Below are 288,358 nucleotides of genomic sequence, written 5' to 3' on the forward strand. Positions count from 1 at the left end.
GTGAAATCCATGGCTGCTTCAATATTAAAGACCTCTTTCCATTTCCAGATACACATAAAAGTAATTTTCATTTATGTGGTTGAATGTTCACAGGCAAATGTAAGCAGGAGAATTGATTTTAATTCCATAAAAGTCTTTTTGGTATTATGTAAAAAGATTCTTACCAGCAAAATCAGTTAACAAATTTATAAAGAGCTTTCATTTTATGTGGGCATTTGTCAGACTGTGGTCTGACCAATAACACACACACACACTTTTCTTTATGCTAAACCATGGTATAGTATGGTTCCACTTAAATCATCTTGACATCTCCCTTACGCTGACCCTGTGCCCATTATAGAACCAAATGACTATTAGGAAATTCAGTGAAAGATACACAAACAAAATGGGCCTCTCTTGATATGTGTCAATAAAGTACAGATATGTTAGTGCTGTTTGAGATCATTTGGACTGGCATTGTCATTTACAAACAAAGGCTCAGAGACATCGACCTAACTTGTAACACTCACACTGTCTCTAAAGGTAAAATCTGATGTCATCATTATCATCATCATCATCATCAAAAAGATAGCTAAAAGAAAAAACAACTAGTAATTTGCAGAAAGAATTACTCTTACAGTGTTCATGTAGACAAATGACTCCAAGACAAAGCAAAAAAATCTGGGCAGGTCTGCTCTCCCAATTTAGAGGGAGATCAGCAAAAAGTATCAGCTTTACCTAAATCCTTTTGCAACACAGATGATAATCATTTAAAAGAAACTTACGATTTCATTTGTAGATCCCTCCCCCCTCATTTTGCCCTCCTGCCATATCTTCCTTGTTCTCTCACCACATCAAGGAAGACTCTTCAAAAGGAAACACAAAAATTTCAAAATAATGAAATAAAAGTACAAGAATTTTTCAGGATCCATCCCTATCAGTTTTACTCAGAAGCAATTTGTGTTGCCTCTGTTGCCTGTTTCTTTTAATCACTAATGTTATTATTTATAATTTCTGAGGGCTTTTGTTCATGGTTGGTCACTGACTCTTAGGAAGAAACAAGAACCACCCTCTCTCAAGGAAGCTTTGTAAATTGCTGCTTGGATTGTTGCTAAGCCTGGTTTTTCTGCCCTATAGGGGACTCCAGAATGGTGATTCACAAGCCGAGATTTATCACTTGCTATGTCCAAAGAGGCAAGGAAAATATTTATTTCTGTCATTTTTCTCAAGAAGTTGAGTCACTCACATGTCTCTCTTGGTACTTAAAAGTCTATAGTTTAAAGTAACTATATGACAATCTTCATAAATGGATATAAGCTGATAGCAAAGCAGCGTTACAATTCAACTTGCAAAGCATTGTGTTAACATTCATATATATTTTCTCTTTTGATCCTATGAGGTTGTAACATCTTTGGTCCCCATTCAATATGAATGAATGAAACAAACAAAATGGTTGAGCAGTTCACCAAAGGGCCTGCCCTTGGTGAGTGGTAGAACTGGAATTCAATCCATGTCTGTCAGATGCCAAGTTTAAGTGCTTAACCCTCTTTTTTCAACTATTGGGGACCTTTCCCAATAACCCAGACAGGGCTCTGGCAAATATTGCTGAAATATATGGTGTATATCTCTATCTACCTATAAAAAGGGACCCAAAGCTACTCTTCCTGATGCTCTCTGAGGCTTTCAGTCCTTTCAGAGAGTGCTGTTTTAGTTCCTGAGCACCATCCATGTGTTGTTTAGTACAAGAAAAGTTACTTTCAGTAAGAAGTCTTTTCTAGGGGTCAATTTCATAAATGCAGCAACATCCACTACCTTTCAATGGGATCCAGCTGAGTCTGGCAGAATCATCACCGGGGTAATGATCCAAACACGGGCTTTGTCTCAATAACGGCTAAGACATACCCTACAGTACCCATCTCAGGATCTCCTAAGAGGGGGGAAACCACTAGGCCAAGTCACTGGCTGGGATGGGGGGCGGTGGGGTTGACAGAATTTGGATCCCGGTAATCAGATTCAGACTGCTCAGTGTTTTCGAAAACTGGCGTTCACCTGTGGACAATATTTTCCTTGAGGATTCTCCTACAGAAACCTTTTTAGTGCCTCCATCTGTTCCTTAACCTTCTGGTCAGGTCTTTACAATTCAAAAATAACTGCCAGAAGTTATTCAGGTAATTTTTGTTAGTTCAAGTCAAGCACTTGCTCCCTCTTACTTAAGCTGCCTGTGGCTGCTTCACTAAAGGATTGTTTCTTCAGTAACACTGGACTTTACCTAAGAAGTCTGTTGGCAGCACAGATAACCAGAAATTTTACAGGACACTTGGTAGTAATGATTGTGGTAAGAAGCATTTCATGGGAATTTATTCTCTTCTTTAAAAGAAATATAGACTATAAATACTAGACTCTGCCAGAAAAAGAGTAAATCTTAGGTTGGCTGAAGAGGGGAATTTTTGTGTTTTTATATTTCACCGTATCATTTTGATTTCAGTTTGCAAAGCTTTATAAGTCTTTAAATGAATACCTTTTTTTTCTGTGAGCCAAAGAAGAACTTTAGCATTTGTTCTGGTTTATTTTTAATTTCTTGCCTGCTAAAAAACTATGAAAGGTATTTTCTAAAATAAGAAGTAATAATGGCTGATAAACACCAAAAAAAGTATTGTATCTAATTGTTACAATTTTTTTTTAAATTTGTGAATTAAGGGCGCCTGGGTGGCTCAGTGGGTTGGGCAACTGCCTTCGGCTTGGGTTGTGATCCCCGGGTCCTGGGGTGGAGTCCTGCATCAGGCTCCCTGCTCCATGGGGAGTCTGCTTCTCCCTCTGACCTTCTCCTCTCTCATGCTCTCTCTGACTGTCTCTCAAATAAATAAACAAAATCTTTTTTTAAAAAAATTGTGAATTAAAAACGAGAAAGAGGAACGCCTGGGTGGCTCAGTGGGTTAAGCTGCTGCCTTCGGCTCAGGTCATGATCCCAGCGTCCTGGGATCGAGTCCTGCATCGGGCTCCTTGCTCTGCAGGGAGCCTGCTTCTCCCTCTGCCTCTGCCTGCCACTCTGTCTGCCTGTGCTTGCTCTCTCGCCCTCTCTCTCTGATAAATAAATAAATAAACGAGAAAGAAAGAATTAAAAAAACAAAAAAAGCCAGTAAAATATGTATCAGTGAACTCAATCCCCGAGGGGGCCTTCTGAAAAACTGCGTGAAACCCACCTTAGAATTGTCCCACCAGGGAATAGGGAAGCTGGTTCCACTAGCTGAAGATGGTGTTGACTCTGCATTTGTGATTCCAGTAGTAGTAAGAGCAGTTGTGGGGCCGGAGAAAGGCTTCCTGTGAAGAAACAAAGATGGAGGAGGTGTGAGGAAGTCAGATGCAAGTTGTTGCTATATCTACCGGCAGGTAAGCTTAGATAGAGATGGGTGTGGCATATGGGGTGGGGTGTTAACAGTTTCTGTCAAACAGAAGCTGGATTGAACCATGAAGGGTGAGCTTCCTAATAGTTCAACTAGAAGTTATGCCCACTTAGCTGCTCCCTGACTGGCCTCAGGCATAGGGCAGACTCTGCCTCAGCTGGAGGAATGGAAGTAGGAGGTATCTTGCCTCGGGCAAGTGTACATAAGAGAAAAGAGGAGTGGGCAGAGGCAGTCCTGCTTGCTAGTCTGGTACATCACTCCTTCCTGGAGGAGTGAGTGTCAGAGTAGAGAGCGAGGGACGGCCCCCCAAACACCAACGTGTAAAAGCTAATACTGCAATTAAAAGAAGAAGAAAGAAAATAGTGGTATACACATGTTATTTTTGACTATCAAAGTATATACCCGCCAAGTAGCTAAAAATTTGCAAAAGAAGTTAGTTACCTGTTGGAGAATGGCAACTGGGATTAAGAGGAATAGAAGAGGGACTGCTCTTTTTCACTACAACCTTATCATACTATTTGACTTTTTAAATCTGAATCCATGTATTATTTTGATAAAACATTGAATTTGAAAAAACTATGTAGCAGGCCCACCACACTGAGGAGGAAAAAGGTTTTGTTTTCTTTCTTCTTTTTTTTTTTTTTTACCAGTTATAACAATAATACTAATTATAAAAAGTTCTACATGAAGAAGTGTTACTTTTGTAATCAGGAAAATACAAATACACACTAAAAATACTTTAAATACATAAATCAAGCATATGTGAGTTGGATTCACTGATATGGTGCTTCTATGTATTAGGCACTTACTAAGTTTATTTTATTTTGCTAATTAATTCTAAGAAGCAACAGTGAAAATAAATTTAAGAACATATACTATGCTAGTTCAGACACCTCTGTTTGAAAAGTCTGCAGCCTATTGGGATGTAATAAAACTAGTGAGATACCAATGTGAAATGCAAGAAACTCTGGACTTGGAGAAAAAAAAAAGAAAAGAAAACTAAATTGGAGTTTTAGATCTGCTACCCACTAACTCTGATGTTATTTTCTTGAATATCACTGAGCCTTGATTTCCCTCTGTAAAGGGGGTTAACAACACTGACCTCACAGGATTATTTTTGAGATGAAGTGAAATAATATATGAAAGCACTGTAAACAGTTATACAAATATAGGTATTTATTTGAAAGCTCTGTTTTTAATGTTAGATTTATTTTTTTTAAAGATTTTATTTATTTATTTGACAGACAGAGATCACAAGCAGGTAGAGAGGCAGGCAGAGAGAGAGGAGGAAGCAGGCTCCCTGCTGAGCAGAGAGCCCGTGGGACTCGATCCCAGGACCCTGAGATCATGACCTGAGCCGAAGGCAGAGGCTTAATCCTCTGAGCCACCCAGGCGCCCTTAATGTTAGATTTAAAAATAAAAAACTAGGGGTGCCTACGTGGCTCAGATGGTTAGGCATCTCTCTTTGGCTCAGTTCATGATCTCCAGGTCCTGAGATCAAGCCCTAGGTAGGGCTCCCAGCTCAGCAGGGAGTCTGATTCTCCCTCTTTCTCTGCCTCTCCCACTGCTCATGCTCTCATTCTCACTCTCTGTCTCATCTATATCTATGTCTATATCTCTCTGTCTCAAATGAATAAATAAAATCTTTTAAAACACACACACACACAAACCCAAAAAAACTAATTATAGATATCCTATTAAAAGAAGAATTATAAGGGCACATTTTAAAATTAAAACTTCATTAGAAAATAAATTGCTCTTTAAGGTGTATATGAAGATAAATATTACCGTCTTTATGCATTGGCATAAAAAAAAGCATACGTTTTTTTTTTAAGATTTTATGTATTTATTTGACAGAGAGAAATCACAAGTAGATGGAGAGGCAGGCAGAGAGAGAGAGAGGGAAGCAGGCTCCCTGCTGAGCAGAGAGCCCAATGCGGGACTCGATCCCAGGACCCTGAGATCATGACCTGAGCCGAAGGCAGCAGCTTAACCCACTGAGCCACCCAGGCACCCCTTCAGCATACTTTTAACAATTGTGTTTTTCACCTTACAATTTTTTTTACCTAATTATAAAGGTAATGTGTGTTTATTAATATATCCTCAAATGTATCTTCCCCAAAAATGACTTTTAATGGTTACAAACCATTCCATCAAGCAGATTTGTTGTAATTTGACATCTTCCTATTGTTAAGAGAGTTTGGTTGTTCCCAATTTTTCAGTATTATAATTAACCTGAGTTCAGTGTGTTACAACACAAACTGTTACACTGAGTCAGAAATACCTATTTATTCATCTGTTTCCCCCACTGTATAATAAGTTTTGTGAGGGACTTTTATTTTTTGCCAATGTTACTTAGTGCCTAATATTTTTTCTAGAACACAGTATCTAGTGCTCACTTCATCAGCACATATACTAGAACACAGTATCTATGTATATAAATATGTGCTATGTGAATGAACAAAGGAATGAACTAATGAAAGCTAGTATTTCCCCCACAGAATTTAAGTGGTATTGCAGGGATGCTTAACAAAATGAGATAACCTTTATGAAAGAGCTTTTTGTGTTTTAAACATTATTATCTTTTAGTCAACATTATTTTTGCTGTTTCAACTGTTACCATGAACCAGAACAATAAGAGACATTAGAGGGGCAGATGTGGATGTCAGTGGGGACATGATATGGGAGAGAGGGGTGACACATGCCTCTTTTTCTTCTAGACACTGGCAAGCAGGCTCTATTTACAGCCCTTTGTCTGCCGTGGCAAGGACAAAGCTTTCATCTTAATAGAATCATCTGTTGGCAGTGCAGTAAGCAGCTTTTTCAAAGCAGGAAGGAAAAAAGAGAAAGGAAAGGCTATGGGGGAGGGGAAATTATTGTTCTCATTTTCTACAAACTATGAGTTAGAAATAAACAAAGAGGAATATATGGAAACAAATGCAGACTGCAGCACTGACTCCCTCTGTATACCTAAGTTTTGTGCTTGAGACCAACACAAACGTCTATTTGCTAAAATCCGAAAGGAAACAGAGTACTGCACCAGAGCAGTACATTGAAATAAATGTAGAGGTTAGAAAGCCATGGAGGCAGTATCTATCACAGAAGGAAAGCTATATTAGGGTAATTTCTGATTTAAAGGGGGCACAAAGGAACCTTCTGGGTGATGGAAATAGTTCATATCTTGTTTGGAGTGATGGGTACACAGGTGTATACAACTGTTGCAACTCTGAACTAACCACTTAGGATCTCTGTGTATTTTACTGAAAGTAAATTGTGGAGGCTGCTTTTAAGTAATCAACTTGAGCAATGGAAACCTGAGTAAGGTAAAGGGGTCCACAGGTGCCACTGGGCTGAATACAAACAGTCCCATTAAGTGACTCACTTCAAAATATCCAAAAGCTCTAGCTGACCAATGGGCTACTTATCCCCAGGAACAGGTATGAAAAAAGAAAAATTGTGTACGTTCCCATATCTCCTTCACTTTTTCCCCTCCTGCCCCCTTTCCCCTAGCAATGTGTTCTGTAAACTTCTATCTCTTTTCTTGTGCTTAGGGTGAATTCTTTCATTGCCAGCCCTGCCAGCCTCCGCCAGATCGGGTCATGTCACATAAACTATAACTTAATTTTAAAAAATATTAAGTAATAGAGGTCTTTTTTCTGGTTGCAAAAATAACATGCATCCATTCTAAGAAGTTTAGAAAATACTGATATGCACAAAAAAGGAAATAAAAATTACATGGACTTGTATTGCCTGGAGATAATTACACTCAATATTTGCATCATTGTTCTCTGAGTTTCCATTATCCCACCATCCCATTTAGGAGGCTACCTAATAAACCAGTAGTTATCATAATATGCACATATTCAGCTAATGACCTGACCACTGGTAAAATTTGCCCCCACCCAACATACCCAACATCCTCTAACTTAACCCTAGGTTTCATCCCCACCCATCCTGTCAAAGTGTTTCTCCAGCAGCCACTACCTGAATGTTGGATGTAAACATCCACAAATGTAATGGAAATTGACCCTAAAGTGGGTTATGAATTTTTAAAAAACAAGGTATACTTCATAAAGTCAGTGAACATAATGTTGGGAAACTGTAGGATCACATAAAAGCCATGGAAAAGCCAATTCCATCTGACGTGTGTGTACTAAAAGAAAATCAACAGGTCTGACGACAAGTACTTCAAAAGAGAATGATTCAGCTATCAAAGATTAGAAGAAGTGCTTTGGAAATAATGAAGGCCTCAAATTATTTTTTGTTACAAATTTATGATAGTACTACAAAAGTCAGCCATAAAATGGTGAAGAATATTATACCATACTATCATACAATTTTATTTTATTTTTATCATACAACTTTAATTTTATTTTTCCAAAGCACATGGAAAATGTAAAGCAGTTTGGAAAACTGTAAAGCACTATCTAAAGGTAAGAGTCAAAGTCCTTCTTTATAATTTTTTAATCATAAATCTTATTTTAAAGCATTTATATTATATGAAATGTTTTATAAAATAGAAACATGATCAAAACAGGAAAATATTCTTAGTGAATTTTTTTTCTTACATTTTTATAGTAACTCATTTAGAAATTTAATTTTTTTTCTGAGTTTTTTTTTTTAAGATTTTATTTATTTGACAGACAGAGATCACAATTAGGCAGAGAGAGAGGAGGAAGCAGGCTCCCAATGCAGGGCTTGATCCCAGGACGCTGGGATCATGACCTGAGCCCAAGGCAGAGGCTTTAACCCACTGAGCCACCCAGGCGCCCCTTTTTCTGAGATTTAAAATGAAACTCACTAGAGGGCGCTTAGGTGGCTCAATCGGTTAAGTGCCTTCAGTTCAGATTATGATCCCAGGGTCCTGGGATGAAGTAATTCATCAAGCTCCCTGCTCAGCAGAGAGTCTGCTTCTCCCTCTACCCTTCCCTCCTGCTCATGCTTTCTTTCTGTGTCAAATAAACAAATAAATAAAAACTTTATAAAATGAAACTCACTAGAAAAAAATTTTTAGTATCCTTTTCTCCACTGGGGGGAAAAAAAGCAACATTTTGCCATGGATCATCTTCTGGCTGTCTGGTATGCTATAAAGACCATGGGCATTGAGAACAGAAGATCAACACAAGCCCCATGTGAGTTGTGTGAGCTTGCATAAGTTATTTAAATGTACTGAGCTTGCATTTTATCACAGGGATAATAGTGGCTGTATAAACCACATCCCTGGGTAAGACCTGGAGAAGACCCAATGAGATACAAACTTTCATAGTTGTCATAGATTAGAGATAGCATCAGATAAATATCTAGCCCATGAATCAGTGAATTTTTTTTTTCATAAAGGCTAAATATATATTTTAGGCTTTGCAGGCCGTAAGTCTCTGACAAACTACCCAACTCTCCCACTGATGCACAAAGGCAACCGTAGATAGCATGTAAACAAATGGGCATGGCTGTGTTCTAATAAGACTTGGTGGACCCTGAAGTTTGGTTTTCATATAAATTTCACATGACATGAAATATTCTTCCTTTGATTTTTTTCAAACCATTTAATTTACCATTCTTAGCATAAAAATAGGCAGTGAGCTGAAACTGGTTTATGAGCCCTACTTTACTGACCTTAGGTCGAGCACAATGCCTAGGATGTAGCAGATATCAGTAGCTAATATTAGACATATAAAGTTATTTTATAAAATATCAATATTAGGTATAATCTATTGTCAAGTTTCTTGTTCTTCATCTTGATTTAAAGACTATCACCTTTTGTCCCATTATTACCTCTGTACCCTCCCAATACCTTAGGCTATAATTCATCTGGAACTATGGACTTGGCATCATCTAAAGCATTGATTGGACTCTTACTAAATCTTTTATATATTTCAAATTTTAATTCCTTGTTTTTCAATAAACTATTTTTAAAAACCTTTGTTTAAGTAAAGAAAGGTAATACTCATTCTAAAACTTTAAAAAATGGAGAAAAGTAAAAATGAGAAGGATTTCTCATTTTCCTGCTGTTATGTTTTCTACCTTCTCCTTTGAAGACCATTTTCTTTACTTAAACAACAGAAAAGAAGTAAATCAATAGTTAAGTGGTTATATTTTCTCTGCCATCTGTCACCATTACATCATTTTCTTCCTCCAAACATAGCTTTGTTTTGTTTTGTTTTAACTGAACTGTTTTTTTATCCTCAACTTCAGCTTGTTCTGTTCTTTATCCTTCCAAGTTTTCCCTCCGCCTGTGTCCTTGGTTGTGCACCCCTCTATCATCAGCATCTATCTCAACAGAGCCCATTCTCTTCAGCCACATGTTGTTTCTTTGGTATTTTCTTCCTCATCAACTTTTTGTGTGATTGTAATTTCTTGTAACCCATGTTTCCCTAGCCATACCAACCTAAAGATAAAATGGAATCATATAACAGTAATAAATAATATTTCTTTCTTTCTTTTTTTTTTAAAGATTTTATTTATTTACTTGACAGACAGAGATCACAAGTAGGCAGAGAGGCAGAGAGAGAGGAGGAAGCAGGCTCCCTGCTGAGCAGAGAGCCCAATGTGGGGCTCGATCCCAGGACCTTGGGATCATGACCTGAGCGGAAAGCAGAGGCTTAACCCACTGAGCCACCCAGGCGCCCAATAGTATTCTTTTTCTGATTATCACCCCAACCCTACTGTGGGACTTGTAGCTACGCTTAAAGTCTCATCCAGTTGTCTCTATGAAGTTCATAGGTGATATGACACATGTGCCCATCAACAAGTCATGTCAGCAATCTCCTCTGTCTGCCATGATTCTCTCCTACTCAGGCTGCCTTTGGAGATATCTGCTGACAAAACCTTTGCTTAGTGGTGTCCGGCCATTGCCACTATCGCAGGTGAAATCCATACTAAAGGTATTTTCTCCTGAAGCTACAAACTATTAAAATATCTCCCACTCCTGGAACTGGTTTTCACTGCTGCAGGATGATGGGCGTTGGCCTCTACTGGCTACCACTACCAGACTCCATGAATGTTGAAGTTGGAGGAGGCAATTTTTAGAATCTTTAATGCACTGAAGCTTGCTGCACCAGAGTAGGATCAAGGCTTTTCTCCTTTGTGCGTAAGCATTAACAGATGAGTAACAAGATGGCATTGTCTTATTATCATGGTATCTTACATAGTTGGTTGAAACCGAGCTTTCAGCTCTTGTAGTCCTCTTTCCTTAGGATTCTAACATGGGTTTATCGCCTCTGGGCCAGATAGACATCATGCTCTACTAATTGTCCCTCCTGTGTGACAAGTTATTGGTCCAAACCTAAGCGTACAACTTTCTCTTCCTTTAGAATGAATTCTTTCCCAGGAGACTCCTTTTCCTGTCATGCACAACAGAGGATTCATACCCAGACACTACACATGCAGACGTGTCTGAATGTCAATGGTGGTTAAAATTTAGATTCGAGCCAGAATCCTCCACTGCATCAGAATTCTACCCCTTAGTCTCTCTCCTTTTTCTTAATCCATTGTCCTTTTTAAATGATGTTGGCCATAAAACCATAGTTGCCTTCCTCTGGGCTTTGAGAAATCTGTTTTTCTAAAATCTCCCATATGTTTTTGTAGTGGACATCTGTTGTTTTGCATGTCTCCTCAAGAACACTACTCTATCAATTCTGCCTTTCCTATATCATCAGTTTCCTCTCTCTACTGGATCATTCTATAACATATAAATTTCTTCCATTTAAAAAAAGTCTCCTCTTGACATCCCTGTTCTAGCTACTGCCCCATTTCTCTGCTCTGTTTTATTGCAAAACACAGATACAAACTATGCTGTGGTTTTTAATATTTGCAATCTCCAAATTCCCTTCTCATTCTCTCTCGAACAGAATTTATAGAGTTTTTTGTTTTTTTTTTTTTACCTTCAGACCATTTAAACTGCTCATGGCAAGGCCTCCAAGTATTTAAATCCAAAGGTCAGTCCTTATGTTCACTTGACCTCTCTTCATTTGAAGAGTGATCTCTCCCTCTTTGAAGCACATTATTCTTTTTGCTTCCAAGATATCTCATCCTCTTAGATTGCCTCTTATCTCAGTGAATCCTGTTTCTCAGCCTACAGTCTTCTTTAGGGATTCCTTATCATCACCTTGACATCTAAACATTGAAGTACTTCATTTTTGAAGTTCTTTCTTCTATACTCTCTCCAGTGATCTTGTCCAGTCTTGTACCATTATATAATCTGTATACTGATAAACTCTGCAGCCAAGAACTCTTACCTGCATCCTATACTCATATATTCAACTGCCCATCACTATCTCCACTTTGAACCTTCAACAAGTATCTCAAATTTAATAATAATGCAGTGGAACTCCTGTTCTTCTCCAGACCTATTCCTCTGACAGTTTTCTCCATCCTGGTTAATAGCAATGCCAGCCTTCTGATCACTCTTGCCAAAAACCTCAGAGTTATCCTTGATATTTTCCTTTACTTCTCCTGGCCCCCACAATTCACTACCTTGAAAATACATCCAGAATCTGACCACTTTTAAGCAAGTCCACTGTTACCATTTTGGTCTAAACTATGAACGTCTCTAATCTGGATTACTGTACTGATCTCTTTCCTTATCTCTTGTGCCCTCCCTTTGGTTTACATTTTTAAATGTCAGCTACCTCATGTCATTACTCTGCTCAAGCTTTCCAGTGGCTTCTCAACTCATTAAAATCAAAGTCAATAGCCTTTAAGGCCTTTTGCAATATTTGACCTCATCTCTTACTCTCCCCTTGCTCACTTTTGCAAGATTAAAACCCATATATGCACTGCTTTCCTTCTCCCGTTTTTCCCACATATTTACAGAGCTCATTCTCTTGTCTGCTTTGGCTCAAATGTCCCCTTCTCAATAAGGCCTTCTCTGATAACCTTATATAAAATTGCAGCAATTTCTATTCATCTTCCCTGATGTTTTTCTACAGCACATATCACTACCTGAAATATTATATATTTTATTAATGTAGTTGTTTATTGTTTTCTCATCCCAACTAGATTGCAAGGTCCAATAAAAAAGGATTTTTGTCTTTATTATTCACTGTTATATGTCTGGAATCTAAAATAAGCCTACACTTCTGAGACAAACAACCAAACTGTTTTCCTGAAAAGATGTCCTTATTTATATTCACTGCAGCAAAGCATACAAGAATTTGTCTCACCATACCTAGGCCAGTATGAAATATTTTATCCAAAACAATTTGCTACTTTAACTCGTAAAAATTATAGCTTTTAACATTTACATTCTCCTGATTATTCTTAGGGTTGAATACATTTTTCTTTTTTTTTTTTAAAGATTTTATTTATATATTTGACAGACAGAGATCACAAGTAGGCAGAGAGGCAGGCAGAGGGAGAGAGGGGGAAGCAGGCTCTCTGCTGAGCAGGGAGCCCGATGCGCGGCTTGATCCCAGGACTCTGAGATCATGACCTGAGCCGAAGGCAGAGGTTCAAGCCACTGAGCCACCCAGATGCCCCTGAATACATTTTCCTTATGATTAGCCATTTTTTTAAAATGCGGAGAACTAGTTTGTTGGTATACTTTACCCACTTAAAAGTGGGTAAACTTTATCCACTTTACCACTTTTTTCTCATAGATGTGTATGCAATCTTTATATACTAATTACATCAAGTTTTCGTCTTATGTATGGTAAATATTATTGTCAGTTTATTCTTTGTATTTTATTCTTTGTATTTTATTTCTATTTTGTGTTTTGATGTGTAAAATCTCTACATTTTTATGTAATCATATCTATCATCCCTCTGTTATTTTTACATTAAATTTAAGTTTGGTAACCAGAAAAATAAGTAAGTATTTTAATAACAGAACAACAACAACATCAGAAATAAAATAAAATAAGCTGGGGCGCCAGGGTGGTTCAGTAGTTAAGAATCTGCCTTCAGCTCAGGTCATGATCCCAGGATCCTGGGTTGGAGCCCCATGTTGAGCCCATGTCGATTTGAATTGGATTCTTGCCACTGACAACTAAAAATACTAACAAATTCGGATTCTACTCCCAGTGTCCAACTCTAATGTGACATTGCTCTTCTCTTGATCTTCTTGTAGCTTCTGTATACTTCACTAACTAGTTTTTCCTTATTAGTAAAAGTCAGGTCTAGAGTGTAAGCTTCCTTAATTGCTTCTTTAGCCTTCTGAGTTATAAAATTATCAGGTAGACAAATAAGGAATTTTTCTAATTCTTTGCCTTTAGTAGAATGAAACATTCAATACATGGGTGCCTGGGTGGCTCAGTGGGTTAAAGCCTCTGCCTTCAGCTCAGGTCATGATCCCAGGGTCCTGGAATCGAGCCCCACATCGGGCTCTCTGCTCAGCAGGGAGGCTGCCTCCCCTCCTCTCTCTCTGCCTGCCTCTCTGCCTCCTTGTGATCTCTGTCTGTCAAATAAATAAATAAAATCCTTAAAAAAAAAAGAAAGAAATATTCAATACACATTGGAATCGTTGCAGCCCCTCCTCTAAACTGCTTTGGTGCTAGTTTTGTAACTGGAATTAGAAAGCAGCATCTCAAATATCTGTCTGGTTAGGTAACATGCAGCATAATCCTACAGTAATATATTACTTGCATTTCTCCCTTTTTGTACAGAATAAAATTATTTTCATTATCTCTATGCTTGGGTTTCTAGATCTCCTTATAAGTGAACATTATTTTTAAAGTCAGGAAACATTTATCGAATCCAAACTCCATGCCTGGTACTTTTCTAGATGCTAGGAATATAAGGATAAAATTTTACTTTGTTATATAGTATTTTCTTGTCACACAGTAGGTGTTTGGTAAACATTTGTTGAGTTAGTAAATAAGTAGATACACTGATACGTAGAACTACTTGAATACTCATTAGACCTATTTCCTTTGAACAAGATTTACCTTTCTATTGACCTATTTTAGTCCATTCCAACTATTCTTGGCAGTGACAATGATAGCAATAACTTTGATTTAAAAAGTACTAACTGACAATAAATGCAATGTTTTATTTACATTTCCACTATACCAGTCAGTAATCTGTGGGTGGATAGGAACAAAGACTAATTCAAGTTAATGTAAATGAAAGGGGTTTATATAGTACATTGCAATAAAAGTGTTGTCATATCAATCCTAGAATACCCATAAGTAATTGCTGTAATAGTGCACGAAATGGAGTTCTGGATTCATGGCATTTCTTGGGACCTCAACAGCAGAAATTCATAAACATGACCCTTTTGTATTATTGTTAATTACCATGACTCATTGGTATTTCACATGTCTGCTTTTTTCTCCTTTACTCTGGGCAATTGGCCACTCCTGGTTCAAGCAGCTCATGGCCAGTTAGAAAAACATGACCTTAAATGGCAACCGGCACTCAACTCAACATGGGAAAGACAGACAGTGATGGAGATGGGATGAATTTAAAGGTATTTAAGCCTTATTTAAAGGGGACTGCCAATTTTCCTTGTGGGAAAATGAATCTATGGTTGCCACAATAACTGACTTTTCACCAGGAACTTGGAATCTTGAGTGAAATTTCTTAATTTTTGAAGAATGGCAACTAAGTTGAAAGAAAGGAAGGAAGGAAAAGAAAAAAAAGGGACAAGCATCACTCCAAAATGGAGCATTTTTCCATGCCTTATCTTATTTAATCCTCACAACCCTGCAAAATAAATATTTTTATAATCCCATTTTACACATGAGGACATTGAGACTCAGAGAGCTTAGGCTTGCACAAAAGTCAAATAACCTGTAAGTGGAAGAGGTGGGACTCAAACAGCTAAATCCCATTTTATGTCCGTATTGCCTCTATGAAATCATGGTAAAATTTCAGAATCACTTTATTTTCCATTTCCACATATAGAATTTGTATCTCTGGAGCTAAAAGTGTCCTTATTACTCCTCTTCCTTGCAATATCTGCCTTTCTCTTATTCCATTCCAATCAACCATGAATGAGGCTAACTGAGCCAGTATGGAAGGTAGAAATGAGCATGGACTAGGGAAGGGAAGATTAACCCAGTAGCTTGACCAGCCTTTGCTAGCCTGTCAGAAATCACAATAATAGTGTCTGAAGTGGTGTGGGGAATTCAGGGTTAATTTGGATCCACATCCAGGAGGGGATGTGATCATTGTTACTGTCTCTTAGACTACAAAAGTTTTTGTCAAAGGGACAGTGATAGTTGTTCCATAGGGATCCATGATGATTGGAGAAGATTCTCATCTAACATCCAAGGGACAGTGGCATAGTTGGGGTATCAGGATAAGAAAGTGAAAAATGGATAGGTAGGTTGTCAAGGCCCTAGCTGGGGGTCCAGGATTGAGTGATAGTCTCAGGAAAATTTGACATAAAAACCAGGCATCTGGGTAGAAGCCCCACTCTAACACCTGAACTCCTGGAGTCAAAAATTAGGAAGGGAAAATGTAGCTTGAAGGCTAAGCAAGTATCCTAGAGTCCTCATGTGGTCAAACTGATTATCAAGCTTAGAACAGGAAGACTAATTCCAGCCTCTTTTTTGAGTAGCCTTCTAGGTAGTGATAGAACTGAATTCATAAAGCTGAACAGACATGTCTGTGTATGGACAGAGCTGAACATTGTAGGGACCATCCTTCTTACCTAAGGAACAAACTATAAGAGGTTTGCCTAGCTTTGCAATATTGATATAACACCTCTCTGGAAAGAATCAATGAACTATGCATAAACTCTAAATGATACTCAGGAAGATACCATTTCAATGGACTCTTAAAATTATATACTTTTTTTTTAAGTTTTTATTTTTAAGTTATCTTTACACCCAACATGGGGCTCAAACAATAAGATCAGTTGCATGCTCTACCAATTGAGCCAGCCAGGTACCCCAAGACTACATACTTTTTAAAGTAAAGTATCATATTACCAGTGTGAATGATTATTCCCATACTAATATGTTCTATGGATATTTTAATGCCAGGTAGTCTCTGAGTTTTATAAATATCAGGTTTAAGAGCATCCTTCCATTTATGCATCCACTAATACGTGCTGATATTACATGTACCTACTATGTGCCTCAAGGTCATTGTGCAGTCATACTGACTAACATTTATTGAGCATTTACCCTGCAATTGCATTGTTCATTTACATGCATTAACTCTTCATTGTTCACAATAATCCTATGAGGTAGCTATCATTGTTACATCCATTTTAAAGGCAGAAAAATAAAGCACAGAAAAGTTCAGTACAACTTTTAGTTGTATGCGAAAATGTTCCTAGATTTAGGAAATAAACAATTTAGAGAGATAAGACATAACTAAATATAGACAACCAGTCACACTGCCTCCCCACACATTCACCCAAGGTTTGCCTGGATCCTGAATATTTCCACCTTCTGTTCCAGTTGACATCCAAGCTACTCTAATGCCACCTGTTGATCAGCATGGGGAACTGTCTGACTCAGTACCTTACCTATAATCCTATTCTAGTGGGATTTTGTTCTACATTGCCCTCACCGCTTTATTTCTGGTTTTAAATATCCACTTTATTCTCTACAGAACTCAACATATATTATTTCTATCTAAAGAATAGATGGCTTATGAGACATCTATAGTAAAACACCTACCCTAAGAAATGTAATCCATTGTGAAATATCAAATGGATGATTCCATAAACATGAAAGGGTTTCTTTACTATAGGAAATCCAAGTAGAGGTGGGCACCTGGGTGGCTCAGTCAGTTAAGTGTCCAGCTCTTGATCATGATCTAAGGTCATGTCTAGGTCAGGTCATTTTCCTAGGTCCCACATGGGAGACTTCCTGCTCAGTGGGGAGTCTGCTTCTTCCTCTGCCCCTTCCCCCAGCCTGTGGTCTCACAGGCTCTCTCTCTGTTTTGCAAAAACAAATAAATAAAATCTTGAAAAAAAATAAAAAGAAAAGAAAAGAAAGAAAGAAAATCCAAGGAATAGAGATTGCAAAAAGTTTTCTTGAAGGTAAAAAGGATGACATCCTGTATACATTTAGTTTTCTGCCTCTTTTGCACTTTACCTTCTTCTTCTGCATTGTCCAATGTCTATAATATTAGGTTGTCACTAAGCTACCTCATGATAAGGGTGCTGTCTTTGTATGAGTCTTCTTTCAGTGCATTAAGTTCTGTGATGGCTTCATCAAAAGTGGTTTTAGGCATGGCACAAAAATAGACAATAGATCAATGGATATATACAATGGAGAAAAGACAGAATCTTCAATAAATGGTGAAGATTGGAAAACTGGACAGCTACATGCAAAAGAATAAAACAGGACCAGTTTCTTATACCATACACAAAAATAAACTTAAAATGTTTAAAGACTTAAATATGAGACTTGAAACCATAAAACTTCTAGGAAAAAAACATAGAGAATAATTTCTTTGATATTGGACCTAGAAACATTTTTCTAGATATGTCCTCTCTGGCAAGGGAAACAAAAGCAAACATAAACTATTGAGACTGCATCAAATTAAAAAGCCTTTGCACAGCAAAGAAAACCATCAATAAAATGAAAAGGTTACCCACTAAATAGGAGAAGATCTTTGTAAATGATATTTCCAAGAAAGGATTCATATCCAAAATATATGAAGAACTTATACAACTGAGCACCAAAAAGAAAACAACAAACAATCCAATTAAAATGGGCAGCAGAGGGGCGCCTGGGTGGCTCAGTGGGTTGGGCCGCTGCCTTCGGCTCAGGTCATGATCTCAGAGTCCTGGGATCGAGTCCCGCATCGGGCTCTCTGCTCAGCAGGGAGCCTGCTTCCCTCTCTCTCTCTGCCTGCCTCTCCATCTACTTGTGATTTCTCTCTGTCAAATAAATAAATAAAATCTTTTTTTAAAAATGGGCAGCAGACTCATATAGACATTTTTCAAGAAATAGTCATAGTGATGGCCAAACAGACACAAGAAAATATACTCAACATCACTAATCATCAGGGAAATGCAAATTAAAACCACAATGCAGGGCGCCTGGGTGGCTCAGTGGGTTAAGCCGCTGCCTTCGGCTCAGGTCATGATCTCAGGGTCCTGGGATCGAGGCCTGCATCGGGCTCTCTGCTCAGCAGGGAGCCTGCTTCCTCCTCTCTCTCTGCCTGCCTCTCTGCCTGCTTGTGATCTCTCTCTGTCAAATAAATAAATAAAACCTTTAAAAAAACAAAAACAAAAACAAAACAAAACAAAAAAAAAACCACAATGCAATATCATTACCTTACACCTGTCAGAATGACTAGCATCAAAAAGATAAGAAACAAGCATTGACAAAGATAAAGAGAAAAAGGAACCCTCCTGCACTGTTGGTTGGAATACAAATTGGTATAGCCACAGTTTGCAGGTGGCTTAAAAAGTTAAAAATATAATTACCATATGATTCAGTAATTCCACTAAATATTGGGTATTTATCCACTAATTCAAAAGGATATATGCACCCCTATGTTCTTTGCAACATTATTCATAGTATCCAAGATATGGAAGCAATACAAATGTCCACCGATAGATGAATGGATAAAGAAGATGTGGAGTGAAGGCTGCCTGGGTGGCTCAGTGGGTTAAGCCTCTGCCTTCAGCTTGGGTCATGATCTCAGGGTCCTGGGATCGAGTCCTATATCGGGCTCTCTGCTAGGCAGGGAGCCTGCTTCCTCCTCTCTCTCTCTCTCTCTCTCTCTCTCTCTCCTTGTGATCTCTCTCTGTCAAATAAATAAAATCTTTAAAAAAAAAAAGATGTGGAGTGAAATATTACTTAGTCAAAAAAAAAAAAGAGAGAGAGAGAGAGAGAGAGAGATCTTGCCATCTGCAACAGTATCAATGATGGACCTAAAGGATAGAATGCTAAGTGAAATAAGTAAGACAGAGAAAGACAAATACCATATGATTTCACCCATATGTAGAATTTAAGAAGTAAAACAAATGAACAAAGAAAGAAGAAAACGACAAAGAAAAAACCAAGACTCTTAAATACAGAGAACAATCTGATGGTTGCCAGAGCTGGAAGTTGATGGGGAAATGGGGAAACAGATAAAGAGGATTGAAAGAGCACCTATAGTTGCCAGCACTGAGTAATGTATACATATGTAAAAACATAGTATAATGTTTATGTTATAAACATTATAACACTGTATGTTGATTATACTTCAATAAAATAGAACAACTAAAGTAGTTTTAGCCAGTGTAAAGGCAAGCTTTGGGTTATTAAGGATTTCATAGTAGAGTACAGAGAAGTTAAAAGCCAGCCCCATGTGGATTGAGTGTATGGGTTGCCTCTCTTTATAGTTTATATCAAATGCTTTTTGGAAAGCTCCTCCAGAATTATCTATAGTTTGTTTTTAATCATCACCATGTTCAACAAAGGTTACTAGAAGTAAACTCCATTTTCAGATAAAAGACTTTACTTTTTGGATTGGTTGCATTGGCTATTAAGTTCTTACCAACAATTGTCAGACAGTGGTGCAAATGAATCTCAGTTCAGCCTTTTCAGCTGTGACTTCTTATCAGAGGTGTTCATCTTTTGCTCCATATTTGAAAAATCCTTTAGCGGCATCTGAAGACATTCTTATAGGCCGCCTAGAGCAGGCTACACTCTGACTGGGCAGTTTGGTGCTATGCTCCATCATGGTCTTCATACAGGTGAACATGTCAGAGTACTCAGCCTGCTCAACCAGCTTGCCTCCATCTTCCTTGGTGAACAGGTTGCGTGCAGGGCTGGTGGGGTTCCAGGACCAGGACACGGAAGACAGTGAGGGCAAGATACCAAGGGTGTGAGCACCAATAGTGTATGGAGGAGTCCTCCTCAAAAGAACTCATCTCTACAACCACTTTGATCTACATTTGGATTTAGCAGAGGACTCTGCTGGAGGCAAGGAGCAGGCCATGGCCTATACATCATTTTCAACTGGTCTGTCTTTCTGCTTCCAAATCTTGGTGCACTCATAGAAAAATTTCACTCCCACTTTCTTTGTTCCCTTTACAATCTCAAAGGGTACTGTCCATGTGCCTACCACCTTGAGGATCATGCTCTTGACCTTCCTGCAGGAGAGTCTCAATGCTGGGAGTAAAATCAATGATAAAGGAAAAATTCAATCTAATATATTTGAAAGTTGTTCAGAGTCCCCTTTAGAATCATCATGAAATTCTTACTGACCATTTCATTCACTTTCACTTAAATCTGTATTTTGAGGTGCCTGGGTGGCTCAGTCATTAAGAGTCTGACTTCACCTAAGGTCATGATCCCAGGGTCCTGGGACTGAGCCCCGCATTGGGCTCACTGCTCAGCAGGACACCTACTTCTCCCTCTCCCACTCCTCTTGTGTTCCCTCTCTCACTGTGTCTCTGTCAAATAAATAAAATAAAAATCTTAAAAAAAAATAAATCTAGGGGCACCTGGCTGGCTCAGTGGGTTAAAGCCTCTGCCTTCAGCTCAGGTCATGATTTCAGGGTCCTGGGATCAAGCCCCCGCATTGGGCTCTCTGCTCAGCAGGGAGCTTGCTTCGTTTTCTCTCTCTCTTTGCCCGCCTCTCTGCCTACTTGTGATCTCTGTCTGTCAAATAAACAAAATCTTTTTAAAAATAAATAAATAAATAAGTAAATCTATATTTTGGTACTTTGCTAAGTACCAACATTCAAAATGAAGATTTCTTACCTATCATGTCTTAGAATATTTGAGTTGGAAGGAGCCATAGAGAAGACTTAGGGTTCAACCTTTTTTTTTTTTTTTAAGATTTTTATTTATTTGAGAGAGAATGAGAGAGAGGGCACAGAGGGAGATGGAGAAGTAGGCTCCCTGCTGAGCAGAAACCCTGACACAGGGCTCGATCCCAGGGACTCCATCCCAACACCCGATGATCATGGCCTGAACCAAAGGCAAACACTTAACTGACTGAGCCGCCTAGGTGCCCCTAGAGTTCAACCATTCTGTTTAAGGTTCTACTCTGTGTGCCACCTCAAATCTATTTCACCGGGAGCTATTTGTTGATTGGTTGGCGGGACCAGCTTCCTGATTCTACATTTTTCTCCACAGTCCCTGCTCTCATTCATAAAGGAAGGCCTATGTTAGAGCTGGGGTGGGCAATTAGGCATGCCATGTCTCTGGCAGGTCTCACTTCTTTTGTTGTTGTGCTAGTGAAATTTATTTACATTACACTTTATCACATCAATCACATTTACACTCTGAAAATTTGTGTGTGTATGTATGTGTGTGTGTGTGTGTGTATCCCAAAACCAGGATACAATTAATATAATAGTTGGGTAACTTAATGAACATGGCTTCTTTGAGATCTCATCTGGGATTTTAGAGTGAAGTGTGTCCAGATGTTGCCGGGGCAATTAAAGAGAAAGTTGTAGATTTCTGCATGTTTCACCATAAACTATTTAATTTTTCAATATTCAAATGAAGACACGGATCTTCTAATGGTTTTTTTTTTTAAGATTTTATTTATTTATCTGACAGACAGAGATCACAAGTAGGCAGAGAGGCAGGCAGAGAGAGAGAGGAGGAAGCAGGCTCCCCGCCGAGCAGAGAGCCGGATGTGGGGCTCGATCCCAGGACTCTGAGATCACGACCTGAGCTGAAGGCAGAGGCTTTTAACCCACTGAGCCACCCAGGCACCCCTCTAATGGTTTTTCATCTTGTTTTTTAGCTAAATCTGTGGTCTCCTCAGGTATAACCAAAGGTTCAGCTGGGTGTCCAGAGTTCTCACAAACAGAAATAAGGTGTTGTCCATTTCCATCTATGACAGCTGCAACTATAGCCAGAAAGAGAGTAACAGTTATGCTGTTGCTCATACTATTTGTCAAAGGGGTAATCCTGTCAGGACTAGAACGTGGCTTCACTCTTTGCCAAAACCAGTAATAATTATTTTGAGTCACGCCAAAACCTGCAAAACTCTCCTGTCCAGCCATTAGACAGAGGTTAACCATGAGATGGGTTAAATGTTAGGCTTCCAAGGCCTCAATTCCTCACTCCTCTTGTTACATTTAGGGATGCCCAGAAAGACACAAAGGATGGCACAGATGTCAGCTGCTCTGAGCTTGGGGCTTCAGCATTGTTTCCCACTACTGCCTTCTAAGTAGTTTCTAAGAAGAAAAGATAGATTTCTTCTTTATTGAAGGCTTTCTCCTCCTTTTCTATTATTTTTGGCAGTGACAGAGCTGAACATTACCTAGGGATTGTAGGCCCCATAATTTCAGAGGCAGCCCTTCCCCAACTCTTTAATATTGAAGTTTGACATTTCCTCAGCGTGATATAAAGTGCTTTGCAAAATCAGCTTTAAGTTTCCCCTGCTAACCAATCTACAGCCTCACATCCATCCTAAATAGACCTTCTAGACATGCCATGTTCTCCTGGAGACCTTTAGCAGGGTAACAACTCAAAGAATTTTGAGCTGTTTTTCAGCTGTTTTTGAACTGTTCTTCAGCCGTTTTCTATTTTTCCTGAAGGCCACCCATCCTTTGAAGACCTCATTCCTCTAAACTGAATAGAGTTAGATGTGCCTCAATCTTATCTACATAGCTTGCATTTGTGCAAGAGCAAGAGAACCATGTACCATAGCTTGGCTTCTCTGCTGACTTGTGGACGATGTTCATCAGAGATTGCAGTATGAAGTTAAGGCATTCCTCAGTTTCAGTATGGATAAAGTTTCCTTCACTAACTAGCTTCTTTGAGTTCCTTTTAGTGGGTGTGGAATTGGAAGGAACTTTTTTAAATATTATTTTTCCACAACCATTCCTACCCTTTCATTTTGTAAGTGAAGAAAAGGATACCCAGAGAGGTAAGATGATGTGGTCAGATTAACACAGCTAGAGAACAGCAAAGACAACTAAACCCAGCTTTATTTACCTGTTGCATTTAAAAACCAATATTGTAACAGTTTTTTAAAACTATTTTAAAATATTTGATATTTCAATTATATTATGGATTCAGTTAATGGCCTATTTCAGAAATGAATCTTTATTTAAATCAAATCGCTTCTCGGCCTTTTGGCTAAGATCAAGTGTAGTATCTGTTCTTATCAGTTTAAATCAAATTTCCTATGGGAATGTGCATTTCTAAACCTAAATACTCAATTTCCTTAGTGTCAGTCAATTCAAGCCACTAGAATACTGTAGAATGGGTGGCTTGAATAACAGACATTTATTTCTCGCAGTCTGGAGGCTAGAAATTCCAAGATTAAGGTGCCAGTACATTCTACGGTTTGTGGATGGTTGACTTCTTGCTCTATCTTCATACGGAGAATTGGAGGGGTTAAGGAAGAGAGAGAAAGGGAGAGAGAGAAGGAGCACAAGCACTAATCTCATCATGCGAACCCCACCTGCATTGAAGTCTTTAAGTAGACATTTCTGACTATTCCCTAAACTGTCCTTTCCTTGAGTAGTTATTTAAAGTATGGGCCTATGCTTGTCCTTTTCCTCTGTGTATGGTCATTTGAACTGTTAACTCCTTGAACATAATTATTACTGTATTATGTTTTTAAGTAGTTTTGCAAAAACATGTATCATTATTAAAAATAAAATGAAGTGCAAAACTTGTTAGAATTCACATTTTTAAGAAAATGATTAAAATTTGAAGAGAAAATCAATGTAAATAACAGAAATTTTTTTCAGAGAGTTATTAAAACTTGCATGAAATAGAGGATGGGACTAGGTAACTTTTGAGGTTCCTTTTGGGCTTATGATTCCATCATGATCTTATTACCAATGGAAAGGAAGAAAGCAATGAAATTAATAGATGTGGACAGGCTTGTGACTTGTTTATAATCAAAGACACTATCTAACTTCTGAGGCTAGGTCAGTAAAGGTGATGCAGTTTCTGTCTCTCTCTCTCTCTCTTTTTTTTTTCTGGCCCTAAAATGCCCCAAATGCTGTTACAATTTTAGTCAGTGTCTGATGTTACTAGCATGAGAGTCTCTGAGCCTGATTCACAGAAACCATAATAAAATGTTTGTTGTTGTTTAACTCCACTAAGTTGGAGGTGGTTTCTTACACAGCAATTATGACTAGAATAAGTATGTTAGTATTACTGGAAGAAATATGTACTGGGAAGACCTGAGAGGGAAAGAACTGAAAATGAGAGAAGTTTGTATTTTGGTAGTTTTTAAAGAGCTAATTACAGCACATGTCATATAGAGAATGGATATGTCTGTGTGCGCATGTGTGTGTGTGTGTGTGTATGTGTCTGCTCATGGGTATGTGCCTACTTGGGGAGGAGGGTACAAATCTGTATGTTCTACTTTGGGAACTTAAAAAAAAAAGTTACCTAAGAATTCTATTTTCATGTAGACCCAAAAGTCTACAAGAAGAAAGTATAAAGATTTGGAATTGGTATTAAGTTTCATAGTCGTCCACAATTAATACTTACCACAAGAAAATGATGAAGCAAAAGCTATACCCACCCTGCCTTTGGCTTTTTTTTAATCTAGACTGGCTGTATTACCCCCCCCCCCCATTCTCAAGATATTTGGAATAACTGCACTGGAGCCTCTCTCCAAACTTCTGTCCTCTGCCTCATGCTCATCCATGTCCATTCTTTAGAAGAGGTACTACAGTGACTAAGACTCCAGGCTCTAGAAAGAGACTGCCCGGTTTTGAATTATGACATCTTCATCTACCAGCTAGGGGGCCTTGAAACTCTCAAGAATTGGGAAAATTTTTTTTAAAGATTTATTGATGTATTTGAGAGAGAGAGAGAGAGAAAGAGAGAGAGAGCACAGGTGTGAGTGGGGGAAGGGGAAAAGGAGAGAATCTCAGGCAGACAGCCCACTGAGCAGGCTCCAGCTAAATACCCTGAGATCATGACCTGAACTGAAATCAGGAGTCAGACCACCTTATCCCACCGAGCCACCCAGGCACCCTTGGAAAATTCTTTTTTAAAAAGGAAAAAAAAAAATCAAATTTATTGTTCAGAGCCTGTGTGCCCGGGGAAAAGAGGGACTGGTTAAGAATAAGCTTCAATGAGTAAGAGACTTAAAGTGTACAGGACATTACAAGGACATTACAGGCACCCATGAAATGACTTTCATTTCAAAAGTTAACCTAGAAAAATAAAGAAGGAAAGAAATCTCACTTCCTAGGAAATCAGGAAAAGTAAGAGAGTTCTCTATATGCACTGGAAGCAAATGAAGAAATTAGTTGTGAATCAGATTACCTTTTTGTAAGTATGCCAAGATTTCCCCACATATATTACAAAAGCTTTGTGCTTTAACTGCATAGCTAAGATGTAATAGGTAGATGACCCAGTGGACCAAGAGCAATAAGGAAAGGAGAAGACAAAATCCATTCTTTGGATAAATATGGCAAAAACAAAAACAATACCTACATTTGAGAAACCCTAGGCAGGCTTCAGTTAAAGGATACCTTTGACTAGTTTCACCAAAGATAATAAAGCCCCAGTTCACCAACAATTTGGTCCCTTCCTTAACTTGTGTTGCCCAGACCTGGACTATGTACTCAAATAAACAATCCTAGAACCAAGTAAGTCTCTAAAATTTAGAAGACACCATTCAAGTACACCAAATAAGATATACAGTATTTGGAGATGCACTCAAAAGCAAATCTGCTTTCCTGACAAAATGATGCTATGGAGAGTTTTACGCTTTTCTAAGAGACTGCAAAAATAAAATATTTCTTCTTCAAGTAGCACTCATATTCATTCAGGCCTTAGGATCCTGATAAGCAGTAAGTTTATACTATAGATATAAAAACTCTGTCTTTAATATTGTTTGGGAAATAATAAGAAATAAACACCAATGGAATTAAAATACTTTCCCTGGTATTAGGGATCAGTTAATTAAAATAAATTGAATGATAACAGTTAAGATAAGTTTGAACTGGTAAGCAATTGCATCCTTGACTAGTTCCAGTTAATGAGACAAAAGCTCTCACCTACTTGAATAAGGAAGCCAAGAGTCAAAGATGCTATTCACTTGTGCATAAAGGGAAAAGGACTTTCTTGGGATGCCTGGGTAGCTCAGTTGGCTGCCTTTGGCTCAGGTTATGATCCTAGGGTCATGGAATTGAGTCTCCCTGCTCAACATCAGTCCCTGCTCAGTGGGAAGCCTGCTTCTCCCTCTGCCTGCAGCTTCCACAGTTTGTGCTTGCTCCCTCTGACATATAAATAAATAAATATTTTTAAAAAATTTTTTTAAAAAGAGAAAAAGACAATCTAAAATCTTTTTTCTGGTTTAACAAGAAACCTCACATATATTTAGTTACCTTTTAAAGAGTAAAGATGTTGGGGCACCTGGGTGGCTCAGTGGGTTAAGGCCTCTGCCTTCAGCTCAGGTCACAATCTCAGGGTCCTGGGATTGAGATCCGCATTGGGCTCTCTGCTCAGCAGGGAGCCTGTTTCCCTTCCTCTCTCTGCCTGCCTTTCTGCCTACTTGTGATCTCTGTCTGTCAAGTAGATAAATAAAAATCTTTATAAAAAAATAAAGAGTAAAGATGTCATTTTTAAAATAATTACTAGGGAAACAAATTATTAAGATAACCGGTTAGGTCTGCAGAGTGTCCCAGGTTGTAGAGAACTTCTCAGAGGACATAGCAATGTCTCCTCAAGTCTGCCTGCTTTTAAAAGACTTCTTTGTATAAATATCTTTCAGAGAATTTTAAAACAACAGAAAATAGTACAGGATTATGGGTTGTTGTTATTGTTTTTAAGATTTATTATTTATTTATTTGAGAGAGAGAGTGAGCACGTGAGGGGTTGCAGAGGGAGATAATCTTCAAAAAACCTCCCCACTGAGGGTGAAGCTGGAAGCAGGGCTTGATTTCATGACCCATGAGATCATGACCTGATGAGCCAAAATCAAGAGTTGGATGCTTAACCAGCTGAGCCACCCAGGTCCTCCAAGGGTGAGGTTTTTACAAGTGCCCTCAAATGGAACAGAAAAATTAGACTGATACTTTCCTGAACGTCTTAGATTCAACCTTTTATCAGAAATACCTTTATGCTGCTGAGCAGTGTCTGCTTCTCTATAAAAGAAAAAAGAACACCTTTCCCCATCTTTGCTTTTCTAAAAAAATTCAGGGGTAGTTAGAGGGAAAAGGGTAAGACCTAAAAATTACTAAAGAAAAGCATGTTTGTTAGAACCTTTGGTGGCAATTGATACAGACCCACATGAGTTACATGAAGAGGGAAAAGGGGGAAAAGAGCAAAGATACAGGATCCAGGGCCACAAGCACCAATGGGAAATCAAAAGAGGCTCTCAGTGCTGGAGGGGGGTCTCTTCTTCCCTTCCAAGTCTACATTCTTCTCTCTTCCTGTACACTAGATGTCTCTGTTCTGCAGACCATAGGACAGAAAATATCCACCATCAAAAGGGGTTCTAGTCTAAGTAGAGAGAATGGCCAAGGAAACAGCTTTGAGAAGGAGATATTTGACAAAAAATTAAAGGAAACAAAGTGAGTAAACTATGTTACTATTTGGGAGGGAATGAGTTTTGAAGCCCTGAGGTTTTTTTCCCTTGCTTCTCAAACAGACTCCAACAGTCTTCTCAAAGTCATCAAGTGAATTTTCCTACAAGAAAATCTTAATTTAAGCAGTGAATATTACTGCTTCATTTGCCCTCCCCCCTCAGTTCTGTCATGGCAGTTTCTCATTCTGCCCCTACAATTATTCTCTTGCTCATCTTTGGCCACAAAACACCACCAACAATGTTAAGTGCTTTAGTTTTTTGCAAGACTTTCTGGAGAATTCCACAACTCTTTCAGCCAACCTTAGATGGTCATCCTAAGAGTGACAAGTGGGGAGTGGAGTGTTTGTGTATAGGTACACAGAATCTTTTAGTCTCATCCCTTTATCTCCATCAGCTGCCCAGACAAGCCCCATAAATAAATATCCAATGAAGTCATAATGTACTTCTATATAAGCAATTTCAAAATAAAGCCCCAAAGTAAGTTCCCCTCCCCCACTCCAACTTCCTTAAACACACACATATGCAAAACATAATGCTGCTTCCAATGTCCCCAAGTGAAAATTCTGGCATCAACACTGACTGGCCTCATATGGGTACACTTCATTTGACTCTCACAAGTTAGTCTTCCCAACTGAATTTATAGTTCCCATGTTGTTGTAAGCTTGGTCCCCCAGGAGCCAACTCTAAGACTAAGTTATTGTGTATGTTTATTAAGGAATGCCTTGGGATTAGCACCTGTGGAAGGGAAGGGAAGGGAAGGGAAGCAAAACAAGAGTAGACAGAGGGAGAAGTTGAATTGTGATGCAGTCCAAGTGACAACGTTGGCTGATGCTTAGGGAGCTCTAGAACTGAAACGGCCCCTCTGTACTGTCCCAGGTTGGCCCCAAGATGGTTTTTATGCTTCCACACTGATCATTTATTTTGAAGAAGCCCAAACCACATAGAAGGGACATGTGTACTTGTAAGTACATGAAAGTACATGTTCCAGTCAAAAGCTGTTGCTAAGGTTCCAGCCAAGAGCCCATATCTCTGTACACATGTCGATGCAAGAAGCCTCAAAAGGACTCCAGCTCCAGCCACAGTCTGACTGCAACCACAAGAGGCTGGGCTTAACTGAATCTAGTTAGCCTCCAAAGCCATGAGTGATGATAATAATAATAAATGGACTACTGTTCTGCGCTACTGAGTTGAGGTGGTTTGTAATACAGCTATACATAACTGGAACAGAGAAGAATACTCCCAAGGAAATGAGGTAGATTTATCTCAACATTTTCTAGTCAGAAGCACTTAATATTATTGTCTTCAGATCTAACCATCATCCCAAATTTCCCTTCACAATTTCTCTCAAGAGACTTCCATTCCCTCAAAATAAGATCCCCAAATCTACCTTTAACCTCTCTGAGGTAAACAAGCAAATAATTTTCCTGTGGTAGGTAGCATGTAGATTATGACCCTAAGGACACTAAAGTAACAACTTATTTTCTGTTGAGAGCACAGCATCTGCACTACGCTATACCACTAGCTATATCCAGTGGAATTATTGCAGTTTATTGCTTTTCCTTTTATCTACTCACATTTACTACTTCATTTTGAGGCTTTGTTTTATTTATTTATTTGTTTGTTTGTTTTTGAGACTCTGTTTTATTTTATTTTATTTTTTTTAAGATTTTATTCATTTATTTGACAGACAGAGATCACAAGTAGGCAGAGAGGCTGGCAGAGAGAGAGGAGGAAGCAGGCTCCCCGCTGAGCAGAGAGCCTGATGTGGGGCTCAATCCCAGGACCCTGGGATCATGACCTGAGCTGAAGGCAGAGGCTTTAACCCACTGAGCCACCCAGGTGCCCCGAGACTCTGTTTTAAAAAAGTAAGAAGCTAAAAAAAAAAAGTAAGAAGCTATTTACCTTAAAGCGTAAAAAAGATCAACACTGAACGGAAAATTTTTCTTCAGTTTCATGCAAGTCACTAAAAGATTTTAAAAGAATAACATGTTCTGATATATATATATATATATATGATTTTTATTTATTTAATTGAAAGAGAGGGAGAGAAAGCATGAGAGGAGAGAGGTCAGCAGGAGAAGCAGACTTCCTGTGGAGCAGAGAGCTGGATGTGGGGCTCAGTCCTGGGACTCCAGGATCATGACCTGAGCCAAAGGCAGTAGCACAACCAACTGAGCCACCCAGGCACCCCTGATTTATATTTTTAAAACAATGCTTTTTCTGTTGTGTGGAGAATAGAAAGGAGATGAGTTAGGAGACTGTGGTAATCATCCCAAGAAAAGATGATAGACAGGAATCCGTAGGATTGATGTTGAATTCAATAGAGAAAGTAGGAAAAGTGAAAACTATCAAAGGTAATTTCCAGGTTTCGGAAATTAACAGCTGGAAGGAAAGACTAAAAGAGAAGTGGAGAGGAAGGAAAATTCAGTTTCACCTGTGTTTAAATTCGCATGTTTCTTTAATGAAAATCTCATAAAAGAGAAGTGATAATGCCCTAATGCCCTCTGGAACCCAAAGAAGTCATGTGGGCTGGAGGGAGGGAAATAAGAGTACAATCCAAGTTGCAAATGAGCTCCCGCATTTCTTGTGTAATGAAAGTTCTTTTAATTCCCTTTAGCATCTTCAAAACTTACTGCTCAGCCTTGTAGAAATGATGTGCCTTGTTTGTAAGGTTGCTGTGTAAGTCTGCCATCTGGTGGACATAAATAAATAAAATTTAAATATAAATTGATTTCATCCAACGGAATAGAAACATTACTGCTAAGTTGAGCAACTTGAAATTTTATTAGAAATCTTTCTAATATTATTGCCTTGATAACAAACATTTATATCTTTATATTTCTCATTAGGGAAAACTGATTGTCACGTTTCAACCTAAATCGCATCAAAGTGTGCATCATTGAAAATATTTATAAAAGGAATCTTTAGCATGATAAAACATTAAAACCAAACATGGTATAATTCCAAAGACTGGATTTTCTAGGAACTACCTCAGAAAAAATGTAGTCTTTTGGCTCCTTAACAGAAACTAAAGTAGTATTTCTCTTCCTCAGATCACGGTCGGTGGATGCTGGAGCTGGCTTCCACAGGCTCATAAGAGCAGATTATGCACATCTCTTCCAACTCTAAGCTCAGTGATTTCAGGCTGGTAACTTGAAATTGGCCATGGTGGGGGTATTTATGCTAAAGAAATCAAGGAAGACTTGAAATCAGAGTTGTTGGGGGTTTTTTGTTTGTTTTTCAGAAAGTCAGTTTATCAGCATACCATACATATCTCTGCTCTCCCTTGAATTCACCAATTTAAAAAAAAAAGCAATCCATGGAACAGTTGTTAATATTTTTAAAAAATTTTTTAAGATTTTATTTATTTATTAGAGAGACAGAGATCACAAATAGGTAGAGAGGCAGGCAGAGAGAGAGAAAGGAAGGGAAGCAGGCTCCCCATTGAGCAAAGAGCCCAATGTGGGGCTCGATCCCAGGACCCTGAGATCATGACCTGAGCTGAAGGCAAGGTCTTTAACCCACTGAGCCACCCAGGAGCCCCTACAATTTTATTTAAATATACATTTACAAATTTGTGACACTATGGAATCCTTTAGGAATTCTATTTGAGTATTTTTCTTTTCTTTTAGTTGGAGGAGCCAGACTGAATTTTTAAAAGGTTATTCACTATTAAAATTATTGCATAAAGGTAATATATCTCAAATTATTGCAGTCTTAGCTGAACCTTTGACAGTGTTGACTTTTGGATTTCTTGTACTGATGATTGTCAGCTAATAGATGCGATGAATCACTCTATAGCTCCAAAGCTGAGACCAGAAACTTAAATGCTCTATATGCTTTGAGACTTTCCTGGTCTATTTTTAAAGGGGTGAACTCAAAAGATATAAGCTCTTACTGTATTTGTCTGATGACTCAGAAATAGTCCCTCTGATGTTTTTTGAGGGTAGTGTGCTTACCTTTGCCTCTAGTTATATTGCCTTAAAGTGGCCTAAACAATAAACTTCTTATAATCTGAAACTCTTGTTAACACATACGGACAAGTCCTAAAAATAAAACTATTGGACGAGGGTCTTTATTTGTGCCAGTTTCTAAAACAGGCTTTTCAGATCTTGTGAGTTCCATAAGCCCTCAGATAAAAGAAAATGCACCTTTCTACTTTCTGAAACAGAAGTGAATAGGCCTGTTTCCTGTCAGCTGAGGTTCAATATGGCAGAGAAATTCTGTTCAGTGGAAGAATCCATAGGTTCTTTGATTAGCCTTCAGTAGTAACAAGTGATAGTATTCTATAATAGCTGCAAGTGGATTGAGATGGGGATTTGAACAGAAAGGGGATTTGGGTTGAATTATGTTATAAGGTAATAGAAATGTCCAGCATTACTGCACACTAAAAGTAACAATTAGCAAAGTTTTACCAATGTAATACATTCCCAACAAGTAGATTCAACTTTCACTTTCTTGAAGACAGCAATTTTGATATCATCTACACCTAGCATAAAACCTCAAAAGATATCTGCTTTTTACAAAGGAATACAGGTAAAAATGAATGCATTGTTATATAATGCCTATTTTCCACAGGAGACTGCAAGTTCCATGAGGTCAGGGATCTTATCTGTCTTATAAACACTGTATCCTCACTCCCTGACATAGTAGGGAATTTATACATATTGATTGAATGAATTAATAGAGTACTAGGTATCTATACTAATAGATACTAGGTATGATATATAGATATTAGATGCAATGCAGATCTATTTAAACTTTTTTTGCAGGTATTCTGGCTCACTCAGGATGCCACTCTGTTTTTTCTAGGTGATTGTATAAAAAGAGTTAGGAAGTTTAGCTTAACTATCTCATGATATACAGGATTCTGATTTTGTAAGGGCCCGAAATTAGTATAATAAGGAAATTTTCTGAGTTTCGTAATGTCAGACACTAGACACTAGCTGAGGGAAGAAGTCACCTATTCTGTTCTTTTTTCTTTTTTAAAAAGATTTTATTTATTTATTTGACAAAGAGACAGAGGGAGAGCACAAGCAGGGAGAGAAGCAGTCTCCCCGCAGAGCAGGAAGCCTTATGTGGGGCTCAATTCCAGGACTCTGGGATCATGACCCAAGCCAAAAGCAGATGCTTAACTGACCGAGCCACCCAGGCACCTGGGGTTTTGGGGTTTTTTTCCTTAAAAATTTTTTTTTCTTATTTAATTAATCTCTACACTCCATGTGGAGTTCAAACTCAAAATCCTGAGGTCAAGAGTTGCATGCTCTAACAACTGAGCCAGCCAGGCACCCCAATCACCCATACTGTTCTGAGAGTTACTCTTCCTACTCTCCTTTAGAGAACAAGAGATCTGTGGTTCTCCTGAGTTACTCAGTCATTATGCTTTACTTCCCTTTTCTTTTCACATAAAGAAGGAGCCTGAAATAAAGGCATAAGAACGTGTCTTAAAAAAGGTTATATGGCTTTACTTGTAAATAAATTATTTCCTTCTTTATAGTCAAATTTTTCTTAAATACATTACAGTCAAATTCTATAATCTTCCTAGTCAGTATCTTCTATTGTCTGAACTTTGAATACCTGTCTAGTTAACCTCATCTTCTATTTTCCTTTTATGCTGTTTGCATGCAGGTCTCCTTTGTGTGACATGATTGCAACATGTTTTGCTTTTCTACATGTCTGATATACTTTGAAAGCTCTTTTTAACTTACACAAATGTTCAGTTCTAGAAACTCCACCTTCTCCATCTCATGTCTGAGACTTTCCATGAGACTTTCTTTGAGAACTCTGTGAAATTAAACAACTGGTATATTTTTGCAATACAAAATGTTACCCATTCAACCCTAGGGATAAAGGGACTAACAATAGTGTCCTCAGCCACTGCACAAGGCAAGTTCAATGGTGTTACAAGAAAGTGTCATGAGTCTTCACTTAAGTGGGAACCATGTTCACTTTGGATTATAAACAAGAAGACCTTTCCTATCAGACTTTCTGTCATTATCGTATCTCAGCGGCCAGAGGGACATGAGATCAATTCCTACATGATCAATTTAGCCAATCTGGAACATTCAGTTTACAGAGACTGAACTGCAGAATTATCCAATCATTCTTAAACTCAGTGAATAAAGATTCTTATGTATTAGTACAATAAGAATAATGGTCTATTCCTTGGGATTTTCTTTTTAATATATAGAAAAATGAAATATGTGGAAGCATCTTGCAAAATGCAAAAGGGAAAAGGACTTAAATTCATTGAGTACCAAGTGCCATGTGGTGCATGTAAAGGACATAGCACAGGCATGTCTTTCTTGGATCCCTGCTTATTGCACCTTGTGGGAGCATCTAATCATAACATTAATTTCTAGACTCATCATCCTCTGTCTATGACTTCCACACTTGAATGCTCAGACTTGCTATTAAGAGCATTCTTTGCTATTTGTGTAAATTTCAAGTGGCATTAGAGGAACTTACCTAGCCCTTTATTATTTTTTAAATGACTTTACTATAGTTACATTTGAAAACTTAAACAAAAGACAGGATCCCAGCAAAGGAAGTAGTTGCCCCCCAAGGAGAGTCACTCATTGGAGAAAAGAAAGTCTCTTCCATAAATACTGCAGAGAAAATTTGATATTCACATGAAAAAGAATGAAACTAGACCCTTATCTTATACCACTCACAAAAATTAACTTGAAATGGATTTAAAACTTAAAAACAAGACCTGAAACCATGAAACTCATAGAAGAAAATTAGGGGGAAAAGTTCCTTTACATGGGTCTTGGCAATAATTTTTCAGATGTGACACCTAAAGCACTAGCAACAAAATAAAAGATTAACAAGTAGAAATACATCAAACTAAAAAGCTGTTGCACAGCAAAAATACAACCAACAAAATGAAAAGACAACACACAGAATAGGAAAAGAAACATTTGCAAAGCATATATCTGAGAAGGGGTAAACAACTAAAATATATAAAGGATTCATACAACTCAATAGTCATAATAATAATAATAATAATCCAATTAAAAATAGGCAAAGAATCTGAATAGACATTTTCCCAAAGAAGATATATGAAAGGCCAACAGGTACATGAAAAGATGTTCAATATCTCTAGTCACTAACAAAATGCAAATAAAAGCACAATTAGATATCACCTCAAACTTGTTAGACTAGCCATCATCAAAAAGATAGGAAATAACAAATGCTGGCAAGAATGTAGAGACAGGGGAACTCTTGTGCACTGTTGGTGAGATTGCAAACTGGTACAACCACTATGGAAAATAGTATGGAGGATCCTCAAAAAATTAATAATAGAAATACCATCTGATCCAGCAATTCTACTTCTGGGAATACATCCAAAGGAAAGAAAAACACTAATTCAAAAGGGTATCTGTACCCCTATGTTCGTCATAGCATTATTTGCAATAGTCAAGACATGGAAACAACCTAAATGTTCATCAGTGGATGAATGGATATAGAAGTTGTGAGATACACACACACACACACACACACACACACACACACACATATTATTTATCCATAAAAATGCGGGAATCCTGCTATTTGGGACAACATGGGTAGACCTTAAGGGCAATATGCTATAGGAAATAAGATAGATTAAGACAAACACTGTAAAATCTCACTTATGTGCAGAATCCTTAAAAATAAAAATTAAATTAAAAAAATAAAAATGGGGCGCCTGGGTGGCTCAGTGGGTTAAGCCTCTGCCTTCGGCTCAGGTCATGATCCCAGGGTCCTGGAATCGAGCCCCGCATCTGGTTCTCTGCTCAGCAGGGAGCCTACTTCCTCCTCTCTCTCTGCCTTCCTCTCTGCCTACTTGTGATCTTTGTCTGTCAAATAAATAAATAAAATCTTTAAAATAAATAAATAAATAAATAAAAAAATAAAAATAGATCAAACTCATAAAAAAAGATCAGATTTATGGTTACCAAGGTAACTCCCTATCCCTAAGGAGAAGGGAACTGGAGGAAGACAGTCAAAAGGTAAAAAAGGTCTAATTACAGGATAAGTTAGTACTAGGGATGTGACATACAGCATGATGACTATAGTCAACATAGCTGTAAGATTTATGGAAAAGTTGTTTAAAAAGTGAATCCTAAGAGTTCTCCTCACCAAGGGAAAAAGTGTTTGTTTTTTTACTTTTTCTTTTTATCTATATAAGATGATAGATGCTAACTAGACTTCTTGCACTAATAATTCTACAATATACATAAGTGAAATCATTATGCTATATACCTTAAACTTATACAGTAATGTATATCAAATATATCTCAAAAAAAAAACTTGAAGGGAAAAAAAAGGGTCCCTGAGCACAAGCCTTTCTTAACATAGATGTCCTAAGCATGCATTAAATACATCTCTGGATACAATCATATAGTAAAAACCAATAGCCCATGCTAAAATGCACTATTTCCTTTTCATTTTGTGAAAAGGAAAAGGGAGAAAGGCAAATAAATACTGTAGCTACATAGAGTAGAAGAAACAAGAACTTTGAAATCACACAGAACCTGGTTTCAAATGTCTTTCCACCATTTCTTGTTTGACCTCAATAAAGTTACTTAACCTCTTTGCACCTTGATTTCTCTTATCAAAATCCAGGTGATACTATCTAAGTGTTGTCGTGAGGACTGACTGACAAAATTTAGCATAATAAATAATACTTTATAAATCATTTGATAATATGTATCATTTTATTAGAGCTATCTTTTGTTACATGGACCACATGAAACCTACAGATGTCTAGAAACTCTACAGAGAATTAAAATACTGACTGCATTTTCCCCTTTACATTTATATTGTAAAGAGACAATATAAAGTCAGTCCAGCTATAACCGCCATCTTCTAATATCCTAATATATTAGGTTTCAGTTCTTATAAGTGCTATAAAATTAGTTTCCCCTTGAGTGTAGCCACTTATACACATAATAACCACAATCTTCTAATATCTGTTAGATTCCAGTTCTTGTAAGTGGTATAAAATTAGTTCCCCTTGGTATACTACTTATATGCCTAATAGGCAGAGAACTGAACTCATCATTTTGCCTCACACAAACCGTTCCTTTTTCTGACTTCCTGATTTCTATGAATAGCATCACCGTTCTCTCAGTAACTCATACTTAACACTTGAATTATTTTTTTCACAACCACTTCTCCCTCACGACCACTTACTGATCTTACTTCCTCAGCGTTCTCAAAATCTTTTTCCACCTGTCTCCACATTAAGGGCCACCACCCTAATTCAGGCCTCCAATCTGGTTTTCTTGCCTCAGACCTCTTTTCTCCATCAAATTCTGTTCATCTATAGCTGCCAAATAAATCTTAAACAAATAATGCTTTGATTATTGAGCCCGTTTTTCCACATTAACTCTGCCTCTTCTGAAACATCTCTGGCAACTCCCCACTACTTACTAAATGAACTCTAATCATTCAACACCTTCCACGACATGACCCCTTACTACCTTTCTGACCATGTCTTCTAATTACTCTATTATCTGCATCCTTCTTGCCTTTTCCTAAGCAATCCCTGTGCTTTTTTACCTTCATACAACTATTATTATTTCTTATACTTTGAAAAATATGCAGTCTCATTTGACCTGTCCAAATCATGTCACTGTTTAAGGCCCAAGCAAATGCTCTATCTCTAGCAAGTGAAATAGTATATTTGCAGAAAATCCATTTTAAAATCAATGAATCTACTTAATTCATTAAATATATATACATACAAAGAAAAAAAATTCTATCCTGAAGGGCTAGGTTGATTCCTGGCAGTAAAATAAAGAATTAAACTGAAATCATTAGAAAATTGATATGGAGTTTGATTAGGCAGACAAAAAGAGAGGGTTAACCCTAACCCTAACCCTAACCCTACTTGTGATCTTTGTCTGTCAAATAAATAAATAAAATCTTAAAAAAAATTCTATGATACAAAATGCACAAAGAACTCCTACTGAATACCAAGGTACAATAGTAGTTCTAAGAAAAAGGATTTATGTGATTCAGTTGTGAGTTGAACAAGCCATTTTTATATGGAACACCATTTTTACTTGAAAGAATAACATGACAAAATGAACTACTGGGACTTCATCTAGATAAAAAGCTTTTGCCAGCAAAACAGTTGACAAAGCCTAAAGATAACCTACAAAATGGTAGAAGATATTTGCAAGTGTCTTATCAGATAAAGGGCTAGTATCCAAGATTTATAAAGAACTTATTAAACTCAACATCCAAAAAATATATAATCTAGTCAAGAAATGGAAGACATGAACAGACATTTCTCCAAAGAATACATATAACATGGTCAACAGACACATGAAAAAATGTTCAACATCACTCAGAATCAGGGAAATACAGATCTAAACTACAATGAGATACCACTTCCCACCAGTCAGAATGTTTAAAATTAACTAGTCAGGAAACAAAAAATATTGGTGATAATGCAGAGAAAGGAGTACACTCTTTACTGCTAGTGGGAATGCAAGCTGGTATATAGTCACTTTGGAAAACAGCATAGAGGTTCCTCAAAAAGTTAAAAAAATAGAGCTACCTTACAACCCAGCAATTATATTACTAGGTATTTACCCAAAGGATTCAAACATAATGATCTAAAGGGGCACCTGCCCCCTAATATTCACAGCAGCAATATCCACAATAGGCGAACTATGGAAAGAGCCCAGGTATCTATTAACAGATGAATGGGTAAAGAAGATGTGGAACATATACACAAGAAATATTACTCAGCCAACAAAAAAGTGAAATATTACCATTTGCAATGACATGGATGGAACTAAAGGATATTATGCTAAGTGAAATAAGTCAATTAGAGAAAGACAATTATCATATGATTTCATTCATATGTGGAATTTAAGATACAAAAAAGAGGATCATAGGAGAAGGGAGGGAAAAATAAAATAAGACAAAGTCAGAGGGGGAGACAAACCATAAGAGACTCTTAACTATAGGAAACAAATTGAGTGTTGCTGGAAGGAGGTGGGTGAGCAAATGGGGTAACTGGATGATGGGCATTGAGGAGGGCATGTGATGTAATGAGCCCTGGGTGTTATATGCAACTGATGAATTACTGAACTCTACCTCTGAAAGTATTAATGCACTGTATGTTAACTAATTGAATTTATTTATTTTTTAAAGATTTTATTTATTTATTTGACACAGAGAGAGAAAGAGAGAGAGCACAAGCAGAGGCAACGGGAGAGGGAGAAGTAGTCTCCCTGCTATGGGGCTCCATCCCAGGACCGGGGGATCATGACCTGAGCCGAAGGCTGAGGTTTAACCAACTGAGTCACCAACTAATTGAATTTAAATAAAATAAAAAATTTAAAAAGAATGACAGGTAAATAAAATATAGTTATTCAGACTTGGGTATTTGGCAGACATTGTCTCAAAACTTAGTGAAGTCTGTCACTTCAATGAAAACAACGTACAGCATTTGTTGTTAAAGATAAAATTCAAGGAGTCCCTGGGTGGCTCAGTGGGTTAAAGCCTCTGCCTTCAGCCCAGGTCATGATCCCAGGGTCCTGGGTTTGAGTCCCTCATCTGGCTCTCTGCTCAGCAGGGAGCCTGCTTCCTCTTCTCTCCCTGCCTGCCTCTCTGCCTACTTGTGATCTGTGTCTGTCAAATAAATAAATAAAATCTTTTTAAAAAATTTTTTTAAAAAGATAAAATTCAAGCTTTCAAGAAAAAATTCAGAATTGGGGAAAACTTGTATCTACCTAATTCTAGGTAGGAAATTGACGATTTCCTAATTCTTTTTTCTTTTTTAAGATTTTATTTATTTATTTGACAGAGAGAGATCACAAGTAGGCAGAGAGGCAGGCAGAGAGAGAGGAGGAAGCAGGCTCCCTGCTGAGCAGAGAGCCCGATGCGGGGCTCAATCCCAGGACTCTGGGATCATGACCTGAGCCAAAGGCAGAGGCTTTAACCCACTGAGCCACCCAGGCGCCCTGATTTCCTAATTATTAAGGACCTTCCTATTGAGATCAGTGGTGATAGTCATGAATGTGAGTCTTTGATATTTCAAATGAAATGTATCAATATTTGGAAGATATGCATACCTCAATAAACCACTATTTTCCAAATGACCAATGCATGACGTTACAAAATAATGCATAGGTAAAAGATCCATTCAGAGTTCCAGATACACCATAACATATCAGTAGATATTAATATTACAGTATATAAATGTCCATACATATGATTTCAGATTCCACCTTTCTACTAATCTTTAAGAAACTATCACTTGTAGGATTTTGGCAGTATGATATCAAAGAAGAATATTCACAATTACCTTTATAAAAAACTAAAACATCTCCTTCTTTTCCAACTACATATATGTGTGAGACTTTGAACAAGCAGAAGTCCAGGACCCAATAGTTTCAGAGGTGAATTCTACCAAACATTTAAAGGAGAATTAATATCTATTTTTCTCAAATTATTCTAAAAAATAGAAGAGGAAGGAAAGCGTCCAAATTCATTCTACCAGAACCAGACAAAACAGTACAAAAAAAGAAAATTACAAACCAATATTCTTGATAAAACTAGATGCAAAAATCCTCAATAAAATATTATCAAACTGAATTCAAAAATACATTAATATGCTAACTAACTTAAATAAAATTAAAACTTAAAAAAATACATCAAAAGGATCATTCAGCATGTCAAGTGAGATTTAATCTGGGGATGCAAGGATGGCTCAATATTATCAAATCAATTGATGTGATATATCACATTAACAAAATGAAGTATAAAAATTATATGATCATCTCAACAGATGCAGAAAAAAACAGTTGATAAAATTTAACATCCATTCATGATAAAAAAAAAAAAAAAAACTCTCAACAAAGTGGGCTTAGAGTGAACATACCTCAACATAATAAAGGCCATAGCCAAAGACAAACCCATAGCTAACATCATACTCAATGATGAAAGACTGAAAGTGTTTTCTCTAAGATCAGGAACAAGACAAGGATGCCTACTCTCTCACTGCTTTTACTCAACATAACAGTGGAAGTTCTACCCACAGAAATCAGACAAAAAGAAGTAAAATGCATCCAAATTGGTGAGGAAAATGTAAAACTGTCACTATTTGCAGATGACATGATACAGTATGGGGAGAACCCTAAAGACTCCACCAAAGGGGCGCCTGGGTGGCTCAGTGGGTTAATCCTCTGCCTTCGGCTCAGGTCATGATCCAGGGTCCTGGGATCCAGCCCTGCATCGGGCTCTCTGCTCAGCAGGGAGCCTGCTTCCTCCTCTCTTTCTGCCTGCCTCTCTGCCTACTTGTGATCTCTGTTAAATATTATAAATAAAATCTTAAAAAAAAAAAAAAAGCTTTAAAGAGAAAAAAAAAAAGAAAAAAAGAACTGCTGCCCTTGATAGCCCTACCCCAGGGCAATCTTCTTAGGACTATTAGGAAACAGAGGTTAAGGAATGGGTAGCATAAATGACTATGTATTTTTGGTTCAGAAATTATTCAAATCTGCTACTTTGGCCAAAGTAGCAGAGTCAGATGAAGTTAGGATTATCTACATACCTTGGTTTATTGATGTCTGATCCAAACTTTAGCTTTATTTGGTCAGAGTTCTGATGCCCCCACCTCAAGGTAGCCTCTCGAAGACAGACTGGTGCCTGGGCTTAATGACAATAGAACTCCAAGATTGGTTGCAATTTGTGGATTTGGGTGCTGAGGTCCTCGGCCTCTTCTGAAACATACCTTTCCTAGTTAAGAAAACTACAATTATTTTCACTGTAGTTAGGTGATCAGGTGGTCCAGACTCATAATCTATATCATCCACTAGAATGGGAGAGGAGAATGTGGACTGCAAGAAACTGGGGAGCTTATTTTGCTTTAGAGGAAGAGAAACTGGTCAAATATCAATTGAGAAAAAAAATGAAGAGGAGTTTTAGTTTTATGATCTTGGTGGTGGAGGGGAGGCACAAGAAGAGATTGGATAGTGTTTAGGAGGGCATTAAGAATGAGATTTTCATAACCAGCCCAAATCTGGTCTCCTCTATGCAAGAGTTTCCCTGACATAAGTTGTAGTAGACCTTCAGAACTGCATCAGTTTCATGAAAGAGCATTTACTTGCTGGTTCAAATAGTTTGTAGTTCCCCAAACTAGTTGTACATGGCTAAAGTATAGTGAAAGACACGGAGGACAAGGAAAATGGAAAATATAGTTAATGTGGAAGGGAGGGTTTGACATTTAAAGTAGAGGGCTATTGGGGGAATTCAGTAATGAAAAGAAAAATGGTCTAATTACTTGTCTCAACGATAGGCAATGGTCTGTCAAAATAGGCAATGGTCTGTCAATTAGACAAAGTTAATAAAGGAAAAAGCAAATGTTGACCTAAGCTGTAAAACAAAACAAAACAAAGCAAAACAAACAAACAAACCACAAAAAAACAAAAAACACTGATAAAAACAGGATAGAAATGGGAAGGAGGGTTGTAAGGATCTATTTTATATTTTTATTTTAACCAGAGGCTTCCTTTGAGGTTAAACAATAACTTTGTTGTTTAACCCTTACACAGTCCCTGCTCCCCTTCCCCCAGGAGACTTAACACAAGTCCTGGAAACCAGCTCCAGGTGTGGAGGCCAAGAAAAACAAGGTTGAAAAAAAAAAACAAAAAAAACCAAGGTTGTACCCACCTCAAGTCTAGCCCTGACATAAGTACAGCCATTTTGGCAAAGCAAAAGCTGGCACTTTGCACTGTAAGAGCGGGTTAACATAAGAGTGGCCATTCTGAAGGCCGGGAAGCCATTTTACTGAGCATCCCTAACCGGCTGACACTGCGTACGTGACTTGAGACAAGAGAAACTAGCTAAAACCTAAAAAACAACTTAAACATATACCACACCAGGGTGGTTAGGCGGTGGCGCCACAGGGACCAGATGTTAATGAAAAACAAATAGTTAACTTGCAGAGATCACAATCCTGCAAGACAGGAGTCTCCCTTGGTTTACAAATGTCCTAGTGATTTACAACAAAGAAGCTGTCTTCTCAGTAGCCCCATTTCCAGGGACAAATGGCTCAGTTCCTTGAGGCCTGATGTCGCCCTCCCCATAAAACTGAAGGAGGCTGAGGCGGAGGGAAATGTAAATAAAGTTAAATTTCTTCTAAACCTAAATCTCCCAGGGTGACGCCGGGGTGGCGAAAAGCTAAACAGAGTTAAACTGTCAAAGTGTGGTGCAAGAGATGGCTGTAGCTATGGAAAAGTGCCTTGAAAATGCTATATAAACCCTTGGCTCTGAGAACTCGGGGTCCTTGTTGAAACCCGCTGTGCCGGGCAGATACTTGGACCCCAGCTAGCTGGAAATAAACCTCGCTGTGTGACTTGCATGATCGAGAGTGTTCTCTGTCTAATTGAGGGATGGTCGACTCTGTACCCTAACAGGGCCTAATCTTTCATCAGAGAACAGACCAAATTAGGGCTGAGGTGTAGCAAATTCCCAGATGTAAAAAGTATTCTAAGTGCTAACTGTGGTGGTCATTAACCTATTTTCTCTTAGGTCCATCCTTCTCAGACTCTTCCTTGCTCTATACTCTGAATCACAGGACATGACCAGGTTAAACCGTATTTTCCAGTATCCATTTGTCAACTAGTCTCCAGTTAGGTTCAGCCATTAGAAGGTATTGATGGAAAACTGGAAAGGAGAATGAAGTGAGAAGTATCCTACCACTAGGAAAAAGGCACAGAGAACAATCATATACAACACTTGGGGTGACTTGGAAGGTTGCCCATTTTGAGTGGATTCAAAAAGATAGCTCCTGCATAGAGTTACTCTTCATCTAAGGGCCTGAAAAACTAAAGTAACAAGTTATCTGCCTCCAACATACCCAAAAAGAAAAAATAAATTTAAGTTTCTTGGTCCATAGCATTTTGAAGTGCAACTGGATGAATGTTAGGAGTTCCTTGATTAGGTTCCCTGGCTTGCAGATAATCCTGCAAGGCCCTTGGCTCTGGCCCCTGGATTGGCCTGGTTTGGCCTCTGAGTCATCCTTCATTTTTAATAGAAGGTAGCATGTGTTCACAGACGAATAGGTTTATTAGCCTATTTCCTGCCTATAAAATTGGGGATGGGGCAGTCTTACAGCCTCCTTTTGTTTTACACTCTGTCTTTCTAGTTCTGAGCTGGCACTGTTTCTGCTGAAATAAATTTCTCAGGAACTTGGTGGGTCTTCAAGTATTTCAGTGAGATTCACTCCATTAGACAAAGACCACACAATCTACTACAGTTGGTTTCCATAAAATAATCTCATCTCTATCTTTGTCTCCTGCTAAGAGCCTAGAACTGAGGAATCACACCTTTAAACTTCCTAGAGACCCAAAGGTTTGACTGAAGAGATCTGAGGAACACCCTCAATCTCTTGAAATAGTCCTTTGTGTGATTAAGCACCTTGTCTTTTGATCTCTTTGAGGTCTTAACAAAAGGTTGTGGAGTTACTCCCTGGGCATTTTCTTGAGAGTAAGATTCCCTGACAGTGTTCAGAAACCATCTCCTAGTGTTGTGATTTTTACCACCTGGGGAAAATGAAGATTTTCAAAATCATCAAGTCCTGACCCCTTTTTGCTCAACAACTCTTCCCTTAAATTCTCTCTTTTCTTGAATTTTTATAAGTAGCAAGAATAAACCAGTTGTCACCTTCAACATTTTGCTTGGAAATCTCCTTAACTATATAACCAAGTTCATCACTTACAAGTTCTGCTTTCAACGTAATGGCAGAAGCCAATTTCACTAAGTTGTCTGCCACTAGTATTCCCTTTCCTCTAGTTCCCAGTAACATGTGCCTCACTTCCTTCTGATCCCTCAGTAGTAATGTCCTCAGTTCCATATTTCTACTGATAATCTGGTCATGGCAAGTTAGGCTTTATCATGCTCTTCAACATTCTGCACCCTCCACCCACTACTCCATCCACAGACACATTTTTAGGTATTTGTTACAACAGTACCTCACTTCTCAGTACCAAAATCTGTATAGTTTTCTATTTATGTGTAACAAATCCCATAAATTTAGCAGTTTAAAACAACACACTTTATTATCTCTGTTTCTGTGGGTCAGGAGTCCAGGCACAGCCAGTTGGGCTTTCCACTTTTAGGTCTCTCCAGACTACACTGAATGTGTTGGCTGGGCTGTGTTCCCATCTGGAGGCTCAAGTGAAGAAGAATCTGCTTCCAGACTCCCTCAGATTTTTAACAAAATTCATTTCCTTGCAGCTGTAGGAGTAAGAGCTTTGGAGGGTTTTTCCTGGCTGTCAGCCAGTGGCTGTCTTCAGTTTCTAGAGGCCACCTGAGTTTCTTGCCACATGGTCCTCTCCACAGGCGGCTCACAAAGTAACAGCTTGCTTCATCAAAGCCAGCAGGAGATTAAGAAAGAACAATTCTGCTAACAAGATGGATTCTTATAAAATGTGACATAATGATGAGAGTGATGTATCCTACCGCATCTATGATACAATGTAATATAATTATGGGAGTAATTTCTTATCATCTTTGCCATATTCTATTGGTTAGAAGCAATTCACAGACTGTATCTTGTGAAAATTAATAAAGGAAAACCTCATTAAAGTGAACTTGGGATAATAGAAGGGAAAGCTGGAATGGAAAACCATACTACTCAATGTCAATTATAGGAAGAATTGTCAATTACAGACCCCTAAAAAAAGAATCTTCAATAGGGAAGAATCATCAAATACAGGTTCCAAGAGGGAAAGATGTACATTGTGTCTGCTACAAGAAATTAGCTACCCCTGCAACTCAGCCAATGAGAGGCTTTCATTACCCTAGACTCGTGTTTTTCTCCAACTTTGGATCAAAACAACTCCCCCCAACTTCCTCTTTTATGTAAAATATCACTCCTTTCCTTTGTTAGACTTGTCAATAATTTTGCTACAATTTGTTATCCTGAATTGCAATTCTGTTTTTCCCAAATAAATCCATTTTTGCTGATAAAATAACTGCCTTTTATTTTTCAGGTTAGCCACCTATATTTGGGGGTAGGGGCATTCATACTGGAAGACACAGATCACTGGCAGTGACCCTAGCCTATTTGTCACACACACATAATTTCTCAGAAGTAGTGATTCAATGCTAAATGCAATGCTAAAACTTCAGGAAGAAAGTACACAAAAGGATTCCAAGATATAGTATCTCTCTTCTGGAAAGGCAGAACTTGCCCTGGGTACTGGATTGGGCTAGGCTGGTGAGTGGAGCTCAATAAATTTCTGTTGTAGAGAGAGGGTTTTATCAAGTATGAACCTGGCAGAGCTTGCCAGCTCAAAAAGAGTGACAGAAGTCTTTGAAAATAGAAGATAAAACTATTAAAGAACACACACAAAAACACACTAGTTTCTTCGTTATCTCTATTCTCATGATGTCTGTCACTTCAAGTGGTAACCACCACTCATTCTGCTTTGGTAGAGTAACTTTCACTTTATATTGGTCAAGTTACTTGTCAGATCATAAAGGTGAAATGAGAGGACTGTCAGGTCATATGTTTGGTAGGGATGGAATTACAAAGAAAGGAAAATTATGACACTTGGGGAAGGAGTTATGAAGAAGGAAAACCAATGGGGTGCTTAAGAAAAGGACATGAGTCAGAGTCATCTGCATACCATGGCTAACACAGTGAATTATTCTCACTTAAAACTTCTAAAATGGTTTACCTTAAGGTTATAATGGCTACATGGTCAGGGGTCTCATTTCCTTTTCTTAAAACTGGATTGGTGCTCTTTGAAATGTCTAAAGGTATATGGCTATTATTGGTTGAGTATATTATGTTACAGGCCCAGCACTGAGCTAATTGCTTTGCATGCAATTTCCCAACGACTTTATGGGGATAGATGATATTCTTATCCTTTCTCCTAAGTATGGGGAAACTGTTAACCTTGGAGTTAGGATGTTGCATAACTTGCCTAGGGTCACATAGTATACAAAATAGCCAAGACCCAAGCTCATATCTGCTGACACTAAAGTTAAAGCCTTCTTTTTTAAACATTTTTTAAAAAGATTTTATGTATTTATTTGACAGAGAGAGACAGCATGCAAAAGCAGGAGCAGCAGCAGGCAGAGGGAGAAGGAAAAGGAGGCTCCCCGCTGAGCACAGAGCCACTCAATCCCAGAATTTTGGGATCATGACCTGAGCTGAAGGCAGATCCTTAACTGACTGAGCCACGCAGGCACCATCCAAGTAAAGTTTTTAATATTTAAAAAGAATTTAAGTGTTTCCATACCTCATTTTAGTCTTTAAATTAGTGAGCTTAAGATTTTTGTTTTTCTCTGGAAGATGCTAACTAATCTATAGTGACAGAAAGCATATCAGTGGTTACTAGAGGATGGGAGAGGGCTGGGAGGGGCAAGAGGCAGGAAGAGGGAAATACAAAGTGGCACAAAAAAAACTTTGGGGAATAAGGTGCCTGAATAGCTCAGTAGGTTAAGCCTCTAGCTCCTAATTTCTGCTCAAGTCATGATCGCAGGGTCGTGGGATCCAGTCCTGCATCAGGCTCCCTTCTAGGCAGGGAGTCTGCTTGGGACTCTTTCTCTCTGTCTCTCCTTCCACTTGTGTGCTCTCTCCCTCCCTCTCTCTCAACATAAGTAAATTAATTTAAAAAAACTTTTGGGAATGATAAATATGTTCACTATCTTGAGCTATCTCGAACTATGGTAGCAATAGTTCACAGCTGAACACATATGTCAAGCTTATCTAATTATACTTTAAATATGCACAGTTTATTATATGTCAATTATTCTTTATATTACAGATTAGGAAATGGATATAAAGAAGTTAAAGTGCCTTGTCCAACATTAACCAGAAGAGGCAGTAGCAGAGATAGGATAAAAATTGTTTTTAAAATATTTGAACAAGTGCTATTTTTCCCTCTCAATTTGATAATTTATCCCCACATTGTTTCAAAAAGGACTTGAAGAGACATAAAATATGAAATGCATTTTATAGGAAGAAGATTGTATTTAAGAACTCTGGGTTAACTTACATATCTCAATTGAGCACTGGAAATCCATTGTAAATTCATTTGATGAAAAAGTTTAATGCATCTCAGAAGTTTGTCATTCCGTGCAATTTGAAAAATACATATATTTAGGAATTTTATAATTATGTGACCAGCAGGGGGCAACTAAATACTTCAAAAACAGCAACGTGTAAAGGGAAACATTAAAATTGGAGAGACTATGAGCATTCTCAGTTGTATAGAACTAAATTTCTCCTAAAACGATAATTAACACCTCATCACATTCTCACAATATTGAATTTGTGAAGTTAATTAGAACACTCCCCTAAGTAAAATCTATATACTATGGCCTGTATTTGGCAGGTTGTTTTGATTGTTCTTTCAGTTCACAAGATTCTTTGCAAAAATCTATATATTTAATAATCAATGAGGTTTTTTTTTTTCTTAAAGATTTTATTCATTTATTTGACAGATGGAGATCACAAGTAGGCAGAGAGACAGGTAGAGAGAGAGAGAGGGAAGCAGGCTCCCTGCTGAGCAGAGAGCCCAATGTGGGGCCTGATCCCAGGACCCCGGGACCACGACCTGAGCTGAAGGCAGAGGCCCCAACCCACTTAGACACCCAGGCGCCCCAGCAAGATAATTTTAATACCATCATGCATTCTATATTCTGGCTTTTTTCTTTCCCAGCAAAATAGAAGTTGACTTTATACCTAGAACTATTTGGTTACCTTAAAATATAGTTCATACAGGAAAGGAAAAACAAATAATTCCTTAGTTTTAGTTATTTTCAGAATAAAGATAATTTGGTGACTAATGGGGAAATCTGCATTTGGGTTTTAGATAAGATGAAAATTCATTGACTAGGAAAGGTAGAGATTGTTAATTTTAAAAAAGTAAGGTTGTAAAACTGCACACCAGGTATGAAACCATTTGGGTTAAAAATATATATATTTATATGCATATATAGAGATAAGTAAAGGTATGGAAAGATATACAATAAGTTGTTAACAATGGTAATAGATTGGAAATATGGTTTTTATTTTTCTATTTTACCTATACATAATTTCCAACTTTCTACCATGTGTGTACTACTTTCATAGTAACAGAAGTTTTTGTTTTTTTTTTTTTTAAACGAAAATCACTATTTCCTACTGGGCCTACATATAGCTTTTTTTTTTTTTAAATTTTTTTTTTTAAGATTTTATTTATTTATTTGAGAGAGAGACAGTGAGGAGAGGATGAGTAAGGAGAAGGTCAGAGAGAGAAGCAGACTCCCCATGGAGCTGGGAGCCCAATGCGGGACTCGATCCCGGGACTCTGGGATCATGACCTGAGCCGAAGGCAGTCGTCCAACCAACTGAGCCACCCAGGCGTCCCTATAGCTTTTGAGTCATCATCAACATAAGACTGTAAACATTTCAGCATGAGGAACTTCCAGGGCACCAACATAGCTGGTTACTTCTTTAAAGCCTCTCTGCTTGCAGATTTCCATTGCCTTTGCATCTTACCCACGGTTTGTAGGCTGCCTCAGCACTAGATCCATGTAGCCTTCACACTGTAGCAGTCGTCATGAGTTGGCAGCTTGTTTGGCCTTGGCCAGAAGCTCACTTCTTTACAGCTTTTATGTTATCATATTTTCTTCTTACCTTTTTGACTTTTCCTCATGTTCTACAAGTTTATCTTTCCCTCATTTTATTTATCACTCCAAAATTTCATACTCAGCCCTCTTCTCTTTTCACTTTACATCTTCCTCCTAGAAAAGAGAGGAGAAAATGGATCTTGTGTTCTCATTCTTTTTGATCTAATATGTATCTCTAGCCAAGTCCTCTCTCCTGAGCAACAAAATCATATTTATAATCAGTAATTATTATACTCCCTAGTTAGACATTTACATATTTCTAAATTATTATATTTACATATTTAGGTGCTCCCCTGCCTTATTGTTAAAATAGGAATATGCTACTTTCAGAACTTTAGGGAAGAGTAACTTCCATTTTTATTTCTGCCACCTTCCCTAAGAAGAGTTATTTCACATAATTGGTGATTTAAGGAAGAAAATAAGACCCAGCCCCTTTCTTCCCATGTTTTTCAAACCTACCTACCCACAACAGATTATATTCTGTTCTGTTTCTCATTCTGCATAATAATCTAAACACACATGGATTAGAGCTTAAGCTTGCTTTCTAGAGACAGGTCTGAGTCCTAACCCTCATTTTTTCTAAGGTTGACCTCACTGGGTATGGAAAGCAGTGATTCTGCTCAAGTTTATCTGTCCTGTAGACCCAAATTTTCCTTTTATTATGCCATTTCCCATTTGGACTTGAGGAGGAGTATTGAAAAGCCTGGTTGTGGCTATACCTTGAAGTCATATTGTCCAAACAGCTTTATCAGAAAGATGGTGGTTTTTCATCTTTATCTGGCTCCCTATTTATTAGTTCCAAATTCAAAAGAGAGTTAAGATAAATGAGCAGCTCTCACTGCCCAAGCTCCATTATTGCTAGAACAACTCTATCCAAAAGTAATTGTTTAATGAGAACCTAGATCTGATAAAAGGACTGGAAAATGAAATCTTACCAATCTAACAAGGGAATGGGAAAAGAAAAAAAAATTATCTTGCAATTCTTTTTTTTTTAATCTTGCAATTCTTATTGAAATTATTGACTCATACAAGGCTTTTCAATGTGTTAAAACATGAGGTTTGTTTGAAGAGAAACTAAGCATATGCATGGTATCAAAGTAATGCCATACAAATAACTTCCTAGTCATGAGTTTATAATGTAGGGATGAGACTGCCATATCATTATTTCAATATCAGTCTAAGCATTACTAATTGAACATTAATTGAATAACATGAAAGATACTATACAAAATATACTAAGTTACCTATAATTATTCTAGCTCAAAAGTTTAACTTGAATCTACCAAATCTTTACACCTAATATCTCTCAAATATTTCAAAAGGTCATTTATTATCTATTGACTATTATAAACAAGGTGTTCTGGATTGTTAAGTTAACGTTGCAAGGGCAGGAGAATAAGGAGACGTATGCATTACTGCATTGTGCTTAGAGATAAATTTTGTTTTACTATGATTCATTGTACTTAAGAAATAAGTTTGGCAAGAGAGGACTGGCTTAGAGTGTTGACTTCATGTATTGCAACACTCTGAAGTCTGTTTGAAGTCTTATTTGAACAGAAAGTACAACTCTCAAATTGAGTCCATTTCCTGGTTGCCGAAGAAATAGCTTTCATTCTCACATCACATGTGATACCTGATACTTGAACAGGGGTGTTTGAGATTCTTAAATAAATCTGCTTCCATGACCTGAGGTTATGCCCATCTATGTATCTTCTGTAATTCTCAGAATTAGGCCAGTTGCCACAAAGTTTTGGTATCAATGGAAGGTTGATAGAGTATTGTCTATTTGTAATATTTTTTCACAACTGAGAAAAGTGAAAATACAGTTAGTAATATTGTATATCATATTCCCCAAAGAGTAATCATAACAGTTAATGTTTCTTGAGTTCTTTCTTATCACAACACTGTAAAATTTTAAAAAAAATTTTTTACTCCACTTTACATATGAGAAAGAGTCTTGGTGAGGTCTTACAGCCAGTATATGATGGGGTTAGCATTATTTATCTGATGTTAGAATTGGAGTTCAACCCCACTGCACTATACTACTTCAGTGAGTCAAGTTTATATTGATGAACTTTGTAATATTGATTAAATTGATTTTTTAGAAAGATTTATTTATTTTTAAAGATTTTATTTGTCAGAGCACAAGCAGGGGAAGCAGCAGGTAGATGGAGAGCCCAGCTCTGCACTGAACAAGAAGCCCAATGTGGGACTTGATCCCACGACCTTGTAATAATGAAGACAGATGCTTAATCAACTGAGCCAACCAAGTATCCCAAGACTTATTTATTTTAAAGAGAGAAAGAGTGTGTGCATGAGAGGGGCAGAAGGAGAGAGAGAATCCTCAAGCAGACTCCCCTCTGAGCACAGAGCCCAATGTGGGGCTTGATCTCAGGACCCTGAGATCATGGCCTGAGTTGAAATCAATCAAGAATCAGATGCTTAACTAACTGAGCCACCCAGGCACCTCTTTGATTAAATTGATTTCAAGATTTTCTACCAACTTAATAGTAATACTAACTCGTAACAGTTTCTGGATTAGCAGTGCTAACCTAATGGGAACATCTCTGCATAAAATGAAAGTACTTAGTTTTTGTCAAATATTAGCACTGAAGAAATAAAACATTAACAGAATAGTTTCAACTATTTTTTTTCCAGAAAACAGTCAATGCTAATCATGCCAAAGCCTAAACTTTTACTTGACTTTTTTTTGCTACTTTTTATGAATTTGACAGTTGTGCATTTGGAATGTGTTCAAATTCTATTTGTAGCTGAATCATGTGAATGCCAAGGAGATCAGTACATCTGCTTCTTAGCATCTCTAGAGTAATCTGTATTTGCAGAATGCTTTATATAAATTTGAACATGTTAATGTGCTTAAACAGATTTATTTACCATAGGTCATGAGATATTTGGCCTTTCACAGTAGTTTAATAGAGGTTTGGAGCAAATAACAGATAGCATGAGTTGCTTTTGATTTGAATACTTTTACCAAAAAATAGTCATAGATGTGGGGAACTTGGGTGGCTCAGTCAGTTAAGTCTTCAGCTTAGGTTGTGATCTTGGGGTCCTGGGATTGAGCCCTGCATGGGGCTCCCTGCTTGGCAGGGAGTCTGTTTCTCCCTCTCCCTGCTCATGATCTTTCTCTTTCTCTCTCAAATAAATAAAATCTTAAAAAATAGAAATGATAAAGAGGAAATGATTACTATCTTAAGGGTAGAAAATAACAAGTAGTAATTGTAGAGTACATTCCCATGGATTTGACCTACAGATAGAGAAAAGAAAGTGACATAATTTGAACGTGGGTTTTTTTTCCTTTAAAGTAGGGGCCCAATTATACAGTATGTACCTCTAAGAAATGAGACATTTAAAAAAAACATAACCACATATTATTATGCCTAAGATGATTAATAATAATTCCTTGATATCATGTAATATCCAACAAGTATTAATATCTCCCTGATTGTCTCAGTAGTGTCTTTTATAAAAGTGATTTGAAACAATCTAAAAGAGGTCCACATACTGCATTTGGTTGATATGTCTGATGAGTCTATTTTTTTAATAAACATTTGTAATTTTATTAAATAAAAATAGAACATCACAACCATGAACACTGTTACAATTAGAGGCCCTCTTGGTTCTCCACAATGATACTGAGCATGTTCACAAGGGGTTTCCATTATTTAGTCTTAGTTTAAACAACCACCTTTATTTATTTATTTAAAGATTTTATTTATTTATTTAAAGAGAGAAACATAGCAGAAAGGGAACACAAGCAGGGGAACAAGGAGAAGGAGAAACAGGCCTCCCTCTGAGCAGGAGCCTAATGCTGGGCTCGATCCCAGGGTCCTGGGATCATGACCTGAGCCAAAGGCAGATGCTTAATGACTAAGCCACCCAGGCACCCCTAAACAACCGTCTTTAAAAGAAGGAAAAAAACAGCACTCTACCATTTAACTTGTTTTAATGTTTCCTCACAAATGGTGAAAAATACGACAGTACAGACAAGGAATAATCATAATGTTGTGGCCAACATTATAAATATGGAATTATAAATTTAAAACATGTTATGGTTTAAAAATAAATCTGTAGTCAGTGAAGCTCTTCAGGGTCTCTGCATCTAGTAGGTTTGGTCTCTGTGTTCCTGATGGTGCTCACCTTTATCATTTTTCCAGGTCTTTCACCCCGTCATCTTCTTCCCATCTGCTCCATCAAAGGTCCAGGGGACCCATTAGAGTCACCCCATCTTCCTTCACCAATGTCACCTCTGTCCATGCCACAGCCACCAGAAAGCCACCTCTTTCTCCACCATGACCATTTCTGAACATCCCACCCTGACCACCATAGCTCATGAGGCCACTTCTTCCTCCCTGCCTGCCACCAGGGCTGCCTCTGCCACAGTCACCACCCAGTGGTGGGAAGGGTAGTGGAAGGAAGCCTTCAGGCTCTAGGACCTTAGAATGGTTCATTCTGTTCTCCAGGCAAAGTTCTGGTTTCCATACTCTGGATTGGGACACTGCCAGTCTCCAGCTCTGTGCTGGATGTTTCCTCCTCCGGATGGGTTCCCTTGGAAACTCTGGGACCTTCTTGGGGGAAAGCCACTTCTGTCTCCTCCTTGGTCTCTCATGTGACCCATGGGACCCCCAGGCCCTCGTGGACCACCTGGACCTCCACAGAGTGACTTTGGCATCCTTCTGCCCTCACGGGGAGCCATACTACGAGGAATGCTGTTCATCGGAGGCTGCTTCTTAGCAAGAGAAACCTTAAGTTTGCTCCCTTGAAAATCTTTCCCATCAAACCACTCCATGGAAACCTTGACAGCTGGTGGGTCTTCATAGGACACTGTAGCACCACCTTTGGGCTTTCCTGTTTCCTTGTCCAAGTAGATATGGATCATGGGTTGTCTAGTTCTCTTGTTCATCTTAACAACTTCACACTGCTTAATGAAGTCTGCCAGATCACCTAGAATCACATTTTCATTTAAGCTTAAATTGCACATTTCCAGAGTCTTCATCTAGATCTACAGTGGGCCTAGATCAAGATCTGGTCCTTTTGACCATGAAGCCACCTCGCTCTCCAGCACCCATTGCTCTGCATCTTCCTCCCTGCCTATTTCTGCTCATGCTTCCACTGATCAAATACCCTTCTTATGCTGCCCCAGTTATCGGGCCCACTCATGTTCCATTCTCTCCTGTCTGGAAAGTCCTCCAGACTCCTGGAACTCCATAAACACCCATGCTACTGGGGTGGTCCTGTTGGAATGAACTCTGCTGCCTGTAGCTGCTGCTCTGTTGGCTATATTGACTTGGGGAGTCTGGCTTTAGGATCAAGTTTGGCGGGGATAACTAGTGGACAGCTGCTGCCCATAGTGGCTTTGTTGACCATAGCTACTCTGCTGTCCACAGCTGGTGGGCTGCCCATAGGTGTTCTGCTGAGAGTAACTATTCTGATCATACCTAGCTAGCTGTGCAGAGGAATAGCTGGTAGGAGAAGATGGTGGTGCTGACTGGCTGCATGGGGTAGCTCCTAGGTACCTGGGGTAACTATAGTTACTCTGTCCATATCATAGTCTGGGCTCATTGTAACCTCTTGTGCTAAACTGAGATTGACTAGTCTCAGCAGATTTGTTACTATCTTGTGGTTTTACAGGTTCAGTGGCTGTTGGCTGCTGCCTGTAGACTGGGTAAGCAGGCTGAGTGCCATATGCAGACTGAGGTGCACAGAAGGCCTGGATGGTAGTGACAATAGCAGTGGGTATCATAAGCACCAGTGCCATACAGTGCAGACTGTATGCCTGGGAGGCAGCTGGAGTAGTGTAACGAGGAGAGGCTGTTCCATAAGAAGTTGCATAGGTGGTCTGCCCATAGGTTGCAGTGATCTGAGCTTGGGTAAAGCTGACATCTGTGGGTTGTCCACAGGTTCTATAACTTTGCTGCCCATACGCCTGGGCATATCCTTGAGTGGGCTGCAGCTTGACTATACATGCTGTAATCCGTGGACACCATTTTCTCTCCTTCCTTCTCATTGATGAATCTACCTTAATAATAATAGTGCCCCTTATTTCCTTGCCTTTATTTATTGCATAAAGGTAATTTTCTTCTAGTATTTCCATGTTCTTAGTTTATAGCAATGTATTCATAGGGTGTACTGTTTTTCTAAAAATTTCAGGAAGGAAGGCTGGGAGGCAAACAATGTTAGATCCAAGACACTTGGCTGACAGCAAAAGAAAGTCAAAGTAATTAACACAATGTGGGACCACAAGGGGCAAAGTGTTTGGCCATCTCTGGAAAGGAGCTGATATTTAAAAATAAAATAAAAAATAGATGTATCCTAACTCCATTCCGTTGCAGGAGGGTGTTATAGGGATTAGGGATCAAAGGAAACAGCTGGGGAATGGGATTGGGAATCTGGTCTCAGCTGTCTGTGCATATAATACCAGTAAGTTAGGCTCCCATAGGAACTGACTGAGAACAACTATGGGAAAATATCAACAGGGCCTAGAACCAAGGGATGAACTGGGCAAGAATGCTTTGGACAAACATTACTGGAATATAAGGAAGGTGCCTTCTTTCTTCACCTTGTCACCTCTGGGCACCAGTGTTCTGGAAGAATAAGAAAGATAATAAATAACTAGTAGGAGATTTGACAAAAGTCATTTAGGTAGCTCCTGTCCTTGTTGGGAGAGGTGGGTAGATGGCTACTACCTGATAATGTTGTACATATGGCACCTTTATTGCTAGGAGAGAAGAGCACAAATGGCAGTTTTGAAACACTGTAGAGTGAGGCCTCTTGCTAGCTTCCCATTCATTTCAGAAAAGAGGTGAAGTAAACTACAGATACTTAAATAATTTTTTTTGTAAATAGGATGAGCCTTGGACACAGTAAAAACCAGTAACTTATTAAGTTGAAATAATTAATGTACAGTCTGGTTTATATTAATTACTTGTGAACTATCAGAAAGTTTATGGATGTATAAACACAGGTATGAGAAAGCCAACCGGAATAATCTATTCTAACAATTTATAATCTCTTTTTTTAAAAAAGATTTTATTTATTTATTTGACAGAGAGAAATCACAAGTAGATGGAGAGGCAGGCAGAGAGAGAGAGAGGGAAGCAGGCTCCCTGCTGAGCAGAGAGCCCGATGCAGGATTCGATCCCAGGACCCTGAGATCATGACCTGAGCCGAAGGCAGCAGCTTAACCCACTGAGCCACCCAGGCGCCCCAATTTATAATCTCTTATATGTTAAAAAATATGAAGTAATGAAAGTCATTTGGACATTGTGCAGTGAAATTATGATTTGGTTTTCTCAGCAAAGTATTATAAAAGTAAATATGTTTCTAATAATCTTATGTGGCTGAGGGAAAGAAAGAGTAAAGCTTTGGTTAAAAAAAAAGTAGGATATAATTTCTTTGCATTGTAGTTACCACAACTTCAGAAATTTAAGGAATTATGTGTCCTATGCTTTACATGTTTACATAACTATGATAAATAGCTTTTTATACACTCTCTTGAAATTGAAATGAAGAACATATTTACAACTGGGAATATGTAGGCTAGGCAGATATCAGAAAGAAATGGGTTCTTCTTCCTTTATAAAAATTTATTTGGAGTTCAGGATGCCCTCTGAGCTTAATTAAAACTCAGGAGTCAATCTTTAAATCCTGAGCATAGATTTCTAACTATATCCAGAGATGGTGTTAAAAAGTCATAGCATGCACATTGAAAAGGCAATGTGGGTGGAAAGAGTAGGCAGAGCTTTTCAATAAGAGTTAATTGTTCTTAACCTGTGAATACATAATTATATAATTTGTTATGATGAACTTTCATTTTTAGACTTCTATGGTGGGACTCATTAATGCTTCATAGTTATTTGAAAAATAGTATGTAATTCTGTTTTTTATTACTCTAAATCATGATCTCCTAAATATGTGTTAATTTCTTAATCTGATTATTAATAAATCATCTTCACTGGTACATTAGGCAAATTTGAAATAAAAATGTCATGAAGAAAAATATTTAAAATGCTACATCAGGAGAGTTATTTAAAAAGAGAATACCACTAAAACATTAACACAGTCTTGGCTAAATGGACCAGAAAAGAGGAAAAAAAAATGGAAATGTTTAGTATTTTTGCTTTTAAGAGCATGTACCAGATGAAAATAATACAAACGGATAAAATACTTGGTCTGATGAGGTCTGTTTAATAGTAGGTGTAAAGTAAGAATCTGATTGGATTTATTCTGATGCTAGGAGTATGATTGATTGCTGTTTTTTCTTTTAAAAATATTATTAAATATTTTTAACAATTCTGTTTTGTATAGTCAATGGTTTTTAGATTCATGCAAATATTTAACACTTTCAGTGCTGTTCCTTTAGTCTTAACTGTCAGACCTTTTAATTGGGATGATTTCATTTTTTTCTGTAGAAAGAAATTTCTTTAGACTTTCTATTAGTGAGAATCAATATTAGCAGCAAACTGTTTTTGCTTGCCTGAAAAATGCCTTCATTTTGGCTTCATTCTTAAAGATCTCTTCAGTGGGCATTGAATTCTAGGCTGACAGTCATTTTCCTAGCCCACTGAAGACATTTTTTCACTGTCTTCTGATTCTCTTGAGGAAAGCCAATTACCAGATATTTTGAGGATAATCTATTTTTTTTACCTTCTACTTTTAAGGTTTTCTTTTTTTGTTTTTGGTGTTTTACAGTTTTACTATCATATATATAAGTGTAGATTTATTATTCTTTAACTTGCTGGGAATTTCCCAAGTCTGTGGGTTAGAGTCTTTCTTTCATCAGTTCTGGGAAGTTTTCAACCATTATCTTTCAACCAATATGCTTTGCCATATTTTCTCTTTCCTATTTCCTATTCTTTTGGAGTACTGATTTATTTCAGACTTTCTCACAATGTCTTCCACGTCACTTAAAGTCTCTTCAGCATTTTTCATTTATTTTTCTTTTTTCTATTACATTTGGCCAATTTCTTCATCTCTATCTCCCAGTTCACTAAATTTTACTTCTGCTATGTCAAATAGACTATTAAACATGTCTACTGAGTTTTAAATTTTAATAATTTATATTTTTTAAATTCTATTTTACAAAAAAACACCTTTAGTTATTCTTTGTACTCTCTTGTTCTCTGTACATATTTTCAAGGTTGTCTTTTATTTGTATTTTATATAGTTATTTTACAGTCTATGTGTAATTTCAGTATCTAAAGCCCTTTTGAATATGTTTTTGCTATCTATGTTCACTGTTTCTTACCAATGGTGTCTCATTTTCTTCTGTGCTTGTTATTTTTTAAAATGTGAGCTGCTCGGGGTGCCTGGATGGCTTGGTTGGTTAAGCACCCAACTCTTGGCTTCAGCTCAAGTCATGATCTCAGGGTCCTAGGATCGAGACCTGCATCGATACGTAAATATTTTGTAAGCAAATCTTCAGATATTATAAATAGACTACTTTTTTTTTTTGAAGGTCAAGCAAAGCTTTATTTCGCACCAAGCATCAGGAATCAGACCGACCGTCAAACAGACCGGTGGGGGCCGCCCCTACAGAGAGGACGACCCCTCCCTGCTTTCCAGACTAACCTTTATAGAGCAAAGGCCATGCGGTGGGGCCTGGCCACACACAGGTGGCCAGTGAGATTGTAACAAACACAGGAAACTCCACAGTGATGCTAGGCGACCAATTGAATTACAATTTACCCTAGTAGACATTTGAACCAACCCATCACCTAGTTCAGAATTGGCACCCAAAATGTGCCCAAAGGGTGGGGTCCATACTCTTTGGCAGCTAGGAGACAGTATGCGCCCCCACTGATTGAATACCTCCACCTGGCCTGACCCATAGACTACTTTTTAATATAAATTTTTAGTTGGGTGCTTACCAAATATCTAGGTGACTATTTTGTAAGTGTCTATTACTTTATTTTACTAAATAGAAGAGTAATATTGTTCTATAGTACATTTGGCCTTTGAACCACTAATCTGTTAGTTTACATGTACTTAACCTGATTTGTGAGATTATACTACATAATAAATTCAAAATCTCTGTAATAAATATTTATGATTTATTCTTATTTCATATTTGTAGCAGCAAGTCAGCTGCTACTGTATTGCTCCAGGGTAAAGGTAAATTGCAGGTCTGCTCCGTGTATTTTCTCATTCTGATAGCCTATTTGAAAAATGCCTTTCTCATGGCAGGCAGCATGAGACTAAGAGATTGACCTGAATGTTGCACTAAAATTTAAAGTAGTTAGCATGTATTACATCTGTTTATAAACCACTGGCTAGAGCAAGTTACAGGGCCAAGGGTAATAATATAATCTACCACAATCTTATTGTGTTCAATATATTATTCATGTTTAAGTTTACTCTTAATTTTCTTTGAGAAAATGAGCATTTTAATAGAAAATCCTCATCAGCAATTTTTGGCAACACAGATGTCTAAATGGAAAGGCTAAAGGTAAAACAAAAAACAACCTCAAGCCAATCGTTCTCATTTTAGGTCAGGGTTCATACATAGTCTGTGGGAAAAATTATCACTCCTGTCAGTGCTTTAACTGATTTGGAAAAAGAATTTCTCATTCTCAGAAATGTATAATTAATTAAACACTGGGCAATAAGAGATTAATTCTCATTGGAGTTAAAACTGGATAATTATAATAAAAGTGGATAGTTTTAATAAAAAGTTTTGTTCAAAAATGTTATTCTTTTTTTCAAATATTTTATTTATTTATTTGACAGGCAGAGATCACACGTAGGCAGAGAGGCAGGCAGAGAGAAAGAGGTGGAAGCAGGCTCCCTGCTGAGCAGAGACTCTGATGATGGGATGCGGGGCTTGATGTGGGGCTTGATCCCAGGATCCTAGGATCATGACCTGAGCCGAAGGCAGAGGCTTTAACCCACTGAGCCACCCAGGCTCCCCTCAAAAATGTTCTTCTTAAAAATTATTTTAAGAGTAGAAAACTTGTAGGGTATCTCAACATAGCAAACGAGTTACAGGGTATTTCTCAATTATAGTGCAGGATCACATATTACAGTTTCTGTTTATGTTGTGATTATATCACAAATGCTAGATTGAATGATCATTTCTTGCAATCATAGAATATTAAATTTGAAAGGATCTGAAAAGTATGTCTTTCTGAATTTGAATATATTGATACATCATTTTGTTGCAATCAGTTGTGAGGTATGTCAAAATCATCATTCATGGCAAGCAATTATTATTAGCAACAGTTAAAATACAGACAACTGCAAAAGATATACTTACATTTGTTGTTCCATATCTTTAGTTTCATGAACTTGCATTCTGATTTTTTTTTTTAGTGTGGTTGATAGGAGTTATAACTAGTCTGACAAGAATTTGCACTGTCCTGAGTATACAATGGCTATTTGTTTCAAATGTGAATATCATCACTGAAAAAAAAAAGGTTGAATAACATTGGTTAAACAGCTTATAGTCCAACTTCCTACTTTTATCAGAATTTGAAATGCAGAGAGTAATTTATCTAGCCAAATGTCTAAGTAGCAAAGTCTATAACCTAGGCCACCTTGCTTCCAGAAGGGTGCTTCCTTTTTCAGGAAAAGATCATTTATTTTCCACTGCCTGTGTAAGAAATTTGGGCCTGAGGCAGGAGAGGACTGTCAAGGTAATTTGCCTTCTCTTTCTTTTTTTTTTTCTCTTTTTTTTAAAAAAGATTTTATTTATTTACTTGACAGACAGAGATCACAAGCAGGCAGAGGGGCAGGCAGAGAGAGAGAGGGAAGCAGGCTCCCTGCTGAGCAGACAGCCTGATGTGGGGCTCCATCCCAGGACCCTGGGATCATGACCTGAGCAGAAGGCAGCGGCTTAACCCACTGAGCCACTCAGGCGCCCTGCCTTCTCTTTCTAATCTTTAGTTTTAGTTCCCAAAGTAAAGGAAAAGTACCAGAGAGACAGAGCCCAGAGTGTATATTTTGTGTGTTATTTGTGCTCTAAGAACATTCTTTTTCAAATCTATTTGACTGCAACTCACAATAAGAAACAATTTAAATCACAACATAGGACACACTCTTATCCTTTCACAAAGCAATTTCTTGTCCACACTAAGTATGTAGTCTGGTCTTTATATTCTCTTCCATTCTAGCTTATTTTATTAAAAAATAAAATTAATTTTTGAGTCTGAATAAAAAATACTTCTCTAGAAAACAGAAGACAGGTTTCAATTTACTGACAAACTCCACAAAGTTACTTGCTTTGCTGAAAGTGTCATTCACAGAATAATAAATGTCTCTCATATTTTTTTGAACTACAATTATCTCAAGAGTTCAGAACAGAACCTGTAGAATCTTTTCTTCATTCTATAGAATGAAGAACACCAGCTCATTACCAGTCTCACAGATTCTAAGACTCATTGTTTTTCACATTTTAACAATCTCTGAACTCAGGATGTGTCCTAAAAATATCAGTGGCATGGCATAGTTTAATTGGCAGTGTTTTTCTGTCTTGAGTAACACGAACTAATGGTGAGTCTTAAAGTCTGTTTCTTAGTGTACCCATAAAATACATTAATCATAACGATTTAGACAGGCCAAACTCTATTGCTTATTCATTTCAAAGTATCCAGCTGATCAGAAAGCTTTTTGATGTCATATTAAGAAAATGTAATGAGGGCGTAAGACTTTTTGCTTTCATTACATTTTCTTAATATGATATCAAAAAGCTTTTTGCTTAAGCAAAAAGTCTTACGTTCTGGGCCAAAAGTAAAAATGACTTGCAAACTGAGAAAGCTTTCTCACATGCTTTCATTGTTCCCAGGGTTTGATTATGATCTTTTGCTTTTCTACCCCCCTCATTTCTGTATTGTTGCTTCTCCTCCGGTGTCCAGCATACTCTTCTCTCCTCCTCACCAGGGTTGAGGGCTGGGGGAGAGAGGTCCTTGGACCATGGTTTAAAAGGGAGGCAAAAGGTATGCCCAAAAGTTAAGGTACTTGGGGGACGGGGAGGATTAGTCTTTATTTTAAAAATGGAACAAACTGCCAAAATCCTGCGTATCTGCTTAAACTGCCACCAACCTCACACAGCGTAAGACTTAATGACTCCAAAACTGGCACGAAGGATGCTGAACCTGATTAGGAACAAAAATAAGTTTGCTAGGCTATTTTCATCCCAGCATGATTGAAACGCACCATCCTTTCCTCAAAGATAAAAGCCTCTAATGAGGAAAACAGTAAATTAAATGCCACAAATTAACGTGCTACTAGAAATCGGAAGAATTAGTTACTGCTTTTTCACCCAGACACCACGATGCCTTCTTTTTTCCTTTGTTTGGCTAACACTTTAGCCAAGCCAGGGCTGAGGAGGCGGGCGTCACCCTCACGCCTCCGAGTGGGCGTGGGGTCCTAAGCCCTCACCAGGGACCTGCACTGTGCAGTCTCCTCAGATTAGACAGGGCCCTGTAAGACCGGTCCAGAAGGCCTCGCCTCGGCAGGTTACAGGCGTGGGGCGGAAGGCGGTGGTCTCGCATTCCGAAGCCTCCTTCGGGTACTCGGAGGCAATTCGGCGGCGATAAGACTCTGGCAGAACAAGGTGTTGACAGTTGCTCCCGCGCGACTCACCGCCTAGCCCGCAGGAGAGGCGTCTCTGCGGCCGCCTCCGCACTCTGTCACGTGACGGGAAGGGGGGTGGTGGCGGGAGCGCGCGAGCTGGGGGGCGGGGCCTGGAAGGGGAGGGCGCTCGGATGTGAAGTATCTCGGAGGCTCCAGGTTCCCAGAGAGGCGGCGACGCGGCCGATGACAACATTAGGCCGCGACGAGCTCCGGGCCGGGCGGTGGTGGGAGCGGTAGCCCGAGCGGCTGTGGCGTTAGGTTTTACCGCGCCAAGAGCCGCAGCGAGAATCGGGCAGACGAGGGGAAGGTGGAGCCCGCCCTGGCCAGAGGACCGCGGACCCGGAGTTCCCGCCCCGCTCTCGTGCACAGCCGGCAGCGTCTCCGCGGCAGCGAGCCAGCGCCCTCGGTCTGGGCTCGCGCCCTAGCTCCTGCCGGCTACAGCAGCCGAGAGAAGTTGGGGTCTGCCCGGGCGCGTGCAGGGCCCCGGAGGAACCGGCCCTCTGCTGCCCGCCTCTCCGGGGGCTCCGCACCGGTGAGTGTCACGCCGGTCCCTGAGTCGGGGGCCGACGGGTCTGCACCCTCCTGGGCGACTGCACCCCCTTATCCCCACGTTCTGAGCTCGGCTCGGCGGGGGCTCCCCGCGCCGGAGAGTTCCTCTTCGGCTTCTTTGTCCCTATTTGGAGTGGGGGATTCCAAAGGCCGGCGGGGGTGGAGTGTTTTGGGGCCCACAGTACGTGCGTGTGCAAACCTTACAAAGCCACGTCAGGGGCCGGGGGTGGTGAGAGCATTTTGACCACCCTGAGTGCCTCCTCCCGAAGTTTGGGCGGACAGCGGGGTCTTGCCGGAAGCCCCCGCGCGGGGGAGAGCTGGTGCTTTGTCACTTGGCGCGGTTTAAGGCGAGGCTTCGGTTTTCCTGTGACAGCCTCAGAGGAGGCTGTGCCGCGCACCGCAACCGCACCCGCCCATACTGAGCCGAGTGACACGGTGTCGTTCCTCTAAACTCAGTTCCTGTGGCCGACTTGTAACGTAGGAGGAAGACGAAGCCTTTGTTGTACTTTTTAATGTAATGTTTGTTTCTAAGTCCTTTCTCAAGAGTGGACTCAGGTTCTTAGGAGCTTCACATGGAGCACGCTTCTGGTTCATTGAGCCGCCCACTCGAGACCAGCTGAGTGAAGCAACAGTATATGCAGATCTTCCATTCACAAAAGTCATATAACACTCTTCTTTATGAGAGACATCTGCTTTAGGGAACTTGCCTAATTTCATTTTATCTAAATATTGTCTGAAATGATAGATAACTTGGACTCCTCAAACAGATGGGAAAACTTATCTGATGATATTATAAGCATATTTGTGTTAAATAATTTAATGAAGTTTTTGCCTTTCTAATGCTAGAGGACTTTGAGTGACTTCTGATTAGTATGAGAATACTATAGTGGGGTTATTAGTTTTTATTAATTTCCCTTGAAACTTAGCCTCAAATTAGTGCCACTTTAGGTCTTTTCAGATAATCATTTAAAAGTTTTCTTTCTTTCTTTTTTTTTTTTTTTTTTGCCTCTTAGGATTTCAAGGAAAATAAGGATTGTAGAGGAACGTGGATGAATTGCTTGTTAGATTTTCTCCATTCCATCAGCTGTTGTCTGCAGTTGATCATGTTAAGAGACTGTGGTCAATTTTTATGCTTGCTAGAAACCTGTTTTACAGTGGATTATGATCATGCTAATTTTATAAAACAGGTTGGGAAAGGGAGAGTAAGGGTATGATTTGTCCTTTATAGAAAGTACAGCTAATTTCAAGTATTTGTTGCCCCTTTTTTGATACCAACTATGTATGGAATGACTATAATATGCCTGTTCAAAGTACTGGGAAAGGGAATAGATGAAACATAAGAACTACCTTTTAGGTCTTTAATTATGGAGATTAGGTTGTTGCGGTCAAATTCCATGTAGACTGTTTGAGCCACAATACATTGTACACAGCTGCTTAGAACTGGTTGTTTAATTAAAAAACGGTCATGGTTTATTTCTTTCTTGTTGAATATTAATATGCTATCTGTGATCTGGAAAGGGTGCTGTCCTTTTTCAGTTAGAGTACTATTACATTTTCGAGGCAGTCAAATATGGTTTTTACAGCAGCACATTTATGGCACTTATAAATTTGGCAAGATCTAGTTTCTTGGTTCATTTTTTAATTGAAAACCTTATACTCTGGGGATAAATAAATTACAATTCTGTGTAATGAAGTTATATTTTAGTTTTGACTTAAGAAAAAAATGATAACATTATGATTTTATTAAATTTTCATTACAAAAGGAGCTGTCTTGTTAAAAGACAAATTGCAGAATTTCGGGGCGCCTGGGTGGCTCAGTGGGTTAAGCCGCTGCCTTCGGCTCGGGTCATGATCTCAGGGTCCTGGGATCGAGTCCCGCATCGGGCTCTCTGCTCGGCGGGGAGCCTGCTTCCTCCTCTCTCTCTCTGCCTGCCTCTCTGCCTACTTGTGATCTCTGTCAAATAAATAAATAAAATCTTTAAAAAAAAAAATTGCAGAATTTCTTTAGTGAGTCCTGTTAGTACATTTAAACTTGTTTTGGTTTATAAATAATCCTTCAAGAGCAGGTTACTTGGAACATGAGTGACAGAGTAAAGGATGATACTTAGACATAGTTTTCCGATTTTGTGGAAAATTCTTATGCTAATAGCAATACCTGAAGTGTTACGGTTGAATATTTATAATATCCAAAGCTGAATGCATTTATAGCAGTGATCTTGGAGCATCAGGGGATTCAAAAGTAGAAGGCATATGTCTTACCTTATTTTTTTGAATATGATGTACATGTAATCCATAAATATAACATGAATTAAAAAGTCTCTGAGTACTGCATTAAAGTGGCTGGGTGCAAGGAGATTGGTGGAGATGCTCATTGGAGCAGTTGTGGCTATAGTATCATTTTCTTGTGGATGGGACTCAGGAAGGGATGTCTGGACTAATGTGTAGATGTAGATTTACATTCCTATGTTGGAATCCCTTGAAAGATTTTAGATCTATCCTTCTTTCTACCTTGGTTCCTCATTCCCTCATATTTCTTTGAAGGCATTAAATTGAAGGTCTCATCTGAAAGTTGTGATAGTAGGAATTTTTCCTCGCAGAAAAATGTTACCAAGTACGCAAGCGAGAAAGGTTTCTTCAGAGACCTTGTAAGAAGGAATCCTTGTTGTAGAACAACATACTCTTCTACCCCATCTTATTTTTACCTTTTTAAAAGATGCAAACAATGTAAATCATCTGTGATAGCAAGGACCTGTCTTTTTTGTTCACCATTAGTTCTTCAAATACTTAACAGTTACTGAATGAAAAAAATGTAGTTCCAAATATACAGCAGGAGAACAGAGGAATGTGTGATAATGTAGTCCAGAATAGATACAAGGAGTGAGATGGTAAGGAAGGATGTTGGATTGAGAGGAAGAGAACAGGTCATAATTGGGAAGCTCTTTTAGGGGAAGTAATTCTTGAGTTAGGTTTTGGTTAAAGCTGTGTATCTGAAGATAAGCAGGTGTTTTAAGGAGGTAGACAGTATGAACAAAGCATTTACAATGGACTGGGTAATCATGTGGGATTAATAAGCACAATGAGTTTTTTTGGGGCGACATTATGAATAATTTTTTCCCCTTTGATGGTGACATTATGAATAATTTTTCTTCTCCCCTTACAACTGTTGCCTCTCCCAGATGAAAAGATTAGTATACTTCATAAGAACTAAGATTAGAGTACTTGAATTGTGGAAGTGACAGTGGTATAGTGAAAGCAAGAGCATTGAACTGGGGTGTCAGAAAATTTGAATTAGATTTTTGATTAAATCTTACACAAGCAAGTGTAGGCAAATCTCTGGGACTTAGTTTCCTCATTTGTAAAAGGACAATAATCCTTACTCTGGGAGAATAAAGTTATATCATGTATATGGAGGGGATCTAACACATAGAAAGACTTCATGTTAAATTGTTTGAAATAGATCTTTGTCAGGGGTGCCAGGCTGTCTCAGTCAGTTGAGCATCTGACTCTTGATTTTGGCTCAGGTCATGATCTCAGGGTTGTGGGATTGAGCCCCATGTCAGGCTCCACTGGTCATGGAACCTGCTTGGGATTCTCTCTCTCTCCCTCTTTCGCTCCCCACCATGCTTGCTTGCTCTCACTCTCAGGGGGGGAAGAAAACCTTCAGATTATTAAAAAATATGTTGGTGTATTTATCATGAACTCTAATATCTACTTGACCTTTGAGTTGACCCTTTAAATTACCTTTACATTTTTGAGTATTAAAATTTTAGATGCTTAGTTTTCTTTCAGTGAAGCATAATGTTTTCTGATAGAAATGAAGCTTAACTTTTTTACTTTAATGTTACCACAGAAACGCTAGAGGCCTCAGATTTTTAAAGCTTTAAGTAAGGGATGTGTATGGCTGAAAATCTGAGCTTTTAGGCATTTCTTCCCTAGAGAATTTGTTTTTGAAGAAATATCCCATGCCTATCGTGCCATCTATTCATTGTTGTGAAGAAACGGGATTTTCCTGCTATTAAGTTAAAAAAATAATTACCAGAAGTATCCTTTATGTGTTTTTAGTGATTTGAGTGACTATAAACCATGAAGGATCTCTACCTGCTGTGCTTTATTTTAGAATTCAATATTTTTTGATCAGGCTAATGGACTTCTGCCTCATTTCTTATCTAAGCTTTTTGGTCTGGTAGCTGTTCTTTTATAAATCTCAAAATTTCATTATATTTTGTGAACTCTTCATATGTTTATAATCCACAGAGCAATCTATCTTGTGTATAATATTTGCAAGGAAATTATTTAAAAAACTAAAGATCTTGAGTCTTAAAATGAAAAAGAAGCCATTTACCCATCACCTTCCGTGTTCACAAAAGACTGAAAAAAAAGAGCAAATGGTTTTGAGCTTGAAGACTCTTTTCCCATGAAAAGGAGAAACTTTTTGATTTAGGGTTGTTAACATGATAGATTCAGAAGGAGATTGTTATAGCTCCTGAAGGTGTCTTAGTAGGCATAGTTGGTACTACTACTACTACTACTAATAAATAATATGTGTTGATTCCTATGTACCAGTTACAAGTTTAGAAGTATTTGCTATGTTATCACATTTAATCCTCACGATGAGCACCTCCCCCTCCCCATCAGATGTTTTTTTTTTTTTTTTTTTCCTTTTTTAAACCTCAGGCACTGAGAGATTAAGTGGTAGATAGTGGAACCAGGATTTGGACTAAACCAAAGTCTCAGGGAAGCTAATGGCAGGTTGTTGAGCCTACCAAAAGGATTTGAATTAGAAGTTTAACCTGAGCTTTGATTCAAGAGCCTTCCTCTTAATCACCACATTATACTGCCTTGTAAAGTTTATTTGCAATTGCCCCTTATGACAGGTCTTGACCTTCATGTCTATATCAACTGTATGATTTGAAATGAAAATACATTTTGTAATAAGATGCCGTATAGCCTCGATTTTTAAAAATTTCACACGTGTTTGACATCCTATTTTGTAAATCTTGGAAATATTTATACTAAAGCAAAAAATTCTTTGTTCATTCAGCTGCCAATTTCTCACCAGGAAATTCCAAACTAAACTAGAAATATAAGAATATAGTAGATATGGTATTTTAAGGTGACTTGTTAAAAATTTTAAAATTCATACTTTCAGGGCGCCTCACTGGCTCAGTGGGTTTAAAGCCTCTGCCTTCGGTTCAGGTCATGGTCCTAGGGTCCTGGGATCAAACCCTGGATCAGGCTCTGCTCAGTGGGGAGCCTGGTTCCCTTCCCCTCTCTGCCTGCCTCTCTGCTTGTGATCTCTGTCTGTCAAGTAAATAAATAAAATCTTAAAAAAAAATTTTTAAAATTCATACTTTCTAAGAGTAAGACTGATGCATAGACATGGTATGGATAGGTTTTATGTAGAGATATTTGAGGGTGACAGATCTGTGTAATTGAAATCTATTGAAATTTGCAAATGAAATTTCCATTAAAGTAACTTGTTTTTTGGCTGCCAGACGCCACATATTAGCAGGATTAGTTTATCAGATTACATAGTTTCTTACAAAGAATTCTTGACTCTGGCTCCTATGGAAATTATGCAGTCTGGTATATAAGTTTTGATGGGGTGGGAGTATGGTAGATCTGGGTAGAAATGAGTCTACTCTAAGTAACATTATTACTGAGTAGGAGTAAGGAGGTGGAATGCCTTGAACATGAGGGCATGGGTACACTTTTACAGTACAGAATGGGATTAGGGAATTCTGAAGACCAGCTTTGCTTACTGTTTAATTTTGCCTGTTGTTTGGACTATAATATTTAAAGTCAGCAATCCAGAAGTAAAGAAAAATAGTGCTGTGCATCATAGTGGGAAATTTGTAAGAGTTCTAGACTGCTTTGCAAGATGTGAATGCTTTATGAATGATCCTGGAAGGACTCTCTTACTACCTATTATTTTAAGAAATCTAAAGAGACAAAATAACACAGGCTTTAGAGCCAGACTGCTTAAGTTCACAGCCTTTACAGCCACTTACTACCTTATTGCCCAGTACCTGATCTGGCACTGACCTACTGTGCTGATAGTGGAAGAAGTTGGTGTATTGAGGCAGAGTAAGGCCCAGAGTTGCACCCTATGAGTTTCCAGTGGTTCTTAGATGGTATGAAAGAGATCTAGAAGTTTTCAGAAAATCCTAGTGAAAGAAATAGAAGTTAACAGTGGGAGCCAACAAGCTTGTTGTTAGATGACTACTGTGAAGGGAGAGACCATGCAGTAATGATTGAGGGTAGGGGGAGGGCAACTGCCAGTTTGGTGCAATGCCCACCAAAATTTGTGTTTTCTCTTGTTCCAGTACAGTGAACACTGGGAAGTGGTTACTCAGCCAGGCATGTCATTTTGTCCTCTTTCCTTGTCATCCCTCTCTGCATCTAGGTAGAGCCATGTATGTGACTGATTTTTACTAGTGGAATGTGAATGGAAATGATGTGTTTTCACTTCTGGGTAGAGGTGACAGAAAAGCAGGTGTTCTTTCTCTAACTTCTTTTTTCTAGTCCAAGAAATATGGAGCACTTAGAGGGTGGAAGGATCTAGAGTCTTTAAATTACCATGTAGAAAAAGTTGTGCACAGGTTGTAATTTTAATGAGAAATTTCAGTTGTGTAAAATTACTGTAAGCATGGGCTGCATGGAATGGGTAGTTGAGCTCCCAACATCCATTGGATGTTGTTCCAGAATATTAATCAACATGTGCCATTATGACTCTCCTAAACCTCTGAAGTCCGTGAGGACACAGAATGTAGAGCCCATGGATCTACATTCAGATCAATCATAAATACTTACTGCACCCATGAAAACTTTCCTACTATGCCCAAATACCATTATAAGAATGAGGAGCTGTGAGAAAGTATAAACATTTTTCTATAGAAGTCTGAAAAGTTCCTTTAAAGCAGGGTTTCTCCAACTTGGCACTGTTGAGATTTGGGGTCAGATAATTCTTTGCTATGAGTGGCTGTCTTTTGCGTTGTGATATGTATAGCAGCATCCTGTTTCTCTATCCATTAGATGCCAGTAGCATCTCCCCTTAATTATACAACCAAAAATGTTTCCAGACATTGTTAAATGTCCTCTGGGGGCAGAATCGCCCCTGGTAGAGAACTATTGCTTTAAAAATTGAGTCAACCTGAAAAATTATTTTAAGCTGAAAGACACTTTACCTTTATTCTAAAAGATGGAGTTCATGGGGGATGTTTGTGAATATGCAACAAAGGAAGCTTTGTTGTTTTTATAAAACACACTGCTTTCTATTGAATGTTAATCTACACATATTAATTTATCGATTTAGACATTATCTGAATTTTCCATTTTTTCTTTCTTTCCAAACTTCTTATTACTTAAACACATTACACCCTTTCCCCTGCCCCCATCTGTAACCCCAGCTGTCATGTCCACCGGTTCTCTTTAAATTATGGAAACCGATAAATAGTTTAAATATTATAACTTGTAAATATTAGTTAATGCTGGGCTTGGTAGTATGCCCAGATTATGATTTCTACCCTTAGGCCACCTGAAGAAACATGTCCATAATAAAATCAAGGTCTAGTGGATTTTATTTTACTTATTTTATTAACTGCTCAAAATCTAGCCATTAAATTAAAAAAAGAAAGGGACATGACTTCCTGCTTTCTTGGCGTTTCTACCCAGCCTTTTTCTTGTTTGCTTTTATTATAGTTTCCTTTCCCCCTCAACTCTTCAGCATTTTGCATTTTATACTGTGTTCCCTATTTTTCTGGAGTTGCTTCTAGTTCTGCCTCAGTTTGGACTAGGTGCCTTTTAAGTCTCTTCTGGGAATCTCCTTTTGAATTGAATCCATTTTATTTTAGATCTTTTTTTTCCCTAAATTTATTTGATCTTTTTTTTCTGGAGTCCGCAAGTATCTTCCTGAGAAAGTGTGTTCGAGAGGCAAACTTTCTGAATTATCCTGAAAAAAATGTGAGAGGCAAACTTTCTGAATTACTCTGTGTACAAGTTGTCTTCATCCTAGTCTAATATTTGACTGATAGCTTGGTTGGGCACTGTACTGTAGGTTGCAAGTAATTTTCCTTTAGAACTCTGAAAGCATTGCTTGATTGTCTTCTAGCATCCATGAAGCCATATGTCATCTAATTCACTGTGGGTTTTGTTTTCTTAATAAGGTGATCTGTTCTTTATTCTGTCCAAATAAAGGTTTTTAATTTTATTTTGGTTGTTTCTTCTAGGCATTCAGTTGTCCTTATTGTCTAAATGACATTCTTCCAACTCTAGGAACTTCTTATCTATTACATCTTTGATGTCTTTCTCCCTTCATTTTATCTATTTCCCCAGTAGTAAGCAGATACTGTCTCATGGATTGATCCTTTTGTCTCATTTTTACTTTCATAACTTGCAAATCTCTTTGCTCTATGTGCAGGGGAATTTTTTCCCCCTAATTTTTTTGGCTAATTTTTTGGGGACAGGTAATCTATGAATTTTCTTGTTCTCTTTTTCTTTTCTTCCTATCATTCTCTTCTGTTTCAGTTGTAATACTACCTTTAGTCTTAGAACATTAGAATATGTAAAATAGATTTTTTAAAGGTATCTTATGGGGATGCCTGGGTGGCTCAGCGTAGGGTCCTGGGATCACATCAGGCTTCTTGCTCAGCGCGGGGTGGGGGGGTTTTGCTTCTGCCTCTACCTGCTGTTGCCATGGTTGTGTGCACGCCTTGCCTTCTCACTCTCTGACAAATAAATAAATAAAATCTTTAAAAAAAAAAAAAAGATATCGTGTGTTCCCTCAATTATCTATTTTTCCACTCTGGTCACTTTCAGTGTTTTTGTAATTCTTATTTTTCATGCTCAGTTTTCCTTATATGACTAGTGTTTCCTGGTTGTCCATTCATGTTTCAGAAAGCAGGACTGTGTTTCTGGTCTGGGTTGCCCTTCTCCCACTCTGTTCCTTGGACTATTATCCCTACTAGTTTTGCATTTGGATGGGAATTGTGGCCACAGCACTTAAGGGGCTGGACAGTACAGGGTAGGGCCTGTCTCTTGGCAAACATTGTTTTAGGGTAGAAGGGAGAAGAGCTAGCTTCTAGCCTGTGGGCCCTCTAAATGCCAGATGAAAAAGGTTTATTACTTTGCCAGCATCACCACTTTAGTCTTATAGTAATTCATTTATCTTAGAGAAAAGCAGAGTATCTTTTTACCTGGGGGTAAATGTCAGTTGCTTAGGTGTTGCTTGGAGATGGGGGATGGAAATGTAGTTAGTTGTTTCTTATACAGTCAAGTAATGTTTAATTCTGGTTTTGGCCGTACTATTTTCACCCTTTGCTGTATCATGTAGTTTGCAATCACACCTCTCTGGAGTCCTGTCAGACATACGGGTTCCCACCTTTTTGCATTACTTACAAGGTATAACAAATGTGTAGTTTGCTTGTTATATCTATTTATCTATCCATCTCTATACACACATATACATACATATATACACATGCTACCCCATCTCCAATTTTAAATTTATTTCCTCATTTTTTTTTTTCTGTATGAATTGTTTTTATTTCAGTGGGATAGTTGTAGTAACTGGAGGGAAATTTTATATATATTCTGCCATGTTTTTATTACAGTCCTTTTCTAGCTTCTTAAACATAAGGTATATAGAACTATTGAATTATTTATTTCTTCAATTTATTTTTTTGAACTAATTTTTTAAAGGCGGGCATATTCATGGGAATTATCATGATATTGTTAAAATACAGTATTGTTCCTTAATTATTGATTTATTTAGGTCTTTATATCTCTATACCAGTTTGTCCTAATACTTGTACTCTTTTTGAATTGTTGTTTGCCTCTTAGTTTTTCTGATTCCTTTTCTCTTGTCATCTACTCCAATTTGCACATATCATTATGATTTTCTTGCCATTTTCTACTTTGCTACTTGGAAACTGAGTAAGACCATTTAGAATTGTGCATAAAATAGTGCCTTTGCTCCAGAGAATGGCCTGTTAGCTTTATCACATGGCTCTTGTGATATTTTGATTATTGAGGTATCTTTACTTATTTTCTGTTTCTTAACTGTATCCAGGCTGGTGAGGTATTATTCTTTTTTTATTTACTTCTCTGCTTTAATTGTTATAGCTACTTTGGTTCAGTAGTTATTGATACTTTTCTCCATTTTTTTTCTATTCTACCTTATAATCTCTGGTACTGTAAGTGTTGAATTTAAATTGCCTAGCTAGTTCATCAAAGGCCTTAGTTTTCATCTCCTCCTTTCATTTTATATTCATAAAAATTTCCCAGCATTCTTACAAAATTTCTTCAACCTGTTCTCTTTTTTATTTCCCACTCTCCTTTTCCTGAATCTTTAGGTACCACATTGATTGTAAGTTATCCTGGGCAAATAAATTTAAATTCATCTGTTTCTTTCCCTTCTCTTCTGTGGTATTGCTCCATTTCCCCATTAATCTTTTTAAGTCTTCTCTCATGAGACTTCGTAATTCTTTCTTCTATAGCCCTGATTTCTATGCTGGAATGTGTTTCTATGATTAGAGTTATAGTTCTCCTGCAATCAGAAGTTTTTACAATCCAGATTTAAGAAATGCTGACGACTTTGCTGTTGAAATCTTGTCAGAAGGGTTGTGATTCAGATGGCTTGTTAAACCCCCAGATTTGGCCTGATTACATAAGATCTTATAGGACCTTCATAGTAAATACTTAATTGAAATTTAAAGTAGTTTAGAAAATAAATTGGCTCTTGTGCAGTTTCTTTCTACACATATATATATGTTTATATATTCCCAATATAGAGGAAGTCAGTGTTGTAAGCATTCCCTAATGCAGTGGTTATCTATTTACTGATTATTTTGTGAACTTCTTTTATATTCCATGAAACTCTTTATTTTTAGAATTCAGAGGTTAGATTAGGTAGTAGTTGTTTTACCTTAGGTCTCTTTCTTTACCTTTTTTACATATCCTTAACATTTTTTTTCAGATATCTGTTGTCATGATTAATTTCCTTCTTGATTGGCTCATTACAGTATCCTTTATTGTTTGATTATGTTTATAGTTTAGGTACTTTTTCTTACTGTTCCTGAAATTTTAAACTATAATCTTTAGCATTATATAGATAATATTGTACTACTTTCAAAGGTTTGGTTGTTCGGGAAATTATGGTTTTTATATCTTCATTTTCCCAAGAATTTATCATTACGATGTAGGAATTAAAAGAAAATAATATTCTGTCACTATTGAGAGAAAACTCCTCAGGAAAAATAGAGATTCATTTAAAAGGTTGATTACTTAACATATTTAGTTTTTTAATGAGTAGGATTTCATTTCTCTGTTATCTTAATTCAAGGTAGTGGTAATTAGCCACTTCAAACTGTAAACTTAATCAGTGATACATTTTGTGGCTATGAGGCAGATTATGATTTTAATTAAATTCAGAAAATATGTTTTTTTAGAATTCTCAAGAATTTTTTCATTGTATTGATCAGTTTTCTTTTTGGAATAGAATTTCAGTATGAGACTTATCTCCATAGTTTTGCATATTTGGTAGTCATTTTTTTAAAGTATTAAAATTGTGTTGGTTCTCATAGATCCTTTTTGACTCGGCATGCAGAACTGTAATTATGTGTCTTGGTTACTCACATGATAAATTAAAGATGATGAGTACTTTGGTTGCAGTAATTTATACCTAGAATTCAAAACCCAGAAGCATCTAGGCCTAGATGCAAGAGTTAGGCACTCAAATACTCATTTTTCTTTTATGTCCAAGATAGAAAGCCGTTCTTAGTCTCTATCAAAATATGAAGAAACTGTTTTTGGGAATGAATAAGAAAATCAATAATAAAATTTTTTGAGATTGTCTCGAATTAATTTTAGATCTTGCATTTTGAGCTTTGATCCTTGATAAAGAACTCTTAGCTGAAGTATGGGCTTTGCTTTTAGGAAATTAGGTGACTCTTTGGCTTACCATACCAGTTGCCACACTTAAAAAATGAGAAGCACATTTATTTTTTCCCAGTATCTTGATTTAAGACAGGGTTCATACTTTCCTTAAAAAAGAATCTTTTAAGAAACTGAAGATTTATGCATAATTGGGTGGTTTTAGCTGTAATTTAAAATACCTAGCTTTAAGAAAAAAGACTTAAAACCCAAGAGAGACATTTAATATATAGAACTAAATTATTAATACGTGATTGCCAGTATCATATTTTTAAATACTGCCCTTATGTGGTCTTGATTTGTTACTGTCTCAGAAACTCTCTTTGAAACCCTTTGTCAAAGGCTTGGGCAACATAACATTATAAACACCAACTGATTTAGTAAACAGATGCACTGGGAGAATAAGAAACCTGCCAAAAGTATTGTCTTTCCTACTAAGTAACTCTGTGACCTTGGCAAACCACTTAGTCTCATGGGTCTTAGTAAAATGGAGAACTTGGAACAGATAGCCTCTTAGGTTCTCTTGAGGATTCCTTGAAGATGCCAGGGGCTAGAATTCTAGTTAGACCATATCCTTATAGTAGCTCTGAAATAATGGTATTACTCCCATTTTACCGATGCTATTATTCATGTTGTACAGACTCTGTGTTCATATAGCATGCTCGCTTACGTAGCTACTAAGGGGCCAAGTAAGAAGTTGAGCCTTGGCCTATCTCATTCTATATTCATATTCTATTTAGTATACCATATTATCTCTGCAAACCATATTAGAGTAGACCACCAGGTTTTATTTCTAAAACTTATTTCATTTCTTAATCTTTTAGTTTATAGTAAATGTGTGTATGCTTTAATGCATCTTTTATTCAGGAAATCTAGAAGTCATGGATCAGCCTATCCATGAATTGTGCCCAAAGTGGAAATGGGACTGGTTTTTAAATAAATATAATAGAACATATTTATCTAAGAGGTGATTGGTGTGTCTGTTTAGAATTATCTTGAATTTATTTCAGCAGTGTCACTGTTGTTCAGAAACACTTTTGGAGCTATTCTTTCTGTATTTCTTAGGTTGCTCAGCATCAGGGTTTTTTTGTTTGTTTTGTTTTGTTTTTGAGAGACGGGGAGAAGGAGAGAGAATCTCAAGCAGCTCCATTCCCAGTGTGGAGCCCAATGTAGGGCTTGATCTCACCACCCTGAGATCATGACCTTAGTGAAAATCAGAGTCAGATCTTTAACTGACTTAGCCATCCCAGAGCTCCCTTATTCTTTTAACCTACATTCTGTGGGGGCAGTTGACATCTTTTGAGAATGGATTTGATCTGTTGAAAAGTGGGAAGTCAGTCAGAACCAAGTCTCAAACATAAAATTAGTGTTCAAAATGAGGAATGTCATTTTTAGTTAAAAATAAGCAGATCAAAGGGACAAAACCTATTATCCTAATGTCTCTTGTAAGGTAGTTAAGGAAGTGATTAGAAAAGAGCAGTCCCAAATTGTTTTGTGTGATGACAACTTGAAATAGCCTCTAAAAATGACTACTCTGAATGGAGTTTAACCTTTATTTGGCTATAAATTCTAGTATATTAAAGTTATATCTTAAGGTAGTTAGACCTGTTCTGTTTGCCGCTTAGGTTAGTGCTATGCTGACTTAGCATGCACTTTAGAGAAGAAGGGTTGATGAATCAATTACAGATAGCAGATACTCTTTCCATTTTAAAGAAGATCAGAATCTATAGAACATTTATTTGCACAATAATTTAATTCTGGTTATATTAATATTATGTAATTTGTGGTTATCCACATAAGGATTTAATTCTAGACAGCTACCCCATCCCACTTCCTGGCGAGAACTAAAACTACTTCTCTTGCTAAGCCTGAGTGTACTGTGATGCAAGCTTACATGTAGATTTATTTTTGTGCAAAAATTATCTTTGGTTGCCTTGTACACTTATATATTAGTGAATAGCTTTTAGATATTAGTACTTTTTTAGTGCAGTTACTAAACAGTAATCTGTATATCTGGCTGCGTAGGAACTTGTGATAGGAAGATTTCATTTTATCTTTTGAAGGTGTTATTTTTCTAGATTTTAAACTTCCAGATAGTGGAGTTTAATGAAGCCTCCTTATTTGTGGGATCAGAGTATAATAAAAAAAAATGCTTCTAATCCCCTTTTTTTTTAAAAAAAAAGATTTTATTTATTTATTTGACAGACAAAGATCACAAGTAGGCAGAGAGGCAGGCAGAGAGAGAGGAGGAAGCAAGTTCCCTGCTGAGCAGATAACCCGATGTGGGGCTCAATCCCAGGACCCTGGGATCATGAAGGCAGAGGTTTTAACCCACTGAGCCACCCAGGCACCCCTCTAATCCCTTTTTAATAATACTTTTTCTCTTCAGGTTTCAAAATAATGTTATAAGACCACTAATTCAACAGGTCACTATGCAGGGGTCTAAAAATTCAGTGGGAACTAGATAGACATGTGACCTCTTTTAGCTTGTATTTGTGGGAAGGTGTGGAATAGATAGCAAACTACTAATTGCACAATTCACTGTGTAATTACCATCTGGAGAGTGCTAAAAGCAAGAAATATAGGGCAATATAAGAATTTGCTGACCTAGTGGGGGAGGGGAGCCAAGGAAGGTGACTTGAGCTGGGGAAAAAAAGAGTATTTCTGGCAGAACATCTTGTTTAAATATCCTGGAATAGCAAGGAACTTGGCTTTTGCTAGGAACTGAAAAGAGTCCACTGTGGCTGGAGAGTTAAGAAAAAAAAAAAAAAGGAATGATAACAGTGTGGTGCAGTAGGCAAAGGTTAGGTCATGTAAGGCTTGATAGATCATGTTAAGGATTTTGATTTTTGTCTCAAGATCCCTTGGAAACCATTGGGATATTTTAAACAAAGGATCATGAAATCATCAGGATTAGAATGACCATTCTGGATGCTGTGTAAAGAATGGTTTGGAGGCAGCCCAGCTGCATGCTGGGAGACCCAGCATGCAGCCGGGCTTCATGGTTCTATTGAAATGAAGGTATCTGTAATTTATCTGAGGGAGAATCATGTAGGCCAGTGGTTCTCAAAGTGTGTGTCACTGGGGAACTAATTAGAAATGCAGATTCTTAGGTTTCTGCTCAGACCCACTGAATCAAAAATTTTGCAGGTGGGTCTCAGAAATCTGTTTTTTGAGCAAGCCTTCTAGATGGTTCTGATGCATCCTAAAAGTTTTTGAACTTCACAGGTCATTAGATATGTGGCTTTGAATGTAGGAGAAAGTTCTAGGCTGGTAGTATGAATAAGGAGCTACTGCATGGAAGTGGTAGTTGAAAGTGAGGGAGAGAGAAGAGGTTCCAATCGAATGAAATTCTGAGATACTTTAGTCCCAGACAGAGTGAAGGGAGCTAGTGAAGGAACCAAAAAATGATTGGTCAGGGGGACTAGAAGGTCAGAAGGGTCTTTGAATAAAGGTGTGGCAAATTAAGCATTGAATTTGTCGGTAAATGATCTTTGTGTAATTGTAGTGGAATTACAAGGGTGGGCACCAATGTCAACAGGTTGAAAAAGAAATGGGGAGAGGAGTGAAAGAAATATAATTTACTCATTTAAGACATCCCTTACTTTTTGGACTCCATAAATTTATATTTAATACTCCATAATTTAATACTCCATAATTATAGGAAATAAAAATAAATAACTTTGAGGGACACCATAAATAACCTTGAGGAACAGCATAAGAGTCTGTGGAGAACTCTAATAAAATATCATTGTTTGGACTTACAGATTCTGAAATTCATAATTTACATGGAGGAATAAGCATCATTATCTTTACCATCTTGTGAGGAATACCATAGTAAAATAATAGTTAAACTGTGTAGGGGGTGTGGGGACATGGAGAGTATGTTTAGCCTATCAAGAATGATATTTTTTAACATGATCAAAACGACTTTAGCAGTATGCATTTATATAAAAATAATTTTTAAATTACAAATACTCTTACTCATTACAAATACATTAATTCACTTTTTATTACTACTGTGTATCTAAAGAAAAAGGTCTTTAAATTAATTTTATAATTCAGTCTTTTACTTAAATTACCTTAATTTTTTCAGAATTATTCTAACATAGTAATGCTGTGCTATTCTTTTTTTTTTTTTTTTTAAGATTTTATTTATTTATCTGGCAGAGATCACAAGTAGGCAGAGAGGCAGGCAGAGAGAGAGGAGGAAGCAGGCTCCCCGCTGAGCAGCAGAAAGCCCAATGCGGGGCTCGATGGTGGGGCTCGATGGTGGGGCTCGATCCCAGGACCCTGGGATCATGACCTGAGCTGAAGGCAGAGGCTTTAACCCACTGAGCCACCCAGGTGTCCCAATGCTGTGCTGTTCTTAAGGGAAGACCACATTTAATGTGAAGAAAAGTTAAGATAATTTGAAGGTGAACTCCAATTGCATAGTAATATCTTTGGAGTGAGTGTGTGTGTGTGTGCGTGTGCACACGTGTGCGTGTTCATGTGTATGTGTGTCCACACACACTAACACATAGGAGTGGGGTGGAGGAGAGACAAGGAGAGAGGGAGATTGAGACTTAAACCATTTCAAAATGCATTTTCTTTTCAGGGTAAATTATGTATTTGTATTTCTAAATTTATTATTTATTTAAAATTTTAGGTAGGCTCCATGCCCAACCCAACTCAGAATTCTGAGATCAGGAGTCGCACACTCTACCAACTGAGCCAGCCAGGTGCCCTAATTTTTTTTCTTTTTTCTTTTTTAAAGAAAAAATTAGGTTATTATGTCAATATGTGTTGACTATAAAATTCAACAGCTACAGAAACTCAAAGTTAGTTTCTGCTGTTACTAGACCACACTTTATGTTCAAAATAGCCCATTTATTAGCAGTTTGATACTATTATTCTAGATAGTTCTCCTACTTCCTACTCCCTGTACCCTGCCTGTATGGATATACCTGTATGTTTATTCTTAAAAAACAAACAAGCAAACATAAACCTAGTATTATACTGTTTTCAGGTTTTTTTTCTTTTTTCTTACCAATCAGTACATCTTAAATCTAAAAGGCTAAATTCTAAATATTCCTTTCATTGACTTTATATTTTGTTCTTATAACATTAGTCCAGGACTTAAGAGACTTGCATTATGATTTCTTTTGGCTTCATGATCTTGGGCAAGTCACTTAGCCCTTCTCTTTTTAGTTTCTTCATCTGTAAAATTTAGAGATGGTGAGTGGTTGACTTGAAGGTTTCTGATAGCTTTAAAATTTGTTTAGAATGCTAGGATTTCAAAGGGCAGACATTTCCTTCAATTTTATATGAAAAGTGATTATCTTAATCCACCTGTGAATGCCTCATGGGAGTAGTTGTTGCCAAGTTAAAAATATAGTAGTTTGGGGAGGAAACACTAATACTAGAAACAAGATTAAAAAAATAATATCTAATCATTTACTAGGGTACTTACTTAGCAGGCATTCCTGATGCTTTTAGGGAAGTGTTGACCAAAACAAAACAGAAACAAAAGGGTTTTCACAGAACTGATTAAGTTTTTGCACTAAAAATTTATATCACTTTTTGGGGGGTGTGGGATGTAGGTGGGTCAGGGTTTGGTTTTACCTCCTGAGTACTAATGGCAAATGAGACAAATGGGACTTACGGCCCCGCTCAGTGTTTTTTTCTCCACATCAGATGGGTAATGTGCCAGGGTGGTAACAAGGATTGAGGGTTGCACATGTCACACAATGGTGTGAACACCCAATCATCATGCTTACTGCACAGCATTTTTTTTTTAAAGATTTTAACTATTTATTTGACAGGCAGAGATCACAAGCAGGCAGAGAGGCAGGCAGAGAGAGAGGTGGGGGGAAGCAGGCTCCTTGCCAAGCAGAGAGCCCAACACGGGGCTCGGTCCCAGGACCCTGAGATCACGACCCGAGCCGAAGGCAGAGGCCTTAACCCACTGAGCCACCCAGGGACCCCTGCACAGCATTTTTTAAGGAATTGTGTCACCTTCTCACATAAGTGTCTTATAAAAGCCAAGGTATTAGGAGTAGGAGTAATTAGTATGTGGCTGGGAGCTGTGTTATATATTCAGGAAACACTTGAGAAGGCAAAGAAGTCTTAGTTTAAATAATTTTTTTGTTTTTTTTCTAATTTATTTATCAGAGAGAGCACGCACAAGCAGGGGGAACAGCAGGCAGAGGGAGAAGCAGGCTCCATGCTGAGTAAAGAGCCTGATGTGGGACTTGAACCCAGGAACCTGGAATCATGACCTGAGCTGAAGGCAGACCCTAAACTGAGACACCCAGGGATTCTCCCCTTCCCCCCCCCGCTTTTTAAAAGATTTCTTTATTTTTAAAGGGGGTGCAGAAGGGCAGAGGGAGAGAATCTCCAGAAGACTCCTCGCTGAGTGTGGAGCTTAAGATAGGGGCTCAATTCCACACTGAACTGAAACCAAGAGTTGGATGCTCAACCCACTGAGCCGCTCAGGTGCCCCTTAGTTTAAAGAATCTGAGTGAAAGTGTTCAGCTCTTGAATTAGCATTATTATTTTCTTGTTACTAATATTATTTAATAATAATATTAATATTATATATTATAATATTATAATATATAATAGTTTTTGGGGTGCTTGGGTGGCTTAGTTGGTTAAGTATCTGCCTTCGGCTCCAGTCATGATCCCAAGGTCCTGGGTTTGAGTCCCACATTGGGCTCCTTGCTCAGTAGGGAGTCTGCTTGTCCCTCTCCCTCTGCCACTCCCCTTGCTTGTGCTCTTTCTTGCTCTGACAAATAAATAAAATCTATAAAAGAAAAGAAAAGATAGCTTTTGTTTTTCTGCTCTGGGTGTCTTAAGTTGCTGATTTTATTTCCTTTTAATTTTTTACTTGTTTTTAGTTGCTTTCATCTTTGTCCATAGTGTGTCCACTAATATTTTATGTACTTATTCCTAATCTTTAGCTTTTATTTTTCTAATATTTTCTTGTCACTTTTATGTATTTTAACTCTGCCCTTTTCATTTGATTTTTTGCTTAAATTCTTTGTTAAAATTTAGTTGTTGTTGTTTTTCCCTCAAATAAGATTTTAGGAAGGCAAAGCCACAAAAAGTTATGAAGAAGAATCATTGAGGAAACTAGTGACTCCAACAGTAGCTTGCCCGGGGAGAGCTTTAATTTAAATTTACTTTTTTTTTCTTCCTAAATATTTTATTTATTTATTTGACAGAGATCACAAGTAGGCAGAGAGGCAGGCAGAGAGAGAGGCGGGAAGCAGGCTACCCGCCGAGCAGAGAGCCTGATGCGGGGCTCAATCCCAGGACCCTGGGACCATGACCTGAGCTGAAGGCAGAGGCTTAACCCACTGAGCCAACCAGGTGCCCCTTAAATTTACTTTTTATTGTGTATATTCTTTTTTCTGTATAGCTGGTTGTTGGGTGTCATGTTTCTAAGATAAATAACCAAAAAGTTACTTTACACCCTCAGCAAGAGATCAAGCTACTTTTATTCCCCTTCCTCTTACCCAGTAGTGGCTCTTTTAAATTCTTCAAATCTTTAATCTGAGTAATGCAGATGCATGGGCAAATTTCTCACCCCTACATAAAATGTTTATTTACAGTGATAAAGCCTATGAAGTACACTAAAAAGGTCTGTTCTCATATTGTCATACCTTTAGTCATTTTGAAGGTGCTTGACTTAAAAAGTTTCACAGTTCTCATTTTTAAAAATTATTTATTTATTTATTTGACAGACAGAGATCACAAGCAGGCAGAGGCTGCTTGTCCTCATTTTAAAAAGAATACTTTTTAGCACTATTAGCCTCCTAAAATCTTTCAAACAAAAAACAGAAAAATAGTGGCAGGTTTTTTTTTTTTTTTTAAAGTATTTTTATTTATTTATTTGAAAGAGAGAGTGAAAGAGAGTATGACAGCAGGGCCAGAGGCAGAGAGAGAAGAAGACTCCCCGCTGAGCGGGAGCCCTGGCTGTGGTGCTCTATTGTGGAACTCTGGGATTATGACCTGATCCAAGGCAGATGCTTAACTGACTTAGCCACCCTGGCATCCCAAACAGTGGCAGGTCTTAACTAATATTTATTGCTAATCTTATTGTTAAAACCTTTTAAAAAATTTATGTTTCTTAAAATAGTAACTTCCTTTTTTAGTGTATATAGGTACAGAAAATATTTTAAAAGACATTTTAAGTATGAAATACAATCATCAAGGGGCACTTGGGTGGCTCAGTGGGTTAAGCCTCTGCCTTCAGCTCAGGTCATGATCTCAGGGTCCTGGTATCGAGTCCCGAGTCAGGCTACCTGCTTCCCTCTCTCTGCCTGCCTCTCTGCCTACTTGTGATCTCTCTCTGTCAAATAAATACATGAAATACATAAAATCTTTTTAAAAAAATAATCAAAAGGAAATTTTAAAGGGAAAATCATAATTCTTGATGATATAGCACATTAATAATTTTTATGCATTCATAATTATTTCAGGTATTACATTGATATGGGCCTAAGATATCATGTGGGCCTAAGAATGCAAAACTAGATAAGGTCATTCTTTAGTCTCTGCACGTTCCAGTTTGAGCCAAGGCCTCTAACTGGATATTGCTTTGGTATAAATGGAGCAGATGAAACCTTATGTTAGCTGTCACTCTATTACATCCTTCCTCAACAAGATACTTGACTTAATTTAATCTTCTAGCGTTGTTGTCTTCACCATAGTGATATTGCTGCTACTCTTTTTAAAGGTTAGTATTATTCCTTTTAATATTTAATATTTCCTTTTTCATTGTGCATCTCATTCTCTTTCTACATTTCTGTACATTTCTCTCATTCTTGGAACTAAATTAGCCTAAGTTATTACTGATGATCGTGGCTGTCTCTTCCCAGAATTAAAACACTGAAATGACACTTGAATGTTTTATGTATGAAATATATACAGGAGTTAGTTACTCTGCTGAATATGTAAAATCTTAATAAGAATTCAAGTTAGTTTGAATGCTACAAGAATGCTACCCCTGCATTCTTTTTATTAAACACATTTAAAAATGCATACATGTAATAACATTTCAAAATTATGTAAGTGCTCAAGAATCCTGATCTTGTTCACTTCAGGTCTTTTGGAATATAACTGTAGCATTCTGACATTATGTAGCATGCCATGAGATAATTTTTGTTGTAGTTGATTAGTTTTTTGAGGAGATTTTTTTATGTCTTGTTTTTCAGAGTGATCACTTACAGATTTTAGATTCTGTAAAGTATAGCTTTCATAATTTTAGGAGTGCAGTGACAACTGCGCAGCAAGTCCATATGTTGCCTTGCTATAATTATATTTTAATAATTATTTTTCTTTAGGGAAAGAACTATGGCTAACCTCCAAGAGACTAAAGCTGATGATTGTAATCATTCACATTTTTTAAACAGAAAGAACTTTTTCCTTTTTCTGATTTTAAATAGCCAAATTTATTTTTCTTGTGAAGTTGAGTTTATTTATGTTGTATCATAGCATCAACTGGATGAAGTTACTATTCTGGATCCTACTGTAAAATTTAAATGAATATTTATGTCAGATGGGAAGATTACCCTGCTTTTTTAGTTATTCCCGTATATGGACTTGCTGCCACATGCATGCTAATTTTTCCATCTCAGAACATGCAGCTTGCTTCTTGCCGCCTCCGTTCTTCTGTATATTACCATTCCCTCCACCAGCAATGCCCTCCTTCCTTTTCATCCATCTCCTTTTCTCCTTTTAAAATTGGCATCTACAATTATTTCTTCTAAAAGTTCTTTCACGATTTTCTTGGTTTTACCTTAACACTTAACATGGATAGATAGAGCGTCAACCAGTATGAGTTGTGTTACTGTGATATACCAGGTACAGTGCTAACTATCTCATTTAATTTTCACAGCTGTCTTATGAGTTGTGCTCATTTTACATTGAAATTAAATAAATTTTGGTACATTCCTAACTTTAGCTTTGCTAAAATGTGAGCTTTTCCTATCATTTAAAAAAAGTTGCTTTTTATAGTAGTATTCTGCCATACGTATTCTTTCCTTTCTTGGTTTTTATCACTTAACCTTACTAATAGCACTTAAAGGAAAAAAACCAAACACTATTTATATAATTTCCATAGAATAAAATGTACCCATTTTATGTATATAATGTGATGCATTTTGACAGATGCATATGCCCATGTAACTATCACTACCATAAAGAAGATGTAGAGCATTTTCATCAGTCCCCAAAATCCCTTGTGCCCTTTTCCCACTTAATATTTCCCCTTCTCCACTGTCCCCACTTTCCCAGCTCTTCTTCAGGCAACAACTGATCTGAGTTCTATTCACTACACATTGTTTTTTGTCTGTTCTAGGATTTCATGTAAATGAAATAATAGACTATGTACTCTTGTGTGGCTTCTTTTGCTCAGCATGTTTTTGAGATGATTCTTTTTTATTGCTGGATATATTCCACTGTATGAATGTACTGCAATTTGTTCGTTCACTTAGATATTTGACTTGACTATTAAAAATGTTGTAGGGCCACCCAGGTGGCTCAGTCAGTTAAGCATCTGCCTTTGGCTTAGGTCATGATCCCAGAGTCCTGCATCAGGCTTCCTGCTCAACAGTGAGCCTGCTTCTCCCGGTTGCATCCCCCCTCAGCTTGTATTATCTCTTTCAAATAAATAAATAAAATCTTTAAAAAAAACTGTTATGAAAAATCCATGTACAAGTCTTTGAGCAGACATATTTCCATTTCTCCTGGGTAAATACCTTGGGATAGTTCTACTGTTTTCTTTTTTCACCAACAGCGTATAAGAGTTCCAGTTGTGGGGTGCCTGGGTGGCTCAGTGGGTTAAGTCACTGCCTTCGGCTCTGGTCATGATCTCAGGGTCCTGGGATCGAGTCCTGCATCGGGCTCTCTGCTCAGCAGGGGTCCTGCTTCCCTTCCTCTCTCTCTGCCTGCCTCTCTGCCTACTTGTGATCTCTCTCTGTCAAATAAATGAGTAGAAAAAAAAAAAAAAGAGTTCCAGTTGTTCCTTCTCCTTGTCAACAGTTTAAAAAATTTCAGTTTTAGTGGTTGTGTAGTAGTATCTCGTTGTGGTTTTACATTTGCATTTTACTGATGACCAGTAGTGTATTTAGCATATTTTCATTAGTTTGTCGGTCATTTGTATTCTTATTTATTGTTTAAATCTTTTGTCTATTTAAAAACTTTTGCTTTTTCTTATTATTGACTTTTTTTTTTTTTAAAGATTTTATTTATTTATTTGACAGAGAGAAATCACAAGTAGACAGAGAGGCAGGCAGAGAGAGAGAGAGGGAAGCAGGCTCCCTGCTGAGCAGAGAGCCCGATGCGGGACTCGATCTCAGGACCCTGAGATCATGACCTGAGCCGAAGGCAGCGGCTTAACCCACTGAGCCACCCAGGCGCCCTTATTATTGACTTTTAAGAGTTCTTATGGTCTGATACTGGTTCTTTGTCAAATGTACGTATTGTGTATGTTTTTTCCTAGTCTGGTTTACCTTTTCATTTTCCTAACTCTGTTTCTGAAGAGAAGCTTTTAATTTTTATGGAGTCTAGCATACCAGTTTTTTCTTTTATGGTTTGTGTTTTCTAGTCTCCTAAGAAATTTTTGCCTACCCCAAATTTGTGAAGATTTTTGCTATTTTATTCTAAAAGTTTTATATTGAAATATTTATATTTATTTACATTTATATTTGCTTTTACATTTAGGTCTGTGATTTATTTCGAATTAATATTTGTGTTTAGTGTAAGTCAGGTTTTCTCCCCCTCTTTTAATGAGATTTTATTTAAAATATTTTCCTTTTTATTGGGTTTCCTTGGCACTTCTCTTGCAAACTAATTGACCATGGATGTCATTTCTGAACTTTCTGTTCTCTTCCAGTGGTATTTTATGTTATGCCAGTATCAAACTCTTTTGCTTCATTTTTGTAATAAATTTTGGAGGTAGTATAAATTTCCTAACCCAAAATCATCTTGAAAATAGAAAAAAAGTCCTTGTATAATTTGCTCTCTTGCCCTTACTGCTTATGTTTGTGTGCATGGCGATTTTTGTTTTCATTTATTTGTTTTTATTAGTTTATGTTTTCAGAATGTTACCACCAATAAGGCTTTGTGCTTGATATTTTGGGGGCAGATATTATTTGTTTTAAGAACGATGCTAAGTACTTTCAGCTGGTGAGAAGGAATTAGACAGCAGTTGATGATCTTCTTTTCCTAAAAATCATTGATAATAAGTAACACTAGGTTACAGTGGTATATCTATATGATTTTGGAGGTCAATTAGTAGCGTCTGCAATACCAAAAGTGTGTGTCAGAAGCCAGGTGTTTAAATACCAAATCTGGAATTGGTTGGGAAATGAAATTGTAACACTTCTCAGTTACTTTAAAATCATGTTTTTTTTCTCCCTCTCCTGTGTCTCTTTAACAGAAGCATCTTAGCTTTGCCTAAAGCATTCTTTCACATGAGTATTTGAGAAATGCTAATGGCAGTTGCCAAAACTAAAGGGTGTTTAAGAGGGAACATGTTGAATTGAAGAAAAACATTAAATACAGATCGCACTTAATTTAGTTTAACTACATGTAAATTAAACTAAAAAAATGAATACTATTTGTGATTTCAAAATAGTGCCCAGATGCTTTCATTTTTCTTCTTAAACTGTCTTATTTTAGAATAAAAATAATAGAAGTGATAAATGTGGCATTCAATTTTGTATTGATTTTTATTTATCAGTGTTTTATTTCATTTCTTTCTCTCTTTTTTAATGTTTTCTTTCAGTTCTCTCTCTCTCTTTTTCTTTTTGTCCTTGGGGATTTTATCTTCTGTTTATTCTGTATCCTTTTTCTTTACTTCTCACATATTGGAAACATTGAAGAGTCTTGACTATGCATTTTAATTAACTTGTTCTTGTAACTAATAAGTCCTAGGCGATGGTAGAAATATGTGTGTATTTTTTTCTTCCTACGGAAATCACATTTATCATTTGAAAGATGTTTCTAAGCTTTGCATTTGATACAACTTAGAATTTTTAGAAACCAGGGAGGTGATGAGATAGAGGTGGAGTTATAGCTTCCCCTCTTTTTAGTTATTGAGATGGGTTGATTATGGTCTTGGGCCTCATAAGGATTGGTCATATACTTTGTTTCCACTGTTTACTTCAGAAAGACTGCGTAGATTATATCAGACAAATGGAACTGTCAGCTGCTTAAATAGATATTTTTAGATATGTTTCTCCTCTTAATACTAATCATGCAGTTGACCACAAATCCTTCATTTGATAGGGGATGAGAAACTAAGATATAAGAGCTCCAGAGGAGGCATTTTGGATAGTAAGACCGAACTAAAATTGAGATAGAGGTCACATTTCTGATTAAACACGTTTTTTTCTCCTTTTTCTCCTTATCATTCTGGTTAAAACCTGGTCTTGATGATGTTTATGTGATAGATCTTATTAATGGAAATTAAAACACCTAGCTAGAAACACATAGGTGAATATAATGCTATTGTTGCTTTTTTCCTTATAGCGTATATGGTGTTTTATGTTTCAAGTCTCACATACCACTTTTGTGGATTCATTTGAAGTTAGCCTTGACTTTGTTATTCAAGGCTTGCTTATTTTAGTTGTACAAGGCTGAAATATGTTCAGTTAGGGTTCTTTGGTTCAAGCAGTAGGAAACTTTCGCTGACTTAAATAATATACCAGAATGATAAGCTCATTTTCCTGAAGTAAAAGTTGGAAAACCGTGATTTAAAAAGAACAGACACTTAAGCAGCTCCAGGGATCTAGAGAGCAGGAAGCAATGGATAGTCTTTGTGGAGCCTCCCTTAAGCTAGATAGTTGTCTAATTGTTTTTCCATTCATGTGATCACTCTGCTCTTGAGTCAGCTGTCTCAGGAGAGTGAGTCAGATAGGGACTGATTGGCTTGGTTTGGGTTTATTGCTCAGTCTTTGCTAGGGGAGAGCAGGGTACCAAGCAAGATTGCATACATTGGAGGAGGGTTGCTTTCTTCAAGGGAAGATCAAGGTACATATTATTACAGGAAGGGGAAGTCAACGTACAGGTTAAAAAAAATCCGTTACTGCTATAGTTTCTAGGGTGACATAATATTTCTTTAATCTTATAATGCAGTTTTAACATTTCTTGGCTGAACTCAAACTTTTCAGCCTTTATAGATTTGCCATGATCATTTATTAAAGGCCCATGAAGACTATTCTGCTTTATACATCAGTTGTTTTTCTTCCATCTTTTGTTCATACCCTTAAGTGACTCAATGATTTAAACCATGTAGTCTTAATTACTTGTGAAGAAAGTTTTTCTTTGTTCCTGTTATTCACTTACTGAATTTTTTTTCCAGTGCTTGCTATGTGCCAGGTACTGTGCAAGAAACTGAGGTTTCCAAAATAAATAAGAGCAAACATACCTTTTCCCCCAGCCTTGAGATATAATTGACATATTATACTGTGTAAGTTTAAGGTAAACAGTGTGATAATTTGATCCATGTATGTGCTGTAGGATGTTTACCACAACTTTGTGTTAAAGACATCCTTAATCTCACATAATTACCATTTTGTTATATTGTTGTGAGAACATTAAAGCTTTGCTGTCACAGCAGCTTTCAAATTACAATACAGAATTGTCAACTGTAGTCACCATGCTGTACATTATATCCTTGGAATCTATTCATCTTACACCTGGAAGTTTGTACACTTTGACCAATATTTCCTCATTTCCTCTTCCCCTGAGGCCCCTGGCAACCACCATTCTGCACTCTGTTTCTATGAGTTCATTGTTTTTAGATTCCACATATAATTGAGGTCATACAGTATTTGTCTTTCTCTGTCTGATTTAATTTCACTTAGCTTAATGTCTTCAAGGTCTATCCATGTTGGAAATGGCAGGATTTCCTTTTCTTAGTAGCTGAATAATTCTATTTTATAAATAAAATTTCCATGTTTTGGCGATTGTGAATAATGCTGCATGAACATGGGATATCTCTTCAAGATAATGATTTTGTTTCCTTCAGATAAACACCCAGTAGTGGAATTGCTGGATCATACGGTAGTCCTATTTTTAACTTCCTGAGGAATCTCCATACTGTTTTCCACAGTGGCTGTACCAGTTTATATTCCTGGCAGCAGTGCACTGGGGTTCCTTTTTCTTCATATCCTCACCTACATTTGTTATCTCTTGTTTTTTTTTTTGAGAATAATTCTAACAGGTGTGAGTTGATTAATCATTGTGGTTTGGTTTTTTTTTTTTTTAAGATTTTATTTATTTATTTGACAGAGCAAGACACAGCAAGAGAGGGTATACTAGCAGGGGAGTGTGAGAGGAGGGAGCAGGCTTCCTGCTGAGCAAGGAGCCCTAATCGGGGCTCGAATCCTAGGACTCTGGGATCATGACCTGAGCCAAAAGCAGCTGTGTAATGTAACAGCTGAGTCACCTAGGCACCCCAATCATTGTGGTTTTGATATGCATTTCCTCTATGATCAGTGACATTGAGCACCTTTTCATGTAGTTGTTGGTCATTTGTATGTCTTTAGGAAAATGTCTATTCAAGTCCTCTGCCCATATTTAAATCAGTTTTTTGTTTGTTTGTTTTTTTTTGCTATCAAGTTGTACGAGTTCCCTATCTCTTTTAAATATTAATCCTTTATCAGACATGTGGCTCACAAATATTTCATCACATTTTGTAGATTGACTTTTCATATATATTGTTTCTTTTGCTGTGCAGGAGCTTTTTAGTTTCATATAGTCCAGTCTTATTCCTATAAAAAGAAGGTATACCAATATTGCTTTTGTAGCTTGTATATTTGATACATAGCAGCCCCCTCCCCCCATCAATGCCAAGACTGATGTCAAGGAGCTTTTTCCTTTGTTTTCTTCTGGAAGTTATTTGGTTTCAGGTCTTAGGTTTAAGTCCTTAGTCCACTTTGAGTTGATTTTTGTGTATGGTGTAAGATAGGGATCCAGTTTCATTCTTTTGCCTGTGACTTTCCAGTTTTCCCAACATCATTTACTGAAAGGACTATTCTTTCCCCATTGAGTATTTTTGGCTTCCTTGTCAAATATTAGTTGACCATATACTTATGAGTTTATTACTGAGTTCTCTGTTCTGTCCCATTGGTCTGTGTCTGTTTTATGCCAGGACCATATTGTTTTGGTTACTATAGCTTTGTAATATAATTTGAAAAAAGAAATTGTAATGCCTCCAACTTCGTTCTTCTGAAGATTGCTTTGGCTATTTGGGGTCTTTTATAGTTCCGCTGGAATTTAAGGATTGTTTTTGTATTTTAGTGTGAAATGTGTCTTTGAAATAATGGTAGGGGTTGCACTGAATCAATGATGACTTTGAATAGTATGAATATATAACAATATTAATTCTTCTGATCCATGAATAGGGGATGTCTACATTAATTTCTTCCTTGGAGTCTTATGGTGTTCAGTATTTAGATCTTTCACTTCTTTGGTTAAATTTATTTCTAAGTGGGGTACCTACCTGGCAGGCTCAGTCAGTAGAGCACATGACTCTTGATTTTGGAGTCATGAGTCATGAGTCATTTGGAGTCATGAGTTCAAGGACCACTTTGGGTGTAGAGCTTACTTGAAAAAAAATTAAAAATAAAATAAAGCCAGGTCACCTGGGTGGCTCAGTTGTTAAATGTCTGCCTTCAGCTCAGGTCATGATCCCAGGGTCCTGGGATCAAGTCTGGCATTGGGCTTCCTGCTCAGGGGAAAGCCTGCTTCTCCCTTTCCCACTCCCTGCTTGTGTTCCCTGTCTCCCTGTGTCTTTCTCTGTCAAATAAGTAAAATAAAATGTTAAAAATAAATAAATAGAACCAATTCTTTAAAAAAAAATTATTCCTAAATATTTTATTCTTTTTGATGCTATTGTAAATGGAATTGACTTCTTTGTTTTTTTTCCACAGTTTCTTGTACTATAGTAATTTTTTATTTTCGTATCTTGCAGTTTTACTGAATATGTTCATTAGATCTGTCAGTTTTTTAACTGTGTTTAGGACTTTCTGTATACAAGATTATATTATCAGCAAAGACACTTTTTTTTAAAAAGGTTTTATTTATTTATTTGCAAGTGAGAATGAGAGAGAGAGAGCAGGAGAGGGGTGAGAGAAAGCAGACTCTCCCTGAGCAGAGCCTGATGTAGGGTGGGCTTGATCCCAGGACCTGGAGATTGGGACCTGAGTCAAAGGCAGACACCATCTGAGCCACCCAGGTGCTCTGAGACACTTTTGGCTTTTCCCTTTCCAGTTTGGATGCCTTTTATTTCTTTTTCTTGCCTAATTGCTCTGGCTAGGACTGGAAATCAAATAGAAGTCATGAGAATGGGCACCCATGTACTCTTCCTGATCTTGAAAGGAAAGCTTTCAGCGTTTCACCACTGAATGTTAGCTGTGGGTTTTTCATATATGATCTTTATGTTGAGATATGTTACCTTCTATACCCAATTTGTTGAGCTTTTATTTTTTTCCAGTTAATTATGAAAGGATGTTGAATTTTGTCAAATGCTTTTTCTGCAGCTGTTGAGATGATCATGTGATTTTTGTTCTTCATTTTAGTAATGTAGCATATTTACATTTATTGATTTGCATGTGTTGAACTATCCTTGCATCCTAGGGGATAAATCCTATTTGATCATTTTGTGTGATCTGCTTAATGTGCTATTGAATTCTGTTTACTAGTATTTTGTTGAGGATTTTGTGTTTATAGTCATCAGGATATTGGCCTGTTTTCTTGTAGTATCATTGTCTTTGGTATCAGGATAATGCTGACCTCATTAAATGAATTAAGGAGTGTTCCCTTCTGTAGTTTATTTTGAAGAGTTTGAGAAGAATTGGTGTTAAATCTTTAAAATTTTGGTAGAATTTACCCATGTAGGCATCTGATCCCAGGCTTTTCTTTATTGGGGGTTTTGATTATTGCTTCAATCTCCCTAACTTGTTAGCTCAGAATTATTTCTTTATGATTTGGACTTGATAGGCTGTATGCTTCTAGGAATTGATCCATTTCTTGTAGGTTGTTCATTTTTGTATAATTGTTCATCATAGTGTCTTATGGGCCTTTGTATTTCTGTGCTATCTGCTGTAATGTCTCTTTCCATTTTTAATTTGTTTTTTTCTCGTTTATTTTTTCAAAAAACCAATTCTTAGTTTCATTGGTCTTTGTATTGTTTTTCTATTCTCTGTTTCATTTTTTTCACCTTTGATCTTTAACTTATTTCTTCTAGTAACTTTGGGCTTAGTTCTTGTTTTTTTCATTTTTTGAGGTGTAAAGTTAGGTTGCTTTTTCTTAGTTTAGGCATTTATCCCTATAAACTCTTTTGCTGTATTCCATAAACTTGGTATGTTGTATTTACATTTGCATTTATTTCAAGATATTTCTTTATTTCCCTGTTAATTTCCTCTTTGACTCTGTGGTTGTTCAGGAATGCGTTATTTAAATTCCACGTTTGTGAATTTTCTGCTTTTCTTATTATTGATTTCTAGTTCCAAATCTTTGTGGTTTGAAGAGATCCTAGCATGATTTCAGTCTCTTAAAATTTGCTGAGATTTGTTTTGTAACCTAACATATGATTTATCCTGGAGAATGTTGCACGTGCACTTGAGAAAAATGTGTATTCTGCTGCTGTTGCGTGTAATGTTCTGTATATGTCTGTTAGGTACATTTGATCTAAGGTATAGTTCAAGTCCAGTGTTTCCTTATTGATTTTCTGTCTGGAAGGTTTGTCCATTTTTGAAAGTGGGGTATTGAAGTCCCGCCCTCTTATTATATTGCTCTCTGTCTTCAAATCTATTAGTATAATTTGCTTAATATATTTAGTTGCTTCAATGTTGGGTGCATATATATTTACAATTGTTATACCCTCATGATGAATTGACCCCTTTTTCATTATATAATGACCTTTTTTGTCTTGTTTCAATTTTTGACTTCAAGTCTATTTTCTCTGATATAATTATAGTTACCTCTGCTCTCTTTTGGTTTCTATTTGCATGAAATGTTTTTTCACCTCTTCTCTTTGAGCCTATATGTGTCCTTGAAGCTGAAGTGAGTCTCTTGTAGGCAACATATAGTTGGGTCTTTTTTTTTTTTTTTTTTTTAAATCAATTCAGCTACTCTGTGCCTTCTCATTGGAGTGTTTAATCTATTAACATTTAAGGTAATTATTGATAAGTAAGGACTTATTATTTCTATCTTGCTAATTGTTTTCTGGCCATATTATAGTTTCTTTGTGCCTTTCTTCCTCTCTTATTCTCCATCTTTATAAAGTGATGGTTTTCTATATTGGTACACTTTGATTACCGTCTCTTTATTTTGTGTGTGTCTTCTTTAAGTTTTTGTTTTTTGGTTGCCCTGAGGCTTACTTGAAACATCTTATAGATATAACAATCTATTTTAAGCTGATATCAACTTAACTTTGGTCTCAAAAAAACAAAACAAAACAAAACCAACAAACAGAAAACTGCTCTTTCGTTCCCCTCCCTCACATTTTGTGTTTTTGATGTCACATTTTAATCTTTTTATATTGTGTATCAATTTACAAATTATTATAGCTATAACTATTTTTGTCCTTCAACCTTTATACTAGAGTTAACACACCACCATATTACAGTATTAGAGTATTCGAAATTAGACTACTTACTTGCCTTTACTAATGGCTATTTATTTTCCTAAGTTTCCATGTTACTGATTGATGTCCTTTAGCTTCAGCTTGAAGAGGTCCTTTCAATATTTCTTGTAAGGGAGGTCTAGTGGTAAAGAACTCCCTCAAGTTTTGTTTAGGAAGGTCTTTATCTTGCTTTCATTACTGAAGGACAATCATGCTGGGTAAAACATTCTTGGTTGACAATTTCTTTCTTTCCATACTTTGACTATATCACTCTTTTCACTCCTGGCCTGCAAGGCCTGTGTTGAGAAATCCACTGATAGACATGGGGGTTCCCTTATATGCAAGAATTTTTTTTTCTTCTTGCTGCTTTTAAAATCCTCTTTGCTTTTGGGCCATTTTATTATAATGTGTTTGGAGAAGATTGTTTGGATTGAAAATGTGGTGACCTATTAGCTTCATGAACTGGGATGTCCAGACAAATCTCCCAAGTTTGCCTTTTCAGCTGTTATTTCTTTAAATGTGTTTTCTACATTTGTATACCTTAATGTATATCTTGCTTCTCTTATTGGTATCTTATAAGACCCATAGAGACCCATAGACATCTGCATACCTTTTCTTTTTTCTCTTTCTTTCTTTCTTGCCTTTCTGGATGATTTCAAAAGATCTGTCTTCAAGCCCCCTAATTATTTCTTTTGTTCTTTGACCTGCTGTTGAAGCTTTCTGTTGAATTCTTCAGTTTAGTTATTGTATTCTTCAGTTCCAAAATTTAATTGTTCTTTTTTGTTTTCTCTCTCTTTGCTGAACTGTTTATCTTCTTGTATGATTTTCTTGATACTGTTAAATTGTTTTTCTGTGTTCTTTTGTAGCTCTCTAAGCATCTTCAGAATGATTATTTTGAATTCTTTGTTGGGCCATTCCTGGATCTCCCATTTCTTTAGAGCCAGTTTGTTTCTGGAGGTTTACCATATTGCTTTGGTTTAGCTATGTTTTCTTGATATTTTATAGTCTTGTATCTTTGTGTCTATGTATTTGAAGAATCAGTCACCCCTTCCTGACCTTATAGACTGATTTCAGTAAGAGAAGACTTTCATCGACAGGCGGGGCATGCTAGATCATGCTGTGTCACTGAGTCTCATAGTATTAGGATATCAAGTGCAGGGGCATGTGGCAGCACTGGGTTTTCAGTGGCCATTGTGGCCCATTGGCTAAAGCCATTGGGGTCCATAGCATCAACAAATGTGTGTTTTTTGGCTAGTGTTGTGGGAGTTCTGCAGAGTCATTGAGGATTGTTGTGGTCCTCAGTAGTAGCTCCAGATTCAGCACCTAGGGTCCAGGGCAAGCAGTGGTAGTGTCTGGAACTTGTGGTAGTCACACACTCAGCTATAAGGACTAGCTAGGGGTGCAGCTAGTGGCAGGTGTGGTCACAGACATGTAATGATAGGGCTCAGGGCAGGTAGATAGCTGCAGGGGCCTTGGCTCTAGGTGTGCACCACATGCTTGCTGTGTCTTGCTATGGGTGCATGGCAGTAGAGGACAGTGATGGAGTTGGGCCAGGATGTGCAGGTGCACAGCTCAAGGGGCTAGCTGTAAGTGATTCAGTGGTACTGCTCAGTGACAGAAGACAGGGCCTGATCTGGACCCACAAGAAGCTATGATGTCCCTGGCTGTTGATGTGCTCTTCCTTGGTTGCAGTCTCCAAAATGTGTATGTATGTGCATGTGATAGTGGAAGGTGGTACCAGATGTCAGGCCAGTAGTGTTGCAAGTACACTGGAGGATCTCCTCTGAGCACATGCCTATCAAGTAGAAGTCAGCTGTGAGAATCTAGGCTGGTGTCTTGAACTCAGCAACCACAGATGCCTGGACTGGCTGCTGGTGTGATTCCCAGGCTCTGGAGGGGGCAGATGAGAGGAAGGAATGTATTTGTATGTGGAGGATCAGGCAGCTAGAGTCTGTGAACTCAAATACCTGTGGGGCAAAAGCTAGTGAAATCTGTCTCTGTGCTGGCTGTTGGTCTGGTCTGGTCTGGTTTGGTCTTATCTTCTTTCTTTTATTGTTTTAAGTAGGCCCTATACTTAATATGGAGCCCAGTGAGGGGCTTGAACTCATGACCCTGACATAAAGACCTGAGCCGGGATCAAAGGTCTGATACAACCAGTTGAGCCACCCAGTACTGTGTAGTGTGGGTCTCAATCCCAGGACCCTGAGCTCATGACCTGAGGGTGAAGGCAGACGTTTAACCGACTAACCATTCAGATACCCAATAAGTTGGATTTTTCTAGGATTTCTTTTTCTTACAAATTTTCAAATTTATTGGTATAGTTATTTATAATTTTCTTTCAGGATATCTTTAATGTTTGGAGGATTTGTTATGATTTCTCCTTTATCAGTCATAATATTGGTTTTTTTTTTAAGATTTTATTTATTCATTTGATAGAGAGAGATCACAAGTAGGCAGAGAGGCAGGCAGAGAGAGAGGAAGGGAAGCAGGCCCCCTGCCAAGCAGAGAGCCCAATGTGGGACTTGATCCCAGGACCCTGAGATCACGACCCGAGCCGAAGGCAGTGGCTTAACCCACTGAGCCACCCAGGCGCCCCAATATTGGTTATTTTTGTGGTCTCTTTTTTTCCCCCCTTGCTTTTTACCTAGACTTCATCAAATTGAATCTTTTTAAAGAACTAACTTTTGACCTTGTAGATTTTTCTCTCTGTATTTTAGTTTTCTCTCTTGTATTTCTGCTCTTTGTTATTTCCTTCCTTCTAGTTTTTAGGTTTAATTTGCCCCTCTTTCAAATTAAAAAAAATTTTTTTTAAATTTATTTGAGAGAGAGAAGAGCATGAGAGAGGGGAGGATCAGAGGGAGAGGCAGACTCCCCACTGAGCAGGGAACCTGATGTGGGACTCGATCCTGGGACTCTAGGATCATGACCTGAGCCCTAGGCAGTGGCTTAACCAACTGAGCCACCCAGGCATCCCTCAGATTTTTTGAAATGGTTGTTCAGCTCTTTGATTTTCAAACTACGTTTTATAGATAAAATTTTCTCTATAAAGTAGTCCTATCTTGGCCATAGAGAGTCCTTTTGCATTGGCTCCTGAGTCTTCATTATATAATTCCTTGCATTTTGCTTGGATATGCAAGATACTGGAATGTAAGACACTCTAGGCATACCTTGTACATTTGTTTTCTTAGACCTAGAATATGCCATTTCTCAAAGAAGCCCTGATACCTTTTAATGAGAAATGATGGAGATCACAGACTGGATGCTGGGTCTGGTTGCTACTAGGTTGGTTATTGTTCTCTATGTGCTGTTTTGCTATTTCCTTTTAAACCCATAAACTCTATATTTCACTTCGGAATGATTTTTGTCTTGAAGTATTAACAGGGAAGTATGAATGTATAGTAAGAGGGTTCTTACATAGTTCTTTGCAGATTGGCTTGATACTTTTAAGGAAATGTATTACCTTGAGCTATATTCTATCATTCATACTTTCTTCTCTGTATCCAACTCTGCAAAATGTCCAGTGAATTAGATATATATCTATTCTATATAATATATGTTTATATTATATATTATATATATTTATATTATTTATAAATATATTTATAAATATATATATTTATATTATATAGAATAGATACATAAAATAGAATCTTGCTGTGCCAAAATTTATTTTTAAATTATGAAGTTACCTTTCTAATCTGTTCCTTTTCCACATGTATTTTTTAGAAAAATTGTACTCTATAGTAATTTATTTGAGATTACTTCATTATTTCATATTATTTTATTTTATATTTTGTAGAATTAGGTATTTATTGGGAGATAAGGTTAACTAGTTTTGTTACTAGGTCTAAAACCAGATAGATGAATCTCAAAAAAATGTAAACCAAAGTTCAAAATAGACTGCAAAAGTTAAGAAAGCCATTAGATTATAACGATTTATAAAAGATTCTACATTAATTAATCCTAGTTAGATTTATTTATATATTCTACTTCTGGTAGTTAATTTGTTTTATTTAATATAAAAAGGCTTTGCGAAGTTCTTTTTTTGTATGTTGTTACTCTACTACCTCCAGAAGGCTGAGTTTAATATCCTTATGTGCTATGTAGGTAACATCATACATGTAGCTTTGTCATAAGGCTCACTCCATTGTAGTATACTAGTCAGTTTATTTTGCCTTTTTTTGGCTAGGACAGGAATGATATTGATTGTTCCATATATGTCCAGAATCTACATCAGTGTCTCCTACGTAACAAGAAGTAAATAAATATTTGATGAATGTGTTTTGAGCCCTTTTAGGACATATAATTGATGGTGAAGCAATATAGGTATAAAGGCTTATTTTAAGCCTTAAAAGTTATGAGTTATGTATATTAATGGTTAATCTAAAGAAAATGGGAAATGGAATTTGTTTTGTATCTTACCAGAAATTTAGTAGTAGTGATTTTCTGTTTTTCATTGAACTTAGTCTAACACCGTTGGTTTTCCTCGGGGCAAATTGCTGATGATATTATTTTGGCTGCATTCTACATATTGTGTATTTTATTATCATCATTGTTGTTGATACTATTTTTAGAATGAAAGGAATTTTAACACAATTCATAGGTGCCAAAATATTATTATACTCTAAGAAACATATGTACTGCACTATTTTGCAATAATTTAGATGAAAGCCATTTGGATAGATGATTGCTTTATTCCAGCAATCCATTTATATAATTTATTTTGTCAAAGTGCTTGTGATTATGATGTTGGTGCTGCTGGCTTGCTCTTTGGGAACTGTCACATTCGTGTGATGAATTTCTCATACTAGGCTTTCCTTAAGGATTTGACTTAGTGTAAATACTGTATATTAGGTCAGACTAGCTAAACAAAATTGTTTTTATTTGCAACCTTTTTTTTTTTTTCTCAAACTGGCAGTGAGAGAGATTAGGATTATTGAATCTAATACTCTTCTAGTATGTTTTACTTTAGAAGTATGATGTATTCATTGATAAGCATTCTTGCTTTTGAGAATATTGGTTATTGTTACATAATTTAACAAAACAGAATAAATAACTTCTGAGGTATCCTGCGAGATAGGAGGAAATACTAATCATATACAACTTGTTGATGCCTTCAGATGGAGCCATCATTCATTATAGCATCATAAATTTGTTAAGATTAAGAAGGGCACTTGGGTGACTCAGTGGGTTAAGTGTCTGCCTTTGGCTCACGTTATGATCCCAGGGGATCGAACTCCTGGAGTGGACGCCCAGCTCAGTGGGGAATATGCTTGTCCCTCTCCCTCTGCCCCTCCCCCTGCTTGTGGTCTTCGTCTCTCTCGAATAAATAAATAAAATATATTTTTTTAAAGATTAAGTGACATGTGTTAAAGATGTTAGCATTGCTTAGGAGTTGCTCCTTCCTTTTCTCTGTTACTGAAATAGCAATTTAAGCCCCCAGTAAAGAACTATTATAAAAATTACTTTTTCTAGGAACTTTTTAAGTGTAGACAATGAGGCACCAATTCCCCAAACAATGGCTAGAATACTGATAACAAAAGGAACAAAAGAGGGAACAAAGTCTTCTTTAAAATTTGCCTTTGACTAGTAATTATGTTTAAATTTGGATGCAGCCTAGCTTTAGCCCTGCAATTTGGAGAAAGGAATCTTCAGGATTATGACACATTGTACTCTTTTACAAACATTTTATTATACTTTCTTCTTGATTGTATGTAACATATACTGTTAAAAAATTTTTTTAAATGGCAGAAAAGATTTCTTCACAAGCCTAGTCCCTATTGCCATTAGGTTTGTGTTTAGTTACCATTTAAACTTTTAGGAAATAAACTTTTTAATTCTCAGATTATCATTTTGATGAGGGAGCAGAAGGCAGGCCAAGGACAAAGCACTAGCTGACACCCCACAACCTACCCACCCAACCCCACTCCTGTGTGGAATACATACATGTGACATTCTTGGAAGAAAACTTCCAACTTTATTAATGGTAATGCTTTGTTATAGGGAAAAACAACCTTAGTTTCACAATAGCCAGGCCTTCAGTATCCTGAGAGTCTTCTTTAGCATATCAACGTCCTTTTGGGCAGCTCCCTTTTTTCCTTACCTCCCCCCAGCACCCAAATATATAATCAGCCATTCCTCAGAACCCCAGTGCAGCTGCGCTTTCTGCCCACCAATCTCCAAGCTTTAATAAAATCAACTTTTTGTGCCAAAGACGTCTGAAGAATTCTTTTTTGTCTGTAGTCTTTAAAAGATCTCACTAATGTTGTGAAACTACATCAATATAAACATCTTTTGACTTTCACCTCTGAAAGATGGGGAAATTATTATGCTTATACTTTAAGCCTCCAGTCAATCACCCTCTCCCTCTAGGATTTTCTGTTTCATATGTTGCAGTCTTTGGCTTCAAGGAAAGTACTAAAAACTTATTTCTTGACATATTAGCAATGTCTCTTATTTCAACTTCTTATTATCAAAGGTAAAGAATTTAGGGCACCTATCCTTAATTTTATCTTTCTTTTCCACTTCTGGCTTCCTCTTTTAAATCAGTCATGTTATGATTTGACTTTTGTATGTGTGTGTATCTTCTTTGCCTTTTATATTGGTTAATTCAGTTTTTACATAATGTAATTGATGTACATGTTGGGGTTTGACAGTGAACAGTCAAGAAAGAATTCTTGAGATGTCTTAGGTGCAAAAAGGGTGGTTTTATTAAAGCATGGGGATAGGACCGGAGGACAGAAAGAGCAGCACTAGGATTGTGAGGATTGCTAATTGTATACTTTCAAATTGAGAGGGGGTTAGGGATAGTGTAAGTTTCTCAGAAATTTGGAAGCCCCTCAGGACCTTGAGGGGCTACTTTTATTTATTTATTTATTTTTTAAGGAAAAGGTCATTTACTACTGGCTAGTAAAACCTTCATCATGAGATCCCTTCAGATGTATATCAGTGGGCCATAAGTTTGGAGGATAATTGCTAACTTATATCTTGGTGGGGGGGTAGTTGGGAGAGATAATGGAATTTTCCAAAGAGATTTTTTTTTTTAAAACCAGGATTGTGGAGGTTGAGCTACTGTATAGCCATGGTTGCCTTTTGCCTTGGGCAAAGTGTTAACATGGAAGCACCTAACCTTCTTGAGAAAGGTCACTCTGCCTATCTCAAGAAATTGTCTATGGCTATTAAGTTTTAAGGAAGTTTAATTTTTTTCTTTTGCCTTTGTTCTCCACATTAGTAATTACATGGAGTAGTTTTTCCAAGTTGAAAAGCAAAAATTGGGATTCATTCATTCTATAAATAGTGATCCTTTAATATTCAAGTACCTCAGGGATCTGAACTTGATCCTTTTTTCTGTCTGCACAGATAACCCAGGGACTCTCATCCAGTTTCATCTTTTAAATTTTTAAATGTGCAAGGGGGGGTGGGAGTAAAAATGATATGCTTTACCATGGGATCAAACTTAAGTTGTTATCAACTTAAAATACACTGCTATAGTTAGAAATTGTTATATGTAAGCCTCATTACAACCACAAAATAAAAACCTATGGTAAAACACAGAAGATGAAGCAAAAAGAATGTAAGTGTACCATTAAAGTCCCCAAACCACAAAGGAAGAAAGTAAGAGGAGAGATGAAAAGAGGAATTATGAAAATATCCAGAAAACAGTTAACAAAATGGCAATAAGTACACACTTACAAATAAATAAATATTTATTTATTATTTCTTTATTTTAAAAAAGTTTGTTTTAAATAAGGAAACTTAATTTGCAGACAAATCTTTTTTTCTTTTTTAAAAGATTTTATTTATTTATTTGACAGAGAGAAATCACAAGTAGGACAAGTAGGCAGAGAGGCAGACAGAGAGAAAGGAAGGAAAGCAGGCCCCCTGCTGAGCAGAGAGCCTGATGTGGGACTCGGTCCCAGGACCCTGAGATCATGACCTGAGCCGAAGGCAGCGGCTTAACCCACTGAGCCACCCAGGCGCCCCTTAAAAAAGATTTTTATTTATTTATTTGACAGAGATCACAGGTCAGCAGAGAGGCAGGCAGAGAGAGGAGGATACAGGCTTCCCGCTGAGCAGGGGCACCTGAGTGGCTCAGTGGGTTAAGCCGCTGCCTTCGGCTGAGGTCATGATCTCTGGGTCCTGGGATCAAGCCCCACATCAGCTCTCTGCTCAGCGGGAAGCCTGTATCCTCCTCTCTCTCTCTCTCTCTCTCTCTCTGCCTGCCTCTCTGTCTACTTGTGATATCTCTCTCTCTCTCTCTCTCTCTGTCAAATAAATAAATAAATCTCTTTTAAAAAATAAATAAATTGTTTTAAATCTGATTGGACTAAATTCTCCAATCAACGATTGGAGAGTGGCTGAGTAGATAAAACAACAATAACAACAGCAAAAAAAAGAAACACAAGACTCATCTGTATGCTGCCTGAAGAGATTTACTTTAGATGTTAGGACACACAGAAGTCTGAAAAGGGAGGGATGGAAAAAGATATTCCATGCAAATGGAAACTTAAAGAAAGCTGGAGTAGCTGTAGTTATATCAAACAAAATACACTTTAAAACTGTAATAAGACAAAGATGGGCATCATATAATGATAAAGGGATCAATCCAAAAGGAGTATTAACATTTGTAAATATTTATACACCAACATTGGAGCATTACATACATAAAGCAAGTATTTACAAGACCTAAAGAGAAGTAGATAGCAATACAGTAATAATAAGGGATGTTAATACCCCAGCATCACTGGATAGATGATCCAGACAGAAAAGCAATAGGAAAAAACTGCCCTTAAATAACATGTTAGACCAGATGGAATTAACAAACATAATCAGAAAATTACATCTAAAAGTAACAGAATGCACATTCTTCTCAAGTACACATGGAACATTCTCTAGAATAGGTTGTGTGTTAAGCTACAAGTCTTTATTTTTTAAAAAATTTTTATTATTATGTTCAATTAATCAGCATATACTATATCATTAGCAAAACAAGTCTTAATCTATTAAAGAGTATTGAAAGCATATCAAGCATCATTTTTACCACAATGGTTGAAAACTAGAAATGAATTACTTGAAGAAAACTGGAAAATTTACAGATATGTGGAGATTAAACAACATGCTTCTGAACAACCATATGAGTCAAGAAGAAATAAAAAATACCTCAAAACAAACAAAAATGGGAATATATCAGAATTTGTGGGATATATCAAAAGCCAGCCTGAGAGAGAAGTTTACAGTGATAAATGCTATAGCTCAAGAAACAAGAAAAATCTCATAACCTAACTTTACAGCTTGGGGAAATATTAAAAGAACAAACTAAGCCCAAAGTTAGAAGGAAGGAAATAACAAAGATTAGAGCAGAAATAATGAAATAGAGACTAAAATGGCAGTAGAAAATATCAATGAACTAAGAGCTGATTCTTTGAAAAGATAAACAAAATTGGCAAGCTTTTAGCTAAAACTCACTAAGGGAATAAGAGGACTCATAAATAAATATAATAAAAAAATGAAAGAGGAAATACTACAGCTGATACCAGAGAAATACAAAGGATCACCAGAAACTACTATGAAAAATTATAATTATATGCCAACAAATTGGACAATCTAGAAGAAATGGGCAAATTTCTAGAAATATGCAAGCTATTCAGACTAAATCATGATGAAATAGAAAATTTGAACAGATCAATTACTAGTAAGGAGATTGAATAAGCAATTTAAAAACTTATTTCAAGTGAGAATCCGAGATCATGTAACTTTACTTGTATATCCTACCAAACATTCCAAACAAACCAAACAAAGAAGAATTAATATCAATCCTTCTTAAACTCTTCCAAAGTATAAAAGAGGAGAAAACTCTTCCAGATTCATTTGACAAGGTCAGCATTTCCCTGATACCAAACCAGACAAGGATGTCACAAGAAAAAATTACAGGTTAATATTCCCGAGGAGCATAGATGCAAAAATCCTGAAAAAAAAATAGCAAACTTAATTAAACAATGCATCAAAGAGATCATACACCATGATCAAGTGAGTTTATGCGGGGGGTGAGAGGATGGTTCAACATCCACAAATCAGTCAATGTGGTATACCATATTAATAAACTACAGTATAAAAATCATCCGATTATATCCATAGATGCAGAAAAAGCATTTGACAAAGTTCAACATCTGTTTCATCTCAACAATGCAGGTAAGACGGAATGTACTTCAGTATAGTAAAAGCCACATATGACAAGCCCACAGCGAACATCATATTTAGTGGTAAAAAAACTGAAAGCTTTCCCGCTGAGGTCAGGTACAAGACAAGGATTCCCACTCTTGCCTTTTTATTCTGTATAGTTTGGGAAGATTCAGCTAATTGAAAATTTTATTGGGAGGAAGTCTTCATTTCCAGACAATGATGATTAAGGAAGGCATAGCATTTAATCATAAATTGGGATAAGTCAGGAAAACATTCAGTCACCAAAAGCTACACATAAAACAGACACATACATGCACATCTGTGCTTCATATTAACCTCAGTGTAGAACCAACATAATACATGTAGGCATGAAAGCAGGGGGAAGAAATAGGGGAAATAAATGTGTGAACATTTATGAAATTTTCCAATAGAGATAAAAGAGAAATAGGAGGGTAATTTTCAGGAAAGTAGAACTGAGAAAGGACTTTTTAACAATCAGGGAGATTTGAGCATTATGGACAAGTAGAAGAACTGACAAGACAAATTCTTAAAGTAGAGTTCTGTACTGTCATTAGGTATTAGAAGAAAGTAGCTTGAAAATACGGGTAGGGGGGCGCCTGGGTGGCTCAGTGGGTTAAGCCGTTGCCTTCGGCTCAGGTCATGATCTCAGGGTTCTGGGATCAAGTCCCGCATCGGGCTCTCTGCTCAGCAGGGAGCCTGCTTCCCTCTCTCTCTCTCTGCCTGCCTCTCTGTCTACTTGTAATCTCTCTCTGTCAAATAAATAAATAAAATCTTTAAAAAAAAAAGAAAATACAGGTAGGAAGCTTAATCACAGGAAAGATGGTGGCTGATAGAGAAGAAATTCAAACTGGGAGCTTTAAAAATTGCTCTTTTTAAAAAGTAGTTGTTTATGTTATTGAACGTTTCTTTGTTTTAGAAAAGATTCTGTATAGGTAACTTTAAACTTCAGTCAGAACTTAAGGATTTACAGAACTTAGGCAGTTGGCAAAAAGCAGAAGCAGCGAAGTACGGGTGCAGATAATGGTATGAGAGGTGGGTGCAAACTGGAGAATGTTTCCCCTTGTAAAGTGGATGGCTGCTGCTTAGCTCTAATCAGTTATTGCTCAGTCTTCCAGTATTTTAGGACAAGTTATAAATCTACATTGTTATATGTATAAGTTTTACTCTTAAAATATTGCTTGAAAAGAACCAAAGTCACAGCCATTTGCCTTACATTTTGTGACCTGTTTTACACACTGAATTCCTTGTCATGTATGGTTTCATTACTATTTTGTTTACATAAAACTTTTGAGAGCTGCTTATTGCTAAAGTATAAATATAAGCATTATGGAACCAAGTCTCCTCTTACAAAATTATTGCAAAGCCAAATACTGGTTTAAAAAATCATTTGAGAAATATATTTATGCTATTCACAGGCTAACAAACATTTGTCACATGCCTACTACTAAGAATAACATTCATGTCTTTAAAAATTAAATGTATTCAAACACTTCTCATTTTGCTATCTTAGATTCAGTGTGCTATATTATATCCAACTGCTTGCTTAACATGCCCACTTGAATATCAAGTAGACATCTCAAACTTAACATATCCCAAACTAAATATGTTTACCCCGACCAAGTACCTCCCTCATCATTCCCTATCTCATCTGATGGCCATCTTTTCAGTCATTCAGGCCAAAAATCTTTGTGATTCCTTTCTCTTTCCCACTTCATAGACAATCCTTCAGGAAATCCTGTTGTTTCTACTATCTAAATATATATAGAATTCTACTACTTCTGAGTATCTTTATGGCTGTCATTAAATCTAGTATCATTGTTTCTCTCCGGGATTATTGCAATAGCTTCTTAACTGAATTCCCAATTCCTATCCTTCCCCCACTACAACAGTTATTGTCAACACAGAGAGAAACTTTAAAAATGTAAATCAAATTATATTCCTTCCTCTGAACCCTCCAGTGATTTCTCATATTACTTAGAATTAAAGGCTAAGATCTACAGTGACCCACTGGACCTACTGGATCTACTACTTTTGTTCCCTTACTTAAGTGATCAGATCTTTTCCTACTCTTTCATCCCTTTGCTCATGTTGTTCTAGGCACATTGCTTTATTGCTAATCCTTAAACTTCCAAGTTAGGCTCTTACGGCTTTTGCACTGGGTATTCCCTCTGACCTGAATATGCTTTTTCAGATATCTGTAGGGCTAATTTCCTCCCTACTTCAAATGTTTGATCAGATGTCATCTTTTCAGTGAGACCTATCATGAACGTGCTATATAAAATTGTAACCCTTTCCTCCCTGGTTTTTCTTAGTCTGCCTTATTTTTTTCTCATAACATCATGCCCTAACATAAAACCTTTTTTAAAAAATTTTTACTTAGTTAACATACAGTGCAATATTGGTTTCTAACATATGACTTTTAATTTATTGTATTTATTGTTTGTCTCTTCCTAGAATATAAGCTCCATGAGATTAGGGCTGTTTGTTTTGTTTATTGATGTATTTTATTATTTGAAAGATCCAGTTGGTTTTATTAAGTGATTAATGAATCAGGCAGCACCCCATCTAGCAAGTAGAGGGGAACTCCTTCACTTACATATTTTAAGTGCCTAATATGATGTCTAGGAATAAATAAACCCTTAAAATGGAATGGATAAGATGAAAAAAATTGGTAAAATACTTTTGAAGTTGAAACTTCCTGTGGGTGTTTTATTTTTTTTTTTATTTTTATTTTTTTTTTAAAGATTTTATTTATTTATTTGACAGAGAGAAATCACAAGTAGATGGAGAGGCAGGCAGAGAGAGAGAGAGGGAAGCAGGCTCCCTGCCGAGCAGAGAGCCCGATGCGGGACTCGATCCCAGGACCCCGAGATCATGACCTGAGCCGAAGGCAGCGGCTTAACCCACTGAGCCACCCAGGCGCCCCCTGTGGGTGTTTTATTATTTTGTTTTTAGTTTTGCCAATTTCTAGAATAATGCCTGTCAGTATTCAAGTAAGAATTTTAGTGTGCATCTCAGACATAAGTAATTTTTATATGATCTGTTTTGGATCATTATTCATACAGGTAGTTGAGGTGACATTCAGTGCAACAAGTGTTTATTAAATGTCTACCATGGACTAGCACTGGGAAGACAGATCAGTAGAATGCAGTCTTTGTCCCTGAAGAGAATTAGATCATGAGAACAAATAAGTACAAGGCATTGTAATATATAAAGTAAGGAAGGATACCTAAGGTTTATAAATTTAAAGTCCACTTAGCTTGGGCTGATTGTATTGGTTATATCAAAGAAAGCAAATGATAGCCCTCCAAAGCCCAATTAAAAAGTATTATCCCCACTGTTTATACTTCATTGTAGCCTTTTATATTTGCAGAAAGAAGAAAATGTTTTTCAGATTTAAAAAAAGGACCAGAATTTTGCTGACTTACTGATTTGGGTTTTGTTAGCACTTTTAAGGAAGGATTATTAGAGAGGTTATTAGAGACCTTTAAATATATATAGTTATTGTAAGAGTTCAGTTTGAAGGTTTCTTAAAAAAAAAGTTCAGAAGAAAAAGACTTGTTATAAAGACATGCTTCTAAGACTTTCAAAATAAAAATGTAAAAGTGATACATAATCATTGTAAAAATGGGAAGACACAGAAACACGAAGAGTATTTTATATATAATGTTCTATAATTTGCCATTTCCACCTAATTGGCCCTCATTCTAGTTTATATATAAAGCAAATACGTAAGAGTATGTAAAGACCTACCTGATTTTTAGAAGTTGCTACATGATACTCCATTTTATGTCTATAGTATAATTTAAGCAAACTCCTAATGATTGACATTAAAGTTCGAGTTTTCTCATAATTTCTATTACTTTGTTGGATGTGTTTGTATATCTTTGTGCATTTGTATAAACAAATACGGCATAATTATTAGCCTCAAAATTACTGGATTAAAGTATACATATTTTTAAATTGCCCTACCAAAAATTGTTAGAATTTATATTCTTCTCCCAAAGTATGTGAGAATACTTTGTCCTACATTCTTGCCAGTGTTGGCAATATTAGCATATTTGCCAGTGTAATCATGAGAAAAAAGAACACTTATTTTTTTAATTGTAGGTAGATTTAAACATTTCACTTCGAACAGTCTCATATCTGTAACCTTGTTCTTGCTGTTCATTACTTGGTATATTTTCTTTTCTTCATTTTTTTTTTCTCTGAATCTTTACCATTCTTAAAGGCCCATGTCAAAATCTGTTTTCTCCATGATTGGATTTCCCAGTAACCTCATCCTAAAATGATTTCTTCCTCCTAATATACTTACTGATTTTTCCATTTCTCACAGTTTTATACTAGTCCTAATACATAGGATTTTTTTTTCTTCCAGGATTTTCAAATTTACAGGATGGCTAAATATTAACGGAAAGAGAAGCATATACTTACCTTCTTTCACTATGGATGCAGGTTTGGCAGATGGAGAACCTGATCAAACTTCGGTGAGTGGTTCAAGTGTAGCATAATAAGGTACTATCACCTACAGCTATGAAGTGTTTGATCTAAGCCATCATTTTATCTTAAAAAATGTATTTAAAACAAATCTAAAAAAAATTAAAGTAGTTCTTTAACTCTTGCTGGTATGAAAATGACAGATATTTTAAAGCTTGTTGAAGCAGAACGCAGTCAGTTTTCTGATATTTCCATCCTAACTCCTTCTTTGCTTACTTGTATTAATTTGGTTCCAGCCCTTGGGATGGTAAATTGTTTGGGATAATGCAGAGACAAACTTTTCTATGTTTCATATTGCTATGGAATTATATTGAGATGTTTGTAAATTTTAATTTAGTGAAAGCCCTTTGTTCAGACTCAGATTTAGGGACAGTCTAATGATTGATAGCAAATGCTATTTTGCTTATTTGGGTTAAATTGTTCCCAGCCTTTTTTGAATTTCTGGTTCAGTTTTGTATTAGTTTCTTAAAGGGTCAAAGAAAGTTAAACTTTAAAATAACTTGTTAATAGAAAATAAAATGGGCATGGAAGTAATTTGGTTTACGAAGGTTATTGTCACAGCGATTATGAAAGGAAAACTGATGGTAGGTTATTTTATTTTCACTATGATTTCAACAAAAAGTTAAGATTAAAACCTTGTCTTAGAACATGTATACTTTGCCATAAATATCTTATTTAAGGTTAGTGGACTTAACTATTTTAGCTGAAATATTTTAAATCTCATTGATAATAAAAATGCCAATAACAACAACAGTTGCTATTCTCTAAGTGTGTGCTTTGTCAGACTGCCCTCACGACTGCCATTAAAGGTAGGTATTGTTTATTCTCACTTTTAAAGATAGAGAAAATGGTTCTGAGCTGAAGGTTAATTATCTAAGAGCTCGCACAGCTTAAGGGTGTTTCAGTACTTTGCCACTAATGTATTGGCTCTGTGCCTGTCTTTCTGAATAGAATTACTTAAAATTTACTGTTATCTTTTTTTTAAAGATTTTATTTATTTTATTTATTTGATAGAGATCACACGTAGGCAGAGGGGCAGGCAGAGAGAGAGAGGGGAAGCAGCCTCCCTAACGAGCAGAGAGCTCGATGTGGGGCTCAATGTGGGGCTCAATCCCAGGACCCTGGTATTATGACCTGAGCCGAAGGCAGAGGCTTTAACCCACTGAGCCACCCAGGTGCCCCTCTTTTAAACTAATATCTAGACAGTATTAAATTCTATACCAGAATATCTGTGATGTATTAATAAAATTTAATTCATTTTTTATTTTAAATCATGCTGATATTTAGAGAGATTGGAGCAAGATATTTAAAAAGCAATGAGAACAGTTTTCTTTTTCTTGTTCATTCAGTTTCTTTTGTGAAATATTGTAGCTTATTATAGAGTAAAAAATTCCAAAAATTTCATTTGCACTACTCAAATATTATGTATTTGAAACTAATCTTGAGATCTACTTTTGAGTTACCTATTTATAAAATATCACCTTTGAACTGCACCGCCTAAGCTGGTTACTGTTTAGATCTAAGAGAAGTGGATAAGTACATGGGCTCTGTAGACATTTAGCTACATATTAAAATCTAAGCTTTGTTGCTTAGTTGTATGACCTGGGTAGTTAATTAAATTCTCTAGACTTGCAGTTTCTTCATCTATTATATAAAGATAATAGTAATATCTACCTTCCAGAATTGTTTTGAGGTTTTGTTTTGTTTTTTAAGATTTTATTGATTTGTCAGAGAGAGAAAGGGAGAGAGAGCACAAGCTGGAGGAGCCACAGGCAGAGGGGGAAGCAGGTTCCCTGCTGAGTAGGAAGCCCAGTGCCAGACCTGATCCCAGGAGCCTGGGATCCTGACCTGAGCCAAAGGCAGATGCTTAACTGATTGAGCCACCCAGGCTTCCCTGTGGTGTTATTTACAGGAAAAATGATTGATGAGGCAGAAAGAGACCAAAATCGTAGGTTTTGAGTGCCATACCTGGGATTTTGAACTTGAATTTGAAAGCCATAGTATATCATTGAATATATTTATGTAGATCAATGAATCTGGAAGCAAAATATTAAATGATTATGAAGAGTAAAAGATATTAAGAGACTATTATAGGAGTCTTGGTGTGAGATTGTTAAAGTTTGGACTCAGTATGACTGTCAGTGTCCATTAATTTAGTATTCTTCTTCCATAGAAGATTACTTTTTCTTTTTTTCTTCTTTTTTTTTTAAAGTAGGCTCCATACCCAGTAGGAGCTTGAACTCACAACCCTGAGATCAAGACCTAAACTGAAGTCAGGAGTTGGACACTTAACCCGTTGAGCCACCCAAGCGACTTTACTTTTTCTTTTAAAAAAATTCTTTTGCCCATTTACTATTCCAGTTGTGTATAGTTCAGTTTTTGTGGTAGTGTTGTCTTAATTAGTAAATATTGAAAAAATACGGATTGAGTCTCTGAACATGGAACCTACTATATTTCAGGACACAAGTATACATTTAATATGTATCTTATGATAGTTTTTAAAAGTCCAGAACTTAGACCACTTTAGCAATTAACCACTAAGAGATGCTTAAAGTATAGGAGTTAAATTTTTATTAATAGATTGAGGTAGACTATGTGAAGCTTTTTTTTTTTTTTTTTTAAGATTTTTTATTTATTTATTTGACAGAGAGAGAGAGAGATCACAAGTAGGCAGAGAGGCAGTCAGAGAGAGAGGGGGGAAGCAGGCTCCCTGCTGAGCAGAGAGCCCGATGCGGGGCTCGATCCCAGAACACTGAGATCATGACCTGAGCTGAAGGCAGCGGCCTAATCCACTGAGCCACCCAGGCGCCCCCCTTTTTTTTTTTTTTTTAATTCAAAACCTGAATAGGTTTTTCACCTTAAGGACAGTCATTGTATTTTTAAAAATATTTTATATATTATTTCTGTTGCTGGAAGAAACCTTCTTTTAGAAGGTCTGTTAGAGGTAAAAATCTTTTATATTATAAATGAATTCTATAACTGACTTCAGAAGAGAACATAGTTTTTAAAATACTCATGAATCTTTTGTATTATAAGACACTCTCAATTGAAGTAATCTTTCTTAAGATTCTGATGTAAATGGGGTACTTTGAATCAAAGAATTTCTGAAATGTAAGGAAATGCAAAGATGATTTAGTTCAGTAATTCTTCGAATGTAGTAAATGAGTGTCTTTCTCATGGACCTAGAGATTATCCAACTTCCTGAAACTTTTATTTTTACATACTTACTAGGTGGTTTTTTTCATGTTTACTGTGATTTGGTGTTCATAAAGTAAAATTGGTATGTTACTAGACTTCACCAAGAGCTTTAAATCCTATTCTAAGAAATGTGGCTACTATATATAATATTTGGCAAGATTGTATAGCTTGTATATTTTGCCATGCCAGTTAATGGAATTGCCCCAGTGTTTGGTAACATCAAGTATTATTTTGAGTGGTCCTAAATTATGTAAATTCTTAGGTTGCAGAGATCTTCTAATGTAAAATAATGAAACAACTAGAAATTTTAGTGACCAATTTGTTACCTACATATTTGTTCTCATATTAAAAGAGTTCTTTCTTTCTAATAGCTACTTCTAACTGTAAGAATTTATATTTTAATCACATTTAAGAGTGGTGCTATCTTTCTTGAACTTTTTATTATGGAAAATTTCAAATATATTTTTAAAAAGATGGACTAGTATAGTGAATCATCATGTGCTTATCACTTGTTCTCAACAATTAACAATTCAGGTCAGTGTTGTATCATCTGTAGTCCCACCTTCCCATCTCATGTTTTTTTGGAGCAAATCCTGGATAAATCATTTTGTTTGTAAGTATTTCTGTAAATATCTCTAAAATATAAAGACTTTTCTTTAAACTTCAACCATAGATATCATTAGTATCCTAAAAACAAGTAATTCTTTAATCAAATAACTAGTCAATGCTTAAGTTTCCCTGATTGTCTCATAAATATTATTTTCTTATAATCTTTATGTTGGCCTTGGTTGATAAGTCATTGAGGCCTTTTTTTAATCTTTTAAGTCTCTCTCGTATCTGTTTTTAATTTTTCCTTTTCAGTTTATTGAAATAAATAAATAAGAGAGTTTGTCCTATAGAATTTCCCACAGTCTGGATGTTCCCCCATGGTGATTATTTAATGAGTTCTTCAGTCACTTAAATTTCTCACAAGTTGGTCAGAGTTAGAGACTTGGTCAGACTTTTTTTTGACAAGTATACTTATTGAGGGTGTTGTGTATTACCACTGGAGGCATATAATATCTGTCTCTCTTCTTGTGATAATAGCAGCCATGGATGATCATTGCCTAGATATGTTAATTCATTGGTGGTATAAATTAACGTCCTAACTGGCTTACACAAATGGGGACTGGAGAGAATAACTGTGACTAGTCCTTACCTTTCACACGAACCAACCCACCTATATTTTATCTTTTAAACCATTAATCATTTTGCCATTTTACAACTTTGTTAAACCTTCTACTAAACGGAGACGGTTTTTAAAAGGATAAAGCAATTTGACAAATATGCTTTATGCTTTATTACCATCTTTAACTTATGAACATTACAAGTTAGTAGTATTTCAGTATTTGTAATATTTGCACTTCCCAAGTGGGAAAATATCACTCAGTTATTTCTTACTGTAAGGGTACTTAGATTCTATCTTATGATAGCTTCATTTATTTGACTTGTTAAATGTTCTTATTAGAAGCTTGAATAGGGGCACCTGGGTGGCTCAGTAGGTTAAGCCGCTGCCTTCGGCTCAGGTCATGATCTCGGGGTCCTGGGATCGAGTCCCGCATCGGGCTCTCTGCTCAGCAGGGAGCCTGCTTCCCTCTCTCTCTCTCTGCCTGCCTCTCCGTCTGCTTGTGATTTCTCTCTGTCAAATAAATAAATAAAGTCGTTAAAAAAAAAAAAAGAAGCTTGAATTATATAACATAAAAAATTTGCAGATATATAATGGGACTCTAATCAACTCTAATGGGAGTTGAAAACAGCTTTTTTTAATTGAGATTTTATTTGAGAGAAAGAACGTGTGAGCCGGGGGAGTAGCCTAGGGAGAGGGAAAAGCAGCAGGGAGCCTGACTTGGGACTCGATGCCAGGACCCTGATATCATGACCTGAGCTGAAGGCAGATGCTTAATTGACTGAGCCACCCAGTTGCACAAGAGTTAGCTTTGAAAAAGAAAAATAACCAGTGATTTACACAGTACATCGGCAGAATTCTAAGCCAGAAATCTTTGGTATTTCCATTATGCTTGGAAAGCTTCTTCAGTAAATGGTATTTGATGTTATTTGCCTCTTTTCTCATTCTCTCATGAGTGTACAGTGCACTATTCCAGAGACTACCTGAGGTGCTGATGTCATCAATCTACTGGCTAATGGAGTGTGTGCTTGTGTATTCTTTTGTTTTCAAGTTTCCTTAGTTTAGTTTTCCTAAGCAATGCTTTTTTATTTAAATAAACTCTATTTTTTAGAATAGTTTTAGGCATAGAAAAAAAATTCTAGAGTTCCCATATACTTTTTACTCAAATTCCCTTACTATTAACACATTTATGGTACATTTGATATAATTAATGAATCTAGGTTGATAACATTATTAACTAAAGTCCATACTCAATTCAGATTTCCTTAGTTTTTACCTGTTGTCCTTTTCTGTTCCAGGATCCTATCTGGAATATCATATTACATTTAGTAGTCATGTTTCCTTAGGGTCCTCTTGACTGTGATTTCCTTGTTTTTGATGGCCTTGATAATTTTGAGAAGTACTGGTTAGATATTATGCACAATGTCCTTCAATTGAGATTTGTCTGTTTTTCTCTGGTCCTTACGGGTTTTGGGGAAGAGACCACAAAAGTAAAATGCCATTTCATCACATCATTGCCAAATGTATATACTGTCAACCTGACTTGTCATTTCTTTTTTTTTTTTTTTAAAGATTTTATTTATTTATTTGTCAGAGAGAGAGGGAGAGAGAGCGAGCACAGGCAGACAGAGTGGCAGGCAGAAGCAGAGGGAGAAGCAGGCTCCCCGCCGAGCAAGGAGCCCGATGTGGGACTCGATCCCAGGACGCTGGGATCATGACCTGAGCCGAAGGCAGCTGCTTAACCAACTGAGCCACCCAGGCGTCCCTGACTTGTCATTTCTGATGTTGATTTTGATTATGTGGCTGAAATAGTGAGTTTCTCATTTTTAATTTATAATAGGGCAAATAGCAGTAGGTATACTCCCCAGTAAAGAACAGTTCTTTGCAGTCTTCAGTAATTTCTGGGACAGTGAAGGGATATGGAGACCCAAAGTTTGAAAATTCCTCAAGCCTTTAGTAATTAACACTTTAAAGAAGAATAACTTATAGCTACCTGATATGAAAAGAGGGATCCAGAAGGTGATGGGAGTGGGGGCAGGGTAGAAAGAAGAAATGACAGGAATGAGGGAGTGATGATCACAATAAAATTTAACTTTTAAAAAATTGTAATATAGTGCTAGCATTATGATCTGTATCTTTCAGGCAGTTTTTGTTTTTGTTTTGTTTCTGTTTTAATTTTGACATTTACAGATACTGGTTGAATGCTTACCTATTTTGTCTTTAAGAGTTTTAATGTTTTGTCTGATTCATCTGCAAATAATGGTTTATTTCTTTCCAGTCCTTATACAGTTAGGACTGTTGTTCTGTGTATGTATGCCTGCAGGTGAAAGTTGATGGAATGGTTATAGCGTTTTATATTTTTTCAGATTAATCTATTTTTTTATAATTTTCAAAATCATTTAAGATTTATTATTTTGTTACTTTTTGGAATACATTGTGCCCTATTTAAGGGGTCTCCTCTTTGGGGAATGTGGCGCTTTTGTTTCTGTTTTTTATCTCTCATGTTTTCCTTCTTTTCTTTTCATTATGTCTTCTTGTTGAATTCCTTCATCACTCTTCCTGCTCACTAATTTATTTATTATATTTGTTTTGCTTGTCAATCCTGCTATATACTTTGTTTCATCATAATATTTTTATACTCATTATTACTAGCTGCTTTTCTGTTAATGTTTGGTTATAATTCATTTTTACAACCTCTCTTATCTTTTTGAGCATATTTATTATCATTATTTTAAGTTTTTGATGGGTTTGGTTCACTAATTAGTTCTCCAGTTGAGACTCTTCAGTTTTTCTTTCATAGCATTTGGACTCCTTAGGATATTAATTATTTTTGTTTATGAGTTTATACTTCCTTGGGAATAATATTCTCTTGGGAATATTCATTGCTTTGTCTGATTGATACTGTCCTAGATAGAAGAGAAAGAGCCTAGGGGCTCTTTCAGCTGATCTAGGGAATATATGTTGTAGAGTAGAAGAATCTCTTAAAATCATTGCTTCATCATTTTCCACTTGCCCTCGCACCAATATATTTCTGTTTCTTAGGGAATTTTTCTGTGTATTTTCTCTGAGCATAGCTCATAGTCGTCACAAGCTGCCTCTCTATTTGTAATCACTTAGCTCATTTGGGGAAAGGAGCAGTGAGCGATAGTGGCCAACCTCCTTTCCTGCAGTACTGCAGCTGGACATATGCACAGTTCTGTTCTGTTCTATTTATTTTTAAATAGTGGAGCCTAGTGTGGGACTTGAACTCACGACTCAGATCAAGACCTGAGCTGAGATGAAGAGTCGGATCCTTAACCTACTGAGCCACCTACGGTTTAAAAACAAAGTGTTTAGAATGGTGTTTAATGTTTCTAGTTGGTATTAAATCATGTTCTACCCTGGTACTGAGGACAGGGTGGGCAGTGATCTGTCCAGTATTCCAAGAAAAAAGGGCACAGAAAGATGACTTCCAACCCTCCCTCCTATCCTCAGGCCTTTTCTCCATCTGTGGTACTATACTCGTTCTAGTCTAAGGTTGCCTGCCATATATCTGTCTTTAAAGATATGTTCAGGGAGAGTATTAGTTATTTAACTAGTAAATAACTCAGTTCCCATTTGGAAAAGAAGCTGGTTACTTTCTTTTTGGCTTTGTGTTCTCTGTATGTAGAATAGCTGTGGTGGTGAGTGAGAGGGGACTAAAAAAATCAAAAGAATAGCAGCATTGTTTTTAACAGTTCATTCCTATTAAGACCTTTGGCTGCTGTGACATGCCCATAGTTTAAAAAACAAAAGTAGAACTATTAAGCACTTAACTTGCAAGTAAATAGGTTATCCAATAGAGAGCTATTTGTTTTGCTGAACTAGACTTGAGGAAAAACAGGTTTCAAATTGTGTTATTTCTTTTAATATCCATAAATAATGCAATCATTCAGTTTTTAAAAGTATGGATTGAAGATTTTTTATGAACATTTTTACTTGGTGTTTCTCCTGTTTTAAGACATGCGGGTGCTTCTGTAAGCAGAATATCATTAAAGCCACTGCTCTACATTTAACCTTTTTTTTTCCTGAAGATTTTATTTATTTGAGAGAGAGAGCAAGTGCACGTGCGAGTGCTTAAGCAGTGGGAAGGGTAGAAGGAGAAACCGACTCCCCAACTGAGCAGGGAGGCCCCATGTAGGGCTCTATGCCAGGACCCCAGGATCATGACCTGAGCAGAAGGCAATCTCTTAACAGACTGAGCCACTCAGGTGGCTTATACATTTAACTCTTACTTGAATTTTTTCCTGTATTTTTTTTAGAAAATAAAATGTATCCTATCAAACCTCAGATTAGAATGTGAAGGATTAGAATTTTAGCATGTTAGAGATACTAATGTACCTGGGTGACTCGGTCAGTTAAGTGTCTGCCTTTGGCTCAGGTCATGAAGCCATCCAGGGTCCTGGGATTGAGTCCTGCCTTGGGCTCCGTCTGCCTCTCCCTCTGCCTCTTCTCTCTGCTTGTGCGTGCTCTCTCAAATATATAAATAAAAAAGTCTCCCCCTACCCCAAGAAAATAAAACTATAAGAAATTAATAGCAACTAACATTTGTTAAATTTCTGTTCTGTGCCAGAAGCTATTGCTAGTGTTTTTCAGGTAAACTTACATAATTTTCTAATAACCTTATGAGATAGCATTATTACCCTCATTTAATGCAGGTATTAATTTAATACCTCATTTAATAGAAGAGAACACAGAAATAAGTAAGTTGCCCAGGGTCATACAACTAGTAAGTGGCAGAACTGAGATACATTTGGCTCCATAAACCAAGCTTTAATTATTTTCCTATACTGCATCTCAACCAAGTTAGAATCAGAATATACAAATCCTTGAATACAATTTCTATAGTTTGAAATTACTGTTTTTAAGGTAATTTCAGACTATTGAATTTTTTTGTTCTTGTTTTTTGAAGCAAAACCTGTTTAGAATTGTGACTTGAGAAAATCATTTTGCAAAATTATGGGATATTGCAGGGACAGCCAGCTAAACATTATAGAGCTATCTCTGAGGTGTCTTGAAAAATCCCAGTACCCATGTTGCACCCCTTTTCATTTGAATTAGAGTCTCAGAGAGTGAGATGCAGACATTAGTACTCTTTAAAAGTCTCCCAGTTGATTTTTGGCCAAAGTTGAGAACTATAAAAATAGAGGTGGTTAGCCCAGGGAATAAGTTAGCATGCAGTTGTGTCATCTAGGTAGAAGGCATTTAAAACCTATAGGGTAATAGTAGCTGAATAGAAAATATGTCCCTTTTGGATTTTGCTTTTTTTCACTAGATTTTTAGAATTAGCACATTCCATATTTGGGTTAATTTATTAGTATGGAGAACAAACAAACAAATATATTTTTGCACACTTACTGTGTATCCTGATCTTGGGTCGGTGTCTCACATACTTTCTCATTTAATTTCCGTAGTACTGTGGAGTAGATGTTTACTCTGTTTTTAAAGATGAAGAAACTGAGACTCTGAGGAAGTTAGTAATTTTTTCTAAGATCACATAGCTAATCAGTGGGTCATGTTAGGATTTAAATACATGTACTCTAATTTTGTTACTCTTGTCATTGAATGTCAAGGCTAACATTTTTATTATAAATTGATCTATGTCAGACACAACCCTTTAAAATTTTTGTGTGCATTACCTAGTATAATGTGTACTTGAAAAAATCTGTGATACATGATCTATTTTTATTTAACTCAAAGCTTTGTTCCCCTATAACTAATTTTGATTTTTCTATCTGGAGTGAATATTTTGGCATTTAGGCAGTATACAATTGAAGAACAGTTGTTAACTGCATTTTTATGTGTGGTAGATATTGTAAGGGCCTATTCAGCCAGAGCGGCCCCACCCTGGTTAAGTAGCCATTTTGTTGTTTATGCAGTAAAACTTAAATTGACCCTGCCCCTCCAGGGGAACTTACTTAAAAGCAAGTCGGGGAAACCAGTCCCAGGTGCAGAGCCCAAATACAACGGTGGGTCAGGTCAGGTGGAGATAACGGTGGAATGCAGGGATGAGTCCAGGGATGAGTCGGCTCAGGTAGAGACATCCAATCAGTAAAGCTCACATACTGTCTCCCTGGCTACCAAGGAGTGTGGGCCCCGCCTTTTGGGCGCCAATTCTGACTAAGGTGATAGGCTAGTTCAAATATCTACTATGGGGTGAATTGTAATTCGGTTGGCCACCCATGTGTGACCTAGCATGACTGTGCAGCTTTCTCTGTGTGTTACAATCTCATTCACCACCTGTGTGGGGCCAGGCCCAACCATATGGCCTTTGCTTTATAAAAGTTAGTCTGTGAGGCAGGGAGGGGTCGCCCTCTCTGTAAGGGGCGGCCCAGACTGGTCTGTTTGATGGTCGGTTTGATTCTTGATGCTTGGCGCGAAATAAACCTTTGCTTGACCTTCGCTTTGTCTCAGTCTCGCTCCTTGACCATTGACCCATTATTGGGGGACCCAACAGATATTATGAGTCATGGAAGTTGATGTTTCCAATATTAGCAGTCTTTCCTCTGGCTTGATACTGAACAACGTGATATGCTAGTCAGTGATTTGTTAGAAATTGAACTCTAGAAGGAAAGAGGCTATTTGTTATACAGCCCTTATGTCTTAATTCAGATCTTGGTCATGATTCAATATAGAATGTGGGTGTATGTATCTGTGTAAGGAATTGACCAGAATAAAATTCCAAGTAACATAAACTCTTACTTGAGTTATTTAAGTAGGTCATAAGATTAAGCATCATACACTGAAATATTTTTGTATACAAGCTTATTGTCATCCCTGGCACGATTGTGATGTGATTACATGGTTTCTTTATGCTTAATCAGGTGACAAAATATGGTTAGGTCAAATATAGGGGAGAATGTTAATGAGGTCAAAGGCCAAGATTTAATTCTTGTTTCATAACCACAGACTTCACCAGCAGTCTCACCAGATGCATGACTTTAGTTACAACTGACAAAGTCAGTTTTGAACTTTCCTTATGTATGAAGTCCTTGATGAAGGAGGTTGCTTTCATTGTAATAAGAGACCACCATTACCAGAAGAAATAGAACTTATGCTTCATTACCAAAGATAGGTGGTGACACCTATAACAGTGTTGTTTATAAAGGACAGAATTATTTAAGAGAAATAATGGAATTCCTAACAAAGGACTTTGGGCATATGATAGCCAGAGACTAAAAGTGGAAGAAAATATGAATATGCTTTACATTACAACTTAAGATGTTCTCAGGTTTTGAGGTAATTTTCTATGTTGAATTGAATTTTAGGACTTTAACAGACCTTGTGAGCAAATAAAAAAGCTGAATTCGAGATATTTATTCAGGTTTACCCAGGGAATATTGAGAGACCTAGGCTTAGAACTCAGATTTCAGAATTCAAGTCCATATTAGTTCTTTGTGTATCTATGTGAAGCATGCAGAATGTTAAGGTTTGGAAAATACAGAGATGAATAAGACTTTTTTTGCTGTTAGAGAATTTAAACCAATTCATTTCATAAACAGGAACTCAGCAAACTACATTTAAGAAATTCTTTGCTAGGTATTAGAGTTATAATAATGACTAAACCTTCTTTTTTCCTTCATGCATTTGTCATTCAGTATTTGTTGATTGCCTCCCAAGTGCCAGGCTCTGTTCTAGTCTAAAGGGATACAACAGTGACCAAAACAAACTTAAGTTCCTACTTCAGTAGAGCTAACATTCTAGTGGAGGAAGAAAAAAAAAATACATAAATATATACTGTTAAGTGGTGATTGTTGTGATGAAAAATAAAGCAGGGTAAGATGGATAGAGAATCTAGGGGATGGGTGTTGCTATTTTCTGAGAATACTGTGGAAGTCTTCTGATGAAGTTACTTTTTTATTTTTTTTAAGAGTGTGGATGGGTCAGAGGGAAAGACTTTTTTTTTTAAGATTTCATTTACTGGAGAGAGAGAAAGAGAGAGAGAACATGAGCAGGAGTGTAGAGGGAGAGGGAGAAGCAGACTCCCTGCTGCAGGGAGACCAACACATAACTCCTAGGACCCTGAGATCATGACCTTAGCCCAAGGCAGATACTTAACCAAATGAGCGACCCAGGCACTGAGAGAGAGAGAGAGAGCATCTTAAGCAGAATCTTAAGAGAATCTTAACCCCACATGGCGCTCCATCTCACGACCCTGAGATGATGACCTGAGCTGAAATCAAGAGTCAGATGCTTAACTGACTGAGTCCCGCAGGTGCCCTTGATGAAGTTACTTTTGAACAGAGTCCTAAAGGATAATTGCCATTGTGGAGCTTGCAGGTCAATTAGGCAGGCTGTGGTGCTTCCGCTGTAAGTGTTGAGGTTTGTGGGGAAGGTGAATTAGGGGTCTTTCACCTCCTCAGTCAGGAAAATGGTGGTGTGCTGCAGTGGCACTGTCTCTAGGAGCACATGGAACTCTGTGGGCTCTGCCCTGCAGTTCTACCTGATAGAAGGGTGCAGTGACAACACAGATATAGTATCCCTTTGTTTTGCCTGGTGTGGTAGGTCAGGAAATCCCTCACTGAGGATGTGATACTTTATCTGAGATAAGAAGAATGAGTGCAGCAGGATGGTGACTGGGAAACCTTTAAGGAGGGGAAGCTCAGGAGAGGTTTAGGAGGGAAACTAATTTGAGGAGTTGTTGGTGAATAGACCCCATTTAAAAATTAAGTCAATGGAATCATCTGAGGAAAGCATGTTGAATGGGAACAAAAGAGATTCTAAGATACAACCTGGAGGGCAGGGGCAGAAGGGAAAGGGAGCCAAGCAACAAGAGGGAAGAAGGAAAAAGAGAGAAAATAGCTTGGAAACTAGGGAAGGGGAGAGAGTTTGAGAAAAGGAATGATCTGTGATGGCTAGTCCTAAAGAGTGATCAGTGAGGTTTAGCTGGGAATGGTAAGATTGGTTAGACTTGAAATGTTTAATAGTATAGCCACTTATGTTTAAATTAAATAAATTCACTGCCTCAGTTTTCAGAAGCCACATTTCAAGAATTTAATAGCTACATGTAGATAGTAGCTACTCTACTGGATATTGTAGATATAAACTATTTCATTGAAGAAATTGAAGAAAGTTCATTTGGTAGCAGAGTACTAGCATCATTGAAGAAAGTTCTATTTGGTAGCAGAGTACTAGACCATTATAATATTAGGGAAAAGTTAAATGAAAATTCATTTTTTTTCTCATTTGTGATAGCAATAGAGAAAATACTATGAGACAACTAATTATGTTGATGAAGAACTGATATTAGGGAGTCAGAGTTTTATCTTGAACTGTGATAGCAGAATTGGCAATTTGAGCTGATTCTTCAAGGTCAGGGAACTTTCAAGCTATTGAACAGGGAAGCAAAAAGAAAGGGAGAGAATTGCAAATCACTCTAGTAAAATTGCATAATCAATTTTACTAGACAGAGAATTTAGGTAAATTGCAAAGCTATCTTAGGGGGATCAGAACACCCTGTGGCATGAATAATTGGTCCATGCTGTAGACAATTTCAGTATCAGGTTTGGCACTTATTTTTTAAAGAATGGGTACTATCAAATGTTTTTAAATGGAGGAGTAATATGGCCAGTGTGATAGTTTATGGAATTAATTTGCTAAATGAAGTTCTTGGTTTTTTCTTAGTCTTTGTTATTTGTGCACTGCAAAGTAATCCTACCTATGTCTGCATATTGCTTTTTTGAAAAATCTACAAAGTACACTTATGTAAACTGTACCACTCATGTAAACTGTTGTTAAGCCTCACAATGATCCTGGGAAGTTGTAACATTTATAATTGTGTATTCACAGAGAAGAAAATCTCAGAGTTCAATAACTTGGTAATGATGGTGCTAGCTCAAAGGAGGAGTAATATTGGTTGAACAAGATAACTTACCTCAATGTCACATAAATTGCTATTATAGTACATACAGTCTTCAGTATATGGTCATCTTGTTGGCAGTAGGAACCATGTCTTTATTGTGTTTTTGAATTCTAGGACCTAGCAGAGTAAATGAATGAGTGAGGTGAAATGTAATGCAGGGACATTTATTGAAAGGAGAGATGAGAAATGAAGTGATGTTGGTCTGGCCTAGGTAATAGTGTTAGTGAGAATTGAAGGACAATACTAGACGTGAAGTAGAGATTGTCTCGGTAAATATCATCAGAACTTAATGACTTCATGAGATGTTGGGGGGAAAGAGTCTCAGATGATTTAAGGGTTTTGGTCTGAGTGAGAGAAAGATGCTACAATTGAAAGACTTGGGCAAATTGCCATGGAAGCTGGTTTCGGAGAGAAGCTACTGAGTGCTATTTTTGACTTAAAGATGCTTTCTAAAACCACTTTTCCTGGTTTTAGAGCCCTTCCTTTTTTTTTAATAGATTTTAGAACCAGAAGTTAATTTGCGCTAATGTCTGAACATACAGGTAGCAATGTTTTGGAGTGAAGTTTTAGAGATGGGGTAGGACTTGGAAATCTTCTGAATAAAGGTAATAAATACACCTTGAGCATGAACACAATCTGCAGAAAAGGAGTAGATAGAGGAAAAAAACAAACAGTTGAGGACTGAGCACTGGTTATGGCCACTGACTTACTGAATGAGAAGAGTAGAGTCAGGAAAACAGGAAAGGGAAGGCAGAGGAGTAGAGTACTTTAGAAACCAAAAGAGGAGAAAGTTTACATGGGGAAAAGGCTGATAGAATTAAATACATGCAGGGAGGATAAAAACTGTGAAAAAGCCCCAGAGCATGCCAGAGAGGACTTCACAGATTGGCAGATTGACTGGAATTTCCCAAAGCCTCAGAGTTTTTTGTTGTTGTTTTTAAAAGGATTTGGTTTCCAGTGTAAACATATTGTTGCACTTTTTTGGGGGGTGGGGGGCTACTTCTTAAAAGATTAATGCAACTCTCAATTCATTTATACACTGGGTGCTTTCTAAATTCAGATTCAAGTATTTGACATTAAATCACTCCTGAGAAAATTTGTTTTTTTTTTAGATCTTGCCATATTCAGAAGTTGCTGAAGTTCAAGAGACAGTGAGTAATATATGGTGCTATGTTTGAAATGTTAACATTTTTTTATTTTTTGAGGATTTCAAGTTGGAGTCTTAAAATATATTTTTCACTGTATTTTATTATAGATTATATCATTACACTAAGTAATTCATGTAGATTGAAAAGATCACTTTAAACATGTTTTCATTTTTTCCAAAATGCGAATGGATTTAATTTTTTTTACCTGTAAAAATAATGCATACCAATGGGGGCATATTTAAACAATATAGAAGAATATAATAAATGAAGTTCTGCCTTCTAGAGGCAACCACTTTTAGTATTTTGGTGGCCTTTTTACTAAGTTTCTTCATATGCATATGTCTTACATATGAAATTTTATAAAAGTGGAGTCATAAAAACTTTTTTTTAACCTATTTTAAAAGTCAGCACATAATGAATGATGTACAGTCAGTGGGAAAAAAACTTAAATGGCTACATAGTACATTGTATGAATGTATTATTTAATAATAGAATACTCTTTTAGATTACTCTAAGTGATGTGATAAATATCTGTGGACACATCTTTTTAAATATTTTGGGTGATCACTTTAGCGTACATCCGTAGAAGTGCATTTGCTGAATCAAAAATCTGATTAGGTTATTTTAAAATAACTGCCTGGCAGGCCAATTAATACTCTCTATCTAACAGTGATAAGCTCTAGTTCCTAGAAAAATATTTCTGTAAAATATCTCCTATAAAACCCAGGGATAAAATGTACACAATGTGTGTTTCGCAGTTGATTGCAAGAATATAAAAAGTTCAGTTGAGTGTAGAAAGAGGACTCCTGTAGGAAGAACAAACAAATCTCTGCTGCGTTTTAGATCTCTCACTGAAGACTTACTTCAAGGGCCAAAGATAACACTAAATAGAGCACTCTTGGGGTGTTTTATATAATCCGCCTTCCAAATTGTGGCTTCTGAGAGCCAGCTGCAGAAGAATTGCTTCTATCAACACAACTTGATAACTATGTTGGGGGAAGAGGAGCAACTTGCTGGAAACTTTTTTTTTTTTTTTTTTAACTTTATTTTCAAGTTGTAGCAAAGCTGTGATTTGGCTTAAGCTCAAAAGATGACTTGAGTCAAATCCATATGTATGTTAAGGGGGAGGTGCTGTGCAATGGAATCAGGCTTAATAGTTCTTATAGTATTGTTTCTGTGTTGCAAAGTGGCCATCTGCCCTGAATTGCTTAGGACTAAAGGTTTTCCCAGGATGAAGGGTGTGATTATGAACTTCTACCTATTCATTTATACTTCTGAAAGACGGCAAGTTTTATGCTAATTATAGATGGTGTGGCAAGTATTTAGAAGTACATTAAGTAAAATCCCACTTTTGCATAAAGCTCTTTCTCTGAGGTTTGTCAACTAAATTCAGTAAAGATTTAGGTAATAGCTGTATTTCATGCTTTTAGTTAAAATAGTTGTTGGCATACTAATTAATAATAAATAGAACAATTCTAGGCATGTTATTTTATCACTTTCACCCCATACATTGTGCCAAAACAGAGAATCTGTGTATAGGAGAAAGAGACTGTTGAAATGGCTGTGTGGACATTGTTGAAGGGATAATGACAAATATGGTGTTATTCAGTTAGAGAAAATGTTTCTATCAGATCTTTAATGGTCTTTTTTTGAAGAAGCTGAGGAAAAGTTCTGGGATTCTTTGAGTTTCATGTAATATTTTGGTTCTCTAACAAAAGCCGAGAAGAGTGGCTAGCTTTTTGTTTTTTAAACTTTACAAGATACTTTAGTAGAGTGTTCCCCCATCAATAATTTCACATTGTCTTTATTCATGTATTATACAACATGGAGCTGTACAAATTAGGCCCAGGCCCTAAAAGCCGTAAAAGAAAGAAGTGTAGTCTGCCATTTAGCCATGCATACAAGTGTTATAAGTTACTTGGTAAAATTAATATATATCTTCAATTACTTATATCCCATTACTTACAGGCAACTCTGGGAGGGTAATTTCATTTGTATTACAGTTTAATATGTCTGTATCTACAACATTCTGGGGAAGGTTTCTGAAGTCTTGTGTATTTTTTTTTTAATTTTATTTCCACTTTTATTTAGAGTGTTTCAGCTTAATTCTTAGTTCTGTTGTTCCATTATAATGTATGTTTTCTGGTGCCTGTTCTTTTTTTCTGTCGCATTTTTAGTTTCCTGTGATTAGCCATTCAGTTCTTATACCCTACCTGTCACACATACTATAATTTATACTGTTTCTTACCAACCTGAACCTTTCTCTATACAGGTTTGTATGTCCAGTTGCCTACTTGATGGTTTGAGTTGGATGGCTAACAGATATTTCAAACTTAACCTGTTTAGCACTTCTGTTTCTTTCTGTAAACTAACCCTTCTCACTGTCTTTTCCATCTTAGTGAGAGTTCCATTCTTCCAGGTACTCAGACTGCAACTCTTATATCATTTTGATTCCTTAAAACGACAACAACAACAACAACAACAACAACACTTCATGCTTGTTCTGTTTGGAAATCCTGTTGGCTTTACTTTCAAAATATATTTAGAACTCACCTACTTCCTCTCACCCTCACTGCTACCACCTGATCCAAGTTTCCCTTCAACTCTCCCCTAGAGTATTACAGTAACTTCCTATTGATTATACTCTTGTCCCTCTAGTCCATTCTCAACATAGCAGCCAGAACAATCCTGTTAAAACATAATATTATGTCACTCTTTTTCTTAGAAATCCAGTGGCTTCCTATCTCATTCAGAATAAAGCCAAGTCCTGACTAGGTTATACATAATCTGGCACCCCTTTACTTCTTTGACTTCAATTCCTACTATTCTCCTCCTTGTATTCCAGCCTCTCTGGACTTCTTACTTTGCTCCAAGCCTTCCAGACTTGCTCCCATCCCACTCCTCAACTCTATACTTGTTCCTCTCTCTGCCTAGAATACTCTTCCCCTTCATGTCATTACGATAAACTCCCTCATTTTATTCAGTCAATTCTGTAGTGAAGTTTTCTTAGGCTACCCTATCTTAAATTATAACTCTCTCTTCCTTAACACTTCATGTTTCCTTATTCTCTGCTTATTTTTTCTTTAGTTTTTATACTATATAATATGCAACACATTTTTACTTGTTTAGTATGTTATTGTACATCTCTCCCACTAGAACATAACTACCACAAAGGGCAAACTTTTTGTCTTTTTTGTTCACTGCTATATTCCTTGGTGCCTGAAATACCTGTCTATATAATAGGATATAATAGGTACTCATAAATACTTGGATGGGGCCATCAGTGATAGGAATAGACAGTGTTTATTTTGATTCCTCAGTGTCTCAATATGAAAAAAAATAGATTAATAGAATCAGATTTTTGTGACAAACATGCTTGAAGTTATGTTGAAAGCATAATTTGAAACAAATACCAGAATTTGTAGCTGTATGCTAGGGATTATTTTCTGGGAGCAAACAGGCAAGGAGTACAGCTGCAAAGAAGTTGGTATAATGCTGTTAATTAACAGAATTTGAAAATATGTACGATCAAAGTGAACTTAATCGTTTATCCTAAATAGAAGACCAACTACAAAACCTTTAAAAATGGTTTCTATGGCCTTGTGAAATTAAATAGTCCCAGCTGTGCATATATGGTTAGAACTGTTGTTCTCCTTCAAGAAATTCATATTTAATAGTAAATCTAGGGAAATGAGTAATTATTCATACCAATACAAAAAGATATTTTTAGAGACTGTCTATGAAATATCTGTCAAGTCGTTTCCTCCTTTCTGTTATCATATTAGTTATTTATTGGTATACAGCAAATTATCCAAAAATTGAGTGGCATAAAACAATAGTACTTATTATTTTATAATTTCTGTGGGTCAGGAATCCAAGAGCAGTTTACTAGGTGTCTCTGACTCAAAAATCTCTCAAATGGTTGCAGTCAAGCTACTGGGGAGGCTGTGTGCTGCAGTCTCACCTGAAAGCTTGACCAGGTGGATGGAGGACAAGGAGGGCCAAGGCAGGAGATTTATTTACAAACTCAAGTAGTCAGTTGTTGACAGACATCATTCCTTCACCTCATGGGCCTACCTACAAGGCTGCCTCATGACTTTGCAGTTGGCTTTCCCCAAGGAGAGCGAGAGACTATAAATAAGATGGAGGCCATGGTCATTTTACTGTGTAATCTTGGAAGTAACATCCATTCACTTCTGCCATATTCTGTTCATTAGAAGTGTTTAAGTGAGTCCAAAATACTCTCTAAGAGAGGGGATTATACACAAAGACATGGGGATCACTGGAGCCTTTGTAGAGCTTTCCTGCCAAAAATACTTTAATCTTTTCCCACATGTTATCTAGTTGTGGTAACATGGCCATAAGTAACAGGGACTTGAGCACAATTAGTTCATTGTCATTATAGATGTATTTTTTAGTTTATCTGTGAAGTTGAACTCAGTTTATAGAAGAATGGGCAACTGCAGAAAAATGACTAGAGTATATATCTTTAAAGGAGTTAAAACACAATTTTGAGCTTTAGGGAAGCAACAGGACCAAGATTTTTCTGAAAGAGGCAAAGCAAACAACTACTACCTTTCTTTTTGGTCACAGATAATTGATTCCTTCATTCCCTTTAAATAAAAGCAAGCAATAATGTAATCAGTGGGAATTTTTTATTTTTGTTGTAACTTTAGTTTTGATGTTACTATACTTGGTATTTGAGATGAAGGAAAGCTAAGGACTGTTTCTACCAAAGGAGACCAAAACACTTGTCCATAGGCAACATTTAACATAATCTCTTAGGCAACATTTAGCATAATGTTCTATGTTAAAATAGTTACTAGACAAAAGGTCAGTAGTCTTTTACTGTTTCTTTTAGTTAATTGCAAGTTACTCATTTCAGAATTGGGTCTTTTTACTTCCTAAAGATCAGTAGGTCCATGTGCTAATAGTTCCTATTTAGTGGCTCCTAAGAAAGTTTGTCTGACAATAAAATTTTATCAATTTATCATTCTAATCAATATTCCTCTGGTTTTTTGCCATTTGAGAGAAAATTTGTTCTACTTTATTGATGTCTTTGTAAAAGCTCTTTGCACAATGCTTGGCATATAATAAGCACTCGGTAAATGTTCCTTTCTTTTTATAGAAGAAACAGGCTGAATTTCTATGTAGAGTTAGTGCTTTCATGGCATGCAGAACTAATATTTAATAGTGCATGGGTGCTATAGATTTTAAAACCATTTAAATATAAAGAATCAGCAACTTTGGGCTTTTCCTTACATTGCTTAATAATTGTACCACTCCTAACCCATATCTTGAGTTAAAATTGAAAGTAATTTTTGATTTGAATAATTTTCAAAACAAAATACTTAGTTGATTTCATTTTTGTCTTTCCATCTTTGTTTTCCAAAATTTAAACAAATATTTGATAATGCTTAAGCCAACTTCTTTTTATGTGTGGCAAAGGAAATTCCTTGTGAATTATGATTATTAGGATTGATATGCATGTGCTTTCTACTTATAAACTAATGCTTATTTTCCTTGTCCTTTTGTTTCACTGCTGCTTCAATCCTGATGCATTTTGCTTCTTCCTGGTTTGGATTGTATTTGTTTGCTGCTCAATTACCCTGCATTTAAAGCTTCTTGGTGATAGCAAAGATGTCCTTGGGCCCTCAAGTAAGTAGCCAAAGTTTGAATCGCATATTTGGAGATATATTTTGCTGTGTACTTATAAAAGGCATACAGTATTTCTCTTTTGATTATTTAGTCATCTACTTTTCTTAATAGGCACTGAAAAGCTGTCAGAGCCCATCTGAGATTGATAGTGTTTGTGTATTTACTTCTTGATCGTCTCAAGATGGATTATTTACTTGGCTAATTATCTAATTCATAATTCAGGAACTCTTTCTCATAGTATTCCTTTGTACAATCATCATAAAGCATAGACTAGACTTCTTTGAGACTGGATATGGTACAAGAAATTCACTATCATTTGAAAATGAAAACTTTTGTTTTTTCATAATCTTTACATAATAGATAATTTGGTTATGAAACACATTTATTTGTACTTTGGGGATTTCATAAGTGAAACATGTTTCATCTAAGGGATTTAGAAATATAATATATACATTAAATATAATATACACATTAAATTTATGTCTGAATAAAAGGTTTTTTGACCACTGTGCTGCTACCTTTGTGGAGGGATATATGATGAGTAAAACATGTGCCCTGCCCTAAAGAATCATGATAGTCTAGCAGGGGAGTTATACCCCCATTTAATAGATAATTTCAGAGCATTGAAACAGAGGCATTCCTTTTATATTGGAAAATCACAGAATTACTGAGGTGAAAGGAACCTCAGATATCATCTAATAAAGCATTAACTTTGTAGATACAGAGCCTGAAGCTAAGAACTTAAAGGATCAAGGGATTAGAGTTGGGTACTAGCCCAGTATGTTCTTTCCTGGTTTTAAAACATCATAATGAAACCATCAGTTTGCTGAATTCAGATATGACCAAATAATTAAAATATTACTGTATCATAAATCAGATAAAGATTTAAACTTTGGGGCATCTGGGTGGCTCAGTAGGTTAAGCCTCTACCTTCAGCTCAGGCTATGATCTCAGGATCCTGGGATTGAGCCTGCATCAGGCTCTCTGCTCAGCAGGGAGCCTGCTTCCCCTTTCTCTCTGCCTGTCTCTCTGCCTACTTGTGATCTCTCTGTCAAATGAATAAAATCTAAAAAAAAAAAAAAAAAGATTTAAACTTTATTGAACGGCAATGTAGAAATTATATTGATTTAGAAAGTTTTAGTGTTTATTCCTAAACAGTTACCTGACCATTGCAAGTCAGTTCACTGCTCTGGGGCTCATTTTTTCCCCCATTGGCTAAAGAAGGAGACTGAGCCAGGGTAATGGCAGCCATTTTTCTAGTTGTAAAATTCTTTGGTATAGATTGGTTGCTGTTTGTCTCTAATACTGATTATAGTATGTATGTAATTTTTTTCTAAAAAGAGACTAAAGAATTATGTTAAAATTCCTTTTTAAAGCGGCACCTACCTGGCTCAGTCCATAGAGCATGCCAATCTTGATTTGGGGGTTGTGAGTTCAAACCCCATGTTGGGTATAGAGATTACTTTTAAAAAAATTATTATTATTATTATTATTATTATTTAAGATTTTATTTATTTGAGAAAGAGAGAGAGTGAGTGCACCCAAGCAAGGGGAGTGGCAGGCAGAAGGAGAAGCAGATTCCCTGCTGAGCAAGGAGCCCAAAGTGGGACTGAATCCCAGCATCCCAAGTGTAGATATTACTTAAAAGTAAAAATAAAATCTTTTAAAAAAATCCTTTTAAAAATTCATAATTGCAACAATTCATAGTATTTTAAATATATTGTTTATTTTATAACCAGCATTATTAGAATAGTAGAAAAAAAGTTTTTTAAGATTTTATTTATTTATTTGACAGACAGCGATCACAAGTAGGCAGAGACGCAGACAGCAGGGAGGGGAAAGCAGGGTTCCTTCTAGCAGAGAGCCCAACGTAGGGCTCGATCCCAGCACCCCAGGATCACGACCTGAGCTGAAGGCAGAGGCTTAACCCACTGAGCCACCCAGGTGCCCCTAGAATAGTAGAAATTTTAAAAGTTGAAAAAAGTATATAGATATCAAAGTATTTTTATGTTTTCTTGGCAGCCTTACTTGTGATACCTGAGTGGATTTTCCAATTACTTTAGTTACCTCATTTATTTAAATGTTAGCTTAGGTGAGCTGATTGGCAGTGCTGAACTGAAAAATAGAATTGAATTTTTAATACAAGTTAAAATGATTCTGTTTTAGGAATTGGATTTTATAAATGGGGGTCTTTACTTACCACTTGGAATAGAAGAGATTTATTGTGATTATGTATTTTCTGCATACACAAACAAGACTATATAATATATATTAGAGATGAGTTTATATTATGCTCTGTTAACTATTAGAAGGTTGAAACTGTATATTTACTGGAGATCGCATATCTTTTAGAGTGAAAAGTAATTTCATTAATATTAGGATCCGTATTGAATGAAAAAACTATAATATATGCAAACATACTTAGATTCTTTAAGTGTTTGAGAAAAAGTACACCATCTGTAAGGGGAGTCTTATAGTTTACATAGAGATTACTTATGACTTTAATTACTTATCTTTATCTCAGCTTCCTTAAATTAAGTGCAAATACCAAACTATGAAGCTTAAAAAAATTCTTCAGATTTTTGTATTGATGAGTTGACTTAATAAAGTAAAGATGGTAATTATAGAATCATATTCTCCTTAGAAGTTACAGCTGGTACGTTACTTATGTTACTATTAATTATTCCAGCATGGTTGGTTTCTACTATACTTAAGATAATAATGCAACATGAATAGCAAAGTAGGTTACTTTATTTCCACTATAAAGTAGAACCAGAAGAGGGCACTATTATGCTATCTTGAGTAAGTAAGAGAATTGTGTCAGAAAGTATTCTGGAATCATGCAGTGAGTCAAGTATCTACCTTGTCATTTAGCAAGTATTTATTGTCAGATTTAGGCCAAGGGGTACAGATGAAAACAAAGTGAATGCCCTTCTTGAGCTTACATTCAAATAGTCTAAGATTGTACAAATGATGTAGGACATCAAAGTGATTTTTTATATTTTGCAAATCCTATCATCGGCATAGTTGTTAATGTTCACAAATGGGGTAAGAGAGTAGGGAAAAAAATCATAATTTTTCTCTGAATATACAGTATACTCTCTATATTGCTATTTCTTTATACCGTCACTTCAACATTCTCAAAATCATAAATAGTAATACCTCAACTAGTAAGAAATTAGAGATAGATGCAACTAAATTTGCACTTCTCAAATTATTTTCTTCAGATACCTGTTACTGAATGAATACTGAAACTTAGTTTAATTCTATTAGTTTTTCTTCTCATAATGTATTTTAAATTAGCCTAAAATGTACTGATGAATCATCCAGTGAGTATGTGTTGACCTACCACTCAAGAACATGAATCTTTAAAATCCCTCATAGTCAACCATGTGCTCCCTCTGTCCCTGTTGCCTGCCCCCAAGAAGTGATGACTAGATTTTATGTTTTATCATTTGCTTTTTAAAAAAATGTATTTTTTGATATTTTTGAATTCCATATGTGTCACTAAGTTTTGCTTGGTTAATTTTATGAGTGATATCATACTGTATGTCATATTCTAGAACTTTTTTTGTGTGTTAATATTGTTTTGGGGTATACCTACAGATCATTACTTTTCGGTGCTATAAGCTATTCCATTATATGCATATCTATAAATCCATTTTATTTTCAGTTTATGAATATTTAAGTTGTTTTGATTTTTGATCTTATGAACATTCTTGTTGTCTCTTGATAAATGCATGTAAGAGTACTATTTCTAGGTATAAACCTAAAAGTGGAATTGTTGGACACATAGGGTATGCTGAAATTCAATTTTATAAGGTAGTTCCATATTGTTCTCCAATTTGCTTGTATCAGTTTATTCTCCAGCAGCAGTGCTTAAAATGTCTCATTGATTCCCATCCCTATCAGCATTTGGTGTTATCAGACTTACTAATTTTTGTCAGTTTTACTGAGTTTAAAATATTTACCTCATTGTGATCTTAGTTTGTCTTTTTCTGGTTACCAAAGAGGATGAACATCTTTGTGTATATTTATTGGCCATTTGCATTTCTTCTTTCATGAACTCACTGTTCATGTCCACTCTGCCCCCATTTTCCTTTTTCTTTAATTAAAAATCTTTTTTGTGTTGAGATACTGTTGACATATTAGTTTCAGGTATACAGTGATGATTCAGTATTTGTATAATTTGCAAAATGGTCACCACAATAAGTCTAGTTATCATCCATCACCATACATAGTTACAGATCTTATTTTCTTATGATGAGAACTTTTAAGATTTATTCTCTAAGCAACTTTCAAATATGTAGTATAGCATTAACTAGCTATAGTCATCATGCGGTACATTTCATTCACATGACTTACTTATTCTATAACTGAAAGTCCGAAACCCTTTGATTCCCTTCACCCATTTTGCTCGCTCACTACCCTCCTGTTTGTGTCTGATCTAGGAACTTGGTTTTGTTTTGGTTTTTAAGATTTTATTTATTTATTTGACAGAGATCACAAGCAGGCAGAGAGAAAGGGGGAAGCAGGCTCCCTGCTGAGCTGAGTGCCCGATGTGGGGCTCCATCCCAGGACCCTGAGATCATGACCTGAGCTGAAGGCAGAGGCTTTAACCCACTGAGCCACCTGGGCGCCCTAATACCATACATTTTTAATTTCACTAAGGATTTTTAGGAATTAAATGGATCTTGGGTTTAGTAACCAAAGGAGCTGCTATTTACTTTATGATAATGAAGTTTTATAAAATATAAAGTTTGTTGATGGGTTCCTTTGGCAAGATTCTATTGAGCACCTTCACTATGCCAGAACCTTACTGGGATTGAGGATTTATGCAAGTATAAAGCAAACAAAACTCCCTTCTTATGGCGCTTATGGAGCTTATTGTCTAACGGAGAAGGCAGACAATAAACAAACAAATGGTATAATTTCAGACAGTGATAAGAGCTACAATGCAAATCATGTTCAATGAAGTGATAGATACAATTGCGGCAGAGCACACAATAACCAAAAAAAATTTACAAGTTGTATTGGGAACTTATTTATCACAAGTACCATGAAGAGCTTTTCTGAAGAGATTACATTTGAACACAGATAACAAATGGTGAGAGGGGTCAATAGTGTGAAAGTCTAGGGTAGGAGTTTTCCAGGTAGAGGGAACGAGAGAGTTAAAGGCCCAGAGACTGGGGCAAAGTGTCATGTTTTGAAGAATACCAAGGCCATTGTCGCTAGAGCCAAGTAACTAAAGAGGAGTATAGTAAAGAATGAGATTGAAAAGGTAACGGGGGGGGGGGGGGGATGGAGGACAGCCACTTCAGAGTTCTTAAGCCATGGAATTTATTGCAAGTATAGTGGAAAGCCATTGAGGATATTTCTGCATGGTGCAGATCTCATTGATGATTTACAAAGATTGTTCAGGCTTCTATGTAGAGATTGAATTCTGCACAAGCAAGGAGCAAGACAATAAGTTTGGAGACTAAGTAAAAAATCTGTTACTGTGATCCAGTGGGAAAGCAACGGAGGTTCAGAACAGGGTGGTAATTGTGGAAGAGGGGAGAAATAAAAGGATTTTGGCTGAATTTTGAAGGTAGACTGCAAAGATTGCACAGATGAATTGGATGTGAAACATGAAAGAAAGAGGGAAAATAGAAGATTATATCTAAGGTTTTTGGCTTAAGAATGGGGAGGGGAGGAAAATAATAATTCCACTAACTGTGGTGCAGGAGAGGCAGGTTTGGAGAATTAGCAGAATCAAGAATTATGCTCTGGGTAGATTTGAGATGCCTATTAAGTCATAGAGGTTATTTTAAGGCAGGTGATTGGACAAGAGATATAAATTCAGGAGTGTATAGATTCTTTTTTTATGGACTTGATGGGAACGTAAGTTTTTTATATCTTCGGTGTTAAGGGGAGGTTTTTTTTTTAATTTTTACACTGAAATTTATAGGGCTAAAATATAATTTTTAAATGATTTGAATTTAAAGCAGTTGGTTTAGAAGATATGGTGATAAAAATGTGAACATGAAATTCTGGTTAAGTTAAAAATTAAATCTATAGTGAAGACAGAATCATTCTCCCTCAAGATAAACCTAAAGTTTTTGTAGGCAGAAAGCACAGAAATGTAAAATGAAAGGACATGGAGACCTTAGGGTACTGTGGATTTGGTCACAATTTACCCTGTTCATTCATTGAGTATGTTTCTCTTTTCTGTCCTCTCTGCATCTGGGCATTGTTTATCTTTATTAGTAGCTTGGTCGGATAGGTGAATAACAGCCTTAAACACTATTTAAATTGATTATTGGAGCAGCGTACTTTTAAGAGATTAGACTTTGGAAGCAAATGCTGAGCTGGACATCCTATCTCTATTACTTAGTCTTAAGCAAGACAGTCTCTGAATGAACCTCAAGTTTTTCTATCTCTAAAACAGAAATCATACCTACTTTTCAGGAAAATTGGAAATTAGAATAGAAATTCTAGTGAATGTAAATATTTTATTTTGCTGTTAATTTGTATTTTTTTCTGATTACTAATGAAGTTTGACTCTCTTCATGTGTTTCTTGACCATTTGTATTTATTTTATGAAATGTATCTCTTGTTTATTGCTTTATTGGCAAACATAAAGAGTTAATAGAACAATGAAAAGTCCATAGTAATCTGGGAGTACCTTTCATTATCAGTTGACTATGTATTTTCATTTTTATAATGTCTATATTTTGTGTAATTTGACTCTCGCATACCTATCAATTTCTCTTGGATGATGGCAAACTACAATTAAAAGAACTAAGCAATTAAGCAAATTAAAGTATGGAATTGGTAAAATGAATATAACCATTGAGGCTGTTTCAGTCTTAGTTCTAGTCCCTGTTATTAAGTATGCCATTTTGTAAATTATAACAGAAGTACTAATTCTTTTTTCTTCTTTCCTTGAGCTGTGGTAGCAAATAGTGACGAATCTCAACTTCTGACACCAGGAAAGATGAATCAGCGCCAAGGGAAAGAAGCTTATCCAACGCCAACCAAAGATTTCTATCAGCCATCTTTCAGTCCAGCAAGTCCTCATAGTCAGGGTAAGAAATTGTGCTTTTAATTTTGTTGTTGTTTTCAGGGGAGAATGACATTTTAGGTCTACCATAACTTTTTTCTTGTTTTGGTTTTATGGTGTTCTTTTTGTTTTGGTCATCCATTATACTCTTGAAATGAGTTTATTTCCCTTTAAAGTCCTTTTAATTCCTCTTATATTATCCGGTGTACTTGGTTAAGTTATAGTTTTTGTCTAATTGAGTGACTCTCAAACTTTGTTTTCTCATGACTGCTTTACAACTTAAAAGCTATTGAAGATCTCAGAGAACTTTTATATGGGTTAACCTATTGATATTTATTGTAAATTAGAATGAAGAAATTTTAAATATGTTTTAATTCATTTAAAATTATAATAAACCCATTACAGGTTAATATGAATAACATTTTTATTTAAAAAAAGCTATGTTCCTCCTTCCCTTTTCCTAAAAAAAAAAATTTGCTCAAATTTGGCACTTTTGACATTTTGGGCTGGATAATTCTTTGTTGTGGGAGGCTGTCATATGTCTTGTGGGATATTTAGCAGCATCTTTGGCCTCTACCCACTAGATGATAATAGCATTTTCCCCAGTTGTATACAACCAGAAATAGCTATAGACTTTGCCACATGTCCCAAATTATCTTTGGTTGAGAATTACTGTCATACAATTTTTGCAAATCTCTTTAATATATAGCTAAAGAAAAGACACCTGCATTTTCATATCTGCTTGTGCAGTTCATCTGTTAGGATGTGATGATTTGATTGAAGTATATGAATAAAATCCGGCCTCAGACATACATGTGGTCAGAAAAGGGAGGATTACATTAAGAGCTTGATACATAATTGCAGATAGTCTTTTTTGATACTACACCAAAATTTGACAAGTGGTAGTTTTTTAAATACTGGTTGCAAGATGGAATCTGAAACATATCAATAATCTTTCATACTTTCATAAAGTCCATTGATCTGTCTTGAACTTTGAATGGCTTTTTACTCATGTATGATTTTTTAACATCATTCATTAATCATTTGGGAAGTAGTTGCTTACTGAATTATGCATATCTATTAAGTGATGACACATTTTAAAATACAATACAAAGATGTGCTTTAAGCATATTTCCCTTGTCATACAGAGTATTAAAACCATATGTACTCCAGGTTTAAGATTAATAATATTTAGTGTTTCATCAAGAACATCTATAAGTGAAATGGGCCTTTTACTTTAAGTGAATGGCAGTGAAGAAGTCAGTGACTACTACAATTGGGTACTTCTGCCTTGATATGTGTTAAGGTGCCAGCAGTTTTACCCACCATTGCTTTTGTACCATCAGTACAAATGTCAACACAATGAATATGTATTATGGAACAGTTTTGACCTTGCAGACTCTCTAAAATAGTCTTGGGGACTCCCAGGGATTATGGATCTCGCTTCCTAATTCATAATTGATGAATTTTGTATATTGAATTCTGCTTCTTAGTAAAGTTTATTTAATCAGATGCTTTGAACTCTTGTACTACAATAGCCATGGTGGAAAGACTTCTGCTTTTAAAACTGAGCACTTAAATTTGGTGTTTGAAAGCTAATAAACACTGATGTGTCTGTTTTTATGCCAATACCATGCCATTTTGATTACCATAGCTGCTGTCTAGTTTGAAACCAGGGAGCAAGATATCTTCAGCTTTGTTCTTCTTTTTCCAGATATTTTGGTTATTCAGGGTCTTTTATGGTTCTATACAAATTTTAGAATGTTTTGTTCTCTTTCTGTGAAAAAGTGCCATTGGAATTTTTTTCTTAAAGATTTTATTTAAGAGAGAGAGCATTGCAAGGGGTGGGGAGGAGCAGAGGGTGAGGGAGAAAGAGGGCAAAAAGAGTCTCAAGCAGGCTCCACTTTAAAATACTTTATAAAATATAAATATAAAATATTATAAAAATAAAATACACCCAGTACTTTAAAAAATTTAATTTGGAGTCTTAACTATCGCAATATCTCTGTATAATTAGTCAGGTTTTGGTGTCGTGACTTTATATTATTTTTTGAAGATTTTATTTATTTGAGAGAGAACATGCATGCATGCAAGCTGTGGGGAGAGGCAGAGGAAGAGGGAGAAGCAGACTTTCCTAGAGCAGGGAGCGTGACGTGGGCCTCTATCCCAGGACCCTAGCATCATGACGTGAGCCGAAGGCAGACAGCCTTTTAACTGACTGAGCCACCCGGGTGTCCCAGTGGTGTTGTGACTTTTTGAATTATTCTTTGAAAGTAGGATTTAGTTACTTCTTTTTAGATGAATATTAATTGGTAAATAGTAAGTTACATGATCATTTTCTACTTTATTTCAGTGGAAAATGTTTTCCTAGTCAAGTGGTTGTTGGAAAATTTTTATTTACCATTGTTGGAACTGGAAAAACTTTATATAAAAACAAAAATAATGACTATGTTAACGTTTATTAAGTAGTTGTTGAATATATTTTGGAAAGTTAGCATTTTTGTTGCCAAAATGCTTTTTGAAGCTTGAAAGTGGATATATGGTATACACTGGTATAAATAACCTTCATTAAAGGATGTAGCTTATGTGGTTTTTCCATTCTGTGCACCACAGTTTTGACTGTAATAGTTTCATCTAATTCATTTATCTGTGTACTAGAATATTTAGAAGAATTCTTTAATTTCGGACTTAATGAAGCAAGAAAAAGGTTAGTTACTAATAATTAAAACTACCCTCATTTATACTTATTATGAACATTTTCAGGCAAATGGAATTTGAGAGAATAGTACAGTGAACACTAATATACCATTAGGTAGATTTAAGAAATTATTAACTTTTTTTCACATTTGTTTCATTTATTTGAGGGTAAGGCTGGAATATTTAGAATAAGTTACAGATCTCATGATGTTGCACCCCAAAATATGTAATGCAGTTAAGAACCTTTTTCTTACATAACCACTAAAGCCTCTATTTAACAGAATTAGTGGTAATTACTTAATATAGGCTGATACCTAGTCTATACTCCAATTTCCTCAGTTCTCACATCTTTTAACAGTAGGCTTATTACACAGTAGGCTGATCCAAAAAAGGTTCATAGATTGTGTTTGGTTGTTATGTCATTGTATTTCCTTTAATCCCAAAGAATCTCCTTGTTTACTTTTATTTTTTCTTGTTGTTACTTTTTTTTTTTTTTTAAATAAAACTGGATCAATGTTCCTATGGGATGTTTGACTTTTTACATTGGATCACCTTATTGCAGGATTATTTAATTTGTTTACCTATCTTCTATATATTCTATAAACTGAAAGTTAAATGCAACATTGATTACATTCAGATTGAATATATTTGGGGAGATTATTTTGTAGGAGATGCGTATTTTGGGGGAATGTATGCTGTATTACATGAGAATTCGCCTCGTGTTTGATTGTCTCACTGTTTGTGACTTAAGATTAATCAGTAGATTCAGGTGGTAACAGCCTTATCCTCTTCATTGAAAATTGCATGCTTTCTTCCCTTCTGACCCTAAAGTAAAATAGATCAGTTGGCACCTTAAATAGTCTTTTTCCCCATCAGCTTTTTCCTTAAATGTGTAAGCACCCTTTGATGACCATTTAATCAGTTAAAATATTAGGAGTTGAAAATGGTGATTTTCTAATTTTGTCATTCTTTTTACATTTGTTACTAAAATTTTTCTATAAAGAAAAGATAATTGTCGGGCGCCTGGGTGGCTCAGTGGGTTAAGCCGCTGCCTTCAGCTCAGGTCATGATCTCAGGGTCCTGGGATCGAGTCCCGCATCGGGCTCTCTGCTCAGCAGGGAGCCTTCTTCCCTCTCTCTCTCTCTCTGCCTGTCTCTCTGTCTACTTGTGATCTCTGTCTGTCAAATAAAACAAAATCTTTAAAAAAAAGAAAAGAAAAGATAATTGTCATAGAGTTGCTTGGTAAACATTGAAATATAGTTCTATAGGAAAGGCAAGATAAACAGTTGTTTCTTCCCGAGAACCTGTTTTTAGATTGAAGAGATGATGTAAAGTTTGTTTCCAGTGGTGACACATAAATTTTTTGGCACTTAAGATTTTTTTTTTTTTTAGGATTTTATTTATTTGACAGAGAGAGATCTCAAGTAGGCAGAGAAGCAGGTAGAGAGAGAGGGGGAAGCATGTTCCCTGCTGAGCAGAGAGCCCGATGCAGGGCTCAATCCCAGGACCCTGAGATCGTGCCTGATCTGAAGGCAGAGGCTTTAACCCACTGAGCCACCCAGGCACCCCTAAGGGTTTTTTTAATATGATAAAGAACTTCATACCTTTTAATATATTCATTGTATTTCAATTATTGGTAAAATGCAGATGACAGTAGTACCTAGCACTAGGTACTATTATAAGGCTTAAAATGTTAATACATATGAAAAGCCTAGAACATAGCTTGGTAAGTAATAACCATTCATGACAGCTGATTTAATAAATAACAATTATTACTATTATTATTTTAAATAAATGATTCTTTGGGGTTGAAAGCTGATACTTCAGTTGTTGTACTTAAGCATCTTACAGAGGCTCATTTAGAGATTCCTTCAGGATGGATGCCCACGTGAACCTCTCATTTACAAAAATAAAGCAGTTGCAGTGTCAGTTATATCTTGATTTGCACCTGAATGTTTCTGTATTAGTTATGGATAAGTTAATATTTGTGGAGTGAATTACATACCAGATGTTCTTATTTATTTATTTATTTATTTATTATTTATTTAAGTCAACCTGTTGACTTTGTGTAATGCAAAATATCTCCCTCTGGTTTAACTACTGAAATTTATATAATAGTTTCCAAGTGTCAAATTTGCTTAAAATATATTAATTAACTTTTAAAAAATATTTATTTATTTATCTTAGAGAAAGGGAGAAAGAGAGTGTATAGAGTGGGAAGAGGGAAGGGCGGAAAGAGAGAATCTCAAGCAGACTCCCTGCTGAGTGAGGAGCTCCACACAGGGCTCAATCTCACAATCCTCAGATCATGACCAGATCATGACCAGATCATGACAAGAGCTGAAACCAAGAGTCCCTCAACAGACTGAGCCACTCAGGCACCCCACTATCTATTAACTCTTGATTTTGATGAGGGTAAACTGCTGGAGGAAAAGAACAAATGTCCTGTGAACGTCTTTGAATTGCCTACCATGTCTCAAATGTTTGTTTAGTATTATCAGCTTCTGAATGGAAAGAGTTAGACTCCCAAAAACTTATTGACAGTAATAATGACTAACATGTAATGCTTTTTACGTCTCTAAGTACTTTTTACACACATTACTTACTGGAATTCTTGCAAGAACCTTATGGTGTATGAATCATTCTCCCTGTCTCACAAGTGAGGAAATTGAGCAATTGGTAAGGGTAATTTCCTTGCCCCCATTCACACAATTAATATATGATAGAGTTCAAATTTGAACCTAGATATGATTCCAGAAGTTGTTTGTTTTTTTGTTCTTGTTGTTCTTTTTGTTTTGTTTGTTTGTATGTGTGCACGTGTGTGTTTTTAGTTTCAGTGAATTAGTAATTGGATTTTTTGAGGCTCAAGTTTTCTGAACTTTTACCTTTGGCTCCCATGTCTTTTGATAGAACCCCATTATGTATTGAATGCTTTTGTGGAGATTTGGATTTTTCTTTTTTTTTTTTTTGAGTAATACGTAACAGTGCAATTATGAAGCATGGTAAGTTTATGTTTTATAAGAAATTGGCCAAGCTAGTTCCAAAGTTGTTGTACCATTTTATATATCTGTTAGCAGTGTATGAGCATTTCAGTTGCTCTGTATTCTCAAACTTTTTTATTTAATCATTCTATTGAGCGTGTAGTGGTATCACGTTGTGGTTTTAATTTGTATTTTTCTTACAACTTGTGTTGTACATCTTTTCACATACTCATTGGCCACTGGTATATTTGAAGTGTAAGTTCAGAGGTTTTTTTTTTTGTTTTGTTTTTAAATTTATTTATTTGATAGATCACAAGTGGGCAGAGAGGCAGGCAGAGACAGAGAGAGGGGGAAGCAGGCTCCCCGCTGAGCAGAGAGCCTGATGCGGGGCTTGATCCCAGAACCCTGGGATCATGACCTGAGCTGAAGGCAGAGGCTTTAACTCACTGAGCCACCCAGGTGCCCCTAAGTTCAGAGTTTTTACCCATTTAAACAACTGGTATGTTTATCGTATTATTGAGTTTTAAGAGTTCTTTGTGTATTTCAGGATCATGCTTTGCTAGCTGTGTGTGTTGTATTTGCTTCAAGTTTTGGCATATCTTTTCATTGTACAAATGATTTATTTCAAAAAGCAGGTGTTTTTTAATATTGATGAAGTCCAGCTTATCATTTTTTGCCCTATGATTCATGCCTACCCCCCACTAAAGAAATCTTTGTGTACCCTAAGGTTGCAGAGAACATTTTCTGTGATCTCTTCTGAAAGTGTTACAGCATTAAGGCTTCGATCTCTCTTTATTTTCATTCTCACTATTACATCTTAAGCCAGGTCCTTATCATTTCAGACCTATGTTACATAGTACCACACCCTCCTAATTCTATTAAGACCTTGCCCTCCAGTATACCAGGCTCATCTTTCTATATTCTCAAACTTTTTTATTTAATCGTGAGGTTATGACCTGAGCCAAAACCAAGAGTGGTTTGTTGAACCAATTGAGCCACCCAGGCTCCCCTCAGGCCCATCTTTCTTAATAAAACAACCAAACAGAAAATTACTGTTTATGTGTTAAGGTGAAGTCATAATGGGAATGGGGCTTAAAAGATGTATATAGGCAGAGAGTACATCGGTCCTCTGAAGTAGGTCTCCAAGGGAAATAATATGAATAAAGAGAAATAGAAAATTACAAATGAAAATACAACTTTTAATTATTCAAGCTTGTAACCAGAAAGTTCACTAGATGCCTCCATTTCTGTCACTCCCATTTTCAAAAAGTTGACAGTTGACTGTTACCTGAAGCAGTGGCTGCTGAGTCTGGCTGTGTCTGAGAATCACCTGGTAGCTTTGCTTAGACACAGATTTCTATTCCACCCTTATAAAGTCTCTAGGAGCTTTTTTTTTCCCCTCGAGGGCAAGACCATGTATTTAAAAAGCTCTCCAAGTGTCTCTGATGTCATAACATTTGGACAAATAGTCGAGAGCAGAAAATCCATATTCCATAATCTGGTAGTCAGGACTCTTATAAGTTTGTCTGATTTTACTGTACCTTTCAAATTTCATTTCGTGTTTCCCCTCCTCATGAACCCCGCAAGGTAGCTTGCTTCCCTGTTCCCTAGCTTGACTATGCTTTTATTTATCCTGGTTCTCCATTTTGGAATGTCCTCTCCCTTCCCTTTGCTTATCTGAATACTTCTTAAATACTAGGGTGCCATTAGTAAAAAATGGCCTCAGAGTAAGGATCAGATTAAGAGTGCTTCTGTTCGATTTTATGTGGAGACTTCAGGAGGATTTAAGGCATTGTCTCTTGGACTCTTTCAGCTAGACAGAGGGCTTCAAAGGATCTTAAAACTGTACCTTTTAGAAAGTCTCAGCTAGCCAAAAGAGCTTCTGAGGCTCTTGAGGTCTGCTGTCCTATAGCACTATGACATAGCGCTAAGTAGTGTGTGGTCTATCTCAAAGAAATTTGTGGTTATCACATCTGTTTCACTGAAGTTATTCTAATAAAATTCATAAGAAACAAAGTTTTTACAAGAATGGTGCTAATGGAAGCACCACCAGCTTAGATGGAAAAGAACAGACGTAGTTCAAATAAGTAGAGCCTTTGTGTGGCGGGGGGAAATCCCAGTCTTGTGTGGGCATGAAGCAGGCTGAGAAAGCGCCACTGTTGCAAACATGGGCCACTTCTTATGAAATAGGGAGGGGGTGCCTGGGTGGCTCAGTGGGCTAAAGCCTCTGCCTTCAGCTCAGGTCATGATCCCAGGGTCCTGGGATCAAGCCCCACATCGGGTTCTCTGCTGAGCAGGGAGCCTGCTTCCCCTTTCTCTCTGCCTGTCTCTCTGCCTACTTGTGATCTCTGTCAAATGAATAAATAAAATCTTTAAAAAAAAAAAAAGAAAGAAAGAAAGAAAGAAATAGGGAGACTGACTCACAGAATGGAGTAAGGAGCCCAGAGGGCAGAGTCTAGATACACAAAGGACTATTTGCAAAGAACATGACTGTGTTCTACTTAAACTGCTAATGATGGGGTGCCCAGTAAATTTCACAATTGCTAGCTAGCACTGTTGTGCCTTCTGTGTAACTCATTATCCTCTGCATCTTTTGAACTCAAGTCTTCATTGCATTCCTATCCCTGGCTTCTTGCAGTGGGGCAAATAAGTTATCTTTTGAGGTGATAGGATTTTGGTTTAAGAGGAGCTATCTCTGATGAGCTATATGTGAGGAAGTAAACCCTAGGTGTACCATTTGCACTTGAATGTGGCTTAAATAACTAGATCCTGGCCTTAAAGCCAGTGCTATAATAGGATGACATTTTGGTTAGGGGGAGATGATGAGTGTATTTTACATGTGGAAGGAATGTGAAATAGGTGGACTGTGGTGTATTTCATTTTCAAAGATGACTGCAATTTCATCTTACATGCCTTTTTAAAAAATGTGTCCTTGCAACTTGCCTATCAAGAAATGGACTTTATTCTTAATCTACCCTAACCCCCATTCAGTCTAAAATGGCCATGTGACTGCTATGACCAGTAGAATATGACAGAGGTGACATTCTAGGACTTTTGAGACCAGACCTTAGAAACACCTGGTAACTTCTGCTTTTGCATATTCGAGGAAGCCAGCTTCTGTGTAAGAACTCTCACTATCCAGATACTACCACGCTGTGTGGAAGCCCATACTGGCTTGCCCCCACTTATTGTAGTCATCCCAGATACATGAGTGAGGAAGTTGTATTGGGTGTTCTGGCAGCTAACTTTGTGAATCAGAGATAAGCCCCCCCAACTTACCTAAATTGCAGAATTGGGAGCAGAAAATTTAGTGTTCTAAACCAATAAGTTTTGGGTAATTTAAGGTATAGCAATAGATAACCAAAATAGTAAGCAACACAGAGTGATTAGAATGACATTTATAATTTTGGAAGAACATAGTATATATGAGAAGATTCATTACCAGACTGTACTGTCAAGGTGAGGTGTATACAGCCTGGATGAGAGTGACAGTGGTGGAAATTAAAAAAGAAAAAAAAAAAAGATTTGTCAGGGATTAGTGATTAATTGGATGGAGGTGAAAGTGGAAAGAGTGAAGAAAGAATCAGCAATGACTTCTAGATATTTTGCTTGGGAAACTAATTTAAAAGTTCACCAAGATAGGGAGCTATGGAGGAAAACCAAGTTTGGAGGAAAGATGCTGGGAACTCCAGTTTTAGACATGGTGAGATTTGGACATGATGAGAAGTATGTTAGAGCTACTATGTGGTATGTTAAAGAGGAAATTGGCTTTATGAGTTTGGGACTTAGTAGAAACTTCTGCACCTGGAAATGTAGATTTGGAAGTCATCAGCATAGACAGAGGAATTAAAGACGTTTAAAACAATAATGTGCATCAGTTGAGAGATTCCCAGACAGTATTGTTTTTTAAATGAAGTAGAATAGAATCAAATGATCAGAGCTTATCTGATCTGTGATATTTTTATTTGATACTCTCTGTGCTTACAAACACACTTTTTTTTTTTTAAGATTTTATTTATTTATTTGAGAGAGAGACAGTGAGAGAGAGCATGAGCGAGGAGAAGGTCAGAGAGTGAAGCAGACTCCCCATGGAGCTGGGAGCCTGATGTGGGACTCGATCCCGGGACTCCAGGATCATGACCTGAGCCGAAGGCAGTCGTCCATCCAACTGAGCCACCCAGGCGTCCCAAACACACTTGATTAAAATATATTTCTTCTTGTGAGTTATAAAAAGTTTGGGAACAATTGAAGCTTGAAAAAAGTAGTTGGAATACCATCCTAAAAAAATGTCAACATTTAAGGGTCTGAAGGTGAAAGAATTGGTAAAGGAGGGTTGTATCTCAGAAGAATGAAACAGATGGTTTTATGGTAAAACAGATGGTTTTAGTCAAGCTAGTTAAGACAGCTGAAAAATTATCCATTGACAAGATGTCATTGCTTGCTTTCGTGAAATCAGTTTTAGGGACAGTACTGAAGGCAGAAGCTGATAGCAACAAAATTTAGTAGGAAAGATAAGGAATTGGAGACAATTCAGATAGCAGACTCCTTCGGGAATTGTGCCCTTGAAGGACCGGAAAGTATATGATAGCTAGAGAAAGACATAGAGCAAGAAGGAGATTAGAGAAAGGAGATGTTTGAGCATGTCCAAACATTGATAGGATAAAGTCAGTAGAGAGCAATACAAAACATGTGAGTAAGAGGGGAGAGTTAATAGGGTAGGTCTCAGAGGAGGCAGCAAGGATGGAATGTAGCATGCAGGTGAAGGGATTGACAGGACTAGGAATACAGCTGGAAAGTAGATGAACCATGAGAGTGGGGGTGCTGGTCAAGCCTCAGTTGAGGTTAGTATTAATCTGCCTGAGTGTGAGATTTTCTTCTGTAAGGTTAGGCTTTACTAGGTATGGGCAATAAAAGTAACCGTGGCAGAGTAAGTGTGGGATGCTGGCAGGGAAGTGGAGGTTTAATGGGTGAGTTTGATGAATGCTTTGGTGAGGAGGAGAGGTCTGTAGGAGGAAATGTCCAAAGTGGACATTTTAGTGGACACTTTAAAGGCATTGTGTAAATAAGTGGTTGTGGGGGCTGAGGCAAGGGTTCTTCAGCAGATGAATATTGAAATGATGACATAATTGAGGGTTAATGTAAAAGGAAGAAAGGTGTAGAGAATAAATGTCATTGTCATTAAACTCCTCATGAAGCTTGTCATTTTTTTTCTTCTTTCTTTCTTTCTTTCTTTCTTTCTTTCTAAACTATTCATCTATTCCTAGCACACATAGTACCTGGAACATAGTAGATACTTTTGTGTCGAGTAAATGAATGAATGTCTTTACTGATCACCTTTTATGTGCTAGTCCCTGCTCTTCTGAAGCTTTAGTCTCATTTTTTAATGAATAGATCCAAGTTTGGTGGTGATATTCATGTACTAAAACCTGTACATGAATCTGACATGAGCCTCACATATAATACTGTTCCTGTGTATGCTAAAGAGAGTCTTACAAGAGAGCGGAAGAGCATGCATCGGGAAGAAATGGCATTTATATTGATCCTATTTCCTGGACTCATGCTAACAGCTACCATTTGTCAAGCACTTACCGAATTTGGCTAATATGCTAAAAGTTGTATGTCAAAACTATACAGAACTGTTGAAATAATATGATAAGACCCAGGCACAGTTACTATATCAGTTTTACAAGTGAGAAAACTAAGGACTAAAGATGTTAAGAAATTTGTTCAAATTCACAAAACTCGTCAATGTCTGCGGCAGTTTTCAATCTGGGGACTGTCAAGCCTGTAGTCTTACTGCACTCTACTAGAGTGAATTACAGTGTAAGCTATTTTCTTTTTTTCTCATGCTTATGTGTTAGAAGTTTATATTGCCAGTGCTTTAGGACGGCAGAGATTCTGATTGTTTCTGTTTCCTAGCGGAGTCTCCTTCAAGCATATTGATTCATACCAATTTAATGTAGGTCATTATCCCTTAAAAACAGTTATTAAGTTTGTTTGTTTGCAGTTTCGTTTCCTTTAATTGTTTTAGGATTTTCTTTTCTTTTTTTTTGAAGGAGATAAGGAGACTGATTCTCCTCACTAGAGCCCACGCACATCAAGGTAGTCTTTTATTTGTCATATGTTTAGGTTATGGTAATAAATCAGATTATTCCAGAAATTATTTATGTGTCAGATTTTGTACCTTATTTAAAATATACCAATTTACTTAAGAATTTTTTAAAACTTTAGTATGATTACAGTCTCTTAAATGGTTTGGTAATTTGTTTTATGCTGACTTCTTTGACCTTTATTTCAACTTTTCTTCAAGAAAGAAAGACCTGTCTATTAATTAGTCTGTTGTCTGCCTTTCTTTCATCTACTTTTAAATAAGGGCAATGCCAAGGGAGCCTGGAGATTAAATTAAAGCTCATCTCATGGATACTCTGTTCTCACTGTATGACATTTGAGATTGTTATCAAAGCTTGATGAGTTACTATAATTCATCTTGTAATTCTTTGGTCATAAAAAGCTATTCTGCATACTTTTAATTTTATAAAACCATCTTTCAGTTGTAGTGCTTTATAAGAGATCATAAAATGTTGCTTTTTAAAGGAGTCTATTTCAAACTAATTTTATATGTTTAAAATTTAAAAACTTTTAAAACTGGAAGTTACTACTTAATGTTACTTGCTTAACAATTTATCAAAATGAATTTAGACCATGCTTTCTTAATCTAGACTTCAATTAAAATGTGTATGCTTCGTGTTCTGTTTCTCTTCTGCAAATTCTCTTAACCCTGCCAAGTCCCTTCACTTGAATTCCCTGGTAGCATTAAACATGACATGATGGGTCTCTATCTACAACTTAACAGAAAACTTTAAAGTAAAGGGGGATTTTCTTTGCGGAGTTTGCTAGTGTGAAGATGTTGTACCAGATTCCCCAGGGTGACAGTTTTAGACCTCGCTGGTATAATCTCAGGTGGCACCTTCATTAAAATGGTTTATAGACAAAAGGAGACCAAGAAGTCAGTTTCCTCCATGAATCGAAGCAATTCTTCCTTCCTTGGTAAGATATTTCTAGGATCAATTCATGAACATTTGAGACTACACAAACATAGCAAATGTGTCTTGAATATATGTGTTCTATTTCATGAAAAGTGTTTTATCTGAAAGAGTACTTAAATTTATCCCCAGTACTTTTAATTTTTTTTTCTCCTAAATGCTGTGCTTTGGTTTGTAGCCATAGGTTGTTTTCATTACAGATAGTATGCATTAGAGGTATGTTAATTTTCTTCTGAGATATTGAATCCTTACTGTTAGATTTTTGAAGTCATTTCTTAAGACACAATTGTTTTTTGTTTGAAATTTCTTGTGTTCGGATAGTTGCTTCTTAAAGAGGTATGCAACTATCTATTAAGTAATGAGAACAGGATATAATATTTGGCAAATTTAAAAAATGAAAATGAAGTATTTTTCTAAATCTCTCTTGTGAAATGTTGCATTATGTATGTTTTTCAAATGTTCTATGTAGGGGAAACTGAAATACTTTGAAAACATTTATTGAAAAGTGAGAATGAATAAATTAGCTGTGTTTTAAACATCTTTACAAAGATGAGAGGAGTCTGTCTTACCCTTGCCAGGTTTTATTAATTGCATCCTATTAAAGCAGTAAGATGAACATAAAGAATACTAAAGGACACTTTTTTCTTTATATATGTTCTTTGTCCGTACATCTAAATTATATATATGTGTGTATACATATATGTATTTATTTAAGGTGTGTATGTGTGTGTGTGTGTGTGTGTGTGTGTTTACTTAAGATAACATTAAAGAATTATCAAGTACCACTTGCACTTGTTTCTCAGCTCTTTTCTGTTGGGATTTCCTCCTATTTGTTTCCAGAGTCTGAGAGGTTGAGATTGCCTTCTTAGCAAGAGTGGTAAAATAGTTTCACCTATAGAGTTAACGGCTACAATTTTCCTTTCCTTATTTGAGGCATGGAGACGCAAGTTTTCTGTATTGTTAATAAATATATAACAAGATAATAATTTACCGGTATTTGCATAATTTCTGAGAGAAGATAAACAGTTTCATAGAAATTTTTCTGTTTTCATTTTGGTTGTTGTAATTTTGAACATACGTAGGTTTTATTTAAGAATGACACAGTGAGGGACGCCTGGGTGGCTCAGTTGGTTGGACGACTGCCTTCGGCTCAGGGCGTGATCCTGGAGTCCCGGGATCGAGTCCCACATCGGGCTCCCAGCTCCATGGGAAGTCTGCTTCGCTCTCTGACCTTCTCCTCGCTCATGCTCTCTCTCACTGTCTCTCTCTCTCAAATAAATAAATAAATAAATAAAATGTTTAAAAAAAAAAAAAGAATGACACAGTGAAGTTTAGCAAACTCCTGTTTTGCAGGTAAAGGAAGGGTTTGTGACAGATGGACAAATTCCCCCTGGGGACTACAGGATTTTCTGAGGGTTTCATGCAAGCTGGCCTTTATTCCGTTTTGTACAGAATTCTGTATTAGAAAGCAGGAACAAACCAGAAATGATATTCTCAGTCCCAATTTGTTATTGGGAAATTTCAGGACAGGCAGTAGGGAAACATAAGGACGCATAAAAACATGTACGTGAGCTTCACATTACAGTTTGAGTAATATAGCAAACTAGACATTCTGAAAAAACCCTCCTAGTAAGAACATCAAAATGATGGATATGGGGGGCTTTTGTTTTATATTTTTGTTTTTGTTTCTGTTTTTTTATACCACTTTATTCTAACCAGAGCACTTCAGTGTTAAACACTGGTGAGCTGTATTCCTTCACTAATTCTGAATTGCTGTAAATGTACAAGTTCTAGCAGTTCAACACTTAGATTCAGTCATCTCTAACACATGATAGATTTCATATAATGAAAATATCTAAAGTAATTAGTGCAATATACTGAACTGATCAAAATAAAATGAACTTTGGGAAACAACATTGCAAGATTATTACTAACACACTACAATTCTTTTTTTTTAACACATATTTATAATTCTTTTATTTTTTATAAACATATATTTTTATCCCCAGGGGTACAGCTCTGTGAATCACCAGGTTTACACACTTCATAGCACTCACCAAAGCACATACCCTCCCCAATGTCCATAACCCCACCCCCCTTCTCCCAACCACACACTACAATTCTTATGTTACAAATTGCTCATACATTGTTTATCATGGTTCTGGCCATGTAGGAACAACGAGACCCCCTTCCTTTCAAAGGGAGAGAAAAGGAAAAATTAGCTCCGTTAGCAACTACATTTTCTGTACTTTTAAGCAACATAAATATTACAGAAAAGTAATGAACATATTTGGAGACTGAAGTGCAGAACCTTATTTATAGTACCACTAAAGATCAAACTTAATATAACCAAGTTTTGAATGTACATAATTGTTAGTGCCTTGACTATATTATGTCCAAAGAGTACAAAAACCTGCTCCCTGCCCAAAACAACAAAACCTATGTAGTGACCAGCTCTGATTAAACAGAAATCACAGATGCCTGATTTGTTTCATTTCTGTTGAAGAGCTCACATGTTTGAAGGGAACACTGTCCATTAAGGTGCACTTAACACTTTCCATATACCTAAAACAAGATGAGGATACATTTGACTTTTTTTTTTACCCCACTAAAAATACCAAGACTAGTTATAATGTCCATGCCATTAATGTTTGTTTTCTCCCCCTGAAGATGTGGGACTTCCTCATGATTAATTTGTTAAAATGTGGAATGTTCATCTTAAGTACGCATACTAAGAGAAATTACCAGTAGCCTGAATACTGTAGCTAAGCATATATATCTGTAGAATCTCCTTCAAAAAAGAGTGGTTTTGAAAAGCCTAAATTAATAAGTACCTAATCTTTTTCATAGAGCTGGCTGATTAACTCTGGGTCTACATCATCATTTGCCTCTATCCCCGCTGTTGAGAAATGATTCCCCTAACCATCCAAGGAAACAAACATGCACACACATGCACATTCCCCACTTCTACTTCTGAAACATTAGTCAGAGGGTCACGTGCATGTTATTAAAAATTAAACTCAAAACACTTAAAATAATTCAGTATTAGAAATTGACTCTATCATAAGTCTCTTCTTTATGGAAGTCACACTGGGCCAGTTAAGTGCTCCATTTCCACTCTCATTAACATTTAGGAAGCAGAAGAATATTCCAGCAAGTTCAAACTGGAGGTTTAGTTATAACAACACTGGCTCCTAGTTGGCTCTCTGGGTTCAGTAGATCTACTCCTCTTCCTCCGACAGAATTTGCTCCTGGATTCAGTCATTCATTCTTTGGCCACTTTTTAGCTGCTGCCATGAATATTTCATTTACATTCGTCAGTGTTTTAGCTCATGTCTCCCTGAGTAACTGTGCTTACAGTTAACTCTATCTACACAGGACTGTGCTTCCTAGAAATTGATAGCTCTTTCATTTGCAAGGTCAGCCTTGTTTCCTGATAAAGCTATTACAGCATTAGGATTGGCTTGCCCTTAAGTTCTTTAATCCATTTTTTGTTCTGGCAAAGGGCTTGTCATTTGTGATATCATCTACAACTATGACTGCTTTGTTCCTCTCTAGTACATTCATGCTATGGTATTGTTCTTGCCAGCTGCATCCCATATTTCAAACTTTACTGTTGTGCCATTAAGACACACAGTTTGGGGAGCACCTGGGTGGCTCAGTCAAGTGAAGTGTCTGACTTCAGCTCAGGTTGTGATCCCAGGGTTCTGGGATCGAGTCCTGCATTGGGTTCCCTGCTCAGCAAGAAGTCAGCTTCTCCCCCCCACCCCATGCTTTCTCTCTCTCTCTCACACTCTCTCTGAAATGAGTGAATGAATGAATGAATGAATAAAATTTTGTTTTTAAAGTGCAGTTAAGGGGTGCCTGGGCACCTCAGTTAGTTGGGCATCTGACTCTTGATTTTGGCTCAGGTCGTGATCTCAGGCTCATAACATGAAGGCCTGAGTCACTCTGTGCTCAGAGGGGAATCTGCTTGAGATTCTCTCCCTCCGTCTCCTTCCCCCTACTCGTTCTCTTTCTCTCTCTCTCTCTCACATAAATATTTTTTTTTTTTGTTAACCCTTTTAAAAAAAAGGAAAAGTATGGTTGAACTGTCAACAAAGTAAGGGAATTAGCAGGTGGAGCAGAATGATTAAAAGTGAGAATCCAGAAAGGTGATGAGTTCTGGAGCCAGCATTTGTCCTGATTAGCACTTGCTACTTTCTGAAAGTCTAGAGCTTGAGTTTAAGGAGAAAAAGGGAGAAAAGGTCTGTGGCCCATTAATGATGGAAATTTGGATTGGAGATATCTTCGTGTGAAAAAAGGAGTCCTTCTTAGTTTAAAAAAAAACAAACAAAACAAACCTGAAAAACATAACCAAAGAGAAGGATGATGGTGTATTTGCCTATCTTGTTTGTAACTCCAGGTAGAATGGGTGAGAGAGGAACTCTTCTTTGAGAAGCACAAACATACACTACTGTAGGCTCGGGGCCAGAATTCATACAGTCTCTGGGGCAAAAAACAAAAACACCCTTCAGTTTAGTTTAAAATGATCTTGAGTTATTAGTATTCCCAGGTGCCTGGAAGAATCAATGCAGATACTTGTTAGAGGAGAGGTTTAAACACATGCCTCCAGAAATTACTGATTTTCAGTTTCGAGCTCGTGTATAAACAAAACAACAAGATAGCATTATGATGTGGAAAACTCAGTAAACACATGAGGTAACAAGCCACCATCAGAGGGAATCTGCATAAACTGCCTGCCATCCAGACCTGCGTCTGCACCAATTAAAATTACAAATGCCAGAATGTGATTTGATGGGTTAAAGACAATATTGAAAGATTATGCTGGGAACCTTTCAAAAGGATGAATGGGTGGCTCATTCAGTTAAGTGTCTGACTCTCCATTTTGGCTCAGGTCATGATCTCAGGGTTGTGAAATTGAGCACCACTTTGGGCTCCATTCTCAACACAGAGTCTGCTTGGGAGTCTCTCTCTTCCTCTCCTCTTGTGTGTACATGCTCTTTTTCTCTCTCTCTCCCAATAAATAAATACAGTCTTTAAAATAAATAACTAAAGGGTGGAAGACAGCAACCCTCTGATTAAGGAAGCCTCACCATTCCCAAGCAGAAAATCTAAACATTAATAATTGTTGGTTTTTTCTAAGATTTTATTTATTTGAGAGAAAGCACAGAGGGAGAGTAAGAGGGAGAAACAGACTCCCCATTGAGCAGAGAGCCTGATGCAGGACTTGATCCCAGGACTTAACCTGAGCTGAAAGCAGACGCTTAACTGACTGAGCCACCCAGGCACCCTAAACAGTAATAGTTTTTTTTTTTTTTAATATTTTATTTATTTGACAGAGGTCACAAGGAGGCAGAGAGGCAGGCAGAGAGAGAGAGGGAAGCAGGCTCCCCGCGGAGCAGAGAGCCCAATTTGGGGCTCGATCCCAGGACTCTGGGATCATGACCTGAGCTAAAGGCAGAGGCTTAACCCACTGAGCCACCCAGGCGCCCCAACAGTAATAGTTTTAATGCTGATACTTGACAAGAAGGAGAGCTGAAAAGTAATGAATTAAGTAAGCATTTACTCAGTATTAGGAAAGTAATAGGATAAACGCAAAGTAGATGGAAGGAAAGAATAAAGATAAGAGAATAGATGTAGGTGAGAGCAAGAAAGACAAAGTTGATTGTTTGAAAAGGCTAATAAAAATGATCAAAACTGCGGGGTGCCTGGGTGGCTCAGTGGGTTAAAGCCTCTGCCTTAAGCTCAGGTCATGATCCCAGGGTCCTGGGATCGAGCCCCACATCGAGCCACACATTGGGCTCTCTGCTCAGTAGGGAGCCTGCTTCCCCTCCTCTCTCTCTCTGCCTGCCTCTCTACTTGTGATCTCCGTCCATCAAATAAATAAAATCTTTTAAAAAAATTATCAAAACTTGAGCAAGATTAGGGGAAATGATCATGAGGAATAAAAAGATATAACTAGGGGTGCCTGGGTGGCTCAGTGGGTTGAGCCTCTGCCTTTGGCTGAGGTCATAATCTCAGGGTCCTGTAGTGGATCCCCGCATCAGGCTTTCTGCTTGTCAGGAAGCCTGCTTCGCCCACTCTCTCTGCCTGCCTCTCTGCCTGCTTGTGACTCTCTCTCTCTCTAATAAATAAATAAAAATTTTTTTTAAAAAAAGACACAATTAGGGGCGCCTGGGTGGTTCAGTGGGTTAAAGCCTCTGCTTTCGGCTCAGGTCATGATCCCAGGGTCCTGGGATCGAGCCCCGCATCGGGCTCTCTGCTCAGCAGGGAGCCTGCTTTCCTTCCTCTCTCTCTGCCTGTCTCTCTGCCTACCTGTGATCTCTGTCTGTCAAATAAATTTTTAAAAAAATTTAAAAAAAGACACAACTAAAAATATAGGCAGGTGTTTAAAAGATATAAATAACTAGCCAATAATTTTGAAAATTTTTTAGAAAGATTGTACTTCCCAAAATTTATTCAGTAATAGAAAATTCTTGTGATTTTTGTATTCTAATTAGTATTATAAATTAGCTATACAAAGATATCATAGGCCAAGATAGATTTACAAACAAGTTCTACTGAACATTTATGGAAAAATAGAATTCCAGTCTTGCCTAAAAACTGTATTTCATTAAGTCTGAAAAAGGACCCCTCCTCCTACTTTAATGTCTCTGAAATTGGGTTTGATTTTTTATTTTTTTAAGAGGGGGTAAAGGTGATGGGGGCGGGAGCAGAGGCAGAGAGAGAGGGACAGAGAGACTCTTAAAATCAGGCTCCATGCTGGGGCCAGGGGGCTTGATTTCTTGGTTTTGGCTCAGGTCATGATCTTGTGGTTGTGGGATCAGAGTCCCAAGTTGGCTCTGTGCCCAGTCCAGAGTCAGCTTCAGATTCTCTCTCCTTCTCCCCCCACTAAAATAAATAAACAAAATCTTAAAAAAAAAAAAAACAACTATGATGTTATGTAACACACAGCTTAAAGAAGAAAAACTATGTTATTATCCCATTAATAAAATGTATTTGAAATATAGAAGGAATCTTTTAACCTTGTAAAGTTAGAATTAGGAACAAAAGGTGTATACCATCTATACTTCATTTCAGCATTGTACTTGGAATTTAGCTAGTGAATAAGATAAAACGAAATAAAAGTAAAGGTGAAAACAAATTTTATTTGTAGTTAGTATAATTGTTTATATAGAAGCTCTCCCAAATTCATAGGTAAATTATTTAAGTTATTAAGAAATTACTGGATACATGTTAACTGTGGTTGTATATACCAGAAACAAATGGTTAGAAAAATGCAGTTCAAAAAATAGCACTTAAAAATAACAGAAAGTAAGGCACCTAGCAATAAGTCTAAAAAAGCTAACATAGTATCTTTATGTAGAAAAGTATAAGACTAAAATGGTGTATTCTCAATAAATGGAGAGGCATACCATATTTCCAGTAGGAAAATTCAATATTATTAGTATGTCAGTTCTCATATTGATTTTATCTGTTAAAGGTGTTTTGAATTCATATCTCAACTGGATTTTTTCATGGTACTTGATAAGGTTATCCTTAACTATCTAGGGAGAACAAAGGGCAAAGAAGAGTCAAAACCTTCCTGAAGAACTGGAGCCAAGCAAGAGTCAGGGGCTATTTAATACTTATCATAATGGTCCAGTAAGTAAGACAGGAGGTGTTGGTGCTGAAATAAAGACAAATGAAACACCAACAACAGAGACTTTGAACTAATGTTACTCATTAGAGTTCTACATGACATTGTGGCAAAAGCAAAACTATGGAAAAACAGTGAAAAGATCATTCCTTTCTAGGAGTTAGCAGGGAGGCAGTGGTGAATAAGCAGAGTACAGGTTTTTATTGCAGTTAAAATATGTATGATATTGTAATGATAGATACATGTCATTATGCATTATGCATTTGTCCAAACCCATGGCATGTACAACAAAAAAAAGTGAACCCTAAGATAAACTGTGGAATTTGAGTGATTATGATGTCTCAATGTAGGTTCATCAATTAGAACAAATGTCCCACTCTGGTGAGGGGAATTTATAATAGGGGAGATCTTGCATATGTGGAGGCAGGGGTATATGGGAGATCTCTTTATCTTCTTCTCAATTTTGCTGTGAACCTAAAACTTCTCTAAAGAAATAAAATCTTAAAAAAAAAAAAAAAGTAGAGGGGTGTCTGGGTGGCTCAGTCATAAAGTGTCTGCCTTTGGCTCAGTTCATAATCCCAGGGTCCTGAGATTGAGCCCCGCATTGGGCTCCCTGCTCAGTGGGAAGCTTGCTTCTCCCTCTCCCACTCCCCCACTTGTGTTCCCTCTCTCACTGTCTCTCTCTCTGTCAAATAAATAAATAAAAATCTTCTTAAAAAAATAAAAGAACACTTCAGTGTACTGCAAGTGTACTCACCTTATCCAAACATCACGGCATGGGGAAACAGAGAAGAAACTTCATAAGCATACTATCAAGACAAGCCAAAGTCAGAAAAAAAAGTTGGGCAGAAAAAAAAAAAAAAAAAAAAAAAGTTGGGCAGAGTTCACCCAAACAGCTTGTCCTTGGTTTACAAAGAAATGGTACATTGGTGGGGGACTTTTTGAGTGATAAAAGCTCTTTTTTTTGTGTGTGTGTGTGTTAAAGATTTTATTTACTTATTTGACAGAGATCACAAGTAGGCAGAGAGGCAGGTGGGGCGGGGTAGGGAAGCAGGCTCCCTGTTGAGCAGAGAGCTTGATGTGGAGCTTGATCCCAGGACCCTGGGATCATGACCTGAGCCAAAGGCAGAGATTTTAACTCACTGAGCCACCCAGGCGCCCCGATAAAAGCTCTTTTATATTGAGTATCCTGTTTCCTGTATCCCATGCATTCTTACTTTTGCTATCACTTTTTGGTAAAATACATATTCTATGATATTCATTCTCAAGTGGGGTCATATGAGGGAAGTAAGGCCTTAAGAAAATAATTTAAGTGAATATTTTCTCAGTTCTTCCAAGGATTATGGTGCATGGGTATTGCCATTATAGATGTTGGGGAAAAAAGGTTAATTCATATTGAAAAGTGGATGTTTCAATGCAGTAGGCCCAATGAATCCAGGTGAGAAGGACTACTCTAGTAAGTGATTTGAAAATTTACATGGAAAGTAAATTTTAGACTATATATGTCTAAAAATATCTTTATTTTACCCTAATATGTAATTGATAGTTTGGCTGGGTATGGAATTTTAAGTTGGAAGTCATTTTCCTTCCAATTTTGAAAGCATTGCTTATATTTTGGTCCTGGTTCCAGAATTGTTGGTGATGTCAATAGCTTATCAGATTCCTGATCTAGAGGAACTTCGTGTTATGAATTATATACAAAAGGATTCTTTGGTATAAATAGGGCTGGTTCTCAGTTTTTACCATTGCTGGTTTGTGATTCAGCAAGACAGTGACTACTTGTTAATCTCATGCTTTCCAATGTCAAATATATGTTGTTATTGTATCCTATCCTGGATCCATACTTGTGGAATACATACTTGTTTTATGCTTTTAAGAAATTACCCTCTCTTATAATTTTAGTTTTAGGAGGGAACACATTAGGTTAGTGTCTTCATTCTGCCATTTTAATGTGAAAACTTTCTAGATTTCACATATATTATCCAATTTCATCCTAATAACAGTCTGATAATATAGGTAATATTATTAGCATTTTATAGATGAGGAAACAGAGACCCATAGAAATTAACATAATTGAATGCATCCAGCTAGGATTTGAACCACATTAACATTATAATGCCTTGAGAGTCAAGCACCATTGAATGAATTATAATTCTTGCTCTCTCGTCTATAATTAATGGTCATTTATATTTCATAACATGGAGAAAAGCAAAACAAAACAACCCAAATTCTTGTTTGTAGTTGTAATTATCAACTGTAAACTTATTTTTACCTTTGATTTTTGAAATATCTTAACTCAATAAAGAACATGTTACATAAAGGAAATTTGTTAAGTGTACTTTCTAGTAAAGAGAGACAGACTTAGATTATATGGGGTGCTATTGTATCTTGAGTGGAGAACTAGCCTTGAAATGTATGCATAATAGTAGGAAGGAAACTGAGATTATATAGTAAGGTACTTATAAAAATGAAATTTTTATTTTTAAAGGTCAGTTGAAATTTTAAAGGTTAGTTATAAAGAGATAGCATAGTATATAAATTTGGCTATTTGTACTTTACTATTAGATTTAATAATGTGAGATCATACCAGTAACTTAGTTTTAACCTAGTAAAGAAAGATAGTCCATTTGTTATTGTGATAATAAAGTCACATTTTTCTTTAAATAGAGTTTTAAGTGGAAAATCCTTATAGGTAGGTGATATATTTTGCAAAGTATAAATGCAATGAACAGGAACTATAGCAACTTATATCTGTTTCAAGAGGACATGTATTAGAGCACTCTGTTATTTTGGTGTTTTCAGTCTTCCCTCTGGATTGGTTTGCATTAACATTGTCTTAATGACTCAAATATCCTTGCTAGAGATAAAACTTAAATATTTGTTACCACTTTAGCTGTTAGAATCCATCAAAATTGTACTTGAGAGAATATCTTTCCTTATGAATTCTTAAATATGGCTGAAGCAAGTAGTGGATTAGATACAGATCTAGAGGCTTCGGGAAAGATAAACAGTGTTATATTTATATCCATATATGAAGTAAGCAAAAACTGGAAGGAATCTGAAGAGGTGGGAAGTGTGGCAGATACTACAAAAAACATAACGGATATGAGAAAGGGTTCCATTTTACTTCATCCTACATCTCTATTGATCTTGCTTTGTTTTACTAAAGCAGCTGTTCAGTTCAGGGCATTGCTGCTTTGATAAAAAGGTAAAACATTAGTGGAATAGCCTTTCACGTTTATCAGTTCATTAAAAAAACAAAAACAACACAACAATCCATTAGCAAGGCTTAATGCCTTCTCTGTTTATTGCTGATTTGACAGTCTCTGGTCCTTCTCCTTTGCTGTTAAATGTGTGTGTCCTTTGTTTGTGCTGGTGGGTTTCGCTACATTTAGATGTGAGAGAAAAGCCTCTCCTTGCCATACTGATCTAATTAGCCTTTTGAGCGAAAATATATGTTAAATAGCCATTCTAAGCCATGAAAGAAGAGAGCTCACAACAACGTAGATTTTCTTCCTGTACTGTGGTTTCGCCTGTTTTATTTCCTCCGCGAATTGATGGCCGAAAGCTTGTCCGGAATGCTTCATTTGGAGGATACAATGAACTTTCTCCTTCTTTGCCAGGTTTGTTTATTTAATCTTGCCTTCTTTTCTTAATTTCTTGCAGGCTTTTCATTAAACTAAATATTCCAAAATCTTAAAATTGCTTTTATTTAAATGAAACAGATTCTGTAGTGAAAGGTTCAGTTTTAGTGACTGCTGCTATATGGCTTGGCTTTTCCATGTTTTCCATTAAAATCTCTTACACTCAAACTTGAGAACTAATGATTCACTGAATTATAAATCTTGCATTGCTGATAGCATGAATTTTTGCTTTAATTATAGAAATAAATATTATGGCCCTTTGATAAAATTAAAACCTTTTTCTAGACTTGAGATAGATGTAAAATTCTATAAATAAGCAAATTAATCTGAGGTTTTTGCCAATAAAACCCAGATATTTAATATTGGTACTTGTTTGGCTGTTTTCTTCAGAATAGTAACTGTGTTAAATTGATGTTTAGCTTAAGCTTTAATAGTTCAAATGCTGACTAAAGTGAAGTTTTCTAAGTATAATTTTTGAAATAGCCTTCTTGTTGTTAGATGTGTTTTTGTATAATTAGTTTGTGCTAAGAAATTGTTATTTTTAAGGTAACATTTAAGGTAACATTTTAAAAATAAAATTGGGCATTTGACAGCTATGATTTAGACATTAAATAATTGGTTAATGAAATAGATCTTAAATTTAATTGTATGAAAAAGATTTATTATAGCAAAGGTTTGGATATATATTTTAAAATCTTTTTTTCCTTTTAAAATTTTAAATTGCAACATAAATTTGTCTACTCTTTTGAGGTTATATTTTTCTTTTAAAATGAAAATATTCTTTAATACTTATGGCAAAGAAATCACTGAAACTGGTGCTTACTTTAACCATCTATAGATTTTTCTGACACATTTTGTTAAATTTGTATTATGTTTTCTGCTTCGTGCTAACATTTATTCTCAGTTTTTTTGAATATTCATTCTGATAGCTGATATATGCATTATTTTGAGATCGTGAAACATCTTGTAGAAGGTGGTACCTGGACAATAAAAATACATTATTATAAATTCACTGATTTCATTTTCTTTCAAAAAATTCTTTCAAAAAAGAATTGGAAACCATAGTCCTGAACTGTTGCCTAAGGAGCATAAGCTTTGAACAGCATTCATAATCTGTATTTCCTCTTCTTAGTATAGCATGGTTACTATCATGCTTCTTATGTTCTCAAAATGGTGTATGTTTTAGTGTTTGTCTTTGTTCAGAAGTGGCTTTGAAAATACAACATACTGAAAAAATTTTAAGTTGTTAAGTACTCTGTTTGCTTTTACAATGTGATTTACTTCTATTTCTGTGTATGTCTCTATTTTATTTTTTAAGCTAGCAAGCTTGCTAGCAAATGTTTGCTGACTTTCATGCAATGAGTCTACTTAATATTAAAGAATAACCATGTGACTCTACTACACAACAGAAAACTTCACTTTTTAAAAGTTTGGTATTTACTTAATTAGGTAACTAAATGCAGAATTGTCAGTTTCTCTTGTCAGAGAGTATATTGAAGGTCGCCCTGGGTTGATTTGTTTGAATGGAAAAATAAATGGTTGGCTTTGTTTTCTAATTCTTGAAATAAAATTATATTCATAGGGAGGCTTCCATATTCCCCTTTTTACAACCAATAGTTGTACTGCAACCAGCCATGATGGAAAACTCTTTAAAGTATTTTGCATTTTATCAGATAAGAAATATTCTAGAATGGAATTCTATTCATAAAGATGAAGATGTTGTTGTTGTTTTTCCAGTTAAAAAATAAAACCTGTATTTCTTCTGGGACCTTTCATTGTACTGAAAAAAAATTTTAGATACTTTTGTTTTTACCTAACGTTATTAGAGGAGAGGTTCTACATTAGTGGTATTTTAAGATCATTTTGCCTTACTACTTTGAACATAATCTTCTTTTCATTTTAGTTTCCTAAAGAAATATATTGGTATGGCCTTTGTCTTTATGCTGAGCTATAATATAGAAATGGTACCACCTGCCCATGTATTTCCAGTAACACCATAGTGCTTTTCTTTTAAGTTCATGTCTGCTCATCTCTTTCTTTCCCCAGTCTTAGGTATAACTTCTAGATATGATTATTGGACCAATCTCTAGAATAGTACCAGAAAATTTGAGTAAATAAGCAAATAAATCACTTTATGGACAAACTGTGTGTGAGCTTCAGTGCACAGATGGGTTTCTTTTTAGTATATTTTGACTTCTCAGAGTTTTTTTTTTGTTGTTGTGTGTGTGTATTTTGTTGTTGTTGTTTTTAGTAAAATTTCTGGATTCTTGGCTGTGTTTAGTATAGTTAATCTATTTATATTTTGTAAATACCTACTCAGTCTGCATTTGTAAATAATGTACATATAATCTCATTTTAGCAAGACTGAAGCAGCATAAGCTTGCTTTATTATATCTAAACATTTATTGACCCAAATTTATTATGGAACTATATGAAAAGGTTATATCTTGTTGATGATAGCAATTGTATTCTGTTAACAAATTAGAAGTTAAGGACTTGGTGTTAATTTATTTAGGGATAATATTCCATTGGGTTAGTGGGAGGAAGTAAACTCTGTATTACTGTACTACTTAAAAATATTTTTATGGTGACAGATATAGGGAGGACTTTCTTTTTTTAAAGATCTTATTTATTTATTTATCAGAGAGAGAGGGGGAGAAGAGCGAGCACAGGCAGGCAGAATGGCAGGCAGAGGCAGAGGGAGAAGCAGGCTCCCTGCCGAGCAAGGAGCCCGATGTGGGACTCGATCCCAGGACGCTGGGATCATGACCTGAGCCGAAGGCAGCTACCCAACCAACTGAGCCACCCAGGCGTCCCTAGGGAGGACTTTCTTAAGACCAAAAAGCACTAATCTTTAAAGAATGATATGGCTTAAATTTGACTACCTTAAAATTAAGACTGGTTTATTTAAAAAAATGCAGGTAATAAAAAGACAAGAATAGGGAATTATTTGTACCATATAGCTGGCAAGGGTCCTGGAATACATAAAAAATTCCTACATAAATCATTAAGAAAAAGATAATGTATTTATTTATATTTTAATGCACAAAGGATTGGGACACCTGGGTGGTTCAGTCAGTTAAGCATCCGTCTCCTGGTTTTGGCTCAGGTCATGATCTCATGGGCCCTGGGACTGAGCCTCTTGTCAGGCTCCAAGCTCAGTGGAGAGCCTGCTTGAAGATTCTCTCCCTCTCACCCCCCCAACCCCGGGTGTGTAAGCGCTTGCATGTGTGCACTCTTTCAAATAAATAAATCTTTTAAAAAAATAAATGCACAAAGGATCTGAGAAGGTCCTTCACAAAGAGAATGTTAAAATGGCTAATTAACATGAGAAAGTGCTCAACATCATTAATAGTCAAGGACATGCAAACTAGAACCTCATTATACCATTGATATACGCACCCCACAAATTAGCAGAAATATTAAAAAACTTGTCAATATTGATGTTACCATGAATATGGAGAAAGGAGAACTCTTACATACTATTAGTAGGAAAGTAAACATTTTGGTATCCTCAAAGTTGAAGATACACATATAGTATAACCCAGGAATTCTAGAATTTAGAGAAAATCACAGGTAGGTATATATATGTGTGTCTCCCAGGATACACTGCCAAGAATATTTGTGCCACCGTTGTTGATAAGAGGGACAAATTGGGAATAACCCAAATTCCTATCTACAATTGATAGATACATAGTGGTATAGTCATGCAATTGGATTCCAATATGCGATGAAAATGAGTGAAATATGTACTTGACGTGCTGGTAAAGAATGTTTGCAAAAGTCAAAATGGTTGCCTTTGAGGAGAAGATTAGACTGTGATCAAGAATGGTGCTGGGGAGTAGGGAGGATCTTACGGGATTTTGACTATTTTTTTTTTTTTTATTTGGGTGGTAGTTCTGCCAGTATTCACTGTATACATTAAATTATACATTTACATTTTATGCATTTTCTGAAGCTGTTCTATATTTTACATATTTAATAAAATGATTACAAATAACTGGAGTCCAGTTTTGCTAATTTTTGGATCAAATAATCAAATCTTTATGTATGAAAGGGTGAATAAGGCTTAGACCTTTCTTTACAGGAATTCACAGTCAAGTATGGAATATGAACATGAAAACAAATACTTGAAAGTATATTGTGATAAATGGGGTAGCACAAATATGTATGAAATGCTATATATCTCAGAGAAGGGGAGAGCTAACTTTGCCTATACAATCAGAGCAAGGCCACCTAGAAGAGGTGTCCTTGGGTCTTGAGAGGCACCTAGCATTCTAAAAGTAGCATGAATTTTACAGTTAGACCTAAGTTTGAATCAGCTCTGATACTTTGACTTACTAACATTGTCAAGTCCCTTAATTTCTGTGAACGTTGGTTTTTCTTTAATTATATAAAATATAGTTAGTATGTGGGGGTTTTTGTGGTGTTGTTTTAAAAGTAACTAAGTAAAGCATCTAGCATGGTGTCGTAATCACAAATGTTCTTACAAATGGATATTGGTTCCTTTATTGTTGTTTTCATTAATATTATGTTAATTACTATTGATGAATTAATCAGAATTAGCTAGGTGCAAAATAAGTTAAAGGGATATAGACTAAGTGGGGATGGATGTCAAAGCAGGAGAGGTCTAATAAACTGAAAGAATAGAGAAGGCTGAGCCTTTATTTTTTTATTGAGGCATAACTTACATATAGATAAATACATAACCTTTTGATTTTAAGTTATATATAGACCCCGTAACCACTTCCCAGATCCACATAAGACTGCCTCTTGCCCCTCCCAGTCCATTCCTTCTATAACAAAGGTAAACCACTGTAACAACCTCTAACTCTATAGATTAGGTTTGACAGTTCCTCAACTGTGCATAAATGGAATCATACAGTATATGCTTTTTTTGTCTGTGTGAAAAGACATGGCTTTTTTTTTTTTAAAGATTTTATTTATTTATTTGACAGAGAGGGAGATCACAAGTAGGCAGAGAGGCAAGCAGAGAGAGAGAGGAGGAAGCAGGCTCCCCGCCGAGCAGAGAGCCCGATGTGGGACTCGATCCCAGGACCCTGAGATCATGACCTGAGCTGAAGGCAGTGGCTTAACCCACTGAGCCACCCAGGCGCCCCAAGACATGGCTTTTTTCACTCAATATTGTGTCTGTTGTTTTCTGTAGTAGTAATTGGTTCCTTTAATTACTACTACATTGCTGTATAACATTGCATTGTGCAAATCTATTCATTATTCAACTCTTTTTTTTAAATTTCTTTTCAGCATAACAGTATTCATTGTTTTTGCACCACATCCAGTGCTCCATGCAATCTGTGCCCTCTCTCATACCCACCACCTGGCTCCCCCAACCTCCCACCCCCTGCCCCTTCAAAACCCTCAGGTTGTTTTTCAGAGTGTATAGTCTCTATGGTTCATCTCCCCTTCCAATTTCCCTCAACTCCCTTCTCTCCATCTCCCTTTGTCCTCCATGTTATTTGTTATGCTCCACAAATAAGTGAAACCATATGATAATTGACTCTCTCTGCTTGACTTATTTCACTCAGCATAATCTCTTCCAGTCCCGTCCACGAATGGAATGCCTCACGAATTTGTGTGTCATCCTTGCGCAGGGGCCATGCTAATCTTCTCTGTATTGTTCCAATTTTAGTATATGTGCTACCGAAGCGAGCACCACTTACTCAGCTCTTAATAACCATTTGAGTTGGTTTCAAACTTTGGCTATTATGAAGAAAGCTGCTATGAACATTTTTGTATCTTACTTTGACGAATATACCCAACCATTTCTATTGGGTATATCTAGGATTAGAATTGCTTTGTGTTAGAATATCCATAAATTCTGCTTTAGTATGTACTTTCAAACAGTTTTCCAAAGTGGTTATGCCCCATTATATTCTTACCAGTAGTGAGTAGAGATCCAGTTGCTCCACATTCTCATCTGTACTTGGAAGGTAGTATCCCTTTAATTTTAGCCATTTTGTTGGGGTATAGGTTTCTGTATCATTAAGGCAGTGGGGAGGATAGTAGGAAGAGAATTTACTACCTAAAATCACTAATAAGCAAACTTGGTAAAAAGTTACGATCTGAAACTGCTCTGCATTATTAATAATGGTCAATAATGTGTTACAGGCTTCAGAATTTTGTCTATAAATACCACTTTTTTAAAAAAGTAATTTTAAAGTAATTTTTATCTCCCACACATGATAGAAAATAATAATTTATTAATATTAAGAATGGGTGGCTGGCTCAGTTGGTCACACATCTGCCTTTGGCTCAGGTTATGATCCCAGGGTTCTGGGATTGAGCTCTGCATCGGGCTACCTGCTCTGTGGGGAGCCTGCTTCTCCTTCTCCCTATGCCACTCCTCCTGCTTGTGCTAGCTCTCTCTCTCTGTCAAGTAAATACATAAAATCTTAAAAAAAAAAAGATTCTCTTGCCCTCTCCCTCTGCCCCCCGCCCCCCATGCTCACACTTGCTCTCTCTCCAATAAACAAATCTGAAAAAAGAAAGAATTACTTATTATAAAATATTACTACTTTGAATAAATATTTTAGAATTTTTCAACTGAATTAGGTAACTTTGGTTTGCTTTATACTAAAGTCTAAAATTTTGATAAGTTATTTAAAATTTCATGTTGCATTTATGGAATAGCTTAATTTCCCCCTAGTATTGGGATTAAGTGATTGTCCTTACTGCAGTTGGGGAGTAGGGGAAAATACTTCCTTCTTTGTATTACAGAAACCAATTCAATAATATCTCTGGATTAGGAAATTGGAATGGATTTGTTTTTAGCTAATATAAGCAAAATAGAGAAAAAAGGTATAATTAATATATTAGAAATGATTTTTTAAATGCTTCAGGCTGGTGCTACTGATGATTTTTTTTAAGTGCTACTTTATGAATAATGATGTATGTATTTTTAATATAGGCTTTTGTTGGACTTAGAACAAATTATTATAGGGAAGAGTTAATAATACTTGCCTTTAAAAGTAGAAGGAACCCAGGGGCACCTGGGTGGCTCAGTGGGGTAAGCGTCTGCCTTTGGCTCAGGTCATGATCTCAGGGTTCTGGGATCGAGCCCCACATCGGGCTCTCTGCTCAGCAGGGAGCCTGCTTCCTCCTCTCTCTCTGCCTGCCTCTCTACCTACTTGTGATCTCTGTCAAATAAGTAAAATCTTTTAAACAAATAAATAAATAAAAGTAGAAGGAACATCTTTAAATTGAATACTGCTCCTTTTATACCTGCCACACAAATTTCAGTGTTAACATTTCTCTCATTGTACTGTTAATAACATTAATCTGCTCATTGCTTTTGGCATACTGTTATGTTAATATGTTACATAATTGCAGGGATCCCTGCATGTTCATCCTTGTGCATTTATGTATTTTAGATTCATCCTTTTAGAATTTGTATATAGTAGTCAGTACCAGTGATCATCTTAAGAGTCAACATGAATTGAACGTATACTGTGTGGAAAATAGTATGCTAAATGCTCTCTAATGGATCCTCATTTAATTCTCACAATAAACACATTGTTAGGTTTTTTTTAGTCTGTCCCTCAATCTAGGTTTTTTCCTCTAGTCTTTTTTTTTTTTTTTAGTCTTTTATCACAAGTTGTAGAATTGTTTCCAGTTTGGCAAGAGGTGTTAAAAGATGCTGGGTTGGCTCTTTCAGTTAGGATTGTTCATTAGAAAAGAGTTCACTAGAGGGTAGCATGGGTGGCTCAGTCAGTTGAGCAACCAACCGACTTGGTTTCAGCTCAGGTCTTGATATCAGGGTCCTGAGATCGAGCCCCTTCCACGTTGGGCTCTGCAGTCAGTTGGGGAGTCTGCTTCTCTTTCTCTCTGTCTCTCTCTCTCTCTCTCTCTCTCTCGCTCTCAAAATAAATAAATAAATCTATCTTAAAAAAAAAAAAAAGTTCACTAGAATAAAAGCTCCATGAGGGCTGTGTTCATGCAGAGTGCTCTAGGAGCACAGAAAAGAGGTATTTAGCTTCATGTTGATGGGTTCAGTTAATAATTAATTAATTAATATCAGTTATCAGATAATAATTATTAGTTAATAATTAACAAGCCTTGCTTTATTCTGAAGAGTTATTATACTACATATGATCCCCTAAAAGTATTTCAAACTGTAATTAGTCTAGGCTTTTTGTACCAATATATATCAAATACAATGTATATTTGAAATTGGATGACTTATATGCATTTGCTTCTTAATGCCTGAAAGCTATATAATAATACTAAAATAATAACAATGTTTTTTAAAGGTTTTGAAAGAGGAAAGGAAGACATTTCTCAAAATAAAGATGAATCTTCACTTTCTATGTCAAAGAGCAAGGTAAGAATGTGTTATTCCCAAATATATGATTATGACATTTTTCTAATATTTAAGAAGAAGAACTAACAATAAAATTCTATCAGATTTTTAGGGTATGTTTTTATGTTGGTATATATAAATCATGCAGTGTATATGAAGAAAGGAAAGTTCCACTGGGGTTGATGTTGGTCCTCTTGGTTACTTGGAAATACAGCCTATTGGTAACCAGTGTGTTCTCTCCAGATTTATACTGCAAGAAGTTTTTGGTTGTGGAATCAAAGTTCAGTGACTGTCAGAAAATTCTATTTATTAAGCTAGTAAATTCTCTGCTGTTCTTAGCTACTGAGAGCTACTATTAAACACCTCTTTCTTAGCAAAATAGAAGTGGGCATATGTGTGACAAACAGAACATGAAAAAACCCTACATTTTGGTTTCCATTCATGGCAGTGGTTGAGAAGGGTCCATGACTTTTTTTTAATGTATAATTTTACCCAAATTTTATCCAGACTTTTCAAGTATTCATTACTTAAATATCTATCATATGTGTAAAAGTACTTAGAAGTTTTCATAGTACTTCATATATATATAAATATATATATATATACGCATATATATAGTACTTCATATATAGATACATATATATGTGTGTGTGTGTATATATATATATATATATGAAATTCCTTGATCATTTTATGGGATGTGTAATTAAAGAGAAAATAATTTATCTGGAGTCTTCAGTAGCTAGACATATAATGAAATTTATAGAATTTTTAAAACCTATTTTCAAGCAGTTAATACCAGAGTTGGTGAATATATGGTAGAACAGTATTCCTGCTCAGAAGTCTAAATACTTAAACCCCACACTTACATATCAGAGCCACCTATATGTAGTCCCTAAATTGGTGGGAGGGGAAGAGGGAGGGCAGGGAGCCCCCCAAAAAGAAAATTTACATACCTTAACGAAGCAGGGTGGAGAAAGGAAAAAAATAAGGCTTTAGAACTGTACTTCTAATAATGCCAATCATATTTGACTCTTTAAATTAACAAAAATCAAATGAAATTAGAACTTTAGTTCCTCATTTACACTAGCCACATCTCAAGGGATCAGTAGCCACCACATATGGCATTTCTGTCTTTCAGAAAGCTCTGCTGGACAGCACTGCTTTAAAGTCAAAAAAGCAAGTTTGAATCTTGATTCGTATACTTTACCTGTGACTTCTTGTATACTAATTACAGTGATTTTAATAGCTATTTTATTTTAAGAGCTACTATGTGTCCCCTTAACTCCTAACAGTATTAGAAGAGAGTAGGTATTATTGGCCCCATTTTCTAAGTGAACAAACTGAAGCTTAGAGAAATTAAATAAGGGTTAGAGTAGTAAAGCTGGGATTCAAAATGGCTTCAGTTTTCTTATCTGTACAAAGGAGATAAGGTCCTTGTCCCAGATTATGATGCTGCAACTGCCTGACAGAGTACCTGGTTAATAGTAGGTATTTGAGAATTCATCTTCTTTCTTTGAATAAGAATTACAGTGGGGGACACCTGGTTGGCTCAGTTGTTGTAGCATGTGACTCTTGATCTGGATCCTGAGTTCAGGCCCCACATTGAACACAGAGTTTATTTAAAAGGGGGGGATTATAGTAAATGAGTGGGATTCTTAACATGGTAACTAGTGTAAGTAAAATTGTACTTAAATCCTGATATTTTCCAATAGTTGAAACCTATCGATTCTGCCTTAACTTAGATTTAATCCTTGTTTATTCTGTGAGCTGAAGAGATGCAGCCCTGTTTGTCCTTAAATATTCTAACACAAAACCCACTCTTGTTTTTCATGACAATCCTAAAATTTACACATTTATCATTAAGCCACATTCTCATGAAATTCTGATCATGTTAACTGTACTTAAGTAACTTCAGGGAACAGAGTTTTGTTACTCCTTCTATAATCAGTGTGCACAACTGAGACCATCATAATTTAACCTTATATTTTTCTGAATTTGATGCAAAAAGTATTAGTACTGCCATTTTGGTCATAGGATTTGGGGTTATTTCTTAAAATATATGAATACACTTTTTTTAACCCCCCCCCCATTTTTAAAAAATAAAGGCAGTTTCTATTTCTCATGCATCTTTTAAGTGATTGAATTGAAAAAGTCAGTTAATCAAATCCGTCCCAGGACGCCTGGGTGGCTCAGTTGGTTCAGCAGCTGCCTTCGGCTCAGGTCATGATCCCAGAGTCCGGGGATCGAGTCCCACATCTGGCTCCTTGCTCGGCAGGGAGCCTGCCTCTCCCTCTGTCTCTGCCTGCCATTCTGTCTGCTTGTTCTCGCTCGCTCTCTCTCTCTGACAAATAAATAAAATCTTTAAAAAAAAATAAAATAAAATCCATCCCATCTTGCTGTTAGCATTTTTAAATGAATTTTTCGTAGTCCATCTCAACAAAAGGAATTACCAGCCTGGGTGATGTATTTAGTGGGATAAAAGTAACCCTCTTACAAGGATAGTGGTTTTTGAGCCCAGATCTATTTATTGACTTGATTCTCCAGTCATACATACATCTGCTTATCTATAGGGATGCTAAATGTCTATTACTTGCTATAAAAATATATATTTACCTGGATATTTAAGAAACCCTCCAAATCAGGATATCTGAACTAGTCATATTAACATTATTATTATCCCTTATATCTGTAGTATTTTAAGTTTTCAAAGCAAGAGGAAAGTATTCTTATATGTTAATGTTCCATTTATTTAAAAGTCAGATTTTTGACAGCACTTTCCCTCTATAGTCACAAACCTGAAACACAATATATACCAAGTAGTATGTTAAACATATCATGCACACTACCTCATTTAACCCTCAAAGCAACCCTACAATAGGAATATTCTTATTTTACAAACAAGGTAACTAAGACTGAAGGAGATTGAATAACCTAAAGTCACACAGCCCTTAAGAGGACAATAGTTACAAGCGCGGAGGGGATGAAAAGAAAGAAGGGAAAAGAAACTATAACATACTGAGCATTCTAAGGCCATTTAATGAAGAAACAAATGATACTGTACATTAAACCCTGTGGTCATCATTAAGATAGTGTTCAGTTAAGGGTTTGGTTTGGTTTGGGTTTGGGTTTGGGTTTTTTATTTTTTTATTTTATTAATTTTTTTTAAAGATTTTAAAAATAATTTTAGTTTGGGTTGTTTTATTTTTATTTATTGTTTCTTTTTTTTTTAAGATTTTATTTATTTATTTGACAGAGATCACAAGTAGGCAGAGAGGCAGGCGACAGGCAGAGGGGTGGCAGGCGGGAAGCAGGCTCCCTCCTAAGTGGGGAGCCCCATGCAGGGCTCAGTCCCAGGACCCTGGGATCATGACCGGAGCCAAAGGTAAAGGCTTTAATTCACTAAGCCACCCAGGCACCCCAAGGTTATTTTTTCTTTAAAGATTTCATTTATTTATTTGACAGACACAGATCACAGGTAGGCAGAGAGGCAGGCAGAGAGAGAGAGAGAGGAAGGGAAGCAGGCTCCGTGCTGAGCAGAGAGCCCAGTGCGGGGCTCAATCCCAGGATCCTGGGATCATGACCTGAGCCGAAGGCAGAGGCTTAACCCACTGAGCCACCCAGGCGCCCCCAATTAAGATTTTAAAAGAAGGACAAATTAGTTTTATAAAATATTTCCAACAAAAATAGTTTGAGTTTTGCTATTTAAAAGGAAACCTGTTGATCCAGAAAATTTAGATATAGTATATTTAAAAAACTTGTAAAACTTGGTCAGTGGGGTTTTTAATTGTTGTTGCTGTTGTTGTTGTTTCCCTAGAACTGCCTATACAGAATGGCAAGGATTCCTTGAAATATGTGTTCTCTAAAATATACCAAGCTCACATGGACCCCCCTTCTGGCCTGCTGGTGCTTTATATACTAGAATCTTTTAGAAATCACCAAGCCAGATTATGTCATGTGAGGGAAGCATTTCCCGTTATTCATGAAGATAAATCTTAAATTTGAGTCTGGCTAAAATTCTGTGTGAATAGTTTTAAAAGGTGAGAAATCATTACAGTGAAATGGCTAAGAGCATGAGAATTAGGTAGACCAGGGTACAAATCCCAGTTCATCTACTTACTGGCTCTGTGACTTTGGGAAGTTATTTCTTATTGGTTAGTCTTGGTTTTCTTATTAGCAAAAGGGAGATACTGTTACTATCTCATAGGATTGCTTTAAGGTTATATGATGTAATGCAATGAGGTAGTGCGCATGAAGTGTTTAGAAAAGTTCTTGGTAACGAATAAGCACCCATTACTTTCCATTAGTGTTTATTCTTCAGTTACTAGTGTCTAAGAAGTACATTATAATAGACATTTTCCTATTAAGTTGTGAGAAATAGAAATCATCCTGTTCTGATGATAGCTATGCTATCTTTAGGTTCTTGGGGGCAAGGAGAAGACAGAGACCGTTTGGGATTGAGCAGCTTTATAAATTTGTTTTGGTATCACAATCAGTGCCATTGCCATGAGAGTAAGTAGTATGATGTTTCAAGTTCAGTTCTCAAGGGAGTGACTTCAACAAAAATTTAATTGGGTTGATCCCCACCTTCTGCATTAAGCATAGTTTGCAGTTCCCTTCTATCTAGTGCAGCCAGTTATTGTCATCACCATAATAACCCGTATTTTTTTAAAATTAAGTAACATTTTTATTTTTTTCAATATTTCCTTATTTGCTCTCTAAAAAATTTTTTTTATTAACATATAATGTATTATTAGCCCCAGGGATACAGGTCTGTGAATCGCCAGGTTTACAGTTCACAGCACTCACCATAGCACATAACCTTCCTCAATATCCATAACCCAACCATCCTCTCCCTACCTCCCCCCAACCCTCAGCTTGTTTTGTGAGATTAAGAGTCTCTTATGGTTTGTGTCCCTCCCGATCCCACCTTGTTCCATTTATTCCTTTCCTACCCCCCAGACACCCCACGTTGCCTCTCAACTTCCTTGTATCAGTTTTTGGTTTTGTTTTTAAAGATTTTATTTATTTATTTGTCAGAGAGAGAGAGTGAGAAAGCAAGCACAAGCAAGGGGAGCATCAGGCAGAGCAGGCATTGGGAGAAGCAGGCTTCCTGCTGAGCAAGGAGTCGGATGTAGGGCTCAACTCCGTGACCCGGGGATCATGACCTGAGCCAAAGGCTGACACTTAACCAACTGAGCCACCCAGATGCCCCAATAACCCGTATTTTGTATCGAGTAACAGAGGTGTTTTTTCAGAAAGGTAAAAAAAAAAAAATGAGTTCCAAATGCTAGTTTAGTTTTTATTTTATTAATTCATCAGATATTTAGTGAGCCCGCCCTTTTCCCCAGGTGATAGCTAGGTACCATTGGTGAATAAGTATGGTCCCTGCCTTCATGGCTCTTAAAATTGAGTGAGGGAATTTATACCCAGCATTTTGTTATATATAATCACACCTAGTGCTTTGCAGGTATAACCATTCAGCATTTGAAAGCCACCATTTGGATCAAGCCCCATGTACTTTTTTGGCCCCAAGAGTCATGCTAAGAACTTTAAATACCTTCTCTGTGTCTAATAATAGATAAAACAGTAGATAAAAATGAAAATCATAGGACACATGACACTAAACATGTTTAATTTTATTGTCCAAGATTTACAAAAGCAACTTTCACATTTATGCTCTTTTACTTTGGTGAGAGAATGTAGTCTCTTCAAAAGAGTGCTGTATTAGGAGACCTACATTCTGGTCCCTGTAACATTATTGTTAGTTTAGAAAATCACCTCCAGAACCTCCCTTTCACAATTTGTAAAATGGAGATAAAATCACGTGTTATGCCTATTCAAGACTGATTTCTTAATCTTATAGAGGGAGAGAGAGTAATAGTGCACCTATGGGGAGGGGCGGAGAGAGAGGAGTGAACTCCATTAAGTGCAGACCCCAATGTGGGTCTCGATCATCTCACACCCTGAGATTATAACCTGAGCCAAAATCAAGAGTCAGCTGCTTAATTGACTGAGCCATCCAGGCGCCTCTATTTGTCAAAGTTCTTATGAGGATCAAATAAAAAATAAGTATAAGCAAAGTCGGAAAACAAGTTTAAGACAATAATTAGGGACACTGGATAGGCAGGAAGAAGTAGATGCTAGGAATACTGGTTTTTAAACACTACAAATTTACAAATTAGATGGTGTTTAAATACTAATTTCTGATGATATATGAGTAGCAGTAGGGCAATGTATGCAGTAACTTGCTAGAATGTACGTGGTTTGGTTTATTTCGAATATTTTAACTATTAAGAAATTACGTTACTTTGGATACTTTTGTTCTAAGAATAAATAATTGCATATGTGTCTTAGAAATATTCTGGAAAATGAAATGCAAAAATTACAAATGGTCTTATTTAACCTCACATGTAGATTAATTTATTGATTAGGGTTTGTTGGTTTTTTTTTTTTTTTTTTTTTAAGTTTTTATTTATTTATTTATTTATTTAAGTAATCTCTCCATCCAACATGAGTTGGATCTTGCAGTCACAGCCCCAAAATCAAGAATTGCATCCTTTTCTGACTGAGCCAACCAGGCATTCCTGATTAGTGTTTATTTTGTGCTTTTGTGGATTTAACATGGATTACTTTTAAACTGAAGCTATCTATCTATATAGAGAAAATTGACATTTGAAAATTTATTTTAGCCTAAATCACAGCAATAAATGGGAAGAATTCACAAACATAGCTTTAACATTACTTTTTATATTCTGTATGTATAAAATAAGTGAAGGTTTGATTATGATTTTTTTTTGTTTATTTCTATGTGATTTCAGTCTGAATCTAAACTTTATAATGGCTCAGAGAAGGATAGTTCTGCTTCAAGCAAGCTCACAAAAAAAGAATCCCTCAAGGTTTGTTTCCAGTTATTTCATAAATAACATTATGCTTTGCATGTGCTTTTGAAAATGGGTTAACAAGATAAATATGTGTCTCCTAAGGAAAGAAAGATAGTATCCAGACAGGCACACGTAAAGAATGTTAATATTTGTATGGCACACTGGAGTCAACAGAGGAGGCTACTTGATGACTGTCCAGTGCTGCCTCGGGCCTCAACTGGCCATGCCTTTGGCTGAGGACTGGATAGCTCTGCACAGTTACACCTAGTTAGGCACATCACTGTGTTGTAGAATGTATAATAGGAAGCTCTAGTGCTTTTTGAAATTCAGGTTTACTAACTGCAGGGTTATGGGCTGAATTTGACCCACGGGTAGATATATTTTAATCTATACAATGTTCTAAAAATTTGAGGTTACAAATACAAGTTCAGCTTTCCAACCTCTCTTTAAGAAATACGGCCTTGGGCTTGCCTTCCAGAATGGCCACAGATCCTGGATCTTCAGAAATACATGCTTTCTATTTGACTCTGATCCCTGCACGGTCTGTTTTACCCCTTTTTTTCTTATATCTGATCCTGGATGCATTTGTGTTTACAATCCCATATTAAATCAACTATTATTCAGTTATGCATATTAATAAAGACTAAAAGTTAGAAGTTTTTTGGCTGTAGAATTATTTAAAATTTTTTAGATGTATATAGTCATTAAATGCAACATAGGAATGTTTTATAGCTAAAAGAAATTATCACTGATAGTTTATCACCACTCTTCTCCCATCCATATAATAACAAAGTAGTAATAAGACTGTATTAATCCATTGCAGCCTTCCCAGATTATCTGAGAGGTAATTTATGAAGGTATTTTGATATTTTGAATGAATTAATATCATTTTATGATTTCTTAATTATTTATATCTCGTATCTTCATATCAGGAAAACAAAATTGCCAGTTGAAAACAAATGCAGCATTGTTTGTAATATGAAAAAACTGATAACAGAGTGGATTTCCATCAGTAAGAGAACTTTAAGAAAAATTATAGAAGCAGTTAGCATGATGGTTAAGAGCATGTCCTTTAAAGCCAGTCTGCCTTTAATGAATCGTGCCTCCATGACTTACTAGCTGTGTGATCCTGGGCAAATTACTGTTTGTGCCGCAGTTTTCTCATCTGTAAAATAAGGATAATAATTTTCTTAGTTTCTGGGGTTATTGTGAAGATTAAATGAGATGGTACTTGTGAAGTGCTTAGAACAGTAACGGGTATGCAGAATGTGTCCAGTAAACATTAGCTCTTACTGTTTTTTTTCATACTACGAAGCTTATGTGGCAATTAAATGAATGAGGTAGGCATGGAGATGCTCCAAAAAATATTGAATAAGAGAACTTTAAAAAAAAAAATGTTTAAAAAAACAAAGCCACGAAAGCTGTGTATTTCTTTAGATTATATACATAGAAAAAACCTGAAAAGATAGTGTTTTCCAGAACTGTTAATAGTGGTCAATTCTGGGTCTTGGAATAGGATAGGGTATAGTAAAGACAGCTTTTAGCTTTATTTGTGTTGTTTCAAATTCTTACCATGAGAGTGGATACATGTAGTATTGTGTAATTTAAAAAAGATAAAATTCTTCAAAAAGATAACAGAGAACTAGTGATCAGAAAAACTAGATTCTAACCTCTAAAAATTCCTACCAGCTCTTAAAATTCCTACCAGCTCTTAAAAAGTGTTTTTTTTTATCCTAAGAAGCTAGAATTCTAAAACAGGTTTAGAATCTTACAGTCTACATGTTATAGACCTAAAAATTTTGGAAAGAAATTGCCCATTTCTAATGAATTTTTAATTTTTCTATTATTTGTGTAAAATAGGTGCAAAAGAAAAATTACCGAGAAGAAAAGAAAAGAGCCACAAAGGAGTTACTCAGTACAATCACAGATCCTTCTGTTATTGTTATGGCTGATTGGTTGAAGGTCAGTTTGCCTTGAAGCTTGAATTCAAATTGCTGGGTGTTTACCTACTGGAACAGGAAAGCCCAGAGTGCACCTAAAGTCTTCAAGGCAAAAACAACTCCTGGGATGATTGTTTATCACTGGCAACCTATTAATTGTATCCCAGAGGTTCTATGTTCCAGTCTTAATGGGGAGAAGGAAACTTAACGTTGTCTTTCTTGAAATAACATAAATATAGATAGCAGTTCTTTTTAAATGGTTTTTTAGTTTGTGTGATATTATACAGTCTAAAGAAATATTTTGCTGTTCAGACTGTCATTTAGTATTATTGTAGACTTGGTATATGCATTATTGAGAAGATATGAAATAAAGTTAATGTAAAAGTTATCATTCGGAAAGGATTAATTTTTAGAAAAACATGCATATTGATGTTTCCATCCTTATTTTGGCCTCTGGTTATTTCCACTTACTTTTATTTCCTTTTTTATCATCCCCACTATCCTCCTTCTCATTCTTACCTGAAGAATATTCAGTTGGAATCTTTCAGACTAATTCTGAGTTTAAGAATTATCTTGTTCAGACTCTGACTCCTAGGAAATTTAGTACCTGACCTTAATCTAAAAATCACCCCAGCCCTTAAAGTTTTCCACTCTCCCAAAGAGTTGGTTGAACCTCAACATAAAATTGTTAGATCTTTTGTGGAATTTCTCTGATTAAAACGGGAACCTAATGATAGTTTTCTTGTTAGTTCAGGTAGAACTAGAGTTTTCTTCAGTGTTGTGCTGAAAACACATTCTGACTTACTTTGACTCTACTTAGAAGTCTTTAGGCTCCATGTCTCACTTGTGTTTTCAGAGCTAAACTTCTTTCTCTTGTCTTCTGACATTGGATTCCTACAGCTAATCCCCTAGAAGTCTCCAACACATCCCCTGCCTGACTTTCTAAATCATACCTTCATTTTTATATTTGCCATCCATGTTCTATTGTCACATGTCCCAGATCCAGAATGTTATCTTAGGATAACTGTTTTGCTTTTCTTGTCTTTTCATTTCTTTTACATAAGCACATACTTTTCTCAAAGATACTCTCTTTTTTCTTCATTCCTGGCTCAAAACTCCCCCTTACTAATTTTTCTTCTTTACAATTACTGTGGTATGCCTATTTCAGGGTTAGGGAGTCCTATATTTATTTCATAATTCATAACAGTGTGTTGAGAGAGCAGATGTTTTACAGTAAATAAAAATGAGGATAATTACTAGTTTTTATACTAAATATATTAGCATTCTTTTCAGTATTGTGAATTCAGTGACTTGCATAGAAACATTTTAATGGATGACAGAAATAGAAATTGATAGGAGAAACAGTTATAGACCTGTTATTGACATAACATTAAACCCTGGGTTGGGGAACATTTTGACACTAGAGAGAGAGGTTCAGGTAACTGTATTTTTAAATTCCCCCAAGAACTTAAATGGCCCACTTTAAGTATTACTAAGAACAAAGTAATTTAGAGAAGGTAATTTTAGGGGTTGCAAGAGAGTTCTTCCCTCTTCCTACCACTCTGAATATTTAGGGAATAAATGCCTGGTGTTTGTGCTAGCAGTGATTTCAGCACTGTTGATATAGTGTATGTGTTGGATGGGGGGGATCTTAAAAGGTGGAATAATCTTGGGATGCCTGGGTGGCTCAGTCAGTTAAGTGGCTGCCTTGGGCTCAGGTCATGATCCCATAGTCCTGGGGTCAAGTCCCACCTCGGGCTCCCTGCTAAGCTGGGAGCCTGCTTCACGCTCTGCTTGCTGCTCCCCCTGCTTGTTTGCACAGGCGCACACACTCTTTCTCTCTCTCTCTCTCTCTAACAAATAAATAAAAATCTTTTTTAAAAAGGTGAAATTTTCTTATACTCTCACAGATAAAATTACAATAGCTGCTAATAAGAGGAGAATCTCGGTACTAGGAAAGTATGTTTTAATGGCTCCTGAGCTGGCCCAGAGGGTTAGGAAAACCATTCTACTTGGCATTATTTTGAAACTGTTAACTAGTCTCTGGCTAGACTTTTAGTTACTCAGAGGCAGGAGCCATGCTATTTTTACCTTTGTGTGCAGGTAGTAGCTTACCATCTAGTAGCTTTAAAAAAATCTACTGAGTCTAAAGTGTATATTTTGTGGAAATTTTAGATTAAAACATCCTATTTGCTATTACTGAGTTTTTACATTGCAGAGCAAAAAGAAAAAGAGCTTTATTTCCTAAATAAACTTATCTTTCTGTAGATTCGTGGTACTCTAAAGAGCTGGACCAAGTTGTGGTGTGTTTTGAAACCTGGTGTGCTACTGATTTATAAAACCCAGAAAAATGGTCAGTGGGTAGGAACAGTCCTTCTGAATGCCTGTGAAATCATTGAACGTCCATCAAAAAAGGATGGCTTTTGTTTCAAACTTTTTCATCCTTTGGAGCAGTCTATTTGGGCAGTGAAGGTAAGTAAGCGTTTGTTACCTAGGTGAAAGGTAAAGATGATAACCTGTAAGTTTCAAAATGGAGATAAATCAGTCTGACCTCTGCCAGGACATCTAAATTTGCTTGTTTTTAAGTGCATTATTCCTCTTTTTATCTCTACCCACGGGTGAACTGTGTACACCAAAAGCCTTTGTTTTCCTTTAAGATCTAACTTAAAAATGCACTACATGCTAATAAAATAAATGGATTTAGCTCAAATTTTGACAAAGCAACCGTTTTAGTTTCTAAAAAGGTCAATTTTACATAAATAAAGGGTTTGGGGGAAGCCACCTAATTGAGACTTAGGGTTAAACAAAAGTAACTTCGGCTTTTAAATATTTCTTGGCTTTGCTTAATTAGGCAATATATATATACACCTATAAAATATCTGGACTTTTAACCTTTATTTCAGTAGCCTATAGTCATAGCAGGACTAAATTTAGGATTAGAGAGTTAGTTCCACTCCGGGATTAGGCATTTCCCACAGGGAAAGAATTTAACCCAAAGAATATCTGTTAATTATGTATCATGTCATTCTCAAGTGAAAAAAAAAATAACTTTCAAAACCTTTTATGCACAGTATTTATTCTTCACTACTACTCTTAGGGATTGTAAGAGTTATAATGAATTTTTAAATTATTAAAAAATATTTTTAATGTCAAATTTATTGAATTCTCACTATTGTTGGGAGGGAGGGAAATTAGCCCATTAGATGATCATCAGAACATTTCCACAAGCAAAATATGGTTAGGACATGGTTTAAACAGCTTTAAAGTCAGTATCCTATGATAAGGTAAAAGTAATATTTATCAGTTCTTACTTTGTATAAGGAACTCTTGAGCACTTTTGTGGACTCTTAAAAATTCTTATACCTAAGCAGGTTGTAATTTTCTCTGTTACCCATGTAAAGAGATTGAGGCCTAAATAGGTTACTTAAGTAATTTTTCTAGCATGGAACCAAGCTCAAAACCCAAGCAGTGTGACTGGATCCTACTCTCTGCTGGTTCTAGGAGCTGGCCTATAAAATATAAAGCTATTTGAAAATAACCAAGTGGTATTATAGGACTTATTAAAATTATATTGACTTTTTCTTTTTTGTTTTTTTTTTCATTTTGAATCTATATCTTCTTTATGTTTATGCTTCTCAAATTCATTTTATTCTTTTATCTTACAGCTTAAAATTATGGTTTGTGTGTCAAAATTATACTATTCTATCCTCAGATTTTCTTTCCAGGGAAGAACTGGGTTCACCTGAGGTTAGCCTTAGTGATACTAATTACTATAGAGTTCTTGGTGCTGTATACTCCTAAAACAAATAACCCTGGCCAAAAAAAAGCAATAACAAAATTCATTTCTTTCTGGAAAAATAAAATTAGCTTTTTTCATTGTTATTTTATAACAATTTTATAAGTCGTTGTGAAATGGAGATTTTTTCCCTAGATCTAGTCAAAATTCTTTTTTTTTCTTATAAATTATATTTCCAGCTTTTTTTTAGGTCTCTAGAAATTTAATATTATTTATCTTAGTATCTGTGGGATGGAAATTTCTCTTTTATATTGAAGTTTGGTCTAGTATAATAAATTGCAGGTTTCTCTTTACTACATGAGTAAGTTAGCTATAAGTTATTCAGTTTTCTGGTAAGGAGGAATATTTGTTGAAAGAGGAGAACTTTTCTTAATACTTACCATCTGCTTTCTTAAGCATGGGATTAAGCTTGTTTGCTTTTAGGTTATAACCCATACCTATCTTAGATTGTTACAGGTAATAATGGATAATATCAAGTTGAGATTTCATAATACCTACTGTATACTGTTTATTTTATTTTGTTTTAAGGGTCCAAAAGGTGAAGCAGTTGGATCTATAACTCAGCCCTTACCTAGCAGTTACCTGATCATCCGAGCTACTTCAGAGTCAGATGGTAAATACAGATTTTGATGGATTTGATTTGGGTCCTGATTTTTAAGGGTTTATTTTATATGCCACTGTGTATTTTCCTTTGGGGTTAATCGCTTTAGTATGGTATTTCAGCAGAGGTATTATAGTCATAAATTGCTTATGACACTAAAATATCATTAACCTTGTAGGCAAACAGAAATCTGATAGGAAGGAAGCATTGTAAAATCAAGTGACAAATGGGCAACCTGAAGTTATCTTCTTCATCCTCCATTGATGTATTAACACCTTTTGACTTTGTTAGTGTTCTTCGTGGTAACTCATTCAGTTTTATAATTTTAGAGGTATATTTAATATACTATTTGTATTTTATTATAAAAATTAGTATTTATGGGGTGCCTGGGTAGCTCAGTTGGTTGAGCGTCCAACTGTTCTAGCTTGACTGGGAGATTGAATCTTTAAAAAAAAAAAGAAATTAACATTCATGTGTACCTGGGTGGCTCAGTCGGTTAAGTGTCTGCCTTCGGCTTAGGTCATGATCTCAGGGTCCTGGGATCAAACCCCACGTTGGGCTCCCTGCTCAGCAAGGAGTCTGTTTCTCCCTCTCCCCCAGCCTGCCACTCCCCTTGGTTGTACTCTCTCTGTGTCAAATGAATAAATAAAATTTTTTAAATTAACATTATAACACCTATACACTGTTTTGAATTTTTTTATGTAAGAGATTCAAGTACAAACTTTGTTCTGTGCCTAGTAACTTAATACTTAATTCTTAAGACAATATGGAGAGAATAAAACTTATGTTATAGCAAAGCTAACTTTAAACCTTAATAATTGATAATGGATTTCTTCCTCACTTTAATGTTTCATAATTTAGCTTAGCCTAGAAAATCTTGTAAGTTTTCAAAGTTTACTTTACCTGATGATGATTTTTAAAATTAAAATACCATAGGCACAAGCTTACATTAGGAAAAGTGTTTTACGTGACTGATATTTCCAGGACATATTAAAACATATATATACATTTTTAATAGCAACTAACAGGTTTTTTGTTTTGCTAATACAGTTATAAATTTTAATTTTAGGGGCGCCTGGGTGGCTTAGTGGGTTAAAGCCTCTGCCTTCGGCTCAGGTCATGATCCCAGGGTTCTGGGATCAAGCCCCACATCAGGCTCTCTGCTCGGCAGGGAGCCTGCTTCCCTTCCTCTCTCTGCCTGTCTCTCTGCCTACTTGTGATCTCTCTCTCTCTCTATCAAATAAATAAATAGAATATTTTTTTAAATAAATAAATTTTAATTTTATTTTATTTTATTTTTTTTAAGATTTTATTTATTTATTTGAGCGAGAGAGACAGTGAGAGAGAGCATGAGCGAGGAGAAGGTCAGAGAGCGAAGCAGACTCCCCATGGAGCTGGGAGCCCGATGTGGGACTCGATCCCGGGACTCCAGGATCACGCCCTGAGCCGAAGGCTGTCGTCCAACCAACTGAGCCACCCAGGCGTCCCAATAAATTTTAATTTTAAAAATTAGGTTATTAGTGTTTCTACTAATATGGCAGTTCATGACAATACTGTATAGGCATTTCCATGACTCAGAAATTTTCATACATGTAAGTAGAATGGATGGGGATAGACCTTTTATTAACAACAAAACATCATTTTGATAAGTTTGTTTATTAGAAACCTAATGTCTTCAGTATATTTTATGTGTCTTTGGTAGTTGCAAATTATACTACCTGTTACTGTTCTAAGATTTTAAAAATAAAGTACATTTATTTTAGATTAGGTGTACTTTTTTTTTTTTTAAGATTTTATTTATTTATTTGACACACAGAGATCACAAGTAGGCAGAGAGGCAGGCAGAGAGAGAGAGAGAAGGAAGCAGGCTCCCTGATGAGCAGAGAGCCCAATGTGGGACTCGATCCCAGGAATCTGGGATCATGACCTGAGCCAAAGGCAGAGACTTTAGCCCACTGAGCCACCCAGGCAGGCGCCCCAAGATTAGGTGTACTTTCTAATGCATCCTATATGCTGTTCATTTACCAGTGGTTACTAGATGCTTTGTCTGTAAAAAGCACTTGTTAACATTGGGGAGGGTATATGCTATGGTAAGTGCTGTGAATTGTCTAAGACTGATGATTCACAGACCTGTACCCCTGAAACAAATAATACATTATATGTTAATAAAAAAAAAACTTGTTAGAATGAAAAATTGCATTAAAATCATCCTTGCAAGATTTTATATTCAAATTAACTTTGCCAGTTCACATTTCTCAAAGAAATAATAGTATCCTTAAAGGTTAACAGTGTTAAATTAAGATGGCTATTGGTTTTTATAGTTGCTTGATCTACACTGCATATGAATCTGTGTTCTTCTAGGAAGGTGCTGGATGGATGCTTTGGAGTTGGCTTTGAAATGTTCTAGTCTTCTTAAACGTACAATGATCAGGGAAGGAAAGGAACATGACCTGAGCATTTCATCAGAGAGCACACATGTGACTTTGTATGGCTTATTACGTGCTAACAATCTCCACAGTGGTGACAACTTTCAGTAAGTAGCTTCTTCACTAATTTTTATGAGGGACTATGTTGTTAGTTGGTTGGCCTAGAATTTTTATAGTGTATCTGAAATTGAACTTGTCTGTTTTCTTCCCAATATATGGCTTCAGGGCTGGTTTGAGATCTTTTTAATTGCTGTTACAAGGTACAGAAAGTTATTTCCTTGATTTCAGCTAATGTGAACTAATTAATTCAGCTAATGTGAATTAATTAATTCACATTAATTTCTTCCCCAAATATATACCTTGTCTTTGTACATGGTGTTCCCTCCATTAACAATGTTTCTAAGTCCTCCTTGCTCTTTTTTCCTGTAATAATTCTTTTCTTCAAGACCAATCTCAAATATTACATCAAATGCAAAGTCTTTATTGCTTCATGACAGTAAGGTATAATCTGTTCTTCTATAGCTATTCTGTAACACTTTTTAATTTTTTTGATAATGGCACTTATTCTATCTGGTATTTGTGGAATTCTCCTATTTTAAGTGTTTTCAAGTTAGAACTGTATCCTTTTTTTGTTTTATCCTCTGAGATAGTCATTGTAGTTAATACTAAAAAAAATATTTCCCTGTGGAACCTAACAAATACTTAGTTTGATGTTCACATAGCTTGTTGCTTTGTAGGAAAAAAATGAGATTTCCCTTCTCCTCCCTTGTCCCAGTACTCAACTTCTGTTCTGAAACTACTTATTCTCATCAGCATTGAGGTGACTTTCCTCAAAATTAGGAATGAATGAATGAATGTTGGGGCTTCTTCCCAAGATTTTTCCCTCAAAGCTCTTCAGCTATAAATAGTCCATTGTTTTTTTTGAATCCCAGGTGATTTTTAAGTGCTATTATTTTGGAATCTTAAAACATCATCTTCTTCACATATTTATTCATTGAAATTTTTTGAGCCTCTTTTCTGTATAAGACATTATACATACTTTTTATATTATTCATTGCATTATAAATAAGGAGATCAGATATGACCTAAATTTGAATCCAGTACAATACTTTTTACTAGTTGTGTGATCCTGAAGAGAGTTTTGTTTGTTTTGATTTGTTTGAAACCTAAAAATTGCCAGGCAGCTATAAATAACAAGAATGATATAAATAACCAAAGGGGAGGGATGCTTTAGGGTGTTATAGGATCAGGAGAATTTAGAGGATAGGAAGCTAACATTCAGCTAGGGAATCAGGAAACAGATTTTTACAAAGGTAGAGTCAACATAGCTATTTGTTCATTTGGCTATATGGCAGAACATGAGCTAAGAGCTGTTGATGCAGAGAAGGGGGGAATGGAGGCCTCCCTGAGATGTATAGTCTGCTTGGATGTAGGGGACAGGGAGTGGGTGAAGTTAAATATTACAAGTTTTAAGCCTGAATGACTGGTAAGATGATGGTAAAATTTTAAAAAAGACTGTGTTGGGAGATGATAATGTGTTAAATATTGGACATGCTGAGGACGCATTGATCCCAGGATATATAGATGATATCAGCCAAGCATTTAAAAACATGGGCCTGAAGCTTATTTATGCATGCATGGATTTGAAAATCAAATAGAAATGATGGTGAAGGCTTGAAATTGGCAAGCTTGCAAAGGAGAGAAAGGATAGAAAAAATAAAAGGGCCAAGGAAGAATAAAATATCTTAAGGATGGAACGAACTAAGAGGGATCAGAGAGCTCAAAGAGTCAAACCAAGTTACATGCAACCCAAGCACTAAGACCACTTCAAGGAAAATAATCATCAGAAATCACAGAGAAGTCACAGAAGATGAAGATAAGACAAGGCCATTGGATTTGTCAACTAAGCCATTGTTAGTGACCTTTAAGGGAACAGATTCAGTGGATTCAGGGGAGTGAAATCCAGACCATGAAAAGTCAAGGAGAGAGTAGGTGGTAAGAAAATAGGGACAGAATTTGAGACTACATTTTTTAAATACATGATTATAAAGGGAACAAAAGAAAATTAGTACTATAAAAATGAATTTCTATTAGAAATTCTTTGGTTAGGGGAGCCTGGGTAGCTTGTTCTATTAAGCATGCAACTCTTGTGGGACCAGCCCTACACCTGGCTCTGTGCTTAGAACAGAGTCTGCTTGAGATTCTCTCTTTCTCTCCTTCTGCCCCTGCCCCCACTCTCTCTCTCTAATAAATAAATAAGTAAAATCTTTTTTTTTTTAAAGTATCTTTTGTTAAAACCCAAACAAATGAATATTTTGGGGAAAAATTTTTACACTTTTTTTATTCTGGAAGTGAGGGGTTTTTAAAAAAAATTCCTTTCTGAACAAATTATTAATCCTAATCACTGTAAGTAAGAATAGGATTGGGTATAGCAACTTAATCAATTTTAGTATAGGTTTATTTCTATAAACCAAAATTTCCATTAGCAATTCTTCCTGAACTTTTTTTTTCAAGATTAAGCCTATGAGTCAAGTATTAAAGAGAGAGGATTACTTTTATATTTTCACTTACTTTGAGTGACTTTGGAGAGACCTTTATAGAGGGAAAGTCATAATTCATTTGAGCTCACTTGAGAATCTGATGACGTTGACTTGAAGTTTTTCTTTAGACCAGAAATGATAGTGAAGTTGATTCAAATGAGGATGTTTATAAAACTAAGAAAAAAATATAACAAGGGAAAGTCTAAAATTTTGCTTTTTGAAGCTTTTAGCCCTAAGTATTAAAGAGACAGAGAACTCAGAGTATTCTCTTTTAATATTTCCCAGGTTTTTATTTAATTTTTCTATGCCTTTATTTACTAATCTGTAAGGTAAGAATAATAATAATACTTATAGGCTTATTTTTGAGGGTTAACTGAGTAAAGTTGTGTAAACCACATAACAGTGCCTGACACTTAAAGTCTTAATAAATGTTTCATATCATCTGATTTATAAATTCTACATTCTTAATCTCCTTTATTCTTCCTCCTAATCCTTCCCTCAAGGTTAAATGATAGTGAAATTGAACGGCAACATTTTAAGGACCAAGATATGTACTCTGATAAATCCGATAAAGAAAATGATCAAGAGCATGATGAGTCTGATAATGAGGTGATGGGAAAAAGTGAAGAAAGTGACACAGATACATCAGAAAGGCAAGATGACTCTTATATTGAACCTGAGCCCATTGAGCCTTTAAAGGAGACTACCTACACTGAACAGAGCCATGAAGAACTCGGAGAGGTAAAAATCTGATTTTCATAGATTTTGTTTTTCTTTTTTTTTTTTTTAATTTATTTATTTATTTGAGAGAGAGAGACAGTGAGAGAGAGCACGAGTGAGGAGAAGGTCAGAGAGCGAAGCAGACTCCCCATGGAGCTGGGAGCCTGATGCGGGACTCGATCCCGGGACTCCAGGATCACGCCCTGAGCCGAAGGCAGTCGTCCAACCAACTGAGCCACCCAGGCGTCCCAGATTTTGTTTTTCTAATTCTTGGGAACTTCCAAGTGAGATTGAAGACATTTCTTTGACCTAGTGCTTATTTTTTGAAAGAAAATATTTGTATACCTATTTTATTTTTAAAATTGCATACATATGAAATATATCAGAATTTATAAACAATTAAATACATATATATACTCTCACAAGTACCGATATATTCTATTAAATATAAAGTTTACATTTTCTTCAGTTTGTTTTTGAAATAGGATAGTACTGCTTGATGTCATTGCCAGGTACAATGTAAATTGCAAAGATACGTGAGCTTACAACTTTCTTGTTATTGCTAGTACACAGAAGTAAGTATAGTATAAAATAATAGCATGTAATGAATTGTTTGTGTATATCCTTCCCTGTGATGTCTATTAACAACTACTATTTTTACTTAAATTTTATAGCTATAGACTTACTACCTTATGAGTTATTTCCACTCATGTTAAGAATGCTTGAAATAGTTCTATAGCATATTCAGATTTCAACATCAAATGTCATATCTACATATCTAAAATGCCTGAAATAAATATAATATTTCAGTATTTTTTGTTAATTGCTAAAGGCAGGTGAGGCTTCTCAAACAGAAACTGTGTCTGAAGAAAACAAAAGCCTTATCTGGACCCTGCTGAAACAAGTCCGTCCTGGCATGGACCTGTCCAGGGTGGTTCTGCCCACATTTATTTTGGAACCTCGTTCTTTCCTGGATAAACTTTCAGATTACTACTATCATGCAGATTTCCTGTCTGAGTAAGTAGATTCTTACTTTTTTTTAGATTTTTTTTTGTAGATATTTTGTAGATTTTTGTAGATTTTTTAAAAGCAAAAGACACTTCATGGTTTTAAGAGATTTTTCAGAAGTCTATAAGTACAGTGATTATGTCTTACCAAAATCCATCTCTTATGAGATATCACTCTTCACTCTCTTCATCATTTCTACAGTTGGCCTAAGTAAGAGTATTTAATACTTTGCTACAATGTTTCCATTTATGAAGTTGTGTCGGAAGACAACATGCTTGAGGAAGACAAGGAGTCTACCCCTTTACCAACAGCACTGCTTGCTTCCTTCCTTTTTAAAAGATTTTATTTATTTATTTGACACACAGAGAGAGATCACAAGTAGGCAGAGGGGGAGCAGACTCCCTGCTGAGCAGAGAGCCCAATGCGGGGCTCGATCCCAGGACCCTGAGATCATGACCTGAGCCAAAGGCGGAGGCTTTAACCCACTGAGCCACCTAGATGCCCCCCCCCTTTTTTTAAACAGCACTGCTTTCTCAGGCTCCCTGACCTGTTCACTGTCCTAACATAGGAAGAGGTGATTGGGATTCTTTATGTTCCTCTTCCCCCACCCCTGCCTGGGTCGACTAAGCTCTTGTTCAGGTCCCATCCTGGAGCTTGTACTTTTGTTAACACGTATCTTCTCTACATGCTCATGAGGCATGTGCAGCTTACCACAACCAGGCCAGTTGCTGGCTCGTGATATAAATCCCCACTTCCATCTTTGCTTTTCTTTCTGCCAGCTGATCCTGGGTATAATTTTGAGGAAGGCAGGCATAAAGAAGGTCGAGGAAGAGCCACCCCTTTCCTAGCAGTTTCCTGGAGAACCAGTGAAAGACATCAACTTTATGCATACCTTTCCAAGTTTTGCATGCTGCCCCCATTCCAGCTATTCAAGACACTATGTTTTCTAGGATATAGAGTTCTGGTACTATGACCTGATTTTTAGATTCTGCATCAATATCTGTATTCAGTTTAGTAATTACATTATTAGTCTACCGGTTACAGTAATGAACATTGCAAAAAAAAAATCATAAGCTAAATCAAAAGATAATTGAGAAACTGGGAGATTTTTGCAAATTAAGGCACACCCAAAGTGTTAATCTCCCTAAAATAAAAAGGGGTCTTAGAAATTTAATGAGATGATCAGCAACCTAATAGAAAAAGGAGTGGAGGAAATGACCAGAGTTTGAAAATTAATAGAAACAGTTTTTAAACATCTCACTCAAAATAAGAAAACTGCAGGTTCAAATTATGAGCTATTGTTTTTTATCCATCACAGTGACCAAAATCCAAAAGCTTTTATACCCCAGTTGTGCTTTACATCTTATTATAGTTCTTTTATCTGTCTAGAAATTCATTTCTCTCAGAGTATGAGGCAAGTTCCTATAAATCACAGTAAGATCTTCTTGCGAGAAGCCCATTTTCCCAAATTGTTCTGGCTACACACACCATTGCCAAGGCTTTGTGGGGCAATGGGCACTTGTACTCTGCTGCTGCCTGATAAAAACTAGCACGGTGCTTTTGATGAGAATCCGGCAATATTTATCAGAATTATAGTTTCATTCAGTCCTTTGATCCAGTAATCCTACTTCTGGTAATAACTCCTACAGATATACCTCTGCATATTCAAAATGACATATATGCAAGATTGTTGCAGCGAGGCTAGTAATAGTAAAAGATTTGATAACTCAAGTATTCAGCCATAGTTGAGGTGGTTAAATATTGTATGATACTTTTATACATAAGAAGTCTATAACCTGATTTGGAGGGATCATTAGGATTATGCGTGTGTGGAAAAAGCAAGGTCCAAAGAAATGTGTGTGATTTGCTACCTTTTCTTTCACTTAAAAAGTGTTCTGGCTACATAATTCTATTTGCTAATAAATAGTTAAATTATAATTATTATAATTATTACTCATATATATTATATGTTATGTATGTATGAAAACTCAGTAGAATTCACTTGTGGCATACATGATCAGTGTTCTGCAGTGTTTATAGCAATAGCAAAAGGGCAAGGGGGGTAGCTGAGTAATGGCTTCTAAAAATTTCTTCTTTAAAATGAAAATTGTTCTTTGATTATCTGCTACACTGATAGATATTATTCACTGGAAAATCACTAAGAATAGGTTAAATCCTTTTTGATTGACTCAGTTATCTTAAAACTTCCATATTTGTAATATGAAACTTCTGTATTTTGTACTAGGAACTAAAAAAAACATACAATCCTTTTCTTAATGGAGCATTTTTCATGGGAGAGATTAATATCAGCCTGTCGTCCTCCCTTCATGTAGGATGGCACTCACCAGTTATTGATCTCCTCTAATTAACATTAGTTACTGAGAACAAACTAAATCAAGTAGGGAGCTGAACACCTCTAATGAAACTGTTAATGAGACTGCTTGGCCCCATCGTTGTAAATGCTAGGAATCATGCAATCCTTGAATCTCAAATGTGTTTATTTTTATTTATTTTTTTAATCATAACTTTTCACAGAACTCCTAGCAACATCTAGGGCTCTAAGAACCCACTTGAAAAACCTTGGTTTGGAGAATTTTCAAAAACTGCTTGAGCAAAGACCTGGGCAGTATATCACACAATAGGAAAAATGGGAAGAAAAGCAACCAGACTATGAAAAGTTATTCTTAAAGACTGATGTACATGGTTGTTTTTACTATCTCTTTTAAATATGACTTGGGTTTTCCAGTCATATCTCATACTCGGTTGTTTACTTGATAAGTAGAGGGGAGAATTTGTGATATATTTTGTGAAAGTTTAGTGTATACCATTTTGGTTTTTTAGGGCTGCTCTTGAAGAAAATCCTTATTTCCGTCTGAAGAAAGTAGTGAAATGGTATTTGTCAGGATTCTATAAAAAGCCAAAGGTAATGTTTATATTTTATTTTCTTTAACCTTATATGAGCTCTTTATTATGTTATCTTTATTTACTGATAAGCATTACAAGGCCTCTTGAGTCAGCAAAATTGCAAACTACTTGATCATTTAGACCTATATTGTGGATTGAAGTGATTTCATTTTATTTCATTTTTTTTATGTCTCTACTGTGAAATTTAAAATTTTTTTTTAAGATTTTATTTATTTATTTGACAGAGATCACAAGTAGGCAGATAGGCAGGCAGAGAGAGAGGAAGGGAAGCAGGCTCCCCGCTGAGCAGAGAGCTCAGCACGGGGCTTGATCATGACCTGAGCCTAAGGCAGAGGCTTTAACCCACTGAGCCACCCAGGCGCCCCTCTTCTGTGAAATATCATATGGATAAATCCCACATGATACCGCTAAGTCCATTTTGACTACTTTAAACTATTTTGAATCTTTCAGATTTGTATTTTGAAACTTGTATTTTCTTTTCTTTTCTTTTTTTTTTACCAGGGACTGAAGAAACCTTACAATCCTATACTTGGTGAAACTTTCCGTTGTTTGTGGATTCATCCTAGAACAAACAGCAAAACTTTTTATATTGCTGAACAGGTATTAGAAGTGCATGTTACAGAAACAAAACTGGTTTGGAAGTTATTGGAATATTTTAATAAAGAATATTAACTCAGTAAATTCACTGTTGCTTAATCTTTCTTACTAGTGAACATTTAATTAAACATTAAACCTTTTAGTACTGAATACTACTAACTATCATATTTGTAAGTATTACTATTACGGTCATGGAATCTTGTGACCAAAAAAAAGCTTGATTTTTGTGCCTACCCCTACCCACAACCAGATTTTGTTTCCTTTATGACCAAAATTGTCCAGTGGTTTCCTAGTTCCTAAATCATATTTACACCCATTTCTCTGGCATTCAAGGTCTTCCATATCTTTCTAAATTAATCTCAAATTAGATGCCTTTCTGAATCCTCTATAGTAATCAGACCTCTGCATTCATAATTAGACAGCCTGATCTTAAACTTTTTTGTCTCGTTATTTTATAATTTAATTCTTCCATTCCAGTATTTTTTCTCAGCTGTTCTCCATCTAAACCAACCCTGACCCACTCCTCTTTCATAATCCCAGTGACTGCATCTCCCAGTGATTTCTAGCTTCTCAATCTTTTGTATTATTTTTTGTGATTATCCATTAAGCTGTTATTTTTAACGCACTGTTTAACTTTTCACAGACTGTTTACTTCCTAATTGAATTGTCAGCTCCTTGAAGGAATACCCTCCCTATAAACCTCTTTTTGTTGTATGCATAGTAGGCAGTCAGAAATATTTCTTAGTTTTAGTCTTTCATTAATTTAGACTTACATACATTTATATTCATGATTCTCAATCTTTTACCCTCATCCTCCTTTGCCCCTGGTCCTGAGTAATATAACATTTTTTTCCTCAATAACAATGACCCCTTACTATAATTATTCTCACCTAGAGTGTAAGAAGGATGAGGATTATGTGTCATGAAAAACCTTCCTCTTCCCTAGAGATTTTGATATACCTCTCAAGTGGAGACATTTTATCTGTGTATTAATTTTATAAAAATTATTATATCACCTTGCATTTTAGTTTACTATAATTCCTCACTAAATTGAGAAGCTTGAGAAGAGTTTGATTTTAGCTTTGACTAATTTCAGAAAACATAAGGGGGATGTGTGTGTGTGTGTCTTAGATTACTAAAGTAACATATTTGTCAAAGCTTTTGTTTCCTGTTGCCTATTTTGTAATCCATTTGAAGAGTAGCCACTATATTAGTTATCTATTGCTTATATAATCAATGACTGCCAAAACTTAATGGCTTAAAACAACAAACGTTTATTAGCTACTATAATGAAGTTTAGGAATCTGAGCGCTGCTTAACTGGATAGTTCTGGCTCAGGGTCTCTCATGAGAGTGCAGTGAAGGTGTCAGCCAGCTTCGTAATTATCTGAAGACTTACCTGAGTTGGAAGATTTCACTTCTAAGCTCATCACTTGTCTTTTAACAAGAACATTCAGTTCCTTTCCACATAGGTTTCTCCATGGGATTGTTCACAACATGGAAACTGGCTTCTCAGAGCTAATAATCTGAGAGAGCGAGAGACCAAAATGGATCGTGTATTATAACTTAATTTCAGAAGTGATGTGTGTTACTTTTACACAAAATAACTTTCATACACTGTAAAAGGAGTCCACCTAATGGTGTGAATACCACGAAGTGGCTTCCTTGGGAGATATCTTGGAGGCTGGTTACTGTAATCACCAATGTTTAATTTTACCACTTAACAAATATTGCTTCTTATTAGAGTATACTTTTAAGAATTGAGCTTTTGATAATAACACAATAATATGCTTATGTTATTATATTTACATTTTTTCCTGTGTTCAATAGGTGTCCCATCATCCACCGATATCTGCCTTTTATGTTAGTAACCGAAAGGATGGATTTTGCCTTAGTGGTAGTATCCTGGCTAAGTCTAAGTTCTATGGTGAGTTCTCCTTTTCTCAGTTTGTACCCTTTTCTGGAAGGTAGTATTTAAAAAAACAAAACAGGGGGCACCTGGCTGGCGTAGTCATTGGGCGTCTGCCTTCGTTCGGCTCAGGTCATGATCCCAGGGTCCTGGGATCGAGCCCTGCATAGGGCTCCCTTCTTGGCAGGAAGCCTGCTTTTCCCTCTCCCATTCCCCCTGCTTGTATTCCCTCTCTCACTGTGTCTCTCTATCCAGTAAATAAATAAAAATCTTGAAAAAAATAAAATAAAAAAAGAAAACAAACATAGACTCCAATTTCAGATGTCTTAAGTTCTTCTAGATATTTAAAGAAAAATAATACCAAAAAAACTCCAAAAAACAAAACCACTGAATATTTTACAGAAAAAAGAAACATTTCTCAACTCATTTTATGAGACCTACATTATATCGTAATCCCAAGACCATATAGTACAAAGAAACTATGATCATCGTCTCTCATGAATATATATGTAAAAATATTTACCAAATTAGTAACAAATCAGTATATATAAAGGGAGGTACACACACATATAAAAAGATATGTTAAAAAGATATGTATCATGATCAGATTATCAAGGGAAGTTTCTCTTGGAGGTACAATGTTGGTATAACATTGGACGCCTGGGTGGCTCAGTTGGTTGGACGACTGCCTTCGGCTCAGGTCATGATCCTGGAGTCCGGGGATCGAGTCCCGCATCAGGCTCCGAGCTCCATGGGGAGTCTGCTTCTCCCTCTGACCTTCTCCTCGCTCATGCTCTCTCTCACTGTCTCTCAAATAAATTAAAAAAATCTTTAAAAAAAAAAAAAAAGAAAATCAGTGTAGTTCATATTAATTGAATGAAGGAAAACCGTATCATTTTTAAAAATGCAGAAAAAGCTCTTGACAACTTTCAACATTCATGTATGTTAAAAGCCCTCAACAAACTAGGACTAAAGATATCTGTGAAAAATATTTAGCCAATTTGATACTCTTAAGGTAAAAACTAACTAATTTTTACTTAAGATCAGGTACAAGGCAAAAATGTTCACTCTCACTACTTCTGTACAAAATTGTATTAGAAGTCATAGCCAACGCAGCCTCAGGAATATACAAAAAATTACTAGAACTGATAAATGAATTTAATAAGGTTGGTGGATACAAGGTCAAAATACAAAAACCAGTTGTATTTCTATATACTAAAAATGAACACTTACAGAATGAAGTTTTAAAAATATCTTCAATTACAATAGTATGTGGAAAAATAAAATACTTAGAAATAAAAAATGTGTAAAACTTGTAAACACTGAAAAACTATGAAGCATTGCTGAGGAAAATTAAAGATTTAAGAACATAGTTACACTATGTTCATATATTAGATTTTGAAAATTGTTACAGTGGTATGAAATGTTGATACAACAACATGGATGAATGTGAAAAACATTTTGCTGTGTAAAAGAAGTCAAACACAATAAACTGCATATTCTGTGATGCCATCTGTATAAATTCTAGAATAGGTAAAACTACAGTGACAAAAACCAAATCAGTGGTTTCCTGGGACTGGAAGAAAGGATTGACTACTGAGAAGCAAAGAGGAGCTTTTTGGGGTAATGGCAAAGTTCTGTATCATAATTATGTGATGATGGTTGCATGACTATATACAATTGCCAAGACTAATGAAATATCAGAGTAGGTCACATGTTATATGTAAATTTTGCCTGGGTGGCTCAGTGGGTTAAGCCGCTGCCTTCGGCTCAGGTCATGATCTCAGGGTCCTGGGATCAAGTCCCGCATCGGGCTCTTTGCTCAGCAGGGAGCCTGCTTCCTCCTCTCTCTCTCTGCCTGCCTCTCTCCCTGCTTGTGATCTCTCTCTGTCAAATAAATAAATAAAATTTTAAAAAAAAAATTTGGCCTCAATAAAACTGATGATGGGGGAAGAAAAATAAACATGGGAGAAAAGCTAGAAGATAATACCATGGAATTTTATCAACAATTGCATTTTTTTAAGATTTTATTTATTTATTTGACAGACAGAGATCACAAACAGGCAGAGAGGCAGGCAGAGAGAGAGAGAGAGGGAAGCAGGCTCCCTGCTGAGCAGAGAGCCCGATGTGGGACTCAATCCCAGGACCCTGAGATCATGACCTGAGCCGAAGGCAGCGGCTCAACCCACTGAGCCACCCAGGCACCCCCAACAATTGCATTTTGATGGGTTATGCTTGTTTTCTTTTTTCAAATTATCTGTAATATTATTATGTCAGTTTTAAGTACTGAAAGCTTGGGACTTAACAATGTAATATACAGGTAAGAAATAATGTTTTTATTCAAACACAGATATGTTATTAAGCCATACCATAAAACAGTGTTTTGTTTATTGTATGTTCTATGTGTTTAAGATTTTTAAGAGCCTCATATAAAGTAACATAACATAATAAGCATATAACTGTACCTTTTAAAAGTACTCATTTTGTAAGACTAGGAATGTGGATCACATATGTTTTGGATATAAGATAACAAATACACATTTGGGCACACTGAGATTGAGACATTTTTAAGACAGTCCACTGTAGATGTATGGTAGATGTCCTAAATATATTTTGTTTATTTTTAATTAGTTGCATTAGTTTTCTGAAATTTAATACATGATATTTATTCTAGGAAACTCATTATCTGCAATATTAGAAGGAGAAGCACGATTAACTTTCTTGAATAGAGGTGAAGATTATGTCATGACAATGCCATATGCTCATTGTAAAGGTAAGTGGTTTCCATACTTGAGTTATATACTCTATAAACCTTTTTTAAGTAAAGTATATGGCTGTAATTTGTTGTGTTTTGTGATTGATCAAAATGTCCTTGGTTTATAGATATTTAAGATTATTGCTGTCATCTACCGAATATTTCTGTGGTGAATTCACCTACAGCAGACTTCTATGACACATACTTTGGTTGGAAAAGACTGAGTTATAATAATGGAATTCCATTTACCTAATGTACCCGTTTTAAAATTTGATGAAACTGCCCGTTATTTCAGAATCTTACTAAAAATGATTTTCATTTTCTTGCACCTGCACCTCTTTTTAAAATGTTAATTTGCTTCTTTTCAGTATGCTAACTCCTTTAAAAAATTTTTTTATCTTCATTTGGCAATTTCTTTTTTTTTTTTTAAGTTTTATTTAGTTATTTGACAGAGAGAGATCATAAGTAAGCAGAGAGGCAGGCAGAGAGAGAGGAGGAAGCAGGCTCCCTACTGAGCAGAGAGCCTGATGTGGGACTCGATCCCAGGACCCTGAGATCCTGACCTGAGCTGAAGGCAGTGGCTTAACCCACTGAGCCACCCAGGCGCCCCACTTAGCAATTTCTTAAAAACTAATGTATTATACTTTTCCCCATTATTCAAGACACAGATAAAGATACTATCATTTACGACAGACCAGGGACCCAGCCATTCTGTGCACCTTACATTTACAAACTCATTTAATCATTTTAGCAGCCTTATAAGGTAGGTAATATTGTCTCTTTTATGAATGTGGAAATTGAGGCATATCAGAGGTTAATTTGCCTGAGATCAAATAGCTAGAATGTTGCAGTCAAGATCTCTTGTGACCTACACTATTAAGCTGAATGGCATCAGCTTCAACACTCAGTTTGGTCATTATCTGTATAATCCTTTGCAACCCACTTTTTTTTTTTTTTTAAGATTTTACTTATTTGTCAGAGAGAGCATGAGCACAAACTGGGAGAGTGGCAGGCAGAGGCGGGGGAGAAGAGCCTGACGTGGGCTTTGAGCCCAGGACTCTGGGATCATGACCTAAGCCAAAGGCAGACACTTAGCCCACTAAGGCATCCAGGCTTCCCTGCAAACCATTTTTTTTTTTTTTAAAGATTTTATTTATTTATTTGACAGAGAGAAATCACAAGTAGATGGAGAGGCAGGCAGAGAGAGAGAGGGAAGCAGGCTCCCTGCCGAGCAGAGAGCCCGATGCGGGCCTCGATCCCAGGACCCTGAGATCATGACCTGAGCTGAAGGCAGCAGCTTAACCCACTGAGCCACCCAGGCGCCCCCATTTTTTTTTTTTTTAAAGATTTTATTTATCCATTTGACAGAGAGAGATCACAAGCAGGCAGAGAGGCAGGCAGAGAGAGAGAGAGGAGGAAGCAGGCTCCCTGCTGAGCAGAGAGCCCGATGCGGGCCTCGATCCCAGGACCCTGAGATCATGACCTGAGCCGAAGGCAGCAGCTTAACCCACTGAGCCACCCAGGCGTCCCCTGCAAACCATTTTTGAAAAATAGCTTTTTTGAGTAATGATTATCCTCTTTTAGGAACGGATTCATGAAAACATGGATTACTTAATGTGGCCTCATTTCACAGATGTAGAAACTGAGAGAGTTAAGTATCTTATCTAAGGCCAAACCAGTGAGAACGCTGAGACTCAACTCCAGGCTTGTTTACTCCCATCCACTGTAACGTGGACTTACCCTGTTTGAAGTAAAAGAGTGGCCACCTTGTGGCCTCAGGCTAGATAATTCTTAGAGCTTCCTGTGTGGTTCTTGAAATAAGCATGAAGTGAAATATCTGAAATTATGAACTAAATTGATAAGTGTATTTTAAAATCTTTTATCATTTAGAATATAACCCCTCATGGATGAGCATAGGAAATAATTATTGTTTTTTACCCTTGTGTATTTTCTATGATGTTCTCCTCAAATTGTTAATTTCACAAATTGTTTTACAAAGTGAGTTCCATACGGACTGGAAGAGATTATTCTGAGTGAAATAAGTCAAGCAGAGAGAGTCAATTATCATATGGTTTCACTTATTTGTGGAGCATAACAAATAACATGGAGGACATGGGGAGTTAGAGAGGAGAAGGGAGTTGAGGGAAACTGGAAGGGGAGATGAACCATGAGAGACTATGAACTCTGAAAAACAACCTGAGGGTTTTGAAGGGGCAGGGAGTGGGAGGTTGGGGGAGGCTGGTGCTAGGTATTATGGAGGGCACGTATTGCATGGAGCACTGGGTGTGGTGCATAAATAATGAATTCTGTTACATTGAAAAGAAATTAAATTTAAAAACAAAACAAAACAAAAGTGTGTTCCATAGCCAATTAAGTATGAGACACATCTTATAGTCTCTTCCTTCTTGGAAATTAACATTATTCATTTGCATATTAAAAGCTCCCTTAACAGTTTAGTCCAAGAACAAGTCATGCACACACACACTCTTAAACTTTAACAAAGTTAAATGAATTTTCTCAACTTTTAGCCACAGAACCTATCTTGAGGGATTTTTTTTTTTTTTTTAACATGTTTGTCTTACTTCTACAGTTAATTCTTGTGATTAGCAGTACTTACGTTCGGTAAAGTCACCACAAACACATTTTAATGAATACTAAACCATTGCCCCTAGGGTAAACACAAAATTAGGGTTACTTTGAGTCACCTCTTCATCAATCAGTATCTAACCTTGTTTCTATTTAAAGACACCTTATTGTATATCATTGACTCAGTAACATTAAACTAACAACCAAACAGCACTCTAACTCATGCCCGAACCAAGCTTTGACACACATTTTCTCCATAAGGTACATTATAACCTTCTATGCTTAGGAACGCTAGACAGCATTTTAGCACTATATTTGGAGGTCATTTTAAACTGTAAAATTACCAACAAAAATCACCAAACTGTGAAGAATGTGGCTCTTAAAAATACCGCAGAAAAGGCACTTGTTTGCCAAATGAGGGATGAAGCCAGAAGGCACTGTTAACCTTGTTCAGCCTCAGCTGGCAATTTGCACATAGGACCACTCTAATTTTTCACGACTCTGTGCATATTTATGAAGGACTACAAAAGTGCTGTGAGTATTTATCTTGGAATTGCTAACATGTTTTAGTGAGAATTTGAATTTGCAAATAATTGGATCTACAAATGGAGTGGAATCTGCAAATAATTGTATCCTCTGTTACCTATTTAAGTCCTACAGAAACAACTCTGTATATGTGACAGATTGTTATTGGGTGGGAAAAAATACCCTTCAATTACGGGTTTCTCCTAGAAGGAGAATAGATTGTAAAGTTTTGCTTGTTATTATTAGCCAGCATCTCTCTTGAACCTTTAGTCAAAATTGTTTTATTTTGTTTTCTTTAGGAATTCTTTATGGCACAATGACATTGGAGCTTGGTGGCATAGTCAATATTACATGTCAAAAAACTGGATACAGTGCAATACTTGAATTCAAACTAAAGGTTAGTACAGATAGAAGGTGTCACCTAATTAAAGAGGATCTGTGGTATAGATATTGAACAAAGAGTACAGTTTAACTCCTTAAAAAATAAATTTAAGAACCCAAAATTCATCAGAGGGCAGCTTTGGCAGATCCAAATCAACAGAAGGCCTTCATTTTTTATTTATTGATTTTAATTAATAAAACTGTTGGTATTTTATGAGAGATGAGGTATATGAAGTGAATGGATAGAAATTTCTCAGTAAATTAAAGCATTTCTTTACAGATACCACAAAGTAGGTATCAACTTGAGCTAAAGTTATATACACTAAGAGTTACTATTTCTACCTAACAATTTACTCAGACTCACAACCTTAAAAACAACCTTGCTCTGATCTGTAGGGGTTTTATCAGTAGGGACCCTATCAGTAGGGAACTTGGACAGAGCATATTGGGAATGGCTTTATCTCTGCCACATAATGTTTGGGGCCTCAGGAAGACTTGCAGGTTGTGAGTGACTCAACAGCTGGGGCTGAGATTATCTGAAGGCACATCACTTACATGTCCAGTGCATGGGTTAGAGGCAACTTAAAGACTAGGACTGCTGATCTGAACACCTGTTATGTATGGCCCTTCCATGTGGCTTGGCTTCCTCACAGCACAGTGGCTTCAGGATAGTCAGGCTTCTTACTTGGGAGCTCATGGTTCCAAGTGCAGGTGTTCTTATGAGCGAGGTGGAAGCTGCATTGCCATCCATGACCTGGTTGCAGAAAAATCAAATTATATCACTTCCACCATTTTCTGTTAATTGAAGAGTTCTAAACCCACCCAAATTCAAGGGGAAAGGATGTAGACCCCACTTCTCAATGGGAAGATGGTTGTATTTTGAAGATTTTTTCTGCCTCTAAGTGGAAGGGAAATTTAAGACCTTTTCATTGTGGCAGTTATTGATTTAGGACAATACATATGTTCAGATAAGAATATTTCTATGAACTGTTTATTATTTGTTACTCAATTTCTTCTATTTTGATATCCAGCTGATCCAGTGATTAATCAGCTTTGTTCTGATAAAAAGTGTCTCTTCAGTATTATTTGGTGCAGTGCCCTTTTTTTTTAATCTTAGCAGATTTTTTGCTTGTATGCTGATAATGATATCTGAAAATAATGACTAAAGATGTCTTAAGTAATTTCTGACACCTTTAAGGGCTAGATTGGAACATCAAAATTTTGTTACTGATGAGAGATATCAGTAAGGCAATATAATAGCTCAAAGTGTATTTCATCTAATTTGATTTTTAGAGGATTTTTTGGTTAATTATTATTTTATTGTTGTTTTGAAGGAAGGGCTATTCTAATAGATGAATTAAGTCCCTCAAGTCCACTGACTATTATTTAAATAGACTACAACATTGATGAACCAGAGTTGAATCAGAAGAGAGCAAAGGGGACATGAGTCCTCATTTGTGATCTTTCTCACTACGTTTATTTGGACTTCACACACTGTGTTTTTACCTTTTTCCCCCCACAAATTCCAGTTTCTTTTCATGAAACATTTCTGACTAAAATTTCTCCCATTTTGCCTTCAGTAGCACTGTAACTATACAATTACATCTTTCATTCTTTTTTGTCTACATTATATATAAATATAAGTTAAAAGCAAAATATTTCTTAACATTTTTCTCTTTTAAAAGCCATTTCTAGGTAGTAGTGACTGTGTTAATCAAATATCAGGGAAACTTAAATTGGGAAAAGAAGTCCTAGCTACTTTGGAAGGCCATTGGGTAAGTATTTTTCTATTTCAGCTTTAGAAAAAGAATTTTATTCTGTGAAAAAAAATAAAAATCACATTTTATAAGTTCACTTATTCCATTACTAAAAACATCATCACTATTCAACATAAGCTTCAGCTTAACAAATATTTTGGCATTGAACTGTTATCAACAGTATTTAGTTTCATGTAATACTTTATCTTTCCAAAACTTTAATTCAATAAAAATAGCTAACACTTGCCACTTAAAATGTACTGCACTAAAAATGTTACTCTTATTAATTCATTTAATACTAAATAATTGTATGAGGTGGGTTCTGTTAACTGTCTCTGTTTTACAGAGGAGGACACTGAGGCACAGAGAGTTTAATTTGCTCAAAATGATGGAGCAATATTCCAGCCCATGCTCTCTGGCTCCAGGGCTGTGCTTCTACTCAGAGCAGTATACTGCCTCTCACCTTGAAGAAAGAGGCATTTCCAGTTAGAGTTACATTTCCTTTTGAGGAACATGGAAAGGATACAGTGGTATTTGAGAGCAATGGTTTTTCTTTCTTTCTCTACTGACGTAAATTCACATTTATGTAATTTTGTTAAGAGGAGCTTAAATGAGTGAGAAGGATATATCATGGTACTGGCTAGATGCAGTCTCTGTGAACACGGAGTATATGCTATTTTCCACATTGTAATAAGCAGAAAATGATGAGAAGTATGATGAGAAAATGAAATTGAATCTAGAGACTCAATTAAGAGGCCACATATGCTCTGTAATTTTAAAAATTTACTTCTACCCAAAAATCATTTGGAAAAAAGTTAAAAATATATTTTTAAAGAAATGAAATTTCTAAGATTGTGCTAAAATTTTTAATGCTAAGAAAATCTTGTTGAGGTTTTTGTATATATTGAGTACATAGATAGTCAACAGCATCTCGTTGTAGTTCTAGCAAATACTGTGCTCTACTTTGACAGTTCTAAAATGGTTGTTGAGGTTTTTGCAAGTAATTGTTTGAAATTTATTTATTAAGTAAAACTTGTGAAATCTCATGAACTTTTTATGTGTTGAAATTTTTTTAATGACTAGTATTACATATTTAATGATTTTATAAAATGACGAGATTTGGGACCTTTAGAAAAGTGCTAGTTGTATTTGTTTTAAAAATGTGTTAAACTGTGGGATTACATCAGGAAGAAAGTATTATTATATTGTTATACTAAATAATCCTTTTCAAATAATGAATATTCTCTACATTAATTTTTAATTTCTTTAAATGTAGGATAGCGAAGTTTTTATTAATGACAAAAAGACTGATAATTCAGAGGTTTTCTGGAATCCAACACCAGACATTAAGCAGTGGAGATTAATAAGGCACACTGTAAAATTTGAAGAGCAGGGGGATTTTGAATCAGAGAAGTAAGTATACCATTTGTCAGCTAATGTCATGAATATTAAAGAGTGTTTTTTAGTCCCTCAATAGTATGGACACTTTTCTCTGTCAGTTTTCAGTCACATTTTAATTCAGCAAAATAATTTAACATTTTTGGGATGTGTTAGGACTTTTTTTTTAAATATATGTGAATGTCAAATAAATACACAAATCATACTGGTTTTCTGCAGTTCTAAACTAAAGCTTCCCATTTTTTCCTTTCTCTTCTTACCTGCCCCAGGGCCTATTAAAAACAAAAATAATATACTTATGTTCTCTTTGTATAAAATCATGGGACTAATTATTCTTGGTTTTCAAAATAAAAGAATTATGTCACAGGATATGCAGGCTTCTAGAGGACTTACATCAGTTGGGTAATAATTACCAGTATAGTTTCTGTTCTTAAGTTGTGAAATTCTTGCTGATCTCTTATACTTTTGAACCAAAAATATTGTTTAAGTATTGCCCAGTTCTATTCTTATTATATATTTCTTTGTGTTAGGAGTTTTCTATGTAAGAGACACTCTACCAGGTACTTTATATACATTACACAATTTAACTCTCACTACATGTTTTCATATGCATATCATTCTCATACCTCATTGTCATGAGGATTCATGTCTGTGTACTTTTCTTCTACATTCAAAATTGAGGTTGTCAAAAATGGAAGAATATGTATGTACCAGTTCTAAAAATTGTTTCAGCTATAACCACATGATGCTCTCTATCAAGAGTGAAGCTTTGCCAAGGCATACAGCAATTTTTGAGGTGTGAATTTAATTTAACATATTTTCAAGATGAAGAAATGAGTCTTAGGATAAGTAACTTTTAGTTCACCAGCCAAGAATTCATCCCAACTCTGATTCCAAAGCTTGTGTTCTTTCAGTCACAACATGCTGTCTTCCTAGGTAGATGGAATATAGATAGTATATTTTTTATTTGTCTGATAAAAAAACTAACCTTTAAAAAAAAAACAAAAACTAAACTTTAGTAGGGGAAAGATTTCACCTCAGTCTTTTCCGTTATGTCATTGGTTTTCAACACTGGCTACACATCAAAATCACCTGGAAAATGTTTTAAAAACCAATACTTGGGCCTACCCCCAAGGTTTTGATTCTAAAAGTTCCTGATGATTCGTGCATCCAAGGTTGAGAAGCATGCATTACAGTATTGGATCTTTGAAGCCAGTGAGTCTTAAACAGTGATAAGAATCATCCAGGGAGCTTAAAAATATAGATTCTCGAGGCTTCATTATATTCTTATCATCTTCGGTCAACACCATTCATTGCCATATGTTTAAGAATCCAGGTAATATTTCTCTCCTGGTGAGAAAAAAATTAGTCTCCACTGTGATCTATCATACTCAAGGCACCACTTTTTATCTCTTGACACATTTTGATGCCTGTGAGCATAAGCTTTTTCAAAGCCCAAAACCCACATGGGTACCATTTTTTCTCAAGGGGATTCAAGCCTATTCTATGTAGATTTTATTTTCTCTTGCTCTTTATTGCTGTTTTTGCAAATGTATTAGACTCTGGCAGCGGGTAACTCGAGCCATAAATGCTAAAGACCAAACGGAAGCTACTCAGGAGAAGTATGTTTTAGAAGAAGCTCAAAGACAAGCTGCCAGAGATCGGAAAACAAAAAGTGAAGAATGGATATGCAAGTTATTTGAGCTTGATTCACTCACGGGGGAGTGGCATTACAAATTTGCAGAGTAAGTAATTAAAAAGAGTATATTACAAACAATAACCAACATAGTTTTTTGCCTTTATTTCTGTAATTTTTACTGTTAGTTGAAGTAGTTTTTCATTAAGCCATATATATAAATTAGTATGAGATTTTTAAACTTGATGTTCCATTCATTATAAATTTGACCCCATGAAAGTAGTCTACAAAATAAGCTGAGGATCAGAAGATTAGATATGACAAATCTTAATCTTACAGCTCGGTTCATAATTGCTAATGTAAATCTATTTATAGAATACATTTTTGGCAAAGTATTTGAATGTTTTGTTCAGTTATTAAACAAGTGGGATTTTTTTTTTAATTTTTTCAGTACTAGACCATGGGATCCACTTAATGATATGATACAGTTTGAAAAAGATGGTGTTATCCAGACCAAAGTAAAACACCGCACTCCAATGGTATGTAATAAAAAAGTAACAAGACCTGCTAGGCATGCAAATTTTTCTTTTAAAGATTTATTTGTTTGTTTGTTTGTTTGTTTGTTTTAGAAAAAGAAAATGAGCAAGGCAGAGGGAGAGAGATTCCTCCCTGAGCATGGTACCTGACTCAAGGCTTGATCCCACAACTTGTGAGATCACAACCTGAGCCAGAACGAGGAGTTGGACTCTTAACCAAGTGTGCCACCCAGGCACACATTGGCATACAAATTTTTAAAACCCTTAGTATCTTTGGCCACCCCAATGTTTAAAACTTGGCTTCAAAATTTAAAATTTGGGGTCAGCAAAATGGCAGAGTAGGCAGCTCCAAGCCCTTGTCCCTTCAAAGAAAAAGCAAGCAAAAATGATCAGAACCAAATTTTCCAAAACTATGGAAAATAGAAGTTTGCAGCAACAAAATGAATGCTAAATCAAGACAGAGGTGACCTCAAAGCCATAGGAAAGCTTTATGGCATTTTTATTTATCCTTACCCTAACTCCTCATGGGTGCCCTGGTAGTCTTGAAGGGTCCCCAGATTCCCAATGTGAGACATGGCTCCAGAGGGAGCAGAGGAGACCTTATTCACAAATTTTGTTTGTCTGTTGTAACCTCTCTGGCGGCTACCTGAAGGATGCCTGTTGTCACTAACTCAGAGCTCCAGCACGAAGGCTGCAGGCATTGCTTGGAATTGGTGTGAGCCATACTGAGAGCCTGCGCAATCCTAGGGCAAAAGATTACCACTGAAACAAAATAATGGACTGTGGAAGGCCAGAAGGCCAGAAACAAAAGCTAGGGAAAGAATCTTTGGCAAATTAGGAAATCAGGGATTTTAGGAAACCATGGAAATGTCCAAGGCAAAATGCTTTTGCTCAAAAAAGACATGTGCAAGCCTGACTTCGTGTTGAAAGAGAGCCGATACACAGAGCCAGTCTGCTAAGGCTGGGAGAGTTTTTTTGTTTTGTTTTTTGTGGTTGTTTTTGTTTTTGTTTGTTTAGCTACTGGTGTTCAAGGAAGCTTCTGTCAAAATGCTAGCTGAACACAAGCTAAGGAACAGAGATTTCAGTAACCATGAACAAGGAATACAGTCTTCGCAAAAACAATTTAGAGACTTTACTGAACAAATGAGGTACTGTAGCTTTCATCAGTCCAGAAGAAAGCAAGCCCTGGGGAAGGTGGAGAATATGATTTCCTGAATTACTATATTATAACAATCAGATTCTGGTTTTCCATAAAAAATAACAAGGCATGTAAAGAAGTGTGAAAGCATGACCCATTAAAAGGAACAGAATAAATTGACAGAAACTATCCCTGATGAAATCCAGACATCAGACTCAGCAGACAGAGTTTTTAGAACAGTTATCTCAAATGTGCCCACAGAGTTAAATGGGAACAAGAACAAAGAACTAAAGAAAACCAAGAAAAAGATGCATAAACAAAATTAGAATATCAATAAAGAGAAATTATACAAAGGACCAAATTCTGGAGCTCAAAAATAGAATAACTAAAGTGAAAAAGAGGCTACTGGACTGAGGGGAAGAGAGAATGGGAAGTTGTTGCTTAATTATTAGTCTCTCTTTGGGATGATGAAAATGTTTTAGAAGTAGCTGTGACATTTGCACAATACTGTGAATCCACTTAATATTACTGAATTGTACACTTAAAAGTGACTAAGATGGAAAAATTTATTATATATATATGTATATCTGTACACATACATGGTATCACTATTTAGAAATTGTAAAACATTTTAGGGGTGCCTGGGTGGCTTAGTCATTTAAGCATTTGGCTCTTGATTTTGGCTCAAGTCATGACCTCAGGGTTGTGAGATCAAACCCTGAATCGGACACCATGCTAGACATGGAGCCTTCCTAAGATTTCTCTCTCTCTCTCTCTTTCTCCTCTCTCTCCCCAATCTCCATCCTTCCCTCCCTCTCTTAATAATAAATTTTTAAAAAAATAAATTTTAAAACATTAAAAATTTTTTTTTCTTTCTTTAACAATGTTAACATGATAGAGACAGGGCATCTGTATTTCCTCCTAAAGGTGGCATTTACTGAGATATCAATTGCTGACTCCCTTTGTCATTTTTTTTTTTTAAAGATTTTATTTATTTGTTAGAGAGAGAGAGAGTAAGCACAAGCAGACAGAGGCTAGAGGCAGAGAGAGAAGCAGGCTCCCTGCCGAGCAAGGAGCCCGATGTGGGACTCAATCCCAGGATGCCGGGATCATGACTTGAGCCGAAGGCAGCTGCTTAACCAACTGACCCACCCAGGCGTCCCCCTTTGTCATTTTAAATACTTCTCACCAGTCTTTACCAGTCTCCAGTTTGAACTACTCTAAGAATATGGATTTGAATTCTAATCCTATAATGTTCAGTCCCTATGACTTGAAGTAGGGCATAGTTTAAGCTGAATCTAGAACCTGTCTTCGCATTGCTTATTTTCTGTAATAAAATTATAAATTTTATTTGAATTTCAGTCTTTTGAATAAGATTTTGCAAAAGAATAGATAATTGATGGATAATTCCTATTTAAAATAGTATGGATAATTCCTATTTAAAATAGTATGAATAGAATCTAGGAGTTATGATGACTGGTTCCCAGTTTTTCTAAACATATAAATTACCTTACCCTTTTGATTCAGGTTTCTTCTCTTGAATTTGAGTTTTTAACCTTAGGATTGACCTCCAAAATTGTAAGCCTATTAATAGAGTCTAAAGTACATTATTTTAAGAAAAATTTAGTCTTAGTTGATCATTTGATATACTTCTGAATCTTGTGCATGCATTCAAATACTTTCTATAAGTTTTTATTTTGTTAATTTTTTGTTTTGTTTTCATGTTACTTTCTGAAAGTTTAAATCATGCTCTGCAATGGAGCACCTGGGTGGCTTAGTTGGTTAAGTATATGTCTTCATCTTAGGTCATGATCTCAGAGTTCTGGGATTGAGTCCTATGTCAGGCTCCCTCCTCAGTGGAAGTCTGCTTCTCTCTCTCCCACTGCCCCTCCCGCTGCTTGTGCTTGCTAACGCACACACTGTCTCTCTCAAATAAAACTTAAAAAAAAAAGAAAGATGCCTTCTACATTATCCAGATATTATTAAAGTAAGTGAATAATTTTATGGGAAACCCAGCATTATTCAAGGGAATGTTTCTAATGTTCAGAACAAGATAAATACAATTGAAAAAGAACACTTTTATTTGACATTGAACTAGAGATATTGACTGGTGCAGTTAGAATTATGGGGGGAGACTGTATTTGTATTTTTTCGTGTATAGAAATGTCTCTTAAAGGATAGACAGAGTAATAGTAAGTATTTTTGTTGATAGAGTTCAGGAGTGAAGAGAAACTCTTCATTGCATATTTTTAAAATTTTTTTTTGTTGTTTGTGCCAAATTAATGTTTCTTGTTTTAATTTAATAGTTTGATTTTCTAAGTGTATCACATCTTCTTAAGTTTTAATTAGACTATTTCATCTCCGTTTTTATTTCAGTGTACTGCACCCATGAATAGATAGTTTTGACAGTTATACAACATTGATCTTTAATTTAAAAATTCATTGCATATTCACATAGCATGGGTTCTTTTTCAGGTTAGTGTCCCCAAAATGAAACATAAGCCAACCAGGCAACAGAAGAAAGTGGCAAAAGGCTATTCCTCCCCAGAACCTGATATCCAGGACTCATCTGGAAGTGAAGGTAAAAATATTTACTACCGACTGTTCACTAAACTTTTAAAAGGATATTACTGTAAAAAAGGGGGGGATATTACTATATTATGTTTAATATATGAAAAGTATTTATCATATTTAAATCAAGAAGTTAATGTAGGAGTTTGGAGACAGAGGTGGTTTGCAAAAAAAGCTATTTTAGGTTATAGATAAATTTCAAGACCAGGTCACAAGGGAAAGGCAAGAGAGAACATGAAAATCAAGAACTACACTGTAGTACTAATTCTTCTGTCTTGTTAGCTTCTGAAAAATTATTGATGGTTTCCTAGATTCAATGCAGGAAGCAATTTTTGAGCTTTGAACTCACTTCCATGCTTCAAAAAAAGTTTTCCATTTTTAGAATAAATTCTTGTAGTGTTTAGAAGTTACTTGTAAAATATAGCTACATCAAAATTATGGACTAAATTAAATAGTATGCCATTCTTGTTCAAGTCAGATAATGTATAAAATGTCTTGAATTACACTAAGATATAATCAAGAAAGGATTCGGGTAATATCTGAGAAAATAAAGCTGTAGTTCTCTACTAAGCTCACACTAAGCTGGGTAGCTTATTTTTATAGAAATTACACTAGAAGTGAATAAATGATGAATGCCAGGAAGTTAGTAGACAACAAATATTAAGGGAAAGGGAGCTGAATTCAGTTTGAGGAAAGTTCTTAGAGGAACCCTGATGAATTATTAGGATTTCTAATGGATTATAGCAATCTAGGCTTAAGGGGTATGTAGGGGGGTAAGATTTCCGGTGTAAAAAAGGAATAAAATCAATAAAAGTTTAAAAACATGAGTCACAGGGTGCTGGTGTGCTAGAGGGGGCAGTAATAGTTATGCTGTTTTGTTCCCATTTTATAGAAAAGGAAATTGAGACACAGATTTACCTGCTCAGGGTCACATATCCCGTAAGGCAATATGTATATGTAATATATACAGATATTTTGGTTCTCTAATTCACTCTCTTACGCACTCCACTATTTACCTGTAATTTATCAGCTGACATTCACTGAGTACTTAATATGTGCCAAGCTAGATATAATACACTGTACTACCACCATGTGACTTTGGGTGGCGTTATTGTTATTCCTATTTTACAAATGAGAAAGCTGAGACGTGGAGAGAGGTTAAGATCTGAACAAAAACAGAAAGGAAGGAATGCATATAAGGTTTGATGGGGGGAAAAGTACAGTGTACTGGTTGACAATAAAAATGTATAGAAAAGGTATACATATGTTTTTAATGAATTATTCTTGTCTATTTTAATGAGTTTTAAAAAACTGATGCCATCTAAAATGTAACTAATTTCTGGTTACTTTAAACATATTTGTAGTTTTCTAGTTTTGAAGTGATATGATTGAAACTTTAAAAATGCAGAGTATTAGTACGTTACTCTCTAAGTCATAAAAGTAATGCCTAGGAAAATTTTACTGTACAAGAATCATTAAGCTGAAATATAAATTGTTTATAATTAAATGTGGTCGCTGTTTTCACCAGTTTCATTCCAAATGTCTTTTCAGCTCAGTCAGTAAAACCAAATACAAGAAGAAAGAAAGGGATAGAACTGGGAGACATTCAAAATTCCATCGAATCTATAAAACAAACACAGGAAGAAATTAAAAGGTAATATATGGACAGTGGCTGTTCATTTAAGTCTAGAGGAATAGTTAAGAATCCTGTTATATAGGAAATTATATGTAAACTTTACAGTTTTATAACATTGTTGGGCCAAAATAGAACCTTGGCTTCTATTGCCTGATTACTAACGCTTATGAAATTCCTTCACCGCTAAAATATGGGGAGAAAGTGGTGGTTTTTTTCTCATCTGTGAGGGTAGGATTAGAATCTTACTGTTGTTGGGGTGCCTGGGTAGCTCAGTGGGTTAAGCCTCTGCCTTCGGCTCAGGTCATGGTCTCAGGGTACTGGGATCTAGCCTCACATTGGGCTCTCTGCTTAGCAGGGAGCCTGCTTCCCTTCCTCTCTCTCTCTGCCTACTTGTGATCTCTGTCTGTCAAAATAAATAAATAAATAAATCTCAAAAAAAAAAAAGAATCTTACCGCTGTAGCATACTAGAAATATAGCTGGGTTAGGTGTGAAAGTGAGCTGGTTTCTGAGAAAGTCAACTAACAAAGTTTTCTGCCGTCCTTTTGTATGTGGCTGATTTTTAATTGGAGCGCATCATTTGTTGAAATACGGAAATACTTAATAGCAATGTTTAAATAGCCTGAGACCTTTGAGTGCTCTTTTTGTAGTTCCAGACCCTTCTTCCTACACACCTCTCCTGATCCAGCAGCACAAGGTCATTAACATGTAGGAAGGCTCCTTGGAGGGGGAAGGGTCCTGATTGTTCCTGCTCCATTGCTAAGCTGGCATGAGTGCAGACTGGTTGCCTCCCATTACTGTGTCAGAGAAATTTTTTTTTTAAGGTGATTTTTCTCTTAGTGATCTTACAGCTTACATTTAGTTGCTGTTTTCTTTTACAGCCTCATCTTCTGCCATTCCCCTACACCTGTCCCATGTTCTAGCTCTATGAATGAAGCTCCTCACATCTCTAGGGTACACTGTGCTATCATCTTTGGAGCTTTGCCAACACTGAATTGTTCTTCCTCCTACCCTGCTCATTAAGAAAATCCCTGTTTATCCTTCAGAATATAATTCAAATACCACCCTTTTACTAACATTTCTCATTACTCACCATGCCCTGTAGTTAGTAGTCTCTCCACTTTTCTTGTACAGTTCTCCATACATAATGCTTTTGAGCATTTACTAGACTACAGAGTTGTTACTGTGTGTGTCTGCTGACCTTGCCCCCACTGCCCCCACTGGACCATGAGCACTATTAGAGAAGGGGGCCTGTCTTCTGCATCTTGGTGTCATCAGCCCTTATATAAAATTTTCGTTTCCTAGTTTAATTAGATTTATAAATGAATGAGCCTACTTGTTCATTTGCTTCCTTTCTCTATACTGGTAAAACACATTAATAGAAGAAGTTGGGGTGAGAGTGGGGTAGGGTGTCTTCACTAACCAGTTTTTCTGTGTTTTTAGCCAAAAGCATTTAGTATAGCATGAGGATGGCGTAAGCTCATTTCATGACTAAGTTAACATTTTGTTAGCATATGAAGTGCCTATGTAGCATCTTCCAAGTTAGGAATGTCATGAAATCTATTGTATTATTTTTTCCTGGAGAATTTAACATTTTTCTCCAACTCTATTTCTATCTTCCCTAAAGTAAAGGTAAAAGAACCTTAATGGGCCAACTTAAAAGGTATAATTTTTGTTTTAAAAACACTGAAAGAAAGATGATAGATTTTTATATCATCAAGTTTTAACATTATATTTGATGAATATCATTGAATAATATTTTTGATAAAACATGGAATATAGATTTATACAAGACCTAAAAATGGCTTCATGTGGGGCACCTGGGTGGCTCAGTGGGTTAAGCCGCTGACTTCGGATCGAGTCCCACATCAGACTCTCTGCTCAGCAGGGAGCCTGCTTCCTCCTCTCTCTCTGCCTGCCTCTCGACCTACTTGTGATCTCTCTCTGTCAAATAAATAAATAAAATCTTTAAAAAAAAAAAATGGCTTCATGTAGAATAATCAGCTTCCTGTTTAGGTAGTCGTAATCGATTGTACTAGGTACTTTAGATAATGTAATTAAGTGTTTGGTTAACTAAGACTTTACTAATAAGACTCATATATCAAATTGTGAGTTCTCTGCTAACATTTTTGACATGTAATTATAAAATTTATTTTTTCTTATTTTTGTAGAAATATTATGGCTCTTCGAAATCATTTAGTTTCAAGCACACCTGCCACGGATTATTTTCTGCAACAAAAAGACTACTTCATCATTTTCCTCCTGATTTTGCTTCAAGTTATAATAAACTTCATGTTCAAGTAGAAGTTCCTTACATTTGAATCAGTGACCTGGAATGATTAGATTTGGCCTGGGACCAAATGTTCAAGTTGCTTTGGTCTTTATTAAAATGTCACAATATTTCTAAAACAAAAATCTTAGAGATAAATGTAGAGATGTTGACCTTTCATACATTTTATCCTTAACCTGAAATAAGAACTATTGGTTATTAAAGTGAGCTATGTGTTAAGTGCCAGAACATTTCTAGCTTTTGTGACAATGTGTTTACATGTGAGTATGATAAATCCACATGTATACACAATTGTGTTACGTATATCTGACAGTAGTCTTTGTATTCTATAGTATGTTCTGAGATATAGCATTAACATTCTTATGAGATATATATAGCAATCTATTTTCTTCATAAAACAGGCACAAGACTTTTATCTGTAAGGAATTACAGAATGGGAAATGATGGCATCATAGACATCAGTAGTTCAAAACACGGTCCTATTAAAAAAAAATAATAATTTCCAAAGCACCCAGATCAGTTGTCTTCTTAGAAATAGCAAGAACAAAGTATAGTCAAAATTGATGTACTGAGAGAGACAAGATGGCAAATTGCTTTTTTAAAAGTTTACACATGATTTTTTTAACCCCTAGAATTTAATATTTATAGATAAAAGTGTGTGTATGTCAATATAAAAAATTGGTATGCAGCTATTTGGATCTGTTCATTATATTTTTCTTACACCTATACAATACCACCTTAAGCACTTGCTTAAAAAAGTTTGGTCAAAATTTATTGCTGTTCTTTTTTCTTATTTTTGTTTTTTGTAACTCCATTGGTCCAATAGCATATGCCAAATTCTGGAGATGTTTATAGGGCATATGAAATTCTGATAATTTATGTTTCTTTCAGTATGAAACATGTATTTTCGCTTTCATTTAGATCCTAGTGTGTTCAGTGAACAAATAGAATAGAAAAAATTATAGCCAATATTTTATTTCAAAAGCCAAAAAAGAGAAAGGTAGTAAGGCGATAAGAAAGGACACTTTGTGTGGTAGCATTTACTTGTACATTACAATTGGTTTCCTTAAAGTGTGCAATAAGTTGAGCATTTAAGAAGAGCATCAAGTTCTGAAGTTAAATTCCTTATTCTCTTCCTCTGTGCAGCTTCATTCTGTGATAAAACCATAATTATTGAAGTTTTTTTTTTTCAGGCTCAGGCAAACATTTTCCTAATTTGGGGGGTAATATTTTTACTTTTTTCATAAATATTTACATTCCTCAGAAGCAATTTTTGCAAATGTAGTTAAGCTTATGAACATGTTTTCCTAAGATAGGTCTCAGAATCCTGAAAGTATAGATTTCAAAATGGCTATTAATAAAAATAAAGTAATAACTTCTGGCTACATTTGCCTTTGATTAAGAAGAGATGTGAGACACTAGCAAGATTACAATCAACTGTTTATGCCATGATAAATATAAAATCAAGGAATGATTGCTAAATTGCAAAAATGGAAAGTGATGAAAAAGAGCCTGCTTTTTTTCCCCCAATATAGCTATCTTAAGTAGCCTTAGGTTTTAAAAAGAGCCATTTCCCATAATGTTTTGGCAAAATAATGCTGTATTCCATATGTACATGCAAAAACATTTTTTAATTGAAATATAAATAAGATATACCTATACCTGGTGTAAGTATAGGTATAATATGACTACACAGAACAGGTTGGATCTCTTGGTATTTCATACTTGTCAATATAATTTTTGTCCTTACTTTCTGTTACCAATGTTGTATGCTCAACTGCCTTTTCATTGATAGATGGTATTTTGTAAATATTGTACAATTTGATCCTTTTTATGGTTTAAATTAGTATTTATATCATATATAAGTTGATTGGCTGATCACAAAAATCATTTCATCATTAAACCCTGAAAACTTATTTTAAATTTTTTGTTGATAACCCCACTTTGGGATTTTAATCTTACCCACTTGTGTATTATTTTCCTGTGGTCTAAATAGTGTTTTATTTGTATAAGTATCTTCTAGGACTGGAAAGGTAATTATTTTCTTTTTTTAATGCAATGTTTTGGGTTCTTTACTCGAGTCAAAAACTATTTCATGAAAAAGAACAGGGTTACTCATGACTGTTTCTTATACACTGAAAGCATATATCTAATCGAATGGTCTTCTTATGCTTTTAGTTGTATGAGTTCCTTTCTGTGAATTGAACACGAAACTCAGGAATTGGTGGCTTAGTTTTAGATCAGTGCTTATACTAGGCTTAGTATGTGAATCCTTTAAAACACATAATTAACTTTGTATGTAGCCATATATGTAATTGACTTTGAATGTTCTCTACCTGAAATTAATATTCCTTTAAACATGGATTCATAAAAATTGTGATTACAGTTCCCAGTTTTCTGAGAATCTTATGACAATTTCTAGGATTTAAGATCTTATGACCACTTTTTTTCATTTGATCAAAAATTTTATTTTTTCACAGGAAATTTTAGATAGTAATAATTATTGACATTTGCATTTGTTTTGGTTACTAAATGTACTATGCCTTCAATTATCTACCACTTAGTGAGGTGTAGCTGGCCCAGGAATAGACAGTAAATAGGGCATGTAAAACAAGTAATTTTCAGCAATAGATATTTTATTTGTATTTCATGTTAGTACTTTTTTGTATCACTTGTAAAGGTACAGTGTAGTCTTTGTCACCATTCCATTGAAAAAGTTGGCCTTGTAAAATACAACACTCATTTAGTATTCACGCTTTTGTGCCTTTAACAAAATACTTTTTGTTATTTTTGTGTTACAGAACTCTCCAGTATAATTCAAAGTGTTTATAGGCTTACTTGTCATAAAGGGTCATTTCTCTGTGTCATTTTATTTCCTTTTATATAGCGCTAGTATATATAAACAGTAATGCTGTACTTTTATAAGGGTTTGTCTATTTAACTATTTCAAATATATTCACTCTCAGATATCATTGAAGTAGACATGTCAGAGTATTCTGAGTATTGTAAACAGTGCCTTTTTGATGGAATTCACACTGTTTTGGGTGTCAACTTGTGCCATATACACATAAAATTCTGTAGAAGGCAGTTTTAACTTTTTGAAGAATATCTTAGTCAAATATTTAAGAAAATAAATGTATAAAATTCCCTTTTTTCCAGTGTTTAGCATTTCTAATGAGTAATGAATATATTTTGGGGTTTTTTTGGGTTGATATACAGTGATGATGGCAATATTGATGAGCCATACATGATGCTGTAGATTATTTTGAATTGTGTTAAATGTACAGAAATAAAATACTAATATTAGCATTTATACCAAATTTTCCAATTTAAAACAATAAGGGGTAACACCATACAAATCAGTAAGTTTACATTTCAACTTCTATCTCATTTGACTACATGGATAAAGAAATTCTTTAAAATGTGTAATCTGCCACTATTATGTAACTTGGTTTCATTTTGTTTACATACAGTGTGTGAATTTAGTATATTTAAGTTACTTTTTGTTACTCTTTAACATACCATACTGTTTGTTTTGTTACAGAAAACAAAGATGGACTGTTAAAATTGTATAAGACCAGTGTCTCCTTCATATGATTAACATATTTCGAAGAGCCACAAGAAACCCATGACAAAATGAATGTGAACATACTTTCTAAAATGTTTAGAAAATATTATCTTTTTGCATTTATCATGTAAAATTATTTTAGTATTATAATATTGAAATTATTTTAAAAATGCCATGAAACATTTGAACTGATGAGCCACAGAACTTAAGTTGAAAATTTTTTCACTTTTTAGCATGCTAAATATACATCTAAGTTAAATATACTGTTGAATGGCCATTTATAAATTCAAACACTACCACTGGTCAGTTTTGTATAATAGAATAAAAGTGTGTTATCTGCAGTGTAAGTACAGCACACTGTCAAATCCTTTCCCTAAGGTGCATAGTAGATGTACAGATAGTCATAGGCAACTGTTTTGTAATGTATCACATTTCTAATCTGTTATTCCTATTAACCTATTATAAATGTTTGCAGAGACAAAAGAATTGAATTTTTCTAATCTGTAAAATTATGCTAACTTCTACATGTAGGCATTCTGAATAAAATTCTTAAAAAGAGCTAACTGTGATCACATGACTTTGAATATAACATATGATGACTTCCCTCATCCTAGTTTTTAAATTTAAAAAAATCCTTTTTGTAGGGATTTTTGTGAAGGATGGTGAAGGGCTAGGAAGGATTTAATAGTTAGAATCCCTTGTGTATGCTTTCCTTAGTGCTTTATGTTCATTCTTCTTTTTTTTTTTTTAAAGATTTTATTTATTTATTTGACAGAGAGAAATCACAAGTAGTCAGAGAGGCAGGCAGAGAGAGAGAGGGAAGCAGGCTCCCTGCTGAGCAGAGAGCCCGATGCGGGACTCGATCCCAGGACCCTGAGATCATGATCTGAGCGGAAGGCAGCGGCTTAACCCACTGAGCCACCCAGGCGCCCATGTTCATTCTTCTTAAATGCTCATCATAAACTTAAGGTAAGTGGAAGTTAACCCAACTTTATAAATAAAGAATCTGAGACTCAGAGAAGTTAAATGATTCCAGGAGCTACATAGAGTGATGCCAAGCACAAGTTTAAATCCATGTCTGACTTCAAGGTCCATTCTTCTTCCACTGTATACTTAAATAGAATCCTGCTGGTAGCACTTTCCTTTTAAAAGTTTGGAGTAATCCAATGTTCCAATCTGTATACTATAGCTATATCCACCATTGTTTTGTGATGGGTGGAACCAGGAAAAAAACTTACTATTAAACAAGTAAATATACACAAAACCTATATAAAAAGATTCTCCCCTCAGATCATTTATTCCATACTGAGTCAACATCAGGTGAGTTCCAAATCATTCCTGTCTGGTTTTCTTCTCTTTTCCTCCATCCTCCTCCTCTTCCATTCTTGCTCTCTCCTCAGGGTCTATTTTGCTTCTGGCTGATAATCACTTGGTTCTGTCTTATCAATAGGAGGTGGGGGCGAGGAGGAGGGCTTACAGGTTCCCCCTGTCCTTTGCGTAGGAATAAGAGGTAAGGAGAACAGCCCCTCATTGTTTAACCTCAATGAAAAAATCTGCAAGATGGTTAATTGTCCAATATTGACTGAACTGTCATAGGTGTCCCGTATTACCTATCTTCCTAATTGGCTTTTCTGCACTTTATAAAAGAATCCTCTTCTTGTAGAGTGGGTTCATACATTAGTGAATATCACAGTAATTTGGGGGGGGGCTATAAATATTTGGCCGTTCAGTGCTTGGTATATATGCCAGGCATTGTACAAAAACAAACAAACAAACAAAAAAACTTTGCAAACATCATCACTCTGCAAAACCTTGTGAGAGTTTTCCCTTTATGTGTCTATTATCTCCATTTTTTAAGAAAAGTGGAGGCAAAAAAGTTAACTTACTAAATGTCACAGATAAATGTCAGAGCAAACCGAGGTCTAAATCCTAAACCAGTACAGTTAACCATTTCATCCTTGAGAGAAAAAATGCGTTTTAATATATGAAAGTGTGTTCTGTTTTCTTATGCAGTTGTATCCAACATTCTCAGGCCACTACGTGTTTAAAGCATACTAGTGATCGCCCATGTAGCTGTTTTCACATCTGTGTCCTCTGCTAAAGAAAAAGTGTGGTGGCTGGGGTTTTCAGAAATCCGCTCCCAGGAAATGTGGCAAGGTCCCCGGCAGAAAGCGGAAAGCCTGCCGCTGTCCTGCATCTAGACACTGATTTTGTGATGGTTAGGAGAGCAACTACTGGTGATACTGTGGACAGAATACTCCTGAGTCCAACGCAGAGATTTTGTCAGGGGTGGGGCACGAACCCGGTTGCACCGGGGCTACCCATTCCCTCCTCCACATCGGCTTCCCTAGCGTGCGGACTTCCGGGAAGGAAGGGCGTTTCCTGGGAGACAGATTTGGTGGCACTTGAAGCCACTGCTGGGAATAAATTCACCCAGGGAGCAGGGGAAGGGCTGGCAGTTTCCAGTGCAGGTACAGCTCCTGAGAAGCCCTGACCACTTTTCCAGCTTCGTGGACTAACCGGACCGCTGGCCGAACTGCCGGATACTCGAACCGTGGGTGGTAGGGGCGTGAGCCCAGCAGCCCCGGCGCTAGACCTCCTCCCCGCCCCTTCCGTTTCCGGCCGTGCCGCCTCTCTCCTCCCTGGTGGTGCAGGTTCTCCGCCGCAAGCTCTTCCAACTTTATGCGCCATGGCCGCCCTCGGTTCTGCGAAGGCGGCGTTGCAGGTGACGGAAGTGCTGGAGACCATCTTGAGCCGCTGCGTGGGGCCCGAGGGGCGACAGGTTCTGTGTACGAAGCCCACCGGCGAGGTGCTGATCAGCCGGAGTGGAGGCTGCCTCCTGGAGGCGCTACACTTAGAGCATCCCATAGCCAGGTACCCGCGTCGCACATTTCCAGCTCGTAACAGCGTCCCCTAGCCAGGTACTCTTGTCCTACGCTTCTAGCCAGAGCGGAGCTCCTTAGGCCATCTCCCTGTACCGTTAGCTTGTGCTCCGGGGGAGACACCTTGGGCGAAACCAGTGTATGCTTAGGGTTCGAGCGTTGTCCCTTGGAACGTTCTTTTGGGAATCAAATCTTACCAAACACCCAAGAACATATATTTCCCTCCTCGCCCCACCCAACGCCAGAATCTTAAAATAGAACAAAGTAAAACTTCGTAAAAAGTAAAACTAAAAACATCAGTCATTAAAGTCTTACGACCTTGGTTGTGAACCCATGGTTTAAACTTGGTTTACATGTGTGAAGGCAGCCCTCTGAAAATCTGAGTTGCTTTCTTTCTTTTTTCTGTACAGGATGGTGGTGGCCTGTGTTTCCAGTCATCTAAGAAAAACAGGAGATGGTGCTAAGACATTTATTATCTTTCTTTGTCATTTACTCAGAGGACTTCATACAGTCATAGACAAAGAACAGGATTCTTTGATTTCCAAAAATATTCAAACCCATAGAAGGCATTGGAAAAATTGTTGTCAGTGGAAATTTATTTCTCAAGCTCTTCTGACGTTTCAGACACAAATATTAGATTATATTATGGACCACTACTTAAGTAAACACTTTCTGACCATCTTTTCTTCATCCACTGAAGAGAGAACATTGTGTAGGAGCTCTTTAGAGCTGCTCCTAGAAGCATACTTTTGTGGAAGAGTGGGGAGAAATAATCACTACTTTATTTCACAGTTGATGTGTAACTACTTTTTCAAGTGTATGGCTTGTGAAAGTGGGTTTGAAGAAGTATTTGACTTAGTGGATGACTATTTTGTAGAGTTGAATGTTGGCGTCACTGGCCTTCCTGTCTCAGACTCCAGGATCATAGCTGGGCTTGTGCTTCACAGAGACTTTTCTGTATACTGTCCAGCAGATGGTGACATAAGAATAGTAATAGTAACAGAAACCATTCAGCCTCTTTTTTCAGCTTCTGCATCAGAGTTTATTCTAAATTCAGAAGCACAGTTTCAGACCTCTCAGTTTTGGATTATGGAAAGGACAAAAGCAATAGTGAAACATTTACAGAGTCAAAATGTAAAATTGCTCCTGTCTAGTGTGAAACAACCGGACTTAGTTACTTATTATGCAGGACTGAATGGCATATCAGTGGTAGAGTGTTTATCACCGGAAGAAGTTTCTCTTATCCAGAGGGTCATGGGTCTTTCTCCCTTTATATTACCACAGGCTTCTTCACAGTATGAAATCTGTAACACGGCTTTGGTGAAATTTTGTAAGCCCCTTATCTTGAGATCCAAAAGGTATGTTCATCTTGGATTGATTAGCACATGTTCATTTATACCACACTGTATAGTTCTCTGTGGACCAGTGCAGGGTCTTGTTGAACAACATGAAGGTGCTTTACATGGAGCATTTAAAATGCTTCGACAGCTGTTTAAAGATCTTGATCTAAGTTACATGATACAAACCAGTGATCAAAACCATACATCAAGTCCTCTTACTTATAAGGATAGCAGAGAAAGTAATCCATTGCCAGAAATTGTTAATGGCTTAATACAAAGGCCGTATCAGGGCACAGTTGTAAAGAACAAGGGTAATCTGGCAAAAACTCAAACATATTTAAAACTATATTCAAATTTGGTAGTTCCGAGTGTAGAATTAGAAACCTGTATTCCATGTTCCACACCAAAAGTGACACCAACCGATACATACCAGACAAATGAAACACTGAGATGTTTAGCTCCAACTAAAACCAGGACAATTGATGACAATGAACCATTTATTGAGAGTAATTCTGCTAATTCAACAGCAGAAAACACTGAAATAGAAATTTCCTCTGAAAATTTACAAGTCACAAAAATTGCTGGAAAGGGAAACATGTTGCCAGTGAGAGAGAAGTCACTGGAGATGTGTACTTCCCAGAGTTACTGCTGCTCCACTCTACCAGCAGGTTGTGTTTTGCCAGTGGGTGGTAATTTTGAGATCCTATTACATTACTATCTTCTCAACTATACCAGAAAATGTCAGCAGTCAGAAGAATCTGTGGTTAGCATGATAATAGCTAATGCTCTTTTAGGCATTCCCCAAGTCCTGTATAAGTCTAAGAAGGGGAAGTACAGCTTTCCACAAATATATATAAGAACGCTCCGTGCACTACAAACCAGTCAACCCATTGTGAGCAGTCAGACAGGTTTGGAATCAGTAGCTGGTAAATACCAATTACTAACTTCAGTTCTTCAGTGTTTAACAAAAATTTTAACCATTGATTTAGTAATCAATATTAGGAGACAGCCTCGGGAAATGTATGACCAAGATTCAGATGAGGAAGTATAAAATTGGAGGTTTCTTATTAGCCAAAATTTTAATTCAACTCAAGCAATAAAGAAGGATGTGACAACTGATTCTCAAATCAATCCAGTCTAGTTAGGAAAACCTCAAAACTTAAAAAGCCTTTAGAGTAAGTACACTAGGAGGCTGGCAGACATTCAGACACAAATACTAGAAAATATTATGGAACAATTTCAAGGAGGAAGCTTTCCACACGGGGAAGCCAAGATCTGACTAAGTGTGTCTTTCTTCCTCTTACAGGTGCCTCTCTCAGTTCTGTGTTAGTTCATGTATATATGGGAGGGTGTTTCCTTATAGCACCTTTTTGCTTTTCTGTATTTTCTTTCACTCTCTTCATCTGTCCTCACCTTTCCGTATTTATTTAGTTCATAGAATCATTTAATCTGAGATTTGGATGGAGTCTTCAGGTGTCATCCTATATTAAAGGTTTAAAATACAAAATTCAGTATTTGCTTCATTCAGAATAACTTATTTTCTCTACTCATAATTTCTAAAGCAGTGAATAAAAGTCTTGATTTTTTTTTTCTTCAAGCATATAAATTAGTCTTTACTTTTAAATATCCCCTTATTTATATCCATTTTATGTGGGAAAGCCTGGATATATTTTTTCACTGTCCATACATCACTGAATATGTAACAGGCAATATGACTTTGTGCTCTATAAACTTATTTTCATTTCTGTAGTTAAAAGTTAGTCTTAGAAAGGTTGTAAAATGCATTCTGTCATTTTTTCCTGTCCCCTAAGAGCTTGTAAAAATAATTGATGTATGTGCTGGCTTTTCTTGTATTTGGTGCATAGCCAGAATTCAATTAAATAGTTTGAAAGTCTGTCCATCCTTCCTTCCTTCCTTCCTTTTTTTCTTTCTTTCTTTCTTTAGTACTCTAGTGAATTGGTTTACTAAAAAAAAAAAAAAAAAAACTCAATCAAAGATGGGTAATAATAATCTTATTATTATTCCATCATTATGCAACAAATCGGCTATTTTTTGGCCTTTATGAAAAGTTCCTGGTTTACTTAACTTTCTTTTTTAATTTTTTCAATTTATTTATTTTCAGGAAAACAGTATTCATTATTTTTTCACCACACCCAGTGCTCCATGCAATATGTGCCCTCTATAATACCCACCACCTGGTACCCCAACCTCCCACCCGCCCCTGCCACTTCACTTTTTATACAGAATTACTGTTTTACTTTCCGTTGTGAGAAATACTGTTAACATACTCTGCTTATATCTTCTTTGAATACTTTTTTTAAAAAAGTAGAACTTTCTCCTGAAAAGAAAGTTTGAGACTTTTACATTAATTTGGTATGTTTTTGTTTTTGCTTTTTTAAAGATTTTATTGATTTATTTGACAGAGGGAGAGGGAGCACAGGCAGAGGGAGTGGCGGGCAAAGGGAGAGGGAGAAGCAGGCTCCCCACGGAGCAAGGAGCCAGATGCTGGTTTTAGTCCCAGGACCGTAGGAACATGACCTGAGCCAAAGGCAGACACTTAACTGATTGAACCAGCAAGGTGCCCCTCTGTACAACGTTTAAGTAGAGAATTGATTATGCAGTGCTAAGCTTCCACTTTAAGAAAAGGGGTCTAACACCAAAGTCTCACTTAGGTTTTGAGTGTACAAAAATTAATCGTACTGTGAATTTCCCCTGAAAAGGGTGACGTCTTTGCAGAAGGTGCTTTCAGTATTACACCCAAAACCAAAGTTACAATGATTTACATATACTCTGCTTTCCCAGCTCAGGTTTTTAAACATTACACTCAAGAGCAAGTTCATTCCAAAGATCTTCAATTTGAACAATGCAATCATGAATGTATTCCAGGGAAAAAACTCCAGTGTTGTTTAGGATTAATTCAGAGTTTCTTATAACAGAAGGATGTAATGTACTCCTTTATACATAGTTGCAAAACAAACCAACAACACAACATTTAAATCATTATGTTCTCAAAGAACACAAGTCCTGATGTATGTACCCTTGCACACGGATTCACTGCACCTTAGCTTGAGAACTTTATCCTCAAAAACCTACACATTGCCTTTCTCTTGGCCTCAACTGTGGCTTTGAGATTATCGTCAAGAATAATAAGCACAGTACGCAAGGAACAGGCAAGCACTAACCGGGACATACGCAGCACAAGAATGGATTTCCTTTGCAAGCTAGACTTAGTAGTATTTTCAGTCTTCTTAAGTCTTTAAAACTCTGCAGCACAATAAATGTGACATGTTATATTACTATAAAAAACCAGGATGACCATATCCTTTTTTTTTTTTTTTAAACCCAGGCCAGAAAACAAAAATCTGTTACTGCTATTACAAAATTTAGGAAAATAGAAAATTTCTATGTTTCAGGCAAGTAGACATCTGATTGAGACTTTCACAGTCACGATCTTGGTCACTAAAAATGTCACAAGACCGTGGAGTCAATGGGGATGGCTTTTCATTAGGAAAAAGTCGCACCTGGAGTAGCACAGCAGTAGCAGTTCCCAGATACCATGGTCTCCTAAGTTTGGATCCTGCCTTTCCTACTTTCCTTTTTTTTTTTTTTTAAGTTGTTTCCACTTCTGCGGGAGCAGGTTTAGCTGACAACCTGTCTGACCTCTTGGGCTCCTTCTTCACTGCCAATAGAACTGCCCTTCCTCCTGGGCATCATTGCCGCAGCGGGCCAGGTTGCAGGCCAAGGGGGCACCAGAGCCTTCCCGAAGCCAGGCTGTCTGGCTGCTGCAGCTCCTTCCACTGCCTGAGCAGCTGCGACCCGCCAAAAATTCTTGATTTCAAAATGTGAATTTTGCAGTATTTATATTTCATTTTAAAGGTTTCTAAGTGCATGTAGTACTCTGCATGCAGGACAGTGTCTTCTACTTTTAGTAGTTCTCTGCAACACCCGAAACACGGCTGTTTGTACCAAGTATTCAGACCTGCCTTTTGTATAAAACCACTACATTTAATATGTTCTCTTAAATGCATATTTGCAATACATAAATGCAACAAGTTCTTTTGTTTGTTTGTTTATTTATTTATTTATTTGACAGAAAGAGTAGGCTAGAGGAGCAGAGGGAGAGGGAGAGAGGGTCTGAAGCTGACTCCACTCTGAGCTTGGGGCTTGTTGCTGGGCTGGATCTCACCAGCCCGAGATATCAACCTGAGCTGAAACCAAGAATCCATGCTTAATCCACTGGACCAGCCAAGAGCACCACAGATTTAACGAATTCTTAATTAGTGCCTGCTATGGGCCAGATCCTGAAGACACAGTGGTAAACAAGTAGCTATGGTTCCCATCTTGAAAAGTTAATGGATGTGACACTTCTTGGATTGAGGTTCAATCCAAGATTTTAAAATTCTAGTTACAGTAAAAAGGATTTTAAAATTCTAATTACAGTAAAACTCTAAAGAGTGGTGACTACGAATGTATTAATAAACTAACATCTTAAAAAGACTAATGTCTTATCTTGTGGTATCTCATAATCTTTTATATTAATTGTAATTTCATTTTTTAAGGTTAGTATAATATTTCATTTCTGTGGTTATGCAGAGAATAAGTTAGCTCTGGTTTTTTGGTTTGTTTTTTAAGGAGACTTCCCGCCCAGCATGGAGCCCAATATGGGGCTTAAACTCACAACCCTGAGATCAAGACCTGAGCCAAGATCAAGAGTCAGACACTTAACTGACTGAGCCATGCAGGTGCCCCAATTAGCTCTGTTTCTTATACCAAACTCATAGATGTATGAACCTACTGTAAAATTGCTGTATAACTTTTTCCATTCACTTTTTAAATTATCGGTCAGATCATTTGATAGTTTTGCTTTATTTTGTTATTGTTATTTTAAATACTTCTCCATCACTGAAGGCATTTAAAGACTTCCAGACATGCCTAGACATGACCTTGCATATGATACGTATTTTGTAACTGTAAGTAATCAGGAGCCCAGAAGTCCCTTTGTAAGCTGGCCTGCATCTTTGTATTTTTGGTACCTGGTCTAATATCTAGCATACAATAGTAGCCAGTAAATGTCTCTTGAGGAACTATTCACTGACTGAATTAGTCGTTTGATCCTCATAGATGAGGTCATAATTATTTCCATCAAAGTTTCATGGGAAAGGGTAGGTTTTGGGGGAGAAAGAGCAGACAAGGTAGAATAGGTCCACACAAAGCAATCTTTTCTCTCCCTTTTTTAAAAGATTTTATTTATTTATTTATTTTCCATTTTATTTTATTTTATTTCTTTTCAGTGCTCCAAAATTCATTGTTTAATGCACCATATTGTTTAATGCAATACATGCCCTCCATAATACCCACCACCAGGCTCACCCAACCCCCCCCACTCCTCTCCCCTCCGAAACCCTCAGTTTGTTTCTCAGAGTCCACAGTTTCTCATGATTGGTCTCCCCCTCCGATTTCCCCCATCTCACTTCTCCTCTCCATCTTCCAGTGTCCTCCCTGTTATTCCTTGTGCTCCACAAGTAAGTGAAACCATTTGTTATTTGACTCTCTCTGCTTGACTGACTTCACTCAGCATAATCTCTTCCAGTCCTGTCCATGTTGATAGAAAATTTGGGTATTCATCCTTTCTGATGGAGGCATAATACTCCATTGTATATATGGACCATATTTATTTATTTGACAGAGAGACACAGCAAGAGAGGGAACACAAGCAGGGGGAGTGGAAGAGGGAGAAGCAGGCTTCCTGCTGAGCAGGAAGCCCAATGTGGAGCTTGATCCCAGGACACTGGGATCATGACCTGAGCCCAAGACAGACGCTTAACAACTGAGCCACCCAGGCACCCCACAGTCTTTCCTTTGGGATCAAGACGTAGACAGGTACTTAACCGACAAGAGCTGCCCAGGTGCCCCCAGAAGAATATTTTTAAAAATTTGATTACACTGTATATAAGCCCTCTTCCAAAAGGATTTGAAGTGACCTGCAATAAGAACAGATAAAATTCCTATAAAATCTGAATACAAATGTAAGGATCAAGAACAAAGAAAATATAAAGATGATTAAAAGTCAAAACCATGTTCCTGTTTTTTGTTGCTGCATAATGAATAACCTTAATACTTAACAGATTTTACCTACTGTATTATTCCCTCTCAGGGTTGTGGGAGTTGCCTGGCCTTAGATGGACAGCTTCCGCTGTATTCTGTTGGTTCAGGCAGTCACAAAGGTCAGCTGAAGTTCAAGGAGAGGGAAATAGGCCCCGCCACTCAGTGGGAAGAGTGTCAATGTCCCATTATTAGAAGAGCATGTGGGAAGAGATATAGTGAGGCAGCTATTTTGGAAAATACAATCTACCACACCCTGGAAGGGGGAAAAGGACAAATACGCACTAACTTCTCAACTGAGTTTTTTATTACTGTGTTTTGAGGTTACATGATTACCTCCCACAAATACATTTCCCCCATAACTTTTATGAACCTCCTGGTTTTTTTTCATTGAGCCAGCACAAGCTATTTTTATTCTCCCAACAGTAGGCATTAGACTACTGAATAGACCTAACAACTTTAGCAGGGGAGCTATTTAATCATATTATACCAGAAGTAGAGTGGCATGGTATCCATGTTTCAGACTAAGGGAGAGGAAAGAGGAATGCAGTTTGAGTCTAAACTTTTATCAGAGATTGTTTACCCCCTCTCAAAAGGGATAGAATATGTCTTTCCTGTCATCAGGGCCAGCAAAGGAAAACAAAACCTACAGCTTAAGAGCCATCTCTCACATTATAGTGAGAGAGAACCATCATCATTATAGTTACTGAATGCAGCTTTGTAATAAATTGGTAGCAACCTAACCGGGACCCCACACCTAAACTCCAAGTGAATACACTTAGGAGGGGTAGGGGCAGTAATTTGGGGGGTGAGGGCATACATAGGGAAGAGGTAGAGAGGTGATTTCTCACTATACCACTACATGCTGATGATTTCAAATTTTATTCTCCCAGCCAACCTCTTCTCTGTGGCCCCAGCTCACTCACCGAACTGCCAACTCTCTACTCGGAGACTCACCCTTAACTTGTCCAGAACAGAATTGCTATTTTCCATCTCCTAAAACTGGCTCTCCCCTGCTGTCCTGTCTCAGTTAATGGCATCTACCACTCTCCCACATGCTCGGGACAAAGACCTAAGAGACACCTTGACTCTAAACTTTACTTCACATCCCATTGCCAGTCTTATCAGCAAGTCCTTCTGGCTCCACACAGAAATTAGATTTCAAAGCCACCCATTTCTCACAATTGTTGTTCCAGCCCAAATCACTTCATCTTCTTCCCGCAGCAGCCTTCCTATGGCCTTTGTTTCTATCCCATCTTGCACCTCCCTAGAGTAATATCCCCCCAGCTTTTTAGATTTACTTATGAGAGAGCATGTGCGCATGTATAGCTAGGGAGAGGCAGAGAAGGGGGAGGGAGAATCTGACGCAGACTTCAGCCCCACGAGAGGCTCTGTCGCACAACCCCCAGATCACGACCTGAGCCAAAATCAAGTGTCAGACACTCAACCAACTCAACCACCCAACGGCCCCTATTTTAAAAAATTTAAACCTACAAAAAAAGTTGAAAATGCGTGCAATGAACACCTACCTACCCTTCATCTAGATTTACCAACTACCATTTTACCCCTTGTTCATGTGCACACAAGCCACACACACTAAAACACACATTTTCACTGAACCATTTACCGAAAGCGAGTTGAGGACATTATATCCCTAAAAATCTCACTTAGTATCTTAGTATCTTAGTATTTCCCACTAATAAGGACTTCCCCTACATGACGGAATGATTCTTTTCAAATGCAAATCTTCATGTCATTCCCCTGCTCAAAACTCTGTCCAGAGTTTTTCTTTCACACGGAATGAAACCCAAATGTACCATAATCTACAAGGCTCTATGCTATCTGTCCACTGCTTATCCTTTAGATGACATCTACCTCCCCCCCTCTAGTTTTGTCCCCACCAGTTACATTGACCAGGACAGGTATTGGTCAGGACAGGTGATGTCAGACCGAGGTAACAACTCCAAATCTAAGAAGCTTAACACAATACAAAATTTATTTCTTGCTCGCATTTATGTCTTTTGAGGGTCAGCCAAGGACCTTGCCTGCCTTCTTGTCTTCCTCTTAGATTGTGGTTGCTGGAGCAGTCACTGTCTGAAGCTTTACTTATCATCAAGCCAGAGACAGAAAAAGGTGCTCTAGACAGCGTGCTGGCTCTGTCCATAAATGGCACGTCATTTTTGCTCATGCCCCACTGTCCAAAATAAGATAAAATACCTGGGTGTAGTCCTACCCATCCACAGAAGAACCAAGATAATGCAACCTTGTGCCTGAAAGGAGAGAGCACCAGAATATTTTGGCAAATGACACTAATGACTCCCCATACTGGTCTTTCTGTTCCTTGAACACACAGGTTCACTCCAACCTCTGAGCTTTCTACTGGCTGTTCTGTTCACTTAGAACAATCTAACTCCACTAATCTTCAGATGGCTCACCTCCTTTCTTCATTCAAATATCTCTATCTTAATGTCACCTCAGATATGCCTTTCTTGACCTTTCCATCTAACGTAATACCATATTCCTTTCCCATCTTGTGAAGGTTTTTTGAAGCACAGACCTCATGTTATTAGTATATATGCTTATTTTTTTGTATTGACTGCCTCCCCCACTGGAATGTGAACTCCATGAGGACTTCGACTTACTCACTTCCATATTCCCGGCAGTAAGATAATGCCTGGCCAGGGAGGCACTTGAGAAAGTTCAATGAATGAATGAATAGAACCATACCATCCAAAATGGTCCATACATCCATACTACTAAGGCTTTCTCCTCCTGGGCAATGATCAGATAGACCCAACCAATATTTACCCCAGTGACGCCACTTTTGTTTGTTTTCAGTTCTACCTAAATTCTTGTGGACACAGTGCTTTCTGAAAATACTAAATTACTGCAGTGCTGTCCTAGCTTGGAAGCCATTCTGTTTCTTCCAGGTAACTTAGCATGTTTCTATTCTATGCAATCATTTGTTCATTTTAAAGAGTAGGCCTCAGTGAGAAATTGAATTTCCAAGTCAGTGTCAAAAGCCTCTCAGTAGGCCCAAGAATTGATGACATATTGTGTTATAGTTGAATTGCATTTATGTTTAGGTTATGGTAAAATACGTATCTTCCTTTCAGTCTCTGTCATTCACCACCACTGGGTATTCGAATTTAGCACCAGGTGAAAGAGGGGCATTCTCATCCTCTCCATCACCTATGCCAGATCTTATTATAAACAGGTATCTCATTGAAAACCTCCCTGATCATTGCTACAGGGGTCCTTATGCCCAGATTAAACACACCTAGTTAATGACTAGGGCATTCTAATTATGATGAATTCCATTATCTGTGTCCCACTCTAGAGAAATCCCTGCTGCAACAAGAGAAATGTGCGTTTTCTTTAAACAGGGAGTCCCGTGGTATATTTAATATTAGTACATCTAATATTAGTATGTCTTCCATAGAAGACACACAAAGGTGCTTGGATGGCTCAGTCAGTTAAGTGTCTCTTGATTTTGGCTCAGGTCATGATCTCGGGGTCATGAAATGGAACCCAGGCTCCATGCTCAGTGGGGAGTCTGCTGCTCTCCTCCTTCCTCACCCTCTGCCCTTCTCAACCCCAGATGCAAATGCTCTCACTCTCTCTCGAATTAAATAAATAAATCTTTAAAAAATACATTAATACATATTCCCAAAGTACATTTATACAGAGCTTCTTGGGACTTCACTTGTATCACAATATACCCATCATTTTGTACTTAATAAACTCCCATGTTGAATTCTGCTCTGTGTCTTAGCATTTACATTACCTTATAATACAATTAGCTTGATAATTAGTAAGAGTTTCTTATAATCCCCCAGCTAGTAATTTCTACATTCCTACATGGACAAATGATAACTAGGGAATTGACTGAAAAGGAAGTTATCTAATGTGCTCCTTGAGAAGACTTTGTCAGTTATTTGGAAAAGAGAAGCCCATTTATACATCTCTACTATTTGCCATATTTTACTCTAAGCCTTTTGAGATGTAAAAAAGGAGATCTTTTATATAAGTAGAAGAAGAAACAAAATGAATTACAGAGTAACATTGTACAGAATGTGTTTATGTTCTATGCTTAGAGGCACAGTATAGTAGTAAGAACATAGTGCTTGAAGTCGAGCAGCCCAGTATTGCCATCCTGCTGTCAGTTACAGGTTGTATAGCTGGACAAGTTGCTAAATAGCTCGTCTGCCTTAATTTCCTTATCTGCCAAGTGGTAATGATAGTACCTACTTCACACAGCTGTGGTGTGAATTAATAAAGATCTTGAAAGCTTGAAAGTAATAAGGATCTATGAGAGGCGCCTAGCACAACGCCTGCCACATTGTTAAGTAGGAGTTTCACAAATGTTCACTTTAGTTCTTCTTTTGGTTGCCTATACATTTTTAACTTTTCCCTTCTTCCTCCAATCTTTCAGTTATACTAGCTAATCTGTACCCTACGTGTGGCAGTGTGAATAAAAGCAGAGACCTTTGGAACCCAGGCCAACACGGACTGTAGATATCACAGACAGCAGAAGTGTGTTGTAGTATACTGTATTTCCTCCTGTGTCTTCCTTGCCATATGCTCTTCTTATAGTACGACCTCGACACTCCTTCCCTGGAGGGGTGAGGTATAAGTCCCCTCCCCTAAAAAGTGGGTGAGCCCCTGTGACTACCCTGCCCCAATAGACTATAATGAAGTGACACTATGTGACTTCTTTTATTATAAACGGACGCCTCCTGATTTCTCTTGGAACCCAACCACCATGGTGTAAGGAAGCACAAGCAGCCTGAAGAGAGGCCCAGATGGAGAAGAACCAAGGCCCTAATCCACAGCCCTGTTGAGGTTTCCAGCCAACAGCCAAGCCTCAACTTTCCAGTCATTTGAGTGAAACTCTGAAGTGGCTCCTCTGGCCCCCAGAATTCAGGTTTTCTTCATATGAGCGGTGCCTATTCCCAGTTGAATTAAATAACATAGCATAGGAAGGAAACTTTCCTATTACAGTTTAAGAATTTGATCTTAACTTGTGAGTAAGTCAACAAGTGTGTTATTCAAGTAGAATGCATTGATAGAGCTGGACTTGTTGTCAAAACATTGAAGTGCTTCTGAATTGGTTTAGTGAATAGCTACTGTCTTGAGCATCTCAAGTGCTACCACCCTCAGACCCCAAATCTCATCCTACCACCCTGGTCTCCCAGGCTCTCTCCCAAAACCCCTTGGGCCACCCTCCATTCCAGATGAATGCCTGGTTCAGTGAAGGAATTTTCAGGGATCCTGCCCTAGTTCTTTGGTGTCTACTTTAACTGGTGGGGTATGAACCATGCTATACGGGTTGAAGAATTTTGAGTATCACTTCTTCTTCTTCTTTTTTTTTTTTTTTACTTTATTTATTTACTTGACAGAGATCACAAGTAGGTAGAGAAGCAGGCAGAGAGAGAGAGGAGGAAGCAGGCTCCCTGCCAAGGAGAGAGCCCGATGCGGCACTTGATCCAAGGACCCCGAGACAATGACGCGAGCCAAAGGCAGAGGCCCAACCCACTGAGCCACACAGGTGCCCTTGAGTATCACTTCTTAAGGCAAATATACACACATACACACACACACATAAATACAGAGTAATCACACCGTACATACTGTTTCTTGGTGATTTTTTTTCCCTGTTTGGCTTATCTCTATACTCTCTTCTCCTGTTTTCACATTATATTCCATCCACCACCCCCCAAACTGGGCAATGCTGTGAGCCACCTACCAGGTGTCCTTCCATATCTTTCATTATGTTGCTTATAAAATTAAATAAAAATGTGCATGCATATTCATATATGTGCATTCTGATTGGTTTTGCCCTATTTGGTTGAGACTTCTCTCAGCCTCTAGTTTCACACCCTCCCCATCCCAGAAGGCAAAGGGATTTGCCCAATTGGTGATTGGGGGTAGAGGAACTGTATGTGTTCACTCAGCACTGTCTTTCTCCCTCTTGGCCATGAGAAAGGAAGCATAGTCAGCTTCACCCCTGCAGGGCCGTAAGAGAAAGTGGCAGTGTTGGGAGCCATGACTGGGTCCATCTGTCCGATGCCGAGATGGAGCATTGACCCGCCTGCTCTGTTTAGCTCCATAAGCCCTGCAAGCCAGCAGAAGCATTATCAGGAGTTGCCATGGTGTTCCTGTCTCCCTCAGCCTAAGTTCCACGTTTGCTTCCCAGTGGAAGGGGAGTTATTTATTGGGTCCCCAAAAGTCCCATCCCGGCCACAGACAACACCAGCATTTTGTTGCCAGTGGTTGGTAAAGTAGCCACAGGGAACAACTGGACCTGCTCGGCGTCCCCATGGTCCCCCCCAGTGTGCCAGCACTCACATGCTCACATGCCTGAACCCTTTCCCCACTCATCCCACCAGCTGGAAGCAGGCCCCAAGAGGAATAGAGAAGAGAGGCCAAGCACCATGTCATAGACAGCTGAGCTCCCACTGAGGGGATGGGCTGTGAACTGGACAGGAGGCTGAGATTTTAATAATCCACTCTAAAGACAAGCACTGGAATGGGTTTAATTTAGCCACAGAGACCCAGGAGCTGCTACTTGGCATAATTAAATTTTTTCCAGCTCCAGAGTGAATTGAGATTCTTAAAAGCCAAGTTATTGGGAAAACGAAAGTGTTCCATGTTGTTTGCCACTGAATAGCACTTCTCAAATCTCCACAGACATGAAGACGGGATCGCTGACAAAAGATGGAGAGACATCTCTCTGGTTCACACTTGCAGGCCTTTCCATGGCCCAGCAACATTCCTGCATCCTAGTACCAGGAGACCTCAACATAAATTAGCTTAAAGAGTCTAGTACTCGTGAGGAGGGAACTAGTGACAATGCTTTAATAAAGATAGACAATAAAGGTGAGTGGAGTGATTAGATGAAAGGAATGTTTTATTAATTTGGGAAAAGGAAAGGCATAAGAGGAGAAAGGGAAATGAGTCAATCATTCTAGAGTGATGGGTTGAAGATATTCAGTCTAATCAACATAGACAGCAATACCACTGGGCACCATGCAGATAAATAGCTTGCAATGGCTAATTAAGCTTATATATTGAGATTCATGCTTTTGTGTCCTATTTAAGAAATCTTTGCCTACTGCAAGGTATGAGCCTTTGGAATGTTAACTAGGAAATCTGAGCAAAATACTGTATTTAAGGGACGCCTGGATGGCTCAGTCAGTTAAGCTTCTGCCTTCAGCTCAGGTCATGATCCTGGGGTCCTGGGATCAAGTCCCGATCAGGCTCCCTGCTCAGCCGGGAGTCTGCTTCTCCCTCTGCCTGCTGTCTCCCTGCTTGTGCTCGTGTTCTCTCTCTGACAAATAAATAAATAAAATCTTTTTTAAAATACTGAATTTCAGTAATTCCTTCACATATATACTAAATATTTACACTATTTACAAATATATTTACAAATATTTACACTATTAAAGATGTATAATATGTGAAATATTAAACACATAAATATATTGGATATATAAAAAATGAGCATTCTAGGAAAATGCATTCATACTGTGTGAAAGTGGTTTACAATACTGTAATAATGAGCTAAAGAAAAACAACTTTTAAGTTATCTCTTTTTTAATTTCTAACAAACTTGCCTCAATCTACTCTTCCAACAAATTGTCTTCGCAGAGACTAAATAGTTCAGTCCAGTATAACTTCTTCATTAGAATTGCCTTTTTACTTACCATTCTCCAGAAACTCCTCCAGTCAGCAGCTTCTTTGGCATTCCGGAAAGCAACCTCCTAAAACTGTAACATGAACCAATTTGCAAAGATTTTATACTTGCAGTGGGATGATTTTGCATTTGCCAGGCTAAGCATCTTAAGGAGGCAACGCACTGTGGGACACAGAGCATGCCCTTCGGAGCCACACGACCTGTGCAGGGATCCTGCACCAGCCATTGACTGGTTGTGTGACCTTGAGCAGGTCACCTCCACTTGCTGTTCTTTCTTTCCCCTATCAGTTCTTTCAGCTACTGTTGCGTAACAAACCATCCTCCAACTTCGCAACCTGAAACAGCAAACATCTCACACAGTTTCCCAGGTAGGAGTATGGGAGGGACTTAGCTGGATTGTTCCGGCTCAGGGTCTTTCTTGAGGGTGCAGTGAAGACATGGGCCAGGACTGCAGTCCCAGAGGCTTGACGGGGCTGAAGGATCCAATTTCCTCACTGACGTGGCTGTTGGCAGAAGGCCTCAGTAACTCACTCCGTGGGCTTTTTCATAAGGCTGCTCTCGCATGTCTCTGCACGACATGGCAGCTGGCATCCCCACTGCCCCGCCCCATGACTGAGAGACCCCAGAGGTAGCAAGGAGAAGGTGCAGTGCCTTCTATGATGCTGTCACTTCTGCTGCATTCTATTCATTAGAAGTAAGACACTGGGTCAATGGGAAGGGAATTAAGAGTTCACCGTTTGGAGGGAGGAATCTCAAAGGATTTATGGTTTAAGATCATCACATCGAAAAAAAAAAACCAAAGATTTTTTGATTAAAGAATCAAAAGCGAACACCTAGAACATAGCTGGTTTCAAGGTATCTATGAATGTACTTAGTCTTTATTGGATACCTATGATAGTACTATAGGCTAAGCATAAGATCATGGTCCCTGCCCTCACGAAACTCGAAGTTTAAGGGGAAGATAGACATTAATCAAAGGATACACAAATATAAAATCGCTGTGCTCAGTACAATGTAGAGGGACTGGAGCTACTCAGGAAAGGCTTCTTTGAGGAAAAGATGTCAGTGCTGAGATCTCAAGGATGAGTAGGGTTAACCTAGGTGCAGAAGACAGAGAAGTGTGTTCTAGCTGAAAGGGACAATAGAGGTAGACCTTGTGGGTGGGAGCACGGAGAGCACAAGGAACCCATCAGGCTGGTGTGGCCAAGGCAGAGGCAGCTCCGTGTGGAGGGCGGGAGTGGTAGCCAGGGGCCAGCTTCTGCTCTGCTTATCTGTGCCTGTCAATGAGTTCGCTGGTAGCCAGGGAGGAGAGCTGACCACAAAAGGGTGTGAAAGAACTTTTTGGGATGATGGACTGTTCTGTGTCTTGATCATGGGGTGATTCTAAGCCTCTAGTTGTCTGTTCGAACTCAGAACTGTAGACTAAAGAAAGGTTAAGTTTTACTCTATGTAAATTAAATCTCAGTACATCTGAGTTAAAAAAGGTATGCTTTCATGCAAGCACTTTAATGGAGGCCAAAACATTGACTTTTTCTATAATATGTGTTTGGATTTCTTCCAAACAGGTTTAGTGCCCGCAGTATCAACAGAAGAGTGCCCAGCTGAAGTCTGACCTGTGTAGTGGTGCTGTAGCTAAACTGTGCATGCAGTCATTGAGCTCTATGTGAGTGTGTTTTTGTTCTGGTGCGGGAATAAACACATAGCAAAGTAAACTAAATATAGTATAGTTCTTGGCACTAAAAGGAACATGTTTTCACAACTGTGGAAAGTATAAAGGGAGGGAAAATTTCAGAGGTAATAAATTAAGCTCTTTAATGTAAATGATGACTTTTGGGTTGCTCTGTTTTTATCCTGAAGAGATGTTGCTGTATGAATGCAATTCTAAGATCAACGAGAGTGCTTAACAGTGGAATTTAAGAGATTATTATTTTGTTGCAAAACCAGTAACAGGTATGAAGCCAAACTGGTTTCCCTGTTAGGACTCCTCTCATCCCATGATCCATGGCGGAGTTTGCCGTATGTGACTGCTGTCACAAAGTATGTCACAAACAGAAATGTATTCTCTTACAGAAATGTATTCTGGAGGTCAGAAGTCCAAAACCAAAGCATCAATAGGGCTGTCCCCTCCTTGATGACTCCAGGGGAGAATCTGTCCCCTGACCCTTCCAGCTTCCGGTGGCCCACAGCACTTCCAGTCTTTGCTTCCGTGGTCACATTGCTGCCGGCTCTTCTGTCAAATCTTCCTCTGCCTCATTCGTATAAGGACACTTGTCACTGGATTATTTAAACTCCTGTGGATAATCCTGGATAAGCACCCTCTTGAAAAATCCTTAACCTCATCCCATCGTTTGCCATATCAGGTAATACTCTTTTTTTGCCATATAAGGTAATACTCACAGGTTTGCGGGGGGGGGGGGTTAGAATGTGGACAGATTTTTTTTTTTTTTAAGATTTTCTTTATGTATTTGAGAGGGAGAGAAAGAGAGCATGAGCAGGGGGAGAGGCAGAGGAAGAGGCAGACTCCCCACTGAGCAGGAAACCCAACACAGGACTCGATCCCAGCACCCTGAGGTAGTGACAGAAGCTCACAGCAGATGCTTAACTGATTTGAGCCACCCAGGTGCCCCTAACTGCAGACAGATCTTTTTGGCTCAGTCTACCACAATCACTGAGTTCTCTAAAGGTTCTAGCATAGTCATTTTTATAGTGATGTAAGTTTAACTGAGTTGTTCTCCACACAGAAGTAATGGTGGACACTGTGAGCATGTAGATGGGGGCACAGTTATGCCAGACTCAAACCCAGCCTGTAGGAATCCAAAGTTCATGCTCTTAACCACAAACCAGTATCGTCACCTTCTTAACCTTTTTTGTGTGTGTTAGCTGTCAGTATGCTCAAAAGTCAGCAGTTACAGAAAAGAAGCATGGGCTCCAGTCACACCAGTATCCCCTGGAGCTCCCATGGACATAAGAAGCCCTTTTCACGACCACCGCTGCTTCCAGAAAAGATTCCCCTTACTGTGCTCAAGATGGTGCATAGATTATCTGCATCGGAGCAACCAGGAAGCCAAATTCTTTCTTGCCAGTTCCTTTCAACTTGCAGCTCAGAGCTCCAGAGTCCCAGTTTGGCAAGGAAAAATGACCCTGACAATTGTCTGCCATCCCAATGAGTTCTTGAGGGGGGTTGGCTCAATCTAGTGAGAAACAGCCCTGATTGGGGACATTCATAATCAGCTTCTCATCTCGAAGCAGAGAATCTCTGGCCTGCAGGCCTCATAAGAACACGGGAGCATAAATCCTGAAGACATATGAAGCACTTGATATTTCATATGCGTTTAGCTAAAATTAATTACCCAATTAATCTCCAAGGATGATAACCAAATGAGCTCTTCTACAAATTATCATTATTTATTAACAGATCAGAAAGCTGATGAAGATATTTTACATAAGTTTCAACAGGGGAAACGAGTCACCGAGAAACCAAATGCCAGTCCCTTCAAGGTCTCCTAGTGGAAAAGCAACAGAACCCAAAGTCACTATGGAAGTAGGACCTGTGGAGGGAGGACACCAGGATCTGCCCATCTTGCTGTGTAAAAAATCATGAAGTAGTAGAGACCCCTGGAGGCTTCTATTTCTCTATTTCTCAACCACAACACTGGAATTCTGCCCTTGCTTCTCTTGCTGAGTTGACAAGGAAGTCATGGAAATGAAAATGTTATATTCTGGAAATGTTGATTGACTTGCATATTAAATTACTTTAAAATAAATTATAATTAAGCAAGAATGTTTTTATTTATTTTTGTTTTTTAAAAAGATTTTAAAGTAATCTCTATCCCCAACATGGGGCTCGAACTCACAACCCCAAGATCAAGAGTCACATGCTCTACTGACTGAACCAGCCAGGTGCCCCAAGCAAGAATGTTTTTAAATCATGGATCCCTTAACAATTGTTTATTACATAACTGGCTTTGCTGATGCTACATCATAGCTGAGAACACAGGCTCTACAGGGAGATGGCAGGATTTGAATCTCACTTACTACCCGAGTTACTTTGGGGAAGTTACATGCCTCTGTAACTTGGATGAGTTCCCCCACATTTCTCTGTCTCCATAGCATGGCACAGACTGAGCGTCCAGCAGGCTCGTGAACCCCCTCATACCCTTCCTCCCTTTCCTTCACCCCCTCTCCATGTCTGTCTGTGTTTCCCCATGTCTCTGTTTTTCTATTGCCTTCTCTGTCTCTCTTCTCTCTACCTTCCATTTCTTTTCACCTTGTTCTTCCTGTTTCATCACCATCCACGACAATGAGGAATGCTATGATTGTCTGAGTCTACTTCCGGGAAATATTTTGTCTCATAAATTATCAGAGAAAATCAACTGAGTCTGAGAAGGCATGTGAATTCATTCTTGCTGAATTGACTCTGTCTGTGCCTTTACCCCTCCCCTTTTTATCTCTCTATCTCTGTCTACTTTCTTCTCTGTTGCCACCTCTCTGACTCTCTGCATCTCCTGCATGTCTTACTGTCGCCTTGTTTCTTGGTCTGCATGTCTTTATTTATCTCTGTATCTCTGTATTGCTATCTGTTGCTCTGTGTGTGTGTGTGTGTGTGTGTGTATGTGTGTGTCCCCTCAGGTGGGGTGAGATGAATTCCCTGGGCACTCTGAAGACCTTCTGATGGGGAAGTACAGGAGGAAAAACCTCAGATTGTTTGTGCCTCCTCCTACTTTAGGATAAGATAGAGAAAACTGCTTTCTCTAGTTTGAGAAAGTCCCTCTTGTTAGCCCCTGAAGTAGCAATGACTTTAAGCAGTGTATCTCTGAACAGGTGTCTAAGTGGACCAGAGATGTTGATTCTAATCAAGACAACTTACATGGACGTTAACTGGGCATATATTTAATGACACATGTAATTATGATTGTACAGCATGGTAATTAAGCATAAATGGTAAGGGGCTAATGTAAATTACTGTAATTAGTATTACTTTTTCACAGCTAAGCCAAATTTCATTTCCCCTTTCTACACTGCTAATTCACCAGTATCTGTAATCAGTGTTAATGTTGATAATTTCTTGATGTCACATTCTGCTTAATCATCACATCCCATCAACATACACAGATCCAGACACACACACACACACATACACACACACACACACACACACACACACACACATCCCTTGCTGGCCCTGGAGCAACTAAGATCTCTTTAGAGAGGCTTGACCACTGGCTGAAGTCATCTGTGACTTCCTTTCTAATCTATTAAAAAATAGTAATGAGGGATGAAAACATAGAAATGACTAGGTTTTAATGCCTTCCTAATTATCACCATCTTCATCACAAAAAATGATAGTAATTGGATTTTAATATATTCCATATGTTCTTTTCATGCATGATACCTTTAAATTTTGAGGTAGGCATTATTCCTCATTTCCCAAATGAAAAAACTGGAACTTTTTGAGGTTAAGTATTTGCCCACAGTCATGGAGCAATTAAGTGGGAAGTCAAAATTCAGATTCTGGGGATTTGGACTTTGAAGTCCATGATATGTCACCAACTTGTTCTTCTAACAAAATAAAAATACTAAGGACAGATATTTCCTTCCCCTGAATCTTAATTATTTTAACCATGTTCATAGGGCAGATCTGTCTTATTTTTAGTGTTAGGAAGGAAGATCTTCCTCTGTCCTACAAGGTCCTTCTAGCTGGATAGGATCAAATTGACATGGGACAGATTAACAGGAGAAAATTATATTTAATAGGCATATGTATGGAAACCCACACTAACATGAAATTCCAAAGACAATGAGGCGACATGGAATTTATATGAGCTAAAGAGGGGTAGGGTCTGAGGATACAAAGGGAAGAAAAGTGAAAGGAGTGTTTGGAAAAGCAAGGTTGTTCTATTATGCAGACAAGTTTTTTAGGTAAAGAGAATCTCTGTTAATAGCTCTCTGGTACAGGTTCTCCTTTCCTATATAAATTTAGGCAGCTGAGGGGGAGGCAGAGAGTTTTTCCTGCATCTGTTGGGTTTTGATTACTTTTAACTCAAAATAATCTTTTTTGCCACAGTGGTCCATCTTGGGGCAGCCTGCCCTGGGCTTTACAATGGGAAAGAAGGGGCCATGGGCACTGGACACCTGAAAGGGGAAATAGAAAAGAATGAAGAGACAGAGAGCATTGCCAACGTTGGGATGTTTATTTAAACCAAACCTGTCTATCTTCTGTAAGTGACCATGGTGATCATTTAGAAAGTTTTAAGGCTTTCAGAAGAAATCTGGGCATCAGGGCTGTGTCAGCCTTTTGCTCTAGGATGCTCTCAGAAGAGGCTTTCCTTTCCCCTGGGCTTGCTCCCCATACTCATTTAGCATAAAGTTCTCTGAGTGGTCCTCCCCTAAGCAGTGTCCCCTAAAGGCAAAATTGAGCTGTTTCCCTGGGAGGAAGAAAAGGAAGCTTTTGTGACCATAAATGAAGATAGAGGGTGGACTGTCCTGCTCACAGTCCCCATGGGCCATGGTCTGGGCTACTCCCTCCTGATGACCCCACGGGCCAGGCCTGGGCTACTCCCTCCTGCTCCTACACTGCTTTAGTCTTTGGATCTACCTAGATACAGCCTCTTCATTCTTGACTCGACTCCCTGAGCACCGTGAGTCGTCCAGAGATAGGCACGGTCAATCAAAATCCTTCCTAAGATTTAGCCAACTGCACATGGGAGAAAGGGTCTCTGTGATCTGAGGACTGTAAGGTCTAAAAGATACTGAAGTTTCTATATAGTTTCTTTATAGAAACTATACAGTTTCTACTGTGGCTCTCCATGTCCTTGTCACTGTAGATTGCACACCCTCTTGCACATGACTTCAGCCCCTCACTGTTCCTTCCGCTTCTCTCAGTAAAATCCGAATTGTCCAAATAACAGCTGCTAATTAATCAGAATAATTCCTCCCTTCCCTAGTACCATCTTTGAACAAATATTCTTTTTTTTTTTTTTTAAAGATTTTATTTTTATTTATTTGACAGAGAGAAATCACAAGTAGGCAGAGAGGCAGGCAGAGAGAGAGAGAGGGAAGCAGGCTCCCTGCTGAGCAGAGAGCCCGATGCGGGACTCGATCCCAGGACTCTGAGATCATGACCTGAGCCGAAGGCAGCGGCTTAACCCACTGAGCCACCCAGGTGCCCCTGAACAAATATTCTTGAAACTAGTTGAACTTTAGGTGACCCTGCCTGCTGAAACCCTATAAAAAATTCCACCCTTCTTCCCAAATTAAAAGGCTCCTTCTCCTTCTCATGCCGACAGTTTTGAAAAAAGACTTATGCTAATGGTGCTCTTGTTTTTTTCCACAGAGGATATGAGTAAGAGATGCTGAGATGCTAGCAGCCAGACCACAACTGGTGAGAAGCCAGCCTGGGAGAGTGAAATTAACACGGGAACAGGTGCTGGAGAGAGAGGTAAGGGGTGGGGTGGGGAAGGTGGAGGCAGAGACAGTGATATCCAATGGTGTTCAAGTTTCCATTCTCTTTCTTAAGCCTAACACATCTGTTATTACCATTTTTTTGTTACATAAGTGAAAAAGTTAAAATGGTAAGATTAAAAAAAAAGGAGAATCACAGCAGTCCTCAAATTTGGATGTGCAGACATTAAATGCTTTTTATAACTCTATTCTGAAATCAGTCCAAATCTAGAACCTCTATATCCAGGAATAAGTGTAAACATTATCTCGTTTTTTCAAGGGGCTCATTCAATTAGTCACTTCTGGGTAAATGTTCAGTCAGAAATTCAGGGTTCTCCCCTCACTCCCCTCACTTTTGGGAATAAACTAAGTTGCTGGAAAATCAGAGTCCTAAAAGGTAATTTTTAGAAATGTGACTCATACAAATATAAAATAAATTTGTGTCAAAGATTTTATTTCACTCATTATTTAATGAGGAAATTAATGAGAAGTAAAAACTGGTTCAAAGGAGATTCCAAGGATAAAGACATTTACAGGCAATCCAGAGTAGTGAACTGAATTTGCTGATAAAGGCAAAACTGGCCTCTTCCGCTAAGTAGAAATTGATGCATCCTTACTGGACAAAATTCATTTGCATTTCTAAGAATGGGCTTCAGCCTTTTACAAATTAACTTCAGTTTCTATAGACTTGCAAAATAGTCAAGGGCAGTGAAAGACCAGACCCCTGTAGAATCCAGATAATCCTGGAAGTTTCCAGAGATTTTGCCAAGAATTCCGTCTGTACATTCTGATCCTCTACGCAGGCTCTACAGACTGGATTAAATAGAGGTGAATTTGAATAAGCGAATTTGAGACACTTCCTGCCAAATGACACTATCAATTACAGCCAAACCAAAAATATTCTTCCATTTTCATATAGTCCCCCAACCCAATTCATGGGCATTGTGACAACACAATAACCTCCTGAATTTCTAGTTTTCCCAGTTAATTTTAACTATGGCAGGTTAGCCACGTACACTGAAAACCCTGTCACAGCCTTTGGCTCCCCACCTTGAGATGCATGTGCAGATGGAGAGCTAGCTCAGAATCTAGGGTGTATCTCATAGGAGGGAATAGGTTTAAGATTTCAAAATCAGACACAAGAGGCATCCAATTATGGACTTATAGCCCCAAGTAGGAAAGCCTGCAAACCATGAAAAATGCATCCTTAAAAACCAGCACTCCTGGGGCACCTGGGTGGCTCAGTGGGTTAAAGCCTCTGCCTTCGGCTCAGGTCATGATCCCAGGGTCCTGGGATGGAGCCCCCAGGGGCGGGTTCTCTGCTCAGCGGGGAGCCTGTTTCCCTTCCTCTCTCTCTGCCTGCCTGTCTGCCTATTTGTGATCTCTGTCTGTCAAATAAATAAATAAAATCTTAAAAAAAATAAATTAAAAAAAAAAACAAACAAAACAGCACCCCTGTGCTACCAGGCCCCCACCTGCCTCTGGGACACATCATGCTTCCATTTGGATATTTCGTCCTGGGTTTTTGTATCGGGGTGCAAGCAGCATGATTTGGGGTTCAGTAAATATCAAGAAATAAAAATATTCATGATCTGTTGGGATTATTCCCAAGAGCTCCTGGTGGATTTATTTACTCCCAACGGGGAGAAAAATTGGTTGAATATGGCAAATTAAACATTTCACAAGTAGGTGGAAGATCAGCCTCTTAGCTCCCCACCTCCTGGCTGTGGCAGAGGTAGAGGCAGAAGCTGAGGGTCAGTAATTGCAAAGGCAGAGGAAGGTTCAGTGCAGACCCAGGTGAGGAGCACCAGATACAATTCTAGATTACAGGTCTATGGACTAAAAGGAGTTGTATACGTGTGCCCCATTTATTTTGCTTTTCTCTTGTTCTGGGATGATATTTTGGGCTTAAATACCAAAGTTGATATGGTGCTCAGATGTACAGTACTAGGTCCTCTCTGTCATCAGTGTGTATGCTAAACTCATGCTGGCTGTCATCTTGGTGTCCTATATTCTCTAGCTGTGTAGTTGCTTATATATTTAATGTTTAAACAGAGGCGGCTTCAGTCTCTATCCTACACTGTGGAAAGTCCCGTGCCTTTCCCAAGATTTCTGCAAACCTCAAGTTGCATCCATTGCTGTGTTTGCTCCTTGCTCAGGCTTCCTGGTCCTGCTAAACTCTCAGTCAACCTCCCATTCCTCTTCTATGGTTCTTCTCTTCTTTCTATCCTTTGGTGACTCATAAGGGAAAAACAGCACACACTTCCTTGATTTTGTCACCAATGAAAGAAGTTCATGTGTAGCACACATTTGTCAAAATTTAAGATAACTAACAATTGTACAGTGCAAAACAGCACAGCAGATGATTAAACATAAAACATGCCTCTTCTTGGGGTGCCTGGGTGGCTCAGTGGGTTAAGCCTCTGCCTTCAACTCAGGTCATGGTCCCCGGGTCCTGGGATAGAGCCCCATATCGGGCTCTCTGCTCAGCGGGGAACCTGCTTCTCCCTCTCTCTCTGCCTGCGTCTGCCTATTTGTGATCTCTCTGTCAAATAAATAAAGAAAATCTTTTTTAAAAAACAACAACATGGGGCACCTGGGTGGCTCAGTGGGTTAAGCCGCTGCCTTCGGCTCAGGTCAGGATCTCAGGGTCCTGGGATCGAGTCCCACATCGGGCTCTCTGCTCAGCGGGGAGCCTGCTTCCTCCTCTCTCTCTCTGCCTGCCTCTCTGCCTACTCGTGATCTCTCTCTGTCAAATAAATAAATAAAATCTTAAAAAAAAAAAAAACAACAACATGCCTCTTCTTAAAGATCCTTGGAGGGGTGCCTGAGTGGTTCTGTTGGTTGAGCATCTAACTGTTGATTTTGGCTCAAGTCATGGTCTCAGGTTCCTGAGATGGAGCCCCAAGTCTGGCTCTGCATTCAGCACAGCCTCTGCTTGAGATTCTCTCTCTCCCATCCTCTCTGCCTCTCCCCGCACTCATGCTCCTGCTCTCTTTCTCTCCCTCAAATAAATAAATCAATAAAATCTTAAAAAAAAAAAAAATCCTTGGAAGGGGCGCCTGGGTGGCTCAGTGGGTTAAAGCCTCTGCTTTCGGCTTGGGTCATGATCCCAGGGTCCTGCATCGGGCTCTCCGCTCAGTGGGGAGCCTGCTTCCCTTCCTCTCTCTCTGTCTGCCTCTCTGTGTAGTTGTGAGCTCTGTCAAATGAATAAATAAATAAATAAATCTTTTTAAAAATATATCCTTGGGAAAAAAATAAATGGAGTAAATGTGGTGGAAAGTTGATAAAGTCTAAAACCACAAGGCTACATAAGGTTAATTATACCAATTTTCTAACTTTTAAGTTATATAGTTTTCACAAGAGTTTCAAAAATACACTCATCCTGAGATCATGAAGATATTTCACTGTCTTTGTTAGTTAGGGTGACAGCAAGACTGCCAATAATAACAGAGTCTCCAAAACACAGAGAGTGATAAGGTACACTCCTCACATAACAGTCTTGAGGTTTACCCTCTTAACACATTTTTCAGTGTATATTACAATATTGCTAACTACAGACACTATGTTGTACAACAGATCTCTAGAATGTATTCATCTTGCATGACTGTAAGTTGATACTCATTGAGCAACAACTCCCCATTTCCTCTTCCCTGCAACCCCTGGTAGCCACCATTCTACTCTGCTTCTGTGAATTTGACTCTTTTGGACACTTGATAAAATGACATCATAATGAGATATCACCTTCCACCTGTTAGGTTGGCTATTACCAAAAAAAGAGAGAGAGAGAGAGAGAGAGGAAGGAAGGAAGGAAAAGAAAAGACAAGTGTTGGTGACGATGTGGAGAAACTGGAACCCTCATATGATGTTGGTGGGAATGTAAAACTGATACAGCTGTTATGAAAAGCAGTATGGAAGGGGAGTACCTCAACAAAATTAAACATAGAACTACAATATAATTCAGCAATTCCACTTTTGGGTATTCACCCAAATGAATTGACATCAGGATCTCAAAGATATATCTTTGCTTTCATGCTCATTGCAGCATTATTTACAATAGCCAAAATACAGAAACAACTGAAGTGTCCATTGGTGGATGAATGGGTAAAGAAAATGTGGTATAGACTGTTGATTTGCAAGCTCCTTGGGAACTTCCCTGGTGAAATGTGAAACTGGCCCCCTGTAGTGAAGGGCAGGGAGAGAGGGAAGGAAGAGGCAGGCAACTTCATGCTGGTAGGTGGCAGAATTTAACAAGCACAGAACTAACACACAAGGCTTATCTTGGGTGGCTACAGGATGAGCAGATTTCCACACCTGCCTGTGAAATCAGTCAAGTTTATATAGAAGCTTAATTAGGTTCAGTCATATCTACCATCCAGATGGTCTCAATACCACGTCATTGTCACCAGTTCATGTCCCTGGGGAAGCCTCTGAGAACAGGGAAGGCAAGCAGAACCCACATTCCAAGGACAGGGGAGGGCTGTGAGATGCTCAGACCCAGCTCATGGGTTAACCCGCAGTCACATCCTCTTGATGACCTCCAACATAAGCATGCAATGGAATATGATTCAGCCTTTGAAAAAAGCATGTCCTACCATACGCAACAACCAAATCCAGGTTTGTGTGGATGAACCTGGAGGATATCCTGCTAAGTGAAATAAGCAGGTGACAGAAGGAGATAGGGTCTTAAACAAGGCAGTTAAAATGAGGTCAGGAAATTGGGTCCTAATTCAGTATGACTGGTGTCCTTGTAAGAAGAGGAAGTTAAGTCACGAGCACACACAAAATAAAGACCATGTGAAGTCAGAGGGAGAAAATGGCCATCCAGAAGCCAGTGAGAGGCCTCAGAAGAAGCCAACCCTGCTGACACACTGATCTGGGACTTATCTCCACAACTGTGAGAAAAGAAATCCCTGTTATTGAATCCCTCCGGATCTGTTTTACTTTGTTAGGGCAGCCCTGGCAAAGTAATACACTGCTCATTCTGATGTAGAACAGTTTTCTTCCACTCTTCTCTACTCTGAACTCCTGAAAGCCTCCCTTGGTAAATCCTTAACCTCATTAAGCCTCCTTTCTAAACAAAGGACCATTCTCTCAGGGTACCCGCCCTTGAGTAGCTCAGAGCCCCCACGGAAGCTGAGAAATTCGTCTTTCTTCCAGGAAGATCAAACTGTTCGGCACATCAGTCCCCTTACGTTGGAAGGGAGCGGTATAAAAGTCTGTTCTTCCTTAATAAAGAATATGCCCCTCTTAAGAAGCTGGCGGCATCTCCCGCCGGAGTTTCTCTTGTTTGCCTCGACGGCGGCGGTCTCCCCGCCCCCCACTGGGTTCACGCGCGTGCACTCCGGGTCCGGAACAGCCTCCCGCGTGCCCGCCGCTCGGTCCGAAACAAGCCTGTGAAGTTCTGCTTCCCGGGGATCCCAGAAATGAACAGGAGCTGAAGGCGGGTGTTGGAGGGAAGGGAGCGGTTCTTTTTTCCTTTCTTCAGTTCTCTTTTTCCAAAGCCACGGGGAGACACGAGGTACGGGCGGGAACGACCCGACAGGAAGAGAGACCGAGGCGCGCGCAGGCGCTCAGGCGCCCGAGCAGGGGTGGCGCGCGCGGCCGCTGCACAGAGCCGGGCAGGACGGGTGAGCGTCCGAGCGTCCGAGCGTCCGGGCCGGACGTGGGGACACTGCGGCAGCGAGGGAGCCAGGTTTCTCAGGGGCCGGGGCGTGAGAGCACGGGCAAGTTCTCCTCAGATTTTCTCAGGGAACTGAGACTCTAAGAGGTTGTGAGTGTTTTGAGGGGGAGGGGCCACTGAGGCCCTTGAAGGAGAAAGTGTCAAATCCTCTCAGAAAGTGAGCGAGTACGTTGCTGCTGGAAGCGGCTCTCCGATTTTAGGGCACATCAGAATCACCTGTCTTGCGTGGTGTTTCTCGCTCAGTCCCTCTGGGGTAGGGCCCGAGAATTTGCATTTCTCACAGCTGGCCCCGGGATCTCCCCGGGGAGAACCGCTGGACAGGACTAAACCCGAGTTCTTGCACTTTGTCGACCAAAGACTGTAACATGGAGATGTAGGCCATTTGGGCAGGGGGCTGTGCAGAAAAGTTCTTGGAATTCTGACAACAGAAGAGAGTTGCCAAATGGGGATCCAAAGGGACTCTCTTGCCAGCACAGATAAGAGCTATCAGAACGAGGACGGTATCCATGAAGGTGCACATGAGGTGTGTCTTTTCACGAGGTCAGCTTTATTCAGCTAGAAAGTAAAGTTAAATCACAGTTATAAAGCAGGTTCAATGACAATTCATCATGTGTTTAAACTTGGCTTCTTACACAGCACACAAAGCAGCAGGGAAGACAAGCCACACAACAAACAAGATGGCAGAAGGGTGCAGGAAGCTAAGGAAGGAAAGGCCAAGTCAGTCTGTGGGCGGGCAGTTGAGATGAGGCCTCCCTCTGGCCTGGGTCAGCTCTTGGCACTTACTGCTTCTGATGTTCAAGCAGGGAAGGCTCTAAGTTCCATTCAAAGATCAATCTGTCAGAGCCTTAGGTGGTAGTTGCCTTTTTAAAGTGGTCATGTATGGAGGGGTCAGGTCTGAAGGGTCTGCCAGTTTGCTCCCAAAATCCTTCTCCTTTTAAGGGGATTTCATCAGTTTTGGGTCTCTGCAGACCTCCTCTGGTTCTGCTTCTTCCTGGTTCTGGGGTATCAGCTGACATTGCTCCCGGCAGTATCTCCTCGCTGCAGTACCTTAATTGCTTGCGTCATTGAGACGCAGACGCTTGCTTGACATGAGAGACTCTGTTTTGCTGTCTACAACTATAGAGAGAAAAGAGGATGATATTAACACACACAGAGAAACGGGGCTAACCTACATCTTGCCCTTACTTAGAAGTCTGAAAAGTTTGAGAAGCAGATTACAAAATGACTCCAGCAGCCAAGCACACAGGGAAAGTCCTTCCATAAACGATGGCCATTTAAGATGAAGGGGCTCACAATAGTTTGTGGAGAGATATGGAAGATAAAGATGGCCCAAGAGGGGCATCTGGGTGGCTCAGTGGGTTAAAACCTCTGCCTTTGGCTCAGGTCGTGATCCCAGGGTCCTGGGATTGAGCCCCACATGGGACTCTTTGCTCAGCAGGGAGCCTGCTTCCTCCTCTGCCTCTCTGCCTACTTGTGATCTCTGTCTGGCAAATAAAGAAATAAATCATCTTAAAAAAAAAAAGATGGCCCAAGGGACCATCCTGCCCAGTCAGCCATGTGAGTGAAATGAATGATCACATTTTAGAATTCAGGTAAATACTACATTTTGAAATTCAAGCAATTTTGGCTTCCATCTGGAAATGTTGACTTGATGGTTGTGACATGCTAATTCAAAGTTTAGCTGATTTCTTCTTCAAATAACTTTGGTAATGGTGTGTGTTCCACAGTTCGAATATTTTCAGAAGCTCTGGAAAAAGGGAAATAGGTGAACAACAGTCATATTCCAAGTAATAAATGGCAGGGGAATTGGTGAAACCTGTGCCCAGAAACCAGAGTAATAGCTGTTTGTTCCTCTTTCATATTTGATCTTTAGATGCTCTCATTATATCCACTTCCTTAAGTTGCCTTTTCAGACTTTGGCATCCACCACTTGGCTATTCTGGAAGTCATGTTGCTAATCTTTACAGGCATACCCAGTCTCAAGTTCATCTCTGACCTCCCTACTCTGTCTAATCATCCCACTACCATTCATTTCTGGCCCAGTTCTGCGTTAAGAGCGCATACCAGCACCAGTCCGTAACATGGCAGGGTGGAAAATTCTCACCTCCATATTTCTTATTTGCTTTTTCACTCATTTGTCCATTCATTTAAGAAACATTTATTGAATGCCTACTATGGATCAAGAACTATGTGCCAGAGGAGGATGCTAGAGCCTGGGGATTGAGAGATGAATGTGACACAGATTCTGTTGTTAAGGAGCTCACACTCTAGTTAGAGGAGATAGACATGTTAACAAGTAATTGCTGTGTAGTGTACTGTGCTCACCAGTGGAATTACACATACTGTATGATGGTAAAGCAGAATAAAGAGTAAATAGTTGTGCTTGGGGAAGAGTACAGAGAAGACATCCCAAGGAGGTTGTACTCAGTCTGTGTCCTAAAGAAAGTTTCCACTCCAAGGAAAAGATAAGGGCATTTCATACAGAAGGAATGGGGAAGACTTGAAGGCTCAAAGGAGTATGGCATGTTTTGGAGAGGACAGTTGGTCTGAGGCAGTTTTACACTGTGCTTAATTGTGCAGATTCCAAAGCTAAGCTATGTGGGAAAATGTGGATAAAAACAGCTTCTATCTCATAGGTTTGATTTGGAGATTTAGAACAATGCTTCGTATATAGTAAATGCACAGAAAATATTGGTTATTATTGCTGACATTACTGGCTATTGTTCTTGTTATCTTCATCACCATCATCATCATCCTAGCTTTGCTTTTTCTTTATATCATTGAATCTAACTAGTTCTATGTCTCTGTTCTATCCTCCATTCTAAATATTTTTCAAATCCATATTCTCATGACTGTCTCTATTACTATTGTGTGACTTTAAGTTCTCATCGTCTCTTCTAATACCTGGAAAGTGTGCTACTTGCAAAGGTTTAGCCCTCAGCCGTTGTGTCTTTCCCAGCATCTTCCAAGCTTTCTATCCCCTGGACTTTTTTTTTTTTTATTTAAGATTTTATTTATTTGACAAACAGAGATCACAAGTAGGCAGAGAGGCAGGCAGAGAGAGAGGGAAGCAGGCTCTCTGCTGAGCAGAAATCCCGATGTGGGGCTTGATCCCAGGACCCTGAGATCATGACCTGAGCCGAAAGCAAAGGCTTTAACCCTCTGAGCCACCCAGGCTCCTCTCCCCTAAACTTTTTCACGGAGCAATGAAATCAATGGAGATGAGGTTAGAAAGGTAATCAGGGGCTAGAGTATGAATAGTTTATATGTGCGATAAGAGGATTTAACTTCATTCTGTAGCTGATGGAGAGCCATTAAAAATTTTAAGCAGAGAAATGGCTTAACCAGGTTTGCATTTTATAAAGGATGAGGTGGAAATTCTAGAAATGGAATCTTAAGTCTTTCTGGAATATTGATTGGGGAGAAGAGGAGAGGGCAAAGGAAGAATCAAGATGATCTTTGAGGCTTTTGGTTGGAGACACTTGGTGGATGGGGGTACTATCTTTTGACATGGCTAGAGCTTGGAGTATGGGAATAAGGGGGCTAGAAATGAAGCTGGAGAGGAAAGAATGACTTCAATCACAAAATATTTTGGTCTTTTCCTCTGAGTCCAGAACTACGGGTACAGAGGTAGATGCTTTTTTTCTTGGGAGAGTGAGAACAATCCTTCTCTCCCATTGGCCTCTCTTTTCTGGGCATCCTATGATGATATTCCTCTCTTCCCCAGTTTTTGAATTCTCCCCTTTCCTTTTCAGGCTACTTAAAATCCAGTCGTCATTAAAGAACCAGAGAAAACTACCTCCTCTAAACATCTATTGTATGTGACTACTCTAGCCCACATTAATATCTGTGGATTACCCATCATACTGAATGTTTGGATGTTTGGTCTAGTGCTTAAAAGATCTCTTAGTTATAGCTTCTTTACTACAATAAATTACTGCCCTAAGGGCAAAACAAATGATTGAGCTTCAAAAGGCACATAGTAGGAAACCTAAACTACTTTATGGATTCAGAGAGTGTTTGAGGAAAATGAGATCACCTTGTCTAGTGGTGTCCACCTAGAATCTAACATTCCAAGGCATTGTCATCAGTGTCCATATGCCATTTTTTTTTAAAGACCATAATAGCTATTGTATAATTTCCTACATCAGGTCTCTCCAGGCTGCTTTGGGCAATAGCTCTATCAATCCAGTTTAGTAACTCTGGTGATCACATAAGAAATGAAGTAGTGATTTAAAAAACTGCAGATCCTTAGAAAAATATTTCAAAAAATGGAGGACATGAAAAGAGGACGAAATCCTTGTTAGTAGAAATTAGCAAACAGTGCTCTCTGCCAACTGTCATGTTAATGAGGGCCCTAGTTGAGAAGCTAGCCCAGGGGCACAACCTACTAAATAGCTCCGCTGGGGCTAGGATGTAGGTCTTCATGCATCTCACTGCATGGAATTCAGTGCTCCTCCACTGAAGGGTCTTCTTGGATACCAGGAATTTCTACATGGCAGGACAGAAGAGAAGAAACTACCATTTTTGAGAGTTTACTATTTACTAGTCACTCTATTGGCTGCTTTGTTATGAATTATTGCATTTCTTCTCCACAAAAACCTATTCATTTCATTTTGCTGTAATAATTTTTTTTTAATGTAATGAAACTGAGACCAAGTGGGGTTAAGAAATGCTCCCCAGGTCCACCAACCCAAAAGTGACAGAGACTTTCCAAACTCAGGATGTCTCTGACTCTTAGGTATATATTCATCCCATTTTTGAGAAAAGTCTATGATACAGGAAGTTTGAAAGGTGCTGGGAAAGATAGGGGCCCAGGGCTCATGAGAGCACTGGGTAAAATGAGAGAAAGTCCTAAGTAAACTAGAAAATTCTTTAAAGCCAGTTCTTTTTAGGATCATTATCTGGACTGAGCCTCATCCTTTGCCCAGCTCTGTACTTAAGTTCTCTACATTTCTGTTGTCATAGCCCAAGCCCTCCCTTCTTTTCCCCAAATCATTCTCAGACATCCATCCACTAAGGGACATCTGTGGAGATAGGCAACTTTGCTATGAAAGCGCTCCTCTTCCCTGAAATCTCTCTTTACAACCCAGTTAGAAATTCAGATATCATGGTGAACTTCAAATTTAGAATATGTTCATTGTAAATTAGCTCCTTTTCCACTATTTCCAATTTCTATGATGACATTTTGATTTTTTTTTTTTTTCATCAGCTGGGCTCAACACTTCAAAGTCCCTCTTATCTCCCTCCCATGCAGGTCTAAGATCTACCTCCCTGATGTCTTTCACAGCCTTCTCTACAATCCAAGGTCACTACAACTTCTCTGTCATGGCCTCCATGACCTCTTGTCTGGATTACAACAATAACCTCCCCTTTCCCATTCCATCTCACTTTTTCTTTCCGTCCATCCCATATATCTCTGACAGATCAATTTTTCTAAAGCTCTGTTCTGGTCATGTCCTATTACTCCTCAAAAGCCAATAATATTTTCCTGTTGCTGCCAAAATAAATACCAGTGCTCAGACTCCCATGCAAGCCTCACCCAATTTCTTTTCTCATCTCTGATCTCCCCATGTAGCATCTTCTATGGATGACCATAGTAAAGTGCTTCCATATACTGTTTCCCTCTGGCTTTTCCATGTCTGTGCATTTGCTGATACTGAGATGCCTTACACTCATCCTTCTACCCCTGTTGTCATTTGGAATCCTATATATCAACCTTAGATCCTGCATAAAGTAATTCTCTGGTTACCCCCAGTTAAAAGGTTCTCTTGTTTTTAGCCTCTTAAAAACATTTTTATGCCTCTCTGGCATTTATCAAGACTGTTACAGTTTGGTTCTTTTCTCTCTTATGTAGTAGGTATAAATGTACAACTAAAAGTCAGAAAGTCAATTCATGTCAGTTCAAAACCGTTTTATATCTGACTCCAAGTCCTAGTGCCCTTAGATGAGTGGAAAAATCAATCCTCCTCAGAAACAAATGAGAATTTAAGAAACCGTGGTATCCATAGAGCCCAGGTAATGAAGTTATGAGCCTTTAGTTTCCAGCCCATCATCATCTGACCCTTCAGAGTTCCTTGAAAGAAACCCATTGGTGGGACATGCCCTCTTTCTGCCACCTACTCTTCCCCCATTAAACTCTGTCTTCCTGTTTATGGTACTGGTGGAAGGAGGGACAGGCTCCTGCCACCCATGGATCCAGCTGAATTTTATTCCCTTTCTGTTTGCGACAAATTCCTCCCCTTTCTTGGCCTTCACAGATAATCCTTTTTTCTGCCTCTCCTTACTGGATACCTAATATTTTCACAAAAATCATAAAGCCTTTCACAAAAGATTGAAGGAAAGATTTTCTTCCTGTATTTCTGTTTTCTGACCTGAAACACAAACCTCCCTAAGGCAAAGGACCCAGTGAGCTCAGCGATCTTCTTAGCCTGGGGGAGGCTGAAAAATCATACAGAACAAAAACACAAGTTCTTACTCCAATCTGGAATCCTGCCACACTTGTCTAAATTACCTGATGACAGCAATAACCTTACTCATATTTCTATCCTTTGCAGCCTGGGCACATTGCAAAAATATCTGGCTTAGCAAATGGACAGGGCTTAAGAGGATTCAGTCAGGAAATGTCCAGTTTTTCCTCTACCATCACACATCCGGTTGGTTCTCCTTTCTCTGCCCTTGGACAATATATCAGGAATATCTCTTGGCTTTATCTGTCACTTCCAAGTATTAAAACACTTGTGTTTTCAGCAATTGGGAAATCCAGACCCATCTAATGGTAGACTTTTGCTCTGTTATATGATTCACAGCTTATCACATGACATTGTTCACACCTAACCTGCAGTCAGAACCCCGGATCCAGGGTGAGAGGTGGGCCGTGGTCCATTGTGACTCCGCAACCTCTCCCATACCCCGGGGTGCTACTGACACCTCCATATTCAGAGCAAGGAGAGGAGGGGAGAAAGGATGGTAAGAAAGGGAGCAAAATGTGATTATTTAGCCGGTATTGTTTGAACAGCTCTCTTGGCTGTTAAATGCCTTCTCTTGTGGAAAAAACCTGAATATTGCTTGTATTTATTGTAAGGAATATTCGTGGGTTCTTTGGAGGACAATCTCCACACTTATTTCCAGACTTCCACTCTGCTGTATTCTCCACTGTGTGTGATACATGCTTTGTGTCGTTCCCACACACCTCTTTTCCTTGTGCCCAGCTTCTCTCCCTGGTGTCCATTTAGCACCCTAGAACACTGATGTCTTTCATAGCAGTGAAAGGCAGACTTGCCTCCCTTATCCCCTGCCCCCACTGAAACCTAACAAGATCAGGCCACTCGCCTTGCCCTGCCACCAGGGGCCATGTGAGGCAGCTTCTGTCTCCATCAGGTCAAGCCTCACAGCTCCCTAGTTCGAAGTAGATTCCCCACCCCGGTGGGAGGACTGGCGCATCTCAGTGAGGACTAGGTGAGTGGTCTCTTTCCCCTGGTGGATCTGAGAGGTTCTCTTGCTGCTTCCTTCACTTGGCTTAGGGTTGAGAGACACTCCAGAATCTGCTCTCCTAACTGACAACTCTCTTTAAAGAGAGCCTCTGTCCACCACTAAATCTCTAGCCTTCTCTTAGACCAGCTGGAGGTGGTGACAGGTGAAGGGTTGTATGATCCCATTTGACCACTCTTAATTCCTGAGTAGATGTGCCTGCATCTCTCTTTTTAGAACTTGTAGTACTCCTCAGCTATTTTTCTCAGCTTTGGATTTCAGCTGAAATTCTGAGACAACAGAAATACCTGTTGAATTAAATAAAGTACAAACCCATTCATATTTTTGGGTACATGAACACAATATAGTAAGTAAAGGAGACAACTTATGACCAAAAATAATGAACTTTATCCTTATGAAAATATTCTGAGCACCAACTGGATTAGGCAGGCTCTCTGTCTCCCACCCCGCTAAAGGCTATTGAATAGCCTTTCTTTATACCTATGATAGATCTTTCCTTGATCATTTTAATTTGTTACATGGCAAATGTTGGTATAAATTACATTTCAACTGCTTGGGGGAAATTAATATCTGTCAAACATTTACTTGTAAAAGTTGAGGTGCATTTGCAAAAATTAACCACATTCTCAAGTGCTGACTCTTTTCTGAACCTAGAAAAAGGACTAACACATTCACCTGTTTCCTACCATACCATGGGGAAAAAAAAAGAGTTACAGTGCTCTAGAAGAACTGTTTACATGAGGGAAAAAATAGCTTTAGATTCAGGCAGAACCTTCCTTACCATCCAAGCAGCTTGTGGAATTGAGGAGCCCGTAAAATGATGGGGTCAGAACCTCAGATTGCAGGCATGGGCAGACAATTGGGGACAGAACTCAAAGGCAGGCTCTGCAGGGGCCTGGAATTTAACCTTGTGATCTGGAGGAAGTGCTTGTGTTTGCATTTGTAACATGTTTTTCTTTTAATCATTAAAAATCCTGGCTTTATTTGTGTTTCCCAGAATATGGCCCAGGGACCATCTGTATCAGAATCAACTAGAGACCATGTTTAAATGTAGATGCCTGGGCCCCAAGTAAGACTATAAATCAGGACCATGGTGTTGGGATCCTGGAATTTACATTTTCAACAAGCCACCAACCTGTCAAGTTTTAGAATCCCTGTAAATTTCATTCTCCTTGTGAGCACAGGCACTCTGAAGAGGTATCAGATCCAGGGCTGTTTGTCTTCTTTTTTTTTTTTTTTAAGATTTTATTTATTTATTTGACAGAGAGAGATCACAAGTAGGCAGAGAGGCAGGCAGAGAGAGAGGAAGGGAAGCAGGCCCCCCGCTGAGCAGAGAGCCCAACGCGGGACTCGATCCAAGGACCCTGAGATCATGACCCGAGCCGAAGGCAGCGGCTCAACCCATTGAGCCACTCAGGCGCCCCGGCTGTTTGTCTTCTTGTAATAAAACCACCGAAGCCCCCAGTTTTAACTTCCGGTTCTTCTTGGTGCCCTGCTCTCCTGAAATAGTGTCACGTTTGGTCCCCTTTTAATCCGTGATTCTTTGTCTCTTTTTCTCCATTTTCTGTCTTCTATTCTTCCCACTTCCAACTCATTGAGATCATAGTTTTGTTGAGTCAACCAGAGTCCTTAAGTTTCCATTTTTAGGGAAATTTTACAGTTTGTTTCTTATGTCTCTCTACAAATCAGTTGTACTCTGGCCAAGATTTTTTTTTTAAAGATTTTTATTTTATTTATCTGACAGACAGAGATCATTCATAGGCAGAGAGGCAGGCAGAGAGAGAGAGAGGGAAGTGGACTCCTTGCTGAGCAGAGAGCCCGATGCAGGGCTCGAATCCAGGACCCTGGCATCATGACCCGAGCCGCAGGCAGAGGCTTTAACCCACTAAGCCACCCAGGTGCCCCCCAAGATTGTTTTTTGTTTGTTTGTTTGTTTTAAGATTTTATGTATTTGAGAGGGAGAGAGAGAGAGAGAGAGATAAAGCACAAGCAGGGGGAGGGGCCGAGAGAGAGGGAGGAGCTGAGCAGGGACCCTGCCATGGGGCTTGATCCCAGGACCCCAGGATCATGATCTGAGCTGAAGGCAGACTTAACCCACTGAGCCACCCAGTCACCCTTGACCAAGATTGTTCTAAGGGTCACTCCATGATGGCTATTTTCTCTATAAAATGTTTTCTCTGTAAAATTCCAGAATACTTTTTGCGCCAAACTTAAGATACACTTCTCAAGTTCTACAACTTGGTTTAATGGACGACTGTGAAAACCTGCCTGGCCTAATAACACAAACCTTTAGAAACATTCAGAGTCAAAGGCCCTGCCTACACATCCAAATCCAGGCCACAAAGTCACAGGTCATGGCACTGCCAAAATAGTCCCTGCAGGTATATTGTTCTCAACCAAAATCCCACTGTTTTAATTTCTCAATATTCCCAGCCAAGGACCAAACACTGTAGTCTCTGAGAGGTCAGGCCTTTTCTCATCTGAGTTCCTAACCAACTGAGAAACAAGACAAAGGGTGGCAGATGGAAGCCAAAATATTGTTAATAATAATAATGATGATGATGATGATGATGATGATAATAAATTCTAAGGTTGAAATAAGGATCATGACCAAATTGGGCAAAAGGCCAAGACCTAAGAAGGCAGAGCACCAGCTGCTTCCCAAGAGCAAAATGTGTGGAGCTGGGTGGACAATGCCCAGTTTATTTTTGCCAAGTGTACCAATCAGATTAATCACTGCCTAGCACCTGCCACCCCCATTACCATTGCTGAGTACAGGGCCATAGGGAGAGAAGCCAAGAGCATAACTAACAGGATACCATTCATTTGAAAGGAAATATGAAATGCAAAATTATTTTATGATCCAAAATCTGTGATTCCAAAGTAAAAAAAGCTCTGAAACAAAATGTTTTATTTTAAGTTTGTAGAAAACTCATGTGGTGGCAAAATCAGACCTGAAATGATACCTGTAGTCTTTATGTCATTTGGTTGAATATTTGTATTTTATGATACTAAAATATAAATGTGTTTGATTATGGGATGCTTCCCCAGCCCCAGTTGGATGTATTATTTAAAATACAGGGGTGCCTGGGTGGTTCAGTCGTTAAGTGTGTCTGCCTTCGGCTCAGGTCATGATCCCAGGGTCCTGGGATCAAGCCCCACATCGGGCTCCCTGCTCAGCAGGAGGCCTGCTTCTCCCTCTCCCACTTCCCCTGCTTGTGTTCTGTCTCTCGCTGTCTCTCTGTGTCAAATAAATAAATAAAATCTTAAAAAAAAAACAAAAAATAAAATAAAATACAGTATATGTACCATGTTACCTTTCTAAAGTCCAGACAATTCTCAATTATGAAACCTATTAGATCTCAAAAGTTTTAGGGGATAAAGTATGTTCAGTGTGCGAGGCAATGATTGAAGATAAATTAGTAAGACATGTTGGGGGTGTGAGGAAAACAAGTGTAGGGGAGGGAAAATATCTTTCTCCCCTGTCCTTCTGAGTTCTTGGTTGGGACACCAATAGCAAAAGATAGGTTAACATTATACATTGATTTAGCATAAGTTTTATAGGACTTGGGAAACTTCATAAGGAAATGAAGACCCAAAGAAGCAGTCAAACCTGAGTGTGTCTTTTCTTACACTAGGTTTGATGAAGAGTGGAAAGTCGGGGGAGAATGTGACAGAATGAGAAGGGGTGTGAGCTGAGTCTGGTAAATATGGGGATCTGGCAAGGCCTGTTGGTTCAGATTCATCTTGGTGTCTTAGAGATAAGAATGTTTCTTTCCTCTGGCTGTAAGAAGGGCACTTTTTGCATGAGAGTTTTGTGTCCTACTTCAGGGGGAGGTCAGAAAACTTTTTCCACTCATGCCATTTCTTAAATTCCCTCTGCTTAAAATATTCAGTACATCAAAGTGCCATGGTTTGGGGAGTGTATCCTGAACACTGTCACAAGGGAGAAGGGAATTTGCCTCGGCTTTTTGCTTGGGCTATGAAAAACAAAGTGAAGGTTTATAGTAATTAGAATTTGGTATGGGATTGCATGTCATTTTTAAAAATTTTTGGACAATTATATATATTTTTAAAAAGCATCTAAATAAGAGACCCTTTTTCCATTGGGAGATGCAGATACTGATATAAGAACATTGCTGGCAGCAGTCCATAGGAGTCATGGCAGTCGGGATGTTAACAATCACATGGAGTGAGTTGGAGGTCAAGGAAGATCATTCCACTTTTCTATAGAAGATCCAGATTGGAGAGTGCACATTATAAGGCTATGCAAGGAAGGATTTGAATTCTCTTTTTGCTGGCTGAACATTTCCTGATTCAAGGCTGAGGACATACATCAGCTAGATAATTCTGTACAGATAGTCAAAACCATCTGGACACAATCAGGATATCCCTGCACATGCCCTCTTGGAGAATAGACAGTATTCAATAAGTTTTGTAATGGCCAACCCTGCTTACTTGTGCAAATGCATGTGAAATTATCCTGTTAGCAGTGGAAAAGCCTATGTTACAATCCTCAGAGAGTATTTTCTCCTGGGGGGAATCTTGGATAGCATGACAGTTTCTGATGTCAGAGGCATAGAAACATGTCTGCCATAGATTGCCATATAGAGTTGCAGAATTTTTGAGTTACTGGCTACAAGTTATTTGTTTTCACCTGTCAATCAGTGGAGAATTTTTCTAGATAATTTCATTTTCTATTATTTTTGAAATAAATAACTCTATTTTCTAAATAGTAATGAGGTGAAGGTACCTCATCTTTATGGAGCCCTGACTCTATGCACACTGCTAAGTGCCTTGCAAGGATTATCTCATTTAATAACGGTAATCGCTTTTGTTCCTTGAGTGCCTTCTCTAAGCCAGACACTTGATTTATACTCTCATTTACTTCTCACATCATGTCAGCAAGCTAAGTGGTATTTTTACCCCTCATTTCACTGAGAAGAAAACTGAGGCCAGTAAGTTAAGCAATTCATCTTTGAACCAATGCGGTGGGTGAGTGGTAGAGCCAGGGTTGAAATTAGAATATTTAATCACAAGTGTGGCCAAGGCAGCAGCCAATCAGACATTGGCTCCTGAGGTCCCCTACTCTGCCAGGCATTAACTCTTCAGTAGCTGGAGGGTAGTTCCTGAGACCAATCTGAGTAAAGCAGCTTGCTTTAGGGTCTAATGTGAATGGGCCGCATCCAAACAGTTGAAGACTTTCATAGAACAGAAAGGTTTACCCTACCCCTTGGTAAGAAAGAATTCTGTCCTGGGGCGCCTGGATGGCTCAGTGGATTAAAGCCTCTGCCTTCAGCTCAGGTCATGATCCCAGGGTTCTGGGATCCAGCCCCACATGGGGTTCTCTGCTTGGCTGAGGAGCCTGCTTCCCTCCCATCCCCTGCCTGCCTCTCTGCCTATTTGTGATCTCTGTCAAATAAATAAATAAAATCTTAAAAAAAAAAAAAAAAGAGAGCTCTGTCCTGATGGCTTTGATCTGCGATATTGGCATTGTCTTGCCTTCAGAATAGAACTGAAACATTAGCTCTTCCTGGATCTCAGCCCCACTGGCCTTTGGATTATAACTACACCATTGACTCCTTTGGGTCTCTAGCTTGCTAATTCACCCTGCAGATTGTGGACTTGTCAGCCTCCATAATCATGCAAGCCAATTCCCTATGATAAATATATATACACATACATCCTATGTGTTCTGTTCTTCTGGAGAACCCTGACTAGTACAGAGGATTATAATAGTAATTGCTTTGTCAGGTTGTTGTGAGATTAAAGTCCACGGATGGTACTTAATACACATAGTAGTTGGTCAAAAATTGTTAGTTTAAAAATTTTCCCCTGACTTTACATTCTTTAAATGTAAATGATTTTATTTATTTGAGAGAGAGAGAGAGAGTACGAGCAGGGAGGAGGGGCAGAGGGAGAGGGAGAAGCAGACTCCCTGCTGAGCAGAGAGCCTGCCGTGGGGCTCAGATCGTGACCTGAGCTGAAGGCAAATGCTTAACCAACTGAGCCACCCAAATGCTCTTACATTCTTGATATTAGCAAACATAATTCCCATAAAAGTTCAAAGCAAAAAATCAGAAAAACTTCACTTATTCTCCTAAACAGAATTCATAGCCTCAAATGCATCAGGAAAAAAAAAACGAGATAAATGGTGGGAGAGGTTGGGGTGATTCATTATCACCTGGCCTAAGAGTTTCACAGTAACCAGAAACCCATGAAGAAGTGAAAAGAAGGAGGAATAAGAACTAACATTTAATCCTTAGTTACCTTGCATCAATCCTGAGAAGTAGTCATTAATTTTCTCATATAACAGTTAGAATGGAAGGCCTGAGAAGATGGGCAAACTGAGGCACAAGAGGCAGGGCTTAGGGCTTGGATATAGGCCCCAGGTCAGTTTAGTCAGTTAGTCTGAATGCCCTTTTTTCTGACCACATCCCAGAGATGGTCCATCCCATCACGTTCAGATGCAGAAACTCAAGATGGGGAAGCTCAAGAGCCAAGTGTCTTGCCCTGGAACTAGAACCCTAGTGTGTTCCTGGCTATGGATTTACCTTTCTCAAAATAGAATCTCCCACCACTACCTCTACCCCAACTGAACAGAATTATTTCTATTTCCTTGCTTCCACTGCTTGAAAATACATACCTCCTTTCTAGCAATTGAATATGTTTTATATTTGTGTGTTTGTATGTCCATCTTCCTATGACATTGTTGCTCAGAGGAGAAGACCAGAACTTTCAGTCCTTGTATCCCTCAGAGCCCAGCATAATTCTCTGCATACAGTAGGTGCTACTAACTAAACAGAACAAACAAATGGATGAACAGTTTAAAGTCTCTGCATCTATAACATTGATTCAGGCTATGTGGAGTAACTTGTCTCTCACTTCCACCTTTTCTTACCCTCCAGACCTCAAGAGATCAAACCAGTTCTCATTGACAAAACAGACAGACGTGCTCCAAAGCAGAACCAGCAAGACATCTGCATCACAGAAGACCTGAGAGCACATTCCTCTGAAATGTAAGTGGTTCTAACTTGAGTATTCTGTGACCAGCACCTTTTGACCAAATAAGAGAGAACAAGACAGAGAGAGACAGACAAACAGATGGACAGAGGAGGGAGACAGAGAAAAGGAAAAACAGGAAAGGTGAAAGAAAGAAGGAGACATTAATTCTGCATACACTTTCATATATTTATAGGCAGCAGGAACTATTAAAAACTCCTTCCAGAACAGGAGGTCCTGTTTCCTAGTACATCAGAAGGGAGAGGAATATTGATCTTAAAATCAGGTCTTAGTGGAGCCCAGAGAACAGGAAAACATTTTCGTTTATTCTTAATGTCTCAGGAGATTGATAGGATGGAAAAATGATACTGACAAGAAGTCCCATCTCATTCCCTATTCCTATCTGCTAGAGGGATGGTTCTTTTTTGTGGTTTTTTTTTGAGTTTGAAGATCCGAGATCTCTCAAAAATCTAATGAAAGGAATAGACTATCTTTCTAGAAAATATGTGTTTTTGTGTATACATATGCATGAAATACATGTGAAACATAATTTTGAATTCAAAACCCCCTAGAATTAAGAATCAACCATTCACATGGGTGCACCCATATATACACCCATGTCTATACATAACTCTCCTTGTGGTTTCCCATTCTTCCCAGCCCTGGATCAGCCTCAAGCCTGCACGACATAAACACTGAGGTCTGCTCTTCCTACCCCAAGTTGAGATACTGAACGCAGTTTTCCATAGAAGTATGCTTCTACCTGTTGATGACATTCTAGATTGTCATTAGATTCATATTTCTTTTTTTAAATAAATGACTTTTTATTTTTTTATTTGTTTAAAGATTTTATTTTTATTTAACAGAGAGAGATCACAAGTAGGCAGAGAGGCAGGCAGAGAGAGAGGAAGAAGCAGGCTCCCTACCAAGCAGAATAGCCTGATGTGGGGCTTGATCCCAGGACTCTAAGAGCATGACCTGAGCCAAAGGCAGAGGCTTAACCCACTGAGCCACCCAGGCGCCCCTAGATTCATATTTCTTGTACCTTGTGGGTGAACAGGCTGTGAGTTTGCCTGGGGACAGAACCACTCATCTTGTCTCTTTGGGGAAATGTGTTTAATCTGTTCCAACAAAACAACTCCTGAATGAGGATTTGGAATTTAGTAAGTTGGGGACAGCCTGTGCTGCGTTTGTAAAAGAGGAGAAATTGTACTATCAGGCAACCATGGAATTGGGCTATAAGCCTTGTTATGGGAAAACACAATTTTCAAATAAAAAACTGAAATATATACCCCTTCACCTGAGGCCTCTATACCTTTAAGCCCCTTGTGATCTCTGTGATCACCTCTGTTGTGTAGGGAAGGTAGGGTAAGTGTAAGTGTAAGTGTTGGTAAGCACAGGGAACGTTAGACTTCTTCCAGCTTGTAAGAATTTTTACATAACCATAGATTTAAAAAAATTTTTTTTACTGCAAGGCAGAATAACCAGCTCTTTTAGTAATCTGAAACCACCTAAGGTTTCAATAGTTTGAATTTGATTTTGATGCATAGTCTTCTATAGAAAGCACAAGAAAAAAATGAATAATTCATGAATGATGTGGTACATTCATGATTTATTTACAGCCCAGCACTCATGGTAACTCTGAGAACATCAAACATCCTACACCCTGTCGTGCCATTTAAAAAAGCATTTAGGGGAAGAAAAAAAAAAGGACAAGCATAACACAGGAAACATACTGTTAATTTTACAAAAGGGCAATGAATAAGAAACCGAAATTTTGCTGAGAAATAAACTGAACATTGATGAAAATAAAAGTTGAAGAAGTATCAAGAGATTGACTATTGAGGCCATGAGAGAAATGATGTATGCTATTGTTTGTTATGGTCTTCTCTCTATGCTTTTTTGTAATTAATTCTTCGTGCTACCCTGGGATTTTGTTCAGTCTTTCTGAATATTCCTATTTCCTTGTAAAATGTTAACTATGAAAAACCACCTAAAATCCTCACAATCATAAGAGGGATATACTTTTGTCAGTTTTCCAACATACTTACTAGTCTGTTGTTTTGCAAATGTCTTGTAGAGTAGCACAGATCTCCTTTCTAGCCTTTGTCATCACCCTTTGCCCACAGAGCCTTAGCAGGGAGGCCTTTTCAGTTCCAACTTCATACTGGGTGGTGCAATGCCAGGAACTGAAGTCACACTCTCAGCGGTCACATAGTTGGGGGGCAGGGGGGAGAGAGTAAGGATGACATAGTATCTTTCTTTTTTAGCAGTATATTTTCTTCTCCATGAGAAAGTGATCATATCGATTAAATTGGGGAAAATAGTTAAGAAAAAATAAATTTTTTATTATAGGATATTATTTATTTATTTGTCAGAGAGAGAGAGAGAGAGAGAGCACAAGCAGGGGGAACAGCAGGCAAAGGGAGAAGAAGCTTCCCTGCTGAGCAGAGAGCCCGATGCAGGACTTGAGATCCAAGGACCCTGAGACCATGACCTGAGCTGAAGGCAGATGCTTAACCGACTGAACCACCCAGTTATCCCAAAAGTAAATATTTAAAAATCCTTTATCATGGGGGACCTGGGTGGCTCCTTGCTCAGCAGGGCTCTCTCTGTCAAATAAATAAATAAATAAGGAAATAAGTAAACAAACAAACAAACAAATAAATAAAATCTTTTAAAATATTTAAAAAAATAAAATCTTTCATGATTTTTTAAAAGATTTATTTATTTTAAAAAGATTTATTTATTTGATAGTGAGAGAGAGAGATCACAAGTAAGCAGAAAGGCCGGCAGAGAGAGAGGGAAGCAGGCTCTCCTCTGAGCAGAGAGCTAGCTCTCCAGTGAGCAGAAAGCCAAATGTGGGGCTCGATCTTAGGACCCTGAGATCATGACCTGAGCTGAAGGCAGAGGCTTAACCCACTGCGCCTCCCAGGCACCCCCTTCATGATTTTTCATAAAGTGCAACTCCATGTGCACCAGGAACCTCAAGGCTAAAGCACGCCCTCCACTTGGACTTCAGGCCTAGGGAACAATGTGCGTTCCCTGAGGCCAGCCAGGGATTGGAGGGGAGGCCTAACCACCCAGCCTGAGCTGATCCTACCATCTCAGTGGAGGTGAATCCCAATGATGAACAAGCTTTTTGTAAAAACAGGTGGTTCTTGAGGGTTGATTTCCCCAGGGGCCATCAAATCCCACTTTCTCCATGAAGCCACCTCAGCCACAAACACAGGGTCACTGGTGTCTTTGTCTTTACTAAAGAAAAATCCCAACTTTATTTATTATTTTTTTAAGATTTATTTATTTATTTATTTATTTAACAGACAGAGATCACAAGTAGGCAGAGAGGCAGAGAGAGGTTGGGGGTGTGGAGCAGGCTCCCTGCTGAGCAGAGAGCCCTATGTAGGGCTCAATCCCAGGACCCTGAGATCATGACCTGTGAAGGCAGAGGCTTTAACCCATTGAGCCACCCAGATGCCCTCAAAAAACCCAACTGGAATACATTCCTATCCTGCTGGGATGATTCTCCCCATATAATGCCTTCTTTCACCTTTTTACAGATAAGATAGATGGGATTAATTACCGTCCTGGGGAGACAGTTTGGCAAGTGGTTCTTAGCATGGATTTTGCCTCTGACTGAGTCTTGTGGGGTTTTTTCTTAGCCGGCTCAGGCTGCTATTAACAAATTACCATAGACTAAGTGGCTTAAAAACAGCAAATACTTATTTCTCACAGTTCAGGAGGCTGGGAGGTTTGAGATGAAGGAGCAGGCAGATTCTTTGTCTGGTAAGGGACCTCTTTCCTAGTTTGCAGACAGTTGTCTTCCTGCTGTGTCCTCACATGGCAGAGAGAAAAGTGTTCTCTCTCATGTCTCTACTTACAAGAGCATGAATCCCATTCACCAGGGCTCCACCCTTAACGATCTCATCACCTCCCAAAGGTCCACCTTCAGTGCCGTCACGCTGAGAATTCATTCAACATATGAATTTGTTGTATTCAGTCCATAGCAAAGTTTATTCCTGAGTTAGGAAAAATCAAGATAAGACAAGACAAAACAAAACAAAACGAACCCAGAATTCTGAACAGATAAAAGATTCTCAGTGGGCTAAGGCCAGGGGGGCACAGAGGTCCATGAGGTCCTGGCTCCCAGCTGTGATGTGCATTTGACTACCCGCCTTGTTCACTTTCAAACCTGCTGTACCACCGTCGTTGGCTGCCCCAGAGACCCAATCATTTGAAGGCTTTGTGGGAAGCATGTTAAACCGTACAGGCAGTTAGAACAGCATTTAGGGTGACGGGTGAAGCAGGACTCCTTCATGTCAAATTCTGTTATATCCACACCTGTTGTTAGGGCAGAGCCACACAGAGCAGGTACGATGTCCACACAGCGGGTCCCAGGCCAAAGACCTCTCAGGAGGATCATAAATGAAGACAAACTGGATCTATTAAGATTTTGTTTTCTTTCTTTCTTTCTTTCTTTCTTTCTTTTTTAATAAATGGTTCTTCTACTTCCTGTCCCTTGGGTTTTTAAATTAGTCTGTGTGATATTAGTAGCATCTGTCTTCCTTTCTCCTTTAGGACAAAGAGTAAAGTCAGTTGCTTTAGAAGAACATGTAAACATCTTGCAAAACAAGGAGGAAAACTGAGGGTTTTTTGGAATGTAAAGGGCCCCGTTAAATGGGAAAAAGTGAAACTGACCCCAAGTCATAGAAACAATACTTATAGGATAGGGGCGCCTGGGTGGCTCAGTTGGTTAAATGTTTGCCTTCAACTCAGGTGATCATCTTAGGGTCCTGGGATTGAGCCGTGTGTCCCATCTGGCCTCTGCTCAGCAGGGAGACTGCTTTCCCCTCTCCCTCTGCTTGCCACTCCCCCTGCTTGTGCTCTCTCTGTGTGTCAAATAAATATCTTAAAAAAAAAAACCTGTCATCGAATGGAGTAAACTCTTCCACTGGGAAATCTTAGACTCTGTTTGGTGTGGGCATCATAGCATAAACATCTCCCACAAGCCATACACACCACAGAGCCAAATTCAACGCAGATTATGATACTTCTAGGGAGCTTGAATCTATGTACACAACATTAACAAATGACCTCCAAACAGGTTGAATACTGTGGACTAGCTGTGTTGTTAGTAAGTTCCTCTAAAACAACGATATCCGTAGGGGTAGGGTTGGAGGTTATTTGCCCCACAAGGCTGTTGGTGGAGCACCAGCATGGAAGACTTTCCAAGAAATCTGTGTTTCCTGAGAGGGGTCCTCTTCTAGACCTCTCTCTGGAACAAACCACCTGCCATGAACCTGTAGTGACTGGTGGTGCAAATCACCTAACATGGAATTGAGCCTAGAGCATAGCAGTCTAGGGGGTAACACAGAGTGTGGGAGAGAGAAAAACAGCCACACCAGGCTGTCTATTTCAAAATGCTGAGATTCTCTGGTCTGCCTGATAAGCATAGGACAATAAACCTGGAAGATCTGGTCTGGGCTGGAACTGATTAGACATGAGTTGCTCACAATGGCAATGGGTTTTAACTGGCACTCTATGCCTACCCAGCTCATTAATGCTCTCTGGAGTATTGTGTTGAGGATCCTGAGGCTGTATCGAGCCCAACAGGAAAGACAGCTATGAACAGTGGCATTATCTACCCATGGATCAGGTAGAGGTGGAAGAGTAATGGCCAGGTGCCGTATATGTACCACCATCTCTGAACCACACGCTGACATTGAAAAGTTTGGGTCTAGAAAAGTAGGTTGGAATTGTGTCATGGGGAGCTTTGAATATTAGACCAAAGAGTCTAGCCTTTATTTTGTGAAATTTTGTGGTTCATTTGGTCAGAACAGTAGTTCTAAAAATAGGAAATGTAAATGCCTTGAGCGAGATTTCATTCTCTCCACTTGTCAGCAGGCCTACATTGCTCCCTGTTGTCCTAAACATTCAGTCACATGTTATACTTAAATCACCTGAAGGTATTTGAGTTTGCAGCCCTGTTGCAGGAATTACCGAATTACTGATGAATTGTGAGATGGAAAATGACAGGCTCAGAACATACTTTAGGAAGATTGTTCTTGTGGAGATGTGAAAGATGGATTGGAGGGGGAAAAGGGTAGAAGCTTCCAGACTAGTTAAAGAAGTCCCTGGAATCTTCCATGTGAGAGTTGTACATAACTCAACTGGAACTATGAGAATAAAAAGTGAGCTAAGAGATATTGTAGATGTGCTATCAAGGTAGAGAGAAGAGAGACTTCAAAATGATGTTAAAGTTAAGCCTGGGACTGGGTGCAGACTGGTGATCCCATTAAGAAATAAGGAATTCAAATAGAAGAACAAATTGGAATGTGGAGAAGGAGATAAGCAGATGGATTTTAGACACCCTGCAGTTACTTTTCTGATGCTGCCACTGTTATAGATGAGATGGTCTCACTCACAACACGGCATTTCCCTGAGAAGAGCTGTGGCTTGGACAAGGTGTCTTGTTTTATCTTTTCCAAGAAAAATGGAGGGAATCCAATTTGGACAGCTGGCTGTGGCTGAAGGTTTAGTCTGTGGCCATGGAATGAAGCCAAATTAACTGGGTGAAATCTGTGCCCTTGTCCACAAAAACAAAGGACTAACTGGTAATCACCTTCAGCCATTTCTGCTACAACATCTCATCAGGTATTGGCTTCCTGTCCTCAAGACCCTGCCAGCTGGGTGATCACCTAGCCTTACTGCCTGGCTCAGGTATGGATGGATGTCCCACTGTCACACTTGTTTGATGCCTCATCTCTCTTGATCAAAAGTGTGGGATTGATGGGATGAGCATTATGGAGAGTGGATGAGTGTGCTGGGTTGACAACAAGTGTGGGGATGTCCAGTCCTGCTGGACACCTGCTATTGCACCCTGCCTGCCCATCCAGTCTCTGAGCCCCGGTTCAGGATGCTGATTGACACTTTTGCATCTGTTGGGTGAGGGATGGGTAACCATCTTCTCACTGATGCTTGATGCCACAACTGATTATCGCCTGCTGAGTCCTGATTTGGTGATCAGCTAACATAGTGGCTTGGTATGACCTTTTTATTGCTTTTCATGATTCCATGGGTGGACAGGGATACAGGTTAATGGCTCAAAGGTCACTCACAAGGCTGTGGATGGGGGTGCAATACAAAAGAGGCTTCATGCACATGTCTGGCCCTTTGACAGGTATAGGTGGAAGCTGGAGCCCATGAGCTGGGCTGCTATGACAGGATCTCTTGCTCTCACCGTGTAGTGTCAGGTCTCTCCTTGCTCTGTGTCTCCCTCACGTGGTCTTTCCAGCAGCAGCAAGGTGGCTGAACTTCTTAAATGGTGCTGAGAGATTTCCGAAGCACAGTTCACATGTTTCACATGCCTCCATGGTTTCTGATGACTTAGGCCCAGAATTGGCACAGTAACCCTTTCACCTTGGTCAAACTGCATCACACAGCCAACCTAGATTTAGAGTGGAAGAGACTACGTGAGGATGTGGATATGAGGGGGTGCAATTCATGGGCTATATTGGACGTCCCCACTTCTCTCTCAGAATAAAATCCTCTGAGGACTTCTGTGAACTATCTCCCACACCCTCCAACCTCAACTCTGTCCTCCCTCCTTCCCCCACTTCTCTCTAGCTACTCTGGCCCCCTTCAGCCTGAGAAAGATGGGGTAGAAGGAAGCCGTCCATGAGGTGGTAGTGGGAGCCTGAGTGAGTCTTGCCTGACATTTAGGAATCCTTTAGATAGACAAGTAATGGTATCAGAATCCCAAGACAGGGTAGAACACTTAAGAGCACTAAGGGCTTTGAGTATTACCGATTGTGTGCTTAGAACATAGAGTAGGTAATGAGGTATTGTAGAAGATGAGGCTAAAAGAGACAAGGAGAGGCCAGCTGACAGGAGGCATTGTAAGCAGGAAACACTTCATTGGGCTTGAATTTTAGAAAGAGCACTCTTTGGCAGTTTGGAAGATGCAGTAGAAACTGTGGAGATTTAAAAAACAGAGATACCAACTGAAAGTCAGGCAAGACAAAGTGAGGGGCTCAACAGCTCTTTCTCTAGAGTGTGTGAGTCCCTGGGCAAAATATTTTGGGGGAACCCTGTCTATATTAAAAAAATTGATTGAAAGTGTATTACAAAGTTTTTGAACCCATAAAAGATAATTAACTGATGGTTTAAGAAATGGGTAGAGATTTTCATAATTGTTTTCTATCCAATCAGTGCATGAAAAGATTCTTTGTAGGATCCAGGGTGCTGTCTCTTCCTGTTGAGGTCCAGGAACTATCTCTTCATGCTCTTTCATGTTAGATATGCGGTTCCTGGCTAATTTAGATCTCCCACTGCAAGAAAAAGGTAGCAAGGCAGTTAGTACTCACAATGCCATGGCTCTTTGCAAGCTATTTGTACGGAAGTAATACAGATCTTTTTGTCCCTGCAACTCACTAACATCAGTTATTTCGTGCTGGTTATATCATCATTCACGCTGTGGCATCATCTAATGTGTTGCCTCTGGATACTGCTTCCAGTGCTTCTCTCGGGGGTTGTTATTGTGTGTCATTGACAATGACTACAAATGCAATTCTTGCCCAGGGTATGCTAGGAAAAGGTGAGCAATAATTTGTTTTCTGCTCATGTGACATTTATTTTTTTTAAAAGATTTTATTTATTTATTTGACAGAGAGAGATCACAAGTAGGCAGAGAGGCAGGCAGAGAGAGAGAGCAGGAAGCAGGCTCCCTGCTGAGCAGAGAGCCTGATGCGGGACTCGATCCCAGGACCCTGAGATCATGACCTGAGCCGAAGGCAGCGGCTTAACCCACTGAGCCACCCAGGCGCCCCTCATGTGACATTTATTGATCAGAATTTTATACCTTAAGTATAAAAGAGCACATATCCAGTCATGACTTCTTTTGAACTCTTTAGGCTGGAATCCCTGCATTCCTAGAATGTTGTCTCTTTTAGTGTTAATCCCACTGGTGCCTTCCACACCACCACCTGCAGATAGGAGAGGAGCCTGTGGGAAGAGCATGGTCCCATTAGTCCAGCAATGTCCATCCTTTGTCGGGAAGGCCTTTAGAATAACCTGAGAGGGGCACTTGGATGGCTCAGTCTGTTAAGCATCTAACTTTGGTTCAGGTCATGATCTCAGGTCCTGGGATCAAGCCCCATGTCGGGCTCCTTGCTCAGCAGGGAGTCTGCTTCTCCCTCTGCCTGCCGCTCTCCCTGCTTATGCTCTCTCTCTCTCTCTCTCTCTTTCTCTCTTTCTGACAAATAAATAAATAAAATATATATTAAAAAAAAAGAATAAGCTGGTGGATATTAAAGCTGCCTTGCTGTTCACCCCACTATTAATTTTGTAGCCATCTGCTAATATTTTCCCTGTGGTGGTTTCTAATCTGCTCTGAAAGTTTGTAGAACTTAATCCACTTTAAAAATCTTTTTCAGTTTCCCTTTTTCCTCAGGAATTCATTTAAAATCTTTACTAAAGTCTCATCATTCTCCCTTGCATGCAACCCTTCCTACATAAGACCGTAAGGAAGATTTAGGGAAGGGAGTTGCTACTTACAGATAATTTATTATGACTCAAAAAAAAAAAAAAAAAAAAAAGGAAATACCAGAAGAAAATAGCAGCCCCAAATCCTTACAACTCAAATGGATTGGAGCAAAACATGCCAATGAGTGTCACACACCTGTGCTTATTCTGCGTTCAGGAGGCTGTTCTTGTGATCCCATTAACACCTCACTTAAAAAATGAACTATTTTTGCTGGAAAGTCACATAATTTCTTCTTCTTTTCTTCTTCTTCTTTTTTTCAAAATTCCTTTACCAAATGGTGACAGGAGCGTTTCCCTGTTTTCCGGAGAACAGTAGGCTATTGTGCCTAAAACTGGAAAGACAAACAGAGAAGGAGGCCGACCTGACAGCCCCAACCCAGAGACAAAAGGGCTGCTTTGAGATTCTTGCCGACCAGCAGACAGTATTTTCATTATTTCAGTGAAGCTGAACACTGGAAACCTTTTAAAGGAGCAGTACTTTGTGTCTCACACACAGGGCAAGTTAGCTAACATAGGCCATACTCTCCCTGTCCCAAAGCTTCCAGAGACTACTGGCTAACAATCTATATAAAAGTGACTTCACTCAAGATGCAGAGACAAAACCTAGGCTGGTTATAACGATGTCAGATCAAAACTGACCTCTGAAAAAACATGGAACAACTGAGAGGAATCTATTTCAGTGGCCTGCAGGCAGATGCCTGGTTAAAAATTAAGAGGAAGGATCCAGGGAGTAAGGACCAGAACAGAAGCCAGGTCTATTCCAAGGGAGGATGGAGTGAGTCATGCAGGAGGAACTGCTTTGGGATCACTTGTCTTTTCGAGTCCTTGCACAGTGACCCCTGATATGTGGAGTCCCATGTCTTACTGGTCTTTGAAAAGGTTCCACTGCTGGAGAATTGTGCAGACTTGCTCCTCTTATCCTCCCTTCCCTCGCACCCCCTGCAAGGCCCTGTCAGCCGGAGAGGTGCTCATTATCAACTCACACATTTCACCATCCATCAGGACACAGTTCAGTGTCACCTCCTCTGAAACCTACTTGTTCCTTTCACTCAGGATTAAGCTGTTACCATCATGAGCTTTAAACCTTATCTTTATACAGTGTACCTTGCATTTTATTGTGCTGTGTATTTTAATGAGATGAGCCTCGCAGACACGATTTTTTTTTTTTTTTAGATTTTATTTACTTGTCAGAGAGAAAGAGAGCACAAGCAGGGGGAGTGTCAGGCAGAGGGAGAAGCAGGCTCCTCAATGAGCAAGGAGCCCAACATAGGGCTCCATCCCAGGACCCGAGATCACGACCTGAGCCAAAGGCAGATGCTTAACAAACTGAGCTACCCAGAGGTCCCAACAGGCACGGTTTTTGTGTTAGGCATCCCTGATCCTCTAAGAGCACTGGCACAGCACTTGACTTTTCTGGATTTTCTGATCCTTGGACATTAATTTAGAAGGCCACAGGCTTAATAGATTTCAAAACAAATACATGCATATTGGCCATTTTGATTATCTCTTTTGTGAAATACCTGTCTGTGTCTTTTGCTTACTCTTCTCTTAGGTGACATAGCTTTTCTTACTGGTTTTAGGATGCTTTATCTATTCCGGATAAGAATTCTGTGTGGTTGTAAGTATTGCAAATACCTTCTTCTACTCTGTGGCTTTACTTTTCATTCACTTAATGGTGTCTTTCAGTGAAAAGACATTCCTAATTTTACATAGTCCAATTTATCATTTATAGCTAGTGTTCTTTGTCTTAAGAAATCATTGCCTGGGCAGCCTGGGTGGCTCAGTTGGTAAAGCGTCAGATTCCTGGTTTTGGCTCAGGTTGTGATCTCAAGGTCATGAAATCCAGCCCAACATCAGGGCTCTGTGCTCAGCAGGGAGTCTGCTTGAGATTCTCTCCATCTGACACTCCCACCACTTGTGCATGCACACATGCTCATGCTCTCTCTCTCTCAAATAAATTGTAAATCTTTAAAAAGAAAAAGATGGGGTGCCTGGGTGGCTCAGTCAGTTAAACATCCTAGTCAGTTGAACAGTTGGTATTGGGCCCTGCTGGATAGGGGTCTGCTTAGGATCCTCTCCCTACGCCCTTCTCTCTGCTCTCACATGATCTCTCTCTCTCTCTCAAATAAATGGTTAAACTTTAAAAAAAGATAATAAAATTTAAAAAAGAAAAAAAGAGAAATCATTGCCTAGCCCCAAATTATAAAAGTAGTCTCCTAAATTTTCTTCTAGAAACATTATTTTTTTTTTCACGGTTAGATAATCAAATGTGATCAACTTTTTCTAGACAGACATGTAAATATCCATGGCTCTCAAGTCTACCACTGTTCAGCCTAATTCTATTTACAAATACGTAATAATACCTTGTGTAAGTTCTCAAACATTTACCTTTAATATCTTAAAAGAGAACACTAGCCAAGTTGATACAGTTTCCTACACTATGTTTACTTCTCCGAAGCCCTTTGAACACAAAGCTAGATTAGGAAAGGCAGAAAAGATGGTCTGCCAAAAAAATCTTTGGTGTTCAGCAGTGCCAGGTTTAAATCCCACTGTTACTTTTTCGTTGTTTGTGACCTTGGGCAAATTATGTAACTGCTTTCAGCCTTTGTTTTCTGATCTGGAAGACAGGAGTAATAATAGCTAAGATGTTGGACTGTTTGTTATGTGCTGATGTTTAACTCTGTGTCAAGTGTCTCACCTGTATGATCTCATGTAAGCCTCAGAGCAACTCTGTTAGTTATGTACGGTTAATATCATATCATGTCCTCTTTGCAGATAATAAACAAAGCCACATAGCGAGTCATTTGGTGGATTCGGGATTTTAATCTGGGCAGGCTGATTCCAGGGCTCATATATGTAAACACTGCTCATACTTTCTCCCTATTGAAAAATCAAAAATCATGTTCTTGCCATAAAATGAGATAAACCATGTAAAGTGCTTAACTCAGTGCTCGGACCCTGTAAAGAGCTTCATAAATTAGGGTTTGTGAATACAGTAGTAATTATGGAAATAATTTGCATTATCCTCATCCTTAGGCACTTCGAAAGTTAGAGCTACATTCCTTATCCTCTTCAGGAAATGACATAAGGAAACCTTTCGAGTTACACATGAGGAAATTATGACATCATGTGTTGGTGTGATTGGGGTTAGAAATCCTTACTGATTACACAACAAGTATCATAATTTCAGTGAATTGCTCAGTCTTGCTCACTCCATTCTATCAATCCTTCCTTCCTTCTTCCACCCAGCCAATATTTATTGAGGGCTTAGTATGTGCCAGACCTGTTCTAGAAGCCTGTAACATAGCAATAACACAACAGTCAAGTTCTTGGCCCCATGGAGATTGCTTTCTGGTTGGAGAAGATGGACAATAAATAAATAAATTGGTAACTGTGTAATATTAATAAGTGCTATGAAGAGAAATGCATGTTAAAATAGAGAGTGAAGAGGCAGGGGCAACGGAATTCATTTATGTATAGAGAGGTCCAGAAGTCTGCTTTGTTGAGGTGACATTTGAATAGCCACCAAAAGAAGTGAGAAGAGTCATGAGGATACTTGAGGGGGTAGAGGTTTGCAAGTAGAGAGAACAGTAATTTTGGGGACTGAGGTGGGAATGTATTAGAAATATCCAAGGAATAGCAAGGAGTCCAGTGTGCCTGGAATGGAGTGAGCATGGCAATAAAAGAGACCAGAGAAAAACATGGGGTCAGATCATAGAAGGCTTTAGGACTTTGGTAAGGGAGGGTATTAATGAGAGGTAAGTTTGCATAATGATTAAGAACAGAACTTCTGTTGGCAATTTCTCCAAGTTCAAATGCTAATTTTCTTCTTATTTATGTGACCTGGAGCATTATGGTATCTCTTTGCGCCTCATGTGTATAATGGGTATACTTTGGTGCCTTATCTATACGGTTTCCTCATCTATAAAAGTGTATTATTAATAATATCAAGTTAGGACTGAACAAATTCTGGATTTTTTAGCTTTTTTTTTTTTTTTTTTTTTTTGCATCCAGGCAAAATGCTGAAATTAAAGCATTTCTCTTTTGGAGTTGTGATTCATTGAAGGTAGTAAGATTTCACTTGCATAAATACCAAACTGGATTTTTTTAAACATTTATTTATTTATTTGAGAGAGATAGATTGAGTGGAGGAAGGGGCAGAGGGAGAGAGAGAATCCCAAGAAGACTCCCCGCTGAGCACCAAGCCTGATGTGGGGCTTACAATCTCAATCTTACAACCCTGAGATCATGACTTGAACAGGAATCAAGAGTCAGACATTTACCCAGGCACCCCAGATTTTTTATTAATTATATAGAGGATGGTGTTTCAGACTTCTATCATGACACAATTGACAAAAGCATATCAGTGATAGTATTTCACTAATCATGAATAGTATTGATCAATAAAAGTACTAATAACTAATTACAATGGCTAATCAGTAATAGTATTTCAACCAAATGACTTTTATGTTACCAATGAGTTTCCAGCGAGACTTAAAGATAGGTCTGGATCTGAAGACAGACTGCATATCAGACCGTGTATCAGAATGAATTTCTCCTAGACTGATTCAGGGCATTTTGTCAGGATGGCTCAGGTACTATGAATGAAGATGAATTTAGGCCATAAGGATACAGCCTATTAAGGAAGACAGATGTTGATGGAAGCACATCAGTATTAGTGTTCTCATTATGCAGTATAATTAGATTTCAGGTCTAGACTCCTCTGAAAACAACACAAGTGGACAAGTACATTAGGCCAAGATTTTAATTCAGAGGGTAGAGTAAGAACACATATTTTGTGGGGTTGTTCTTTCTCAGGAAAGGGTGATACAGAGTATGTGTTGGGACTGATATACATTTGGCAGCCCCAACATCTTCAATGGCTTTGATTTACTCCCCAAAATGGAGAAAGAAACACAAGTGAGAAGGAAGTTGGGGTTTATTTGGATTTCTTGTTTCTAAATGGAGCATATTCTGCATTTATATCTCTAAACTGCCTTAGTTTGCCATTAGCCCAAGACTGAAGAGATTATTTTTTCCTCCAGGGTGGTAAGTAAGCAAATGGTTTGAGCAGCACCCTCTATTCTGCGTTCTGAGGTAAGGGATGGTTGCCAGTATAAGAAGTCTTGCTCCATTTTCATTTATTCAACCATCACTTTGTTAAACATCCACCTTGTTGACCATGAGAAGCTCAGAGTTCCACCCTCTCTGGTATCTTTGCTCTGTCCTCAGCAGCAGGTTCAAGGGCGAGGAGAGTCCCTATAACAGGTTTCTGGGGAGTACAGTGTTATTGGAAATGTTTAAATTAGTCGTTTCGGAGAAAGCATTCTGCTGACACTGAATGTGTGGGTACTTATCATCCCAAAGGGCCAGTTAAGATGAGCCTAGAAGTTAAGTCTCTAGAACAACAGGTCAAAGAATAAAAATCAGGGATACTGTTACCTAGCAGGGACACAGTAACTCCCATTCCCCCCATATCTCCTCCTTTCACTCCCAGCAGGGAAGAATGTGGCCATACCATAGGTTCTAATGCCTTTTCCTTGATAGAGCCAAAACCTAAAACAGGAGGCCTAAGAGCTCAGGCTAGTCTGGGTAAAATACACTCACCAAGTTGCATCTGGTCTGCTCTAGGTCTCAAGGGAATGTGCTTGGGCTTTGGCTAGAGCCCAGCTAAATATAATATGCTTCGTTGCCAGTGTCATTTTCTGTCCATGTATTTCACTCCAGAACAGAATTCAGGTTCACAGGCTTCCTTGGTATCAATCCCTCCATTGCCCGTATTCCTAACAGGTGGTATAAATTTGGTGAGCCAAGAAAGCATTTTCACTGGCAAGTAGAGCATCTGGGGAGTAGAGGTCCTCAGACAGTGAGGGAAGGTTTTATAGGATTTGGTATTAGCAGCAAAAGGGATTCCTTTTGGATGCCAGCTTGTCCAGGACTTAAAATGCTGGGCCCACAAAGAGCTGTGAGAGCCAAAACCAGTGCATCAGTCAGGCTGCCTGATGGATCTGGAGGCTCTGACTGCCCCTGCTGTGGAAGCTCAGCCAAGGAAGCCAAGCCAGGAGGATGAGCTCACTATTGCCTTATTAATGTCCCATGTGTAATACAAGTGCGTGGCAGGGAGAGTTCTCGTTCCAGAGAACACTATGTCTTATTGCCTAGTCAAATAAGGACAAGTACGTTTCAAAATGTGTGACATTTCAGCAGGAGACAGTCACAGGTCCACAATCCTTTCTCTGCAAATACAACATCCCCAAAGTTCTGAAAAACAGAAGGCTTTTTGTAAGTGCAGGGACAAAACTCATTTGGGGGGCAAAACCAGTTCTGACCATTACTTGTGTCTCAGGGCACCTACCCATCACAATCATATCTGCTGTGTGCATTTTTGTTAGTTTGAAATTTGGGTTTAATTTCACTCTTGAAAATATCTAGGTGGCAGATTTTTCTCAGGTGAAAAATCAGGTGAAACAGAAGTTTCACCACTATTTTCCTAGAGCTCCAGATATTTCTCTTCTTATTTATTATAGGATCAATCCATGCAAGGACAGTTCTGTAAAAATACAGGCCACACACGGCCATCTGCTCTGTGTTACAGAACTCTCTGATGTAGGGGTCAGGAGGATAATAGCTACAGAGCTTGTTGAGAACTGCTTGGAAGGATCTCTGCCATGGCTTCAAAGCTCGCTTGAGCAAAGCCTGCTTCCTGTAGCACACCACCAATTATCCCGAATCACTGCTTACCTATTGTAGGGTTTGCCGTTAACGTCCTTCATACCCATTTGTGAATATTATGTGAGATTTTAAGTTGGAGTAAATAGAAGGGGCTATAGTATGGCAATGCATATTAGAATTAACTTCACTGGTTTCTTTTTACTTAATGGGGTAACTAGAAACTTTTTAACATTATATATGGGCTTGCACTATACTTTTAATTGGACTGAGCTGCCTTAGAGAGTTCTAGCTACTTTTAAAAATGAAACATATGTGTACATTTATAGAATACTTAAATCTGAGGGATCACTAACACCTTCCATGCTTTCCCCTCAGCCTCAAGGCCTCTCAGAAAGCAGCTTAAATTGCCTCTTCTCTTACTAATGAACAAAACCTCAAATGTTTGGAGGATTAAAGAAAACAGAAGGAAGTCAGAGAAGGGGAGATGGTCTCTGCTGGCAGTGTCCTTGTCATATGCTGTGAAGCGAGTTGGCCAAATGGTACTTCCCATGTGACATGTGAAAGGGAAGAAAACAAATTAGTGTTTAATCCTGATGTTGTAATCCAAACTCTAATCTCTCTCCTCCCTCTGTCTTCCAGGAGAGTTGAGTGACCTTCAGCATGACCAGGGTAGGGTGAGGGGAAACTGGCTCCTCAAAACAAAGAGATAAAGACAGAAACCAAAAACAGAGAGTAAGAATTTGTTTATACTCAGTGGTCTGCTTTCATAGGAACCAGTAATCTCAGTCTGAGACAGTGGGATCCAGAGAAAGTCAAGGCAGTAAGAAGGAAATTCTAGAAGCCCCCATACACAGGGGACAGGGAGTAAATAGCTGAGTGAGCAGTCTTCCAGTAGATGATGAACAGACAGCTCTCCACTAAGGCTTGTCCCTGGAGGCAAAATGGCAACACCAAAATTATCTTTCTAGAATCAAAGAGTCTTCAATTTTCTCTCTTGCCGTTCACATGTTGTCATTTTGCCATTACAATGTAGAATGTTGGGGGAACCTGGGTGGCTCAGTTGGCTAAGCATCCAACTCTTAGTTTTGACTCAGGTCGTGGTCTCAGTGTTGTGGCATCGAGCCCCGGGTGGGCAAGAGAGATTCTCTCATTCTGCCTGCTCCTTCCCCAATGCCCATTTGTCCTCTCACTCTCTCTTTAAAAAAAAAAAAAAAAGAAGAAGAAGAAGAAGAAGAAATGGAATGATGTGTGAAGTAGAAACTACAGAAACTCCCCATGTCCACCCACAGATAATGTATGGATAGCAACATCTACAAATGTGTCACTCATTTATTTCTGCAAGTGCAATATTCTGAGTATTATTACTAACTGTCTGACACATAATGTCTTGGAACATTTTAAGAGAGGTGGAAATTTTTAAAATATCTTACTTTGAATATGGTAGTACAGAAATATCTGTACTTTACAATTGATTTTTCTAAGTACCATATAAATATAGAATCAGAAATTTGCAGAAAATTTCTAGAATATTTTAACATTGAAGATATCATTGAAAGGTTGAGGTATTAAGATTTTTAAGATGCTCATACTGTTTTGGTATCTGATTTACTCTCTCTTTCCATGGTTTCTCTATTACTTTACGGTAAGATCATTGCATCATTTTTTCCTAACACCAAATACATCATTCCAACACCAAGCAAATCTCTAATTCTCTGACACCAGATGCGTGTCCAACAATCCAGTTAAATGCTAACACTAAGTACCCAAAGTTAGCATAGACCCCACAGGTTAAGGGCTCAGTCCTATAATGCTGCCCCCGCTTCAGACTCTGTTACAAACAGGGTCTCCACCTACCAACACTTATGCCTGGCTGACTACTAATTCAGGGGTTCCCATTATCCCCTCTCAGAGTCAAGAATTCATAATAATATCTTGCAGAGCTCAGGGAAGTGATTTATTTACTATTATTTGTTTATTATAAAGGACATAACTCAGGAACAGCAAAATGGAAGAGATACGGAGGGCAAGTATGGGGGGGAGTGGTACACTCTCCTGGCTAATTCCACCTTCCCATACCTTGATGTAGTCACAAACCAGGAAGCTCTCTGAACCCCATCATTTTGGGTTTTTATGGAGGTTTCATTACATAGGGGTGGTTGATTAAATCAATAGCCATTGGTGATTGATCTCAGTCTCTAGCCCCTTTCCCCTCCCTGGTGTTAGAGGTAAAAGTGGGGCTAAAAGATCTAACCTTTTAATCAGACAGCGGTCTTCATGGCAACCAGCCCCCCATGCTGAAGCAATCTAGGGCCCCTTCATGAGTCATCTTATTAGCATAAAAAAAGAGAGTAAATTTTAAGAATTTTAGAAGCTCTGGGGGGCAGCTGAATGTCTCAGTCAGTTGAGTTCAGACAATCAACTCTTGATTTTGGCTCAGGTCATGATTTCAGGGGTGTGAGATCAAGCCTTATGTCAGGCTCTGTGCTGAGCATGAGGCTGGCTTAGATTCTCTCTCTTCCTTTCCCTCTGTCCCCCCACCACTGATGCCCCCTCTCTCTTTCTAAAAATAATAATAAAAATTTAAAAAATAATAATTTTAGGAGCTCTGTGCCAAGAATCAGGAACAAAGACCACGTGTTTATTTTTTTTATTATGTCCCCAAAATTACCATGATAACTAATATCAATCATTGACATTTGAGGATGTCAGACAGTGTTCTGGGTGTATGCAAGTATTTGCTCATTGCTGTGTGGTAAGGGCCGACAGGGTTACATTGGAGAGAATGTATAACCCTCGGAGATTCTCTTGTCATAGATAGGAGAAGGGAGACACAGGAGTCAGCATTTTTAATAAATACTCTAGGTGATTCTAAGGTGCTCCACAGATTACTCCTTGGAAAGAGAAAATATACTCTTAAAACAGTTTGACACTGTTTAGCCCAAATTGCAGTAAGATCAAATGGTATATTTTATTCAGATTCAGAAATGTCTAATTGATTTTCTTTAAAATATTTTTTTAGGTATTTATTTGTTTGACAGAGAGTGACCGAGGGAGAGAGGGAGGGAGAGAGTGAGGACAAGCAGGGGGAGCAGCAGAAGGTAAGGGAGACGCAAACTCCCCACTGAGCATGGAGACTGATGCCAGGCTCAACCCAGGATCCTGGGATCATGACCTGAGCCAAGGGCAGATGCTTAGCTTACTGAGACACCCACGTGCCCTAATTCATATTCTCTAAAGCTGATATATCTAATATTTGCAAAGATTTTATTCTAATGCTAATTTCACATCATAGAACTCAAGAGGCACTCAGGTAAATTTGGTTTCTGAAATGGAAAGCAAAGAAGTACTTGAAAATTTCTAGTGCTCTCATAGACTTAGTCAAGAGTTACACCTTAGCAATAAATCCAAAATCTAAAAGTAGACCTTCTCAACCTCATCACTATTGACATTTGGGACCAGAGAATCTTTGTGGGGAGCTCTCCTGTGCATCAAAGAGTGTTTAGCAGCATCTCTGACCTCTACTCACTAGATGCCAGGAATGTGCCCCACTTTCCTGCCTCTAGTTGTAACAAGCTGTAAAATCTCCAGACATTGTTCCATGTTCTCTGGGAGGCAGAATCTGTTTCAGTTGAGTACTGTGATTACCTCCCCTCATCATCCTTCTCCTTTTTTTAAATGGTTTATGGGGGGGGGGGGTACTATGCAAATAAGAAAGCTAATTAAATGCAAAAATGAGCTCAAGGTCAATAGGAACAAACCACTGGATCTTCCTCTGGCCCACCAGGTACCTTCTGGAACTCAAATAAGAGTGCCTAGTGGGATGGGATAATGTCAGAGAACTTTGTGCCTGAACTTTCCTCCCAGCATTTAATGTGATCTTGAAATACAGACTGAATCATTCTGCCCATTTTTGTCACAACTCAAAGTTCCCAAATTAGACCGTTAAAAGAATTACCTTGTCCACAGGAACATTTCCAGGAGCTTCCATTTTCCACATTTCCAAGAGTCCTTTGGGGTTGAGCATGTGCTTCTACATAGGCCTGTCTGTAACTATTACCATCAGAAGGAGGACCTGGAGTTTCTGGGGCCTCAGGGGATCCAAGATGCGAGAAATGACCGCACAAGAGATATTGCCCGTGTTACTACTAGCTTGCCTCAGGTTGTTGAGACTGGTCCAAGACATTCCATCTTGCAGGATAGATGCAGGTGGCCAGGCTGCATGGAGAGACATCAGCTGATCACTAATTTCCCTGTAGATTCAGGAACTTTATGCGTAGCAAGGAAGAGGAAAACAGAGATAAAATCTTCTCCTCACCTTTGCTCTCCAGAAAACGAAATATATCCTCTTAGAATCTGTTTGGATGATTCTGTTTCCACAGGATGATTCAACTGTGGAAACCATTTTAGGTTTTTAATATGAAATGAAAAGGAGCTTTCTGAAATTGTCCTTGTAAGGGGCCTCTCACGTGACTGGGCCGGGCCAAATGTAATTGAACTAACTGGTCTGTGATGGGTCCAAGAGTGAGGGCTACCAGAAAGACTTCTTTCCCTAAACCCACTCCCCTAGTCATCCCACTCTTGTCTGAAATTAGAAAAGCATTCAGAGGAATGAAGTTACAGCTTACAGCCCATCCACAGCCCTTTAAGAAATTCAATTATCCCTGGGAAGAGTAACAGTTGAGATGACATCAATCATTCACACTTCAGTGTGAATTAGTTTACTATCTGGCACAAAAATGAGGAATTAGTATAGACACTGAGACTTTGAGGGTATTTTTGAGGGAGGTGGGAAGGGAGGAATTGTTTGGGACATGGTATTTTAACACTGATTATCTAGAATGAAGAGTCTGAAGCACAAATTAAGTGCTAACAATTTCCTTTTTTATTTAATGCTTTATTACCATTGCTGTTTCAAACTATCAAAATAACACATGAAATCAAACAATACAGAAGCCTATAATATAAAAATGTACAGTTTCCCCCCTCATCCAGTTCCACTGCCACATAAATCAGTATTAACATTTTGTTTATTAGGTATCTTTTCATTGGGTTTCTTGGGCATGTTTTTCCATGTTTATATAAACTCACATATGCATGTATACTATATAAGGAGAGTTTTTTATGGTGTTTGGTCTTTTGTCTTTTTTTTTTTTTTACAAAAATGAGATTATTCTATATGCTTAATAATTTATCATGGACATCTTTCAAAGTTAATGCTTTTCTCTCATTCTTTATAAGAATTGTATATATTCTATGAAATAGATATTTCATTATTTATTCAACAATTTTTCAGTTTGCAGCTTTGCCTTTTATTTCCAGTTATTTCCTATTAAAGGTAATGCTTCATAATGTGGTGATCTATAAATAAATTGTGATGTACTCATATGATAGAATATCATGGTCAAAAGGAAGGGACCAGATGTAACAGCCCATTTAAATCTTAAAAACCAATCTTGAGTGAAAAAAGTTGCAGAATAAAATGACCTAGTATATAAAATGTTAATCATATAAAATAAAACCATGTATTGATTATAGAAAGCTATGTATGTAATAAAACTTTTTACAGAAGAAAAGTACTTCCAAAAATATCCAGTAGCTGTATCTGCATGTGCTGTTGCTTTACTTCTATAAGACACATTTATAGAGTATGTGACCCAGGACAAAGACAGCGAATTTCTGTTCCTTTTTCATATGACATGGTTTGGGGTGAATTCACTATTCTGTTTACCAGCTTTTAAATATTTTTTCAGTTTGTCTAATTATATAAATCCTATTTGGAAAAGATAGAGACATAAGAAAAATAATAATAATTTAAAATTCTTCTTCAAGTATATCACTCAAACTGAACACAGAATTCCTAGGGGAGTTTGAACAGGACGTATTTAAGCTGACAATTCACTTTCTTTGTTCTCAAGCCTATACTCTACGGATGGTGAAGAATTGTGTTCACTCTTGAGGGCATCAATCTTAGTAATTCGATGCTGAGTCTTGAAATAATAAATATTCCAAAAGGCATATGAGAAAATATTTTCTTAATGGTCCCAATACAAAGCTTGAACAGTTTGTCAACCCCAAAGAGATACAGAGTAAAAGAATGAGGACTAGGCAAGTCTGTACCCTTGAACTTTAGGTTCCATCGAGGTTGGAATGTGGGATGCAGGAGACAGGAGTACACAGATACACAACCCAGCCAGGATCCTTCATGTCAACAGTCTTCCTTTGACGGTGTTGTTCTATCTGCATTGATGTGCTTCAACAGCCCAGCAGGTCCTGGGCTGGTGTCCAGGCACATGGTCACTCTGGGAAAGAGCCTTGGGTACAGTTTGCAGCTAAGGTGCCTCTAGACTCTCCACCTGTGACTGCAGGAAGCCTGTCTCCTGGTGCTCTTGAGTGGCGGTGCTGTTCTGCTCCCCCGCATTCTTTGCCAGGCAATTTGGCAAGGGCAACCGAGGGAAAGTAAAACAGGCACCCTTCAGTCCTTCAGCAAAGGACAGGCTTGCTTGCTTCCTTCCTTCCCCTTTCTTTCCTTCCTTCCTTTTCTTTCCTTCCCTCCCTTCCCATCCCTCTTTCCTCTCTTCCTCCTTTCCTTCCTTGCTTTCCTTCTCTCTTTTCTTTTCTTTCCTTCTTCCTCCAGAGATACAGTTGACGTATAACATTGCACAAGTTTAAGGTGTGCAACCTATTGATTTGCTCTATTTATATATTGTAATATGATTACCACTGTGGCTTTGCTAACACCTCCGTGGTCACATAATTAACATAGTATGTTATGATCAAGATATGTAAGATTTAGTTTCTTAGCAACTTTGAAATACATAATATAGCATTGTTGACTATAATCTCAATGTTGTGCATTAGATATCCAGAACTTATTAATCTTCTAGGTGCCAGTCTGTATACTCTTAAACAACATCTCCCCACTTACCTCATCTTCTGATATCTACTACTCTACTCTGTTTCTATGAGTTTTGCTTTTTTTAGATTCCACATTCAAGTGATAGCACACAGTATTTATCTTTCTCTCTCTGACCTATGTCACTTAGCATAATGCCCTCAGGTTTTATCTATGTTGTTGAAAATGGCAGGATTTCCTTCTTACTCATAGTTCAATAATACTTCATTGTATGTATATATACTATATCTTCTTTATCCATTCTTCCATTGACAGACCCTTAAGTTGTTTCCATATCTTGGCTATTGTGAATAATGCTGCAATAAACATGGGAGTGTGATACCCTGTTTTCATTTCCTTTAGAAAAGGGATTGCTGGATAGTATGGTAGTTCTATTTTTAATTTTTTGAGGAACCTCCATATTGTTTTCCATAATGGCTGAGCAAATTTTATAATCATAGTACAGTGCTTAAGAATTCCCTTTTCTGGGGCACCTGGGTGGCTCAGTTGGGTGGGTGTCTGCCTTCAGCCCAGGTCATGATCCTGGTGTTCTCGGATCGAGTCCACATCGGGCTCCCTGCTCGGTGGGGAATCTGCTTCACCCTCTCTCTTTCTTTTTTTCTCTCTCTCAAATAAATAAAATCTTTTAAAAAATAAAATAAAAGAGTTCCCTTTTCTCCATATCTTTGTAATTTCTTGTCTTTTATTTTTAAGATTTTATTTGTTTATTTTTCAGAGAGAGAGAGTATGTGCTCATAAACAGGGGGAGCAGCAGGCAGGGGGAGAAGCAGGCTCCCCACTGAGCAAGGAGCAGGACTCGGACCCTGGACCCTGGGATCATGACCTGAGCTGAAGGCAGACACTTAACCCGGGTGTCCCTATTTCTTGTCTTCTTGATAATAGCATTCTAACATTCATGAGGTGAAATCTCATTGTGGTTTTGATTTGCATTTCCCTGATGAACAGTGATGCTGAGCACCTTTTCATGTTACCTGTTGGCCAATTGGATATTTTTTTGGAAAAATGCCCATTCAGTTCCTCCACTCGTTTTAAAACTGGATTGTTTGTTATTGAATTGTATGAATTCTCTATTACGTATTTTATTTTATTTAAAAATTTAAAAAATGATTTTATTTATTTATTTGAGAGAGAGAGTGAGCATGAGAGGAGAGAGATCAACAGGAGAAGCAGACTCTTTGCCAAGTAGAGAGTCCGAATTTGTAACAAATCTAAGATTTTAAAATGGAAGTATTCATGAAGGCATGTTCCAACTGATA

At 37.6% G+C, this 288,358-nt stretch overlaps 2 protein-coding genes, 1 long non-coding RNA gene, 1 other non-coding gene and 5 pseudogenes across 16 annotated transcripts; 3 read left to right on the plus strand and 6 right to left on the minus strand.

Moving 5' to 3' along the window:
* Positions 1-11,649: 11,649 nt before the first annotated feature.
* LOC122890883 lies at positions 11,650-19,891 on the minus strand (annotated as a pseudogene).
* A 3,418-nt stretch (positions 19,892-23,309) lies between these two features.
* On the plus strand, positions 23,310-23,413 carry LOC122892695 (annotated as a pseudogene).
* A 26,039-nt stretch (positions 23,414-49,452) lies between these two features.
* Positions 49,453-63,055, minus strand: LOC122891313. The gene is made up of 3 exons (XR_006381271.1): positions 62,997-63,055; positions 60,670-60,815; positions 49,453-49,511 (listed from the first exon to the last, which is right to left on the minus strand). It is a non-coding gene; the product is annotated as an uncharacterized LOC122891313 (long non-coding RNA).
* LOC122891312 lies at positions 53,374-55,586 on the minus strand (annotated as a pseudogene).
* A 158-nt stretch (positions 63,056-63,213) lies between the features above and the next one.
* OSBPL8 (oxysterol binding protein like 8) lies at positions 63,214-218,893 on the plus strand. Of its 10 annotated transcripts, XM_044228464.1 has the most exons (25): positions 63,214-63,519; positions 109,676-109,784; positions 125,150-125,188; positions 130,807-130,843; positions 137,776-137,913; positions 170,166-170,236; positions 177,037-177,114; positions 178,960-179,061; positions 181,308-181,511; positions 183,364-183,448; positions 185,798-185,969; positions 188,906-189,143; positions 189,955-190,139; positions 192,972-193,053; positions 193,557-193,655; positions 195,482-195,578; positions 198,235-198,333; positions 201,726-201,823; positions 203,493-203,582; positions 204,841-204,977; positions 206,522-206,707; positions 207,050-207,137; positions 210,748-210,853; positions 212,395-212,497; positions 214,649-218,893. In XM_044228464.1, exons 2-25 carry the CDS (start codon positions 109,743-109,745, stop codon positions 214,779-214,781), a joined length of 2,709 nt encoding a protein of 902 aa, XP_044084399.1. In that variant the 5' UTR covers positions 63,214-63,519; positions 109,676-109,742; the 3' UTR covers positions 214,782-218,893. The 10 variants fall into 10 exon arrangements, with proteins under 10 accessions (XP_044084399.1, XP_044084400.1, XP_044084405.1 ...); XM_044228465.1 differs by lacking the exon at positions 125,150-125,188; XM_044228462.1 differs by lacking the exons at positions 63,214-63,519; positions 109,676-109,784 and adding an exon at positions 110,351-110,378.
* LOC122892861 lies at positions 81,141-81,254 on the minus strand (annotated as a pseudogene).
* On the minus strand, positions 153,782-167,679 carry LOC122892268 (annotated as a pseudogene).
* Positions 167,463-167,569, minus strand: LOC122892774. Its single transcript, XR_006381463.1, has one exon. It is a non-coding gene; the product is annotated as a U6 spliceosomal RNA (small nuclear RNA).
* Positions 218,894-219,243: 350 nt separating the features above from the next.
* BBS10 (Bardet-Biedl syndrome 10) lies at positions 219,244-238,132 on the plus strand. Of its 4 annotated transcripts, XM_044226702.1 has the most exons (4): positions 220,966-221,209; positions 221,628-222,575; positions 236,647-236,726; positions 237,924-238,132. In XM_044226702.1, exons 1-4 carry the CDS (start codon positions 221,025-221,027, stop codon positions 237,968-237,970), a joined length of 1,260 nt encoding a protein of 419 aa, XP_044082637.1. In that variant the 5' UTR covers positions 220,966-221,024; the 3' UTR covers positions 237,971-238,132. The 4 variants fall into 4 exon arrangements, with proteins under 4 accessions (XP_044082635.1, XP_044082637.1, XP_044082634.1 ...); XM_044226700.1 differs by lacking the exons at positions 220,966-221,209; positions 236,647-236,726; positions 237,924-238,132 and adding an exon at positions 219,244-219,304 and having other exon boundaries at positions 221,628-224,451; XM_044226699.1 differs by lacking the exons at positions 236,647-236,726; positions 237,924-238,132 and having other exon boundaries at positions 221,628-224,451.
* The last annotated feature ends 50,226 nt before the right edge of the window (positions 238,133-288,358 follow it).

Source organism: Neovison vison, chromosome 12, assembly GCF_020171115.1.
Source record: "Neovison vison isolate M4711 chromosome 12, ASM_NN_V1, whole genome shotgun sequence".
Taxonomy (NCBI): domain Eukaryota; kingdom Metazoa; phylum Chordata; class Mammalia; order Carnivora; family Mustelidae; genus Neogale; species Neogale vison.

Coding starts and splice junctions, on each gene's coding strand:
- OSBPL8 (XM_044228464.1), top strand. CDS start 109,743: ATGGATGCAGGTTTGGCAGATGGAGAACCTGATCAAACTTCG. Junction 109,785..125,149: donor GAGAACCTGATCAAACTTCG/GTGAGTGGTTCA, acceptor TTTTTTTTTTAG/ATCTTGCCATATTCAGAAGT. Junction 170,237..177,036: donor TTTCTATGTCAAAGAGCAAG/GTAAGAATGTGT, acceptor ATGTGATTTCAG/TCTGAATCTAAACTTTATAA.
- BBS10 (XM_044226699.1), top strand. CDS start 221,025: ATGGCCGCCCTCGGTTCTGCGAAGGCGGCGTTGCAGGTGACGGAAGTG. Junction 221,210..221,627: donor TTAGAGCATCCCATAGCCAG/GTACCCGCGTCG, acceptor TTTTCTGTACAG/GATGGTGGTGGCCTGTGTTT.